We start from the raw sequence: 248,126 nt of genomic DNA, 5'->3' as shown, positions 1-248,126 counted from the left end.
TGCAACCGGCTCATAGACCCAGGTCCCTGGCCAGCACTCTTGGCAGCTCCCTTCCCTGTACCCTGTCCCATCCAGACGCTCCTTCAGGATGGTTCCACATGTAGGGTAAAAACTCTCCCAGCCCGGGAGGGCACAGAGGTTTCAGTGCTGCCTGGCAGGGGAAACCCACCCTGCTGAGAGCCCACCCAGAGTGGGGAAAGCCAGGTGTCTCAAGGCAGCACTCCTATCTCAACATGCCCCTCTCTAGAGCCTCTCTTTGCTTTCAAAGTGATAGGACCCTCCTCCCAGCCCTGGGCACATAGAGCTCAAATCTCATTACCATGCTGTGGGCCAGCAACCAGCATCCTTTTGCAAAGCAAGGCCCCCATCTCTGTGCACCTCTAGGCTACCATCTTGGATCAGCCCCAACAGAACCTGGAACCAGAGCATGTCAGAGCTTGTGAGGTTCTCCTCTCAGATACCCATGTCAGAGCCTCAGTTTTCTTTTCCCCAACAGCTCCTTCATTCTCTCCCCTTCTCTAATCTAATTTGTCCCCATAGTCTCCTGTCTGGCCTCCTGAGAATCTCCGTGAATCTATCTACTTCTCAGGGTCCTCATGGCCTGCCACTGCCCTGACCAGAGATGCTTTTCCCAAATCTAGATCTGATGGAGTCACTGCCTGCTTGGCACCAAGAAGCAGCTCTCCAGGCCTTCTGGGGCTACTAAGAGTGAGAGACCTAGAGGGGTCTCTAGGACTCACCCCACTCTGCCCAAAGCAGATTGGGTGAACAGACTCCTTTTTTTTTTTTTTTTTTTGAGACGGAGTCTCGCTCTGTCACCCAGGCTGGAGTGCAGTGGCGTGATCTCAGCTCATTGCAAGTTCCGCCTCCCGGGTTCACGCCATTCTCCTGACTCAGCCTCCAGAGTAGCTGGGACTACGGGCGCCCGCCACCACGCCCGGCTAATTTTTTGTATTTTTAGTAGAGACGGGGTTTCACTGTGTTAGCCAGGATGTTCTCAATCTCCTGACCTCGTGATCCGCCTGCCTCGGCCTCCCAAAGTGCTGGGATTACAGGCGTGAGCCACCGTGCCCGGCCCTGAACAAACTCCTTAATCTGCAAGTCAAGATCTTGGGGGCTTGGACCTTGGATGCTCTAGTTTGTTTTGCTACCATCCTCTGCACCTGGAGTTCCCCCACCAACTCACCCACCCATTCTCACTTCTGTGCCTCTGTTGTTTCCTGGGCCTGGAAGCCCTTCTGTGTACCTTCCTCCCTGGCCAACTCCTACTCCTCCGCTAAGACTCACCTCCTCCAGGTAGTCTTCCCTGACTCCCTGACCCCAACTATGTACACCTCCAATTCTACACTTACCACCTAGGCCCTATTTTCCATTTTCAGTTGCAAGATGCATTGTTGCAAGTTTCGACAGTGGGGAGTGAAGCCTCATTACATGTCTGCATCAATTGGAAAATGCATCCAGATGTTGGAAATGCTGATATATGTATTTAAAGAGGACATACTGTCCCCCACTGTCACTAGTGCCCCTAGTTCATCCCTTGCTCCCAGTGCCCACCACAGGACCCGACTCAAAGGGATCAATGTTTGATGAGTGAATGAATGAGTGAATGAGCTCTTGGAACACATGGGGTTTGGGGTGGAACAAGGCCAGATGCCACAACATGAAGCCTCTAACCTCCTCTCCCCACAGCCCTGTCCTGACTCTTCTGGAATGCAAGCACAGCCACATGTCAGCCAGGGTTTTTGGGAATAGCCTCTATTTAAAAAATTCTGCCTGATGAACTTGTTGGACCAGAGTCTGTGTGTGGGTTCCGAAATGCCAGCCATCCTATTCCAAGAGGTGGCCTTACCTTCCCACCCCCACCTAAAAACTCAGTCCCTCTCACCCACAGCCCAGTCCACACCCCCTGCCAGGCCTGAAGCTGGGGTCTTTTGAAGGGGGCTGGTCTCCCTTCATTGATTCCTGGGCCCAGGGAAAGTGACTTCAGGAAGCCCCAGGTTCAGAAGACGTTGGTGTGAGCCCTAGGCCTGGGGAAGATTGGTTTTGGGGATGGTGTTGCCCTCTGTTGGTCCTGGGAAGGTCGATTGCAAACTTGCCTTTGCAGGCAGGCCTTCCTTCTCTCAACAAACCTTTGTCCTGTGCCTAGACTGCTCCAGGCCCTGACCAGGATGCTAGGAGTGCAAAGTGGAGTGGAGCCCCATCTCCGTCCAGCTGGCAGCCCCACAGACACATCATTACTTGGCATCGCCACTGGATGACTAATAGATGTTGCAAACTTAGCGCGGCCCACACTGAGCTCTTGCTCCCACTACCCAGCCCGTGTCCAACCTGCTTCTCTCCCGCCTCCCCATCTCAGGCGTGGATCCTCCATTTTCCCAAAATCTAGGAGCTGTCCTCGATTCCTCTCTTTCCTCACCTGGCCCCCACCCCGATGTATACCCCTGCTGTCATACAGCATCTCTGGCGTATCTGTCTCTGAAGTACACCCTTGATCCTTCCACTGTGCCCTGCTAAACCCTGGCCCGAGTCTCAATCACCTCTCGCCTGCATGCCTGCACCAGCCTCCTCTCCGCACGCCCTGCCATTCCTGAAGGTTGAGCTTCTATAGATCTACATCAAAGCCCACCCCCAACGACTGCCCCTGCACTTAGGATAAAATCCACCCCACTTCCTGTGGCCCATGAGACCCGCACAGACTGGTGCCTGCCCATCTCTCTAACTCAGCAATTTCCATTCTTCCCCTTCCTCGTAGTCTCCAGCCTCTCTGGTCTTCCTTCTGTCACTAGAACAAGCCAAGTCCATTTCCACCTCTGGGGCCTTAACTTTACAGTTCCCTTGCCTGGACTGCCCTTCCCCACTTCCAGAGTGGCAGGCTCCTCCTCGTGCTGCCACCCTGTGGGCGGAAGAGATCCTGCTCAGAGGTCTCTCCCTTGGCATCTCTGTTTGTCCTGGTCACTGCTGCACCCCTCATCCCCAGCACAAAGTAAGGGCTGCAAAAAGAATCAAGACTCAGTGTTAGCCCAGTCTGGTGGGGAAGAAAACCCCTAAACACATATTTCCAATTAACCTGGCAAGAGCTATAGTTTAAGGAAGTGAGGGCACTTGGGAAAAGGTCAGGGGAGGGGTCGGGGAGGGTTGGGTAAAGTCTTGAACATGACATTGTGTGCATGAGCATGAGACAGGTTGGAAGTGGCACGCGCCAAGGCCCAGGAGCGCGAGTTTTGTCCTGCTGGGACCTCTCTTCTCCGCCTCCAGCCTGGGCTTTGCAGAGCAGGAGGGTGAGCTTGGGGCTTCCTTGACCTCAGCAGGTGTGTGCCAGATTGACCTGGGGACACTCCTCCCCAACATGGACAGCCATTCCTCTGATATCAGGTCCCCAGACAGTGTCAGGCTCTGGCTGGGATGCTGGGAGTTGATTTATTCACCCGATTATTTGACAGTATTTGTTGAGCTCCTACTACATGCCAGGCACCTGTGCTTGGCCTTGCGGATCCAACACAGGAAGACACAGGTGGGGAGCTTAGAGGCAAACCATACGTGATAACAGCCGCTGACAAGTGTTGGGTTCTCCTTATGTGCAGGGCACTGCAGAGCCCGGTTGATCTTATGGAAAGCGGGAACATCCCTGTGAAGCACGTGACAAGTTCTAAGAGTCAGGAGCCTCTTCAGGTGAAGTCAGGGAAAACTCAGGGCGTTTTTGTCAGAGCCAGAGGATGGGAGGGAAGCAGTTGTTTTACGGGCAGAGAAAAGAGCTTTTCAGGTATGCGGAACAGTAGATGCAAAGGCCCTGAGGGAAAAAGGGCCCTGGTTATCTGGGAGGCTCCAACATCACCAGGACGCCTGGGCCCTTCGCTCTTTTATGCAGAGGGCAGGGACCTTGGGCGGGGGTTGTTAGCCCGCAGGCGCCAGCCCACTAACCATGGCAGGGGCTTCGAGACCCCTAGCTCCTCTCGACCCGCCGCCCAGGAGCAGCGCCTCCTCCTGGAACTCTCTGGAAAGTTCACACAGTCCCCGCACTGTCCCCGGATCTAAGGTCCTCTTCCGCCTCAGAGTTTTTGCCGAGACGGGGCCCCAGCGAGCTGCCAGGCCCGGCCCCGTCACCGAACCCCCGCCCCCGCCCTCATCTTCATCCCGGAGCCCCGCCCGGCCCGCCAAGAGCCCTGCCCAGCGCGCATGCGCCTCGGCGTCGCCGAGCAGCCTGTTCCCAGAGCCGCTTTACCCCTTGACGCTCCTAACCGGCTTGTGAGTGTCCGACTCACGGTCTCGTCGCTCCCACTGGGACAACACTGTGGCCGCTAGTACTTGCCATGTGTCGAGGGGTGGGGTAGGAAAGACTTGGGGTAGGATGCCAGTGCCACCTTCTAGGAACCCGGCTGGGTGCCCTAGGCAAGTTACTTAACTTCTTAGGGCAGGGCCTTTTTCATCTGTACAAAGGGCGTCCCCCGCGTGGCCTCACTGGATTGTTTTGAGGATTAACTCAGATAAGACGTGTGAAACAGGCCGGTCGCGGTGGCTCACGCCTGTAATTCCAGCACTTTGGGAGGCCGAGGCGGGCGGATCACCTGAGGTCAGGAGTTCGAGACTAGCCTGGCCAACATGGCAAAACCCCGTCTCTACTAAAAATACAAAAATTAGCAAGGCGTGGTGGCGGTCGCGTAGTCCCAGTTACTCGGGAGGCTGAGGCAGGAGAATCGCTTGAACCCGGGAGGCGGAGGTTGCAGTGAGCCGAGATCGCGCCACTGTACCCCAGCCTGGGCGACAGAGTGAGACACCATCTCAAAAAAAAAAAAAAAAAAAAAAAGATGTGTGAAGTGTTGGGCTGGGGAGACGACCCGCCGAGTGGCCACTGTCACACTAGAGTATCTTGGGCCTCATTTATGTCTCCCCTCGTCTTCCTCCATGGTCTCTTTTCTCTCCGTCCCTCTCTACCTCTTTGCCTTTCCTCTTCTGGGTCTTTCAAGGTATGTTTCTCTCCCTGTCCCTCTGCCTGCTATCCTATGGCACGCTCTGGGGAGGTAGAACTCCCTGCCCGTTGGATTGGGGTGGATGTGGAGTGGGAGGCAGAGGCTGGATGACAGCATTGACTGGGGAAAGTCAGGTGTCCCTGACCTCTGGGGCCTGCCGTCAGTTTCCTGCACATACATGGGTGTCAACACTGAGATTTCAGGCCGGGCGCGGTGGCTCACGCTTGTAATCCCAGCACTTTGGGAGGCCGAGGCGGGCGGATCACGAGGTCAGGAGATCGAGACCACTGTGAAACCCCGTCTCTACTAAAAATAAAAAAATTAGCCGGGCGTGGTGGCGGGCGCCTGTAGTCCCAGCTACTCGGAGAGGCTGAGGCAGGAGAATGGCGTGAACTCGGGAGGTGGAGCTTGCAGTGAGCCGAGATTGCGCCACTGCACTCCAGCCTGGGCGACAGAGCAAGACTCCGTCTCAAAAAACAAACAAACAAACAAAAAAAACACTGAGATTTCCTTCTGGACCTGAGCTCTGAGAGTTGTGGCCTGGAAAGATGGTGAACAGACTGGTCTTTTTTTGAGACAGAGTCTCAACTGTGTCGCCCAGGCTGGAGTGCAGTGGCATGATCATGGTTCACTACAGGCTGAGGTGAGTCTCCTGCCTCAACCTCCTGAGTAGGTGGGAGTACAGGCACATGCCACCTTGTCTGGCGAATGTGTGTTTTTTTTTTTTTTTTTTTTTTGAGACGGAGTGTTGCTCTATCACCCAGGCTGGAGTGCAGTGGTGCGATCTTGGCTCACTGCAACCTCTGCCTCCCAGATTGAAGCAATACTCCTGCCTCAGCCTCCCAAGTAGCTGGGATTACAGGCGCACGCCACCATGCCCAGCTAATTTTTGTATTATTAGTAGAGATGGGCTTTCACCATGTTGGTCAGGCTGGTCTGGAACTCCAGATCTCAGACGATCCACCTGCCTTGGCCTCCCAAAGTGCTGGGATTACAGGTGTGAGCCACCGGGCCTGGCTGTGTGTTTTTGTAGAGACAGGGTTTTGACATGTTGGCCAGGCTGGTCTTGAACTCCTGGCCTCAAGTGCCCCTCCCACCTTGGCCTCCCAAAGTGCTAGGATTATAGGCGTGAGTCACTGTGCCTGGCCTGACCCAGTCTAGAGTAAAGGAGGAGATGGTTTCCCAGAGAAAGTAATAGGTAAACCAAGTTAGGTGTACCAGGTGGAGTGAACAGGGCATAGAAAGACCCAGAGATGGTGTTAATTGAAAAGTTGGCTATGAGTGGAGAGGAAGAGGGACAAATGGTGGGCAATGAAGCCTGAGGGCCTGGCAGCCTCATGGGCCACATTACATGCCACGTTCAGACTTTATCCTGAGATGAACACAATGAAGGGTTTTATGCAGGGGAGGGAAGTAGTAGTAGCCCACCTTGGGGCTGGGCGAGGTGGCTCATGCCTATAATCCCAGCACTCTGGGAGGAGGAGGCGAGCGGATTACCTGAGGTCAGGAGTTCAAGACCAGCCTGGCCAACATGGTGAAACCCTGTCTCTACAAACACACACACACACACACACACATACACACACACACACACACACACACACACACACACACACACACACAAATGGGCTAGACATGATGGTGAGTGCCTGTAATCCTAACTACTCCGGAGGCTGAGGCAGAAGAATCGCTTGAACCCGGGAGGTGGAAACTGCAGTGAGCCGAGATTGTGCCCTTGCACTCCAGCCTGGGCAGACAGAGCGAGACTCCATCTCAAAAAAAAAAAAAAAAAGATGAAGTAAACGTTGTGTTTCTAGAAGCAAGTGCTGCTTTTTGGTGTTTAAAAAATAAGCTAAGGAAATCCAAGCAGTAAACATGCCCCCTAGTTCTGCTGCTGCTGCTGCTGAGAGTTCAAGCAAGGGCTCCTTGGCCTTAGCCTTCTGACTTACTTGCTCACACGCACACACCGAAGCAGAAAAGGTTTAGTTTTTGTTTTTAAAGCCTTTTTATTTTTTTAAAAAAAACAAAAACAAAAAACCCCCAAACAAAAACAAAACCTAAATTAAAATATTTCCCATTGGAGGCTATTTCTTTTTTTGTCTTTTAAAAATTTTATTACACAAATATCACCCATTCCCACGTGTCAGAGGAAAGATGTCCTTGCTCTCTCTAAAACCAATAGTGGAGAACTTTTGGAAAACAAAACAAAGTCCAACTAGCTTCCTCCTTCTCTGGCCCAAAATAACCTCAATGTGTCAACTGAGATAGCATAAGACTTATCCCCTTAATGCTTACATTTAATTTAAACTTTTTAGCACAACATTGGAGATTGACTCTAAATCAGCAACAAAAAAATATATATTTACAATATTTCTCCGAAAAACAAAAAACACAACCAAACCCTTTAAACATAAGTGACTTTAGGAGTTTTATTTATGGAGCAGTTATTTTTTTAATCACCAAGTGATTTTATATTATATATATATAAATTTTCTTCCTTTCCTTTGTGGTTTTTCGCCCCGGTGCTTGGAAAGATGGAGGCAGGGGTTCTGGTCCTGCAGTCTGAGGGCAGGCTCTCCTGGCAAGGCCGTGTCTAAGAGCAGATTGTAGGACATGCGATGGACTCCCCAGGTTCCTCTGTCCCCCAACAGAGACACTTCTTTCCTCCACATGGACCAACCCTCACCTCTAAAAACCATTTCCCCTCACAGTCCCAAAGAAAAGGAAAACCCAGCAAGGGCATGGTCCATCTGCTGCCTCTTCTGGGCTCCCTTTTCTGCTGACCAATTTACGTGCACGGTAAAAATGCATGTTTTTCCAAACCCCAAAAAAACAAACATAAAAACCAAAACCCAAAAGAAACCATTGGCTTGGAAATTTCTGTGGATGAAATGTCCCAAAGTCAGAGGCACTCTCCCGGCACAATCCCTGCTCTGAAGGGGTCTCTCCACCTTCCCTTTTATAAAAAGACAACAAAATAAAACAAAGTAATCTTTTCAGTATTTTCCACAGGAGCAACCAAAGAAAAAGGCAGGAAGCTTCCAATTACAGGTCATTAACAATAATAAGGTTTTTGCTCAATACCCAGGGTTCTTTACAGAGAAGTTCCCCTAACTGAGGCACTCTGGAATAAGTCACTGGCATTTCCTCAAAGTTTCAACCCCAGATTATTGGGGTCTGGAGACCAATGGAAGTGGGCAGAGGGTCATGGGAGCAGACTGCTGTTTGTAAGGTGCAGCCAAAATATTCAGCAGATTGGAAGAAACAGACAAAATGCCACCCCCTACCAGGATCCAGTTTCTTCTAAGGCCAGTTAATGCCAGGGTCAAAACTGGCCTAGGTGGCAAAGAGGGGACCACTCTGCCTCTATTGCTTTGGAAGTGGCAAGGGTGCAGTTGGCGTCTCTCTTCTCAGTGGCTCACACTTCAGACCCCTGGTGCCTGGGCTCCATTCCCTACCTCTGTAGGGCTTCAGGAAGAGGAAAGCCTGAGACTGGGCTACAGGAAGAGGGCCAGAAAGGGACAAGGATGGAGGACCAGAAGGTGGGGCAGGGGTGGGGAGAAGAAGAGGTTGTGCTATCAGTATCCTTACAGAGGGGGAGCAGAGTGCAAATTTGCATCAATCATTTATAAGCTCTTGCCATAGGCTGCTGCTACTGAGCATCTCCTCACACACTTAAAAATACTGACCCAAAAGAAATGCCGACCTTTCTTTCTTTCTTTTTTTTTTAAAGTGCAAAAAGCTCTCTGCTGCCCTAGAGAGAGGATCTTTGGACAGGCCGTTCAATGCAAAGTAAAAGGGGGCAGCTGATGGGGCTCGACAAAGGGTGGTGGAGCGGGAGACACCATGCTCCCCTCCCTCCCTCCCTCCACACACACACGCGGAATACACTCAGCCACACACACAGAGGCACATGCACACCCCCTTCCATGGCTGCAGGCAGAGGGCAGGTGACTGGCTTCTAAGCAGGACCCCCTGACTGCCCTGAAAGGTCAGTGAGCCACTGGGGCTAGACACAGGCCTGGGCTCGGGGAACTCCGCTAAACCAGAGGCCTGGAGGAGCCTGGCTGGGAGGCAGGTTGGGGCTTGGCCCAGTCCTCTGCCGCCTCCAGCTTGGGGGAGATAGGCTGCTCCCTCTGAGGACGTGCATCCTGGGAAAGCCTTCTTCAGGCAGAATGAAGACACATGGAAAAGGGCAGTCAGTGGGAGGCAAAAGAGAGAGGGGGAACAAGGAGATGGTGCCTGTCTCAGAATCCACTTGGGTAGCAACGAAATGGGTGTGTCCCTGGGGTAGACAGTTCCAGCTCCTCTGAAGAGCTTCAACCCCAATAAGTGCAATAAGGACCTCATAGAGACTAGCAAGTAAGTCGGGTAGGCTGGGGTGGGAAACCTAATTATGTGAACAAGCACGAGTGCTGGGCAGAACCAAGCTCAAGGGAGAGGAAAGGAGGGAGAGCACAGTTAAGGACGTGAGGTTTGGGACATCTCAACAGCACCAGTGTGATCGGCACGGGTCTGGGACTCCTGGGGCTGCTGGCCCCTCCTGCGCAAGCCGGGAGAGTGTGATGGAGGAGAGACGCGCACTGGACACCACAAGAACCTGGCCATGGAGACAGGGCTGCTTTCTTCCCTGGGAGTTTGCTCAGAACCAGGCACTGCTGGGGACCATGGATGGGGAGGAGGGGCACAGGGCCCAGTGCAGATGAAGTTTGCACAAACACTCCAAACTGAGAGCCCGGCCTCCTGGCAGGCGAGTAAGCGAGCAGGCGCCTCGACAGCACAGCCTGTGCTTTCCCCTCAGATCAATCTGCTACTCCCTTTTCCTTAGGAGGGAGAGGAGCAGGCAGGTAAGCCTGGTGTCCACCACCCTCTCTGCCCCACCTGTACAGGAAGGGCTCAAGGGACAGGAGAGCAGAGAGGGAGTGTGACGCTGGCCTCAGAGCCCGTGCAGGGTTGAGGAGAGGCTCTCCTCGGTGGGGAGTCAGGGGAAGATGGGTTTCCTGTTGAGTCTGGGCTGGGTGTGTCTTAGCTGATCTTCTGTATCAGCTTCTCGTCAGACAGGCAGTAGAGGCTGTTGATGGACAAGTCTGAGATGAAGTGCTCGCAGGCTTTTCGAGTGATCTGCTTGCATCCTCGAAGGTCGATCAAGGTGACGTTGGCAATGCGCCGTAGGTAGATCAGGGTCTGGTCTGTCAATTTATTGCAACCTGTCGGGAAAGTGGACATGACAGTGCTCACATACACACAACCTTCCTCTGCCATTCAATTCCTGTAGCCGTCTTTCCTTCAAAATGCTAAACAAAAGCCCTCTTTGTCCCACAACTACCTGGCTCAGAGACCAGAAGTGCCATCAGCAGCACCTCTAAAGGGATCCTGCTGCCTCACTCCCATCATCACATGACAACAAGCACAAGGGCTGCAAGGCTGACCAAACTCCAGCTGGATGTTGGCTGCGTACACAGGCAACCGACTTAACTACTCCAGGCCTCAGTCCCCCATCAGTTAAAAAAGGGATAGAAATCCATGTCCTTGTCCAGATGTGAAGAAACGAGCTAATGTGGGTCAATCAACAGACCCAAGGTCATTCTGGTTTACTGATCAAGTTCCAGGGAAGGCTGCAGGCAGGGGGCAACGCTGATTATGAACAACTGTAGCGGCATACCTGCCATATTGAGCTCTGTGAGAGAGTAGCGAGTGGAAGACCCGACAGCAGTGAGTAGATTGGAGGACTGATCTGTAAGGTGGCTGCAGTGACTGAGGTCGAGTCGAGACAGGAGAGGCATGTGGCGAATGATGAGGCGAAGCGTGGCATCTGTGATGTCAAGGCCTGCCAGCCGGAAGTCGGTCATGTTCCGGAGCTTGCTGCGATTGTCCTGACCTGTACAGGCAAGAGAAGAGCCTAGAGCAAAACTCTCAATTCTCTAATCCAGTTTCAAGGCTCCAGGCAGCAACAGCTACTTGCTGGCCAGGCCCCCTTGAAGGGGTTAAGTAGAACTGCCCACACCCAGCCCTGCCTTCAGGGTGTGAGCACTGTGTGTAGGCAGTTTCTAAGAAACCAGACAAGTTTTCTTTCTTCTCAAGCTGCTAGATTATGCCTCATGCACACAGCAAAAGGCTATGTGCAGAATGCTCCTCCCCTTCCAATACCACCACACTTTTCTAGACCATCATGCAAATAGCTTTTGACTCCACCTCAACCATAAAGCCTTCTCAGACTTTTTCAGGCTTACACTCTCTGGGCCCCAAGCTCCACCAACTCACAAAATGGACTTACTCCATTGTTTGTAGGTAGTTATCTGCTTATAGTTACCCTATTCTTGTACATAGTCCATCATTCTGTTTTCATTTTGTGCTCTTCTGTTCTTCCACAGCATCATTTCTGAGACTACCTTAGCTTCTGAGGATGAGGTCTGTTTGGAAGACAAAGCTACCGCAAGACAAGCACAGAGAAGTCAGGCCCAGAGCATACCTGGTTTATCAGCTGGTGGAGTAAGCAAGTCCCGAATTTGAGGGTCCTTGATTCCTACTGCCCACCGAAGATCAAGGGTCCTGAGAAGGGGGCAGCTGGAGGTGCTGAGGGCAGAGACTGCAGACCAGGAGCAGCCTGCTAGGAGGAGGTCTTTCAATCCTGCAATGGATGGAATGAGACACGTAATAATACACTGTTTCCCAGCATACTCAGAGCCGTAACGATCTGAGCAAGGTGAACAAACTTCCAGTCTAACAGGAGAGAAGAACTATGCCTAATCTTTTAGTCATCCAGCTCAAAGATTTCCATGGTATCCTATACTACATCTTCTAGCTTTAGTGGTAAATTGATTGATTAGTTCCCACCAGAGCAATACAAGGAGTGACTTCCTGTCTTTCCATGTGCTCAAAATGCTGAAGAGAACAAGGGCTTATAAGGAGCTGACCAAAGTAACATCTGACTCAAATTTCCTCTTTAGTGGTTATGCTGAGGAGAACTGCAGGGCTGGCAGCAACATTGATTCCGTTCTCTTTGCTGTCCACTGCAGTGATTGGCCTGCCAGTCCAGAGTGCTGCCTGGGAGACTGGCACTTAAGATGGCCCTGGGTAAACCTCTTGCTAAGCAACAATGGCATGGGACTGCTGCCCTACACTGCCCACAAGTGATGCTAAGAAGCACTGCCAATAATGCAACTTTTCTTGCCCGCTTCTTCTGGGCCCCTGGAAAGACAGCGGCAGGGCTGCTCACTTACCTGGCAGCCTATTGACGAGCCATGTCAGTTGCTTTTTAGAGATGTTGGTCCAGCTGAGGTCAAGGCTGACTGGCTGCCTCTTGATGATGCCACTGAGGGCCTGGGGCACAATGGCCTTACACCTACTCAAGTCAATTTTTGTCCAAAGTCTCTTGTCGCAGCACCTGTGATAGAAGGGAAGAGAACTCGCCTTCATGAACTTGATCAGTGGAGCTCTCATCACAGGCTGTTTATGGCTTCTGGGAAAAGCAGAGCACCTGGAGGCCCGTTCTTCTACAAATGTACAGGGATCACACCGTATCATTTTTTGCCTCACAGAATAGGCAAAAAATTGCCTTGAACTCTACAACAACTATACGCTTTGCAAACTTGTATGTTGATAGTATATAACTTGACCACTTTACCCTGATTTATTCTGGAGTGTTTGAGAACACAACAGTTGTTAGGGACCCACAGCAAGCAAGTCTATAACTCCTTCATCTGCATTAAAATGGCATGGTTCCTGCTGAAGTGTATATAAGGGAGCCTCTTAAAGTTTCTAGACTTCTTACTGTCTAAAGCTAAGAAAGCCTGCTCCATTCCCTCCCTTGTCAGTCACTTGCAGCTGCCTGAAATGCGGGGTGCTACTCAGCACATCCACAATTCACCCTGCCTTTAGCCCATTACTGTATCAGGTCAAAAGAGGCTCTTTATCAGGCTTACAGAGTCCTCTCCCACCCTCAAGTTCTGCCTCAGTGCTATCCTGACATTTTCTAGCCAGGCCAGATCAGAACTGAAAGGGATAGGCCTGGCTTTCCACTGCAGTCTACAAATCTACAGGCCACAAACCACAACATGCTGGCTTCCATTTAATATTTTATAGCCCCTGCCCCTCAGCCTGGTTGGCAGGGGAAGAGAGACAGCACATAATGGGAATCTGATGTGCCTTGCCCTGAAAACCAAGAGGTAGAGCCAAGCAGTCCTACTATCCCTAGACAGAGAAATATTAAGGAGAATTTAGGCCGGGCGCGGTGGCTCACGCTTGTAATCCCAGCACTTTGGGAGGCCGAGGCGGGCGGATCACGAGGTCAGGAGATCGAGACCACGGTGAAACCCCGTCTCTACTAAAAAATACAAAAAAAAAAAAAAAAAAAAAAAAAGGAGAATTTAGATACACTATACATTAATTCAGATTTGGGAAATAAACTCATGTTTGCAAAGAATAGGGTCTATTTAGAGACTGAAACAATTTTACCAGTGGCACATGAAGCTTCTATGGCAGAAGCAAGCTGCTGACAATACAGCAGATTTTGCTGCTCTAAACTCAAGCATGCATCAGAGTCCCCTGGAGGAGCGCCTGTTAAAGCAGACTGCTGAGCCCATCCCAAGAGGTTCTGATTTAAGAGGCCTATGAGGGTCCTGACAGTTGACATTTCTAAAAAGTTCCTGAGTGAATGCCATTGGTCAGGACACCACACTACTGTAATAGGATGTGTGGTGACCCAGATAAAAAGGATATACCTAGACTAAATATATACCAGAGTTTAAGGAAAAAGCAACAGTGCCCAATGGGAAGCTCCTTGTTCATCATCACTAGGAATTTTTTCCCCCAAGTGTCTGTCCAACTTAAGAAGAAGAAATGGTAGCTCTCATTAAGGAAGCTTCAAAACTGGACTCTGCTTGCTGGAAAAGGGAATTCTGATCCAGGTTTGGGGGGATGAGCATTAAAACTGAAGAAAAATGTAAGCACCTTCAAATTCATCTTGAAAACCATGCCCACTTCTCACTGAATGGAGAGGTAATTGAGTCAGGGGCTTAAGTGAGGTTATCTGTGTTATCAGCACCAGAAGAGTGACTAGAACATCATAGGCTCTCAACGAACACGTGATGAGTTCAGCTGACTTGAGGAGGCAATTTTCAGCCAGCAAGACTCTCAAGTTTTAGCACAGACTACAAATCTATCCCCCAAATCAGTCTCTCTCCCCATAACAAAGACACATGGGAAAGTATAGAGCAGGGCCAGGAGGCAAATGGCCAGTTCCCTAATGACATCTGCGGGTACTACAGGCTACATCTTTAAACAGGACCCAAAGTTTGGGAAAAAGGGTCAATTCACTCCTCATAAGACCCCACAGGCTTTCAGATGCCAAGGTGCATGCTGTTCTCATATGGAAAGCCTGCCACCTACTCCCATACCCCTAATTCCTGACCCCCTGAATCCCTGCTCACCATTTATACCACGTCTTGCACACTCGCATACATTCACAAAGTTCTCTGCGGCTGAGGTAGCGGAAGACAGACATCCAGACCTCCCGCTGCATCCAGCTTTCGTCTCCATCCTGAGCCCAACTGCCCCGGCCATTCAGCCTGGCTGCACCCCCCTCCTCTGCACTGTCATCTTCCTCCTCCTCCTCCTCCTCTTCCTCCTCCTCTCCCCCCAGCCCCTCCTCATCCCCACGCTGGGGGGTTCGGGCTGGGCAGTGCTGCACTAGCACACGGGGGGAATGGCGAAGGTTGGCAGAGGAGGCCGTGATGGCCTGCAGCTTGGGCACAATGGATGTCCCGTGGAGCTCTTTGGTGGGCCTCTGTAGCGTGACAGTGAGGTACGATCCCCGGATCTTGGCTTTCTCAACTTCAGACAGCTCCTTTTTGCCGCTGGGATTGTTCTCCTTTTCCCGTACCATGGTGCGCTCTGTGGCCTGCAGCCGCAGCAACTGCCGCCGTTTGAAGCGCTCATCGCGGCTGGCACTGTGGTGGTCGCTGGGGCCAGCCCCAGGGGATGACCGAGTCACCATACCCCGGGGGGAAACCGGGTCATGGATGAGCTGCAGCATGGAAGTGGGTGAATGAGGCGGGGGCGTGAGAGGCTCATCGCAGCTCCGCAGGGGCCGCAGGACTTTGGCTTGCACAGCTTCTTCGTCACTCTCTTCCATTTTCCGCTTCTGCAAAACAGGCCCAGAAAAGCAACATCAGTGCTTCCTTTCTTCCAAACCTTCTGAACAGACAGGGTGGACCTCCCTTGCTCTCAGGAGACCAGAGAGAAGAAAGGTCACTGTTGGAGAGGGGGTCATTCCCTCAGAGTCGGCCCAGGCTCGTCTCCAACTCCTGGGCTCAAGTGATCCGCCTGCCTTGGCCTCCCAAAGTGCTGGAATTATAGGTGTGAGCCATTGCACCTGGCCTGACCATTTTTAATTGTGTCTCTGACTTACCTCTTTCACCCAAGAGGCGTATTTCTGTTTCATGGTGGAAAAAGCCCACATATACCATTTGAACTAAGATCCTGAGTCTGACAGTGGTAAACACCATTGGCTTCTAGCTCTACCACAGTCTAAGTTTGACTCCATCAGGCTGCATCTTCCACTCCATCCCCCACGTGAATAATAACGCAGAGAACAAGATCCTCTGTGAGAAACTGGGTTGCTACAGAGAGATTCACTCAGGATTATGGTGAGGAATCCCACAAGAGCCCCCAACTTTAGCTGTTGCATTTGTGCTCTCCAGATACTTGTCCTTCCTGGAGCCCACTATGATTATGCTATGACAAAGCCCAGTAAACATGTTCCACTAGGAACCATATCAGTAGTTCAGGTTTTTTGCAAGGAGACGTTTTATGTCTCTAAGCAACAACCGTGGTCTCTGCTCCTTTTCCTCCTTACATTATGGTTGGAAGAAAATGACCACCTTTTGGATGCTACCTTTTCCAATGTATTAGAAGGTAATACTAAAACATAGCCATCTGCCAACACATCTGCTACAGCAGAGATGCAAACACTCAACATCACTAGTGAAGACACATGTAAAGGCCACTAGTGCAAGAACTTAGGAGAACTTTGGCCCTAGTCAACTTCAAAAATCCTTGCCCTCAAAGACAAATAGATTGAAAAATTCAACTATCTTAGTATCCAAGTGGGAATAAATAAAAAGGTAAGAAAATTCCCTTCTGCCCCCTTCCCCGCTCCTGTGCAAGGGTCCTTGGAAGACTGGCACTTGGAAAGCCATCTCCTCCTGTAGGTGTCCACAGCTGGTCTTGCCTTGTCACCCAGAGTAACTACAGTCCTTTTGGCCCTTTGACATTATTGGCAACCACTGGTCAGCAACCTCAGCTCCTTTGGGCCAAGGTCATAGCACTGGTCCTCTCTGGGGGAGGGGCTGCCTCCACATGACACATTTGGGCATGTGGGATAGGCAGGGCAGGGTTTTCTGCCAGGCCACAAAAGTGAAGATGACAAAAATGTGAACCTGCTTAACTGGAAGCTCAAGTACACTGCTGCACTCACTGGCTGCCTCAGGCCACTGCCTCTCCTCTAGTTAACATTCCTCAGGAGGGATCCTACTCACCTAATTTCTCTCCTCAAATAGCCCAGCCGTGGTTCCTCTCTTTGTAGGGCCCCAGAGTATAAAAGGACCTTAGGAATTTGCAGATCCCAAGTGGAACAATATTTAGTAATACAAAACACAATGCTACAAACTCTAACAAAGAAAAATTAACCAAAGGAAAAACATACCAAACCAAACAAAAATAATCTCCTAGGTCAGAGAAACCGTGTGAACACTAACGCAAAGGCAAACGTGTAGCAATCCCCCACATTTGACTCCCCCACATTTGACTCCCCCACATTTGATGCCTCCTTTCTGTCACAGTGCAAATCTGGTAAGGTTCCTTTACCTGGGCTTTCTCTGAGCTGTCCTCCTGGTAGCACTTTGGACATTCCCAGCAATTTGGCAATTCTTCGTTAAGCAACCCCTCTCCATCCATCTATAGGAAGACAGAGATGTTTTTAAAAGCCTGTCTCTCAAGCTTCCTTTATCCAACAATAACACAGTTGGGAAGAATTACTCATTTCTCAACAACATTGGTCCATAAAGGGAGAAAAACTGTGAGCAATCCAGCCCCAAATAGCCAATGGTGCTGAACCTGATCTTGACAGTGGGGCACAGGTTCTGATAGCTTGGGTTTAGGGACTAATGCTCTAGTCTCTGTGACTCAGTGTTCTCCACTGTAAAATGCTTATTTTATTACCTTCAGTTTCCCTCAGGAACTAATACACAGAGATACAACAATATAATTGCCAGAGATACAACAAAACCCACCTTATAGGGTTGTGGTGAAGATTAAATTATTCATTGTGTAAAGAATTTAACAAAGTACTTGGCATACAGAAAACCCTTTGTATTAGCCATTATCATCATCATGGAATTAATATCCTATTTCATCAATTCTGTGGGTTTGAGATATGTTAATAGATGTAATATGCACCATTTAAATCTTCACCAAGTTATAATTAATCAAACAAACTTTAAAGATGGTAAAGCTGGCAGGGCATGGTGGCTCACGCCTGTAATCCCAGCACTTTGGGAGGCCAAGGTGGGCGGATCGCTTGATGCCAGGAGTTCAAGACCAACCTGGCCAACATGGTGAAACCCCGTCTCTACTTAACACAAAACTAGCTGGGCGTGGTGGTGCATGCCTGTAATCCCAGCTACTCAGGAGGCTGAGGCAGAATTGTTTGAACCCAGGAGATAGAGGCTGCAGTGAGCCAAAATCTCACCACTATACTCCAGCCTGGGCAACAGAGGGAGACCATGTCTTAAAAAAAAAAAAGATTGTAATGCTGTTAAAATATCGTAAGAATCAGGCCGGGAGCGGTGGCTCACACCTATAATCCCAGCACTTTTGGAGGCCAAGGCGGGTGAATCACTTGAGGTCAGGAGTTCGAGACCGGCCTGGCCAACATCGTGAAACCCCATCTCTACTAAAAACACAAAAATTAGCTGGGCGCAGTGGCGCGTGCCTGTAATCCCAACTACTAGGGAGGCTGAGGCAGGAGAATCACTTGAACATGGGAGATAAAGTTTGCAGTGAGCCGAGGTCACGCCACTGCACTCTAGCCTGGGTGCCAGAAGCAAGACTCTGTCTCAAAAAAAAAAAAAAAAAAAAAAAAAAAAGAAATATCATAAGAATCATTTATATCATTAAATGAATAAATGTGTAATCGTGCCACTGCACTCTAGCCTGGGCAACAAAACAAGGCTATGTCTCAAAAACAAAACAAAACAAAAACTCGGTTCTTCATTCAACATATGCTTAATGTCTCCAAATACTGACCTACTATTGTTTCTGTTATAGATTTGCTGCTATAGAGTATTCAAAAAAACCAAAAATCTATAAAAGGTATACACATTTTAACCTTTCTGAAATTGCTTCTCATGAATGACAATGTCTTATCATCACTGTCAGGCGAGTCATGATTTTAGCTGATACTTTCTGAGAAGGCCAAGGAAACAGTGGTTCTCCACACAGGCTGCACAATTCGGATCAGCAGGGGAGCTTTTGGAACACAAAGCCCATGCTGGACTCAATCTCTGAGGCTGAGATCTGAATTTATTACTTTTTATTACTTTTTAAAAGCTATTTAGCTCTGCACTGAGCCTGATACAGACTCAGCACTCATTAAATGTTACCTGATACTATTATCCTCACTCTCTCTGAGGAACTAATATCCAGATGTACACTGAAGTATGTATCAGAGATGCCTAAAGGCTTGAGGCATCCCAAAACACACCATGCAGTTCCATTATGGCCTGGGAACTCTACATACCCAGTCCAGAGTCCAGACTGTAAGCTCCATGAGGACAGGAACTGGGTCTATTTTGTGTACTGTTCTATCCTCAGGGTCTAACGCAATGCCTGACACATTGTACATATATGAATCAAGGGCTGATGTTAGACCACTGCATTATGTGACCACAGAGCTGATGGCCTACAGTAGGGATGCTGGCACTCCCATCACAAGTGTCCCATTCTGTTGCGTCACTCGCTCCATTAGCTGAGACTTCAGGAACCCCTTATAGCTCTCCTCACCTGGAGGCAGCCAGGATGAACAATCTCATTGCAGATACAGCATTCCATGAGTTTCTTCTCAAAGTCTTGTGTCTCTTCATTCTGATCCACCTCTCCACAGAGGGAACATGTGACTGAGTGAGGCAGTCTGGGCTACAAGAGGACAAAGATAGAATCCAAGAGAACTGACTCAGATCCTTATCATTTCAGTTTCCCTTAAACTGAAGATGGGAGATTTGGGTCCTATAATTCTCTAGTAAACACCTGGAAGCATGGAGGCAGGGTGGAGAGAACGGAGGTTTTGGGTAGGTAAAATGACTGGGGAAGAGGAGGACTCAACTGCCTGGGCACCAGAGACTAGTTTATTTTCAGTTGGCCTATCCTTGGCCTCCCCGGTCCTTTCTAATCTACTTGAAGAGGGGAAAGAAAGCAATGATTTGCCCTTCAAATGCTGGTCTCTTCTTTGAAAATTAGGTAAAGCCTAAAGATTAAATCGGATTTTTAGTACTAGATACCTTGCATCTAAACCTGGGGGAAAAGGTACAAAATAAAGCCAAAAAGAGAGTATAAACCTCTTCTTTCCAACTCTGAAGTCTCTTTAACTCTACACTATATGTATTTCAGTTCCTTTGGCACTGCCACCCCTCCCCCAAATTCTTTACCCAGCAGATCACTCACTGCCAAGCACTGTCGGAGGACACAGGACTGCTTCATGCGTCCAGGCCCCCCAAACTTCTTCATGTCTCTGCAGTAGTGGCAAACACCACACTCTCCTTGCACACAGGCTTTGCATTTTCGACATCGCACTCGTCTCCGTCTGGCTCCTGATACAATCGGGGAGGCAGCAGCTGGCCTCACAGGTGTTAACCGTGGAGCTGGTTTCATAGTGTGAGGCTTCGTAATGGGGATGGTAGGAACCCGCACCTTTGGTCGAGTGGGGAATTTAAGCTGGAAAGAAAAAGCAGTAAGGTCAAATATATCAGGTTGCTTTAAGACTGGAGAGGATAGAAGATTACATGGTAGCATACCTAGCCTGGGGCTTGGCCCACTATGGCCAGATCTGCCCACTGCTTGTTTCTAGAATAAATTTTATTGACACACAACTCATCTTGTGTTATGTATTATCAATGACTGCTTTTTTTTTTTTTTGAGACAGAGTCTCGCTTTGTCGCCCAGGCTGGAATACAGTGGCATGATCTCGGCTCACTGCAAGCTCCGCCTCCCGGGTTCCTGCCATTCTCCTGCCTCAGCCTCCCAAGTAGCTGGGACTACAGGCGCCCACCACCACGCCCAGCTAATTTTTTTTGTATTTTTTGTAGAGGCGGGGTTGGTTTCACCATGTTAGCCAGATTGGTCTCAATCTCCTGACCTCGTGATCCACCCACCTTGGCATCCCATAGTGGTGGGATTACAGGTGTGAGCCACCACACCTGGCCAATCAATGGTTGCTTTCATGCTACCATGGCAGAACTGAGAAATTGTGACTGTGTGGTGTACAAAACCTAAAATATTTACTATCTTGACCTTTACAGAAAAATTTACCAGCCCTTGTCCTAGCCCTTTGGCCTACTAATTCAGCTGCTTCCCTTTCTTTTTGCAGAGCTGTTAAGATTCACCCCTCCCTGAGCTTTCTGTATTAAGTGCCATGTACTAAAGTCACTCTAGGAGCCCTCCAATATTTCCTCATCCTGACTTCTCAGATTATATTCCTAAAGAAGACAGTAAACTCCCTTAGGGTGAAACTAGTCGTTCATTTCTTTAGTACTCCAAATCCAAGCATACAACCTAGTACATAGCAGACACTCCAATAATATTTAAGTGTGGAACACATTTCTTAGCATTCGCATTTATCCTGCTGGTGACCTTTTCAAGGACAAGGACCATGTTTTCTACTACTTTAATTTCTTACCATATCTTAAACACTTTTCTGACACAAAATACTCAACAACCAGAAACGACTGAATTGTCTTAAGGCAGTCACCTGTGGCCAAGCAGAGGCCAAGTAGGACTCCTCCCACTAGGGACGAGGAGGTGATTCTCTAAATATATTGTTCAACTCCATACCTTTATATTCTGCCTAAACACCCCTGGAATGTGATGGCCTTGCAAGTTTCAGCTAGGGAACAACAAACAGAAGCCTCATTTATTTGCCAAATTCACGGCCAGGATCAGAATGCTATCATTTATTTAATACATAACCTTGATAGAGGACAGTATGGGAAAAAAAATTATACAGGATCTAAACTGAAGAGGCATGAAAAATAGATAATTGACAATTTATTAGCTGACAGTGATTCCTTTCTTCTTCTTTTTTTTTTTCTTTGAGACAGAGTTTCGCTCTTGTCCCCCAGGCTGAAATGCAATGGTGCGATCTCAGCTCACTGCAACCTCCGCCTCCTGGGTTCAAGCGATTCTCCTGCCCCAGCCTTGCGAGTAGCTGGGATTATAGGCGCATGCCACCACACCTGGCTTAATTTTTGTATTTTTGGTACAGACGATGTTTCACCATGTTGGCCAGGCTGGTCTCGAACTCCTGACCTCAGGTGATCCACCCGCCTGGGCCTCCCAAAGTGCTGGGATTACAGGCCTGAGCCACCATGCCCGGCCCCTTTCTTCTCTTTTCCATTCCATACTGCAAAGTCCAAGGTAAGGGGATTTTTGAGAGAATGATCTCACTATGCCAAAGAAAAACTCTGCTCCTTTTAGATATCTATGTAATTATTTTAACTGGCTTTCAATCATATCTGTGAAGATAACTGAGTTACTGGTCACAAGGATAGAAGCGGATGCATTTTGGTGAACAAATGCACAATTTGGCATCTGAATCTGGAGGGAGACCTCCCAGTTTGATAGTTCTGTTAAGAGAGGTCACCTCCAAAGATAGCCAATTACCCTGACCTACGAGTCAAAACAGAACTGAGTAATGATTTTCTGTCAGTTTGTATTAATGCAACAAAAGCCATCTGCCTCTAGTTGTTCTTGTTTTCCCCAGAATGGTAATGATCAACTAACAAAAGGCTTAAGCAGCCTAAAGATCAAGCAAAATAGTTTCTTACCTTATCCCTTTTTGGCCACTGTACTATAGGAACTCCAGTGAGGGCTAACTTGGGATCGCTGTTGGCAAGCTCCTCCAGCAAAATCTAAGGGTAGGAGGGGAAAGAAGGAAAAATCAGGGCAGGGTGAACAAAGAGCCAACCACCCTGAACAGCATCCAGACTGCCTCAGTACCCTTGAGTAGCAAGGGAGGCAGGGTGGCAACTGTCTGTATTTGCCCTTCATATAGAGACTCACTGGAAAACAAATAAATCAAAGGTGAAGGAGAAAACTCAAACTTAGGCTGCTGCAATATTATCAAAACTTTGAGGCTGGGCACAGTGGCTCATGCCTGTGAGAGCTGGGAGGATCACTTGAGCCAGGAGTTTGAGACCAGCCTGGGAAACACAGCAAGACCCATCTCTACTGGGGGCGGGTGGTGGTGGTGGGGGAGCAGAAAGGACTTCAAACTCACCTTTGCTCCCAATCCCTTACTTGTGTACTAATTATACTAACACACGGAAACAACTAACTTACTGTGGCGACAAGTGTTACTTCTCATACAGTTCTACATATGACAGTAAAACTTTATTATTGCTTCTTTACTTTTCTACCCCAGTTAGTGAATATTATCAGGTAATTAAGTATTGCCTTTATTTCTCAGATGTGAACCAAGTGGCATAAAAATGATTGGCTAATACAGAATTAATGAGATGAATGGAACAGCCTAATGTGCTGATTCAACCCAGGGCTCTTTTCTTCTAAGGCTGATTACAGAAATCTCAATCTCAAATCTCTCTTTTTCTCTCTCTCACACACACACACACACCCACAGAGTCTGCTATTTGCCTTTATTCCTCTAAATGGGGAAAGGAACAATCTTAGGGGCAAAAGTTCTCATGGCATTACCAATAAAATTTAAATGACTTACGAACAATGATACAGTGAGAAAATGCCACTTAAGTGAATCACACTGGTTGACTGTTATTTTGAAACAAACATTTTTAAAAAATTTTTTTTTTTTCAGATGGAGTCTCACTCTGTTGCTCAGGCTGGAGTGCAGTGGCGCTATCTCGCTCACTGCAACCTCCGCCTCGCCTCCCGGGTTCAAGCTATTCTCCTGCCTCAGCCTCCTGAGTAGCTAGGATTACAGGCACCTGCCACCATACCCGGCTAATTTTTGTATTTTCAGTACAGATGGAGTTTCACCATGTTGGCCAGGCTGGTCTCGAACTCCTGACCTCAGATGATCCGCTTGCCTCGGCCTCCCAAAGTGCTGGGATTACAGGCATGAGCCACTGCACCTGGCCAAATCTTTTTGTTTTAGACAGAAACTCCTGAAACCCAAATCTTCTAGTATAATGAAATCCTTCTTCTTCTGACCTTATGAGCCCTAAAGCAACACCAACAGCAAAATAACTCAAATCTGGGAGACAAGTTACATGATTCCTTTTCTGGCTACCCTAGGTATGTATGTACAGGATGGTAACTGTTTCAGCAAATACTAAACTCTGATCCTGGACAGGTTAGCAAGTCTGGGCCATTGCTAATAATTTTTCTCATAATCCTGTGTGCTCTGCCCCGGAGACCAGGACTTTTATGTATTTTCATTCTTAACCTAAGGATCCTGCTCCAAATCCCAAAGTTGGGTCTCAGAAAGATCCTTTAACTCATAGCCAAGAAGCTCCTCTACTAAGATCCCTTTTTGCCAAGTCTCCAGATGCCTCTCACCTTCCCCCGAACTCATTTCATTTGCGGATGTTTTATTTACTTCAAGTTGCTATGGCATCCTTTTCTGTTAGTACCACACAGTGTGGGGGTGAAGAGGCGGGGTGTGGTGCCACGTGGGACAAGACTCTGGTATGGGCTCCTAATCTCCCTAGGGTGAAAAATTCAGGTCCATTCAAAATGTGTGCTAGGGAGTGCATGGCTCCCCTCCCCCACTTCGCACTGCCGAAGAGTAGGACTCTGCCCATTTCCTCTGCTGAAGTGAACTGAGCTGTCCACAAACGGGGACTTTCCACTTTCAGCAAAACAGACTGCACAGTAAGATCTGCGATTGTTTAAGAGTAGAAAAGGAACTTAACTGTTCACCAAAAGCAGTCTAATTCTACCTGCAAGATTTTTGTGGGGAATAGGGAAGAAGAGTAGGCGGAAAACTGTGTTGGTGTGTGTGGGGGGCGGCAGCTGTTCACACATACACGACTCAGTTACTGGGGTATGTGTGGGTGTGGAGGGAAATGCAGATTTCCTTCCAAGCCTTATTTTGCTGGGGCCATTCAACCAAGCACGCCCTGCTTTCATCAAAAAAGGCAGACTCCAGCTGAGGCCCTACAAGAAACCATATAAAGAAGCCACCACCCTTCACTAGAGGGGGTTTGGGATAGGAGAGCGGGGGTGGAGTGCGGGAAAGGCTGACGCCTATCTCGGCTCCAGGCATTCGGGAGAACATTTAAACACAGGCCCACACCCTACACAGGAAGGGAAAGAGAACAGAAGGTGCCTGGGCAGAGAGGGAAAGGATTCTCAAAAGCCAACCAACCCAATTCAAAAGCACATCCCACCAGGTGAGGGAACAAGTGCAATGACGGCTCAAGCAACACGAAGTAACATAGCATTGTCCTGGACTCGCCCGGCAGGCAGTTTCTTCTGCCTCTTCACTGAGACAAAAGTCCCTATAGTTACACGCACCCCAAACCAGAAAGGGTTTGCCGATCGACCCCCTGACCTTTCGTTTCCCGTCGCTGTGGAGCTGCCGAGGCTCTTGGTGAAGTTTCCCCAGCGTCTTTGTTTTGTTTTCTGTATTGGAAGTTCTCCTGAAGGAGTTAGATATTCTGCCTCTGGTAAAATCCGGATTTACTTGAATATTCTGGAATCTCCCAGAGCACATAGGGCAGGGCAGTCCAGCTCTGACCCTTCAGACTACCCAGAGGGAGCAGCGTGCAGCGCTCTGGGCTCCTTCTCGAGCCCTTCAGCTCAGCCGCGGCTTCCAGTGCCTGCGAACAATGCTGCTGCGTCACCCACATGCAGCTCCCAGAAATGCTTTGCAACGGAAGATGGCAGGAGGGGGAGCTGAGCGAGAGTGAGCGAGCTAGGCAGAGGGCCCAGCCGTTCTGCTGCAGAGCAGGAAGAGGGTGTGTTTAGCAACTGCTTTCTTCCTCGCGATTGGAAGAGGCCCTGCCAGGGAGGGGAGCTCAGTCACAGCCCCCGCCCTGTCTCCCTCCCACCACCACTGCAATAGGAGAACCTAGGGCCAGCCCCCTGAGGGCTCCCGGTGGCAGACTTCTGAAGGCGCCAGCCAAAGGGAAGGCTTTAACTCGTTCTGCGGGCTACACTAGGCACCTTGGCCCACATTTGTCCTTGTCTCAGTCCACACCCTTCCCCTCAGGGTCACCTCTCACTGTTACTGCCAGAGCTCTCTGGCTGACTGCACACACACTTATCTCTTCCCCTCTCAGCAAGTAGAGGGGGTCGCCCAAAGTTTCGCCTCTCTGGATGAACTAGGCACAGGAGCTGAGTTCCTCTTGAGTCATCTTCTCTCTCGGCACACTGCCTGCTTCACCTGCCCTCGCTGACTTGCTCCCAGCCTACAATCCAGAATCTGCCTATGTGTTCCAAAAAACCTTCAGAAATGGCCCATGTCAGACAATATTGAGATATTCAGTAAAATACGGCTAACATCAACTACATCTAACACAGATGCCTGCTTCTGATTCTGACAAGGACTCCACCCCCACAGTACAGTACTAGAAATGTCTGCGCAGCAATCCTGCAGCAGTTCCACCGTGACCAAGTCAGACAACTGAGGCACAACCTAAGGGCAACACACTTTGCCCTCCTGCCTCTAAACAAGGTGCAGGAAGCCAGGGAACACACATTCTCCCAATTCCAGCAGTCTCCTCTGCCTGTAAGATTATCCTACCCTCAGAATACCAGTATTGTACTCTTGGATTTCCATTTCTATTCAAGTCTGTTTGCCTGTCTCATTCTTGATATTCCCCAGATGAAGCAGCCAGTCCTGCATCCTGTCAACACACCTCATGCCTTCTCACAGCCACTCGGACTGACAGGTATTGCTCACACCTCTGCACACCAAACCCTAATCCCTGGATCCCCAGCTGGGATGAAGCTCAGACTGAACACACACTCCCTTCAGTCTACAGGAGGAAGGGAGGGTGCACACTCTGGTTGAGTTTCTAGTGATCCACAGTGTACCAAACATCAGCATGGGAGAACCTGAGTAGGAATCAAATACTTAGCAGAAACAGTTTGGGTCTTTTTTAGAGCCGATGTGATTTTTATGTGATTTTTAGACCCTTACAAATGTAACTTGCCTTTTTTGCAGATGCTTTGATTTAAACATCTAGCTCTTAAGCATTCTTATTTATTTCCAGGACAGTTGTTTCAGTGAGTTTCTGGTACAGATTTAGTGGCTAACTAGGCTTTCTAAACTCTGGAGCTTTGCTGCCAGGGGCTACATATATTATTTTTATAGTAGTTTACCAGGGGAAGGACAGACTTTTGTGCTCTCAGCTGAGCTCCTCCTGGAAATGCTTATATGGTCATCCTAACCCTAAACTTCTCCCTGGCACTGTATCTTAAGACTCAAGACCCAGTGTAATCGGCTTATTTTGTTTGAAAAGCTTTCCTTAACAGTGATCTAGCTATTGAGAGGTCTTCTTGGAAAATGCTTATTTTGATCTTCAGTGCTATCTATATTATAGAGATAATAAAGTATGAATACTTAAGAGAAAACATATTACTTTAAAACAAACATAAGTTCAAGTTGCACCAAGTGCAAATTCTAGAGGCTACCAGGAAAGGACAAAAATCACATAGGGCACTAGGAAACTCACTCCCAGTAAGTTTCCAAATCACAAATTAAACAAGGCCTAACTTTTCCCCCTCCTGCTAATTGAGAATAAAAGATAGGCAAAAAAGATACTAAGACCATGACATTACATAATACAAGAATATAAGGAAAATATTTAAAATAATTATATGTAACTTTAACCATATATGCCTCATAACTGAGTTACATTACTTAAAACTTTCTATTCAGTAAGAATGTATGAATTATTACAAATATCTTGTTAGTAAATATTGCAGATAAAGTTTTATTTGTATGGTTGGCCTTTTTTTTTTTTTTTTTCAGACAGGGTCTCTCTTTGTTGCCCAGGCCAAAGTGCAGTGGTACGATGATAGCTTACTACAGCCTAGACCTCAGCCTCCCGAGTAGCTGGGACTACAGGTGCACACTAACATGCTTGGCTAATTTCTTAATCTTTTTGAAGATGGAGTCTCACTATGTTGCCCAGGCTGGTCTTGAACTCCTGGCCTTAAGTGATCCTCCTGCCTCAGCCTCCCAAAGTGCTGGAATTATAGGCATGAGCTAACACATCTGGCCTAGGTTGCTTTACAAAAAAAAATCTGTAAGCCTGGACCTAGGACAAACAAACAGAAAAAAAGCTGAGTTGGTTGGGTAAGGTGGCTCATGCCTGTAATCCCAGCACTTTGGGAGGCCGAGGCAGGAGGATTGCTCAAGGCAAGGAGTTCAAGATTCAAGACCAGCCTGGTCAACACAGCAAGACCTCGTTGCTAATAATAATAATAATAATAATAATAATAATAATGAAAAATTTAAAAACACTTAAAAATCTGGCTTAATGGAATAAGAGCTAACTATACCGGGTCTTCTACTAGTTCTTTTATTAGTGTCAGAATAACCCCCAAATTATCAGCTGAAGAGAATTCCTAATTAGTATTTCTGGAGTTATTTACAACCATAACTCTTTCTGCTTCAATCTCATCATACTCCTGGGATGGGGCCTAATATAAATTTTTAGATCATAGTTCCAAAATAAAATGTTAGGATTCTTAGATAAGAGTATCAGTAGCCTATTACATCACAAATAACAATTTTCCAATTTATAAATTGAGAGCTTTTACCATTTATATAATGTTGTAGTAATAAATGTATATCCTGTAACAGGCAAGTTTATTAGCTGGTGAATTAAGAAGACTGGAACATCTCTTTCCCTTAGGACAGACTCTGCCACTCTCACTCATTTGCTCTGTGCCCTGTGTCATGCCAGGCACCTGCAAACCTGGACTGCACTTATTTTCTATTTCTTAGCCCACTTTTATATCTGCTTTGCCACTGAACTCTAAGGCTCTTGAGGGATAGGACCATGGCATGTCTGCATAGTTTCCTTAACATTCAATGTGATTCCTGACACAGGGCAGGCAGGCATTATTCAGAGCGGTGGAATAAGTGAATTTCATAGATTTGTAACATCTAACTTTTTTCTGGCTGCAATAATGCACTGCTTATTAAGTATTTTACTAATCTTGTTAATTTTAACAACAATCTCACAGAGTATTTTATAGAGGAGAATATAGGTTTTCATAAATTTAGTAACTTACACAAAAGTCACAAAGTAGGATTGGCAGGCTTATCAAAATGTTTAGAGAAAATAGGAAAGTAGAAAAGTATTCAACAACACTGAATTTGCTTTATTAAGTGAGCTGGGCAGCCAGATATATTGTTATATAAAAAGCTTCTTTTATATATGCATATATATTAAGAACTACTTTATTACCAAAATAAATACCAACAAAAACAACAATCTGATTAAAAACTCAAATTCTGGCCGGGCGCGGTGGCTCACGCCTGTAATCCCAGCACTTTGGGAGGCCGAGGTGGGCGGATCACAAGGTCAGGAGATCGAGACCATCCTGGCTAACACGGTGAAACCCCATCTCTACTAAAGATACAAAAAATTAGCCGGGCGCAGTGGCAGGCGCCTGTAGTCCCAGCTACGCGGGAGGCTGAGGCAGGAGAATGGCGTGAACCCCGGGGGGCGGAGCCTGCAGTGAGCCGAGATCGCGCCACTGCACTCCAGCCTGGGTGAAAGAGCAAGACTCCGTCTCAAAAAAAAAAAAAAAAAAAAAAAAAAAAAAAAAAAAAAAAAATAAATAAATAAATAAAAATAAAAATAAAAACTCAAATTCTGGCTGGGCGTGGTGGCTCATGCCTGTAATCCTAGCACTCTGCGAGGCCTAGACAGGCAGATCACTTGAGGTCAGGAGTCAAGACCAGCCTGGCCAACATGGTGAAACTCCATCTCTACTGAAAATACAAAAATTAGCCAGGCGTGGTGGCACACACCTATAATCCCAGCTACTCAGGAGGCTGAGGCAGGAGAATCACTTGAACCCAAGAGGTGGAGGCTGCAGTGAGCCTAGATCACGCCACTGCACTTCGGCCTGGGTGACAGAGCAAGACTTCATCTCAAAAAACAAAAAAACCACAAATTCTTCCAGTTGACTACTACCATCCTACTATGCCCTGCTATCAGCAGGTTGGCATGTACCCTTCTAGATTCCTCTGCAATGCACAAATACGCATACACTTTTTCTTACATTAATGGGATGGTACTATACATACTGTTACATGTCCTACCTTTTTATTCAACATATATCAAGAATACAACTTTCCAATTTTAGAAATGTTAAGGATATCTTGGCCGGGCACGGTGGCTCACGCCTGTAATCCCAGCACTTTGGGAGGTCAAGGCAGGCGGATCACAAGGTCGAGTTCAAGACCAGCCTGGCCAACATGATGAAACCCCGTCTCTACTAAAAATACAAAAATTAGCTGGGGTGGTGGTGCGTGCCTGTAGTCCCAGTTACTCAGGAGGCTGAGGCAGGAGAATCGCTTGAACCCAGGAGGCGGAGGCTGCAGTGAGCCGAGATGGCGCCACTGCACCCCAGCCTAGGTGACAGGGCAAAAAACAAACAAACAAACAAACAAAAAACAAAACAAAACAAAAAAAAGCAGTCGGGTGCAGTGGCACGCCTGTAATTCCAGCACTTTGGGAGGCAGAGGCGGGTGGAGCATCTGAGGTCGGGAGTTCAAGACCAGCCTGAACAACATGGAGAAGCCCAGTCTCTACTAAAAATACAAAATTTGCCGGGGTGGTGGCGCATGCCTGTAATCCCAGCTACTTGGGAGGCTGAGGCAGGAGAATTGCTTGAACCTGGGAGGCGGAGGTTGTGGTGAGCCGTGACTGCGCCATTGCACTCCAGCCTGGGCATAAAGAGCAAAACTCAGTCTCAAAAAAAAAAAAAAAAAAAAAAAAATCTCATGGTAGGAAAACCCCATTCTACCTATGTACACTTTCAGGAGTCAACATTACCCACAACCCCTCCCAAACAGAACCTTATACACACACTGATAGCTTTACCAGTAAGGCAATACTTTACTTTCTTTTTTTTTTTTTTTTTTGAGATGGAGTCTTGCTCTGTCACCCAGGCTGGAGTGCAGTGGTGCCATCTGCGCTCACTGCAAGCTCCACCTCCCAGGTTCATGCCATTCTCCTGCCTCAGCCTCCCAAGTAGTTGGGACTACAGGCGCCCGCCACAACGCCTGGCTAATTTTTGTATTTTTCTAGAGACGGGGTTTCACCGTGTTAGCCAGGATGGTCTTGATCTCCTGACCTCATGATCCGCCCACCTCGGCTTCCCAAAGTGCTGGGACTACAGGCATGAGCCACCATGCCCAGCCTACTTTCTTTCTTTTTGAGACAAGGTCTCACTCTTTTGCCCAGGCTGGAGTGCAGTGGTGAGATCACAGCTCACCAAAGCCTCAACTTGCCCAGCTCAAGTGATCCTCCCACTTCAGCCTTCCACGTAGCTGGGATCACAAACACACACCACCACACCTGGATAATTTTGTATTTTTGTGGAGATGAGGTTTCGCCATGTTGCCCAGGCTGGTCTCAAGCGATCTGCCTGCCTCCACTGCCTAAAGCACTAGGACAAGAGATGTGAGCCACTGGGCTCAGCCCAAGTCAGTACTTTTTATTTTTATTTGAGACGGAGTCTTGCTCTGTCGCCCAGGCTGGAGTGCAGTGGCGGGATCTCCGCTCACTGCAAACTCTGCCTCCCCGGTTGATGCCATCCTCCTGCCTCAGCCTCCCCAGTAGCTGGGACTACAGGCGCCCGCCACCACGCCTGACTAATTTTTTTTTTGTATTTTTAGTAGAGACGGGGTTTCACCATGTTAGCCAGGATGGTCTCGATCTCCTGACCTTGTGATCCGCCCGCCTTGGCCTCCCAAAGTGCTGGGATTACAGGTGTGAGCCACCATGCCCGGCCCCAAGTCAGTACTTTTTAATGTCCTATTTTTTCAATTAATCCCCTTCCAACTCTATATTCTATGACTTGTTCTTCAACACCGTAGAACCTAAAAAAAGCCCTTTTATCACAGCACTGAAATGCACTATTTTTCCTTGGAATATTATGAATATCTCATCTACCACTTTTCCCCTCCTCTCTTCTACTAATTATTTCTGAAAGCCAGATAGGTTACAACAGCAAACAATTCCTTTCTCTGCAGGAAGGGTAAACTGTACTAGCTTTGTCCTCCACTGAAGTATAGCCATCAGTGCTATAAGCACCAAGTTTTCTAGCACTTCAAAGTCCCCAGCTGTGCAGTGATTCAGCACCTCCCAATCTAATGCTTTTTTCTTTTGAGTGATGCTCAGATTCTCAAGGTATTCAAACTCTAAGCTTGCTATATCTTTTCTGAGATTTAGCATAACTGATCAAATATAGGAGTAACTGATCAAATATAGGAGTAACTAATCTATTTGATCTTAAGTGAAACTTACACCTGCAGAGTTGGAATCTAAATCTGTTGTCTTCTGACGTCAGCTACATTTTGACTGTGGTTTTGGGTAAATGAGAAGTTGTGGACAAGTCTCTGGAGGGAGAATTCAAACACTGTCGGCCTGTGTAGTCATCTCACTGGCTACTTGTTCCTCATGCTCTGGCCTCTGCCACTATATCTTAGCCAGTGATGGCAGTCACGTTTTTCAGTGGTCCCTGATAAACACAAGCAAGCTATCTCCAGACACTTTTCATAATGCTAAGCCTCCTCTTTAAATGTCTCTTCTTAACTCCTCTCTCTTCTTGCTGACTCTGCTTAATATTTAACCCAAATCTTTCTATTTTTTCCCTTGGTATACCATCGTACCACTCTGTCACCTCAAATCTCCTTATTTAGCTACTTTAGTTAAACTCCTCCAGTGGATTTTTTGTTGTTGTTGTTGAGACAGGGTTTCACTTCTGTCACCCAGGCTGGAGTGCAATGGCGCAATCTCGGCTCACTGCAACCTTCGCCTACCAAGTTCAAGGGATTCTCCTGCCTCAGCCTCCTGAGTAGCTGGGACTACAGGCGAGCGTCACTATGCCCAGCTAATTCATATATATATATATATATTTTTTTTTGTAGAAATGGGGTTTCAACATGTTGGCCAGGATGGTCTCAAACTCCTGGGCTCAAGCGATCCGCCTACCTCAGCCTCCCAAAGTGCTGAGATTACAGGCGTGAGCTACCACGCTCAGCCTCCAATAATTTAAGGGAGTTTGTGTATTTCTACCACACTTGACCTTGTATAAATTGATTAGTGGATTATTATATGGCTTTTTACAACTGAATTCAATGGAGTCACATCTATCTATAGACACTCCCTAGGGCTGAAAAGACTTTTTTTAAAATCATGAATTACAAACACAGATACCCAGGCCAACAGAATGTTATGACATCCCCTAGCGCTGAAAAGACATTTTTAAAAATCATGAATTAGAAATACAGATACCCAGGCCGAAAGAATGTTACGAGGTGTAACCTTGGAATTCTTTTTTCTTAGGGTCCCTAAGACAATTACACAAGTTAAAAGTCTCGGCCGGGCGCGGTGACTCAAGCCTGTAATCCCAGCACTTTGGGAGGCCGAGGCGGGCGGATCACGAGGTCAGGAGATCGAGACCATCCTGGCTAACACAGTGAAACCCCATCTCTACTAAAAATACAAAAAATTAGCTGGGCGTGTTGGCGGGCGCCTGTAGTCCCAGCTACTCGGGAGGCTGAGGCAGGAGAATGGCGTGAACCCGGGAGGCGGAGCTTGCAGTGAGCCGAGAGCGCGCCACTGCACTCCAGCCTGGGTGAGAGAGCGAGACTCCGTCTCAAAAACAAACAAACAAACAAACAAACAAACAAAAAACAAGTTAAAAGTCTCAAAGGTCACAATTTAGGCCGGGCGTGGTGGCTCACGCCTGTAATCCCAGCACTTTGGGAGGCTGAGCTGAGTGGATCACCGGAGGTCAGGAGTTCGAGATTAGCCTAACCAACATGGTGAAACCCCATCTCTACTAATAAAAATTAGCCGGGTGTGGTGGCATGCTCCTGTAGTCCCAGCTACTCAGGAGGCTGAGGCAGAAGAATTGCTTGAACCCAGGAGGTGGATGCTGCACTGAGCCGAGATCGCGCCATTGCACTCCAGTCTGGGCGACAAGAGCAAAACTCTATCTCAAAAAAAAAAAAAAAAAAAAAAAAGTCACAATTTAAAGTTTCCATAATGGAATATAAGTCTTACCACAATGGAAATGAAAAATCTGAATGTCCTTTTTTCATTTAACGGTATGAATTAAGTCTGGGAAAGTATGTCTAGATTTGTTTTGTTGCACACATGAATCATTATAGAAGTAGGACCACATCTACTTGGAACTTTGTCATTTCCTCCCATAAATAAAAGCCATGATGATATCAACTGCCTCTTCTTATAGCAAACATTATAAAACCAAACTATAACACCAACTACCTAGTTTCTATCACTACTAAGAAGGACCAACTTCACGAGGTTTTTGCCCCTTTTAAGCCTCTGTTATTTTTTACCTTTTCACTGACGCATAAACAATACAAGATCTAATTAAAATGTTGATTTTAAAAAGAATAAAAGATGAAGTACTATCCTAGTCTTTGGAATTCTTTCCTGAGGTGGCCAGGAGAAGCTGAGGAGCACCTCATCTGGTTATGTGGTGGCCACGGAAAACCTGAATGAGGAATCAAGGATGGAAAAGACCTACTATGAGACATTTATTCCATTTTCACTGAGGTCACAAAATTATTCCCTATAAGTTGTTTTTTTTTTTTTTTTTTTTTTGAGACTTGAGTTTTGCCCTTGTTGCCCAGGCTGGAGTACAATGATGTGATCTTGGCTCACTGCAACCTCCATCTCCTGAGTTGAAGAGATTCTGCCTCAGCCTCCCCAGTAGCTGGGATTACAGGCGCCCGTCACCATGCCCAGCTAATTTTTTTTTTGGGATGGGAGTCTCACTCTGTCGGCTCACTGCAACCTCCATCCCAAGCGACTCTCCTGCCTCAGCCTCCCAAGTAGGTGGGATTACAGGCGCCTGCCACCACGCCTGGCTAATTTTTGTATTTTTAGTAGAGATGGGGTTTTACCATCTTGGCCAGGCTGATCTTGAACTCCTGACCTCGTGATCTACCTGGCTCAGCCTCCCAAAATGCTGGGATTACAGGCATGAGCCATCGCACCGAGCCTTTTTTTGTATTTTTAGTAGAGATGGGGTTTCACCATGTTGGCCAGGCTGGTCTTGAACTCCTGACCTCAGGTGATCCACCCACCTTGGCCTCTCAAAGTGCTAGGATTACAGGTGTGAGCCACTGTGCCCGGCCCCCCTAAATTTATAAAATGGCTTAAAAGTAGCTTAAAATAATCTATGTGAGAAGGTTTTCAAAATAACATTACAACTTATAGATTAGCTTTCTAATATACATACCCATTGTTCCAAACACTGATTTAAAAAGAAAATTGCTATTTCCAGCTTTACAATTCTTGGTCTTCACATTAATTGTTACTTAGGAGGAAAGGCTTAAAATAATTTCCTCCAGTTTAGATAGCTCAAGGTTGGGTGTGGAGGCTCACACCTGTAATCCCAGCACTTTGGGAGGCTGAGGCAGGCAGATCACTTGAGGTCAAGAGTTCGAGACCAGCCTGGCCAACATGGTGAAACCCCATCTCTACCAAAAATATAAAAAAATTAGCCAGGCATGGTGGCACGTGTCTGTAATCTCAGCTACTCAGGAGGCTGAGGCACGAGAACTGCTTGAACCCAGGAGGTGGAGGTTGCAGTGAGCTGAGATCTTGCCATTGCACTCCAACCTGAGCGACAGAGTGAGACTCTGTCTCAAATAAAAAAAAAATAAAAAAAAAAAGCTCAAGTCTGGATTCCTTAAGAAAAATATACAATATGAAGGGGAGCTGGGGAAGGGATAGCATTAGGAGAAATACCTTATGTAAATGAGAAGTCGATGGGTGCAGCAAACCGACATGGCACATGTATGCCTATGTAATAAACCTGCATGTTGTGCACATGTACCCTAGAACTTATAGTATAATTAAAAAATAAATAAATACAAAAAAATACAATATGAAAAAACTTGATAAAGCAATGGGATGAATTATTTTAAAATGACGCTTTTCCCAATGTATTTAAGTCTTGATGCTAGATACATTTGAATATAAAGATGCTAAAGCTACTCAACGTTAACCCAGCATAGAACAATTTCATTTCTCTCAATCTGCTTAGGATGAGACTCCTATCAGTCACTTTTGTCCTGTGTTTTATCTCAAGGTAACTTAAGTTTAATGTAACATTTCTTATATAAGTATTTTCTTAGGGTCACTTTATTTTTGGGGTCAGCCTGAAACCTATGTTTAAGACTAAATTTATAAGTCTTCAATGAACACATAAATGTTAGTATTTTCAAAATAGGGACATAACCTCATTCTAGGAATGAAAACATTGAGCAGCAACAACAAACACACATGCATATTAACTTCTCTCTGACTGAACCAGAGATCACCCAAAATTCCTATATTTTCTCCCTCTGAATCTGGAAACTGACTGCCATAGCCGGATCAGTAGCTGTCATGTAACACATCAAACCCTTACCTTTACATCAGCAATGAGAGCATCTTCATCTTCTATCCCTGTGGGGACACATTTCTTGTGCAGTGGCAGAGACTCCAACTTATCTACAAGGCAGCGAAGGCCTTCAAGCTCAAAATGGGTCAGATGCACTTGCCTGTCCTTTCGGGGTGCACACTGGGGATCCCACACTTGTCCATTGTGGGAGCCCCGGCTAGAGTCAGAAGATGAGTCCCCAGACAAAGTTTTCTTCAGACTTGGAAGACTTCGGCAGGTTTTGCCCAGTCCATCATAATCCAGGTTGACTCCATTTGCTACAGGGCTAGTGAGGACAGAACGCCTGCTGCTCAAGCGTCGGGGTTCTCGATCCACTGCTTCCTCATCCCCATTCCCAGACTCCAACCCATTTAACTCCAAATCTACCAATATGAAGAAAAAATGCAGTAAGAACATTTCACTTTGCCATGTGATCAGCAAGAGAAATAGGTGGCATGATAGGGGCCTTGAGGCTATAAATGACAAAATTACCACATTTAAAAAAATGGTCTATCTTTATTCCAACCCATTTGTCCGCTGTTGAAAATCACAGTTACAGGTAGAAACAGGATCCTGACCTAGGAGGACATCTAGGTAATAGTCAATTGGATTTTTTAAAGTTTGGGTAGGACCTAGTCTTTGAACTGTGTACTAGAAATTAGTTACTTATCAAAGTGGTTGTAAGTCAGTTTCAAGTTAAAGCTTGAATCTGGGATTATAATTTCATTACCTTTTAAAAGAGAAGATACTAAGAAGCACGTATGTTTAAAAAATAGTTTTAGCCTGGGCAACATAGTGAGACCCCATCTCTACATTAAAAAAATTAGCTGGGTATAGTGATGCATGACTGTGATCCCAGATACTAGGGAGGGTGAGGTGGGAAGACTGCTTGAGCCTGGGAGGTTGAGGCTGCAGTGAGCTGTGATCATATTACTGAACTCCAGCCTGGGCAAGAGAGTGAGACCCTGTCTCAAAAAAAAAAAAACAACAAAAAAACAAACAAACTTTTTTTTTTAGTCTGAAATTTTGGTCTTAAAATTAAGCTTTGGAGTTGAAATCCTAACAACATAAATAACAAAACAAAGTGACTATTTTTGAAAAGGAAGATTTTGATAGTCAAAACACAGTGATAATGTTCACCGGTCTTTTCTATTATAATTTAGAAAATGTAAGAAGGTGCAAAGCAGTAAATAAGTCATCCCTTATCCCTCCATCCTATGATAACAACTAAACAGTACAATATATTTTCTTTCCATGTTTTAACAGATGTGTATGATTATTATGTGGGGTTTTTTTTTTTTTTTTTTTGAGACGGAGTCTCTCTCTGTCACCCAGGCTGGAGTGCAGTGGTGCAATCTTAGCTCACTGCAAGCTCCACCTCCCGGGTTCACGCCACTCTCCTGCCTCAGCCTCCTGAGTAGCTGGGACTACAAGCACCCACTACCACGCCCAGCTAATTTTTTGTATTTTTAGTAGAGATGGGGTTTCACCATGTTAGCCAGGATGGTCTCGATCTCTTGACCTTGTGATCCGCCCGCCTCGGCCTCCCAAAGTGCTGGGGTTACAGGTGTGAGCCACCGCACCCGGCCTAGATGTGGGTTTTTTTTTTTTTTATGTTGTGGTTTGTTTGTTTTGAGACAGGGTCTCACTCTGTTGCCCAGGATGGAGTGCAGGGATGCAATCATGGCTCACTGCAGCCTCAACCTCCTGGGCTCAAGCAATCCTCCCACATTAGCCTCCCGAACAGCTGGGACCAGAGGCATGCGCCACCACACTCAGCTAATTTTTAAAATTTTTGTAGACAGGGTCTGGTCATGTTGCCCAGGCTGGTCTCAACCTCCTGGACTTAGGTGCGCCTTCCACCTTGGTTTCCTAAAGTACTGAGATTACAGGCATGAGCCACCATGCCTGGTCTCTATGTGTTTTGTCTGTTATTTTTTGAGATAGGGGTGTCACTATGTTGCCTAAGCTGGTCTTGAAATCTTGGACTCAAGTGATCCTCCTACCTTAGCCTCCCAACTAGCTGGGACTACAGGTGCGCATCACAGTGCCTAGCTCTATTAGATGTATTATTATTGTTTTTTTTGAGACGGAGTTTCGCTCTGGAAGTGCAGTGGTGCTGGAGTGCAGTGGTGCGATCTCGGCTCACTGCAAGCTCTGCCTTCTGGGTTCACACCATTCTCCTGCCTCAGCCTCCCGAGTAGCTGGGACTACAGGCGCCTGCCGCCACGCCCAGTTAATTTTTTGTATTTTTAGTAGAGACGGGGTTTCACCGTGTTAGCCAGGATGTTCTCGATCTCCTGACCTCAGGTGATCAGCCCTCCTCGGATCGGACCTCAGGTGATTGGCCAAAGTGCTGGGATTACAGGCGTGAGCCACCATGCCCGGCCTAGATGTAATTTTTTTTTTTTTTTTTTGAGACAGAGTCTCACTCTGTTGCCCAAGCTGGAGTGCAGTGGTGTGATCTCGGCTCACTGCAACCTCTGCCTCCCGGGTTCAAGTGATTCTCCTGCCGCAGCCTCCTGAGTACCTGGGACTACAGGCGCGCAACACCACGCCTGGCTAATTTCTGTATTTTTTAGTAGAGACAGGGTTTCACCATATTGGCCTGGCTGGTCTCGAACTCCTGACCTCATGATCTGCCTGCCTTGGCCTCCCAAAGTGCTGGGATTACAGGTGTGAGCCACCGCGCCCGGCCCATTTTTTATTTTCAACTGAGAATATAAACTATGAGTAAAATTATGCAGTAAAAGTAAAATGCTAAAGCAAAAAGTATCTTGCTTGGATTAAAGATTCCATAAGAACATGTGATCCCAGGATATTATGGTGTTGAGTCCTTACCAATTTCAGACATAGAAGAGTCTAAAAATGTATACTGAAACTACACTGCCATCTAATTAAAATATTTCTCTGATAGATGTTGGGGAAACTTGAAAGCACAGAGATAAAGAGCATAAACTGCAGAGTCTAACCAACCTGGTTTAAGCTGTAAAGCTGAACCAAGCTGGTCAGACTCTAAAAGCTGTGGCTTTGCCACTTATTAACTTTAAGATCATGGACAAGTTTTTAAATATCCTTGAACCTTAATGTTCCCATTTGTAAAATGAGGATAATAATACCTATTTCTCAGATAATAATAAGAATAAATGTAAACTGCTTAGTATAGTGCCTAGAATACGACAGGTTATTTTGATGATGTATTCCTGGTTTTTATTGTGCCAAAGACGATTATACAATAAAACACATTAGACAACCGGGCCAGGTGTGGTGGCTCATACCTGTAATCCCAATGCTTTGGGAGGTAGAGGCAGGAGGACAGCTTGAGGCCAGGAGTTTGAGACCAGCCTCGGCAACAGAGCAAGACCTCATCTCTACAGAAAGTAAGAATTAGCTGGGAATAGTGGTATGTGCTTGTAATCCTAGCTACTCAGGAGGGGGACTGCTTGAGCCCAGGAATTTGAGGTTACAGTGAGCTATGATCATGCCACTGCAATTCAACTTGGACGACAGGGCAAGGCCCTGTCTCTAAAACAAAAACAAAAAGCATATTAGACAACTGATCATCTTTTGTTCTTTCTTTTTTTTTTCGCGACAGGGTTTCACTCTGTCGCCCAGGCTAGAGTGCAGTGGCACGATCTTCAGCTCACTGCAGCCTCAACCTCCTGGGCTCCAGTGATCCTCCCACCTCAGCCTCCTGAGCAGCTGGGACTCGAGCCACCATGCCTGCCCAATTTTCTGTAGTTTCTGTAGAGATGGGGTTTTGCCATGTTGCCCAGGCTGGTCTTGAACTCCTGGGCTCAAGCCATTCACCCACCTTGGCCTCCCAAAGTGCTAGGATTACAGGCGTGAACCACCATGTCCAGCTTGATCATCCTTCTTGAGGAGCTAAGTAATAGCAACTCAGACAAAGACCAGATCCAGAGTATTTCATTTGGCCATTAACTCACATCTGGGTAGGTAACTGGTATTCAATTCCAATGAATGAATTTGGTATTTCCAAGTAGATGAATTAAAAAACCAAGAACATACTGAGTGACAGCCTACTGAGTATTTCGGGCCTCACCCTCCATCCTAAGCGGTGTCTTCAAAGCTCCTATAGGCAGAATACTTACCCATGCTGAGGGACTCTTTCTGAAATTCCTTGGTTAGGTGGGAACGGTTGGTTATGCAGTACACATAGCGTTCCAACACATACCAACACATCTCATAGTAGAATGGATAGCGAAACTTATTTGGAACCTATAGAGAAATACAATAGAGAAAAGATGACGATTTTCAAGGAAAGAGAGTACAACAAATGGAATTACTGCAATCATTTACCCAGGAAATACTCTCACCAGTCAACCTGCAAACCCAGCTTGGCATCTGAAGCAAAAACTTAAGTAGAACCATCAACTTAGAAAATGTTGGTCTTGAGAAACAATCACTGAAGATAAAGGGTACTTGGGAGGCCCAGACGGGTGGATCACTTGAGGTCAGGAGTTCGTGACCAGCCTGACCAACATGGTGAAACCCTGCCTCTACTAAAAATACAAAAATTAGCCAGGTGTGATGGTGCACACCTTGTAATCCCAGCTACTTGGGAGGCTGAGGAATGAGAATCACTTGATCCTGGGAGGCGGAGGTTGCAGTGAACCGAGATCACGCCTCTGCACTCCAGTCTGGGCTACAGAGTGAGACTCCGTCTCAAAAAAAAAAAAAAAAAAAAAAAAAAGGTACTTGAGGAAGACCATTCAGAACCACCAAGAAGCTGTCTTGGTTGAGTAGGAAAGCATCAAAACAATGAAAGTTTCGGTTCTGGGACAGTAAATTTTAAGAGTAAGACACAAAATACTTGAGAAAAAGGCATGCAAAGTACTCTTGCTTTATTATATTTGCCCTTGAATCAGAAGGCCATGGAACAAAGAATCTCATGGAAAAAACAGGACATGAGATGAAGTGACATGTTCATATTAGGCTATTACAAATACTAAAGTTTGACTAGAGACTCACTCTCAGACCGTGTCTAGTCTAGGGCACCAGGTTGGGTATTTTCTCCACTATCGATGCTCAGCTTGCCTGCCTCATACTTTGTAGTCTGCCAAAATGGTATGTCCACAAACCAGATTAATGTTCCATACGACTTAATCAATCATTATCTTTATTTTCTTTCCATTCTTCCCAAAACAGCATTTTCATTATTATTTCAGCTGGATACTAATTTTAAAAAGTACTCTTTTTTTTTTTTTTGAGACAGAGTCTCGCTGTTGCCCAGGCTGGAGTGCAGTGGCGCAATCTCGGCTCACTGCAGGCTCCGCCCCCCGGGGTTCACGCCATTCTCCTGCCTCAGCCTCCCGAGTAGCTGGGACTACAGGTGCCCGCCACCACGCCCGGCTAATTTTTTTGTATTTTTAGTAGAGACGGGGTTTCACTGTGTTAGCCAGGATGGTCTCGATCTCCTGACCTCGTGATCCACCCACCTCGGCCTCCCAAAGTGCTGGGATTACAGGCGTGAGCCACCGCGCCTGGCAAAAGTACTCTTTAGATATATCATAGTCCAGGAAAGGACAAATCAGCACAGATTGATCAGTGAGGAAGACCAATGATGGGGACTATCCTAAATATATTTAGTTGCCTTTTTTTAAAACCATTTTTTTTAACTTTAAGAGACAGGGTCTTGCTCTTTCACCCAGGCTATCATCCTCCTACCAAAGCCTCCCCAGTAGCTGAGATTACAGGTGTATGCCACCACACCTGGCTAATTTATTAACCCATTTCCCTTTTAGAAAATAAAAGAGCAGCTTGCGGCCAGCGTTCATTTAATTTTACATAAACATGCTCTTTGATGCTGAAGGAAATCTGATTGATTTTCGTTTGTTTGTTTTTTGAGACGGAGTCTTGCTCTGTTGCCCAGCCTGGAGTGCAGTGGCACGATCTTGGCTCACTGCAAGCTCCGCCTCCCAAGTTCACGCCATTCTCCTGCTTCAGCCTCCCAAGTAGCTGGGACTACAAGCGCCCGCCACCACGCCCAGCTAATTTTTTGTATTTTTAGTAGAGACGGGGTTTCACCGTGTTAGCCAGGATGGTCTCAATCTCCTGACCTCGTGATCTGCCCGCCTTGGCCTCCCAAAGTTCTGGGATTACAGGCGTGAGCCACTGTGCCTAGCCGGAAATCTGATTGATTTTCAAGGTGAACATAAAATATAAAAACTGTCCTTGGAGTTATTTCTAAACAAAACTAACAGCAGGATGGTCTGAATCATCAGGATTGTCTATTTCAAAAATATCAGATCCGTCATATGAATCTTTGGCCAACAACTGTTCATGAATGATATATTATTATTATTTTTTTTTGAGATGGAATTTCACTCTGTCACCAAGGCTAGCGTGCAGTGGTGGGATCTTGGCTCATTGCAACCTCCACCTCCTGGGTTCAAGCGATTCTCCTGCCTCAGCCTCCTGAGCAGCTGGGATTATAGGTGTGTGCCCCCACACCCGGCTAATTGTTATTTTAAATTTATTTATTTATTTATTTATTTATTTATTTTTACTATTTTTTGACACAGAGTTTTGTTCTTGTTGCCCAGGCTGGACTGCAATGGTGCAGTCTTGGCTCACTGCAACCTTCACCTCCTGGGTTCAAGCCATTCTCCTGTCTCAGCCTCCCAAGTAGCTGGTATTACAGGTGTGCACCACCATGACCAGCTAATTTTTATGTTTTTAGTAGAGACGGGGTTTCACCATCTTGGCCAGGCTGGTCTCGAACTCCTGACCTCAGGTGATCCACCTGCCTCGGCCTCCCAAAGTGCTGGGATTACAGGCATGAGCCACTGTGCCCAGCTATTTATTTATTTAGAGAGAATTTTGCTCTTGTTGCCCAGGCTGGAGTCCAATGGCGTGATCTCGGCTCACCGTAACCTGTGCCTCTGAGTTCAAGCGATTTTCCTGCCTCAGCCTCCCGAGTAGCTGGGATTACAGGCATGCGCCACCACACCTGGCTAGTTTTGTATTTTTAGTAGAGACACTCTTTCTCCATGTTGGTCAGACTGGTTTCAAACTCCCGACGTCAGGTGATCCACCCGCCTCGGCCTCCCAAAGTGCTGGGATTACAGGCGTGAGCCAGCGCACCTGGCCAGTTGTTGTATTTTTAGTAGAGACGGGGTTTCACCATGTTGGCCAGGTTGGTCTCGAACTCCTGACCTCCAGTGATTCGCCAGCCTCAGCCTCCCAAAGTGCTGGGATTACAGGCGTAAGCCACCACGCCTGCCCAAGAATGATGTTAACATCACGCATAGGAATGCTACGTTTTCTAGGATTTGACATTTTCAGCAATCAAGAATAACTATATTTTGTAAGTGGAAATACCACTACTAAAAACAGAATGCTATAAATAGAATGATATCTTTTGTTTTCAAAGTCAGTATACTAGAGTGATGTGAAAATAATAAAAGTAAGATAGTTCGTGGCAAAGTTATCTTGGGGTAAATGCTGCAGCCGCCGGGCGTGATGGCTCACACCTGTAATCCCAGCGCCTTGGGAGGCCAAGGCAAGTGGATCACCTGAGGTCAAGAGTTCGAGACCAGCCTGGTGAAACCCTGTCTCTACTAGAAATACAAAAATTAGCTTGGTGGTGCATACCTGTAATCCCAGCTACTCGGGACGCCGGGGCAGGAGAATCGTTTGAACCTGGGAGGTGGAGGTTGCAGTGAGCCGAGATCGCACCACTGCACTCCAGCTTGGACAACAGCAGCGAAACTCTGTCTCCAAAAAAAAAAAAAAAAAAAAAAAAAAAAGCTGCAGCTGCCAAGTGCCACCGGTGAGTATCCTTGGGGAAAATTAGAAAGGGATTAATTTTGGCCAGGCGTGATGGCTCAAGCCTGTAATCCCAGCACTTTGGGAGGCCGAGGTGGGCGGATCACGAGGTCAGATCAAGGCCATCCTGGCTAACACGGTGAAACCCCGTCTCTACTAAAAATACAAAAATTGGCCGGGCTTGGTGGCGGGCGCCTGAGGCAGGAGAATGGCGTGAACCCTGGAGGCGGAGCTTGCAGTGTGCCGAGATTGCGGCGCCACTGCACTCCAGCCTGGTGGACGGAGCAAGACTCCGTCTCAAAAAAAAAAAAGAAAGGGGTTAATTTTTGGTAGGGACAGGGTCTCACTATGTTGTCCAGGCTGGTCTTAAACTCCTGGGATTAAGTGATCCTTCGCTTCCAACTCCCAAAAAATGCTTGGGATTATAGGCATGAACCACCACATCTGGCCATACAGCTTTCTTTTAGAGAGGCCATATTTCAAAAGGATAAGCCAAATGATACTGTTTTGAATATGCAGCTCCTGAGAATGTTCCCATCTCCTCCCATATTGTAGGGATGACTTCACCTACCCGTTTTCAAACTCTGTATCAGGTAGTCTTCCTGAATCATGGAGAACTGGATAGGAGTCCCTTTTCAAAAGCCTTCACCAGGCCACAGGGCATCACTGGGGAATAAGGAGATCACTCTCCCCATGGCAAGGCAGGAGAGGAGATGTACTTTTCATAGCTAGCCCCAATCAGTTTTCTAATGCATAGTAGCCAGACCCTGATTCTGGGTTCTTATGTGGCTAAAACTTTAACAACTAAAAGAATGACTCTCTTACACAAAAGTAAAATTAATTTATTTCTGACTAAGGGAGACAGAGGAGAGAGACAACAACCAATAGGTATTTGGTCCCTCAAAATTAAATAAAATACACTATGCCTCTCCATTAGCCTTTTAAGTATAGCAACACTTTCTGGAAGGGTTTTTATTAGGAGTTCAGGACAACTCCAAATTCTAAAGCCCTCTGGAAATCAGTTGAAAGCTGAGTAATAATGACAGTTTAAAAAAAAGAAGAGTCTGAGCATAGTGGCTCACGCCCATGGTCCCAAGGCTTTGGGCGCCTGAGGCCGGAGGACTGCTTGAGCCCAGGAGTTTGAGACGAACCTGGGCAGCATAGTAAAACCTCATTTGTACAAAAAAATAAAAATAAAAAAACTAGCCAGGTGTGGTGGTGTGCATCTATGGTCCCAGCTACTCAGGAGGCTGAGGCAGGAGGATCACTTGAGCCTACAAGGTTGAGGCTGCAATGAGCTGAGATCATGCTACTGCACTCCAGCCTAGGTGACAGAGTGAGACCCTGTGTCAAAAATAAATAAATAAATAAAAAAGAAAGAAAGAAAAAAGGAAGAAAATATGAAATACAGGCATTAAAATTTTGAGTTTTTACTTGTAACTTATAATACTGTATTAATTATAGCCAAGAGATACCATATACCCAAACTGACCCCATTGCTTTTTACTTATGCTGCATATCAATTTCTAAGACTGGGTTAGCATTTTTTGGAAATAATTTTTTTTTCTTTTTTTTTTTTTTTTTGAGATGGAGTTTCATTCTTGTCACCCAAGCTGGAGTGCAATGGCATGATCTCGGCTCACCGCAACCTCCGCCTCCCAGGTTCAAGCGATTCTCCTGCCTCAGCCTCCCGAGTAGCTGGGATTACAGGCATGCGCCACCATGTCCAGCTAATTTTGTATTTTTAGTAGAGACGGGGTTTCTCCATGTTGGTCAGGCTGGTCTCAAACTCCCGACCTCAGGTGATCCACCCGCCTTGGCCTCCCAAAGTGCTGGGATTACAGGCGCTAGCCACCGCACCCGGCCACAGAAAGAATTTTTAAAACTCCCCATTATACAATTATTGAGCCTTTAAGCACTATTAGAATAATTACCAACACTTAAATTTAAATAGTAAATGTCTACATTGGTATGGCAAAAGTAACCAGAACATTGTCTTGTTTGCAACATGCTTTGTATTTCTTTGGTAAAGCATTCCCTATACATTCTCTTAACTTTATAGAGATTCTTATAACTTTATAGAGATTAGTAACATATCAAATGAATGCCAGGTTGGTATTTTCACATAAAAGGTTGGTATGGAAAGCAATAAAAAATTGCTGTGTGTACAAATATAGTAAACACAATGAAATTTTATGGGACTACAGAAAGATTTTATTTGGAATTAAATAATTAAGCCATTCTTAGAAAAAATAGAAAACAATGATTAGACACTGAAATTTTTGATAAAGTCTAGGAATTAGATAAATCAAGATGAGTTTTTACCAGTTAAGAGTTTGTAGGACTCTTTTTCTCCTTTTATTTATTTTTTCTCTTATTCTTTTTTTTTTTTTTTTCTGAGACGGAGTTTCGCTCTTGTTGCCCAGGCTGGAGTGCAATGGCGCGATCTCGGCTCACTGCAACCTCCGCCTCCCGGGTTCAAGCGATTTTCCTGCCTCAGCCTCCTGAGTAGCTGGGATTACAGGCATGTGCCACCACGCCTGGCTAATTTTGTATTTGTAGTGGAGACAGGGTTTCTTCATGTTGGTCAGGCTGGTCTCAACTTCCTGACCTCAGGTAATCTGCCTGCCTGGCCTCCCAAAGTGTTGGGATTACAGGTGTGAGCCACTGTGCCTGGCCTTTTTTTTTTTTTTTTTTCCTTATTTTTCTTCTCTTTACATAGAAAACTCTTCATGCAGGGATAAGGTGCTCACTTTATGTTACTGAATATATATTTTCCTTTTCTTCCCTGAAACTGAACCAGTCAAGCCCCAGGTATAAGAGTCATCTTTAACCATAAAAAGGGAACGCATTCTAAAAACCAATTTTCAGACTGAATCTTAGAATGGGTACATAATTACCTCTAAGAATGACACAGTTAAACAGGAGTATTTTACTATGGAATTATACATTTTGTTTCTTTTGAAACATTTTCCCTATTTTAGAATATTTACCTATTTTAGAATAGACATCTTTTTTTTTTTTTTTAAATTAACAGACTGTGTCTCACTCTTCCACCCAGGCTAGAGTACAGTGGCACCATCATAGCTCACTGCAACCTGGAACTCCTAGGTTCAAGCAATCCTCTCACCTCAGCCTCCCCAGTAGCTAGGATTACAGGCATGCCAGCACACCCAGCTTTGTTGCCCAGGAGAGTCTCAAACTCCTTGCTTCACATAATCCTCCCACTTTGGGCTCCCAAAGGGTTGGGATTACAGGTATGAGCCCCTGTGCCTGACCTGTACTTTTGTTACTCTTAACAAATAAAAAGAAATGTACTTTTATAAAATGTGTTGAAGAAGCACTGGCTTCCTGTCTTAATTCTACTAGTAGGGCAATTCCTGTAATTCCAACAATAAAATCAATGGTATGTATAGTGATACGTAACTCCTACACCAAAATAAATGTTGCAAAATAGGCACCATAATGGTTGACTATTATCGCAGTACATAGGTCAGTGACCATTCCTTATAAAAGTTGTGAATTCTTCACTAATTGCTATTTTTAAATTTTTAGTACTTTTAATTCTACCAAAAAGTTTCAAGAGCAGTAGCATTAATAGTTTTACACTCTTCTCTGCAATTCTCCAACTGTTAACATTTCTCCACGTTTGCTGATCTTCATACTAGCTTAGTATTCTGCTAAGCTACTTGAGAGTAATTTACAAACATCACAACCCCCAAATATTCTAATTGCTATTTAATCCCAGTATCATCTATGATTCAGCCCTTACCAATTAGAATTCTGCTAAAAAAATAAGCCCTTATTCTCTAACGTGGAGGCTAGCCAGCAAACAACACTTAGTGGATTTGGCCTGCTGCCTCTTTTTATGATTCCTGTGAACTAAGAGTGTTTTTTTACCTTTTTTTTTTTTTTCGGGTCAGACAGGTAATATGCTGACGTATTAATAGTAACAAGGTTCAAGGGTGGCATCTTTCACATACGTGCATGAACACCTAATCATGATCATGAACTATAAAAGGATCATTTTTTACATTTTCTAATGGTTGAAAAAAAATTAAGAGTATTCTGTGACATGTTAAAGTTATCTGAAATTCAACTTTCAGTGTCTATGAATAAAATTTTATATTATTTGAGCCACACTCATTTGTTTAAGTATTTCATGCTACAAGGTAGGGTTAAACAGTTACAACAGATACTTTATGACCCACGAAGCCTAAAATATTTACTATCTGGTCCTTTGCAGAAAAAGTTTGTCAACTCTTGCCTTAAGGTATCCACTGTATATAATAAATTAACTTTTTTCTATGCATCTAGAAAGGTATTAGCTGTGTATCATCCTAGGGAAAACTGAGAAAATAAGATACACAAATTATTTTATTTTGGGCTTAATTCTCTCTTGAAACCCCAGTTGAGAAAGACAGTATATACATTTATATAATTAAAGTAAGATGCTTTAAGTATAGTCATCAGTGCAGAAAAAAATACATGAATTTAAAGTTCTGAAATTTGAGTTGGTAAGCCCCACTACACCAAATTATTCTGTGAGCATAAAAATGAAACACATGGTTCAAGAGATTACCAGAGGTAAATGTCTGGCCTTATAAAAATCCAAGATACTGCAGGATGCAGTAGCTCACACCTGTAATCCCAGCACTTTAGGAGGCCAAAGCGGGCAGATCACTTGAGCCCAGGAGTTCAAGACAAGCCTAGGCAACATAGCAAAAACCCATCTCCAAAAAATACAAAAAAATTAGCTGGGTGTGGTGGCGTGTGCCTGTAGTCCCAGCTACCTGGGAGGCTGAGGTGGGAGGATCAACTGAGCCCAGGGAGGTCAAGGCTGCAGTGAGCCATGACTGTGACACTGCACACCAGCCTGGGCAACAGAGTGAAACTCTGACCCAAATATTAAAAGAAAAAAATGTTACTTTTTCCCATTCACTATAGTGTTGGCTAAAAAATAAAATAAAATAAAATAAAAATAAAAAAAATAAAAAGGAAAGAAAAAGAAATCCAAGATACCAAAAACCTCACAGAACTGGAGTCCCCAAAACTGAGTATGTAAATCGTGTTAAAATTTATATTTGGCCAGTTGTAGTGGCTCACACCTGTAATCCCAGCACTTTGGGAGGCTGAGGTGGGAGGACTGCTTGAACCAGGAGTTCTAGACCAGCCTGGGCAACGCAGTGAGACCAAGTCTCTATGAAAAAAAAATTAAAAATTAGTCAGATGTGGTGTGCACCCATAGTCCCAGCTACTTGGGAGGCTGAGGCAGGAGGATGCTTGAGCCTGGGAGGTTGAGGCTGCAGTCACCCATGATCACACCACTGCACTCTAGCCTGGAAAACAGAACAAGATTCTGCCTTAAAAAAAAAAAAAAAAAATTACATTTAAAATTTTGTGTGTTCCCAAAATGTCAACACTGCATTTTAACTGAAAGAAAAATGGAAGTTTTGATAAACCATCAATGAATCTCTTGTAACATCTATCTTAACTGGAGTAAACCTCTTCACATCCAACTGTTATATAAGATTACTTACCCGTGTCCGATCTTCAATGTTGTATATTTTTAACTGCATAGGGATGTTGAAGCTATGCAAAAAATTGCCCCCAAACACTAATGTGTCTGTAGGAGTATACACAGCATGAATCCAGCCTAGAAGAAGGGGAACAGAGGGCAGTGGCTGAAAACACACATTACAGTAAGTCTCTCTCAGAGAACTAGTACAAGACCCCTAGATCACACTCTTCACTCTGAATCTGCTTCTTAGTGGTTTGTCAAGTTACTTAATCTCTCAAAGCCTCAATGTCCTCTATAAAACCAGGATAAATAATACCTCTTATGGTTGCTCGTGAGCATTAAATGAGAAAATGCACATCAAATGCTTAGCACATAATAAACGTTTACTGGAGCACCAACTAAAACCAGGCTCTGTACAAGACAGTTTACAATTCAGGGGTGTCCAATCTTTTGGCTTCCCTGGGCCATACTGGAAGAATAATTGCTTGGCAACACATAAAATACGCTAATATAGCCAGGCGCGGTGGCTCACGCCTATAATCCCAGCACTCTGGGAGGCTGAGGCGGGTGGATCATGAGGTCAGGAGTTCAAGACCAGCCTGGCCAACATGGTGAAACCCCATCTCTAGTAAAAATACAAAAATTAGCTGGGCATGGTGGTGCACACCTGTAATCCCAGCTACTCGGTAGGCTGAGGCAGGAGAATTGCTTGAACCGGGACCTGGGAGGTGGAGGTTGCAGTGAGCCAAGATCGCGTTAATGCACTCCAGCCTGAGGCTACAGAGCAAGACTCCATCTCAAAATAAATAAATAAAATAAAATATACTAATACAGCTGACGAGCTTAAAAAAATTGCAAAAAAAAAAAACTCATAATGTTTTAAGAAGGCTTATGAATTTGTGTTAGGCCACATTCAAAGCCATCCTGGGCTGCATGAGGCCTGTGGCCTGCAGGTTGGATAAGCTTGGTTTACATGTGTTCTCATTTATATTCCTTATAACAAAATGAGACACAGATTTAAATATTTGCTCTAAGTGTTAGTATCTAGCAGGTAAATGCATAGTCAGAATCCTAATAGAGGTCTGTGACTCCAAAATCTGTGATCTTTACAAGCACTTACTTTGATTTAATGACTTCATCAAAAACATCCCTGACTGAGCACTCCAGCCTTCACGGCCATTCCCTAGAATAGTAGGCAGCTCTTCAAAATAGATTGTGTATCACCTGCAGAACAGGTCCTATCTATAGAGATTCTAAATTACTACGGCTAATGCAGAGCCCAAACGTGTATATCTGAAAAGCCTCTGCTGGCAATTCTTATATACTTTATTGGAAAACCACTGCTTTTTCAAACTGAAAACAAAACAAACAAAACCTCAGCATCTACTCCATAATGACAGGAAGAAACACTATTGTTTTCTGCAGACCCCAGCATCATAACTATTCTTGGTGGTAATCCATCAATTTCTTTTTCATTAAGAAAAAAATGGCTAAACAACCCACTCTTCCCATTTTGCTTACCTGAGGGAATGACGAAGGTATAGCCCTGCTTGAGCTCAATGCGCTGACAATCTGATACCCGGTCACCCAGAAAGATGTCTCCCTGTTTCCCTGACAGCAGCCAATTCTCGTACAGCTCCAGGTTGTGGGCTGTAGGGGGGATGAGCCAGAAGACCTGTGAGTTAAAAAACTTTAGTCTGTTAACAGCCATTGACATGACCCAGTCGTCTCCCTCAACTGATAAACAGGTACGATACAAAATTAAGACCACCAGGTAGAAGAAAGGCAAGCAATTTTCCCAGCCTATAGAACTTGACTATTTGGTAAACCCTAGAAGGTCCAAGGCAGTAGATCTTTCTTATCTTCCACTTGATCCAACAGCATTAAGGCTTCCCTGGGGTTTGACTATATACCATCCAGGACTTGGAGAGAAGAGGGACATTCAGCTCATTACCTAGGCAGTCCCTTAAACACCTCCGACTGTCTGGCTTCCAGAGTCCTAAGTAGCACAGTTAATTAGGCACAGTATCTTCAAGAGACTGGCTCAGGTTGTTTTGTCCAAGGTAGTAACTAAGATCAACAGGGCTTAAAGGGATCTGAAGTAAACAAAATGACTTTTGGATTTGGAGACATAGTTGTTCTGATTAAGACTCTTTTTTTTTTTTTTTGACGGAGTTTCACTCTTGTAGTCCAGGCTGGAGTGCAGTGGCACGATCTTGGCTCACCGCAATCTCCACCTCCTGAGTTCAAGCAATTCTCCTGCCTCAGCCTCCAGAGTTGCTGGGACTACAGGCGTGCGCCACCACGCCCAGCTAATTTTTGTATTTTTAGTAGAGATGGGGTTTCACCATGTTGGCCAAGATGTTCTCGATCTCCTGACCTTATGATCCGCCCACCTTGGCCTCCCAAAGTGCTAGGATTACAGGTGTGAGCCACTGTGCCCGGCCAAGACCTCATGTTTTTTTTTTGTTCTTGTTGTTTGTTTCTTTTTTGAGATAGAGTTTTGCTCTTGTTGCCCAGGCTAGAGTGCAGTGGCGTGATCTCAGCTCACCGCAACCTCCACCTCGTGGGTTCAAGCGATTCTCCTGCCTCAGCCTCCTGAGTAGCTGGGATTATAGGCATGCACCACCACACCCAGCTAATTTTGTATTTTTAGTAGAGACGTGCTTTCTCCATGTTGGTCAGGCTGGTCTTGAACTCCCGACCTCAGCTGATCCGCCCGCCTTGGCCTCCCAAAGTGCTGGGATTACAGGCGTGAGCCACCATGCCCGGCCAAGACCTCATGTTTTAAACAAGGCATTATCTATTCTCATTCTAGTTCTACTTTTCTCTTACAAATGCATTCACTGCAAGTGAGAGAAAAAAAGAGTAACAAGAGTATAATACTATAAACCTCGGGTATTAATCCTAGATTTCCATTCTCATATAGCATTCAGAAGCATTTTCACAAGCTGGAATATAACTGAATGAATAAAGATAATCCTTCAAAACCTATCTACATCCTCAAAAAGGACTTAAAGGCTTCCTTTGGCCACATTTCAGACCAATGGCTACATAGAGGGAAAGTTGGTTTAGATCTTAATTTCCTGATTTCACAGTGAATCTATCCAAAATTCGTATTCCCTTCCACTATTTATTATACTTCCAAGTACAGAAATTATCTTGTCCTTCTAAAATCACTTATTTGGCTTCATTTGGAGAACTCTGATTCAGGAATCTAGAAACAGGACTATTGAGATTTACTAAGTGCTGTGCCAATGGTGTAATGATAATGAACTAGATGAATACTAATTTCTACTGAACACTAGCCAAGGAGGTGAACTTAATCTATAATTCTTTCCAGATATGAATGGGGACAATTCCCTAACAGATTCATTTCCAGGGTATATTAAGCATACATGAACTGAAGCAAAGTCATACAACCAACTTCAGATTCCAACCCCTATCACAACTATGACCATACCTTTCCCCCTTGATGGATGTGATACCAAACAGAGGTACCACCAAAGTCCACATGGAAGTCAGTATAGCAGCCTCGAACACTCATTAGACAGTACCTGACCCAAAAAAAGCAGCAGCATTAGTGTACTGATAGAAAAAAGTACATCTGCCCCACCAAAATGCCATACTCTCCTCTTATATACTCCCTTTATCTTCCACTTAATCAAGTTCCAGAAGGAGAAAAAGCAATGTGTTTTCAAGTCATCACATTATCAGAAAAAGGTTTTTTTTTTCTACCCTATTGACTAAAAATGTAAGTTTTTTTTTTCCTTTAACAATGTGGTTGTGTGCTATGGTATGCTCACATACACTCTTCCTTGTGGAACTGTAAAGTCTCATCTTTAAATAATTCATCGTTTTAATCATTTAGGACACAGAGCAAAGCTTGTAAGGGAGAAGCCAATCCTTGCTATTACTTTGGTCTCCCACAGCACATGGAGGAAGATGCAGGGCGCATCACTTACTTCTGCACTTTAGGGTACTGCATCTCCAAGATGGCATTTGTTGATTCAGTCTGGCTTTCCTTCAAGTGCCTTGGCCACATGTTGTCTACCCAGTCAATGAAATCCACCTTTAAATAGAAGGAGGAAACACTTGGGCTCCAAGGGAAAGGTTGGGGTCAAAGATAATTTTAAAGTCAAGAAAAGCAGAATTTCTTAAAATACGCAACAAAAAACTATAATTTAATTATAAGCAAATTAAAACAACCTGTTGGCAAATCAGGATTACTAGGCAACCATCCTAGAAACAACTGTTATAAGAATAAAGATTAATCATTCCATCAAATGATAATAGTAAAGACAGCACTAGTCAAAATGGAATGATTAATTATGCAATAGTATATAACTATGAACTCTCTTCTATGTCAATACTCATATAATTTGCTTTATTTTTAATCCAATAAAAGGTGTTGTCTGGAAGGTATCTATAAACTCAGCAAAATATATACCATTGTTAGAACAGTTAAGATGCCAAAAGTTAGGCAAAAAAAAAGAAAAAAGAAAAAAAATCCAGTATAGATTTATAGCCTTGCATTGACAATGTGCTATAGAAACTACCAGCTTAGGAATAAGAAGCTCCAGGTCTGTCATGTCTTTTCAAGACTATATAAGGCCCTGGAACTCATCTATAAAACTAAGATAGACCAGGCACAGTGGCTCACACCTGCAGTCCCAGAGCTTTGGAAGGCCAAGGTGGGAAGATCACTTGAACCCAGGAGTTCAAGACCAGCCTGGGCAACACAGTGATAACCGATCTCTTCAAAATAAAAAAATAGTCGGGCTCAGTGGCTCACACCTGTAATCCCCAACACTTTAGGAGGCCAAGGCGGGCGGATCACCTGAGGTCGGAAGTTCAAGACCAGCCTGACCAACATGGAGAAATCCTATCTCTACTAAAAATACAAAATTAGACCCAGTGCGGTGGCTCACGCCTGTAATCCCAGCACTTTGGGAGGCCGAGGCAGGTGGATCACAAGGTCAGGAGATCAAGACCATCCTGGCTAACACGGTGAAACCCCATCTCTATTAAAAATACAAAAAATTAGCCAGGCGTGGTGGTAGGCGCCTGTAGTCCCAGTTACTCGGGAGGCTGAGGCAGGAGAATGGCGTGAACCCGGGAGGCGGAGCTTGCAGTGAGCCGAGATCATGCCACTGCACTCCAGCCTAGGCAACAGAGCAAGACTCTGTCTCAAAAAAAAAAAAAAAAAAAAAAAAATTAGCTGGGCCTGGTGGCACATGCCTGTAATCCCAGCTACTTGGGAGGCTGAGGCAGGAGAATCGCTTGAACCGAGGAGGTGGAGGTTCTGGTGAGCCGAGATGGTGCCATTGCACTCCAGCCTGGGCAACAAGAGTGAAATTCCATCTCAAAAAATAAATAAATAAAATAAAATAAAATAAATAGCCAGGTGTTGTGGCATGTGCCTATAGTCCTAGCTACTTGTGAGGCTAAGATGGGAGGTTTGCTTAAATCCAGGAGTTTGAGGCTGCAGTAAGCTACGATCACCACTGCACTCCAGCTTGGGCAACAGGGCAAGACTGTCTCAATAAAAAATCCAAAAACACTTTGGGAGGCCGAGGCGGGCGGATCACGAGGTCAGGAGATCGAGATCATCCTGGTTAACACAGTGAAACCCCGTCTCTACTAAAAATACAAAAAATTAGCCGGGCGCGGTGGCGGGCGCCTGTAGTCCCAGCTACTCTGGAGGCTGAGACAGGAGAATGGCGTGAACCCGGCAGGTGGAGCTTGCAGTGAGCCAAGATTGCGCCACTGCACTCCAGCCTGGGTGTCAGAGTGAGACTCCGTCTCGAAAAAAAAAAAAAAAAAATCCAAAAACACAAAAAAACTAAGATAACTACTTCAAAGATATGTTGTAAAGATTAAATGTAAACACTTTTAAAATTCTGAAATAATGTGAGAACACAGAAATCTTTTTTTTTTTTTTTTTGAGACAAAGTCTTGCTCTGTCACCCAGGCTAGAATGCTGTGGTGCGATCTCAGTTCACTGCAACCTCCGCCTCTCAGGTTCAAGCAATTCTCCTGCCTCAGCCTCTTGAGTGGCTGGGATTATAGGCACCCGCCACGCACCTAACTAATTTTTGTATTTTTTAGTAGAGACAGGGTTTCACCATCTTGGCCAGGCTGGTCTCAAACTTCTGACCTCAGGCGATCCACCAGCCTTGGCCCCCGAAAGTGCTGGGATTACAGCATGAGCTACCATGCCCGGCCAGGAATCTTTTAAATAATATTGGCTGAAAAAAAAGAGAAGTGAAAGCAATATGCAACATTTTACACTAAATTATAACATGTCCTGTACTTTCAAGTGTCTACACTCAACCAATGAACTCCAGGTAGGTAAAACTTGAGAGCCAAACCACCATGAATTCAGCATAGTGCTGATGTGGTAAATAACTAACTTATGGTTACAAAAAACATGTATCTGGTAAGCTTTGTAACAACATCTATGTATCTGATCACTTACTTCCCTTATAATGTGAATGGAGACAAATGCATACAGTTGTGCATGATATGAAGCCATTGTCTAGAGGATACCCAGATGTTAACTGTGGGAGAGTGTTTAGAAAGCATCACCACTGACATGGAAGAAACAAACAAGATGAGGAGCAACTGTTAAGGTTAACCTGCTGCTCCATTTCAAAGAATTTCTGCTCAGGGAGCCAACAATTTTAATCAAGCATCCACCGGTCCCAGAACATTGAATAAGCCCTGTATGCCTTTCTTTCCTTCAAATAAAATTTACTGTTTCTTAACGTAGTAGCCACCATCTCCCATCTCCATGTGTTGTCCATGGGAATGCCTTTAACAGAATAATAAATAAAGTACTTGCTTAATACACTGTAAGCTCCCATGTCTGAATGGGGAGAGAAAGAGTTCAGAACATATCAGTATTTTTTTTTTTTTTTACCATGCATTCATTCACAGAAAGCAGAATTTCTTAATTGCAGCAAGAAAGTCAGTCATTTTTGCCTGCCTTTCTTTGGTATTATTAGGTATCTTCAGACTACAGAGAGAATTTGTGGTAACATGTTCGTGCTTTTCTTCTTAGGTTAATCTTTAGCCTTGGGATAGATCCTTTGCTAAATACCCTGATCCCAATTATAATCTGTTCTGCAACAAAACTAGGGCCAAACTAGTAAGTCCAATATCATGAACCTAGTCTATTCATAAACAACTCATGGTCTTCCATGAACTTATTTCCCCATCACCAAACAAATGTGCATTATTTGTGCCACTTTTAAATCTACCTCTCAGTTATTGCTGGAATGGCAGCACTAAATAATCTCTTCTCACCATAGAACTCTACTTTATGCTAGCTCCTATAATAGGCATGTAAAAGTTGCCCTTCTTACCGCCTGGAACCTACTTTTACAAATGCTATTCCTTCTGCCCGTAATTCTGGTCTCCCTCTCCTTGCTTCATTATTTCTTTTATGTTAACATTAGGCACCACTTCCTCCAAAGAGCTTCCCCTAATTCTCCTATAGTTTAAGTTAAGTCATCCTTCCAAAATGCTTCCACAATATCCTGCATTTATTCAATTTTTTTAGTTTTAAAAGACTGGGTCTTGCCACATTGCCTAGGCTGGCCTCAAATTCCTGGGCTCAAGCAATTCTCCCACCACAGCCTCCCAGGTAGCTGGGACTAAAGGCATGTGCTACTGTGCCTGGCTGTTTATTCACTTTTGAAGCACTGCTCATACTATAGTTTATATAAATGCATATTTTGTCTTTGAGCCTCTAACGAGAATGATCTCATTTTCCACTGTATCTCTAGTACCTAGACAGTGCTTAGCATGCGGTAGGCATCTGATAAATGAATAGGCAAACCCTGAAGGTTGTGAAGATCACAGGGAACAAACAGATTATGTAACTCTAGGATTAAGAAATGCAAATAGGAGGCCGGGCGCGGTGGCTCACACTTGTAATCCAAGCACTTTGGGAGGCCGAGGCGGGCGGATCACGAGGTCAGGAGATCGAGACCATGGTGAAACCCCATCTCTACTAAAAATACAAAAAAATTAGCCAGGCATGGTGGCGGGCGCCTGTAGTCCCAGCTACTCGGAGAGGCTGAGGCAGGAGAATTGCTTGAACCCGGGAGGCGGAGCTTGCAGTGAGCCGAGATTGAGCCACTGCACTCCAGCCTGGGCCACAGAGCAAGACTCTGTCTCAAAAAAAAAAAAAAAAAAAAAAAAAGAAATGCAAATAGGTTAGAACTTGAGGATACAAAGTGAGAAGTGACAGATCAAAGTTTTTAGAAATGAAGATTAAATTTTTAGAAATGAAGATTAAGTTTTTGAATATTAAAAAATTAAAAAAGAACTATTAATAGGCTATTATATATATATTCTTTCTTTCTTTTTTTTTTTTGAGACAGGGTCTCGCTGTGTCACCCAGGCTGGAGTGCAGTGGTGTGATCACGGCTCACTGCAACCTCTGCCTCCTGGTTTCAAGCGATTCTCCCACCTCAACCTCCCAGGTAGCTGGGATCACGGGTGTGTGCCACCACACCCAGCTAATTTTTGTATTTTTAGTAGAGGCGGGGTTTCACCATGTTGGCCAGGCTGGTCTTGAACTCCTGACCTCAAGTGATCTGCCCACCTTGGCCTCCCAGAGTGCTGGGATTGTAGGCGTGTGCTACCGCACCTGGCTTATTTTCTATATTTTGATTGTGGTGGTTACTTACATGAATAAATATGTTTGTCAAAACTCATTGAAACGCCCACTTAAAATGGGGGTCCACTTTACTGAACATCAATTTTACCTCAGTAAAGTTGGTTTTTAAAAAGAGCACTAGTGAAATATACTGGAAAAGACCTAGATAAATGAAGGGATATACTATGGGGGGAATAAGAATTCTACCAGTAGAAATAGCAACAACAAAAATAACATGATTGTAGCTATAAATGTTTTTGTTTGTTTGTTTGTTTTGAGATAGGGTCTCATTCTGTCGCCCAGGCTGGAGTGTAGTGGCATCATCTCAGCTCACTGCAACTTCTGCCTCCCGGGTTCAAGCGATTCTTGTGCCTCAGCCTCCCGAGTGGTCTCAAACTCTTGGGCTCAAGTGATCCGCCCACCTTGGCCTCCCGAAGTGCTAGGATTAGAGGTGTGAGCAACTGTGCCAAGCCTCTAGCTATAAATGTAAAACTTGACCTGGTCAATACTTTTCCATCATTAAGATTTTGAAATGTGTGACTATTCCACATGAAGTCTTCTATCTTATTCTACCAATAAAATAAACGTTATTACTTACATAGCAAGGTCACAAAAAGCTTATCTGCTTTTAGGATGTGAGCTTGGTAATAGCTCATTCAATCTTTCATGTTTTAGGTCCCTGTAAGATATTTGTATTGTGGCCTCTGCTCTCTTAATAATTTTTTATTTCTGAGCCCTCTCATAGGTTCTTCTCCTCCCTTTAATGTTAATATATTTTTCTAATTTTTATAAAATGATGGCACATTTTTATCATTAAAACTAGGGACAGAGTGAATAAATTCAGCATGCCACAAAAAAGGCTTCATGTGGAATAGTGAGACATTTCACAACCTTAATAATGGTAAAGTATTGACCAGGTCAAGTTTTACATTTATAGCTACAATCATCTTATTTTTGTTGTTGCTGCTTAGTTTTTGTTTTTATTTTTCTTTTTCAAAAGTCGAGACAGGGTCTTATTATGTTGCCCAGACTGGTCTCAAATTACTAGGCTCAAGCAATCCTCCTGCCTCAACCCCCTGAGTAGCTGGGACTACATGGGGGACGCCATCATGCCCGGCTAATTTTTCTATAGAGACAGGGCTTCACCATGTTGCCCAGGCTTGTATCAAACTCCTGAGCTCAAGCAATCTGTCTGCCTTCGGCCTCCCAAAGTGCTAGGATTACAGGCATGAGCCACCATGCTCGGCTTCTATTTATATTTTTTTTTATCATTTTATTATTTTTTTGAGACAGATTCTTGCGATGTTGGCTAGGCTACAGTGATCGCAGCTCACTGCAACCTCAACCTCCCAGGCTCAAGCAATCCTCCCACCTCGGTCTCTTGAGTAACCAGGACTACAGGTGCATGCCACCATGCCTGGCTAACTTTTCAAATTTTTTGTAGAGATGAGGTCTTGCTATGTTAACCAGGCTGGTCTTGAACTCCTAGGCTCAAGGGATACTCCCGCCTCAGCCTCCTAAAGTGCTGGAATTACAGGCATGAGCCAACGTGCGTGGCCAATCCTGTTATTTTTAAATTAAAATTCTGGAAATTGGCCGGGTACAATGGCTCACACCTGTAATTCCAGCACTTTGGGAGGCTGAGACAGGTGGATCACCCGAGGTCAGGAGTTCGAGACAAGCCTGGCCAACATGGTGAAACCCCATCTCAACTAAAAATATAAAAATTAGCCGGGTGTGCCCCTGTAATCCCAGCTATTTGAGAGGCTGAGGTGGGAGAATTGCTTGAACCTGGGAGGCGGAGGCTGCAGTGAGCCAAGATCGTGCCACTGCACTGAAGCCTGAGCAACAGAGCGAGAACCTGTCTCAATAATAATAATAATAATAATAATAATAATAATAATAATAATAGTAATAATAATAATAATAAAATAAAATTCTAGAGATATTAAGAAAATAAAATTACAAATAAATAATGTTACTGGAATTCTTATATCCCATCCCTCTCACCAAATTCCTATTTAGCAAATCACATTAGGCTAATAAGAAGGCTAAATTCTAACCACCTGTCTTCCTATACTTCCATATGACCAAATAAACATGATTACTAACACAAAAATAGTTCCTTTCGGCCGGGCGTGGTGGCTCATGCATGTAATCCCAGCACTTTGGGAGACCGAGGCAGGTCGATCACTTGAGGTCAGGGAGTTCAAGACCAGCCTGGCCAACATGATGAAACCCCGTCTCTACCAAAAAAATACAAAAATTAGCAGTGCATGGTGGCCTGTAGTCTCAGCTACTCAGGAGGCTGAGGCAGGAGAATTGCTTGAACCAGGGAGGCGGAGGTTGCAGTGAACCGAGATCGTGCCACTGCACTCTATATCCCGGGCAACAATGTGAGACTCGGTCTCAAAAAAAAAAAAATAAAAATAATAAAAATGTTTATTTTTATTTTGGGGGGGTCTCGTGACATTCCCCAGGCTGATCTTGAACTACTGGCCTCAAGCAATTCTCCTGTCTTAGCCTCTCAAAGTGTTGGGATTACAAATGTGAGCCACCATGCCTGGTCAAGAGTGAATTTTTTTTTTTTTTTGAGACAGGGTCTCACTCTGTCACACAGGCTGGAGTGCAGTGGCATGATCTCAGCTCACTGCAACCTCCACCTCCCGGGTTCAAGCGATTCTCATGCCTCAGCCTCCTGAGTAGCTGGAATTACAGGCGCATGCAACCACGCTTGGCTAATTTTTGTATTTTTAGTAGAGATGGAATTTGGCCATGTTGGCCAGGCTGGTCTCAAACTCCTCACCTCAGGCGATCCGCCTACCTCGGCCTCCCAAAGTGCTGGGATTCCTAGCATGAGCCACTGCACCTGGCCCCAAGTTTGAATTTTAATATTCCTCTCTGTTACATCCAAAGGTCAATGTTCCTACATTAAGTTACTGTGATGCAAATCAGAATAATCCTGCCCTATATAAAATTAAGTGATTTCACGCCCAGGCACAGTGGCTCACGCCTGTAATCCCAGCACCTTGGGAGGCCAAGGTGGGAGGACTGCTTGAGCCCAGGAGTTCAAGGTCAGCCTGGACAAAATTGTGAGATACTGTCTCTAAAAAAAAAAAAATTTTTTTTATTATTATACTTTAGGTTTTAGGGTACATGTGCACAATGTGCAGGTTTGTTACATATGTATCCATGTGCCATGTTGGTTTGCTACACCCATTAACTCGTCATTTAGCATTAGGTAAAAATTTTTTTTTAATTATAATAAATTTAAAAATTCACCCCACCACAAAACTTTAAGTGATTTCAGAAAATGCAGTTATTCTTATCAAAATACAATATCAATATATCTTTATAAAAATACAAGTTATTCTTGTCAAATAGTCTTGTTTACCTTCAGCTTAATCTTGATATGTGCAAAAAGTTATAAAATTTCCCAGTATAAAAACAACCCATTTTATTTTAATTTTTTGAGACATGGTCTTGTTCTGTCACCCAGGCTGGAATGCAGTGGTGCAATCACCGGTCACTGCAGCCTCAACCTCCTGGGCTCAGGTGATCCTCCCATCTCAGCCTCCTAAGTAGCTGGAACTACAGGCATGTGCCATCACACCCAGCTAATTTTTTTTTTTTTTTTTTTGTACTTTTTGTAGAGATATGGTTTCACCATGTTGCCCCGGCTGGTCTCAAACTCCTCAGCTCAAGCGATCTGCCCGCCTTGGCCTCCCAAAGTGCTGGGATTACAAGCATCGGTTAACAACGCCCAGCCGCAAACAACCCTTTTGGTGACAATGACAATATGAAGAAAATGATTACACTAACCGTGGAGGGCCTCTGCACCATATTCTCCAGCCTGGTGTGGCTAAACTCGAGGCTGATGACATTATAGAGTTTCTCTCGCTCCTCCTCTGGGGTCTCATAGTAGCGTGTCCACTGAGCCATGGTCATTTCAATGCCTTTCTGTGTGTTCACGTCCATGACATCCACCATGCGACGACTCCCTGCCATAAAAGATGCATTGATTATCTCTATCGAGCCACTAATATCCTTAAATATAGTAAGAATATTTAAAAAAAAGTAGAAGAAAAAATATTATCCTTTCTTATTTTCAATAATAGACAAGGAAAAAGTTCTCACTCAACATAATCATAATCAAATCACAAAGAATGGGAAAGACAATGGATAATGTTAACAATAATTATTCCCTAAGGCATGTTTACTATACAGTCAGTTGTTGAATCTTTTATCTAAGGTCTCATTTAATCCCAACAATTCTAAATGCTAAATACTAATCTCCACTTCATACATGAGAAAGCAGATGTTAGGTAACTTAACAGAACAAAGCAGGAAAAGAATCCGCGCAGGCTCACTCTAGAGTCAAGCTCTTACTTACTGAGCTATACTGATTTGATGCAGGTTGATCTAATCTATCTCATGATTTGAATAAAGGATCCATAATTTAGTGGGTAATAGACTGATTTTGAATTTATATTCTTTTGTTAAACAGGGCTATTTTGCAAACCTGTCGCTAATATCCTAGCCCATGAAGATAATTATCCTAGTTCATGAAGAACAAAGTCCCCTTTTCATTTATTACACAAATATTTACAGAATGATAAAGACACCAGGATGGACACGAAAATCTGTATCAGATTCTTGTTAACTATAACAACAACAACAAAACACAGAAGGCCACAAGAATCAGCATAAAATAGTAGTGGAAAGAAAACAATAGCTTTGGAGTCAAAGAGACCTAAGTTTGTTAATTTTTTAGAGACGGAGTCTCTCTCTGTTGCTCAGGCTGGAGTGCAGTGGCGCGTTCGTGGCTCACTGCAACCTTCCACCTCCTGGGTTCAAGCAATTCTCCTGCCTCAACCTCCAGAGTAGCTGGGACTACAGGTACATGCCACTACCCCACCTAACTTTTTGTTATTTTAGTAGAGACGGGGTTTCACCATGTTGCCCAGGATGGTCTCAAACTCCTGAGCTCAGGCAATCTGCCTGCCTTGGCCTCCTGAAGTGCTAGGATTACAGGCGTGAGCCACGGTGCCCGGCCTCTTTATTTCTTTATTTTTATTTTGAGACAGTCTCGCCGTCACCCAGGCTGCAGTGCAGTGGTGCGAAATCTTGGCTCACTGCAACCTCCACCTCAGGTTCAAGAGATTCTTGTGCCTCAGCCTCCCAAGTAGATGGGAATATGGCCATGTGCCACCACGCCTGCCTAATTTTTATATTTTTGGTAAAGTCAGGGTTTTGCCATGTTGGCCAGGCTGGTCTCAAACTCCTGACCTCAGATGATCTGCCTGCCTTGGCCTTCCAAAATGCTGGGATTACACGTGTGAGCCACTGCACCTGCCTGAGACCTAAGTTTAAATCTCAGCTCCTATACTACTTAGACAAGTTATATAATTTCTCTGAACATTAATATCTTGTGGAGAATGAATAGCACCTTGTGGGCCACTGTGAAGATTTAAAGTTGATAAAGTAAAATGTTTAGGTGCTCAAGCGACGGTAAAAACAAAAGGAAAGTATCATATTTTTATTAGACTGATCAGAAAAGGCTTTAGGAAAAGAGGGGGGAAGAATAAGTAGAATTTTAACAAGAGATGATTCAACAGGGAAAATTCCACGCAGAGGTAAAGGCATAAGCTAAAAGATTCAGAAAATGGTGGTCAAGGAAGGGAGAGAGAATAAAAAGCTGACAGTATTGTATGCCTGGCCGGGCACGGTGGTGCACATCTATAATCCCGGCACTCTGGGAGGTCAAGGCGGGCAGACTGCTTCTGTCCAGGAGTTTGAGACCAGCCTGGGCAACATAGCAAAACACCGTCTCTACTAAAAATACAAAAAAATTAAAACACACACACACACACACACACACACACACACCAAAAAAATACAAATACAAATACAGAAAATTAGCTGGGCATGGTGGTGCGTGCCTGTAATCCCGGCTACTCTGGAGGCTGAGGTGTGAGAATCACCTGAGCCCAGGAGGTCGAGGCTGTAGAAAAAAAAATTTTTATACATTGTAAGACAAACACCTGCCCTCGCTGGATATATCAGGTAGCATTAGAACCTGATTCCCTGTCTCTAAGGAATTTATAGTTTAGTTAAAGATAAGAGATAATACCCAAGAGAAGAATATGGCCAGTGTGAAACAGACAAGGCAGAATATATATATTAATAGTAAAACATAACTAATAATATAAGGCAATGGACAGAACCTACACTTCATATTTTAAAAGAAAAAGTGAATGCCAAATCAAAACTGCCAAGAAATACCACTTCACACCCACTAGGATCGCTATAATTTTAAAAATGGAAAATAATCAGTGCTAGCAAAAATGCAGAGAAATTGGAACCCTCATACATCTACTGGTGGGAATATAAGATGGTGCAGCCGCTATGAAAATTGGGTTTGCAGTTCCTCAATAAACTAAACGCAGAATGACCATGTGACTCAGCAATTCCACTCCTAGGCATATATCTAAAAGAACTGAACAAGGTGTTCAAACAAGAGCTTGTACGTAAATATTCACTGCAGCACTATTTAAAACAGCTAAAAGATGGAACTAACGCAAATGTTTACCATGACATCAATAAACAAAATGTGGTCGATCCATACAAGGAAATAGTCGGCCATAAAAAGGAATGAAGTACTAATACATGCTACAACATGGATATACCAAGAAAACACACTGTATCAGCCGGGTGTGGTGGCTCACGCCTGTAATCCCAGCATTTTGGGAGGTCGAGGTGGGTGAATCACGAGGTCAGGAGATCAACACCATCCTGGCTAACACGGTGAAACCCCATCTCTACTAAAAACACAAAAAATTAGCCAGGTGTGGTGGCGGGCACCTGTAGTCCCAGCTACTCGGGAGACTGTGGCAGGAGAATGGCGTGAACCCAGGAGGCAGAGCTTGCAGTAAGCAGAGATCGCACCACTGCACTCCAGCCTGGGCAACACAGTGAGACTCTGTCTCAAAAAAAAAAAGAAAAAACACACTGTATCAAAGAAGCCTACACAAAAGGCTACATATTATATAGTTCCATTTATATGAAATATATAGACTAGACAAATTCACCAAGACAGAGTAGATTTGTTGTTGCCAGGAGTTAAGTGGAGGAGAAAACGGAGAATGACCGCAGTGGTATGGAGTTTGTTTGGGGTGATGAAATTCTAGAACTAGATAGTGGTGATAGTTGCACACTGAAAAAACTTGATGACACTGGTATGCTTTAAAATGGGTACATGACAATGAAATGTTCTATGCAAAAAGAAAAAAATGTAATGGTTATGATGGTAAACTTTATATTATCGGTATTTAACCATAATTTAAGAAATTACAAGTAAATGCTTTCCTTCAAGAATGTAGGGGAGGCCAGGTGTGGTTAACTCACGCCTGTAATCCCAGCACTTTGGAAGGCCAAGGCAGGCAGATCACTTGAGGTCAGGAGTTTCAGATCAGCCTGGCCAACATGGTGAAACCCCATCTCTACTAAAAATACAAAAATTAGCTGGGCGTGGTGGTGCGCAACCATAGTCCCAGCTACTCAGGAGGCTGAGGCGAGATTCGCTTGAATTCGAGAGGCAGAAGTTGCAGTGAGCCAAGATCGCACCACTGCACTCTGACCTGGGTGACAGAGCAAGACTCTGCCTTAAAAAAAAGAATGTAGAGGAAAGCATTTTATTCTTTTTTCCTTTTGAGATGGGGCCTCACTGTCACCCAGGCTGGAGTGCAGTGGCACAATCTAGACTCAATGCAACCTCTGCCTCCCAGGCTCAAGCGATCCTCCCACCTCAGCCTCCTGAGTAGCTGGGACTACAGTGCATGCCACCATACCCAGTTAACTTTTTGTATTTTTAGTAAAGACAAGGTTTCACCATGTTGTCCAGGCTGGTATTCTTTTATTACTAGACTACTTAGTATAGGCATATCTTGGAGTTATTGTGGGTTCAGTTCCAGATCATTGCAATAAAGCAAATATTCCAGTAAGCAAGTCATACAAACTTTTTGGTTTCACAGTGCATGTAAGTTATATTTACGTTATACTGTAGGCTATTAAGTATACAACAGCACTGTATCTAAAAAACAAGGTACATACTTTTATTTAAAAATACTTTATTGCTAAAAATGCTAACAATCATCTGAGCCTTCAGTGAGTCATAATCTTTACTTGTGGAGGGACTTGCCTCATTGTTGAGGGCTGCTGACTGATCAGAGTGGTGGTGGTTCCTGAAGTTTGGGGTGGATATAGCAACTTCTTTTTCTTTCACTGAAGTGTAAACCATTTTTCTTTTCTTTTTTTTTTTTTTTATTATACTTTAGGTTTTAGGGTACGTGTGCACAATGTGCAGGTTTGTTACATATGTATCCATGTGCCATGTTGATTTCCTGCACCCATTAACTCGTCATTTAGCATTAGGTATATCTCCTAATGCTGTCCCTCCCCCCTCCCCCCCATTTTTCTTTTTTTTTTGGGGGCGGCGGGGGAATAGGGTCTTGCTCTATTGCCCAGGCTGGAGTGCACTGGCGCAATCACAGCTCACCGCAGCCACAAACTCCTGGACTCTGGTGATCCTTCCACCTTAGCCTCCGGAGTAGCTGGGACTACAAGCACGTGCCACAATGCCTGGCTAATCTTTTAATTTTTGCAGATACAAGATCTCGCTATGTTTCTCAGGTCGACAATTTCTTTTCTTTTCTTTTCTTTTTTTTTTTTTTTTTGAGATGAAGTCTCGCTCTGTCGCCCAGGCTGGAGTGTAGTGGCGCGATCTTGGCTCACTGCAAGCTCCGCCTCCCGGGTTCACGCCATTCTCCTGCCTCAGCCTCCCCAGTAGCTGGGACTACAGGTGCCTGCCACCACGCCTGGCTAATTTTTTTTGTATTTTTAGTAGAGACGGGGTTTCACCATGTTAGCCAGGATGGTCTCGATTTCCTGACCTCGTGATCCACCCGCCTTGGCCTCCCAAAGTGCTAGGATTACAGAGGTGAGCCACCGTGCCCAGCTGACATTTCTTAAAATAAGACAACAATAAAGTTTGCAACATGGATTGATACTTCTTTTCACAAACAGATTTCTCTGTAGCATGCAATGCTGTTTGATAGCATTTTACCCATGATAGAACTTCTTTCAAAATTGGAGTCAATCCTCTCAAACCCTACTGCTGCTTTATAAACTCACTTTATGTAATATCCTAAATACCTTGTTGTTATTTTAACAATGTTTACAGCATCTTCACCAGGAGTAGATTCCATCTTAAAAAAACAAACTTCTTTATTTGCTCATCCATAAGAAGCAACTCTTCATCTGCTCAAGTTTCAGTATAGATTGCAGCAATTCAGTCACATCTTCAGCTCCATTTCTAATTCTAGTTCTCTGACTATTTTCACCACATTTGCAGTTACTTCCTCCACCGAAGTCTTGAACCCCTCAAAGTCACCAATAAGGGTGGGAATCAACTTTTTCCAAACTCCTGTTAATGTTGATATTTTGACCTCCTCCCATGTACCACAAATGCTCTTTTTCATTTTAATTAATTTATTTTTTTTAGAGACAGGGTCTCACTCTCATGCCCAGGCTGGAATAGAGTGGCAAGATCAGAGCTCACTGCAACCTCAAATTCCTGGGCTCAAGTGATCCTCCCACCTCAGCCACCCAAATAGTTGGGACTACAGGTGTACACCACCAAGCATGGCTAATTTTTTTTTTTTTTTTTTTTTGAGATGGAGTCTACCTCTGTCGCCTAGGCTGGAGTGTGGTGGTGTGATGTTGGCTCACTGCAACCTCCGTCTCCCAGGTTCAAGCGATTCTCCTGCTTCAGCCTCCCAAGTAGCTGGGACTAAGGCCCATGCCACCACACTCGGCTAATTTTTGTATGTTTAGTAGAGACCGGGTTTCACCATATTGGTCAGGCTGGTCTTGAACCCCTGACCTTGTGATCTGCCCGCCTTGGCCTCCCAAATTGCTAGGATTACAGGCGTGAGCCACGGTACCGGGCCATGGCTAATTTTTTGTAGAGATGGTCTCACTATGTTTCCCAGGCTGGTCTCAAACTCCTGGCCTCAAGGGATCCACCCACCTGGGCCTATCAAAACGTTGGGATTACAGACATGAGCCACTATGCCTGGCCATAAATGTTCTTAATGGCATCTACAGTGGTGAATCTTTTCCAGGTGTTTTTCAATTTATTTGGTCCAGATTCACCAGCAGAATCACTATCTATGTCAGCTATAGCCTTATGAAATATATATATATACACACACACACATATATATATTTTTGAGACAGAGTCTTGCTCAGTCATCCAGGCTGTAGTGCAGTGGCGCGATCTCGGCTCACTGCAAGCTCCGCCTCCCAGGTTCACGCCATTCTCCTGCCTCAGCCTCCTCAGTAGCTGGGACTACAGGCGCCCGCCACCACGCCCAGCTAATTTTTTTTTTTGTATTTTTAGTAGAGACTGGGTTTCACCATGTTAGCCAGGATGGTCTCGATGTCCTGACCTCGTGATCCACCCACCTCGGCCTCCCAAAGTGCTGGGATTACAGGTGTGAGCCACCGCACCCGGCCATGAAATACATTTCTTAAATAATAAGACTAAAGTTGAGATTACTCCTTGATCCATGGGCCACAGAATGAATACTGTTATCTGGCATGAAAACAATATTAATCTCAGGCAGGGCATGGTAGCTCATGCCTGTAATCCCAGCACTTTTCGAGGCTGAGGCAGGCAAATCCCTTGAGCCCAGGAGTTCTAAACCAGCCTGGGTAACAGGGTGAAACTGTGTCTCTACCAAAACATACAAAAATTAACTGGGTGTGTTGGCATGTGCTTGTAGTCCCAGCTAAAGGCTGAGGTGGAAGTATCACCTGAGCCCAGGGACACTGAGCCTGCAGTGAGCCACGATTGTACCACTGCACTCCAACTTGGGCAACAGAATGAGACCTTGTCTTAAAAAACCAAACAGGCTGGGCACAGTCACTCACGCCTATAATCCCAGCACTTTGGGAGGCCGAGGTGGGCGGATCATGAGGTGAGGAGATCATGATCATCCTGGCTAACATGGTGAAACCCCATCTCTACTAAAAATACAAAAAAAATTAGCTGGACATGGTGGCAGATGCCTGTAGTCCCAGCTACTCGGGAGGCTGAGACAGGAGAATGGCGTGAACCCAGGAGGTGGAGCTTGCAATGAGCTGAGATCACGCCACTGCATTCCAGCCTGGGCAACAGAGTGAGAATCCATCTAAAAAGAAAAAAAAAAACAAAAACACAACAAACAATATTAGTCTCTTCATACATTCCCATCAGACGTCTTGGGTGAAGAGGTACACTGCCAGTGAGCAGTAACATTTTGAAAGGAACCTTTTTTCCTGAGCAGATCTCCACAGTGGGCTTAATATATTCAGTAAGCCATGCTGTAAAACAGATGTGCTGTCATCTAGGCTTTCTTGTTCCATTAATAGAGTAGATTTAGCATAATTCTTAAGGGCCCTAGGATTTTGGAATGGTAAATGAGCTTTTTTGGAATGGCAAATTTGGTTTCCAATTAAAATCACCAGCTGCATTAGCCCCTAACAAGAGAGTCAGCTTGCCCCTTGAAGCAACTGCCTTTCCTCTAGCTATGAAAATCCTAGATGGCATCTTCTTCCAATAGAAGGCTGTTTCATTTACATGGAAAATCTGTTGTTTAGTGCAGCCTCCTTCATCAATGATCCTAGCTGGTTCTCCTGGATAACTTGCTGCAGCTTCTGTATCAGCATGTGCTGCTGCTTTACCTTGCACTTCATTGTTACAAAGATGGTTTCTTAAACTTCATAAACCAGCCTCTCCTAGCTTTAAACTTTTCTTCTGCAGCTCCCTCACCTCTCTCAGCCTTTACAGAATTAAAGAGAATCAGGGCTTTACTGTGGCTTAGGGTTTGTTAAGGGAATGTAGTGTTATAGCTGGTTTGATTTTCTATCCAAACCACTCAAATTCTCTCCGTTATCAGTGATAAGGCTATTTTTCTTTCTTATTCCCACGTTCACTGGAGTAGCACTTTTAATTTTCTTCAAGAATCTTTCCTTTGCATTCACATCTTGGTTAACTATTTGATGTAAAAGGCCTATCTTGGCTTTTGACATGCCTTAATCACTAAACTTAATCATTTCTAACTTTTGATTTAAAGTGAGAGACGTGGGACTCTTCCTTTCACTTGAACACTTAAGAGGCCATGTGTTGTTAGTTGGCCTAATTTCAATATTGTTGTGTCTCAGGGAATAGGGAGGCCTGAGGAGAGAAACAGAACAGGGGAATAGCAATTTGGCAAAGCAGTCAGAACACATAAAACATTTCAAGTCTGCTCTCCTATATGGATACAGTTCATGGAACCTCAAAACAAGTATAACAGTAACGTCAAAGATCACTGATCTGCCGGGTGCAGTGGCTCATGCCTGTAATCTCAGCACTTTGGGGAGGCCGAGGCGGGTGAATCACTTGAGGTCAGGAGTTTGAGATCACCCTGGCCAACATGGTGAAACTCCATCTCTACTAAAAATACAAAAATCAGCCAGGCATGGTGGTGCATGCCAGTAATCTCAGCTACTCGGGAGGCAGAGGCATGAGAATTGCTTGAATCCAGGAGGTGGAGGTTGCAGTAAGCCAAGATTGCGCCACTGCATTCCAGCCTGGGCGACAGAGTGAGACTCCGTCAAAAACAAAACAAAACAAAACAAAAAAAACCACTGATCACCACTAACAAATAACAATGAAAGGTTTTTTTTGTTTTTTTTTTGAGACGGAGTCTCGCTCTGTCGCCCAGGCTGGAGTGCAGTGGTGGGATCTCGGCTAACTGCAACCTCCACCTTCCGGGTTCACGCCATTCTCCTGCCTCAGCCTCCCAAGTAGCTGGGACTACAGGTGCCCGCCACTGCGCCCAGCTAATTTTTTGTATTTTTAGTAGAGACGGGGTTTCACTGTGGTCTCGATCTCCTGACCTCGTGATCCGCCCGCCTCGGCCTCCCAAAGTGCTGGGATTACAGGCGTGAGCCACCGCACCTGGCATAATGAAAAGGTTTTAAAATGTGACAGACATGAAGTGAGCATACGCTATTGGAAAAATGGCGGCTACAGACTTGCTCAATGAAGGTTTGCCAGAAACCTTCAATTTGTTAAAAAAAAGAAAAAAAAAACAAACAAAAAAAACAAACAAAAAAACCACTATCTGCAAAGTGCATAAAGCAAAGTGCAATAAAATGAGGTGCGCTCATACTCTGGGTATGGACCAGAGCACTTAGATAAAATTGTGATGGTCAAAGTAATAGCTAACATTTACTGAGAACTCAGCACAGTTGATCCTTGAACAACACTGGTTTGAACTACATGGGCTCACTTACACATGAATTTTCTTCCATCCCTGCCACTCCTGAGACAGCAAAAGCAATCCCGCCTCTTCCTCCTTAGCCTACTCATCATGAAGATGAAAAGACAGTAAATATATTTTCAATCTTAATAGTAAACATATGTTCTTTTATGATTTTAAGGATTTTTTTATCTTTATTGTAAGAATACAGTACATGATATGTATAACATAAAATATGTTAATCAACTGTTTACATTATCCATAAGGCGTCCAGTAAACAGTAGGTTATCAGTGGTTAAGTTTCTGAGGATTTCCAAGTTATATGTAGATTTCTGACTTGCTGGGGGTTGGTAGTACCTCTAGCCCTTGCATTGTTCAAAGGTCAACTGTATATGCCAGACACTGTTCTAAGCACTTCACGTTCAAGTAACTTGTCCAAGATTACACAGCTAGTAATTAGTGTAGCTTGGGACAATTTTGCTACAGAGTCCATATTCTCAACCAAATACATCCTATCACAGAAAGTTTACAAGACAGAACGGCTTACTTCTTTCTGAGACATAAACTGACATTGAAGAAGTAACATTCCACCACAGGCTGAAAAGAAGAGCTGGATCAGCTTTTTCACTGCATTTTGCCAATGATTAGCTATCCAAGAAACAAAAAAAATCCAGACTTTAAAAAACCTGAACAGAAAGTTAGTCACTGGCCGGGCACAGTGGCTCACGCCTGTAATCCCAACACTTTGGTGGGGCCGAGGCGGGCCGACTGCTTGAGCTCAGGAGTTCTAAGACCAGCCTGGGCAACGTGGCAAAATCCCATCTCTACAAAAAAAATACAAAAATTATCTGGGCATGGTGGTGCCCACCTGTGGTCCCAGCTACTCAGGAAGCTGAGGTGGGAGGATCGCTTGAACCCAGGTAGTCAAGGCTGCAGGGAGTCATGATTGCCCCACTGCACTCCAGCCTGGGTGACAAAGCAATACCCTGTCTCAAAAAAAAAATGTTAATTTCTGATAAGGACTGTTAGGTTAGATATAATTGCTACTTTATTTTAAATCACAGCAAAGATATTTGTGTTCACCCTTGGGTTTATTTAGAAACTATAAGGTTACAAAGGGCTTCCAAAGATAATTATTAGCAGTAAGAAGATTACTGAGGAAAGGAAAAGTGGTAAGGAAGCGGGAAGAAAACCGAAGAAAGACTGATGACTGAGTAAGATCTTACATATTTGTATAGCTCAGAAATTTGAATACTATATCCAGGAGTCTATTTTCTTTTTTTTCAACTTATAAAAAATTGTAGTAAAATACAAAAAACATAAAATGTTCTATCTTAACCACTTTTAGGAGCACAGTTCAGTGTTATCAAATATATTCAGTGTTGTGCAACCATTACCGCCATCCATCTCCATAACTCTGTTCATTTTATAAAACTGAAACTATGGCTGTTTTAAGTCCCCATTGCCCTTCTTCCCAGTAACCATTATTCTATTTTGTCTCCATGATTTTGGTTACTCTACATACTTCATGTCAGTGGAATTACACAGTATTTCTATTTTTGTGGCTGGGTTATTTCATTTAGCCTAAGTCCTTAGGATTCATGTCATGTGTAGTATATATCAGAACTTCCTTCCTTTTTAAGGCTAAATAATATTCCAGTGAATGGAAATAGCACATTATGCTTATGTATTCACCGCTGATGGACATTTAGGTTGCTACATTTTAGCTACTATGAATAATCATTCAGCCAAGCGCTGTGGCTCGTGCTTGCAGTCCCAGCTATGCAAGAGGCTAAGGCAGGAAGACCGCTTGAGTCCAGGATTTCAAGGCCAGCTTAGGCGACACAGTGAGACCTCATGTCTTAAAACTATAATAGGCCCACTTGCTCCCTCGTGCCATCTGGCTGACATGAAGAACTGGAGGTGGCAGCAGTGGTAGCCTGCATCTGAGGCTCATGGGCCACAAGCCCCTGCTCGTGCACCATGGATGATTTTGCCAAAGGAAGTTTCACTGTAGTGGATTACATCTTGTTAGAAAATTGCCCTAATATGGGTGACTGTGTTGTTGCTCCTCAATTTATGACCGATAATTATGTTCGTGTGACTCAGCTTAACTGGGATGGGGTGGGTACGCAATATAAAGATTACATCTAAGTGAGAGAAATTTAGCAATTCTTGTGGTTCTGAGATAAGTTTGAAGAAATCACAACATCTTGAGTTGATAGAAGATATTGTGGATTTGGCAAAGAAAGTTGCTGTAAGTGGTAGAAAAATTATTCATTCCTTATTGGAGGCTATTGAGAACTGGTTATAAAATAGAAAATAAAATACTGGCAACGGAACCAGCTTTGAAGTGGGTAAATACACAGGCAATATAACAATTCTAACTAAATTAGGACAAGCTGACAATTGTTGGCTTATGTTAAGTATTTTCTTTACTGAACATAAGTACAATATAACTAAAGTTCTACCGGAAAACTGCAATTTGCTTGAAGAATTTAAAACCCAAGGTTATACAGACTGCATAGAGCATGAACAACTAATAAAAGGAAATGAAGAGTTTTGCAAAGAAAGACTTGATATAGCTCTATTACACCAGAGCCACTGAATAGATACCTGAAAACCATTTTCTTTATAGTAACAGAGCTCTTTGTTTTCTTCATACTGGATAGTTTAGAACACAGTCCCACGGTATAAAATTTGGAAAATAGAAGAGTTTAAAAAGAAAATAAAAATCACCAATAATCCAACCACCTTGAAGAATATTGCTGTATTAATGTTATGCAATTTTTTTTTTTTTTTTTTTGAGACGGAGTCTCACTCGATCACCCAGGCTGGAGTGCAGTGGTGCGATCTCGGCTCACTGCAGCCTCCGCCTTCTGGGTTCAAGTGATTCTCCTGCCTTAGCCTCTCGGGTAGCTGGGACTATAGGCATGTGCCATCATGCCCGGCTAATTTGTTATGCAACTTTTAGATGGCTCAAGTCATGGATAAACTGAGACTATTTAGACTAGAGAACTGGATGGGCTTGACAGAGTCTTCCATCAATAACACTATACTCAACGGTTTCTGACAAGAAATGAACTGCAAATGTCTTTAGGTTATTGCCTCTGTCTAGGTCCAGAATTGCATGTATTCTACACTGTTTGAAGGTAAGTTTGTATGCTTTCAAGATCAGATGAATACGCTGGCAATTTCTAAAAGTTGAGAATTCCTGTAATAATTGAGAAGCCAATCCAAAAATCGTGCCTTGCAGGAAGTCATCCACTCTCCAGCTCCAAGAGCTAAGAGGCAAATCCAAGTATTTCTGCTTCTTCATTAATGTTGAATTTTAGACACACAAATAGGATCCTCCTAAAAGCCTGCTGCAACAAGAGGTGAATCAAAGTAGGAGTACAGAAGCCAGGTAGCTTGCTGAGGTAAAGGCCAAGAGCAGGTTGTGGATCTATCCTTGTTCCTCCTTCCTGATGGTCTAGCTTGTAGTTTAATACCGCCTACATTTTTATTAGAGGCAGGTAAGCAGCACTGAGAGCCCTCTATTTTTTACTAGGCAATCACCAATATGTATTGGGTGCTTATGTAATGCACAAAGTGTTATGCCACATTGCTTTTGTGGTGTTTCTTACCTTCTCGCAGTATTTACATGATTTACTCAATAATGCAGAGATAATGTTTTCAGGGTCCACAGTATATATAACTCCTGATCAACTGACTAGATAACATAACTTAAGAAAAGAACACGTTGTTAGTAATTCAGATGTGCCATTGACACAGGAGGACCTACACCTCAGAAAGACTTTTATCTGAGTTACCAAGGTTGAGATGTTTTGAAAGATGCTACATCTGGGAATCTGGCTGAGCAGCTGCTGGGACAGCTGGGGGTAAAGCAACCACCCTCCCCCAGTTTGGGCAAGGATGTACTCCTCAGCTGTTCCACAAGGCCAGGATTCTTATCTGCTGTCATTGAAGCAAGAACTGAGATACACAAAAACAACAGAAATGGAACATTTTAAACTAATACTAGAAAAGAAACAAACAAAAGGATTAAAGTCACGAATGCTAAAACTGCTGAAATAATTTATCCTAAAAGATTAGAAAATATAAGTAGAAACACTCAAAGAAATGAGATTAAATTTTAAAAATAACTTTGGCAAGATTAATATCTAAAATGGTGGACAGGCACAGTGAGATTACGCCTATAATCTCAACAATTTGGGAGGCCAAGACATGATGACAGCTTGAGGTCCGGGGCTAGAGACCAGCTTCTTCAACACAGCGAGACCCCTGTCTCAATAAATATGTATGTATGCATGTATGTATGTATGTATGTATGTATGTATGTATGTATGTATTTATTGAGATGGGGTCTCACTCCGTTGCCCAGGCTGGAATGCAATGACATGGTCTCGGCTCACCGCAACCTCCCCCTCTCGGGTTCAAGCAATTCTTCTGCCTCAGTCTCCCAAGTAGTTGGGAGTAGAGGCGCCCGCCACCATACCTGGCTAATTTTTGTATTTTTAGTAGATACGGGCTTTTGCCATGTTGGTCAGGCTGGTCTCGAACTCCCGACCTCAGGTGATCTGTCTGCCTCGGCCTCCCAAAGTGCTGGGATTACAGGTGTGAGCCACCACGCCCAGCCAATATATACGTATTTAAAAGGATAAAAATAATACTGTCTCCAACAACATGGCTGTGACTCTTCTGAGCACTTTATGTGTATTAACTTTTAAAACTAGAGTTTCTACTATTAATCACTATGAGAAAGTGATAACAGAATAAAAGGGAACATGAAAGTTTAAAAAATTTAAATAGATGGCCCAAATAGTCAATAAACATTTCTGAGAACATGATTATCCTTACAGGACATGCAGATTAAAAACTGTAAGTTTCTCTTTCATACCCATCAGATTGTTGAAAGTTTAAGTCTCGGCCAGGTGCGGTGGCTCACGCTTGTAATCCCAGCACTTTGGGAGGCTGAGGCGGGTGGATCATCTGAGGTCAGGAGTTCAAGATCAGCCTGGCCAACATGGCAAAACCCTGCCTATAGTAAAAATACAAAAATGAGCCAGGCGTGGTGGCAGGCGCCTGTAATTCCAGCTACTCAGGAGGCTGAGGCAGGAGCATCGCTTGAACCTGGGAGGCGGAGGTTGCAGTGAGCCGAGATCGCGGCACTGGCACTCCAGACTGGGAAACAGAGTGAGACTCTGATACCCCCTCGCCAAAAAAAAAAAAAATAAATAAATGAATATCTCATAATATCAAGTGTTTGAGTGAATATGGAACAAACGACACTCTCGTACTTGACTGAACAAAGTGTAAACTGGAACAATCACTTTGGAGAGGAATTTGACAAGGTGAAAATGTATACTCTTTGGCCCACTTCTAGGCTTATACCCTCTAAACTCTCAAATGTGTACCCAAGGAGAAATTTATAAACCTTCATTGTAGCATTATTTGTAAGACAAGAAATGGAGGCCGGGCACAGTGGCTCATGCCTGTAATCCTAGCACTTTGGGAGGCCAAGGCGGATGGATCACTTGAGGTCGGGAGTTTGAGACCAGCCTGCCCAACATGGTGAAACCCCGTCTGTACTAAAAAATACAAAGTTGACCAGGCATGGTGGTGCATGCCTGTAATCCCAGCTACTCGGGAGGCTGAGGCAGGAGAATCGCTTGAACCTGGGAGGTGGAGGTTGCAGTGAGCCAAGATTGCACCACTGCACTCCAGCCAGGGCACCAAGAGAGACGCTCCATCTCCCAAAAAAAAAAAAAGAAATGGAAACAAAGTAAATGTCTATTGGTAGGGGAATGGGTAAATTATGGTATATTCATACAATGGAATTCTATATGGTAGTTAAAATGAATGCAATGTTTAGTGAAAAAGCAAGTTGCAGAATGATTTGTACACTATGATGCCATTTGTTAATGTTTAAAAACATGCAAAGCAATATGCATGTCTACAGACTATGCAGTAAAAACCAAGGAAGTGCCTATCTCTGGAGAGAGGAGGAAGGAAAAGGGACTGAAAATGGGAAGAATGGTACACAGTGGATGTCAACTCTAACAAACTTCTGCAAAAAGAGCTGAAGTAAATATGGCAAAAGGTTAATTTCTTACTAAGTTGTACACAAGTGGATCTTCATTTTGGGTTTATAGATGGGTGTTCATTTTGTTAATGATATTCTCTGTAATTTTATGTATATTTGAAATATTTGATAAAGAGCAAAACTAAGTGTAAAGATGCACATGACAGAAGGAACCAAAGAAAAATACTAATAACAACAAATAAAAAGGTCATATCATCTGCCAACAGAGGTGACTTTACTTCTTCCTTTACAATTTGCATGCCTTTTTTTCCCCATTTTTTGCCTAATTGCTGTGTTAGGACTTCCAGTGCTACACTGAATAGAGGCAGTAAAAGCAGGCATCTTTACGTTGTTCCCGATCTTAAATGCTTTTGGTGTTTCACCACTGAGTATGATATTTACTGGGGGTTTTTCAATAAAGCTTTTATTATGTTGAGGTAATTTCCTTTTATTTCTAGTTTGTTAAGTGTTTTTATCATGAAAAGATGTTGAATTTTGTCAAATATCTTCTCTGTGTCAATTGAGATGATCATGTAACTTTTTTCCTCCTTCACTGTTGATGAAATTTATATTGATTGACTTTCACATGTCAAATCATCTATTCCAGGAATAAATCCCACTTGGTCATGGTGTATAATCCTTTTAATATGCTGCTGAACTTAGTATGCAAGTATTTTGTTGAGGATTTTTACATCATTGTTCAGAAAGGATATCCATTTGTAGTTTTCTTGTACTGTCTTTGTCTCGCTTTGGTATCAGGGTAATGCTGGCCTCACAGAAAGACTTAGGAAGTGTTCCCTCGGCCGGGCGCAGTGGCTCATGCCTGTTATCCCAGCACTTTGGGAGGCCGAGGTGGGCAGATCACGAGGTCAGGAGATTGAGACCATCCTGGCTAACATGGTGAAACCCCATCTCTACTAAAACACAAAAAATTAGCCGGGCGTAATCCCAGATACTTGGGAGGTTGAGGCAGGGGAATCGTTTGAACCCAGGAGGTGGAGATTGCAGTGAGCTGAGATCGCGCCACTGCACTTCAGCCTGGTGACAGAAGAGACTCATCTCAAAAAAAAAAAAAAAAAAGAAGTGTTCCCTCTTAAATTCTTTGGAAAAGTTTGAGAAGAACTGGTGTTAGTTCCTCTTTAAATGTTTGGTAGAATTCACCACCGAAGCCATCAGGCCCAGCCTTTTCTTTGTTGGGAGATTTCTGAATACTGACTCAATCTCTCCACTAACTACAATATAGTTCTATTCAAATTTTCTATTTCTTAGTGATTTAGTCTTAATAAGTTTTGTGTTTCTAGAAATTTGTACACTTCATCTAGGTTATCCAACTTATTGATGAACAATTGTTCATAGTATTTTTATTTTTATTTTTTTTTGAGACAGTCTCGCTCTGTTGCCTAGGCTGGAGTACAATGGCACAATCCGGGCTCACTGTAACTCTGCCTCCCCAGTTCAAGCGATTCTCATGACTCAGCCTCCTGAGTAGCTGGGATGACAGGAACATGCAACCATGTCCAGCTCAGTTTTTATATTTTCAGTAGAGACAGGGATTCACCATGTTACCCAGGCTGGTCTCAAACTCCTGAGCTCAGGCAATGCACCCACCTTGACCTCCCAAAGTGCTAGGATTACTGGAATGAGCCACCATGCATAGTATTCCATTACAATCCTTTTTATTTCTACAGAATTGGAAGTAATGTCCTTACTTCCACTTTTTTTTTTTTGAGTCAGAGTTTTGCTCGTCTCCCAGGCTGGAGTGCAGTGGCGCAATCTTGGCTCGCTGCAACCTCTGCTTCCTAGGTTCAAGCCATTCTCCTGCCTCAGCCTCCTGAGTAGCTGGGATTACAGACGTGTACCACCACCTCCAGCTAATTTATGTATTTTTAGTAGAGACAGGGTTTCATCACGTTGGCCAGGCTAGTCTCGAACTCCTCACCTCAGGTGATCCACCCGCCTCAGCCTCCCAAAGTGCTGGGATTACAGGCGTCAGCCACCGTGCCCGGCCCTCACTTTCACTTCTGATTTTAGTAATTTGATCTTTCTTTCCTTAGTCCATGTAGCTAAAGCTTTGTCAATTTTGTTTATCTTTTCAAAGAAGAACCAACTTTTGGTTTCTTTGACTTTTCTCTATTGTTTTTCTATTCTTTATTTCATTTATCTCTGCTCTAATCTTTATTACTTCCTTTAGCTTTAGGTTTAGTTTGTCCTTTTTCTAGTTATTTAAGTTGTAAGGTTAGGTTGTTGATTTTAGGTTTCTCTTCTTTTGTTAAAGAGATCGGTGTTTGTTTTTTGACAGAGTCTCACTTTGTTGCCCAGGCTGGAGTGCAATGTACAATCTTGGCTCACTGCAACCTCCGCTTCCCAGGTTCAAGTGATTCTCCTGCCTCAGCCTCCCGAGTAGCTGGGACTGCAGGTGTGCATCATCATGCCTGGCTAATGTTTGTATTTTTAGTAGAGATGGGGTTTTGCCATGTTGACCAGGCTGGTCTTGAACTCCTGACCTCAGGTGATCCACCCGCCTCAGCCTGCCAAAGTGCTAGGATTACAGGCGTGAGCCACCTCGCCCAGCCAAGATAAGGTCTTGCTATGTTGCCCAGGCTGGCCTCAAAATCCTGGGCTCAAGCAATCCTCCTGCCTCAGTCTCCCAAGTAGTTGGAACTATAGGCGCATGCTACTGCAATCAGTGATTCCGTGTTTTATAATCAAAGCATTTATAGCTACAAATTTCTCTCTTAATGCTGCTTTCACTGATCTCTGTAAGTTTTGGTATGCTGTGTTGTGTTCATTCATCTATAAGTATTTTCTAATTTCCATGTGATTTCTTCTTTAATTCACTGATTGTTAAATTCCACAATTTTGTGACCTTTCTGGTTTTACCTGTTATTGATTTCTAACTTCATCCCATTGTGGTTGGAGAAGATACTTTGATATCTATTTTTTAAATCCATTGATATTTAATCTGTAGCCTAACATATGGTGTATCTTGGAAAATGTCTTACATACACTTGAAAAGAATGTGTATGCTATTGCTGTTAGGTAGGATTCTGTCTGTGTCTGTGAGATCTAGTTGGTTTATTGTGTTAAGTCCGCTATTTCCTTACTTATTTTCTGTCTGGTTGTTCTATCCATTATTGAGAGGGGGTACTGAAGTCTCCAAGTATTACTGTATAGAAATATCTACTTCTCCCTTCAGTTCTGTCAGGTTTTCCTTTGGGTATACTGATGGTCTGTCGTTAGGTATATAAATGTTTGTAACTGCTATATCTTCTTGCTATAGTTAAACCTTTAATGTATGTCTTTGCCTCTTGAAACCATTTTTTTTTTTTTTTTTTGAGACAGTGTCTTGCTCTGTCACCCAGGCTGGAGTGAAGTGGCACAATCTCAGGTCACTGCAGCTTTGACCTGCCAGGCTCAAGTGACACTCCCATCTCAGCTTCCTGAGTAGTTTAGACTACAGGCATGTGCCACCATGCTTGGCTTATTTTTATTTTTTTGGTAGAGACGAGGTCTCACCATGTTACCCAGGGTAGTCTCAAACTCCTAGGCTTAAGCAATCTTCCCGCCTTGGCCTCCCAAACTTGGGATTACACGTGTGAGACACCATGCCCAACCATTTTTCTTTCTTTCTTTTCTTTTTCTTTCTTTCCTTCCTTCCTTCTTTTTCTTTCTCTCTCTCTTTTCCTTTCCTTTTTTTTTTTTTTTCTTTTTGAGACAGAGTCTTCTCGCTCTGTCACCCAGGCTGGAGTGCAGTGGCACGATCTTGGCTCACTGCAAGCTCTACCTCCCGGGTTCAGGCCATTCTCCTGCCTCAGCCTCCCGAGTCGCTGGGACTACAGGCGCCTGCCACCACAGCCGGCTAATATTTTGTATTTTTAGTAGAGACGGGGTTTCACTGTGTTAGCCAGGATGGTCCTGATCTCCTGACCTCGTGATCTGCCCGCCTCGGCCTCCCAAAGTGCTGGGATTACAAGCGTGAGCCACCGCGCCCGGCCTCTTTCTTTCAAGACACAGGGTCTTGCTCTGTCACCCAGGCTGGAGTACAGTGGTGTGATCAGAACAGCCTCAAACTCCTGGGCTCAAGTGATCCTCCTGCCTCAGCCTTCCAAGTAGCTAGGAGCACAGGCATGTACCACCATGCCCAGCCAACTTTTAAAATTACTATTTTTTTTTTAATAGACATGAGGTCTTGGTATGTTGCCCAGGCTGGTCTCGAATTCCTGGCTTCAAGCAGTCCTGCCTCGGCCTCCCAAAGTGCTGGGATTATAGGTGTGAGGCACCATACCAGGCCCCTCTTGAAACCATTATTTGACTTAAGGTCTGTTTTAGGGCCCAGTGCCATGGCTCATGCCTATAATCCCCAGCACTTTGGAAGGCCCAGGTGGGCGGATCACTTGAGGCTGGGAGTTTGTGACCGGCCTGGCCAACATGGCGAAACCCCTATTCTACTAAAAATACAAAATTTAGCCAGGCATGGTGGCAGGCACCTGTAAATTCGGCTACTTGGGAGGCTGAGGCAGGAGAATCGCTTGAACCAGGAGACAGAGGTTGCAGTGAGTCAAGACTGCACCACTGCACACCAGCCTGGGCAACAGAGCAAGACGTCATCTCTAAATAAATAAATAAATAAATTAAATAAATGAATAAATGTCTGTTTTATCTGATGTAAGTATAGCTACCCCTGCTCTTTTGGTTACTGTTTGCATGGAATAGCTTTTTCCATCCTTTCACTTTCAATCTATTTCTGTCTTTTGGATCTTTAGTGAGTCTCTTGTGGACAGCATACAGTTGTATCATGCCATTTTTATCCATTCTGCCAATTTCTTGTCTTTTGATTGGGGAATTTAATCCATTTAAAGTACCTGTAAGGAGGAACATACTTCTGTCATTTTGGTATTTGACTTCTATATCCTCATAGCTTTGTTCCTCATTTTCCTAAATTACTGTTTTCTTTTGTACTTAGATACATTTATTTGGTGAAATGTGTAAATTCCTTTCTCATTTCCTTCTGGATATATACTATAGATCTTGTCTTTATGGTTATCATAGGGATTACATCTAATATCCTAAAGTTAAACATTCTATTTTTAATTAATACCAGTTTGACTTCACTACTATTCAAAGAATCTGCTCCTTTACAGCTCTGTCTCTACCCCTTTTGGTTACTGATATCACAAAACCACATCCTTATATACTGTGCCCCTATTAGGTATTAGCTTATGCCCTTAAACATAAATTAATAACTCATTCATTCATTCATGGGGTGGGAGAAATGGGTCTTTGCTATGTTGCCCAGGCTGGTCTTGAATTCCTGGGTTCAAGCAATCCTCCCACCTCAGCCTACTGAGTAGCTGGGATTACAGGCATATACCACTATACCCCGTTCTACTAATTATTTTAAATGTATTGATCTCTCAAATTATGTACAAAATAAAATGTGGGGCTACACTCAAAGTTTCAGTATTAGATTTTAGACTAACAATTGTCTTTTAAAAAATATACTCGTCTCTTAAACTATGGAGAAAACAAAAAGGAGTTACAAGCCATCGTTAAGATAATACTAGCTCTTACAATTACCAATGTATTTACATTTATCGAGATATTTCTTCATATGGCTTCAAGTTACAATCTAATGTCCTTTCATTTCACCTTGAAGGACTCTCCTGAGCATTTCTTACAAGGCAGGTCCAGTGGTAACAAGTTTCCTTAGCTTTTGTTTTTCTGAGAATGTCTTAATTTCTTGCCCCTTTTGAAGGACAGTTTTGCCAGATATAGGATTCTTGGTTGACAGTTTTGTTTTCCTTTTAGCATTTTGAATACACTGGCTCACTGCCTCCTGGCCTCCAAAGTTTCTGATGAGAAACTGGTTCATAATTTTACTGAGGATACCTTTATGTAATGAATCATTTAGTCATTTCTCTCTTGATGCTTTCAAGAGTTTGTCTTTGGCTTTTGAAAGTTTGATTATAATGTGTCTTGGTGAGGGTCTCTGAGTTCATCTTACTTGGAGTTCATTGAGCTGTTTGGATGTTTATACTCATGTCTTTCATCAAATTTGGGAAATTTTCAGCCATTATTTGATCAAATATATATTCTCTCTGCTCCTTTCTATTTTCCTTCTGGTACTTCTATAATGTGTATGTTGGTCTGCTTAATGGTGTCAAAATGTTCCTTTAGGCTCTTAGTCCATTTTGTGTTGCTGTTGACAGAATACCTGAGTACATAATTTATGATGAACAATAATTTATTGGCTCACAGTTCTGGAGGCTGGGAAGTCTAAAATCAAGGTGCCAGCATCTGGTGAGGGCCTTTTTGCTGCATCATCACATGGTGAAAAGCGAGACAGTAAGAGAATGAGAGAAAGCACGAAGGGGCCGAACTCATCCTTTTATAACAGTACCAATCCCACCCATGAGAGTGGAGTCCCTGTAGCCTAATTATCTCTTAAAGATCCCACTGCTTAATACTGTCACAATGGCAATTCAATTTCAACATAAATTTTGGAAGGGATAACTTTTTTTTTTTTTTGAGATAGAGTTTTGCTCGTCACCAAGGCTGGAGTACAATGGTGTGACCTTGTCTTACTGCAACCTCCACCTCCCGGGCTCAATAAATTCTCCTACCTGAGCCCTCCCAGGTAGCTGGGATTACAGGGGCCCACCACCACGCCCAGCTAACTTTTGTATTTTCAGTAGAGACAGAGTTTCATGTTGGGCAGGCTGGTTTCAAACTCCTGACCTCAGGTGATCCACCCACCTTGGCCTCCCAAAGTGCTGGGATTACAGGTGTGAGGCACCACGCCTGGCAGGGATAACATTTAACCTATAGCAAGCTATGTTCACTTTTCTTCAATTTTTGTCATTCTGTTCCTTAGACTTAATAATCTCCACTGTCCTATCTTTGCTGATTCTTTTGCTTGTTCAAACCTGCCTTTGAATCTAAGTTTTCATTTTAATTACTGTACTTTTCAGCTCCAGAATTTCCTTCTGATTTAAGGTTTTCTGTCTCTTTATTGATATTTCCATTTTGTTCATACATTACTTCCTTGACTTCCTCCACATATTCCTTAGTTTTCTGAGCATCTTTAAGACAGCTATTTAAAAATCTTTGTCTATTAGATCCACAATCAGGACTTTTTCAAAGACATTTTCTGTTTATTTTTTTTCCTTTGAATGGGCCATACTTTCCTCTTTCTTCGTATGCCTTATGATTTTTTGTTGAAAATTGGACATTTGAATTTAATAATGTGGTAACTCTTGAAATCCGATTCTCTCCCTTCCCCAGGGTTTTTTGTGTTTTATTATTGTGTGTTTTGTTTTTGTTTTGTTTTTTATAGGCTATCTCTGTGTCAAGGATCAATCTGAGGTATACACTTAAGTTTTCTTATGTCTTCTCTGAGCCTGCACCTTCCATGTGCATATGCAGTCACTTCCTATTCTGAATGTGCTAGTCTTTAATGTCTGGCTCTTAAAGGGGAAAAGAGAAAACTAAAATGGGGGTGGGGGTGGGCAATAGCCACCCCCCACTCACCTTTTTTTGACATGAGTCTCGCTCTGTCACCCAGGCTGGAGTGCAGTGGCATAATCTTCGCTCACTGCAACCTCTGCCTCCCAGTTCAAGCGATTCTCCTGCCTCAGCCTCCTGAGTAGCTGGGATTACAGGCGCCCACCACCACGCCCAGCTAATTTTTGTATTTTTAGTCAAGACGGGGTTTCACCATGTTAGTCAGGCTGGTCTCGAACTCCTGACCTCGTGATATGCTCGCCTCAGCCTCCCAAAGTGCTGGGATTACAGGCATGAACCACTGCACCCGGCCTAATTTGTGTATTTTTACTAGAGATGGGGTTTCGCCATGTTGGCCAGGCTGATCTCAAACTCCTGACCTCAAGTGACCCGCCCGCCTCGGCCTCCCAAAGTGCTGGGATTACAGGCGTGAGCCACTGCACCTGGCCACAATAGACCTTTAAATCCCTGGAAGTCAGTTCAGCTGAGGGGAAGAGGCCTGCAACAATTAGGAGAAGATGCAACAACAATTGCCTCACCTGCCTTTTTTTTTTTTTTGAGACAGGGTCTCACTCTGTTGCCCAGGCTGGAGTGCAGTGGTGTGATCACATATCACTGCAGTCTCAACCTCCAGGGCTCAAGGAATTGCCCCCCAAGTAGCTGGGACTATCGGTGCATGCCACCGCACCCAGCTAATTTTTGTATTTTTTGTAGAGACAGGGTTTTGCTATGTTGCCCAGGCTGATCTCAAACTCCCGGACTCAAGCAATCCACCTGCCTCAGCCTCCCAAAGTGCTAAGATTACAGGCGTGACCCACTGTTCCTGGCCCCACCTGCCTCTTTGTCTGTAATTCTGTGATCAGAAGCAGCACTCAGTGACCACAGCATGGATCCCATTATTTGGAGGAAAGGTTCCTCTTTGCTCACCCTGGCTCCTATAGGCTGTGTGCAAGTTTTTCGGGGAAACATATGCACAGCTGCTTGTCATGGGCTTGGTTGGCAGGGAAGAATGGAGAAGTTGTTACTGTGTTAAGGCCTGAAACTGACTGAAATTAACTGTACTTTATTGTCCAAGCTGTCTCTGAAATCTGCAAGCCTTCAATAGACTCCTGAATTCCAAAATAGTTGTATCAGACAGATTCTGCCGGTGCAATTATTGTCTAGGTAAGGAGAAAAGTTCCTCATGCTTGCTACTCTGCCATCTTCCTACAATCCTGAGAGTCTACATTTTTAACAATATCACAAATAATTCTGATGCAGGTCATCTGTGGACCACAATCTGTAAGAATGTCTCATCAAGAGGGAAGCTTTAAACAGGGAATTACTGTCCTGGAGGCTCTTTAATAAAAGAGGTCAAATGACAGACTATTACATATTCAGGTAGGTTTTCTGAGTCCCCTGAGTGTTCTGTCTTGTGAAGAGTGGGAGAGCATTTTCATTATTCAATGGACTTACTAAGCACCTACTATATTCCAGGGACTGTGCTAAGTACTAGGGAATACATGGCAACAGGCAGATGGCCAGGATTTAACACAGAAACAGTAAGGGGATGAATAAAACAGAGATTTGAGAACTTTCCTCTACCTGGGATATCTGTGACTTTCACCTTTTAGATAAACAGAAGAGTCGGTAGTCTAACAAGGACCCTCAAGTGGCCAGGAGATAGTACTGCAGTACTTAATTTTCAAAGCAAAGGAATGGCACTGGAGCTTTAGTACAGAGGACAAAAGATAACAGAAATTCTAGTACTCGGAAGAAAATCAAAAAAGGCCCTTCGTTTTAAGTCCTATTGGAAGCATTTCAAAAAGACTTTATTGCAGCCGGGTGCAGTGGCTCACACCTGTAATCCCAGCACTTTGGGAGGCCAAGGCGGGCGGATTGCTTGAGGTCAGGAGTTCAAGACCAGCCTGGCCAACATGGTAAAACCACAACTCTACTAAAAATGCAAAAATTAGCTGGGCGTGGTGGCATATGCCTGCAATCCCAGCTACTCGGGAGGGCTGAGGTGGGAGAACTGCTTGAATGCAGCAGGCGGAGGTTGCAGTGAGCCGAGATTGTGCCACGGCACTCCAGCCTGGGCGACAGAGGGAGACTCCGTCTCAAAAAAAAAAAGACTTACTCAATTTTACTGACCATCCCTGAACTCCTAAGGACGATGGGGTGTCTCAGGACCACAATGAACACCACTGTCTGCAGAAAACTAGGCTGAAACTTTACTAACATCAGGAATTTTCTTCTTTAATTAGATTAATCTAATTTGCTTTCTTTTTCCTAAATTTTGAATATAATAAAATAATTAAAAGACTCAATTTTAATGTATCTACTTCTCAGCTTATAAAGTTTCAAGTCTTAGGCAAGTTTCCAAATGCAGCACCGGCGAGCATTTCCTGGAAATTTCTCTACTGCTTTTAGGGGAAGGAAGGGAATCACGGATACTAATGCAACTTCATTCTTGGCTCAGAGATGTAAGTTTTCAGTTTCTTGGAAAGGTTGCCCTAGAAGGCACACTCTTCATGGAAAGAAGGAAGTACGAAGGTAGGAAAAAGAGGTTCCAACTTTCTAGGTTTAATGTGTATTAAATAAGGCAACTTCTGTAACTCTCTTTGATAAAATTCTCAGTTCCTAATGAAAATGTAGTTTCTAATCAAATATATACTTCAATGTTCCTAGGCCTTAAATCTCAGTCAGAGATTTAATTCAGTCCTAAGTCTTAAATCTTTGCCTTAAAGACAGAGGCCAAAAGCTCGACACTTACCAACACACATTTTGACATCATTCACAGTGAAGTCTGGATCCGGCATTCTATGAAACAAACACCAGTAAGTATATATGGAAAACACAATTTCTCTAGTAAATGTGAGTTTTTTTTCTTAAAGTACTGAGAACTCCCCAGACACAGTAATATTCACAATCAGGTTTGAAATTATTTTAAAAATATAGGTGATTATATATTTACACATATGCATAGGAAAAAAGAATACATAACAAAATGTTAATGATCTACCCAAGGGTGGTAGATTTCAGAAGATTTAAATTTGTTGTTTTTTTTTTTTTTGGTTCATCTATATTTTCTCATTTACCTCTAATATGAAACATTTGTGCATCAAAAGAAAAGCATACACTTTTAAAACAAAGTGGGAAATTATTTTCAATTACTACTGTTTTGGGTTATCAATACCACCGTTTATAGCCCTGGGTGTAACAAGGCCATTTTGCAACTACATCCAGCCAGGCTGAAAACACTTACTTTATTCCGAGTCCATCAGAATTCTTGAAAATCAGAGGATCTCTCAAGCCACCCCGCTGAATATACTCTACATTAAAATCTGTCACCATAGGAAAATAATTATTAGAAAGATGAGTGGTATAATTAAAAATGATAAAAGGACCATAAAAAGGATCCTAAGTAATACAGTATAAATGGTGTTTATTATTCTGTGTATATAGTTATGCTGTTAATAAAATATATGCTTATTAAGAAGCATCTCTTAGAAAATATGGAGAGCACACTGAGAAGCAAGGCTTGAGGGGTTTTCCAAGTCTATATATTTCCACAGGAAATTTAGAGCTTAAACAATATGGGGATAGTACTACTAATAGTGAGTCATCTCATAAATGCTAAACAGAAATTATCATCACCCTGTCTCTTAAGAGTAAAAAAAAAAAAAAAGGCCGGCTGTGGTGGCTCATGCATGTAATCCCAGCACTTTGGGAGGCCAAGGTGGGCAGATCACCTGAGGTCAGGAGTTTGAGACCAGCCTGGCCAACATGGCAAAACCCCGTCTCTACTAAAAGTACAACGAAAAAAAAAATTAGCCGGGTGTGGTGGCGCGTGCCTGTAATCCCAGCTACTCAGGAGGCTGAGGTAGCAGAATTGCTTCAACCTGGGAGACGGAGGTTGCAGTGAGCCAAGATCGCACCACTGCACTCCAGCCTGGGTGACACAGCAAGACTCTGTCTCCAGATAAAAAGTAAAAAAAAAAAATTAATTTTGACCACTACAATACATATACGATATCCTTGTCAGTTTGCCAAGGATCAAAGATGCATGGTGCGCATGGAATCCCACCCTCAGTTTTGGTGGGGCAGATATATACATAAAAGGATTTTATTGTACTATTTTTAATTAAATTTAAACCAAGGGATAGAAGAAGGAAGAAGAGGCCGTTAGGCAAAAAAAATCCAACAATACTCCTGCCCTAGTAAAAGATTACTTCTAATATAGCAGAGAATGACTCACAGGGTGGGAGGACTGGGGGATAAGTGCATACAAGTGGCACTGTATAATAAGAAAATAGATAGATAACATCAACAGGCAATATTTTAGCTGGATAAATGCTAAACCCCCAATGCTCAGAGTCTATGGCTTCCCACATCAAAGGACTGTACGCTGGAACCAAAATGATACTCACCTTTTCCTTCCATAAAAGTAACAAAATTGGCATTATATTTGTTGGTATGCAGTTTCTCTTCCAAGTCAAAAGTTCTTTTTCCTTCAATTTCATCATCTGAAATGCCATCATCTTCATAGCGTCGTCGCATGGTACCACGCTGGGTAAGAAAGGAACATACTGATGAAATCATGCACTTTTTCATGCCTACCTACAAGTGGTCATAGATTTCCCTACATGTGCAAAGTGCTACTTTCAAACTCAGTTGCTATTTTCCTTGCCTCATGGATCTTTTCTTTCTCTCAAGATAGCTGATATTCTCAGAATCCACAGAATATAATGAAGTTTTAATGCCACTGGGTTCTCTATGAATTTTACCCTTGCTAATTCTTTGAGCCTAGAGATGTAGATTCACAATAAAAACAGGACCAAAGAGGGTCTACTAAATATTTCATTTGTCTATCACTGTTTATCAGAGTGGGGACAAACTGTCTTCATAGAAATTTCAAGCCAGGATACGAAATATAATTTTTTCACAGGGAGAGCTATATTTAAAATCACCATTGTAAAGCAATCTCAAAAACAGACATTTGAATGAATGGATCAAAAACCCTTGTCTCAGATAAAGGACGAAAGTTAATCTAAAGAACAGCATTCCAGGCTGGGTGCAGTGGCTCACGCCTGTAATCCCAGCACTTTGGGAAGCAGAGGCAGGCGGATCATCTGAGGTCGAGAGTTCGAGATTAGAGACCAGCCTGACCAACATGGAGAAACCATGTCTATACTAAAAAAACAAAATAAGCTGGGCGTAGTGGCACATGCCTGTAATCCCAGCTATTCAGGAGGCTGATGCAGGAGAATCGCTTGAACCTGGGAGGCGGAGGTTGCAGTGAGCCGAGATCGCGCCATTGCATTCCAGCATGGGCAACAAGTGCAAAACTTCGTCTCAAAAAAACAAAAACCAAAACCAAAACAAAACAGCATTCCAAACAGCATACCATCAATATTTAGCTTTAAAGATAACATGTCTTTCCAAAGAAGATATACAAATGTGCAATAAGCACATGAAAAATGCTCAATTCTCATTAGTCATTAGAAAAATGCAAACCAAAAACCACAATGAAATACCACTTTATACCCACCAGAATGGCTATCATCAAAGAGATAAACAATAACAAGTGCTGATGTGAATGTAGATCAACTGGAAGCCTCATACATTGCTGGTGGGAATGTAAAATGGTGCAGACACTGGTAAACAATTTGAAAGTTTCTCAAAAAGTTAAAGTTATCGTAAGACTTAACAATTCTGCTCCTAGGTATATAACCCAAAGAACTGAAAACATACGTTCTTTTCAAAACAAAAGCTTATACACAAATGTTCACACTAGTGTTATTCACAACAGCCAAAAGATAGAAACCACCCAAATGTCAATCAATTGATGAATGGATTAACAAAATGTGGTATACCTATACAATGGGATGTCATTTAACCACAAAAAGGAATGAAATACTGCTATGTGCCATGACACAGATAAACTCTGAAAACACTATGCCAAATAAAAAAAAAGCCAGTCATAAAAGACCATATATTGTATGACTTCATTTAAATAAAATGTCTAGAATAGGCAAATCCATAGAGACAGAAAGTAGATTCATAGTTGCCAGGGGCTAGAGAAAATGAAGAATGAGAGAAGTGACTGCTAATAGTACGGGCTTTTTCCAAGAGCAATGAAAATGTTCTGGAATTAGATAGTGGTGACATTTGTACGACCCTGTGAATATACTAAAAACCACTGGATTGTACACTTTATTTTATTTTTTATTTTCTGAGATGGGGTTGTGCTCTGTCGCCCAGGCTGGAATGCAGTGGCTTGATTAAGGCTCACTGCAACCTCAACCTCCTAGGCTCAGGTGATCCTTCCACCTACAGCCTCCCATAGCTGACACCACCAGTGTGCCCACCACACCCAGCTAATTTTTTTATTTTTAGTAGAGACAGGGGTTCCCCATGTTGGCCAGGCTGGTCTTGAACTCCCATGCTCAAGCGATCTGCACGCCTCAGCCTTCCAAAGTGCTGGGATTACAGGCTTCAGTCACTACACCCAGCTGACTTGCACACTTTAAATGAGGAGACTGTATGGTATGAGAATTCTACCTAATAAGCAGTTACTTTCAAAATGTTGCTTATACTGCAAGTTTACCTTTTAATACAATCATGCACAGTATAATGACATTTCAGTCAATATATATGAACTGCATATATATGACAGTGTTCCCATGAGATTACAGTAGAACTAAAAAATGCCTATCTCCTAGTGACACTGTTGCTGTCAGGACATCATAGCACAACACATTACTCTTGTTTGTGGCGATGCTTGTGTAAATCTAACTGTGCTGCCAGTCATGTAAAAGTGTAGCACATAGCGTTAGGAATAGTACATAATAAATGGCTGTGTACTGGTTTATGTATTTATTATTCTGTACTTGATCATTATTTTAGCATGCATTCCTTCTACTTTTTTTTTTCTTAATATTAACTGTAAAACAGCCTCAGGGAGGTCTCTTAGGAGGTATCCAAAAGAAGGCATTGTTATTACAGGAGATGACAGCTCATCTGTGTTACTGTGCCTGAAGATCTTCCAGTGGGAAAAGATGTGGAGGCGGAAGACAGTGATAATGATGCCGCTCTGTGATACTGATGACCCCGACCCTCTGCAGGCTAATGTGTATGTTTATGTCTTGTTTTTTAACAAACAAGTTTAAAAAGTTAAAAAAAAAAACTTTAATAGACAAAAGCTTATAGAATAAGGATATAAAGAAAATGCTTTTATACCGTGGTATAATGTATCTGTGTTTTAAGCTAAGTATTATTACAAAAGTGGAGAATTAGAAAACATTCAAAAGTATATAAAGTTAGAAAGTTACAGACTAAGCTTAGTTTTATTAGTAGTAGTAGTAATATTTTTTTGAGATGGAGTCTTGCTCCGTTGCCCAGGCTGGAGTGCAATGGAGTGATCTCGGCTCCCTGCAACCTTCGCCTCCTGGGTTCAAACAATTCTCTCGCCTCAGCCTCCCGAGTAGCTGGGATTCTCTCGCCTCAGCCTCCGAGTAACATGCTCGGCTAATTTTTGTATTTTTGTAGAGACAGGGTTTCGCCATGTTGGCCAGGCTGGTCTTGAACCCCTGACCTCATGTGATCCACCCACCTCAACCTCCCAAAGTGCTGGGATTACAGGTGTGAGCCACCATGCCCAGCCTAGTTTATTATTGAAAAAAAATTTTTATAAATTAAAAAATAAAACACTGTTCATAAAATCTACAAAAGTGTCTTAGGCCCTCACATTTACTCACTATTCACTCACTGACTCAGAGCAACGTTCAGTCCTGCAAAATCCATCACAAGAAGTGCCCTATACAGGTATACCATTTTTTTTTGCCTTTTATACCATATTTTCACCGTACCTTTTCTAGGTTTAGATACAAAAATATTTACTGGCATGCTATAACTGCCTATAGTATTCAGTACTGTAACATGCTGTACAGATTTGTAGCCTAGAAGCTATAGGATATACCATATAACCTAGGTGCGTAGTAGGCTATACCACCTAGGTTTGTGTAAGTACACTCTAGATTGTTAGTACAATGATGAAATTGCCTATACACTTCTCAGAACATATCCCCATTGTTAAGCAATGAATGATGGTATTTTACTTTAGCTAGTGTTAAAATTTGCTGAAATTTATTGAATACATACCCAACAGGCAACTGGATGTGCCAGTGGTAGTGGTAAGGATAAAGTCACTCTACCTTCATATGTGCTAAGAACACCAAATCTAGAATTTAAAGCTAAGTATTGATGATCTAGAATTGATTACATAGCACCTGAATTTACATAAACACATAAGAAAATGAGACACTGGAGAAAGGTCTCTTAGGGAGTAGAAGTCTGTGAAAGGGCAGAAATAAGTCATAAAAAATGAAAGAAATAAACTTCACTATCACATACCAGAGGAAAGCAAGATTCAACTTACCAGTTTTAGGCAAAAACACAAAAGGGAAATCTAGTATCTTTTCCATATTTAGTAAAAAGCCTTAGAACAGTCTCTTACCTAGTAACTTGGCTGCCACAAATCACAGTTCAAAAGCCAAAAGAAGGTTTAATTTTGGTAAGACTTCACTGACACCAATAATGCCATCATCATTCAAAGTATTTTTAGGTATCTTTTGGTGCAGGGCAGGGTGTTCACTGACAATTCCTAACATTTTTTTCCCCAAAAACATCATCCAGTTCTCTCCCTCACCTTATTTTGTATATGTGTCTCCGAAGAACTACAAAAGATGAGTTCCAAGCACATTACAAAGCAAGAGCAACGCTACTAGAGTAAGTATAGTTTCCCAGAATCACTTTTAGAAAGCACTCACTTGCACTTTTAGTTCGAATATGCTTGTTTTAAAAATCCCTCATGTTTTCAAACCTCAACCTTTTTATTAGGTCTACCATAACTGATTCTTCTTCACTCAGGAGAAAGTAATCATCCTGATTATCCCAACATTTCTAATATGATAGGCAAAAAGTTCCCCTGATCTTTTTCATGCTTTTCTTCTCCTTAAACTCTTCCATTTACACCTTCAATAGGGAGAATGTAAGGATACAGGGAAGGCTTCTGTCTCCAAGCCATTCCCATTTATTAAAGACAACAGAAAAATGAATTTGAATTCCTGATCTCTTTTTGATTATTGCAACTGGAAAGTTGCCAACAGTGTGAAAATTACGTGTGTGTGTGTGTGTGTGTGTGTGGTGGGTTTTTTCGGAGACAGAGTCTCTGTCATCTAGGCTGGGGTGCAGTGTCACGATCACAGCTCACTGTAGCCTTGACCCTTGACCTCCTGGGCTCAAGTGATCCTCCAACCTTGGCCTCCCAAAGTCCTGGGATTACAGGTGTGAGCCACCACACCTGGCCTGTGTGAATTTTAACACTGTCAAGGATGTCTGTTTTTCCTGTATCCTATCTTAATGTAAATACTAGTCAAAGTAAGCTTCTATAACATATCTCATAAATGCTTTAAAAACATTCAATCCTCACAGTAACCCTGGATATCAGTAGGCAATAACACAATCTCTGCTATAAATGAAACCCAAAAAGTAAGGCCAGTTTAACAGTAAGGAAATCAGCTACTGATTTCCTCTAGCCCATCAACATTACCAAATAATACAAATTGGCTTACTAGCATGCTATGCTTTTATTCTAGATGCTTTTCATATACACGATTTTAGGCAGCCTAAAGGGAGTTACTGGCTTCCTGTAGGTACCAGTCCTCACTAGGCCCAGTGTCACAGTAAGTAGCAAGCATAAACTGAACAATGACATAACCACGTTTCCTCTCAAAAGCCATTTGCATTTCCCAGGGTTAACAGGGAATTGTATTCCTGAACAACCAACAACAAATTACTTTATTCTACTTAGATGACCAAATAATATAGCAAAATCATGTTATTTAGAATCCAAATAATACAAAGAATTTTAAATGTCTTAAAAAATATTCACCATTCCCAGTTTAGTTGTAATTAACTATATAAAATGGTTAAAATGGCCACATAAATGGAATACTTAGATTAACTCAAGTACTGGTAGATAAGTCAAACTGCAGGAGTATTAAGTTATATCACTCTCCTAGGTGGTGAGCAGAAGAAATATGAGGAAGCAACACTAGATGCAAGTAGGTATTCATCTATTAATCATTCTATAGAAATTTCTGACATTCTTTTCTAAAGCTGCCAGAAAATAGAATGGTGGAAAGGGTATTTTCTCAAATTGTCTATGTCAGACATTTAAAAAGTAAAAAAAGCAGGTAAAAGTTGGGAAATCAGAACTTTTGAGCACAGAATATTCACCGAGTCAGTAACAATATGCCTGAGTTATCTAGAAAACTAGAATAAGCTGAGAAAGACTTTTTAGGAAACGGTTTCTTTCTTTCTTTTTTATTTTTTTTGAGACAGAGTCTTGCTCTGTCGCCCAGGCTGGAGTGCAGTGGCGTAATCTCAGCTCACTGCAACCTCTGTCTCCCAGGTTCAAGCAATTCTCCTGCCTCAGCCTCCCAAGTAGCTGGGATTACTGGCACACACCACCACATCCAGCTAATTTTTGTATTTTTAGTAGAGACAAGGTTTCGCCGTGCTGGCCAGGCTGGTCTTGAACTCCTGACTTCAGGTGATTTGCCTGCCGTGGCCTCCCAAAGTGGGCATGGTGGCTCATGCCTGTAATATCAGCACTTAGGGAGGCTGGGGTAGGAGGATCACTTTCTGAAGCCAGGAGCTCAAGACCAGCCTGGGCAACATACCAAGACCCTATCTTGTAAAAAAAAAAAAAAAAAAAAAAAAAAAAAAAAAAAAAAAAAAAAAAAAAAAAAAAAAAAAAAAAGAAAAGAAAAGAAAAAAAAGAGAAAATTGTTTAAATTAGTTGGGCACGGTAGTGTGCGCCTGTACTACACAGGAGACTGGGACAGCAGGATTGTTTGAGCTCAGGAGCTTGAGGCTGCCATGAGTTATGATGGGGCTACTGCACTCCAGTCTGGGCAGCAGAGCCAGACCTTGCCTCAAAATAAATAAATAAAAAGAAAAATAATAAAAATAAAAACCAGGCTAAGTGCAGTGGCTCACACCTGTAATCCTAGCACTTTGGGAGGCCAGGGCGGGCAGATCACTTTGGACCAGGAATTCGAGACCAGCCTGGTCCATGGCAAAACCTGTCTCTTCTAAAAATACAAAAACTGGCTGGGCATGGTGGCTCACACCTGTAATCCCAGTACACTGGGAGGCCAAAACAGGCTGATCACTGAGGTCAGAAGCTGGAGACCAGCCTGGCCAATATTGCAAAATCCCTTCTCTACTAAAAATACAAAAATTAGGCCAGGAACGGTGGCTCACGCATGTAATCCCCGCACTTTGGGAGGCCAAGGCGGGCGGATCACCTGAGGTAGGGAGTTCGAGACCAGCCTGACCAACATGGAGAAACCCCGTCTGTACTAAAAATACAAAATTAGCCAGGCATGGTGGCGCACGCCTGGAATCCCAGCTACTTGGGAGGCTGAGGCAGGAGAATCGCTTGAACCCACGAGGCAGAGGTTGCAGTGTGCTGAGATCGCAGCATTGCACTCTAGCCTTGGCAACAAGAAACTCTGTCTCAAAAGAAAAACAAACAAACAAACAAACAAACAAAAAATACTGAGGTGGGAGGATCTCCTAAGCCTGGGGAGGTCCAAGCTGCAGTGAACTGTTACAGCACCACTGCACTCCAGCCTGGGTGACAGGGTGAGAGACCTTGTCTCAAAAAAATAAATAAATAAAAACCAGCGCATCACATTATGTCTATAAATATTCCATAATTTTTTTCTTTTTTGAGATGTGGTCTCGCTCTGTCTAAAAAATAAAAAAAAAAGAAAAACAACATACTTAATGGTGAAAGACTGAAAGCTCTGCCCCTAAGATCAGGAACAAGACAAAGATATGTTTGTTCCCCATTTCTATTCAACACTGTATTGAAGTTTCTAGCTACGGCAATTAGGCAAGAAAAAGAAAAGTTTGGAAAGGAAGAAGTAAAACTACCTCTATTCACAAATTACATGATCTTGTACACAGAAAACTATAAGGAATCCACATACACACACACACACACACACACACAACTATAACAGCTAATAAAATCAGTTCTATTTCTATATACTAGCAATGAAAAATCCCAAAATGAAGTTTAAAAAAAAATCCATTTATAATAGCATAAAAAAAACTACGGAATAAATTAAACAAGATAAGTACAAGACTTATATACCAGAAAGCTACAAAGCATTGTTGAAGGAAATTAAATGGTAGCTAAATAGAAAAATGTCCTGTGTTCATGAACTGAAAGGCATTATTAAGATGGCAATACTCTCCCAAATTTATCTTCAAATTCAAAGCAATTCTTATCAAAATCACAGCTTTTTTTTTTTTTTTTTTTTTGGCAGCAATTAGCAAGATGATCCTAAAATTCATATGGAAATACCAGGAAACCAGAATAGCCAAAACAATCCTTAAAGAGAACAAAAGAAAGCTGGGAGGATCACTTGAATCCAGGAGTTCAAGACCAGCCACTGCCTCTACAAAAAATATATATATTAGCCAGGAGTGTTGGTGTGTGCTTGCAGTCCCAACTCCACAGGAGGCTGGGGTAGAAGGATGGCTTGAGCCCAGGAGGTTGAGGCTGCAGTAAGCCATGTTCACGCCACTGAACTCAGCCTGAATAACAGAGTGAGATCCTGTCTCCAAAGAAAAAAGAAGAGTTGAAGAACTCACTATAAAACTACAGTAATTTCAAAACTTACTATAAAGGTATAGTAATCAAGACTGGGTGGTACTGGTGTTTAAGGACAGACATATAAATTGATGGAACAGAAGGGAGAATGCAGGCATAAACTCTTACACTTATGGTCAATTGATTTTCAGTAAGCATGTCAAGACCAGGAGCAGTGGCACATGCCTGTAATCCCAGCACTTTGGGAGGCCAAGGCAGGCGGAACACTTGAGATGAGGAGTTCAAGACCAGCCTAGCCAATATGGTGAAACCCCGTCTCTAATAAAAATACAAAAATTGGCTGGGCATGGTGGCGCATGCCTGTAATCCCAACTACTTGGGAGGGTGAGGTAGGAGAATCACTTGAACCCAGGAGGCTGAGGTTGCAGTGAGCTGAGATCGTGCCACTGCACTCCAGCCTGTGGGCAACAGAGCAAGACTCTGTCTCAAAAAAAAGAAAAAGAAAAAAAAAAAACAAGCATGACAAGACAATTTAATGGAAAAAGTCTTTGTAAGAAACTGTGCTGGGACAACCAGATATGAACATGTCAAAGAATGAAAATGGACCTCTATCTCAGACCACACACACAAAAATTACTTTAAGATGAATGAAAAGCTTAAATGAAGGATCTAAAACTAAAAAATTCTTAGGTCATATGTTGTAAATGTCATGACTCTGGATTAGGGAATGGTTTTGGGTTTTTTTTTTTTCTTTTTCTTTTTGAGACAGGGTATCACTATAGCCCAGGCTGGAGTACAGTGGCACGATCTTGGCTCACTGCAACCTCCGCCTCCTGGGTTCAAGCGATTCTCCTGCCTCAGCCTCCCAAGTAGCTGGGACTACAGGTGTGTGCCACCACATCTGGCTAATTTTTGTGTTTTTTTCTATAGAGATGGGGTTTCACCATGTTGGCCAGGCTGGTCTGGAACTCCTGACCTCAAGCGATCCACCCACCTCAGCCTCTTTTCAAAGTGCTGGGATTTTTTTCTTTAAGAGACAGTGTCTCACTCTGTTTCCCAGGCTGCGGTATAGTTGTACAATCATAGTTCACTGCAGCCTCAAACTCCTGGGCTCCAGCAATCCTCCTTCCTCGAACTCCCAAGTAGCAAGGACTACAAGCCCCTGCCACCATGCCTGGCTAATTATTTTTTGTGGGGGGGGGGGTCTCGCTATGTTGCTCAGGCTGGTCTTGAACTCCTGGCCTGAAGCAATCCTCCACCCTGGGCCTCCCAAAGCACCAGGATCACAGGAGCATGGGTGTGTGCCACTGTGCCTGGCCTAGTTAACAGTTTCTTAGATACGACACCAAAAGCAAAATTTAACTGTGACTTCCTCAAACCTTTTATGCTACAAAAAACACTGTTAAGAAAGTAAAAAGATAATCTATAGAATAGGATTTTCTCCCATTTGCAAATCATATATCTAATAAGGACCCTGTATCTACGATACTGAAAGAAGTATTTAACTCAATAATAAAAAGGACAAAAAAATGGACAATTTAAAGATGGGCAAAAGATCTGAATAGCTATTTCTCAAAGATATACTCGTCAATAAGTACATGAAATATTATTATAGTAATTAGTTCAACATCATTAGTCATTAAAGAAATGCAAATCAACACCACAATGAGACACCACTTCATACCTACTAGTCAGATAAGTGTTGGTAAGGAGGTGGAGAAAGTGGAACCCTCATTTGCTGCTGGTGACAATGCAAAATAGCACAGCAATCCCTATGGAAAACAATCTGGCAGTTTCTCGGATTGTTTAAACATAAAACTGCCATATGACCTAGGAATTTCCACTCCTAGGTCTCTATCCAAGAGAAGGAAAACATACATCTACACAAAAACTAGCACATAAACGTTGATAGTAACATAATTATAATAACCAAAAGGTAGAAAGCACCCAAAGATCCATCAACTGATGAATGGATAAATAAAATGTAGTATATTCACACAATGGAGTATTGTTTAGCAACAAAAGGGAATTAATTACTGATAAATGCTACAACCAAAAACATCATGCTCAGTGAGAAAAGCCCGTCACAAAAGACCACATATGATTCCATTTATATGAAATAACCAGAATAACTACATTCACAGATACGAAAAGTAGATTAGTGGTTGCCAGGGGCTGGGAGGAAGGGAGATGGGCAATAAATGCTAAATGTGTACTGGGTTTCTCTGGGGTAATGAAAGTGTTCTGAAATTAGATAGTGGTGACTGATGTTCACACAATTTTGTGAATATACTAAAAAACATTGAATTGCATACTTTAAAAGACTGAATTCTATGGCACATAAATTTTGTCTCAAAAAATAACTGGCAAGCCAGGTAGAGTGGCATGCACTTGTAGTCCCAGCTACTCAGGAGGATGCGGCAAGAGAATCGCTTGAACCCAGGAGTTGGAGGCTGTACCGTGTTATGAATAGCTACTGCACTCCAGCCTGGGCAACTTAAAAAGATTCAGGCCAGGCACGGTGGCTCACACCTGTAATCCCAGCACTTTGGGAGGCTGAGGCAGGCGGATCACCTGAGGTCAGGAGTTCGAGACCAGCCTGGTCAACATGGTGAAACCCCGCCGCTACCAAAAATACAAAAACTAGCCAGGCGTGGTGGTGTGCGCCTGTAATCCCAGGTAGTCTACTCAGGAGGCTGAGGCAGGAGAATCGCTGGAACCCGGGAGACAGAGGCTGCAGTGAGCTGAGATCGCGCCACTGCACTCCAGCCTAGGCAACAGGGCAAGACTCCGTCTCGAAAAAACCAGATTCAGTCACTAATAATAATAATGATAATAATAGTAGTAGTAAAAAAAATTGGCAATCTGTTTTCTGTTTTTTCTTTTTTTGAGATGTTGTCTCATCCTGTCGCCCAGGCTGGAGTGCCGTGGCGTGGTATCAGTTCACTGAGACCTCTGCCTCCTTGGTCCAAGTGATTCTCATGCCTCAGCCTCCTGAATGGCTGGGATACCAGCTGTGTGCCACCACGCCCGGCTAATTTTTTATTTTATTTTTGAAACTGAGTCTCGTTCTGTTGCTCAGGCTGGAGTGCATGGAGCACAATGGTGCGACCTTTGGTCATTGCAACCTCCGCCTGCCGGGTTCAAGTGATTCTCCTGCCTCAACCTCCGGAGTAGCTGGGATTACAGGCACCAGCCACAACGCCCAGCTAATTTTTGTATTTTTAGTAGAGATGGGGGTTCCACCAAGTTGGCCAGGCTGGTCTTGAACTCCTGACCTCAAGTGATCTACCCACCTTGGCTTCCCAAAGTGCTGGGATTAGAGGTGTGAGCCACCATGCCCGGGCTAATTTTTGTATTTTTAGTAGAGACGGGGTTTCACCATGTTGGCCAGGCTGATCGCAAACTCCCAACCTCAGGTGATCCACCCTCCTCAGCTTCCCAAAGTGCTGGGATTACAGGCCCACTCCACCATTCCCGGCTAATTTTTGTATTTTTATCAGAGACGAGGTTTCGCTATGTTGGCCAGGCTGGTCTCAAACTCCTGACTTCAGGTGATCCCCCCCGCCTCAGCCTCCTAAAATGCTGGGATTATAGGCGTGAGCCACCATGCCCGGTTGGCTGATATTTTCTATCAAGATTAATTTGTCATCTCTTATTTTCTCTAAGGAATTAAAAATTTTGATCTTATTCCACTGCTTGTGAGTGAAATTTTAATTACAGAAGCCTCTTGCTGGTGATGGTATAAGACCAAGTAACAGCTAGGTGCAGTGGCTCATGCCTGTAATTCCAACACTTTAGGAGGCTGAAATGGCTAGTTTTCTTGAGCTCCAGGGAATTAAGGCCAGCATGTGCAACATGGTGAAACCCTACCTCTACTAAAAATGCAAAAAATTAGCCAGGTGTGGTGGCATGTGCCTGTAGTCCCAGCTCTCGGGCGCTGAGGTGGGATATCATCTGAGCCTGGGAAGTTGAGGCTGCTGTGAGCCATGATCATGCCACTGCACTTCAGCCTGGGCAACAGGAGTGAGACCCCCACCCCCTGCCAAGCCAAAAAAAAAGAGAGACAGAGAAAGGCTGGGTGTGGTGACTCATGCCTGTAATCCCAGCACTTTGGGAGGCCAATGTGGGAGGATCATGAGGTGGGGGTTCGAGAGGCGTTCGAGACCAGCCTGACCAACATGGTGAAACCCCATCTCTACTAAAAATACAAAAATTAGCCTGTCATGGTGGCACGTGCCTGTAATCCCAGCTATTCAGGAGGCTGAGGCAGGAGACTCACTTAAACCCAGGAGGCAGAGGTTGCAGTGAGCCGAGATCTCGCCACTGTACTCCAGCCTGGATGAAAGACTCCATCTCAAAAAAAAAAAAAAAGAGAGGAGAGAGAGAGAGAGAAGAAGAAAAAAGAAAAGAGAGAGAAAGAAAAAAGAAACCAAATGATGGGCTGAGCACGGTGGCTCATGCCTATAATCTCAGCACTTTGGGAGGCTGAGGCAGGAGGATCACCTAAGGTCAGGAGTTCAAGAGCAGCCTGGCCAATATGGTGAAAACCCTTCTCTACCAAAAAAAAAAAAAAAAAAAAAAAAAAAAAAAAAAAAAAATTAGCCAGGTGTGGTGGCTCAGGCCTGTAATCCCAGCTACTCAGGAGGCTGAGGCACGAGAATCGCTTGAACCCAGGAGGCAGAGGTTGCAGTGAGCCAAGGTGGTGCCATTGCATTCCAGCCTGGGCAACAGGAGCGAAACTTCGTGAAAGAAAGAAAGAAAGGAAAGAAAGGAAAGAAAGAAAGAAAGAAAAAAAGGAAGGAAGGAAGGAAGCAAGGAAGGAAGGAAGGAAGGAAGAAAGGAAAGAAGGAAGGAAGGAAGAAAGGAAAGAAGGAAGGAAGGAAAGAAAGGAAAGAAAGAAAGGAAGAAAGGAAGGAAGGAAGGAAGGAAAGAAAGAAAGGAAAGAAAGAAAGAAACCAAACCAATCTTGTCACTACTAGATTTTCATGTCTCACACTGTGATACCATTTAAAAAAAAAAATTTAGGGCACTGTTTTGTAAAGTTATATAAAGCTACATGGATTAGGCCGGGCGCAGTGGCTCACGCCTGTAATCCCGGCACTTTGGGAGGCCAAGGCAGGTGGATTACGAGGTCAGGAGTTCAAGGCCAGCCTGGCCAAGATGTGGAAACCCCGTCTCTACTAAAAATACAAAAATTCGCCAGGCACGGTGGCAGATGCCTGTAATCCCAGCTACTCAGGAGGCTGAGGCAAGAGAATCGCTTGAACCCCGGCAGCAGAGGTTGCAGTGAGCTGAGATCACACCACTACACTCCAGCCTGTGTGACAGAGTGAGACTCCATCTCAAAAAAAAAAAAAAAGTCAATCTGAATCTTTGCAACATATACCAAAACCCCATGTCATAGCCTTAATATGTAGTTAAATAAATAAATACATTTTAAAGGAAGAAGCAACCTCAGGCTTTCACTCTGCTCCCCCACAACATATGAATGCATACATATCCAAAAAATCAACTGAACTTTAAAACGTTGTTGCTCTCATTTTCTTCTCTGCAACCTTTTGAAAACCCAACACTGCTGCCAGGTCACACAGTGGGCCATATGTCTATCCCCCGACCGTGTGTGTGTGTGTGTGTGTGTGTGTATGTGTTATAATTCATACAAGACCGTGTGTGTGTGTGTATTATAATCATACAAGACCATGCTGAATGTAGAAAAAATAGCCAGACACTCTGTACACAAAACTTAAAATGCAGTCCTAGCACTCAAGAAGATTGCTGGCCAGTAGGGGGCAACAAATATGTAAATAAATTATAGAATTACAATTTAATGTGCTATGTATTAAGACAGGTAGATACAAATGTTATTGAAGCCCAGGAGGAAGAACAACTAACACAGACGGTTTAGGGGAAGCTCCATGTAAGAAGCCACATAAGAAAAATGCTGATTCATTCAGCATAACTTCACTGGACATCTACCAAGTTCCAAAGATTATAGATACAGACTGTGTTGCTCCTCTATAGCTGTGATCTCTTCAAATTTTGGGGGGTTTTTCTTCACTTACTAGATTTATCAGTATCTCCTTATTAATAAGACATATATAAAACTTTTTTCTAAAATAAAAGGTTATACAAAGTTTGATAATTTCATTATATCTCATGAGGGATCTTAATTAAAATGCCCTAAGGAAGTATAAAAAGAGTTGGAATCACTGCCTTACAATGACTAAGCCTTGGGCCCAAGTTTTTATCTTTTGATCTATATAAAACTTTTTGTCCCTAAATGATAAATGGCCTGAGCACAGAGAATAAGGAAAAACACGTTTACTTTTAACGTAACTGCCATATATATTACAAAGAAGATGCAGTGATAAATTAACATGGCTGAAAAGCTTGCATTTCTTTTATTGAAAGGTCAGCCTTCAAATACATTCTGGAAAAAGATCAAATTCTACAGAGATCAACAGTACATAGAACAGTTTCCATACATGAAAAATGTTAGATCACAGTAACTCCAACAACCAGATAGTGTAACCCATAAATAGAAGGCATTGTCTACAGAATTTAGCAGGAAGCTTATGCGTACCTAAGTCTCTTGATTAAAAGAAAATATTTAGTCAGTAGGACCTTTAAGGTAAAAAAAAAAAAAAAGATAATTGTGAAGGCAGAATGTTCAAGAGAAGATGAATATACAAAAGTAAACTATTCCCTAAAAAGTTCCCCCAAGAACTAGTGTCAAATAGCTACTTATATATAGAATGATCCTAAAATTCCCCAGAAGAGTCGGGATACACTTACCCTGACCACAAACAAGCCCTCCACAAAACTAATTGGTCAAGAAATGAGTTAAAAGTGCTAGATCTCTCCCATCACTGTTGCCTGCTTTCCTGCATACCATTCAGGTATAATCAACTGTTCAGTGTGCTTGCTGCACATTTAACTATGATATCATCACAATTCTGCAACAACAACAACAACAACAACAACAACAACAAAATGTGGCTATCAATTCAAGATGAGGATAAGGCATCTCAGCATTATCTTGAAGAGAAGTAATCTGAGTTTAGATGTTATATCTAAGGCACATTCTTGGTTTTTCCAAAGGTTTTTACTAGAGTAAGCATGTATTTTTCTCCTCCGGTGCTAACAAAAGCAGTAACTCACAATATTAAACTTTTTAATTTTTTCTGAGCAAGAGTCTTGCTCTGTCGCCCAGGCTGGAGTGCAACGGTGTGATCTCAATTCACCGCAACCTCCATCTCCCAGGTTCAAGTGATTCTCCTGCCTCAGCCTCCTGAGTAGCTGGGATTACAGGCGTGCACCACCACGCCTGGCTAATTTGTTGTATTTTTAGTAGAGATGGGGTTTCACCATGTCAGCCAGGCTGGTTTCATCAAACTCCTGATCTCAAGTGATCCGCCGTCCTCAGTCACCCAAAGTGCCGGGATTACAGGCGTGAACCACCACACCTGGCCAATATTAAACTTTCTACCAACAAGCAAGTGTTCAGTCAGTTTATCTTCCAAAAACAGTCTAGTCAAATCACCAAAGAAACTGAAAGCAGGCAAGTAATGGCATTTGTTAGTGTCCAAGCCAACACAGGGTTTTTTTTTTTTTGAGATGGAGTCTCACTCTGTTGCCCAGGCTGAAGTGCAGTGGTGCGATCTCAGCTCACCGCAACCTCTGCCTCCCGGGTTCAAGCGATTCTGCCTTAGCCTCCCGAGTAGCTGGGATTACAGGCATATGCCACCACGCCCGGCTAATTTTTGTTTTTTTTTTTAGTAGAGACAAGGTTTCACCATGTTGGCCAGGCTGGTCTTGAACTCCTGACCTCAGGTGATCCATCTGTCTCAGCCTCCCAAAGTGCTGGGATTACAGGCGTGAGCTATCGCACCCAGCTAGGGTTGTATTTTTTAAGTAACCATGAAGTAAAAATGTGTAATTCCTCACTCTCCCTCTGTGCCACTATTTCAGATCTTCACTTCCTTTTCATAGCCCCAAATAATTTTTAAAATTAGCACTTTAATATCTGACATTTTAAAATTAGCCTAAGAACTAAATGAAATCATAACTCAAAAGGAAAATAAAATATTTGCTTTTTCTAATTATTTGCCTCCTAGAGCAGAAAAGAAGGGGATTTTAGAAGGCCTAATCACTAATAAATAATCTAAAAAATTACTTTAAGAGACAGGGTCTCACTATGTTGCTCAGGCTGGAGTGCAGGGGCTATTCACAGGTGTAATCACACTACTCATCAGCACAGGAGTTTGTTTTTTGTTCTGAGATGGAGTCTCGCTCTGTCAACCAGGCTGGAGCACAGTAGTGCGATCTCAGCTCACCGCAACCTTTGCCTCCCAGGTTCAAGCAATTCTCCTGACTCAGCCTCCCGAGTAGCTGGGATCACAGGCACGCTACCACGCCCGTATAATTTTTATGTTTTTAGTAGAGACAAGATCTCGCCACAATGGCCAGGCTGGTCTCGAACTCCTGACCTCAAGTGATCCGCCCGCCTCAGCCTTCCAAACTGCTGGGGTTACAGACATGACCCACCACACCCAGCCCAGCACAGGAGTTCTGACCTGCTCAGTTTCCAACCTGAACCAGTATACTCCCTTCTTGGCCCCCAGTTGCTGGGAGGTCACCATATTGATGCCAAACTTAGTACAGATACCTGATCAGTATACTGCATTACAGCCCAGAACTCCTTACTTCAAAAGATCCTCCTGCCTCAGCCTCTCAAGTAACTGGGACTACAGGCCTTATGCCACCATGCCGGGCAAGAAGTAATCTTTAAAGCACCCCCACTCCACCCTCATACACAAATACTACTACTGGTAACAATAATATAACTCAGAAATGTTCAGTTTCTCAGCCAGGTGCGGTGGCTCACTCCTGTAATCCTAGCACTTTAGGAGGCCAAGGCGGGCAGATCACTTGAGGTCAGGAGTTTGAGACCAGCCTGGCCAACCTGACACAATCCCGTCTCTACTAAAAAATGTGAAAATTAGCCGGGCATGGTGGCATGTGCCTATAGCCCCAGCTACTTGGGAGGCTGAGGCACAAGAATCACTTGAATCCAGGAGGTAGAGATTACAGTGAGCCGAGATCACACCACTGCACTCCAGCCTAGGCGATTGACTGAGACTGTCTCAAACAACAAAAACAACAACAACAAAAAAAACAAAAAAGAGAGATTGTTTCTCCTGAAAGTCAACCAATTTTTTTAACTTGATTTTCATTAGCCAATGAAACACCTACTGAAATACAAATACTCCCTGAATACTTCTGTTTACTGGCTGATTTGTTTCTGTATCAACAAACACAGAAAGGGGAAACAAAGATAACGCCTAGTTTTTTCACCACCTTTTATAATTGATGCAACTGTAAGTCATCAGTATAATACATGGTACTGGTCATGCCAATTTAGTTCCTAGAAGATAAGGATTAATGAAAGTATTATACAAATAAGAATTTATGGAAAAAGAAAAAACCCCTAAAAGTTTACCGTAAATCTAAAGGGGAAGTAAGAGTGACCTTTCTTTTTGCTAGTCAAGAAAGGTACTATAAACCTGAAAGGACAGCTTGTCTTAAAAAACAATAACTCTAGATCTTTGCTTGGTTAATGATAAAAACCATGAAATTTGTCACACATGCTGTTTCTCCTAAGTCTTTAAGTGAATTAAGGGAGATAGCAAGCAGTCACTTGAAACCAGAAGATAGTCTATAAATGCACCTATTTTCCAGCTTTGCTACATTCCTCTCATCAGGAAGCTTTCCTACATGATCCTTCTCTCTGGAGCTGTGATTAATGTTTTGATTCATAGACAAAGGTCAGTCTCTTAATCAACAAATGACCTCTATTTCAAACTGTCAAACTTAAGATTTACGAAATTTCACATCTAGGAGTAGAAGCTTTAGAAGGAACTGGCATAAGATCAAGAGTTGGTATTCTAAGCCGGGTACGGTGGCTCACGCCTGTAATCCCAGCACTTTGGGAGGCTGAGGTGGGCGGATCATCTGAGGTCAGGAGTTCAAGACCAGCCTGACCAACATGGAGAAACCTCATCTCTACTAAAAATACAAAATTAGCTGGGAGTAGCGGCGCATGCCTGTAATCCCAGCTACTCAGGAAGGCTGAGGCAGGAGAATCGCTTGAACCCAGAAGGTGGAGGATGCGGTGAGCCAAGATTACGCCACTGCACTCCAGCCTGGGTAACAAGAGCAAAACTCGGTCTCAAAAAAAAAAAAAATTGGTATTCTAAATTACTCCCTTCAAACACATATACTCCTACCCCTCCCACTAGTACCATTACATTATAGTCCTGGCAAGACCTCTTTCCTTCTATGTGTTCAGTCACCCCATCTGCACCAACTAAAGTTAAAGCAGAGAAAACTATGTCTTCATTGCTGAAATTACCTAAGAAAGTTATTCTAAGAGTGGTAAACTGACTAACATCATTAAAAAGTACAATAGCAGGCTGGGCGCGGTGCTCACACCTGTAATCCCAGCACTTTGGGAGGCCACGGTAGGTAGATCACTTGAGATCCGGAGTTCAAGACCAGCCTGGCCCACATAGTGAAATCCCACCTCTACTAAAAATACAAAAAATAACCAGTCCCAGCTACTCGAGAGGCTGAGGCAGAAGAATCGCTTGATCCTGGGAGGTTGAGGTTGCAGTGAGCCGAGATTGTGCCACCGCACTCCAGCCTGGGCGACAGAGCAAGATGTCGTTTCCAAAAAAAAAGTCCAACAGCAGTCAAGTGTGATGGCTCATGCCTGTAATCCTAGCGCTTTAGGAGGCCATGGTAGAGGATCACTTGAAACTAGGAGTTCAAGACCAAGCCTGGGTAAAAGAGCAATGTCCCATCGCTACAAAAAAATGACAAAAAAAAAGTCCAATAGCAAGATCAACACTTAATGAACAGTTATATACAAGCCACCAGAGAAACTAAAAATGTAAGTTAATAATCACATCTCTGCTAAACTTCTCCAGATTTAAGTATCCCATCTAAAACATTATGAAATCATCTTCAATCAAGCTAAAATTCTTATATCTGAAATCAAAAATTCACTTTCAGGTATGAACCTATATTTACTATGTTTAGCGAAACTACATAATCAGAACAAATGGATTAGAGTCAGAAGTAGGTCTGGGTCTAGGCTTTGAGCTTCAAATTCCCTAAGCTTCCATTTTCCCATATGAAAATGTCAAGAATGTCACCTAATGCACGGGATGGCTGTGATGTTTAAATGAAAACATATATACAAATACTTTGCAAACGTGGCCTTATATATAAAAAGAGGCTGTATAGAGTAGTGGCAGGGTCCAGACCAGGTTTCTAGAGTTCAAATCCTGGTTCAGCCTCTCACTGTGTCTGACCTACTTAACTAGTAATAACAGAAGCCATTCCACAGGGTTGTATGAGGATTAAATAAAAGATGTAAAATATCTAGCACATGCTCAAAAAATAACAGCAACTGTGATTTTTTTTTTTTTTTTTTAAGATGGAGTGTTGCTCTGTCACCAGGCTGGAGTATAGTGGTGTGATCTCGGCTCACTGCAACCTCCGACTCTCAGGTTCAAGCGATTCTCCTGCTTCAGCCTCCCAAGTAACTGGGATTACAGGCACGCGCCACCACGCCCAGCTAATTTTTGTATTTTTAGTACACGCGGGGTTTCACCATGTTGGCCAGGATGATCTCGATCTCTTGACCTCATGATCTGCCTGCCTCGGCCTCCCAAAGTGCTGGAATTACAGGCGTGAGCCACGGCACCCGGCTCAGCAATTGCGATTTTGAACATGATTCTACATTGGACTGGAAATCAACTGTATGTCCCAAAAAGAATGGCCTAAGTGGCTGGAGACAAGTCATACTTGCCTCTTCTCCAATGACATTAAATGTCCTTCTTTATCATTCCAAGTCATAGAATTTTCCAAGTCCATACCTTTTGGGATTAACTCTTTTATGATTCCATCTCTAAATCTCTTCATATCAAATGTCTAACCCTAGGGATGAAATTTTATGAAATTCAACAACTGTATCCTGCCAGCAATTTAATATGAAGTGGCCATCTCTGCAAGATGTTATTTGAGAAGGCCCTGCCCTAAGTGGTAGAGTTGGTTATGCAGCTGCTGATCCTTCAAGAGAGTTTGAAGGAAAGGTCAAACATAAATACGAAAGTGTAGTGCTAGAAGACAGAGTAGCAATGAAGTTACACAAGAGCAAACTTCTGGATATCAGTCTGACCAGGGCAGAAGGCTGAAAACAAACTAAAGGAGAAGAGAACTAACAAAAGTAGGATATAGTTCAATTCCTAACTTTAAGAAAAAAAAATCATGGTCATGCTTGGTGGCTCAAGCCTATAATCCCAACACTTTGGGAGGCTGGGGCAGGAGGATCACTTGAGGCCAGGAGTTTGACCTGCTTGGACACAATGCCAGACCCCATCTCTAAAAAATTTTTTAAATTAGCTGGGCAAGGTGGCACATGCCTACAGTCCCAGCTACTTGGGACGCTGAGGTGGAAAGACTGTTTGAGCCCAGGAATTGTAGGTTCCAGTGAACAATGATCACACCACTGCACTCTAGCCTGGGCAAAAGAGCAAGACCTTGTCTAGGAAAAAAATAAAAATAAAAATAAAAATCGCGGGCCAGGCGCGGTACCTGATGCCTGTAATCCCAGCACTTTGGGAGGCTGAGGCGGGCGGATCACTTGAGGTCAGGAGTTTGAGACCAGTCTGGCCAATATAGTGAAACCCCATCTCTACTAAAAATAAAAAAGTTAGCTGGGTGTGGTGGCGCATGCCACATTTGCCAGCTACTTGGGAGGCTGAGGCAGTAGAATCACTTGAACCCAGAAGATGAAGGTTGCAGTGAGCTGAGGTCATGCCACTGCACTCCAGCCTGGGTGACAGAATGAAACTCTGTCTCAAAAAATATATACAAATAAAATAAAATAAAAATCATATCTACTTTCCTGTGTTGCTGTAAATCTCAGTGGGTGCTTCAGGAGAAGTGAGCATTATATATTTACAGGCAATAAGAATTAAATAAACTTTACCTGAATTATTTGGCACTTACTGCTATGATTTTCTTGTATTATTGGGATGTAAGAAGAGAAACTCTGGTGAAAAATATGCCACCTACACTAGAATTTCATACAGCCAAGAGAAACAGAAGATTTACCAAATAAACCAAAATGATTTAATAAACTATAATTTATCCATCATTGTATTTCTTAGGGAGCCTATTCAGTAGTGGAAGGAAATTCCTGAGAGGCAAAGTAAAGAATCAGAACAGCAGTAAAGAATCAGAACTGTAGTCCAGAACAATTCGCTGTACTACAGTGAGGTACAGATTAGGCAGATATAACCAAAGACAGCTACTAAGAGCATAATATAAATACTGAAAACTGAGGTGAATCTCTGAAAAAGCACCTATTTATACATTAAACCTATTACCTTAGGAAACTCTAGAAAATAAAGAATATACAAATATACATTCCATTAGTCCTGAGAGCATTATCATCACACATGATATAGTTCTAGAAAGCTCTACTATACTTCTGGAAAGTCTACACTTATTAGAGAATGAGAGCAAAAAAGACAAATAATAGTACTATTATGAAAATAGTTTTGACTTCACAAACCCCTAATAAAAGAATCCTTGTGTATATCCCCAGACCACATGTTGAGAACCACTGTTCCAGACTATCTTAAAGCATGAGTCACAAAAATCAATTTAGGTCACAATAGTGTGTATTTTTTAAATGAAATTTGAGTAAATCAGAAAACACACTATGAGTAAATACCATTTCCTGAAACATTTGTTACAGTTACATATATCCATGCATATAATAGTAATAAGTAGTAATATAAAATATATTTCCTGCTACAGGTCAGTTAAAAACCGTGCAAAACACTGTACTACAACATACTAATTTTCCTAATCTACTGTCTAAGCAAAAGCTTGCACATAACCTATGATCTGTAGACTGAAAACTAAACATTCGTGATACACTGGATACTCTCCAAAGTGAAGACAATTAAAAGTCTCACGTGGATACAATTTCTATAGATTGAAAAAGTCAGTTTACCATGATCATGCTGTCATCACAGCCATCACTAAAGTCTCGTTTTTCTTTTGTTTTTGGTTTCAATTAAAAAAAAAATTTTTTTTTTAATAGAGACAGGATCACACTGTGTTGCTCAAGCTAGTCTCAAACTCCTAGCCTCAAGCGATCCTCCCGACTTGGCCTCCCAAAGTGTGGGGAATACAGGTGTGAGCTACTGTGCCTGGCCACTAGTCTTTTCTAACACCACCTTGTCCACAGTTAACTCAGGCAAAAAGGAAAGGAAAGAGAAGTCCAAGCTCCGTCAGCCACAAATAAAGGCGTTCTTTCTTTCCACCTAATTTGCTATTTTTTGTTTATTAATTATTTATTTATTTTTAGAGACAGGCTCTGGCTGTTTCTCACATTGGACTTGAACTCCTGGGCTCAAGCAATTCTCCTGCCTCAGCCTCCCAAGTAGCTGGGTCTACAGGCACATGCCTCAGTGCCCCGCTAGCTCTTGCTATTAATCAGAAGGTCTGTCTCATTTTTTTTGTTGTTTTGTTTTTTTGAGATGGAGTTTCACTCTTTTTGCCCAGGTTGGCATGCAATGGCACTATCTCGGCTCACTGCAACCTCTGCCTCCCAGGTTCAAGTGATTCTCCTGCCTCAGCCTCCCGAGTAGCTGAGATTATAGGTACACGCCACTACACCCAACTAATTTTGTATTTTTAGTAGAGATGGAGTTTCACCATGTTGGCCAGGCTGGTCTCGAACTCCTGACCTCAGATGATCCACCCACCTTGGCCTCCCAAAGTGCTGGGATTACAGGTGTGAGCACCGTGCCCGGCCCAGAAGATGTATTTCTTCAATGAAGGGCTTCCTCCCTAACAAACTGGTCACAAAATCACTTTCCTGCTGGCATTAAGGTTACTGCTCTCATCCTGAACCTAGGATTTACTAGGTCAAAGCAGCATTCAGACAATGGTTCAAGCTATAATCTCTTCCTAAACTGGCAAAGGCAGGCCAGCATCTGGTGAACTGCAACAAATGGCAACAGCACACCCATAGACATCAATAATGATCCCTCAAGTCTACAAAGACAAACTCTACTGATGCCAATTGCTAAAATACAACATCACTGCCTGTGCCTAACAGAACTGAACTATAGAATTTTATTTCAGGCAGAGTTTTTCTCCCAATTAGTCCTAATAGACCAATAGGAAGCCTGATGAAAATTATCAGGGAAGAGGCAGTGAGGCAGGGCTAAATTCAGTGGTATGCCATCACAGTGACATATACTTTCGTGTGTGTGTTAATATACACATAAAGTTTACCATTTTAGCCGAATTTAAGTGTATAGTTCAGCAGCATTAAATACGTTCATATTGTTATGCAATCAATACCACTATCCATCACCAGAATTTTTTCATCATCTCATACTACAACTCTGTATTCACTGGCATATACCTTTTCATGGATTCTATTTTTCTGATATGAACATATCCTAAACTGCAAATGTTCCCTGCTGCAAAAACAGATCCATTCCCACTATTGTCTTCAAACTCTGGAGGGAAAAAGGTAAGGTATGTGAGAGTAGAAATCTCTTTTTCACCACTGTCTTCCCAGTACCTATCAAATGCCTGACAAATATTGAGTCAAATATTTCTGTGTTCATGGCCAAAGAATCACCCCACAGATTATTTACTAATTGCAAATGGCAAAATGTACCATTACAATGAGAAAATCTGCAGGTTACCACCTTAATCAATTTTTACCATCACTACCAGCGGGACAATCAAACATCCATCATTGTGTATCTCCTGACCTGATATAATTTGAAGTGCTCAATCATCTGGGAAACATTCTTGCCAAAATGTTTAAGATGAATCTAATCTTCTAGATCCAACTTCCAGTTTACAAATAATGTAGCTTAGGAAAGCAAATTAATCGATACAATGAGGAAATAGACAACCCAGAAAGGAGGACATTTTAAAAGACAGTATCACCCATGTAACTACAGATAATTATCTTTGACACAGGACCAAAGGTAACTCGGATGTAGAAAGGTAGTTTTCTCAACAAATGGTGCTGGAACAACTGAACATCCACAAGCAAAATAACTAAATAAATCTAAACACTAACTTTATGCCTTTCAGAAAAATTAACTCAAAAAAGATCATAGGCCTAAATGAAAATCACACAACTATAAAACTTCTAAAAGAAAACAGGAGAAAGCCTAAGTGGCCTTGGGTTTGGTAATGGGTTTTTAGATACAACACCAAAAGCATGATCCATGAAAAAAATAATTAATAAACTGGATTTCAATGAAACTGAAAACTTCTGCTCTGTGAAAGACATCGTCAAAGGAATGAAAAGACAAGCCACTGACTGGGAGAAATGTGCAAAACACGTATTTTATATAAAGACTTAGTATTCAAAATTTACAAAGAACTTTTAAAACATCACAATAAAAAAACCAGCACAATAAAACGGTAGGCAAAAGATCTAAACAGAGAAGATATACAGATGACAAATAAGCATATGAAAAGATGCTCAGGCTGGGGGCGGTGGTTCACGCCCGTAATACCAGCACTTTGGGCATATAAGGTGGATCACTTGAGTTCAAGACCAGCCCGGGTAACATAGGGAGACACCATCTCTGTTTCAAAAAAAGAAAAAAGAAAAGATGCTGAACATCGTACATCATTAGGGAGTTGCAAGTTAAAACTATGAGATACCACTACACACTTATTAGAGTGGTCAAAATTGAAAATACAACACCAAATGCTGGCAAGGAGGTAAAGCAACAAGAACTCTCATTCATTGCTGGTGAGAATACAAAACAGTACAGCTACTTTGGAAAACAGCTTGGCAGCTTCTTAGAAAACTAAATACTCTTACCATAAAATGTGCTGACTCAATGAATTGAAAACTCATGTCCACACAAAAACCTACACACAAATATTCAGAGCGGCTTTATACATAATTGCCAAAACCTGGAAGCAACCAAGATGTCCTTCAATAGGTAAATGAATAAATGAACTACGAAACATCCATACAATGCAATATTCAACAACACAAAGAAATAAGATATGTAGCCACAAAGAGACATGGAGGAACCATAAATGCATATTGCTAACCAGTCTGAAAAGGCTGTATGATTCCAACTATACGACATTTTAGAAAAGGCAAAACTACAGACAGCAAAAAGATCCGTAGTTGCTGGTGTATGGGGGAGAGGAAAGGGGATAAGTGGTGCACAGTAGATTTTTAAGGCAGTGAAACTATTCTATATGATACTGTAATGGTGGATACATTTGTCAAAACTCAGAACTGTACAACACCATGAAACCTAATTTAAACTATAAACGTGAGGTTATAGTTATAGTTAAATAATAATGTATCTGTTTCTTTCTTTTGAGATGGGGTCTCACTATGATACCCAGGCTAGACTCTAATTCCTGAGCTCAAGTGAGCCCCACGTGGAGTAGCTGAGACTACAGGCACCCACATCCAGTTTATAATAATGTATCATTATTGGTTCATCAATTGTAACAAATGTACAACACTAATGCAAGTTTTTTTTTGTTTTTGGAGATGGATCCTCACTCTTGTCGCCCAGGCTGGAGTGCAGTGGCGCCATCTCAGCTGACTGCAAACTCCACCTCCCGGGTTCCAGTGATTCTCGTGCCTCAGCCTCCCAAGTAGCTGGGATTTCAGGCGCGCACCACTGTGTCTGGCTAATTTTTGTATTTTTAGTAGAGACGGGGTTTCACCATGTTGGCCAGGCTGGTCTTGAATTCCTGACCTCAGGTGATCCGCCCGCCTCGGCCTCCCAAAGTGCTGGGATTACAAGCGTGAGCCACCGTGCCCGGCCACAAGATGTTAATAAGAAGAGAAACTAGGAATTTTTTTGCTTTTAAAAAATAAAGTTCACTTCTTAAAAAGTCAATCACACACACTCACACACACAAGAGGGACTATTCAAAATTTGCCAACTGTGTTTTTTTTTTTTTTTTCTTTTTTTGAGATGGAGTCTCAATCTGTCGCCCAGGCTGGATGGAGTGCAGTGGTGCAATCTCGGCTCACTGCAAGCTCCGCCTCCCGGGTTCACGCCATTCTCCTGCCTCAGCCTCTCCAAGTACCTGGGACTACAGGCGCCCGCCACCACGCCTGGCTAATTTTTTTTATTTTTAGTAGAGAGGGGGTTTCACCATGTTAGCCAGGATGGTCTCTATCTCCTGACCTCGTGATCGGCCCTCCTCGGCCTCCCAAAGTGCTGGGATTACAGGCGTGAGCTACCGCGCCCAGCCAATTAGCCAGCTTTTAATGAAAGGGGCCAGAAGGTAAATATTTTAAACTTTGTGGGCCATACAGCCTCTACCATAACATGTTAAATGAATGAGCATGAGTTTATTTGTGGGTACTGAAGCTCCTATTTCATATTTTCTTTTTGAGACAGTCTCACTCTGTCGCCAGGCTGAAGTGCAGTGGCGCGATCTCGGCTCACTGCAACCTCCGACTCTCAGGTTCAAGCGATTCTCCTGACTCAGCCTCCTGAGCAGCTGGGATTACAGATGCCTGCCACCACGCCCAGCTAATTTTTTGTATTTTTTTTTAGTAGAGACGGGTTTCACCATGTTAGCCAGGATGGTCTCGATCTCCTGACCTCGTGATCCGCCCACCTCGGCCTCCCAAAGTGCTGGGATTACAGCCATGAGCCACCGCGCCCAGCCTAATTTTTGTATTTTTAGTAGAGACAGGGTTTCACCCTGTTGGCCAGGATAGTCTTGATCTCCTGACGTCATGATCCACCTGCCTCAGCCTCCCAAAGTGCTGGGATTACAGGCATGAACCACCACGCCCAGCCAATACTTTCATGTTATAAAATATTATCCTCCTTGTTATTTTTTTTTTTTTTTTTTTTTTTTGAGACGGAGTTTTGCTCTTGTTGCCCAGGCTGGAGTGCAATGGCGTGATCTCAGCTCACCACAACCTCCGCCTCCTGGGTTCAAGTGATTCTTCTGCCTCAGCCTCCCAAGTAGCTGAGATTACAGGCATGCACCACCACGCACAGCTATTTTGTATTTTTAGTGGAGAGGGGGTTTCTCCTCCATGTTGGTCAGGCTGGTCTCTAACTCCCGACCTCAGGTGATCCGTCTGCCCTCAGCCTCCCAAAGTGTTGGGATTACAGGCATGAGCCCTGTGCCCAGCCCTTCCTGTGATTTTTTTTTTTTTTTTTAGCCATTTAAAAAATAAAAACCTGCCAGGCGCAGTGGCTCACACGTGTAATCCCAGCACTTTGGGAGGCCGAGGCAGCCGGATTACCTGAGGTTGGGAGTTCCAAACCAGACTGACCAACATGGAGAAACCCCATCTATACCAAAAATACAAAATTAGCTGGGTGTGGTAGCACATGCCTGTAATCACAGCTACTTGGGAGGCTGAGGCAGAAGAATCGCTTGAACCCGGGAGACGGAGGTTGCGGTGAGCCGAGATCAAGCCATTGCACTCCAGCCTGGGCAACAAGAGCAAAACTCCGTTTCAAAAAAATAAATTAAAATAAAAATAAAAACCAAGCCAGTGCAGTGGCTCACTCCTGTAATCCCAGCAACTTGAGAGGCTGAGGCAGGAGGGTCATTTTAGGCCAAGAGTTCGAGACCAGCCTGGGCAACATAGCAAGACCTTGCCTTCAAAACAATTTAAAACTTAGCCAGGCAAGGTGGTGCCTGCCTACAGCCTCAGATACTCAGGAGGCTGAGACAGGATAATCGCTTGAGCCTAGGAGTATGACGCTGCAATGAACCATGATCAGTCCACTGCTCGCACTCCAGCCTGGGCAACAGGGTGAGACTCTGACTCTTAAAACAATAATAAATGTATAAACTGCTAGGCTGGGGTGCAGTGGCTTACGCCTGTAGCAGGCAGACTGCTTGAGGTCAGGATTTCGAGACCAGCCTGGCCAACGTAGCAAAACCCCATCTCTACAAAACACACAAAAAAATTGGCTGGGTGTGGTGGCAGGCACCTGTAACCTCAGCTACTCAGGAGGCTGAGGCATGAGAACTGCACGAGCCTGGGAGGCAGAGGCAGAGGTTGCAGTGAGCCAAGATGGCACCACTGCACTCCAACCTGAGTGACAGAGTGAGACTGTCTCAAAACAAACAAACAAAAACCTAAGAACTAAAAACAAGTATTCAAATACACACAAATGCTGATAGCAGCACTATTCACAATAGCTAAAAGGTAGAAACAACCCAAATGTCAATCAGTGGCTGAATGAATAAGCAAAATGTGGTATATCTATACAATGGATTATTGAGCCATAAAAAGAAATGAGATGCTGATACATGCCTAAACATAGACGAACCTCGAACATATGCTAAGTGAAAGCCAGACACAAAAGGTCATACAGGATATTGTATGATTCCATTTATATGAAACACCCAGGCTGGGCATGGTGGTTCATGCCTGTAATCCCAGAACTTTGGGAGGCCAAGGCAGGTGGATCACCTGAGGCCAAGAGTTCGAGACCAGCCTGGCCAACATGGCAAAACCCCATCTCTACCTTAAAAAAAAAAAAAAAGAAAAAAGAAAAAACTAGCTGGGTGTGTGGCAGGTGCCTATATTCCCAGCTACTCAGGAGGCTGAGGCAGGAGAATAGCCCGAACCTAGGAGGCAGATGCTGCAGTGAGCTGAGATCACACCATTGCGCTCCAGCCTAGGCAACAAGAGCAAAACTCTGTCTTAAAAAAAAAAAAGAAAGAAACATCCAGAATAGGTAAATCCACAGAGATAGAAAGCCAGAGATGATGATTGCAAAACATTTTGAATATACTAAATACCACTGAATTGTGCACTTTTAAATGATCAATGGTTAATTTTTTGTTATGCAAATTTTACCTCAATTTAAAACAATGATATATTAAGAAACGTAAAAAACATTCTTATTGGATGGGCTGTACAAAATCAAATGATGAGCCAGATTTGGTACGTGGGTTGTAGTTCACCTCTATTCTATTAATAACTGAGTGACTAAAGAGTCAACAGTCAAATATAATGCATAAATGTGGACTGAAGTCAAGTGAGAGCTATAAAATTTTATTTAGGACGTTGGAAATTTCTAAATATTAGACATTATGGAATTTGAATTTCCTTCAGTATAACCATAAATTTGTGGTAAGATCATATTCTTATTCTTAGGAGAGGCAGCTAAAATATTTAGGAATAATGTGTCATGATGTATGCAAATTACTTTCAAATAACTCAGCCAAAAACAACAGAAAATTTTAAATGTGGCAATTAAAAATAAAATATGGGGATTCTCAGTGCAAGATATACACAGTTGGTTGTTTTTGGTGTTTTTTATTTTTTTTTTAAGACAGGGTCTCACTGTTACTCAAGGCTGGAATGCAGTGATGTGATTATTGCTCACTACAGCCTTGAACTCCTGGGCTCAAGCAATCCTTCCAACTCAGCCTCCTGAGTAGCTGGGACTACCTCACCACCATGCCTGGTTTACCTGTAAACGTTTTTGTAGACATTGGGTCTTACTATGTTGCCCAGGTTGGTCTGAAATAATCCTCCCAAAGTGCTAGGATTATAAACATGAGCCCCTGCACCACATCCAGATGTTCTTTACACTACTCTTTCAACTTTTCTGTGTTTGAGCTTTTTCAAAATAAAAAGGGTTTGGGGAAAATGTATTGCATGAATGCAGAAAATGGCTCTAGACAGCTGAATACAAAGTTTGATGACACATTAAACCAAATTTCCCTCATTCTTTGGGAGCCAGGGTGTCTAAAAACTGGGTTGAGGAATACACCTAGTTCCAGGATCTTTTCTTGGACAGAAAAGCATCACCTTTCCAATTACAGGTCCTTGTAAACATGCATATTAAGACATACCGGCTGGGTGCAGTGGCTCACACCTGTAATCCCAGCACTTGGGAGGCCGAGGCGGGTCGATCACCCGACATCAGGCATTCGAGACCAGCCTGACCAACATAGTGAAACCCTGTCTCTATTAAAAATACAAAAATTAGCTGGGCTTGGTGGCACACGCCTGTAATCCCAGCTACTTGGGAGGATATGGCAGGAGAATGGCTTGAACCCGTGAGGCAGACGCTGCAGTGAGCCGAGATCGTGCCATTTCACTCTAGCCTGGGCAGAAAGAGTGAAACGCAGTCTCCAAAAAAAAAAAAAAGACATACCATGAGCACTATAAGAGGAATTCCTGAAAACACATACACATACACATACACACACACACACACAATCTGGCACTGTAATCCTATAGTCTCACTGATACATAAAATTAAAAATGCTTTTGTTTTCCTAGCAAAAAAAAAAAATCTGATTCTACAAAAGTTAAATAACTTAAATATTCTTACTGAACTGAAATCATTAAACATCTATGGAATGATCCATATGAAATTCTACAGCAAGATAAAAGAAGTACTCATCCCTGGTACGGGTCGTTCCAGGCCAGTGGAGCTCAAAAGAAACATAATGTAAGCTAAATATATAATTTAAATTTTTCTGGTAACCAATTTTTAAGGGATTTTTTTTTTTTTTTGTAACAGAGTCTTACTCTGTCACTGAACCTAAAGTGCAGTGGCATGATCACAGATCACTGTAGCCTTGGCCTCCCAGGCTCAAGCGATCCTCCCACCTCAGCCTCCCAAGCAACAGATGTGCACCACCATGCCCAGCTAATTTTTATTTTAATTTTTGTAGAGATGAGGTCTCTTGCTCTGTTGTCCAGGCTGGTCTCAAACGACCCTCCAACCTCAGACTCACAAAATACTTGGAATAACAAGTGTGAGCCACTGCACCCAGCCCAGGGAAATTAATTTTTTGTTGAGACAGGGTCTCACTCCATCACCCAAGCGGGAGTGCAGTGGTGCAATCTCAGCTCACTGCAACCTCCGCCTCCTGGGCTCAAGTGATCCTCCCACCTCAGCCTCCCAAGCAGCTGGGAGCACAGGTGCACACCACCACGCCTGGCTATTTTTTTTTTTTTTTGGTATTTTTAATAGATACGGGGTTTCACGATGTTGACCAGGCTGGTCTTCAACTCCTGGGCTCAAGTGATCTGCCTGCCTCGGCCTCCCAAAATGCTGGCGTAACAGGTGTGAGCCACTGCACCCAGTGGGAAATTAATTTTAATAGTATATTTTATTTAACCCAGTAAATCACTTCAAATGTAATCAATGCCATTTCAGGCCAGGGCAATGTAATAAAACCCTGCCTCTACCAAAAATTTAAAAAAGTTAGCCCGGTATGGTGGTGCATGCCTAGCTACTCAGGAGGCTGAGGTAAGAGAACTGCTTGAGCCCAGGAGTTCAAGGCTATAGTAAGCTAGATAAGGCCATACTACACTCCAGCCTGGGTAAGAGTGAAACCCTGTCTCCATAAAAATAAAAAAATAAGAAATAATAGTAATACCATTTCAATATGTCATCAATGTAAAAAATTATTCGGCTATTTTAATCCTTTTTTCATACCAAGTCTTCAGGATTTGAGGCCGGGTCCAGTGGCTTATACCTGTAATCCCAGCACTTTGGGAGGTGGAGGTGGGCAGATCACCTGAGGTCAGGAGTTCAAGACCAGCCTGGCCAACATGGTGAAACCCGGGTCTCTACTAAAAATACAAAAAATTAGCCAGGCATTATGGCAGGTACCTGTAATCCCACTTATTCGGGAGGCAGAGGCAAGAGAATCGCTTTGGAGGCAGAGGGTGCAGTGAGCAGAGATGGCACCATTGCACTCCAGCCTGGGCAACAAGAGTGAAACTCTATCTCAAAATAAAATAATAAAATTAAATTTAAAAATAAAATAATATGTGGTGTGTATAGTTTACACTAACATCTTAATTCATACTAGCCACATTTCACATGCTCCCTAGCAACCTGTGGCTAGTGGCTACCATAGTGTACAACACAACTCTAGGCTGTTGGAAGCAGCAGCAGAATCAAAGCTGAAAAAATTAGCCACCAAGAGAGTGATTTAATGTATGTATGTGAATCTCCTAAAGCAACATACGCTGAAACAGTTCTATATTTTCAGCATAATTGGTCAAACATACAGTTACCAAGGTATAACTTACAAACTAAACTGAACCCCTGCTTCTGGTATCCTCCATGATATCCTCCAAGCAAAGGAGAATATCACATCTCTACTGCATGCAAGGGGGGTTACTACATACTCCCTCCCACTCACACTGTGTATGGGAGTATTGTCCTTTGGTCTTCATCACTAGGTTCAGCCTGAAGACTAGGATGAAAGAAGAGGTGAATGCTATGCTCCATTCTCCACCCCACCCCCACCTCCAAAATGGTTAGAATTAACACCATTTACCTTGGCATTTTAATTTTATTTTTGTAGAGATGGGGTCTTGCTCTGTTGCCCAGGCTGGTCTCACACTACTAGACTCAAGTGATCTTCCACCTTGTCTGCTAACACTCTCTCCCCCAGTTTTCTCCAACTCACCTCTAATTCCCCAGAGAAGAGAGATCATGTCTGACATATCCTCCAACTCTTAGATCCCTCCTCTCAAAGGATTAATAACTATGGCCAGCCCTTTCCTCTTGATCTTGCCTTATTTAAACAAGTGGTTTCCAGAGAACTAACATTTCAAAATCAATCTCCTTCCCTAAGTGGCCTGGAATCCACTTTCCAATGTGTACTAATAGTAAACAAACAAAAACCAAAAATACTATAGATTACTACAAAAATAATTTAAATACACTTGAGAATCAATGATATGCAGAAAGCAGTTTCAATTACTCTTCTCTAATAACTTCTCCCAACCTCTCCTTTGGCCCAACAAGGTGGTGGTAAATTTTTCACATTTTTGAGAAAAGAAAACATCATTTTTTACTTGTCAGACTAACAAATAATACCTGTGGCCCTTAGTTGTAAAATTTGAGGTAAACTGAGAGGCAGTGAATTTCTTAAGTTCTGATCTATTTATCGGCTAGAAAAGCAAATGCATATTTCTGGGCTAAACAGCTGTAGCTGTTTCTTACTTCTTTTAGTTTCTTCTCTTTAATTAAACTTGTCTAGGGTTGTAAAGAATTCTGTAATTTCGTGCAAGATCTTCCATTACACAACAAATTGTTGAATTTTGCTGTCTTTGGTTACTGAGTATCTAAAATACAGATTCTAGGCCAGGGGCGGTGGCTCACACCTGTAATCCCAGCACTTTGGGAGGCTGAGGAGGGCAGGTCACCTGAGGTCAGGAGTTCAAGACCTGCCTGGCCAACATGGTGAAACCCCGTCCTTCTACTAAAAATAGAAAATTAGCCGGGAGTGGTGGCGCATGCCTGTAATCCCAGCTACTTGGGTGGCTGAGGCGGGAGAATCACTTGAACCGGGGAGGTGGAGGTTGCAGTGAGCCAAGATCGCACCATTGCACTCCAGCCTAGGCAAAAAAGAGCAAAACACTGTCAAAAAAAAAAAAAAAAAAAAAGATTCTAATACCTAGTAATATTTATAAAATTAGATTACTATCTTTTCTATTCTTCATCTATAAAATTAAAAATGCATGTGTATGTATGCATAAAAGCAAAGAACAAGACATGGAAGGATATATTAACTAATAAAATGGTTACATCTGGTGAAGGGGTTAGGCTTGAGGTGGCTAAGGGGCTCTTTAGACTTACCTGTAAAATTTTAATTTCTACAATAATACAGATATATGTTATCTGTATAACTAAAAAATCAGATTTAAAAGGCGTAAAACTGGCTTGTTATATATAATAACGTATTAAGCTTTGAGAATTACAACAGATACCTTTTATTGAAAGCTCACTGTTGGCACAGCAGTCTACATTCATTATCCCATTAAATCCTCAACCAACCCTAAAAGGTATCAGTACCACCCGTACTTTAGAAGTGAATAAACCTGAGACTCAGAGAGGTTAAGAAGTACCCTGCTCAAGGTCACACAAATGTTATAACCTGGAAGGGACTCCACCAAAACCAGGTTATAGCCCTACACTAAGGGAACAGTCAATTTATTCAGGAAGGGAATATATTCATTCAGTAAATTCAGGAGTACAGAGAAAACACTTTTTAATTTTTGCCATTATTAAAGAGCTTCAGGGGAAAAAAATCTGCTTTTTCATCTGCCACCATCTGTAAAGGAAGCGAAAATGAACGTTTTGGGATATTTGATTGGCTTATTAACCATGCTAAACATGTTATAACAACCCAAACCTATAAATAGTTTACAAGATTTAAGTAGATCTGTAATGCTGAGCTATGCGCCACCAGCCCCTACCCCAGCTCTTTTGGTTAATTCTAGGCAAAGTATCATAGACAATTTCAGCTGAATTGCACTTTAGGGTGTGGATTATTTCTTTTTTGTCTGTCTTGTTTTGTTTCTGAGACGGAATTTTGCTCTTGTAGCCTAGACAGGAGTGCAATGGCATGATCTCAGCTCACTGCAACCTCCACCTCCTGGGTTCAAGTGATTCTCCTGCCTCAGCCTCCCAATTAGCTGGGATTACAGGCACCCACCACCATGCCCAGCTCATTTTCGTATTTTTAGTAGAGACTGGGTTTCACCATGTTAGGCAGGCTGGTCTCAAACTCCTGACCTCAGGTGATCCATCCACCTTGGCCTCCCAAAGTGCTGGGATTACAGGCATGAGCCACCACGCCCAGCTGGATTACTTGTTTCTGATGGGGGAAAAGATACGATTGTTACCTATTATTTGAGTTTTACCCATTGAAAAAACCATAATTTTATTTTCTTTCTTTTTTGAATTAGGTCTCACTCTGTTGTCTAGGCTGGAATGCAGTGGTGCAATCACAGCTCACTGCAGCCTCAACCTCCAGGGGTCAAGCGACCCTTCGGCTTCAACCTCCCAAGCAGCTGAGATTACAGGTGTGCATCGCCACACCCAGCTAATTTTTTTTTTTTTTTTTTAATAGAGATGAGGTCTTGTGATGTTGTCCAGGCTGGTCTCAAACCCCAGAGTTCAAAAATGATCCTCCCAACTTGGTCTACTAAAGTGTTGTGATCACATATATGAGCCACTGCACCCAGCCCCAACGTTTTCTTAAAGGAATGCAAAAGTAACAAATGCTTGTAACAAATCAGTGATCTTGTAACTACTTTAAGTAAATCAATCAATATGTATGTACTGAGCTGATTTACATTACCACTAGATGATGAGCTACAGACATCTGCTACAAGAATCTCTAATGAGGGCCAGGCGTGGCAGCTCATGCCTATAATCCCAGCACTTTGGGAAGTCATGAGGTCAGGAGTTTGAGAACAGCCTGGCCAACATGGTGAAACCTTGTCTCTACTAAAAATACAAAAACTTAGCTGGGTGTGGTGGCAGGTGCCTGTAATCGCAGCTACTCGGGAGGCTGGGGCTGGAGAATCGCTTGAACCCGGGAGGCGGCAGTTGCAGTGATCTGAGATTGCACCACTGCACTCCAGCTCAGGCAACACTGCAAGACTCCATCTCAAAAAAAAAGAATCTCTAATGAAAGGGAACTACTCAGTCTCCAGAGAAAGCACTTGATCCTTGAAATTCTCACTTCTTCCTGCTTTAATAAGGTTTAGCTAGGTTCACTGACTCTTGAAATCCAGTGAAAGTTGTGTCTTTTTTTTTTTTTTTTCAAGATGGAGTCTCGGTCTGTCGCCCAGGCTGGAGTACAGTGGCACCATCTCGGCTCACTGCAAGCTCCACCTCCCAGGTTCACACCATTCTCCTGCCTCAGCCTCCTGAGTAGCTGGGATTACAGGCGCCCACCACCACACCCGGCTAATTTTTTGTATTTTTAGTAGAGACGGGGTTTCACTGTGTTAGCCAGGATGGTCTCAATCTCCTGACCTCGTAATCGGCCCGCCTTGGCCTCCCAAAGTGCTGGGATTACAGGCTTGAGCCACAGCACCCGGCCCAGTGAAAGTCATATCTAAACCTGACCATTCCCAGAGTGGCACAAAAGATCTGGCCAAGCCTGGATTAAATACAAACAGGCGTTATTTCTATTCTCTTACACCAAACTGTCAACAACAGTGTTCGTTTTTAAGTTGATGACATACATCGGACTTACATGGCAGACACTTTCATAAATCTTAGCTCTGTTTCAACTTCCATCCTGTTAGGTTTTCTGGCTATTTATATCTGGCTAAGCAAATTTTAACTGTTATTGCTACAAATTAACCTTAGTCTTCAGTGAGGTTCAAGGGAGTTTCAAACATTAACATCATCTCAAATGAGATCAGTAAACTATGTGCCTTTGATAAACTTTCATGAAACATATTTATATTCCAGTTAAGGAATAAGAGATAAAATCCACTAAAGTGAGGGAGGAAAGCATGGCATTAGAGTTTATAAGCAATATTAAAGAATGTTCCAGGCACAGTGGCTCATGCACCAGCACTTTGGGAGTCTGAGGCATGTAGATTACCTGAGGTCAGGAGTTCAAGACCAATCTAGGCAACACATCAAAACTCTGTCTCAACAAAAATTACAAAAAATTAGCCAGGTGTAGTGGCAAGCACCTGTAGTCCCTGGTACTTGTGGGGCTGAGACAGGAGGATCGCTTAAGTCTGGGGGGTGGAGGTTGCAGTGAACCTAGATTATGCCACTGCACTCCAGCGTGGATAACAAAGTGAGACCCTGTCTCAAATAATAAAAAGGAAGACAGACAGAGAGAATCTGTCACAGTAGATAGAAAACTATATTCAACTGAATTCATTAAATGTTTTAACTTCTACCATGTGCCAACCACTGCCAATGCTCTGATAAATAAGACTGCCATGATTTTTGCCCTCAGGACCTATAAAAAGCAAGTAAAAAGACAATCGGTGTATTATTTCCTATGACAGCAGAAAAATCAAATGTTAAATAAATGGGGGCCAGGTGTGGTGGCTCATGCCTGTAATCCCAGCACTTTGGGAGGCTGAGGCAGGCAGATCAGAAGGTCAGGAGATTGAGACCATCCTGGCCAACATGGTGAAACCCTATCTCTACTAAAAATACAAAAAAAATTAGCTGGGTGTGGTGGCATGTGCCTGAAATCCCAGCTACTCAGGAGGCTGAGGCAGGAGAATCACTTGAACCCGGGAGGTGGAGGTTGTAGTGAGCTGAGATCACGCCACTGCACTCCAGCCTCCTGGCGACAGATATAGATCTGCCTCAAAAAACAAAACAGGCCGAGTGCGGTGGCTCACGCCTGTAATCCTAGCACTTTGGGAGGCCGAGGTGGGCGGATCACGAGGTTAGGAGATGGAGACCATCCTGGCTAACACGGTGAAACCCCATCTCTATTAAAAATACAAAAAATTAGCCGTGCGTGGTGGCAGGCCCCTGTAGTCCCAGCTACTCGGGAGGCTGAGGCAGGAGAATGGCATGAACCTGGGAGGTGGAGCTTGCAGTGAGCCGAGATTGCGCCACTGCACTCCAGCCTGGGTGACAGAGCAAGACTCCGTCTCAAAAACAACAACAACAACAACAACAACAAAAACAAAACAAAAAAAAGAAACGGGAAAAAGAGGCATTTTATATACCAGAAACAAAGATGTTGAAAACTTCCCAGATACAGTTCATGAAAAGCAGGAATCAAAAAAAAAATTCCCAAAGGATGTTAACACTTAAGCTGAAACCTGAAACCTGAAAGGCAGAGTTAGAGAGGAAGGAAAATGTTTGATTCAGAAAGAATAGCATACGCAAAGGTCCAAAAGTAAATAAGAGGGCATAAAACATTAAGAAAAGAGAAAGTAGCCGAGTATGGTATCATTTTCAGGTAATGAGAAAAGAGAAAGGGAGAATATGGTATAATGGAAAGAAATTCAACCTGAACAAAGAATACCAGGTGTCCAGTCTTTGTTCTACTGCTTACTAGTATAACGTTAGGGTAATTTTGCCTCTACGAGCCTTTATTTCCTAATGAAAAAAAAATGGGATGCTACCATATTCCCCCTCAAAGGGATGGCTCAAAGATCAATTTTTTTTTCTTTTTTTCTTAAAATGAAATCTCACTCTGGAAGGCTGGAGTGAAGTGGCGCAATCTCAGCTCACTGGCACCTCTACCTCCCGGGTTCAAGCAGTTCTCCTGCCTCGGCATCCCAAGTAGCTGGGATTACAGGCACACGCCACTACACCTGGCTAATTTTGTGTGTGTGTGTTTTTAGTAGAGACGGGGTTTCACCATGTCGGCCAGACTGGTCTCGAACTCCTGACCTCAGGTGATCTGCCCGCCTCAGCCTCCCAAAGTGCTGGGATTATAGACATGAGCCACAGCACCTAGCCTCAAGGATCAAATTTTAAAAACCATGTGAATGGTCGGGCATGGTAGCTCACACCTGTAATTCTAGCACTTTGGGAGGCCGAGCTGGGGAGATCACCTGAGGTCAGGAGTTCGAGACCAGCCTGGCCAACATGGTGAAACCTTTTCTCTACTAAAAATACAAAAAAAGTAGTTGGGCGTGATGGCGGGGGCCTCTACACCCAGCAACTTGAGAGGCTGAGGCAGGAGAACCACACGACCCGGGAGACAAAGTTGGCAGTTAGCTGAGATTGTGCCACTGGCACTCCAGCCTGGATGACAGAGTGAGACTCTGTCTCAAAAAAATAAATAAATAAAAATAAAAATCCAGCCAGGCGCGGTGGCTCACGCCTGTAATCCCAGCACTTTGGGAGGCCGAGGCAGGTGGATCACGAGGTCAGGAGATCAAGACCACGGTGAAACCCCGTCTCTACTAAAAATACAAAAAATTAGCCGGGCGCGGTGGCGGGCACCTGTAGTCCCAGCTACTCCGGAGGCTGAGGCAGGAGAATGGCGTGAACCCGGGAGGCGGAGCTTGCAGTGAGCCGAGATTGCGCCACTGCACTCCAGCCTGGGCGACAGAGCAAGACTCCGTCTCAAAAAAAATAAAAATAAAAAAAATAAAAATCCAGGCACGATGGCTCACACCTATAATCCCAGCACTTTGGGAGGCTGAAGCAGGAGGATCACTTGAGGCCAGGAGTTCAAGACCAACCTGGACAACATGGAGAAACTCGTCACTACAAAAAAAATACCAAATATTAGCTGGGCTTCGTGGTCTGCGCCTGTACTCCCAGTTACTCAGGAGGCTGAGGCAGATCAACTGAGCCCAGGAGACTGTGGATGCAGTGAGCTATTATTGTTCCACTGTACTCCAGCCTGGATGAGCTAACAGAGCAAGACCTTGTCTCTAAAAAATTTATATTAAAAAAAATGTTGGGGCCAGGCGCAGTGGCTCACACCTGTAATCCCAGCACTTTGGGAGGCTGAGGTGGGTGGATCACCTGAGGTCAGGAGTTTGAGACCAGCCTGACCAACATGGAGAAACCCCAACTCTCTTAAAAATACAAAATTAGCCAGGCATGGTGGCACATGCCTGTAATCCCAGCTACTTGAGAGGCTGAGGCAGGAGAATCAGTTGAACCCGGGAGGTGGAGGTTGCAGTGAGCAGAGGTCACCCCACTGCACTCCAGCCTGGGCAACAAGAGTGAGACTCTGTCTCAAAAAAAAAGAAAGAAAAAAAAATTTAAGGCCAAGGGCCAGGTATGATGGCTCACCCCAGTAATCCCAACACTTTGGGAGGTGGGCAGATCACATGACGTCAGGAGTTCAAGACCAGCCTGGGCAACATGGTAAAACCCCAACTCTACTAAAAAAAATACAAAAATAGCCAGGAGTGGTGGAGAGCACCTATAATCCCAGCTACTCAGGAGGCTGAGGCAGGAGAATCGCTTGAACCGGGGAGGTGGAGGTTGCAGTGAGCCGAGATTGCACCACTGCATGCCAGTCTGGGCGACAGAGCGAGACTCTGTCTCACAAAAAAAAAAAAAAAAATTTTTTTAAGGCCAGGCACAGTGGCTCATGCCTGTAAACCCAGCACTTTGGGAGACCAACGCAGGCGGATCACTTGAAGTAATGAGTTTGAGCCAGCTTGGCCAACATGGGAAAACCCCGTCTGTACTAAAAATATAAAAATTAGTCGGACGTGGTGGCACACGCCTGTAATCCCAGCTACTCAGGAGGCTGAGGCAGGAAAATCTCTAGAACCCAGAAGGCAAAGGTTGCAGTGAGCCGAGATCGCGTCACTGCACTCCAGCCTGGGAGATGGAGTGAGACCCTATCTCAAGAAAAAAAAAGAAAAAAGAAAAAGGGAAAGAAAGAAAGACAGACAGACAGACAAAGAGAAACTAAAATATAATTCCACTGAGTAAGAAAAAGTACTGATTGGGAAGGTCGTAAAGAAGCTTTTGAAGTGGTGGCAATTTCAAATCTTGACTGAGTAGTAGTTACACAGGTATTTGCTTCATGCTTATTCACTACACCATATAAATTTATGTTTTACGGACTTTTCTGCATGTGCTTCTTCCCAAGAAATTTTCAGAAACTGAACCAACACTATTTCATACCGATGCTAGTGCTCCTAAAGTCCTGTAGCAAAGACCCTCTCAGATGTTTATGAAATGAACAGACAGGCCAGATGCAGTGGCTCACAGCTGTAATCCCAACACCTTGGGAGGCGGAGGCGGGCGGATCCCCTGAGGTCACGAGTTCGAGACCAGCCAACCCCGTCTTTACTAAAAATACAAAAATTAGCCAAGTGTAGTGGTGTATGCCTGTCATCCCAGCAACTCGGGATGCTGAGGCAGGAGAATCACTTGAACCTGGGAGGCAGAGGTTGCAGTGAGCTGAGATCATGTCATTGTACTCCAGCCTGTGTGATAAGAGCAAGATTCCATCTCAGAAAAAAAAAAAAAAAAAAAGAAATGAATAGATATATATGTAACTGAAGTGTTTACAGATGAAGTAATACTATCTGGGATTTAATTCAAGACAACTGAGAGGGAGTAGAAGATAGAGATAGAAGAAGATCTCCACGTTTTGATAATTGTTGAAGCTTGGCAATGGGTATATGGGTGTTAATCACACCACTGTTTACTTCATATGTTTAATTTTTCCATAGTAAGTTTTTAAAATGTTTCTAATTTTAATTACTGTACTTCTAGGAATAAGGATTTAATAGGAAACACAGAAAAACAAATACATAATTGAGTTCCTTGTACTTTTATTTCCAACCTTTTTTTTTTTTTTTTTTGAGATGGAGTCTCACGCTTGTCCCCCAGTCTGGAGTGCGATGGCGCAATCTCGGCTCACTGCAACCTCCGCTTCCCAGGTTCAAGCGATTCTCTTGCCTTGGCACCCGACCCCCGACCCCCGTCCACCTCACCAGTAGCTGGGATTACAGGCGCCTGCCACCACACCTGGCTAATTTCTGTATTTTTAGTAGAGGCAGGGTTTCACCATGTTGGCCAGGCTGGTCTAGCCACCACACCCAGCTTTATTTTTAATGCCCTAAAAAAAGTAGATACAGAGTGGGCGCGGTGGCTCACGCCTGTAATCCCAGCACTTTGGGAGGCCAAGGCGGGTGGATCACCTGAGGTCAAGAGTTTGAGATGAGCCTGACCAACATGGTGAAACTCCGTCTCTACTAAAAATGCAGACATTAGCCGGGCGTGGTGATGCACGCCTGTAATCCATTACTCAGGAGGCTGAGCCAGGAGAATCGTTTCAACCTGGGAGGTGGAGGCTGCAGTGAGCAGAGATCGTGCCTCTGCACTCCAGCCTGGACGACAGAGCAAGACTCCGTCTCAAAAATAAATGAATGAATGAATGAATGAAATACCATTCAGCCATAAAAAAGACTGAAATTCTGTCATTTTCGGCAACATGGATGGAATTGGAGAATATTAAATAACGTGAAATAAGCCAAGCACAGAAAGAGAAGTATCACGTGTTCTTACTCAAATATTAAAGAACTAAAAAGCTGATCTCATAAACAGAGAACAGAATGATGGACACCAGAGGCTGCGAAGGGTGTGTATGAGGGGCAAGGGGGTGCATAAAGAGAGGATGGTTAATGGGCATGAACATACAATTAGAAGGAATAAGTTCTGATAATAGTAAGTAGGGTGACTATAATAACAATGAATTATATATATATATATATATATATATATATATTTTTTTTTTTTTTTTTTTTTTTGAGACGAGTCTCATTCTGTTGCCCAGGCTGGAGCACAGTGGCACGATCTCAGCTCACGGCAAGCTCTGCTTCCCGGGTTCACGCCATTCTCCTGCCTCAGCCTCCCGAGTAGCTGTGACTACAGGCATCCGCCACCACACCTGGCTTATTTTTTGTATTTTTTAGTAGAGATGGGGTTTCACCATGTTAGCTAGGATGGTCTTGATCTCCCGACCTCGTGATCCGCCCACCTTGGCCTCCCAAAGTGCTGGGATTACAGGCGTGAGCCACCATGCCTGGCCAATAACAATGAATTATATATTTCAAAATAGCTTGAGGGGAGGACTTGAAATGTTCCTATTAAATATTCAAGGTGATAAGACACCCCAAATACTCTGACTTGGTTATTACAATCTATGCATCTAATAAAGTATCACATGTACCCCCAAAACAATATGGAAAAATTGTTTCACATATGAAGAAATGGTTAAATAATAAGGGACAGAAGTAAATGGATGGGTATCTTCAGATGCTTGTGTTCCCCAAAATATAATGCTTAGGAGAGTTCCTAATATCATCAATGAGACAATGTGGACTGACATTCCAAAGAGAGGGGGATAAACTGAGAAAGTGCCCACAAAGCTAAATGAGTAGTATTTACCAACCTTTGACTTGGGCAAGCATTAGGTAAGAGGTCTGGAGAAAAATTAAGTAATCCATGTAGTAATTAAAATATAGTGTTTTTTAACTAGTTCTACCTAATAAAAAGTGATCCAAATCTATGGTGATATCTCATGATGTTAATCCAGAATCTCTGGTAAGGTTCTTCATAAAGCAGACTCAATAAATAACTGGTGAATTAAATATGCTACTAGAGAAAGAAAGGCTAATATAAATAAATCAAAAGTATACCTGTAACTTTTTTTTTTTTTTTTTTTGAGACAAAGTTTCGCTGTTTTTGCCCAGGCTGGAGTGCAATGGCACAATCTTGGCTCACTGCAAGGCGGGTTCAAGCAATTCTCCTGCTTCAGCCTCCCAAGTAGCTGGATTACAGGCGCCTGCCACCATGCCTGGCTAATTTTTTGTGTTTTTAGTAGAGGCGGGGTTTCACCATGTTGGCCAGGCTGGTCTCAAACTCCTGACCTCAGGTGATCCACCCGCCTCCACCTCCCAAAGTGCTGGGATTACAGGAGTAAATGAACCATCGCGCCTGGCCTACTTGTAACTTCTTTTAAGGTTTTCTTGAGACATCGTTTTGCTATGTTGCTCAGGGTGGTCTTCCGGCCTATATTCTTAACTTTGTATAAAACCATGATTTTTTTTTTTGAGACAAGATCTCACTCTGTCACCCAGGATGGAGTGCAGTGGCGTAATCATAGCTCACTGCAGCCTTGACCTTCCAGGTTCAAGTGATCCTTCCACCTCAGCCTCCCAATTACCTGGGACTAGAGGTACACGCCATGACAGCCAGCTAATTTTTGTATTTTTTGGAGAGACGGGATTTCGCCATGTTGCCCACATTAGTCTCCAACTCCTGGGCTCAAGCCTTGAACTCCTCCTGCCTCAGCCTCCCAAAGTGTTGGGATTATACGCGTGAGCCACTGCACCCAATCCACAAACCATGGTATTCTCTCTTAATTGGTGGCACCACCCATCAACCAGGAACTCAAGCTAAGAACACAGGAGTAGGCCAGGTGCGGTGGCTCACGCCTATAGTCCCAACACGGTGGGAGGCCAAGATGCACACATCACTTGAGGTCAGGAGACCAGCCAGTGCAACACGGTGAAACCTGGACTCTATAAAAAAATACAAAAATAGCCAGGCGTGGTGGCGCATGCCTCTAATCCCACCTACTCAGGACCCGAGGCAGAAGAATCACTTGAACCCGGGAGGCAAAGGTTGCAGTGAGCCAAGATCGTGCCAGCGCACTCCAGACTGGGTGACAGAGCGAGACTCTGTCTCAAAAAAAAAAAAAAAAAAAAAAAAAGCAGCAGCAGCAACCTTGCAACCTTTGGGCCAGTCGTGGTGGCTCATGCCTGTAATCCTAGTACTTTGAGAGGCTGAGGCAGAAGGATCACTTCAGCCTAGGAGTTCAAGACCAGCCTGGGCAACCAACGTAGACAGATCCATCTCTAAAAAACAAAAAGAGGCTGGGTGCAGTGGCTCACGCCTGTAATCCTAGCACTTTGGGGGGCCGAGGTGGGCGGATCACCAGAGGTCAGGAGTTCAAGACCAGCCTGGCCAACATGGAGACAACCCATCTCTACTAAAAATACAAAAATGTGCTGGGCGTGGTGGTGGGTGCCTGTAATCCCAGCTACTTGGCAGACTCAGGCAGGAGAATCATTTGAACCTGGGAGGCGGAGGTTGCAGTGAGCTGAGATCAGAGTAACAGGCTGTACCATATTGTCTAGGTGTGTAGTAGGCTATGCCATCTAGGTTTGTGCAAGCATATTCTCTAATGTTTGCATGATGAAATCGCCTAACAACGCATTTCTCAGGACACAGCCCCATCATTAAGCAACACATAATACAAAGTGACTGGTCTCACAACAGAAATACATATAAAGTATCCTGGGAATATAATGGAGGAGAATGCAAGAGAAGGTCAATCTCTGGGAGCCTTGGAGGGTAATTAGGAACTTAACAAGAAAAAAGAAAGAGGCTGGAGAAAGAGCATTTTAGATATGAACATTCATAGGAAACAAAACAAAACATTAAGCACCTAATAAAGCATTATATCAAGCACGGTGATGAAATGGTGAGAAAAGACATGACAGCAGCCTTTAATGATGTGTATACCCTAATAGTGAAACAGACAATCAAACAATAATCCAAAGAAATATAAAATGGCAACCTTGGTAAGTGCTATACATAAGAAGTATTTTATACTATAAGAACTTGCAACAAGCCAGGCATGGTGGCTCATGCCTATAATCCCAGCACTTTGGGAGGCCAAGGCAGGCATATCACTTGAGGCCAGGAGTTCGAGACCAGCCTGGCCAACACGGTGAAACACCTACCAAAAAATTTAAAAATTACCTGGGCATGGTGGCACACGCCTGTAGTCCCAGCCACTTGGGAGGCTGAGGCAGAAGAATTGCCTGAACCCAGGAGGCAGAGGTTGCAAGGAGCCAAGATCACACCACTGCACTCCAGTCTGGGTGACAGAAGACGACTCCATCTCAAAAAAAGAAAAAAAAGAAACTAATTATGAAAGTAGCCCAGAGCTGAGGTGGGAAGACCACTTGAGCTCAGGAGTTTGAGACCAGCTTGCGAAAACAGTGAGACCCCATCTCTTTAAGAGAAAAAAAAAGGTCTAGTGAGCACAGAGTAAGAAAGGTAACTGGACAGTCTCAAGGGACATGAACAGTCTGTTCCTCTTTTCACTAATGACTAGAGTAAGTGGGGCAATTAGATACAGCACATTCTTAGTCCTTGACTCCCCTTCTCTTTGACTGTATTCTGACCACCACCTTCCTAATAATAATTATAGTATTACCATCAGCATGTAACCATTGAAGTGAATTAATTTTATTACATTCTACTTTGCTGTCATGAAATATGCATTATTAACCAACCAGTAAAATTAAGAGTCTCAATAATTTAAATAGTATCATGCTTTTTTTTTTTTTTTTTGAGATGAAGTCTCACTCTGTCGCCCAGGCTGGGGAGCAGAGGCGTGATCTCAGCTCACTGCAACCTCTGTCTCCCCAGTTCAAGCAATTCTCCTGCCTCGGCATGCCAAGTAGCTGGGACTACAGGCACTTGCCACCACTCCCGGTTAATTTTGGTATTTTTAGCAGAGACGGGGTTTCACCATATGGGCTAGGCTGGTCTTGAACTGCTGACCTTGTGATCAACCTGCCTCGGCCTCCTAAAGTGTTGGGATTACAGGCGTGAGCCACCACACCCAGCTTTTTTTTTTTTTTTTTTTAATTGAGACAAGGTCTCCCTCTGTTGCCCAGGCTGGAGCATAGTGGCACGATCTTGGCTTACTGCAACCTCCGCCTCCCAGATTCAAGCGATTCTCCTGCCTCAGCCTCCCAAGTAGCTGAGATTACAGGTGCCTGCCACCATGCCCGGCTAATTTTGTTGTTGTTGTTGTTGTTGTTTTTTGAGATACAGTCTCACTCTGTCGCCCAAGCTGGAGTGCAGTGGCGCGATTTTGGCTCACTGCACGCTCCACCTCCCGGGTTCACGCCATTCTCCTGCATCAGCCTCCCGAGTAGCTGGGACTACAGGTGCCCGCCACCACGCCTGGTTAATTTTTTGCATTTTTTAGTAGAGACAGGGTTTCACCATGTTAGCCAGGATGGTCTTGATCTCCTGGCCTCATGATCCGCCCACCTCAGCCTCCCAAAGTGCTGAGATTACAGGCATGAGCCACCGCACCTGGCCCCAAACAGTTGAGTTTTCTTTTCACTATTCCACAAACGAAAAAGTTCATCAAGGTTAAGTAATATTACAGAGTTTATATGCTGAAATTCAAAAGCAGGTCTCATGAACCGAAGTCCAATGTCCATCCCACACCACTAGTGACTTTACAGAGTGGGAAAGTCACAGAAGATGGAAACACCATAATCAGAGCCTTGAAAGCACAACATAAGAAATAATAGATGCCTGGGCGCTGAGGCAGAAGAATGGCATGAACCCAGGAGGTGGAGCTTGCAGTGAGCTGAGATGGCGCCACTGCACTCCAGCCTGGGCGACGGAGTGAGACTCTGTCTCAAAACAAAACAAAACAAAACAAAAACAAACAAACAAAAGAAATAATAAAAGTAAAAGGCCGGGTGCAGTGGCTCAGGCCTGTAATTCCAGCACTTTGGGAGGCTGAGGCGGGTGGATCACAAGGTCAGGAGTTCGAGACCAGCCTGGCCAAGATGGTGAAACCCCATCTCTACTAAAAATACAAAAATTAGCCAGGCGTGGTGGCACACACCTATATTCCCAGCTACCCAGGAGGCTGAGGCAGGAAAATCGCTTGAACCTGGGAGGCAGAGGTTGCAGTGAGTCAAGATCGTGCCACTGCACAAAACTCTGTCTTAAAAAAAAAAAAAAATTAAGAAATAATAGAGGGCCGGGCGCGGTGGCTCACGCTTGTAATCCCAGCACTTTGGGAGGCCGAGGCGGGCGGATCACGAGGTCAGGAGATCGAGACCACGGTGAAACCCCGCCTCTACTACAAATACAAAAAAATTAGCCGGGCGTGGTGGCGAGCGCCTGTAGTCCCAGCTACTCGGAGAGGCTGAGGCAGGAGAATGGCGTGAACCCGGGAGGCGGAGCTTGCAGTGAGCCGAGACTGCGCCACTGCACTCCAGCCTGGGCGACAGAGCGAGACTCCGTCTCAAAAAAAAAAAAAAAAGAAATAATAGAAAAGACCAGGTGCAGTGGCTCACGCCTGCAATCCTAGACTTTGGGAGGCTGAGGCAGGTGGACTGCCTGAGCTCCGGAGTTTGAGACCAGCCCGAGCAACATGGTGAAACCCCATCTCTACTAAAAATACAAAACATTAGCTGGGTGTGGTGGCGTGCACCTGTAGTCCCAGCTGCTCAGGAGGCTGAGGCACAAGAGTCGCTTGAACCTGGTGGGGCGGAGGTTGCAGTGAGCTGAATGGCACCACTGCACTCCGGCCTGGGGGACAGAGCTAGACTCTGTCTTAAGAAAAAATAAATAAATAAATAATAGAAAAGATACTTGGGGCTGGGGGCGGTGGCTCACACCTGTAATCCCAGTACTTTGGGAGGCCAAGGCAGGCAGATCACTTGAGATCAGGAGTTCGAGACCAGCCTGGCCAACATGGTGAAACCCAGTAAGTACTAAAAATACAAAAATTAGCCAGCCATGGTGGCATGCACCTGTAGGCCAAGCTACTCAGGAGGCTATGGCAGGAGAATCACTTGAACCTGAAAGGCAGGGGTTGCAGTGAGCTGAAATCGCACCACTGCACTCCAGCCTGGGCGACAGAGCTGAGACCCCTTCTCAAAAAAAAAAAAAAAAAAAGACCCAATCATATGCCAGTAAGTCCTTCCTTAGACCCAGAATCATACCCAATCACCTACTCAACAGTTCTACTGTGATACTTCACAAGCACTTCACATTCAACCTTTTCAAATTTTCTCAAAACTGAACTTATGCTCCTTTGCTCAGTCCCCAAACCTGCTCTTCCTTCAGTGTACCCTATTTCAATAAAAGAACTGTATTATAAGCCATGCACTAGGAAAACCTGGGAGTCATATTTACCTCCTTTACACTGACCCTCAAAACAGTCAATGAAAAGTCCTATGATTCTATTTCATATATATTTTTTCAATCATAGAATCAATCATAGAATCTCAATCATAGAATCAATCTCCTCTCTAGTTCTGTCAGCACTCAACCATACCACATCATTGTCTTACCTGAACCAATATAGCAGCCTCCTAATTAATCTCCCCAAATCTATTCTTGCCCTCTCCCTGACCCTTTCTCTACATTGCAACCACTGACATTGGTCCAAACACATTACTACTCTGCTGAACTTCTGCCTTCCCAATAGCTTCAGGATAATGCCCTATTTGATCTGACCTGTCTACCTTGTCAAGATTTTAACTCTTTCCTTCACTTATGTCTCTTCACTTAAAATGGCTTTTTGGTGTTTTGTTTAGTTGGTTGGCAGGTTTCTCAAACATGTCAAATTCTTTCCAACCTTAAGAGTTTCTGCATGTGCTAATCACTCTGCATCTTTGCCTGGTTACCTCCTAGTCATCCTTTAGGTCTCAACTTCAAAGCTTTCTCAGGAAAGTGTTCTCTAATATTTCTATCCACTACTGAAGTCTAGATTAGCTCACTCTATCATATACTCTTACTGCAGCCTATGTTTACCTTTGTAGCCCTTTGTGTAACTGTAATTAACATTACTAGTATTTGTTTAATGTCTGACTTTTCCACCAGACCAGAAGCTCCATGACAGAGGGACCATACCTGTCTTATCCATTACTGTAAGCCAGAGCCCGACATGGTATCTGAACATGGTTAAATGCTTAGTATTATTTTCTCATTCCTACCTTAGGGCTTTGCATTGCCTGTTCCCTATACCGAGGGCCCCAGATCTGGTCCCTGGAACCCTTGAACACCACAAGATTGGCTGTTCATCACTCAGGTCTCAGTACAAAATGCCACCTTGTCAAGAAGCCTTCACTGATCACTCAATCTCAAGGAATTCTCCATCCTACAAGTATCTCATCATCCTCGTAATTTCTTCAAAGCACTCAGCACTATCTGAAACCACAGCATTTAGAAGACCCAGATAAAATGCTTAGTACAACATATGCACTCAACAAACGTTTGTTTAAGTGAATGAATCTCCTGAATGAGAACAGATGACTTGGGAAACACCCTGAATTCATCAGCGAAACATCTATAAACTGTGTCCCAACAAAGCTGATGAAGAGGCAGTATAGCTTAGTATGCTCTGGAATCACCAGACTGTTTACTTTGAATCCTGGCTCTGTCTCTTAACTGGATAACCTGAGACACTTAACTGCACTTTGGATCTGTTTCCAAAACTGTAAAATGGGAGTCAAAGAATCCATTTCAAAGGGTTCTTGAGAATTAAATTAGTGAGTATATGGAAAATGCCAGTACCAAGCACATAGTATACATTCAATCAATGTGTGCTATTATCCATGAGATTGGGCTTTTATCTCCTACTTGCAAATATGCAGTGTGACTTTTCCTTTACCTTATCCCCCAAAAAAGGTTTCTGGCCTGGTGAAAAAGTCAGATATTAAACAAACACTTATACTAGTAATGTTAATTATAGTTACACAAAGGCAACAAAGGTAAACACAGAATACTATGAAAGTGTATGATAGGGTGAGCTATCTAGAATCTAGACTTCAGTAGTGGGTAGAAACATCAGTTCATAGTTCTACAGGGTGTACACCGTTGAATTCCAAGGGCATCTTTATTCACATAGATTAAGATATGTGAATGGCAACTTTTGGGATTATCCAACATGTAGCACTGTCCACAAATTCTGGCAACCCCAAGAATGATGATGATCAAAAGACTAAGATGGTGATGATCAAAAGACTAAGATGACAAAAAGACACAAGAGACAAAGAAGTACTTTGCAAACTATAAAACTACTATAAAACGATCACTACATTTATGAATATATATTATCTTGAGGTCACTTTCAGAAATGAGTCAGTTAGCCAGATTACTGCCTTGACAAACAAAAAAGTTCCTAACGTCTGTGATCCAGGATCTAAAGAGATGAATTAAGGCTGAGGGCCACAACCAGCTCATGAGGCAGTTTTTCAGAGTGATCATGCAGTCTTCAGCTACAGGGCAATTAAAAATATTTTAACATTTGCTCACAACAGCACCACAACTTTTATCTCACTTCCCTATCCTTCAAAGAGAGTATCAAAAGGAAATCTGCGCCAGGCGCGGTGGCTCACGCTTGTAATCCCAACACTTTTGGAGGCCGAGGCAGGTGGATCACGAGGTCAAGAGATCGAGACCATCCCGACCAACATGGTGAAACCTTTTCTCTACTAAAAATACAAAATTAGCTGGGCAGGGTGGTGCATACCTGTAATCCCAGCTACTCAGGAGGCTGAGGCAGGAGAATCACTTGAACCCAGAAGGCGGAGGTTGTGGTGAGCCGAGATCGCGCCATTGCACTCCAGCCTGGGCAACAAGAGTGAAACTCCGTCTCGGGGGAAAAAACAAGAAAATCTTATCTGCTGTAGCTTAATGATTGATGTCTAGACAGTGAATGCTTATGTTACTGAAATAAGTTGATCTTTGCATATGTTAAAAGGAGTAAAGAAAATATGCAACTGGGTTGAGAATTGTCATGACCATGAAGTTAGTTTTGTGAAAATTCAACAACAGAAAAAGGGCTTCATGCTTACTTTTGCAAAGCATGATGTGGGAAACACAATGTGAGACTGCTTTTGAGATGTTTTGTGTTAGATTTATCTAAAATTCAAGGCCAGGCGAGGTGGCCCACACTTGTAATCCCAGAATTTTGGGAGGCTGAAGCGGGTGGATCACCTGAGGTCAGAAGTTCGAGACCAGCCTAGTCAACATGGCGAAATCCTATCTCCACTAAAAATATAAAAATTAGCTGGGCATGGTGACGCATACCTGTAATCCCAGCTACTCAGGAGGTTGAGGCAGCAGAATCACTTGAACCCAAGAGGCAGAGGTTTAAGTGAGCCGAGATCGCACCACTACATTCCAGCCTCGGCAACAGATTGACTCTGTCTCAAAACTAAGTAAATAAATATTTAAAAAATAAAATTATAAAATGAATAGCAGATAATCAGGATGGAAACACGCAACCTATCTACTGGGTATTTCCCTTTATATCAGCGTTTGTCAAACTCAGACTATTGACATTCTGGACCTGTTAATTCATTGTAGTTAGGGCTGTCCTGTGCACTGCAGAATGCTTTAGCAGCATCCTTAGCCTCTACTCATTAAATACCAGTAGCACTACCCCAGTCTGACCACCAGAAATGTCCACTGCTAAATGTTTCCTTGGGGGCAAAATCATCCCCAGTTGAGAAACTGCTTTAAATAAATCTTCTAGTATCTCCAACTGTCTAAAGCCTCATCCACTCATATTCTCTCCTCACAGTTTCAAAAAGCTTTCCCCTGGTCTTCCTGGTAATCCAAGCTAAATCCCAAAGTCGACCTTAATATTTCATTTGTCTTTGCCTTAAAAGTCCTTAGAAAGCACACTGTACAACTTCGACAAGGACAGGTCAGTTTTCTTGTTTAAAACCACAGTTGGTGCCGGGCATGGTGGCTCACGCCTGTAATCCTAGCACTTTGGGAGGCCGAGGCGGGCAGATCACCTGAGATCAGGAGTTCAAGACCAGACTGGCCAACGTGGCAAAACCCTGTCTCTACTAAAAATACAAAAATTAGCCAGGTGTGGTGGTGGGAGCCTGCAATCCGAGCTACTCGAGAGGCTGAGACAGAAGAATCATTTGAACCCAGGAGACAGAGGTTACAGTGAGCAGAGACTAGGCCGCTGCACTCCAGCCTGGGCAACAGAGTAAGATTCTGTCTCAAAACAAAAAATAAAAATAGGCCAGGCACGGTGGCTCACACCTGTAATCCCAGCCCTTCGGGAGGCCAAGGCGGGTGGATCACTTGAGGTCAGGAGTTTGAGACCAGCCTGACCAACATGGTAAAACACCATCTCTACTAAAAAAACACAAAATTAGCCCAGTGTGGTGGCGCACGCCTGTAATCCCAGCTACCAGGGAGGCTGAGGCAGGAGAAGTGCTTGAACCCGGAAGGCAGAGATTGCTCTGAGCCGAGATAGCACCATTACACTCCAGCCTGGCCAACAAAAGCGAAACTCCCTCTCAAAAAATAAATAAATAAATACAAATAAAAGCACAATTGGTAAGAGACTTGATACTAAAACTCAAGGCTCAACATCCCCAATTAAGTACTCTTCTCTATCATAACATGCTGCTATCCATCAGTTACAAAGTTTAGTCAGTCCTTCACTGCCAATGTGTCTTGCTTATATCTCTTCCTTTCCATTTCTACCTATAACCTACAGCAATGGTTCTCAAAACTTATGCATGGATCAAAATCACCTGCCTTGTTAAAATGCAGATTGCTGGGCCCCAACTCCAGAGTTTCTAGTTCAGTAAGTTTGGGGTGGGGCCCAAGAATTTGCATTCTAACATGTTCCCAGACACCCAGTTAATGCTCATGCTGCTAATGAGAGACCTACACTTTGAAAACCACTGCCTTAAGATTAAGAGTTCAGGGTTCCTGTCACCTCAAAAGGTAAGCTATTTGAATATCCTTCTAGACCATTCCCTGACCTGAAACTGGAGACATTACTCCCAAAATGCCACTTTGGCCAAATCACTGTTGTATTAAAAACAAACCAGCTGGGCGCAGTGGCTCATGTCTATAATCCCAGCACTTTGGGAGGCCGAGGCAGGTGGATCATTTGAGGTCAGGAGTTCCAGACCAGCCTGGCCAATAATGGTGAAACCCCATCTCTAATAAAAATACAAAAAATTAGCCAGGCGTGGTGGTGCGTGCCTGTAATCCCAGCTACTCGGGACGCTGAGGCAGGAGAATCACTTGAACCCGGGAAGCGTAGGTTACAGTGAGCCGAGATCGTGCCATTGCACTCTAGCCTGGGCATCACAGTGAGACTCCATATCCAAAAAACAAAACTTCTAATGGCTTTGTCCGTACTTGGCTTTCAAAGTTGTTTAAAATTTCTACCCAACGTTATCAGCAGTGCCCCTCAAAAGACACCACCTACTTCAGTACTGCTCATCTATCAGAGATCCACAGAATAGGCCTTATAGTAGTAGTATAAAGCTTATGCTGTCTTTACCACCTGAAAGGCCACCCTCTTCCCTCCTCCTCTCTACCTACCTGAAGGAGGCCTTCACCAATGTATTTGCCAAAAACATTCGTTTGGTCACTATTTGCTGCCTTTTATCTTTAGGGTTTAACTTTTTACCAAGTACTCACAGACAGAGAAAAACCCCAAGAACCTAAAATTTAAAACAGAAAACAAGGATATGAGTGACATACATAAATAAAAGCCTTGATATACACACAAACTGCACAATACTGCTGTTTTAACAGATCAAGTGCAATAAGTTCAAAGTTCATGAAAAGAATGTGCCAAAGTTCATGAAAAGAATGTGCCATCTTTGTTTGAAACATAATCAAACACTGGCTATCAAATATTTATAGCTGTCTAATTCAGGATGTTAAGCAAACAGACGTTAGCAAGAAAATGTTAAAGTAGGCGGGGAGTGGTGGCTCATGCCTGTAATCTCAGCATTCTGGGAGGCCAAGGCAAGTGGATCACCTGAGGTCAGGAGTTCCAGACCAGCCTGGCCAATATGGTAAAACCCCATCTCTACTAAAAATACAAAAAATTAGCCAGGCGTGGTGGCACATGCCTGTAATCCCAGCTACTAAGGAGGCTGAGGCAGGAGAATCGCCTGAACCTGGGAGGCAGAGGTTGCAGTGAGCCAAGATTGCACAACTACACTCCAACCTGGGTGACAAGAGCGAAACTCCATCTCAAAAAAAAAAGAAAAGAAAATATTACAGTAGCCTCAAAAGAGAGAAAGTACTCAGCCTACACACAGTGGAGTAAGAGTGGTTATTATTATTATTATTATTTTGTTTTTTTTTTTTTTTGAGACAGAGTTTCACTCTTGTCACCCAGGCTGGAGTGCGATGGTGCGATCTCAGCTCACTGCAACCTCCACCTCCCGGGTTCACGCGATTCTCCCGCCTCAGCCTCCCGAGTAGCTGGGACTACAGGCGTGCATCACCATGCCCAGCTAATTTTGTATTTTTAGTAGAGATGGGGTTTCATCATGTTGGCCAGGCTGGTCTTGAACTCCTGACCTCAGGTGATCTGCCCGCCTCGGCCTCGCAAAGTGCTGGGATTACAGGTGTGAGCCACTGCACCCGGCCTGTTTTCTGTATAAAGTACATAAGAGACGTTGGATGGTATGAGAGAAGAAACCTGGGAGTTTGGAGTCAGGGTATCTGAGTTCAAGGTCTGGTTTCACCTCTTACCAACTCTGTGATCTTGGGCACGTCATGGCCCCTCCCTGGGCCTCTCTCTCCATAATTAAAAAAAAAAAAATCAAGGTTTAAAACGATACCATCGACCTTACAGGGTTGTTTTGAGAATTAAATAAGGTAATATATATGAAAGAACCTAGCCTACTATCTGGCATATAATAAATGTTTACTGAATTTTTACCCTTTTTGATGTGAAAGTGCAATGCAAAAATAAAGTATTATTCCAAAAGTGAGATAAACAGAGAAAATTAATGAAACCTAATCAAGGGTGTCCATTACCCCCCCCAAAATAGAAAGATACAAAGAATGTATGTCTATCTACATGATATACATAATGTATCAATTCCTCAACTTAATAACCAAAACCAAGACCTGAGAATAACACAAACATCATCGCTTGCAACTTCACAGCTTTAAGGCTGTCTAAAGGTCAGCAAAACCTAGGCACAGTTTAGGACAGGATTAGAACAGGAGAGCTTAAGGCTGGGTGTGGTGGCTCACGCCTGTAATCCCAACACTTTGGGCGGCTGAAGTGGGCGGATCACTGGAGGTCAGGAATTTGAGACCAGCCTGACCAACATGGTGAAACCCTGCCTCTACTAAAACAATACAAAAATTAGCCAGGTGGGGTGGCGGGCGCCTGTAATCTCAGCTACTAGGGAGGCTGAGGCTGAAGAATCGCTTGAACCCAGGAGGCGGTGGTTGCAGTGAGCAGAGATTGCACCATTGCACTCCAGCCTGAGTGACCACAGTGAAACTGTCTCACAAAAGAAAAAAAAAAAAAGAATAAAAGAGCTTAAAATTCAGACTAAACTTTAATTTTTTTAATTTTTTTTTTTGAGACAGAGTCTCTGTCGCCCAGGCTGAAGTGCAGTGGCACCATCTCGACTTACAGCATCCTCTGCCTCCCGAGTTCAAGTGATTCTCCTGTCTCAGCCTCCTGGGTAGCTGGGATTACAGGCATGTGCCACTACGCCCGGCTTTTTTTTTTTTTTTTTTTTTTTTTGAGATGGAGTCTCGCTCTGTCACCCAGACTGGAGTGCAGTGGTGTGATCTCGGCTCACTGCAAGCTCTGCCTCCCGGGTTCACACCATTCTCCTGCCTCAGCCTCCTGACTAGCTGGGACTACAGGCGCCCACCATCACGCCCGGCTAATTTTTTGTATTTTTAGTAGAGACGGGGTTTCACTGTGTTAGCCAGGATGGTCTCGATCTCCTCACCTTGTGATCCACCCACCTCAGCCTCCCAAAGTGCTGGGATTACAGGCGTGAGCCACCGCGCCCGGCCTACGCCCGGCTAATTTTTGTATTTTTAGTAGAGACAGGGTTTCACCATGTTGGTCAGGCTGGTCTTGAACTCCTGACGTCAAGCATTCCACTCGCCTTGGTCTCCCAAAGTGCTGGGATTACAGGCCTAAGCCACTGTACCTGGCCAGACTAAACTTTTAAAGTCAACTAGATACTTTATTATTTGTTCTAAATGGTCCAAATACCAACTATCATCAATGTGGTAGTCTGACATGTGTGCTACACATACATTTTTATTTGTTATAGTTTAGGTCTCTGTTTCTTATCTACACTGCAAGACCCAATATCCAGATATCCTCCTCATCCCTACCTGCCAAAGTGTCCTCCATTCTAATTTATTCATTTTTTTAGAGACAGGGTCTTGCTCTGTAGCCCAAGCTGGAGTGCACTGGCACAGTCATAGCTCACCACAGCCTTAAGCCCCTGGGCTCAAATGATACTTCTGCCTCAACCTCCTGAATAGCTGGGACCACAGGTGAGAGCCACTGCATCCAGAACCTCCTCCACTCTAGTGGCTTACTCCTAGCATTCAAGAAAATTGGTAGCAAAGAAGAACATATATCCAGGCTTTCAACAATATCAACAAATACTTATTCAGCACTTGCTATGTGTTAGGCCCTATTTGAAACATCTAGCACATAGCATAAACAAAAAGCCTCCACTCTCAAGAAGCTTATACTGTAGTGGAAAGCTATACACAAAGTACAGTAGTGATTAGTGCTCAGCAAAATAAAACAACAGAAAATAATAGGGCTTAAATTTAATCCTCATTCTAGGGGCCCAAAATATAGCTTGCTGTGGAAGACTGATATATAAGAATAAAAAATTAGTTCTGTCATTATCTGCATTTTTGAATCACCCAAAAATGGTCAAGTTTTTCCTACATTATTAGGAGGGAGGCCGCAACAATGAGAACAGTGTGCTCTCTACCAACACAGACTAAAGACTAAATCTCATAAAATAATTAGAAATAAACTAATTCAACAATGTAGACCACATATAATTTTTTCTAGTTAACATTGTACTTTCATACTAGAAAAAAAAAGGCTTAAAATAAATATTCTATTTTATCTAGTCCATTCTCAGTCAGAAAGATCTCAGAGTGGGAACGGGGCCAGGCACAGTGGCTCACACTTATAATCCCAGGACCAGGGGAGGCTGGAGAGGCCTCCAGGCAGGAGAGAGGATCACTTAGCCCAGGAGTTCGAGACCAGCCTGAACAACACAGTGAAAACCTGTCTCTAGAAAGATTTTAAAAATAAGCCAGGTGTGGTGGCATGTATCTGTGGTCCCAGCCACTCAGGAGGCTGAGGTAAGAGGATCACTTGGGGAGGCTGATGCTGCAATGGTAATGCCATTGCACTCCGGCCTGGGCAACAGAGCAAGATCCTGCCTTAAAAAAAAAAAAAAAAAAAAAAAAAAGGCCAGGTGTGGTGGCTCACACCTGTAATCCCAGCACTTTGGGAAGCCGAGGCAGGCAGATCGCCTGCCTGAGGTCGGGAGTTTGAAACCAGCCTGGCTAACATGGTGAAACCCCGTCTCTACCAAAAATACAAAATTAGCCAGGCATGGTGGTGCATGCCTGTAATCCCAGCCACTCAGAGGCTGAAGCAGGAGAATCGCTTGAACCCAGGAGGGGGAGGTTGCAGTGAGCCCAGGTTGCGTCACTGCACTCCAGCCTCGTCAACAAGAGCAAAACTCCATCTCAAAAAAATAAAATTAATTAATTAATTAAAAAAAGATAATCTGGTAATCGCTGCTGAATTTGGGGAGGCACTTTCAAAGGTAACCCAAGGAAAGGTGAGACTATTGCCAGAGTTTCGGTGGCCCCAGTTCCTTGCAAGAGATAAATGATTTAGCTATTTCATAATTATATGTAAGACAGGTTAACAGGATTGAATATGCAATAACATAATAACATCTTTTAGAAAAACTCTCAATTTCTTTTTATTTTTTTTGCTAGGTGAAAGTGCTAAAAACTCTAAATTTCATCAAGATTGACAAGCACACCAGGCATAGTGGCTCACACCTGTAATCCCAGCACTTTGGGAAGCCAAGGTGGATCACTTGAGTCTGGGAGTTCAAGACCAGACTGAGCAAAAAAAAAAACCAGACCAGCCTGAGCAGGGAGAGCCTGCCTTTACAGAAAAAATTAAAAATTAGCCAGGCATGGTGGCACATGCATGCCTGTAGTCCCAGCTACATGCTGAGATGGGAGGGCCACTTGAGCCAGGCAATTGAGGCTACAATGAGGTATGATCACACCACTGCACTCTAGCCTGGGCAACAGAGACCCTGTCTCCAAAAAGAAAAAGAAATACAGAAATAAATCATTTTTACCTCAGAACAACCCATCCCAGCATCAAAAGGAAGCTTCTATCCCTCCCACTTGAGTACCTTCTCAGGTATACAAACTTGCCTCAGAGATCTGGCTTTGTTCTGGCAATCTATATACAAAAGTACTAATATTTTCATTACCTAAAAAAAAATTAAGTCTTGCTTAAGAGAAGCCAAACATTGTTTATCCACCCTTGTCATTTCCTAGCTGTTCAACTCCAACACTGCAAAATATTCTAGTTCCAAGTTCCAGAAAGTGTAGCTTATGTTCCAGATCTACACATATACACCATCTTCAAAGGTGCATTTCTTTTCCACACGTAATAGGTAAATAATGAAGCTTGGCAAAAAAAAAAATTTTTTTTTTTTTTTTTTTTTTGGAAACGGAGTCTCACTCTGTCGCCCAGGCTGGAGTGCAGTGGTGTGATCTCAGCTCACTGCAACCTCCACCTCCCGGGTTCAAGCAATTCTCCTGTCTGAGCCTCCTGAGTAGCTGGGACTACAGGCGCCTGCCACCACACCCAGCTAATTTTTGTATTTTTAGTAGAGACAGGGTTTCACCTTGTTGGTCAGGCTGGTCTCAAACTCCTGACCTCAGGTGATCCACCAGCCTCAGCCTCCCAAAGTCCTGCGATCACAGGCGTAAGCAACCGCACCCAGCCAAAAAACAATCTTTGTGTGAGAAACGGGGGTCTATGTTGCCCAGACTGGTCTCGAACTCCTGGGCTCAAGGGATCCTCCTTCCTTGGCCTCCTAAAGTGCTGGGAGTATAGGCGTGAGTCACCACAACTGGCAAAAGACAATTTTTTTAAACTAGTTATTCCTTTTTTTTTTTTTTTTGAGACAGAGTTTTGCTCTTGTTCCCCAGGCTGGAGTGCAACGGCATGATCTCGGCTCAGCGCAAGCTCTGTCTCGCAGGTTCAAGCGATTCTCCTGCCTCAGCCTCCTGAGTAGCTGGGATTACAGGCATGTACCACCATGCTCGGCTAATTTTGTATTTTCAGTAAAGACGGGGTTTCTCCATGTTGTGTCAGGCTGGTCTCGATCTCCCGACCTCAGGTGATCTGCCCGCCTCAGCCTCCCAAAGTGCTGGGATTACAGGTATGAGACACTGCGCCTGGCCTTTTTTTTTTTTTTTTTTTTTTGAGGTGGAGCCTCACTCAGTCACCCATGCTGGAGTGCAATGGTGCGACCTCAGCTCACTGCAACCTCTGCCTCCAGGTTAAATGATTCTCCTGACTTAGCCTCCTGAGTAGCTGGGATTACAGGTGCCCTATACCATGCCCGGCTAATTTTTTTTTTTTTTTTTTTTGAGACGGAGTCTCACTCTGTTGCCCAGGCTGGAGTGCAGTGGCGCAATCTCTGCTCAGTGCAACCTCCACCTCCCAGGTTCAAGCGATTCTCCTGCCTCAGCCTCCCAAGTAGCTGGGATTACAGGCACGCACCACCACCCCCAGTGCCCAGCTAATTTTTGTATTTTTAGTAGAGATGGGGTTTCACCATGTTGGCCAGGCTGGTCTCAAACTCTTGACCTCAGGTGATCCTCCTGCCTAGGCCTCCCAAAGTGATGGGATTTCAGGTGTGAGCCACCACACCCAGCCCTTAACCAGTTATTTCTGATTTTTTTTTTTTTTTTTTTTTTTTTTTTTCAAAAAATGACTTGTTGGGAGGCCAAGGTGGGCAGATCGTTTGAGCCCAGGAGTTCAAGACTAGCCTTGGGAACATGGCAAAACCCCACCTCTACAAAAAATACAAAAATTAGCCAGGCATGGTGGCACAGGGCTGTAGTCCTAGCTACCTGGGAAGCTGACGTGGGAAGATCACTTGAGACCAGGATGTCAAGGCTGCAATGACCTGTGATCATGCCACTGCACTCTAGACTGGGCGACAAAGAGAGACCCCTATTAAAAAAAAAAAAAGAAAAAGAAAAAAAAAGAAAGTTCCCTCCAGGCCGGGTGCGGTGGCTCAAGCCTGTAATCCCAGCACTTTGGGAGGCCGAGGCAGGTGGATCACGAGGTCAGGAGGTCGAGACCATCCTGGCTAACATGGTGAAACCCCATCTCTACAAAAAAATACAAAAAAAAATTAGCCGGGCGTGGCGGCAGGCGCCTGTAGCCCTAGCTACTCTGGAGTATGAGGCAGGAGAATGGCGTGAATCCGGAAGGCGGAGGTTGCAGTGAGCTAAGATCGTGCCACTGCACTCCAGCCTGGGCGACTGAGCGAGACTCCGTCTCAAAAAAAAAAAAAAAAAAAAAAAAAGAAAGAAAGAAAAAGAAAGTTATCTCCAAATATATAATGATATAATGTGTCCTCTTATACAAACACTGCTAAGATAGCACATTAAACAAAAGAAAACATATGCTAGTTAAGGGTTAATGTATGCAACAAGTAGCAATCACCTTACAACTTAAAGAAAAAAAGAAAAAAAAAATCTTGCCAAGACAAAAGAGTACTTGACTCTCTTTCCCACTACTCCTCCCTACCTTGTTTTACAAAAAAAAAAAAAAAAAAAAAAAAAAGGCGGGCCAGGCGCAGTAGCTCGCACCTGTAATCCCAGCACTTTTGGGAGGCCGAGGTGGGTGATCATCTGAGGTCAGGAGTTCGACACCAGCCTGGCCAATATAGTGAAACCCCGTCTCAACTAAAAATACAAAAAAATTAGCCGGGCATGGTGGCAGGCGCCTGTAATCGCAGCTACTTGAGAGGCTGGGGCAGGAGAATCGTTTGAACCTGGGAGGCAGAGGTTGCAGTGAGCCAAGATCGTGCCACTGCACTCCAGTCTGGGTAACAGAGTGAGACTCCGTCTCCAAAGATATATATAAAAATAAAAATAAAGTGAAGCTGGGCATGGTGGCTCACACCTGTAATCCCAGCACTTAGAGAGGCCGATGTGGGTGGATCATTTGAGGTCAGGAGTTCGAGACCAGCCTGGCCAACATGGTGAAACTCCCATCTTTACTAAAAATACAAAAATTAGCTGGGTGTGGTGGTGGGCACCTGTAGTCCCAGCTACTCGGGAGGCTGAGGCAGGAGAATCACCTGAACCCGGGAGCCAGAGGTTGCAGTGAGCCCTGATGGCACCATTGCACTCCAGCCTGAGCAACAGAGCGAGACTCGGTCTCAAAGCAAACAAACAAACAACAACAAAACTCAAAAGTCCGGGTCCAGTGGCTCACGCCTGTAATCCCAGCACTTTGGGATGCCGAGACAGGCGGATCACCTGAGGTCAGGAGTTCGAGACCAGCCTGGCCAACAAGGTGAAACCCAGTCTTCACTAAAAATACAAAAATCAGCCAGGTGTGGTGGTAGGCACCTGTAATCTCAGCTACTCGGGAGGCTGACAGGAGAATCACTTGAACCCAGGAGGAAGAGGTTGCAGTAAGCAGAGATAGTGCCATTGGACACCAGCCTGGGTGACAAGAGTGAAACTCCGTCTCAAAAACAAAAAAGTTAAAAGTTTTGCTTGCTAGAAAGGCTCTTCCTTTAAAGTCTGGACTGCAAAATTCCTTAGATATCTACCTAACAACCCTAACAACTTGACATGATAAAAGTGAATTCCATATAGCAATAACTACCTGGGAAAGGAGTTTTATGGCGTCATCTCTTTTTCTGTTCCCAAAGAAAAGTTAAATTCAAGAAATGTAAAAATAAAAATAAATCCCAACGATACAACATTCTACTACGGATATGCTTAATTTCTACAAAGTTAGAGATAAAGAATTATAATCTCGGCTGGGCGCGGTGGCTCACGCTTGTAATCCCAGCACTTTGGGATGCCAAGGTGGGAGGATCGCTTGAGGCCAGGAGTTCAAGACTAGTGTGGGCAACATAGCAAGACCCTGTCACTAAGAAAAAAAAAAAAAATATCTGAAAATTAGCCTGGAATGGTGGCACACGCCTATAGTCCCAGCTACTCAGGAGGCTGGAATGGAAGATTGCTTGAGCCTAGGAATTTGAGGCTACAGTGAGTTATGATCACACCACTGAACTTCACCCTGGGCAGAGCAAGATCCTGTCTATAAAAATAAAAATAAAAGGCCAGATGCAGTGGCTCATGCCTGTAATCCCAGCACTTTGGGTGGCCGAGGCGGGCAGATCACATGGTCGGGAGATCGAGACCATCCTGGCAAACACGGTGAAACCCCATCTCTACTAAAAGTACAAAAAATTAGCCGGGTGTGGTGGCGGGTGCCTGTAGTCCCAGCTACTCAGGAGGCTGAGGCAGGAGAATGGCGTGAACCCGGGAGGCAGAGCTTGCAATGAGCAGAGATCGTGCCACTGCACTCCAGCCTGGGCAACAGAGACAGACTCTGTCTCAAAAAATAAATAAATAAAAATAAAAATAAAAAATAGGCCATGGCCAGGCACGGTGGCTCACGTCTGTAATCCCAGCACTTTGGGAGGCCAAGGTGGGTGGATCACGAGGTCAGATCGAGATCATCCTGGCCAACATGGTAAAACCCTGTTCTCTACTAAAAATACAAAAATTAGCTGGGCATGGTGGCATGTGCCTACAGTCCCAGCTACTTTCGAGGCTGAGGCAGGAGGATCACTTGAACCTGGGAGGTGGAGGCTGTGGTGAGCTCAGATCACGCCACTGCACTCCAAGCGTGGGTGACAGAGTGAGACTCGATTTCAATAAAGATAAATAAATAATAAAGAAGCCTTTTCTCAAAAAGAGTAAGGATCACTAGAAAATGTATTAGAGAATCATTCTTTTTCTCCTAAATTCAGTCTAAAATGCAGAGCCAAATAAAACCACCATAAATTCCTTTAGTAATCTTCTAGGCCTTTCAGTTCAGCAAATTTCACATACTACATACAATTCTGTGGCTTTCCTCATAGCCCATTCTTCAAACACAAATTCAAATTTTTATTAATACTGTGAGACTATTAATAAAGCTCTCTTTGGCTAAGAAAAACAAAAATTGAATTCTTAAAACTCCAATAGGGAAACCTTAAGAGGAAAGCATGGCTTAAAGGATCCAAGTGTTCATATACAGATATAAGCTAATCCTTTCAAATCATGTCTAAAATTTCTTTCAACAAGATCTATCTCACACATTCCTCCCAAAATACAGAACTTTATCAGCATCCAGTATTCTACCTACTTGTCTTCAATCAATCCCAACAACCCTTCAAAGCTACCAAAGTGTTAATTTATAAAATAAAAGAAAATAATCCATAGTTCTCCCCAGCTCAAAGTCACAAATCCTGGGACAACAAAATCTTAAAAAACGTATTGAACTATCCTTCCCCAAACAGATTTGCCCCAAAAATTTATATTCTAATCTAACTTAATCAGATGTATTACAATGTCAGTACTGTAAAATCAGGAATCTTTGTCACATTGTAATCTACAAAATCCTTTGGTATACAATGGTTTCTATAAAAGCTAAAGGCTACATATAACTCCATTTCCAAACAAGATAAATATATAAAATATAAAATATTTTTGGCCAAAAGCCAAATTCGATATTAATACACCTTTCCCCCTCCTCTGGTGCACAGAAAAGTCACCCGAAAAGTTTTAATCACAGATTCACAGTGTATTCACAACTGGAAACAAAATAGTTATCCTACTTCAAAACTGGAGGGTGTGGTGGGGGGAGAAAATACTAACCAATCTCTGGCTGTAACGAATCCTTTCTTCTTCGGGTTCCATCTCTTACTCCTCTGTTGAAATTACTGTAAAGAAACCACTCCAGGGCTGCCTTCCTCTTCCTCCTTAGGAACCAGATTGCAACACTAAAGAATAATGATACAAGCAGAAATGAGAACTCATTCTCAAACTTGTGCTTTCTGTTCACGGAAAGGAGTATTTAAGGTAAGTGTTAAAGGCTCTCTGAAAAATCAGGTTCCTCTTCATGAGTTTGGGACCTTTCTGCTCTTGGGCAAGTGGTTCCATGTCATGTTCAACATTAATCACATTACAACTGTCGGAGGCCTAGACGAAACGAGATGTTGGTTTCAGTTCCTTGTGGAAGGGCCACACCACCAGTTTCTCCCCACAGGATTACAACTAGCAAGGATCCCCTTCGTGGCAGCATCAGCAAGAAAAAAAAAAAAAAAAAGCCCAGGACTTTTATCTCCAGAGAGCTGACCAGGTGAAGCACCACTGAATTAATCCAGATCCTAACCAAATTAGTTCTCTCTCACCGGTAATCAGAAACTAAAGGAAAGAAGGGCAGACTGACTATGTAAAAACAGGACAAAAAATTAGGATTTAAATGACCCCAAAACAATTTCCCATACCCCTCCTGTAAGGCCGTGCACAATCGTCGCCTTCCTTTCTAGACTCCCCGGATCTTATTCCCAAATTCACCCTCCACCCCGACACAAGATGTGCACAACTCTGAAACAAATTTCAGAGGTGCAAATCAAGGACCAAAATTCCATCTGATCTTTTTGGATAAAGTAATAAAATAAACGATTGCATCTATGGATACGAGGAAAATACATCTTGTCCAAAAATTCAATAAAAGACCGGCCGGCGCGACGGTCAATCTGTAATACCAAGAAAGGGTTTCCTTTTTTCTAAATATTCTCGTGGATAATGGCTTCCATTGAGAACGCAGGTTCCCCCCGTTTTTGTCACTACATTACAGCCACGTTAACAGCATCCTTTCAAAACTGCTACGAGACCAGAGGACCCGATGACACAGTTTGCGAGAGCAGTTGGTGGCAGAGCCCTCCTGGAGGAAGCCCTGGCCCGAAGTCGGGAGGGAAACCGTGCTTGCACCCCCTGGGCGACGACCGCCCAGGCATGGAGCAGCCAGGGCCGGAGAGGAAAAAGGGCGAATCTCGCTGGGCTCCCCCAGGAAAAGGCGTTTCAATGGTTCACCCATCGGAAAAAGAAATAGAAACTTTGCATTCAGTCTTTGGATAACACAGTCAACCAAACTTCCAAATGATGGGGGGAGGGGGAAACTCACCGGAGATTCTGCTCTTGAGTTCTTGTCCAAGTGAGAAGTAAAAGATTCCAAAGCTGAGAGGAATAATTAAATCCCAAACGTCGTCTTCGGTTTTTCCGTGGATCAACCCAGTATCCAGAGAGGGTCAGAGCGACCAGGAAAAGGGAGCAAACAGTTGCTGAATCAAACCTCCTCCTCTGGCTTTGGAGACCGGGAGTCGGGGGCGTCAGGAGAGGGGAGCGCGACCCCACGGCGCCGAGCCCGGGGCGCCCCCGCCTCCCCCAGGCCAGCGGTCAGCAGCCCGGGCCCGAGCCCCGGGCCGGCCCCGGCCGCAGGGAGCGCCCTCCTCGCCGTGCCCTCGGCCAGCAGGAGCTGGTCGCCTCCGAGAGCAGCGGCCGATCAGCTGAGACCGGCCGGCCCGAGGCTCCCCGCGCCGCCCCGGCCCCCCGGAACGCGGGCCCCGGCCCCGGGGGGCGGACAGGGCGGGAGCGGCGCGGCGCGCCGGGATGGGGGCCCTGGCTCCCCTCGCGTCTCCCCCTCAGCTCCGGCTCCGCGCTGCGGGACGAGCCCCCGGCTACTCCCCAGTCGCAGAAGAGGGATTCCGAGGGATGGGCCCCCTGGCGTTGCCCCTCCTCCCGGAGCGCCCCCTGCCCAGGAAAGACAGAGCAGCGACAGGCCCAGCCGCTGGGAAGGTGCTCCGAGAGCCGCCGCCGCCGCCGCCGCTGCCGGGGAGGGGTGTTGTTTCCCTCACACAGGAGGAGCCGCTGAAGCAGCCGCCGCCATTTTGAACCCGTCAGACTCTCACATACACACAGCTCCTCCGAGGCGCACTGCGCAGGCGCCACTTCCCCACCCCTCCTCCAGCTCGCCTCTCCACCCCCCACCCCCTTCAGGCCTCCCTGCGCTTCTTACCGCTATCCCGGGCGCGCGTGAACGCGCACGCGTCACTCCCCTCTAACGCGGACACACCGCCGGCGCGCGCACGCGCCGATGCGTCGGCCTCGAATCGCCCGCGCCCCGCGACGCCGACGCGGCTCCCTGCGCCCCCTCGCGTCAGGCCGCCCGCCCGCCCGCCGCCCCCGCTCCCCGTCGGCGTTCTTCCAGGGCTCGGGCCCGGCCGGCTGCTCGCGCCTGCGCGCAGGGCACCGATCCTCCTCCACGCGCCCTCCCCCCACACACCCTAACACACACTTCGCCTCTGTGACCCCGCCCCTCGCGGCCAGCTGCGCCGGCCGCCCTCCCCCACCCCCCAGGGAGGGTGGTGACCCCCCCCGACCCCCCACAAAGCACATCACCCCCCTAAGCAGTGGGAGACCTGCGCCCCCTTCCCCTTCAACCGCCTTTGGCCCCAGGCGGCCCGTCACAGTCACACAACCTGAGGGCCGGGAGGCCTGGGCCAGGGCAACCGATAACCGCCTCAAAGCAGGGTCTCCCGGGGTCAGGCCGCCGGGCTGGGCCCGCGGGACCTAGGCTCCCGGTTCAGGCCTGCCCAGGGCGAGAGGGCGCAGGGAAGGGGCGCATGGCCGCCGGCTGCCCTCCCTTCGCGTGCCGGCCGGTGGGCCGAGGCCGGCTTGCCCGCCATCCCTGGGCAGGCCCCGGCGCCGCCGCCACGGGGCCCGTCTGCCCTGGGCCTGGGGGCTCCTCGGTGCAGCGGCCTGGCCCCGCCTCACCCACTGCTCGTCGCTCCGAAGGGGCAGGAAACAGGAGTAGCATGTCTGTCCTGGGCTCGGCTCCCCGGGGGAGCTGCAGGCGCTTAACAAGGGCGTCCACAGGTACCAGGCGCAGGAGCGGTCTCCGCGACGGCCCGGGGGCGGTGGCGGCCGGCGCGCCCACCGCCGGCCGGAGGCGCCCGGCGAGGTGGCCCAGGAAGCCCCCGCTCCTCGGCCACGCTCAGCTTTCCGCCGCGCCGGTGCCCCCGGCGGCCCGGGTGGGACGTGACCCCGCCCCCGGCGAGTCGGGGCGCCCCCCACGGAGGGGTGTGCGGGCCGCCCCCAGCCCCCGGCCCGACCCCGCCGCCTCGGGCCGTGGCGGGCGCGGGAGGCCCGGCCGGGAAGATGTCTCCTGTTGGTGCGCGCAGCTTCGCGCGGGGGTCAGCGACGGGGCAGCGGCCGCCCGAGCTGCGCCGGCCCTGCCCACGGACCGACTCCCGCGGCCCGACAGCTGCCCGACGGGCCAGCAGGCTCCGAACGTCGACGGAGCCCGGACGGAGGTACCCGAGCAATGCCATGCTAGCAGCCCAGCCGCGATCCGGGCATTTCCTCAGCCAATCTCTTGCTCTGGGGCCCGTTTAAATTCTAAATCCCACAAAGGACTGTGGCTGGGGCGTTACACATCGGGGTTGGCACTATTTGCTCCACTACGCCCTTGCTGAGCGGTGTCACACAAATCTTTTTCTCCCTGCCTTGGTTTCCCACTCTTTAAGCTCTGACTCCTGGAAGCAGGGAGTGGAGCAGAGAGGTAGGGCATGGAGTGAATCATATAACCTGCATAAACAGCCATCAATTCTTTCAGGAGGACGTTAGCGAGACAATTAAAATAATGATACCTTCTAATTCTATCAAGGCTTGAACTCCAAGGTAAAAGCGCTACGTAAATGCAAGGTATTATTATTTATTACCACAGGTTTTTCTGCATGCAGAACTTAGGGAGTTTGTACAGACATTCTCTGCTTTGTTTCACAACATCCTTAGGAGACAAGCTAAAGTGCCTGTTAGCGCTATATTCATTTTAAAGATAGACAACTGAAGTATAGAAAGGTTAAAGAGCTTGCATAATTACTCCAACAGCCGACTGAAACATCTCACAAACAGCAAAAAAGGTTTGTTAATAAAATATCATCCTCTTGCATTCTAGTCACTGGGAAATATTCTTTATTTTGATACCAGTTTTGTTCAGACTTCTTAGATTTTCAGAGCACTGATACGAAGAAGATAATCACAGAAACTGTATCAGATCTAAAGCCTCTTTAAATCTTTCCGACTATGGTAAAATATATTGTAAAAGCAGCAGTCTCTCACGCTGGTGCTACCAGATATGGTCCCATAGGCATCTGGCTCTCTGTAGGTATAGAAAAAGTCAGCAGCTTGTTTTGTTTGTTTTTTAAGCAGGAGAGAAAGCTTTTGCCATTGTCAGATTAAGTGTTGGGCCTTGTTGCTATTTGCAAAATAAACAGCTTTATTTCCTTCCCACTCACCCTTATAACCCAGGGAATACTTGGCGGCAAAGAGAAAGTCTCTAGGAGTAGCTCAACTTGGTCTTGCCCTTTTTCTTAACATTCAGACCCCCTTAAGTAATTAACCCTCAAGGGGGTGAGTTGCGCACCCTTGGCAAACAGATACCTCCAAGTTTAATTCAGATGGGCATGCTGGGAGAAACCTAGAAAGGCTTTAGAACAGGCCGGGCGCGGTGGCTCACGCCTGTAATCCCAGCACTTTGGGAGGCCAAGGCAGGTGGATCACCTGAGGTCAGGCGTTCAAGACCAGCCTGGCCAACATGGCAAAATCCTGTCTCTACTAAAAAAAAAAAAAAAAAACAAAATTAGCCGGGCGTGGTGGCGCACGCCTATAAGCCCAGTTACTTGGGAGGCTGAGGCAGGAGAATCACTTGAATGCAGGAGGTGGAGGTCGCAGTGAGCCGAGATGGCGCCATTGTACTCCAGCTTTGGCTACACAGTGAGACTCCATCCCCCCGCCCCCGCCCCGCAAAAAAAGGCTCTAGAACAATAATAGTAGTACTTATTTTGAATGGGACTGCCAGTAGAGCAAGATTTGTCAGATTGCAGCCAGCTCTTTTCCAGTAGAAAACCATTTGTTAACTAGTCTGCGTTGGGGGAACGGGATATTTAAACAGATATACACAATGGTTTCTCCACAGGCAGGCTTTGTTAATATTCCAGAGCAGATACACAGGGTGAGATAAGAGGTAGACAGATGGCTAGTGATTCCTCCCGCCATCACGGTGGCTCTGATTGGCAAGGACAGATCTGTGAGGCTGCTTTGCCCTAAAACAGCCATTTGCAGGGAGCATAGAGCTTGGGGGATTCCCCAAGAAGGCCACTAGAACTATAAACTCTATGGCTTCAACCCTGACAATGGTATATGGGAAGAAGGAAATAAAAATGCATTCTAGAGGCATTGAGAACAGGGTCCCTGGCTGGAATAAATTGGCACCTTAATAAGATATTAATAAATCACTGCCTTTTTGAGCAAAGCTAAGATTCAACAAATGCTGAGAGTGAAAATCCAGTAACCCTTTTCTTTTCTCTTCTTTTCTTTTTTTGGGATGGAGTTTTGCTCTTGTTGCCCAGGCTGGAGTGCAGTGGCTCAATCTCAGCTCACTGCAACCTTCACCTCCTGGGTTCAAGCAATTCTCCTGCCTCAGCCTCCAAGTAGCTGGGATTACAGGGGTCCGCCACCACGCCCGGCCCACCTATTTCTTTTGGGAAACTTTAGGGTGTGAAAAGAGAACTCTTTAGTCTGGTTAAGCTAAACTATTTCCAATTTCTCCTTAAATGTTAAGGAGGAAGTAAAGATGTCCCAAACAGTGTAGGTCTAAACTAAAATAGAGAAGTCGATTGTGAAGTTTCCCCAGGAGGTAGCATAATCGGTGGTTAAAAAGCTTTGGCCAGGCGCCGTGGCTCAACACCTGTAATTCCAGCACTTCAGGAGGCCGAGGCAGGCGGATCATGAGGTCAGGAGTTTGAGACCAGCCTGGCCAACATAGTGAAACCCCGTCTCTACTACAAATACAAAAAATAGCTAAGCATTGTGGTGCGTACCTGTAATCCCAGCTACTCGGGAGGCTGAGGCAGGAGAACCGTTTGAACCCGGGAGGCAGAGGTTGCAGGGAGCCGAGATCGCGCCATTGCACTCCAGCCTGGGCAACGGAGGGAGACTCCGTCTCAAGAAAACAAACAAAAAAAGAGGCTGAGGTGGAGGATTGCTGGAGCCCAGGATTTGGACTATGAACTGTGACTATGCCACTGCACTTCAGCCTGAGTGACAGTGAGACCCTGTCTCAAAAAAAAAAAGGGGAGGGGGAAGGTTTTAAGTAAAGATGCTTGAAGTTTTCATGTGAGTCAAGAGTTTGCATAGACCTTAAGTGTGATGACTTATTCCTCAAATCTCTTCCCCCTCCCTTTTTTTTTTTTTTTTTTTTTTTGAGACAGTCTCACTGTGTCATCCAGCCTGGAGTGCAATGGCATGATCTTGGCTCACTGCAACCTCCACCTCCCGGGTACAAGCAATTCTCCTGCCTCAGCTTCCTGAGAAGTTGGGATTACAAGCACCCGCCACCATGCCTGGCTAATTTTTGTGTTTTTGGTAGAGACGGGGTTTCACCATGTTGGCCAGGCTGGTCTCAAACTCCCTATCTCGGGTGATCCGCCCCCCTCTGCCTCCCAAAGTGCTGGGATAATAGGCATGAGCCACCACACCCGGCCCTCTTCCCTATCCTAACTCCTGGTTTCTCTCCCCAACCCCCGACCCTGGTGTCTCCGCTTTCTATTCTTCCCTCTTCCCTGACTCCAGCTGCCTCTTTCTCATCGTCACCTGCCTCCTGAAGTCTCTTTCTCTCCAGCCTTCTCTCCATCATTTGGCCCACCCCCTCCTCCATGTTCATTCTCGCTCTCCTGGCCCAGTGTCGTCTGACTGAATGGCTTTCCCACTTTCCTTTACCATCCATTCGGTGCCCTTAATCACCTCAATCCCGTGCTCTCTGATTTTATTACTTAACCATTTCCTGAACATCTCCCTCCACCCGCCCCCCACCCGGGGGGGAAAAAAGAAAAAAAGAAACAAAACTTCTAGGGTTAAAGGCTGTTGGGGGGTGATTATAAGCTTTAAGTGATAGAAAGTTTTCTTTTTTTGAGATGGAGTCTCGCTCTGTTGCCCAGGCTAGAGTGCAGTGGCGCGATCTCAGCTCACTGCAAACTCCACCTCCTGGGTTCAAGCGATTCACCTGTCTCAGCCTCCTGAGTAACTGGGATTACAGGCACCCGCCACTGCGCCCAGCTAATTTTTGTATTTTTAGTAAAGACGGGGTTTCACCATGTTGGCCAGGCTGGTCTCCAATTCCTGACCTCGTGATCCACCCACCTCGGCCTCCCAAAGTGCTGGGATTAACAGCTGTGAGCCACCGTGCCCAGCTGAAAGTTTTCTTTCTTTTTTTTCTTTTCTTTTTTTCTTTTTTTTTGAGTTTGGAACCTGAATTGATCAGGGGAAAAAAAACGAAGCAGAAATGCCCTGCAGATTCTTGGATCATCAAACATGGGTGTCACATGAGGTTCTTGCATGGAACGTGGCTGATGCTTTCCTTGGGACCATGGGACCACCACCCTCCCTGGCCCCGTGCTTCCTTGCTGCCATCTTTTCCAGGTATGTGACCTTCCGCTGTGCAGACCCACTGCTCCTGAGCGCTGGGGTAGACTTTGGCTATTGGGGCAACTGCAGCAGTGTCTGGGACCCACCTGCTCTTTAGCAGCCTTAGGCCACCCTCACTTCTCACTTCTAAAAGGGTGAGACTTCCTGCTGTGCCCAAGAGTGGAGCTCAAAGATGCAGAGCCTGTGCCTCAGCTACACCTGTGCTTGCTGGGGGAAGTTTCTGGCACCCTGGGGTTTCAGGGTCTGTTTGCGACCTTGCACTAGCTTCCCAGCTTGGGTTGGTGGTGACAGCCATACAGGGCTCCAGCCACTTCCCCAAAGGGCCAAATGCTTAAGCACTTAGACCTGTTTAGCCCCTCCCAATGAGTCTGATCTTTGTTTATCTTCTTCAAGGGCATTCACTACCTTTCATCAGTTTCTGCTAAAGCTGGTGTTCCTTCAGCCACTTTGTGAGAGGTTCTGAACCTGTCAGAACTTCAGTTCTCTTTAATAAAACAGAGTAGGCTGGGCGCGGTGACTTAAGCCTGTAATCCCAGCACTTTGGGAGACCAAGGCGGGCAAATCACCTGAAGTCAGGAGTTCAAGACCAGCCTGGGCAATATTGTGAAACCCCATCTCTACTAAAAATACAAAAATTAGCTGGGCGCGGTGGCACATGCCTGTATTCCCAGCTACTCAGGAGGCTGAGGTAGGAGAATTTCTTGAGCCTGGGAGGTGGGTGGAGGTTGCAGTGAGCAGAGATCGTGCCACTGCACTCTAGCCTGGGCAACAGAGCAAGACTCTGTCTCAAAAAAATATATATTATATATAATACATGTATACAAATATATATAATATATACAAAACATATATTTAAAACAGATATATATTATGTATATATATAATGTATATAAATAAAACAGAAATAGTGACTCCTGCCCTGTTTCCTCCTAGGATTGTTGCGGAGTGAAATGGACTAATGGACATGAATACCCTTTGGAAACTAGAAGACAACTTATTTTAGAAAGGATTTCTGAGGCCTTGCACAGTGGCTCATGCCTGTAATCCCAGCACTTTGGGAGGCCAAGGTGGGCAGATCACCTGAGGTTGGGAGTTCGAGACCAGCCTGACCAACATAGAGAAACCCTGTCTCTACTAAAAATACAAAATTAGCTGGGCATGGTGGCACATGCCTGTAATCACAGCTACTTGGGAGGCTGAGGCAGGAGAATCGCTTGAACCCGGGAGGCAGAGGTTGCAGTGACCCGAGATTGCGCTATTGCACTCCAGCCTGGACAACAAGAGTGAAACTCCATCTCAAAAAAAAGAAAAAAAAAAAGATTCCTGGTTTTCCTATTTTTTAAAATTTTTTTACTTGTTAAATTTTTTTTTTTTCCATAGAAACAGGGTCTCATTATGTTCCCCAGGCTGGTCTCGAACTCCTGGCCTCATGTGATACTCCTGCCTTGACCTCCCAAAGTGCCTGGGATTACAGGCATGAGCCACTGCACCCGGCCAGTTCTTCTATTTTAAATTTATTTTTATTTTATTGTGGTAAGAACACTTGATGTGAGATTTACTGTTTTAACAAAGTTTTAAGTGTATAATACATTTTCCAGTTTCTTTTTCTCCTACATGTAGGATTTGGGTACTTACTGAGTACACTGTGCCCAATGCTAAATTAAGTGCTTGGATAGAGAAAGGAGGTTTGAAAAATTAGAAGGCTTGGCTTTTACCTTCGAAGACTTCATATCGAAGAAAGGATACCATGAAGATGTGACATACTCGGAGAACAATCATCATTCCAATGAATTGCTGGAAGATAATTTAGACCATAAGAACTGGTCTTCAAATTGCACTTGGATATAAGCCCCGTGGGGCAGGAAGTTTTGTTCATTGCTGGATTCCCCAATGCCTAGAACAGTGCCAGGCATAGTTGGCACTCATTCCTTCATATTTATTGAATCGGCCAATAAAGTAGTGCAGTGTTGCTTTTCAGGGAAGGAGTATGAAGGCTGGAGAGCTTTGAATCCTTGCAGAGAAGCTTGGTTTTGTGAGAGTAAGAGAGGCACATATGTTCTGGAGCAGAGAAGGTTGATGTAATAGTAATTGTTCCAGAGAAACTGTTCCTGCAGCTGTCATTGCAGCTGGAATAGAAGTGATAGAAACCAAATCCTGTACTACTGCAAACCAAGACAGGAGGTATGTGAATCTCAGGCCAAGTTCTTCACTCTCTTTTTATTCCAGCTCCTCTTGTGATCTTGTCTTTCTGCTCCACTTACCTCTACTGTCTCCAGTTTAGGATGTTGACTTTAGAGTCCATGTCAGAGTGCAACTTTTTTTGTTTTGTTTTGTTTTTAGACAGGGTCTCTCTCTGGCACCCAGGCTGGAGTGCAGTGGTGCACTCTCAGCTCAATGTAATCTCCACCTCCCAGGCTCAGGTGATCAGTCTTCCCACCTCAGCCTCCTGAATAGCTGGGACTACAGGCACATGCCACCACACCTGGCTAATTTTTGTATTTGGATTTTTAGTAGAGTTGGGTTTTTTCCCTGTTGCCCTGGCTGGTCTCCAAATCCTGGTCTCAAGCTATTGGCCTGCCTCCCAAAGTGCTGGGATTACAGGCATGAGCAACTGCACCTGGCCACGAGATTTTTTTTTTTTTTGAGATGGAGTATCGCTCCATTGCTTAGGCTGGAGTGCATTGGCATGATCTCAGCTCACCACAGCCTCCGCCTCCCGGGTTCTAGCGATTCTCCTGCCTCAGCCTCCCAAGTAGCTGGGATTACAGGCACCCACCACCATGCCCAGCTAATTTTTTGTATTTTTAGTAGGCGTGGTTTCTCCATGTTGGTCAGGCTGGTCTCGAACTCCTGACCTGCGTCAGCCTGCCAAAATCCTGGGATTACAGGCATGAGCCACCATGCCCGGCCTTTTTTTTTTTTTTTTTTTTTTTTTGAGATGGAGTCTCACTGTGTTGCCCAGGCTGGAGTGCAGTGGCATGATCCCGGCTCACTGCAACCTCCGCCTCCCAGGTTCAAGCGATTCTCCTGCCTCAGCCTCCCGAGTAGCTGAGACTACAGGCACTTACCACCATGCCTGGCTCATTTTTGTATTTTAAGTAGAGACAGGGTTTCACCATGTTGGCCAGGCTGGTATCAAACTCCTGACCTCAGATGATCTGCCTGCCTCGGCCTCCCAAAGTGCTGGGATTACAGGGGTGAGCCACTGCTCCCGCCTGTTTGTTTTTTTTGTTTTGTTTTGTTTTGTTTTGAGACAGGGTCTTGCTCTGTTGCCCAGACTGGAGTACAGTGGAGTAATCTCGGCTCACTGCAACCTCTGCCTCCTGGGTTCAAGCGATTCTCCTGCCTCAGCCTCCCAAGTAGCAGGGATTACAGTTGCACGCCACCACACCCCGCTAATTTTTATATTTTTAGTAGAAACAGGGTTTCACCATGTTGGCCAGGCTGGTCTCAAACTCCTGACCTCAAGTGTTCTGCCCACCTTGGCCTCCCAAAGTGCTGGGATTACAGGCATGAGCCACTGCTCCCAGACAGGAGTGCAGCTTTTGATGTGATATTATAAGCTTAATATCTCCAATCAATTATTTTTCACAATGTCTCTTTAATTATAATGTACATTATATTTAAATAGTGTAACTTTAAAATGACAATATTGTTTTTTCCCCAAAAAAATGCTTGCTAAATATTTAAACTCTGAAAATGTATTTAGTCTTTACCTTCTTTCTGGCTAAATCTATTTTCGCACTCTCTGGGGGACTGCAAGAAAATGTTGACTGAGTTTAAGGTAAGATTTTCATGTTTTTTTTTTTGCAATTATACTTGATTTGCCACAGCTTAGACTTCATGTTCGATTTGGTCATAATTTCTAGATCTACTTTTACTGTTGATCAAATTATCTTCCTATTGGTGAGCTCCATATCATTAACTTTCTATTCCTGCATAATGTTATTGGTGGAAGAAATGTGGGAGACCCTACATCTATACCTCACTCCTTTATTACTGGAGCTGATGACAGGATTTACCCATCTGTCTATTTCATTTTTTTCATTTTTATTTTTTTATTATTATTACTCTTATTTTTTGAGACGGAGTCTCACTCTATCACCCAGGCTGGAGTGCGGAAGTGCAATCTCAGCTCACTGCAGCCTCTGCTTCCTGGGACTTCCTGGGGATTCACGAGGTTCTCCTGCCTCGGCCTCCTGAGTAGCTGGGGTTATAGACATGCGCCACCACGCGTGGCTAATTTTTGTATTTTCAGTAGAAACAGGATTTCACCATCTTGGCCAGGATGGTCTCAATCTCCTCACCTCAAGTGATCCGCCCGCCTTGGCCACCCAAACGGCTGGGACTACAGGCGTGAGCCACTGGACCCAGCCCCCTAGCTAATTTTTAAATTTTTTGTAGAGATGGGGGTCTCACTGTGTTGCCCAGACTAGTCTCCAACTCCTGGCCTCATGGGATCCTCCTGCCTCAGCCTTCCAAAGGCTGGCTTGGGTTTACAGAAATGAGCCACTGTGCCTGGCCCGATATATTTTTAGTTTGTATGTTTCCATGGGTAAAGGTTTATGCTTTGCGTAAATGTTGGTAGTTTCTATAATATGTCTTAGTATTTTACATTTCTTTCCTTTTTTTTGACAAGGTCTCTCCTTCTGTCACCCAGGCAGGCTGGAATGCACTGGCATGATCATAGCTCACTGCAGCCTCAACCTCCTGGGCTCAAGTCCCTGTGTTGTCCCAAGCCGATCTCAAAACCCCTGACCTCAAGTGAGGCCACCTGACTTCCACACCTCATCCTCCCAAAGTGCTGAGATTATAGGGGTGAGCCTCCATGCCCAGCAGTATTCAGTATTTTCTTTTCGTTTTGGAGACAGAGTGTCACTCTTGTCGCCCAGGCTGGAGTGCAGTGGCACAATCTCAGCTCACCAAAACCTCTGCCTCCTGGGCTTAAGCCATCCTCCCACCTCAGCCTTCCCAGTAGCTGGGACTACAGGTACACACCACCATGCCCAGCTAATTTTTTTTTTTTTTTTTTTTTTGAGATGGAGTCTTGCTCTATCACTCAGGTGGAGAGCAATGGCACAATCTCTGCTCACTGCAACCTCTGCCTCCTGAGTTGAAGCAATTGTCCTGCCTCAGCCTCTCAAGTAGCTGGGATTACAGGCATGCACCACCACGCCTGGCCATTTTTTTTTGTATTTTTAGTAGAGACAGAGTTTCACCATGTTGCCCAGGCTGATTTCGAACTCCTGACCTCAAGTGATCCACCCGCCTCAGCCTCCCAAAGTGCTGGGATTACAGGCATGAGCCACCACGCCCAGCCAATTTTGTATTTTTTGTAGAAATATGGTGTCACTGTGTTGCCCAGGCTGGTCTCAAACTGACAAAGTGCTGGGATTACAGGCATGAACTACCATGCCCGCCACCAGCAGTATTTTCTGTTTCGTTTTACTATTTACTACTCATGTAATATATCCTATAATGTATTTTATGCATTTTTCTTGTCAATGAATTCAGAAAAATGGACAAATGGAATACACAATTCTGACTTGCCGGAACATAATTTGGAATCCTCAGTGCCTTCCTTTTTCTGAAACCACATTGTGCCTCTTGATGGGACCATATTTCTTTCTTTCTTTCTTTCTTTTTTTTTTGAGACGGAGTCTCGCTCTGTCGCCCAGGCTGGAGTGCAGTGGCGCAATCTCGGCTCACTGCAAGCTCCGCCTCCCAGGTTCACGCCATTCTCCTGCCTCAGCCTCTCCGAGTAGCTGGGACTACAGGCGCCCGCCACCACGCCCGGCTAATTTTTTGTATTTTTAGTAGAGACGGGGTTTCACCGTGGTCTCGATCTCCTGATCTCGTGATCCGCCCGCCTTGGCCTCCCAAAGTGCTGGGATTACAAGCGTGAGCCACCGCGCCCAGCCATTTTTTTTTTTTTTTTTGAGACAGAGCCTTACTCACTCTGTCGCCCAGGCTGGAGTGCAGTGGCATGATATCAGCTCACTGCAACCTCCACCTCCTGGGTTCAAGCAAGTCTCCTGCCTTAGCCTCCAGAGTAGCTGGGATTACAGGCGCACACCACCATGCCCAGCTAATTTTTACATTTTTAGTAAAGACAAGGTTTTACCTTGTTGGCCAACCTGGTCTGGAACTCTTGACCTTAGGTGATCCACCCACCTCAACTTTCCAAAATGCTAGGATTACAGGCATGAGCCACTACGCCTGGCCTCCATGTGTATTTAAGTTGCTCCTTAATACACAGGCATAGGCATATAATTTTGATGCTTTTGATAGGACAGTGCCCATAATTTTCACTGCTTTCTGTTTGTTCTGTGGTGTGTTTCTTTTCTTTTATCTTCTTTTTTTCTTTCTTTCTTTCTTTTTTTTTTTTTTGTGTGTGTGTGACAGAGTTTCGCTCTTGTTACCCAAGGTGGAGTGCAGTGGCGCGATCTTGGCTTACTGCAACCTCTGCCTCCTGGATTCAAGCGATTCTCCTGCTTCAGCCTCCCGAGTAGCTGGGATTACAGGCGCACACCACTACGCCTGGCTAATTTTGTACTTTTAGTAGAGATGGGGGTTTCACCATGTTAACCAGGCTGGTTTCGAACTCCTGACCTCAGGTGATCCGCCCACCTAGGCCTCCCAAAGTCCTGGTATTACAGTCGTGAGCCACTGTGCCTGGCCTCCTGTTTTCGAGATGGAGTCTTGTTTTGTCACCCAGGCTGGAGTGCAGTGGCGCAATCTTGGCTCACTGCAACCTCCACCTCCCAGGTTTAAGTGATTCTCCTGCCTCAGCCTCCCAAGTAGCTGGGATTACAGGCGCCCATCACCACACCCGGGTAATTTTCATATTTTTAGTAGAGACACGGTTTCACTGTGTTGGCCAGGTGAGTCTCAAACTCCTGACTTCAAGTGATCTGCCCTCCTCAGCCTCCCAAAGTGCTGGGATTACAGGCATGAGCCACCGTACCTAGCCTTCTCTGGTGTATTTCTGATTAAACCTGCCATCCACTATCTAACATTTGATTTGATTGGATCTCCATATGACCATTATTGTCAACCACAAAACACATGCCAGATTCTAACTTAAAGGGCCTCAAGATTTAAAACATAAGACTTGGAGCCTATCCTCAAGAAGCTTACAGTTTAATTGGAGAGAGAAACAAAAAACAAAAAACAGCACCGTGCATATTAACCAAAGAGACAGCAGCATGACAGAGCTGGCAGAGGGAAAAATGAAGATGGTTCCTGCACAGCTTCAAGAGCAGCAGCAACACTCTCGATCTTCCAAGACTTCCTGGTGTGTGTACTCAGTGCTACACTAACTTCTTCCATTTAGGGTCTGCGAGGTCCTCGTCTATTAAGGGGATAACTCTTGGCCGGGCGCGGTGGCTCACGCCTGTAATCCCAGCACTTTGGGAGGCCGAGGCGGGCGAATCACGAGGTCAGGAGATCGAGACCATCCTGGCTAACACGGTGAAACCCCGTCTCTACTAAAAATACAAAAAATTAGCCGGGTGAAGTAGCGGGCGCCTGTAGTCCCAGCTACGCGGGAGGCTGAGGCAGGAGAATGGCGTGAACCCCGGGGGGCGGAGCCTGCAGTGAGCCGAGATCGCGCCACTGCACTCAAGCCTGGGTGAAACAGCGAGACTCCTTCTCAAAAAAAAAAAAAAAAAAAAAAAAGGGATAACTCTGAATCACAGAATCTTAGAGCTAGCATCAGGGGCAGAGGTCATTTAATCCTACTTGCTCATTTAAAAACTGGCAGTCTGAGGCCCAAAGATGTTAAGCAGCTTGGCCAAGGTCATGCAGCTAGTTTCGTGATGAAATTAGAACTATAAACCATGTCTTCTGATAGCTAGTCCAGTGCACTTTCTGCTACTCCCCAAATTGATGGCATTTTCTAACCACCAGATCAAATGTTCATTTATTCTTTCCTTCCCTAGAAAGAGCACCAGCTTGTTCGGGGCACTGGGATTGCAATGTGAGTGACATGAAGCCACATTGTCAGGGGGCAAGTCAGGTGAACAAAGAAATTAGCCTCTACACTGAGACACTTTCAGAAAATGAAAGGGGCTAATAATAGCTATGTGTGCATCTCGGTTGTAAACCAGGACTGAGTGCCATGATGGACATCAGGTCTATACAGGATATAGACAAGTCTCCCATTCAGGGCAACATAGTGAGACCCCATCTTTACAATGAAAAACCAAAACAATTAGCTACTCAGGAGGTTGAGGAGGGCGGATTCCCTCAGCCCAGGAGTTCAAGACTGCAATGAACTATGATTGTGCCACTGCGCTCCAGCCTGAGTGACAGAGCGAGACCCTGTTTAAAAAAAAAAAAAAAAAAAGGCAGGGCGTGGTGGCTCATGCCTGTAATCCCAGCACTTTGGGAGGCCAATGTGGGTGGATCACCTGAGGTCAGGAGTTTGAGACCAGCCTGGCCAACATGGTGAAACCCTATCTGTACTAAAAATACAAAAAATTAGCTGGGTGTGGTGGCAGATGCCTATAATCCCAGCTACTTGGGAGGCTGAGGCAGGAGAATCGCTTGAACCCAGGAGGTGGAGGTTGCAGTGAGCTGAGATCACGCCATTGCACTCCAGCCTGGTCAACCTACAAGAGCAAGACTCCGTCTCAAAAACAAACAAACAAAAAAAGCACAGTTTCCACAGGGATCTGTGAGGGCGCAAAGGTGGAAAGGTGGAGGGGCCGCTTCTGCTGTAGGGAGGAGTATCAACTCAGGGAAAGCTTCATGGAGGAAGCAGCATTTGAGCTGACTTAGAAGTTACTGGTTATGGGCCGGATGCAGTGGCTTATGCCTGTAATCCTAGCACTTTTGGAGGCCGAGATGGGTGGCTCACCTGAGGTCAGGAGTTTGAGACCAGCCTGGTCAACATGGTGAAACCCTGTCTCTACTAAAAATACAAAAATTAGCCAGGCGTGGTGGCGCACCCCTGTAGTCCCAGCTACCCAGGAGGCTGAGGCAAGAGAATTGCTGGAACCCAGGAGTCAGAGGTTGCAGTGAGCCGAGATTGCACCAGTGCACTACAGCCTGGGCAATACAGCAAGACTCTGTCTCAAAAAAAAAAAAAAAAAAAGAAAGAAAGAAATTACTGGTTACAGGCTGGGTGCAGTGGCTCATGCCTGTAATGCCAGCACTTTGGGAGGCTGAGGAGGGTGGATCACTTGAGGCCAGGAGTTCGAGACCAGCCCCGCCATCATGGCCAAACTCTACTAAAAATACAAAAATTAGCTGGGCACCTGTAAAAAAAAAGGGTGGGCACCTGTAGTCCCAGCTACTCAGGAGGCTGAGGCATGAGAATTGCTTGAACCCGGGAGGCGGAGGCTGCAGTGAGGTGAGATTGTGCCACTGCACTCCAGCCTGGGTAACACAGTGAGACTCTGTCTCAAAAAAAAAAAAAAAAAGAAATTGGGACAGCTTCTCGGAGGAGGTGACACAGGAGTTGAGATTGTATAGCAAAAAGGAACCTCTCAGGCAGAGGGAACAACTTGAGCAAAGACCTTCCGTGGGAACGGGTGTTGGTGTACTCAGACAGCAGCAGCTGGAGCGTCTGGGGCAAAGTGGCCAAGGTGGAAAATGGTGCGAGATGAAGTCACAGAGTGGCTGTCCAAGTCAAACGAGTCTTGTGGCAAGCCAGGAGTGTACTCCTTTTTTTTTTTTTTTTTTTTTTTTTTTTTTTTTTTTTTTTAAGAAGGAGTCTTGCTCTGTCGCCCAGGCTGGAGTGCAGTGGCGCGATCTCGGCTCATTGCAAGCTCCGCCTCCCGGGTTCACGCCATTCTCCTGCCTCAGCCTCCTGAGTGGCCGGGACTACAGGCGCCCCCCATCATGCCCGGCTAATTTTTTGTATTTTTTAGTAAAGATGGGGTTTCACTGTGTTAGCCAGGATGGTCTCGATCTCCTGACCTCGTGATCCACCTGCCTCGGCCTCCCAAAGTGCTGAGAATACAGGTGTGAGCCACCGCGCCCAGCAGGAGTGTACTCTTAAGGCAGGAGCAACCCATGGTGATCATACAAGTAGGGAAATGACAAGGTCAAGTTTATGTTTCAAAAAGAACTCTGATAAGAAAGCAGATGCTGTTGAGAAAATTAAGGTGTTTTATCTTCCCCATGTGAGAAGGACATGGCCTCAGGCAGTAAACAGGGTATGGAGAGGAGAGCTGAGAGGTATAGGAGGAGGAGAATTCGACAGGACGTGGGCACACGTTGGATGTGCAGGAGGAGGGTTCATGGATGTCTGCCGTGTATGTGTGTCTTGACTGATCTGCCATGCCATCCCCTCAAATGGGAAATACAGGAGAAGCAATGGGTCGGGCCAAGAGACACACGGTCACATTTGCACACGCTGAGCCTGAGGGGCTCTAAGACATCTGCTGATGGCTTTATGAAGCCTGGGATGGAGGGGAGCAGCGCACGCTGGATTCAGAGGTCTGGGCATCCACAGTGCCAGATCCAGGTTGTGGGAGGAATAAGGTGGTCCATGGAAAGGGCATGGAACGCCGGGCATGGTGGCTCATGCCTGTAATCCCAGCACTTTGGGAGGCCAAGGCGGGCGGATCACTTGAGGTCAGGAGTTCGAGACCACCCTGGCCAACATGGTGAAACCTCGTCTCTACTAAAAATACAAAAATTAGCCGGCGTCATGGTGCACTCCTGTATACCCAAGCTACTCAGGAGGCTAAGGCAGAAGAATCACTTGAACCCAGAAGGCGGAGGTTGCAGTGAGCTGAGATTGAGCCACTGCACTCCAGCCTGGGCTACAGAGCAAGATTCTGTCTCAAAAAAAAAGGAGAAAGGGGGCCGGGTGCAGTGGTTCACATCTGTAATCCCAGCACTTTGGGAGGCCGAGGCGGGTGGATCATGAGGTCAGGAGTTTGAGACCAGCCTGGCCAACATGGTGAAACCCCGTCTCTACTAAAAATATTAAAAAAATTAGCCGGGCATGGTGGCGGGTGCCTGTAATCACAGCTACTCTGGAGGCTGAGGCAGGAGAATGGCATGAACCTGGGAGGCGGAGCTTGCAGTGAGCCAGGATCACCCCACTGCACTCCAGCCTGGGCGACAGAGCGAGACTCTGTCTCAAAGAAAAAAACGGGGACTGCGCATCAGGGAGAACTGTGCCCAGCTCCACTGTAGGTGCCCAGTAACTGCTTGAAAAATGAATGGGTATGTGAAGTAGCCAGGAGAGAAAGCAGAGCCTGTGAAAGCAGCTGAGAAGGAAAGACCAGATGGGTAAGAGAGAGGCAGAGTGTAGGCGGCCGGGAGGGGAGTGCAGAGGAGAGGAGTCAGAGAGGAAGGTGAAGCTGGAAGACCACCCCTGGATGCAGCCATTATGACATCATCGGTGACCTTTGATAGCTGTGTCAGTGAAGTTGGGGGTGGGGGAGTCGGCATGAGGTGAAGAGAAGGCAAGTGTGCATCCTTCTTTTTTTTTTTTTAGATGGTCTCGCTCTGTCACCAGGCTGAAGTGCAGTGGCGCGATCTTGGCTCACTGCAACCTCTGTCTCCTGGGTTCAAGTGATTCCCCTGCCTCAGCTTCCTGAGTAGCTGGGACTACAGGTGTGCACCACCACACCCAGCTAGTTTTTTATATTTTAGTAGAGACAGGGTTTCACCAGTTAGCTAGGATGGTCTTGATCTCCTGATCTCGTGATCCACCTGCCTCGGCCTCCCAAAGTGCTGGGATTACAGGCATGAGCCACTACGCCTGGCCGTGCATCCTTCTTTCAAGAGCTGGATGTGGAAAGAAGTTCTAGCAGCGGAAGACAGGATGGGGGGTTGTAGTGGGAACATAAAGAGTTTGTGTGTGACCTGCAAGAAGATGTCAGTAGAGATGGGGGCGGGCAGGGGTGGGACTAGAAACTGCAAATAAGGGATAAGGGATAGAGCAAGAGGTGCTTGGTGCTGGAGCAGCCAGAAGAGCCAGCTGGCCTGAGGTAACTTCCGGGGGGTGAGGACATGTCTTCCTCCGAACCTGGGGAGAGGTTGCCAGGGCCGTGTGCAGGTTGATCATTTTGAGGATGTGGGTGCAGGAGATTGAGAGAGTTTAGGCTTGAAAACCCCTGGAATATTCTTGGGAGTTGCTATGGTCTGAATGTGTTCCTCACAGTTTATGTGTTGGAAACAATCCTCAGTGTGACAGTTTTGGAGGTGGGGCCTAACGGGAGGTGTTTAGGTCATGAGGGCTTAGGCCCTCAGGAGTGGATTAATGTTGCTATAAAAGAGAGCGGGGGCTGAGTCCAGTGGCTCACGCCTGTAATCCTAGCACTTTGGGAGGCTGAGGTGGGTGGATCACTTGAGGTCAGAAGTTCAAGATCAGCCTGGCCAACATGGAGAAACCCTGTCTCTAATAAAAACTACAAAAATTAGCCGGGCATGGTGGTGGGTGCCTGTAATTCCAGCTACTTGGGAGGCTGAGGCAGGAGAATCACTTGAACCCAGGACGGGGAGGTTGCAGTGAGCTGAGATCACGCCATTGCACTCCAACATGGGTGACATAGCGAAATTCCATCTTAAAAAAAAAAAGAGAGAGCGGGTTCACTGTCTTCTGCTCTTCTGCCATGTGACAATGCAGTCTGAAGGCCCTTACCAGACGCCAGTGCCTTGATCTTGGACTTCTCAGCCTCCAGAACTATGGGAGTTCACTATGTTACCCAGAATAGTCTCAAACTCCTAGGCTCAAGGGATCTTCCCACCTCAGCTTCCTGAGTACTGGGACTACAGGCACGTGCCACTGTTCCTGGCTATAAATTTCTATTTTTATAAATTATTTAGCCTTGCCGGGCACAGTGGCTCATGCCTGTAATCCCAGCACTTTGGGAGGCTGAGGCGGGTGGATCACAAGGTCAGGAGATCAAGACCATCCTGCCTAACATGGTGAAACCCTGCCTAACATGGTGACACAGCGAGACTCCCTCTCAAAAAAAAAAAAAAAAAAATCTGGTCTCAGCTATTTTGTTATAGCAGCACAAAGGGACTGAGACAGGGGTGGATAAGGTGACCCCTTTCTCTCTGAGAGAAGCCAGATCTTACTATGATACATACATATTTTTGAGATAGGGTCTCGCTCTGTTGACCAGGCTGAAATGCAGAGGCGTGATCATGGCTCATTGCAGCCTCAAACTCCCGGGCTCAAGTGATCCTCCCACCTCAGCCTCCCAATGTGCTGGGATTACAGGCGTGACAGGGCATGGTGGCTCATGCCTGTAATCCCAGCACTTTGGGAGGCTGAGGCAGGTGGGTCACCTGAGGTCAGGAGTTCAAGACCAGCCTGGCCAACATGGCAAAGCCTGGTCTCTACTAAAAATGCAAAAGATTAGCCAGCAGTGGTGGTGCGTGCCTGTAGTCCCAGCTACTTTGGAGGCTGAGGCAGGAGAACAGGTTGAACCAGGGAGGTGGAGGTTGCAGTGAGCTGAGATAGCACCACTGCACTCCAGCCTGGGTGACAGAGTGAGACTCTCTCAAAACAAAACAAAGTGCTGGGATTACAGGCATGAACCAGCATGCCTGGCCTTCTTTCTTTCTTTTTTTCTTTCCTTTTTTAAACTTCCTACTTTCTGTCTACAGTCTTCTACCCCACAGAAGTGGAGAGAGAAGTGGGTGGATTCGGGAAGCATCATGAAAGCTCACAGGAAACCAACTTCTTGTGACCACCAGTTATGCCAGAGGGTCAGTGAGAACCAAGGCAGGTCCAGGCACTGCGCACGGGTGCCCTACACAGGAAGGAGAGCGTAGAGTCCCAAACAGGCCACAATGGCCCAGGCTAACAAACAAGAGTTTCTCCCTCGTTGCAGGCTCACCCTCTGCCCCTCTCCCCCACCCCTGCCTTTGGGCTTCCTGCAAGGCCTAGTCCTCAACCCTCTGCTCTTCTCTCTCTTGAGGCTTTCATTTATTCTCAGAACTTCAGATGTCTTCTCTGTGGGTTTGTCTCCCGTGGCTGCTACGGCCCTGAACTTTCCCCGCCACCTGGCCAGCGTCTTCTCTGTTGGAGATTCCCCTGCACCCTCCTGTGTGAAATGAGGTCTACGCTGTCCTCCCCTTCAAACTGGCACTGGATACACTCTCTCCTCCCTGCTCCCTCCTCTGCCTCCAAACGCATGCACAGGCCTTCCCTGCTGCACCCTGTGAATTCCCACAGCCCTGAAAATCCATTCACCCAGCTTGGCAATTACTGCATGCTCACTTGTGTTTGGTTTTTTTCTGAGTCAGAGTCTCGCTCTGTCGCCCAAGCTAGAGTGCTATGACAGGATCTCAGCTCACTGCACCCTCCACCTCCCAGGTTCAAGCAATTCTCTTGCCTCAGCCTCCTGAGTAGCTGGGATTACAGGCCTGCGCCACCACGCCTGGCTAATTTTGTATTTTTAGTAGAGACGGGGTTTCCCCATGTTGCTCAGGCTGGTCTCGATCTCCTGACCTCAGGTGATCCGCCCGCCTTGGCCTCCCAAAGTGCTGGGATTATAGGCATGAGCCACCACGCCTGGCCTCACTTCTGTTTTAAAATCTCCAGTGAGTGTGTCTGGTTCTCTCTCCAGTGGAGTAAGCTTCCTACAGAATGGGCTTGCTGTGTGCCTGTTTCCTCCACCATGTCTGGAATCAGGCCCCGAAAATAGTTTTCCTCATTCACTAAATGCTTGCGAAGGGTAACATGAGAGGGGCCCATGGTGTAGCGGCCGATGTTGGGGGCGGGGAGACAGACAAGAGGGTTTGCCAGGAAAGAGGTGGAATTTGTAAAAGTAACTATTGGAGGAGTACATTGCAGGCACATAAAGTATTTGCATCTGAGCAAAGACTCAAATGGGAGTGAAATTATCGGAGGAGGAAGACATTGAATCACTGCCAGGGAGCCCCAGCCGGTAGGGGTGGAGTTGGAGGAAGAAGAGGTAGAGGATACCCTGGGGAGAAAGAGCTGGTGGCAAGTTTAGAGCCCAGGATGGGAATAGGTTGATCACTGACAGCCACTAAAGATGGGAGAAACAGCTTGGTAGCCAGCACTGGGCACATGGTAGGCAGTTTCTGGAGGCCAGATACCCAGAGGGAGGAGGTGGTAATGGGCACTGATGATAGCAACTAGAGTGAGACAGTGACGGAAGAATGGGAAGAGGCATCCAAGTGGGTCAGAGAAAAGGAGCAGTGTGAAATGTGGCAGAGGACATGGAGTGTGGAGGGTGTTGGCAAACTTGTAATCTAAGTTTTGCCTTATGATTGGGAGAAGAATAATAAAGGCCGAGGTACATTTGCATTTCTTGGTGGTTCCTATCCAACTCCATTCAGTGAGGTTGTTCCTACAGGTACCCAGTCTCCCTTGGAGATGCCGCGTGGGTGGTACTGGGGAGAATAGAGACATCTTCCCTCTCCTGACCAGGTGCAGCCGGGTCAAATTTGGTTTGACCCAGCAGACCTCCTTTTTTAGGATGCTGACTTCCGAGCAGGTGGCCTGAGGAAGTGGGGAAAGATGGACATCATTCCCACCTGGCTTCATGCTCATCCCAAACCTGGTTCTCCAGCCCCTAATCAATTCTTCTTCTTTTTTTTTTTTTTTTGTTACTGAGATGACGTTTTGCTCTTTTTTTTTTTTTTTTTTTTTTTTAGAGACGGGGTCTGGCTTTGTTGCCAGGCTGGAGTGCAGTGGTGCCATCTCAGCTCACTGCAAGCTCTGCCTCCCAGGTTCAAGCGATTTTTCTGCCTCAGCCTCCCAAGTAGCTGGGACTACAGGCACCTGCCACCAGGCCCGGCTAATTTTTTGCATTTTTAGTAGAGACGGGGTTTCACCGTGTTAGCCAGGAGTGCAGTGGCGTGACCTCGGCTCACTGCAACCTCTGCCTCCTGGGTTCAAGCGATTCTCCTGCCTCAGCCTCCCGAGTAGCTGGGATTACAGGCATCTGCCACCACACCTGGCTAATTTTTTGTATTTTTAGTAGAGACAGGGTTTCACCATGTCAGCCAGGCTGGTCTCAAACTCCTGCTCAGGTGATCCACCCACTTTGGCCTCCCAAAGTGCTGAGATTACAGGCGTGAGCCACCATGCCCAGCTGCCCCCAATCAATTTTGAGAGCCACCTTCACCCCGACAGATATACACATAGACACACACTCCAAAAGGCTGGGATTACAGGCATGAGCCACTGAGCCCTGCCCAGTGAGCAGAGCTCACTGCAACCTCTGACTCCCAGGTTCAAGCAATTCTTCCTGTCTCAGCCTCCCAAGTTGGGATTACAGGCACCCACCACCATGCCCGGCTAATGTTTGTATTTTTAGTAGACACAAGGTTTCGCCATGTTGGCCAGGCTGTTCTCGAACTCGTGACCTCAGGTGATCCATCCTCCTCAGCCTCCCAAAGTGCTGGGATTACAGGTGTGAGCCACTGTGCCTTACTTTGAATTCACCCAGAAGCAAACCTTGAGGCAAGGATTCAAGTGCAAGTTTATTTGGGAAATGGTCCTAGGAAATACTGACAGAGGAGTGGAAAGTAAGACAAGGGAGGGAAGAGAGCCAACGAAGGGTGCATCATCGAGCAAGCCACTGCAGTGGCTGCTGGTGCTGCCTGGCTGGACGCCTCTGGGAGACAGTGTAGAAAGGGACTCCACATTTTCTTTATCCACCCGCTGCCACCTGCCATTGGTTGTGGGCTGCTTCCAGAGGCTGTTGGCTCCCTGGCACACTCACTGCCCCATGTGTGTGCAGAGTCAGCGGCCTGAGCAACCCCTGGTCAGAGACACAGAATCGGGACTGCCAACGGCCCGTGGTAGGCACCACATCCAGAGCTACAGAGGGCAGTGGAGAGTTCTGGAGAGTTCTTTGGATACTCTGAGAGAACTAGGGTAGGGTATGGCGGGCACCAGAAAAAAAAAAAAAAGATCAGTTTGAGAGAATGTCAGACTTAGTGACATCCTTTACCAAGGCTTTCTAGGGATCATGGGCATTGAGTCTGAACTTGCAGATGTGGGAAGGAAAGCCAGCTGGAAAGAAAACCTCCTATGCCACATCCCACTGCAAGAGCCAGCCTGCTGGGAGGCAGCCTGCTGGGCTCTAAGGCAGAGTTGAGAGGGAAGGAGGCAGGTGAGTGAAGGCCCCTGGTAGCAGTGTCTCCTGGCCTCCCTGCTCCCATGGGGCCCCCGCAGCCACCAGCCTGGCTCCACCCAAAGCCAAAGATGCCCTTTATTATTTATTATTATTATTATTATTATTATTATTTTATTATTATTTGGGACACAGTCTCGCTGTCACCCAGGCTGGAGTGCAGTGGTACGATCTCTGCTCATTGCAAACTCAGCCTCCCGGGTTCAAGTGATTCTCCTGCCTCGGCCTCCCAAGTAGCTGGGATTACAAGTGCCTGCCACGACCCCTGGCTAATTTTTGTATTTTTAGTAGAGACAGGGTTTTGCCATGTTGGCCTGGCTGGTCTTGAACTCCTGACCTCAGGTAATCTGCTCGCCTCGGCTTCCCAAAGTGCCACGATTATAGGCATGAGCCACCACGCCCAGCCAATGTGCCCTTTCTTTTTCTTTTTCTTTCTTCCTTTTTTTTTGAGACTGACTTTTGCTCTTGTTGCTCAGGCTGGAGTGCAATGGCATGATCTTGGCTCACCGCAACATTTGCCTCCTGGGTTCAAGCGATTCTCCTGCCTCAGCCTCCCGAGTAGCTGGGATCACAGGCATATGCCACCATGCCCAGCTAATTTTGTATTTTTAGTAGAGGCGGGGTTTCGCCATGTTTGTCAGGCTGGTCTCGAACTCCCGACCTCAGGTGATCTGCCTGCCTTGGCTTCCCAAAGTGCTGGGATTATAGGCATGAGCCACCACACCTGGCCTTCCCTTTTTTTTTTTTTTTTTTTTTTTTTTTTTTTAGAGAGAAAGGGTCTCGTTTTTTCACCCAGGCTGGAGTGCAGTGGCGTGACCATAGCTCACTGTAGCCTCAAACTTTTGGGCTCAGGTGATCCTCTTGCCTCAGCCTCGAGGAGCTGGGACTACAGGTGCACTTCAGAGAGAGAGCCCCAGCCAGGGGCTAAGGTACCTTTCCTTTAACCTCCTCACAGGTCACACCTACATGGGCCAGGGCCTTGCAGAGGTTGCAGCTAAGAAGCAGGGGCCAGAGGGTGGCCTGCTGCAGGAAGGCGGCTACCTAGTTACTGATCCCTAGTTACTCACGGGGGCGAGGGTCCCATTCTCCCCTGAACCCCCAGCAGTGTCCCCTGCAGTGTGAGCACTTGTCCGGAGAGGACAGTTTCTGCCCGAGTACTCACGCTGCAACTGACTAGCAGCTTCAGGGACAGGGCAGGGAGAGGGGCTGGGTCGGCCCTTGCTGCTTAGGTGAGAGGTCTTTGTCCTGAACCCTGCTTGTCTTCACCCTGAGCGGGTGCTGGAGCATCATCCATCCAGACAGGTCTGCAGGTCCCTCCAGCCCATCCTGCACATCCCACCACTGCTCTCACTCCTGCTCCAGGATCAGCACAGCTGTGAAAATTCTCCAGTGTCCCTTCACCTGGCTCAGCCTTAAATCTTTCCCTCACTTCCACCACCACCCTAGCATCCCAAGCCCCATGCACAGCTGACTATAGACCACTGCCTTGTGAGCCTGGACTGGAGCAAACTTCAGCTAGAGGCACAGGGAAGGTCAGGTTTTGGGCACATGGAGGGGAGCAGTGGCCCTTCCAGCTGGTGGACAGCTGTTCCTGGTGTCCCTGCAGGTGCCTGGGCCTCCAACATGCTAGCCTGGCAATCCCTACCCCACCCCACCCCCACCCCCTGGCAGGCTTTTAATACCTGGCATAATCTCTTCTGCTGATGCAGCTGGTTTGAAGGTGGGAAGAGGGGCCAGTGAGCTTGGAGAAGTCTGGGAGCTCCTCTGCCTGCATGCAGCCCAGAGACCCAGGATGGGTGGGCAAAGGATACTTGAGCGAACAGGCACCAGGAGGGAAAAATGCGTGAGCAAATCTAAATCTATCAGGGGTCTTTCTTTCTTTCTTTTTCTTTCTTTCTTTCTTTTTTTTCTTTCTTTCTTTCTTTCCTCCCTCCCTCCCTTCCTCTTTCTCTTTTTCTTTCATTCTTTCTCTCACTCTCCCTTCCTTCCTTTTCCCTCTGTCTCCCTCTTTCCTTTTCTCCCTCTCTTCTCCCTCCTTCCCTCCCTCCCTCCCTTCCTTCCTTTTTTGTTTTTTTGAGACGGAGTCTTGCTCTGTTGCCCAGGCTGGAGTGCAGTGGCGTGTCTCGGCTCACTGCAAGCTCCGCCTCCTGGGTTCACACCATTCTCCTGTCTCAGCCTCCTGAGTAGCTGGGACTACAGGTGCCGGCCACCACGCCTGGCTAATTTTTTGTATTTTTAGTAGAGACAGGGTTTCACCGTGTTAGCCAGGATGGTCTCAATCTCCTGACCTCGTGATCCGCCCACCTCGGCCTCCCAAAGTGCTGGGATTACAGGCATGAGCCACCGCGCCCGGCTTTTTTTTTTTTTTTGAGACAGAGTCTTGCTCTGTTGCCCAGGCTGGAGTGCAGTGGCACAATCTCTGGTCACTGCAACCTCCACCTCCCGGGTTCAAGTGATTCTTCTGCCTCAGCCTCCCTAGTAGGTGGGATTACAGGCACACCCCACCATGCTCCACTAATTTTTGTATTTTTAGTAGAGACGGGGTTTCACCATGTTGGCCAGGCTGGTCTCAAACTCCTGACCTCGTGATCCGCCCGCCTCAGCCTCCCAAAGTGCTGGGATTACAAGCGTGAGCCACCGTGCCCGGCTTGGCTGTTTACGTTTCTATTGTCAGCTGCCAGCTGAGGTTTGTTTAAACCTCAGGAGGTATCCCCTGGTTCAAGTGGGTTACTGCTCCACCCAGTACTAGAATTTCACAAGTAGGTGTGCGTTGCACCCGTCCTATAGGTCTTGCCTGGAACTGGGGCAGTTCACATCTTACGCTGCACACATGCATTTACTGAACACTGCTCTGCACTGAGGGAGGCAGATGGGTTGCTATTGGGTCTCTGGGACCTACCCTCAGCCAGTATGCCATCTAGGTACCAGTAGGGGCAGCCCTCAAGTGGCCCACCCAGCCAGGGCAGTGCAGCAGGCAGGAATAGGTGCTCAAGGACGCAATTCAGGCCCTAACAGATTAGGGCCTTTAGAGGCTCTTCAGTGCTGAAGGATTAATAGATCCATCCCGGCATAGATAAGACAATCTAAAAAGGGGGCTAACGGAAGTCCTAGGACTTCCAACCTACTCTTGGGATTTCACCTGACTACTACTATAATTTCTGGTGGCTACTTTGAGTTTTCTTTTTTTGAGACAGAGTCTCACTCTGTTGCCAGGCTAGAGTTCTGTGGCACAATCTCAGCTCACTGCAACCTCTGACTCCCTGGTTCAAGCGATTCTCCTGCCTCAGCCTCCCGAGTAGCTGGGACTACTGGTGCATGTCACCACGCCCAGCTAATTTTTTTGTATTTTTAGTAAAGATGGGGTTTCACCATGTTGGCCAGGATGGTCTCTATCTCCTGACCTCGTGATCCACCTGCCTTGGCATCCTAAAGTGCTGGGATTTACAGGCCTGAGCCACTGCGCCCGGCCTAATTTTTTAAATAACCATTCTTTTTTAGAACAGTTCTAGATTTGCAGGAAAAGTATGTTTCTATATAGCCATGCACCCAGTTTCCCCTATTATTAATATCTCAGATTACTGTGGTACGTGTGTTACAAGTAATGATACATGGCTGGGCATGGTGGCTAACGCCTGTAATCCCAGCACTTTGGGAGGCCAAGGCGGGCAAATCACTTGAGGTCAGGAGTTCCAGACCAGCCTGGCCCACATGGTGAAACCCTATCTCTACTAAAAATATAAAAAATTAGCCAGGCACGGTGGCGCATGCCTATAATCCCCGCTACTCAAGAGGCTGAGGCAGGCTGGACGCGGTGGCTCACGCCTGTAATCCTAGTACTTTGGGAGGCTGAGGCGGGCGGATCACGAGGTCAGGAGATCGAGACCATCCTGGCTAACACGGTGAAACCCCGTCTCTACTAAAAATACAAAAAATTAGCCAGGCGTGGTGGTGGGCGCCTGTAATCCCAGCTACTCGGGAGGCTGAGGCAGGGAATGGCATGAACCCGGGAGGCGGAGCTTGCAAAGCCACTGCACTCTAGCCTGGGTGACAGAGCAAGACTCCATCTCAAAGAAAAAAAAAAAAAAAGAGAGAGAGGCTGAGGCAGGAGAATCTCTTGAACCTGGGAGGCGGAGCTTGTCATGAGCTGAAATTGCACCACTGCACTCCAGCCTGGGCAAAAGAATGAGACTCTGTCTCAAAAACAAACAAATAAACAAACAAAAAAGGAAAAACAAGTAATGATACATACAATATTGATACATTATTTTTAATTAAAGATCATACTTTACAAACTAACACAGGAACAGAAAACCAAACACCGCATGTTCTCACTCCTAAGTGAGAGTTGAACAATGAGAACACATGGACACAGGGAGGGGAACATCCCACACTGGGGCCTGTCGGGGAGTTGGGGGCAAGGGGAGCATTAGGACAAATATCTTTTTTTTTTTTTTTTTTTTTTTTTTTGAGATGCAGTTTCACTCTCGTAGCCCAGGCTGGAGTGCAATGGTGTGATCTTGGCTCACTGCAACCTCTGCCTCCCAGGTTCAAGCGATTCTCCTGCCTCAGCCTCTCGAGTAGCTGGGATTACAGGCATGCACCACCACGCCTGGCTAATTTTGTATTTTTAGTGGAGACAGGGTTTCTCCATGTTGGTCAGGGTAGTTTCGAACTCCCAACCTCAGGTGATCCGCCTGCCTCGGCCTCCTAAAGTGCTGGGATTACAGGCATGAGCCACCATGCCTGGCTTAGGACAAATATCTAATGCATGCGGGGCTTAAAACCTAGTTGATAGGCGCAGCAAACTACCACGGCACATGTATACTTATGTAACAAACCTGCACGTTCTGCACGTGTATCCCAGAACCTAAAGTAAAAAAACAAAAACAAAAACAAAACAAAAAACAAAAATACTTCATTCTGATTTCCTTAGTTTTTGTTTGTTTTGTTTTTTTGAGACGGAGTTTTGCTCTTGTTGCCCAGGCTGGATTAAAATGGCACAATCTTAGCTTACTGCATCCTCTGCCTCCCAGGTTCAAGGATTCTCCTGCCTCAACCTCCCAAGTAGGTGGGATTACAGGCAGGTGCCACCATGTCCAGATAATTTTTGTATTTTTAGTAGAGATGGGGTTTCACTATGTTGGCCAGGCTGGTCTCGAACTCCTGACCTCAGGTGATCCTCCCGCCTCGGCCTCCCAAAGTGTGGGGATTACAGGCGTGAGCCACCGTGCCCAGCTTGATTTCCTTAGTTTTTTTTTTTTTTTTTTTTTTTTGAGATGGAGACTCACTCTGTCGCCCAGGCTGGAGTGCAGTGGTGCGATCTCGGCTCACTGCAAGCTCCGCCTCCCGGGTTCACGCCATTCTCCTGCCTCAGCCTCCCGAGTAGCTGGGACTACAGGCACCCGCCATCACGCCTGACTAATTTTTTGTATTTTTAGTAGAGACGGGGTTTCACCGTGTTAGCCAGGATGGTCTCGATCTCCTGACCTCAGGTGATCCGCCCGCCTCGGCCTCCCAAAGTGCTGGGATTACGGGCATGAGCCATTGTGCCCGGCCTGATTTCCTTAGTTTTAACCTAATGTCCTTTTCTGTGCCAGAATCCCATCCAGGACACCACATCGATGGCATTGAGTTGTCATGTCTCCTTAGGCTTCTCTTGGCTGTGATGGTGTCTCATACTTTCCTGGTTGTTGTTTTTTGAGACAGGGTCTCTCTGTCACCCAGACTGGAGTGCAATGGTGCGATCACGGCTCACTGTAGCATTAAACTCCTGGCTCAAGCAGTCCTCCCACCTCAGCCTCCTGGGACTGAGGTTTGAACTACAATACCAGGCTAATTTTGTTTGTAGAGACAGGGTCTTACCACATTGCAGAGACTGCTGGTCTTGAACTCCTGTCCTCAAGCAGTCTTCCCACTTTGGCCTCCCAAAGTTCTCGGATTATAGGCATGAGTCACTGCTCCTGGCCTTGATAACCTTGACAGTTTTGAGGACTGGTCAGATTTGTACAATGTCCGTTAATTGGTTCTGTCTGGTATTTTTCTCATTATTAGATAAGGATTGTGGGATTTTAGGAGGAAGATCACAGAGGTAAATTGCTTTGGTTAACTTATCTTTTTTTTTTTTTTTTTAGTCTCGCTCTGTCACCCAGGCTGGAGTGCAGTTACGTAATCTCGGCTCACTGCAAGCTCCGCCTCTCAGGTTCACGCCATCCTCCTGCCTCAGCCTCCTGAATAGCTGGGACTACAGGCGCCCGCCACCACACCTGGCTAATTTATTTATTTATTTATTTATTTATTTATTTTTTGTATTTTTAGTAGAGACGGGGTTTCACCGTGTTAGCCAGGATGGTCATGATCTCCTGACCTCATGATCCGCCTGCCTTGGCCTCCCAAAGTGCTGGGATTATAGGCATGAGCCACCTCGGCCAGCAACTTTTCTTATTTATTTATTTATTTATTTATTTATTTACTGGGTTACAGACCACTGGACACTGTGGACCTGCTGTCCCCATCCATTGCCTGAACACATTGTGCGGTCTGGGATCATCTAGCCTGGATTCAAATCCTAAATATCCCTTGTCAGCTTGTGATTTTGGACAAATTTCTTAACCCTTCTGTCCCTCAGCAGTTTTCTCATCTGTAAAATGGGGCTGCTGATAACTGTACCTACATTGCAGGGTGGACATGAAAGTTTAATGAGTTAGTATTAGAAGTGTTGTTGCAGAAGAAACGAAGGTTAAAAGTAATTTTTTTTTTTTTGAGTTGGAATTTTGCTCTTGTTGCCCAGGCTGGAGTGCAATGGTGGGATCTCGGCTCACTGCAAACTCCACCTCCTGGGTTCAAGCGATTCTCCTGCCTCAGCCTCCCGAGTAGCTAGGATTACAGGCACACGCCACCACACCCAGGTAATTTTTGTATTTTTAGTAGAGACAGGGTTTCACCATGTTGGCCAGGCTGACCTCAGGCGATCCGCCTGCCTCGGCCTCCCGAAGTGCTGGGATTACAGGTGAGCACCACCACGCCCGGCTTTTGTTTTATTTTTTGAGATGGAGTCTCACTCTGTCGCCCAGGCTGGAGTGCAGTGGCGCCATCTCATTTCACTGCAACCTCCGCCCCCCAGGTTCAAGCGATTCTCCTGCCTCAACTTCCCGAGTAGTGGGGATTATAGGCATGCGCCACCACACCCAGCTGGTTTTTGTATTTTTAGTAGAGACGGGGTTTCACCATGATGGCCAGGCTGGTGTCGAACTCCTGACCTCAAGTGATCCACCCACCTCGGCCTCCCAAAGTGTTGGGATTACAGGCATGAGCCACCACACCCGGACTAAACATTATATTAAAAAAAAAAGTGTTGCACGGGGGCTCATGCCTATAATCTCAACACTTTGGGAGGCTGAGGCAGGAGGATTGCTTGAGTCCAGGAGTTTGAGACTAGCCTGGGCAATACAGTGAGTCCTTGTCTCTCAAAAAAAAAAAAAAAAAAATTAGCCAGGCATGGTGGTATGCTCCTCTAGTCCAAGCTACTCAGGATGCTGAGGTGAGAGGGCCGCTTGAGCCCAGGAGGTTGGGACTTCAGTGAGCTGTGATTGAACCACTGCACTCCATCCTGGACAACAGAGTGAGATCCTGTCTCAAAAAAGTGTCAGGCATGTAGTAAGCGCTATGTATTTTTTTTTTCTTGAGACGGAGTTTCACTCTTGTCGCCCAGGCTGGAGTGCAGTGGCACCATCTCAGTTCACTGCAACGTCTGCCTCCCAGGTTGAAGGGATTCTCCTGCCTCAGCCTCCCAAGTAGCTGGCATTACAGGCGCAGGACACCATTCCCGGTTAATGTTTTGCATTTTTTAGTAGAGATGAGGTTTCAGGCCTCGTCTTGGCCAGGCTAGTCTTGAACTCCTGACCTCAGGTGATCCACCCGCCTCAGCCTCCCAAAGTGCTGAGATTACAGGCGTGAGCCACCATGCCTGGCAGGAGATTCATTTTTACCACAAATCTTAGCAACTTCAGCTTTTGATTTTTTTCTTTCTTTAAGTTGAGAACTTTCACCTTTTCAGTGAAAGGAAGCTCTCTACAGTTTCTCTTTGGCATATCAGAATTGCCAGCATCACTACTCTTGTGCCCTGGGGCCATTGTTAAATACAGTAAGGGTTACTTGAAACTAGCACTGCCATACCACAGTGGATCCCAACCAAGCCAGCTACTAAGTAACTGATGTAATGATTCCACACTAACTAATAGGTAGTGTCTACCAGGAAGGATGGAGTGGGAATTGGGGAGATGTCATCACGCTACTCAGGATGGTGTACAGTTGAAAACTTATGGCCAGGCTTGGTGGCTCACGCCTGCAATCCCAGCACCTTGGAGGCCAAGGCGAGGGGATCACCTGAGGTCAGGAGTTTAAGATCAGCCTGGCCAACATGGCAAAACTCTGTCTCTACTAAAAATACAAAAAGTAGCTGGCCGTGGTGGCACATGCCTGTAATCCCAGCTACTTGGGAGGCTGAGGCAGAAGAATCGCTTGAACCCAGGACGCAGAGGTTGCAGTGAGTGGAGATCACACCACTGCACTCCAGCCTGGACGACAGAGTGAGACTGTGTCTCAAAAAAAAAAGAATTATGAATTGTTTATTTCTAGAATTTTCCATTTAATAGTTTTGGGCCAAGGTTAACCATGGGTAAAAAAAATTGTGGATAAGGAAGGATAATTCATTTAGGAGGAGATCCCGGGTAGGAGCGAGGGAGGGGGAGAAGGAAATGGGAAAAGAGAAGCTCACGTAGTCTGTTAATGCCCTAGGTGAAGGCTGCGCCTAGACTCTGCTGAGACCCTCCAAGATGTCATCAGAGTGGTATGACTTCCTCCTGGATGGTGGGCCTGAGGACAGTGGGGAGGGGAGGATGTAGGTGAGGGGATTGGGAACTTTCAGGGAGATGGTCCTGGGGGATGTGATGAGTGACGATGGTATAAAATATTCTTGGCAGGCTGGGCGTGGTGGTGCGTGTCTGTAATATCAGCTACTCCAGAGGCTGAGGCAGGAGAATCGCTTGAACCCAGAAGACAGAGGTTGCAGTGAGCCGAGATCTCAACACTGCACTCCACCGCGACAGAGCAAGACTCTGTTTCAAAAAAGAAAAGAAAAAAATTTTTGGCTGAGCGCGGTGGCTCATGCCTGTAATCCCAGCACTTTGGGAGGCCGAGGTGGGTGGATCACCTGAGGTCAGGAGTTCGAGACCAGCCTGGGCAACATGGTGAAACCCCGTCCTTACTAAAAATACAAAAATTAGTCGGGCATGGTGGCATGTGCCTATAATCCCAGCTACTGGGGAGGCTGAGGCAGGAGAATCGCTTGAACCTGGGAGGCGGAGGTTGCGGTGAGCTGAGGTCTCGCCACCGCACTCCAGCCTGGGCAACAAGAGTGAAACTCTGTCTTTTTTTTTTTTTTGAGATGGAGTCTCGCTCTGTCACCCAGGCTGGAGTGCAGTGGCGCGATCTCGGCTCACTGCAAGCTCCACCTCCTGGGTTCACGCCATTCTCCTGCCTCAGCCTCTCCGAGTAGCTGGAACTACAGGCACCCGCCACCACGCCCGGCTAATTTTTTGTATTTTTAGTAGAGACGGGGTTTCACCGTGGTCTCGATCTCCTGACCTCGTGATCCGCCCGCCTCGGCCTCCCAAAGTGCTGGGATTACAAGCGTGAGTCACCGCGCCCGGCCGAAACTCTGTCTTTAAAAAAAGAAAAAAAAAATTAGCCAGGCATGTTGGCACACGCCTGTGGTCCCAGCTACTCAGGAAACTGAGGAGGGAGGATCGCTGCAGCCTGGGGAGTTTGAGGTTATAGTGAGCTAGGATAGTGCCACCGCACTCCACCCTGGGTGACAGAGTGAGATTCTGTCGCTAAAAATAAAAAATTCTTTATCAGGCCACTTCTTTTTTGATTCTCAACAGAGGTGTTGGGGTGGGGAAATGAAAAGAGCTGGAGAGCTGGGAGTGTCTGAAGAGGCTGGGCTGGGCCAGACAGAAGCTCCTGAGAGGTGTCACCTCTTGGCACTATGGAGGCAGCAGCCCATCGCTGTTGGGAGGACGAGGAGGAGTTCACAGCTCCGAAACCTTTCCCAGCGCCGCACGCGGGGGCTGGGTCTCTGCATGGGTTTGTTCTCCAGCAGGAAGGTCCCGCCAGCCATCCAGCCTGCCCCACAGGGTCCTCCAGCTCCACCCCTTCTCCGGCAACCCTCCAGGATTATTCTGGCCACACGCAGTGGGGCGTGCCCCCTGGTGCCTGCCCATAGCACCTCTCTTTCTGGGATCACTCTCTCGGGGTTCTTTAACACTCTTAAGTATTTTGATCATCTCCCTGAACTGCGTTGCAAATTCTGGGGTGGGGTCAGGAGAGAACAGCAGCAGTGCCCTTATTGCGCTTTCCACGTTTGATCTCACTCCAGCCAGGCCCGCCTGATGCTTGACAAGAATCCTGCCAGTTGGTAGGTGCAGGGGAGGGATTCAAACCCACATATCTCTGACCTTAGAACCACAACTGATTCAGGAGAGCATGATTCTCTTTTGGGTCTTTCTAGACTAACTGAATGGTCAACGTACTCAGCCACTCTGAGCCCCAGTTTTATTTCTGTAAAATGTTGGTGGGGCGGGCAGGGCTCAGTGGGTGGGGCTGGTGGCAGTGATGTGTTGCTAAACATGCCCCAGGCAGGAGTGATGGGGCAGATCGCCACACCTGCCCCATGGGTCTCATGAGGAGTGGGGAAGGCACCTCTCCCTGGGCCCTGCTGCCCTCTGGTGGTCGAGGTCCAGCACCTGGACAGTGCCCAGGGGAGGCCAGGAGCTGAGGCTGAGAGGTGGGGTCCTGTGTCCAAGCCCCCAGCTTTGCCACTCACTGCTTTTGATCTTGCCCTTTATATTTCTTATTTTTTTCTGTTCCACTAATTTTTTTTTTTTTTTTGAGACAGAGTCTCGCTCTGTCGCCCAGGCTGGAGTGCAGTGGTGCGATCTTGGCTCACTGCAACCTCCACCTCCCAGGTTCAAGCGATTTTCCTGCCTCGGCCTCCCAGATAGCTGGGATTACAGGTGTGCACCACCACACCCGGCTAATTTTTGTATTTTTAGTAGAGACGGGGTTTCACCATGTTGGTCAGGCTGGTCTCGAACTCCTGACTTCATAATCTACCCACCTTGGCCTCCCAAAGTGCTAGGATTACAGGCATGAGCCACCGTGCCCAGCCTGTTCCACTAATTTTTAAAAAATGTACCAGCCTTGGCAACATAGTGAGACCCTATCTCTACAAAAAAAATTTAAAAATTAGCCAGCTGGAGGCCGGGCACGGTGGCTCATGCCTGTAATCCCAGCACTTTGGGAGGCCGAGGCGGGTGGATCACGAGGTCAGGAGATCGAGACCATGCTGGCTAACACGGTGAAACCCCATCTCTACTAAAAATACAAAAAATTAGCCGGGCGTGGTGGCAGGTGCCTGTAGTCCCAGCCACTTGGGAGGCTGAGGCAGGAGAATGGCGTGAACCCAGGAGGCAGAGCTTGTAGTGAGCCGCCGAGATCACACCACTGCACTCCAGCCTAGGCGACAGAGTGAGACTCCATCTCAAAAAAAAAAAAAAAAAAAAAAGCCAGCTGTGGTGGTCTGAGCCTGTGATCCCAGCTACTCAGGTGGCTGAGGCGGGAGGATCGCTTGAGCCCAGGAGGTCATGGCTGCAGTGAGCAGCGACTCTGCCACTGCACTCCAGCCTGGATGACCGAATGAGACCTTGTCTCGAAAAGAAAAAATACTTTTTTTTTTTTTTTTTTTTTTTTTTTGTGGAGATAGAGTCTCCCTATGTTGCCCAGGCTAGTCTCAAATTCCTGGGCTCAAGCAATCCTCCCACCTTGGCCTTGCAGAGTGCTAGGATTACAGGCATGAGCCACTGTGCCTGACCTAACCCTGTTTTAGCTGAACTCCTCCTGTTTGTCTCAATGGCAGGAGCCGGCACCCACACTTGGCCGCTGAGTGAATGTTGCACACTCCCCTCCCCTGCTGGTTGTATCCACATCTGAGCTCCCACGGAGGACGGAAGATGGAAGCTTGGAAGGCAAGGACCACATCCTGCTCACCTCACCTCTGCACCCTGCAACCTGCACTTGGTGCTCAGTAGACACAGTGCCTAGAGCAGGGCCTGTGGTGGCATGAGCTGTGTGGTCCCAGCTACTTGGGAGGTGGAGGCAGGAGGATCACTTGAGCCCAGGAGGTTGAGGCTGCAGTGAGCAGACTGTGCCACTGCACTCCAGCCTGGATGACAGAGTGAGAGGCTGGCTCAAAAAGAAATAAAGGCTGGGTGTGGTGACTCACGCCTGTAATCCCAGCACTTTGGGAGGCCGAGGCAGGTGGATCACCTGAGGTCAGGAGTTCTAGACCAGCCTGGCCAACATGGTGAAATCCCGTCTCTACTAAAATTACAAAAATTAGCTGGGAGTGGCGGTGGATGCCTGTAATCCCAGCTACTTGGGAGGCTGAAGCAGGAGAATCGCTTGAACCTGGGAGACGGAGATTGCAGTGAGCTGAGATCACACCATCGCAGCCTAGGCAATAAAAGCAAAACTCTGTTCCAAAAAAACAAAAACAAAAAACCATAAATAAATAAAAATAAAAAAATTTTTTGGTAGGAGCTGATACTACACATTTCCTAATCAGACGTATTAACATTGTCAGCCCTGGGCTGAGGACTGCTCAGTTTGGTGTGTCCCGTGCAAACAGGAGCCCTGGAGGAAATTCCAGCCCCATCCTCCCTGGCTCTGCTGAGGGTCCAGCCCACTCCTGCAGGCCTGCAAACAGCAGTTGGCCTCATGTTCCATTCCGTCTCCTTGATGAAGCTTCCCTCTCTTCTCCTCCCAGGCTTGGTGACCCAGATTGGGAAGAGGGGGCCAGCATCAAACACATACATGCTTGTTTCTGCTTCACAGGCCCTGCAACAACCCTGCACAGTAAACAATTATCCTCATTTCATAGTTAATAGCTCTAGTTAGGAGTTAGCACTGAGGGAGTGAATAAGCACTATTTGTTTATTGAATCCAACCAATGTAGGAGGTCAGAGCTACTCATACCCACATTTGACAAATAAGGAAACTGACACATAAGAAAGCCCTAGTGTCTCCTTCAAGGTCACACAGCTGGTAAGTTGCAGAGCCAGGATTTGAGCCCAGGAAAGTCCCCTTCTAGTCACAATCTGAACTTTTTTTTTTTTTGAGATGGAGTCTCTGTCATGCCTAGGCTGGGGTGCAGTGGTGCGATCTTGGCTCAGTGCAATCTCTGCCTCTTGGGTTCAAGCGATTCTCCTGCCTCAGCCTCCTGAGTAGCTGGGATTACAGGCGTCCGCCACCACGCCTGGCTAATTTTTTGTATTTTTAGTAGAGACAGGGTTTCACCATGTTGGTCAGGCAGGTCTCAAACTCCTGACCTCAGGTGATCCACCCACCTTGGCCTTCCAAAGTGCTGGGATTACAGGCGTGTGCCACCACGCCCAGCAATCTGACCTATTAATCAGCAGCATTACCATGGAGATTACGTCCCTGAATGCAGGGGTGGGCGGTCAGCCGTTCCACTCATTCGATGCTTACTGCCCTCACCCTGGCCATATGCTTTGTTGGTTTCCTAGCCAGCGGCTGAGCGATGACTTCCTGGGGGCTGTGAGTGGTTATCCTCCAAAGGACGGGCCCCCAGGAGGAAAAGGAGGCTGGAGAGCAGAGGGTGGCCTGGAGTAGGGTGATCTGCTGGCCACCATCCTCTCCCTGTGTCCAGACATGGGATGGGGCCCAGAGTGCTGCCCCGGCACAGGGGAGAGGGAAGCTCTGTGACTCACAGACAGTGTGTGCCCTGCCCTCCTCCTCACCCTGAGGGTGTCAGGGAGTGGCCTGTCCTGGAGGAGATGACTTGAGGTCCCCACCCCTGCCCTCTGCCTTCCCAGCAGACAACCCCAAGGCTGGGCGGAGGCGGCATGGGGAAACGAAGACGAAGACGGTGGTTTGTGGCTCTTGGCTTGGGCTGGCCTCCAGGCTGGGCCTTCCCCAGCTCCTACCCGTCTGGCTGTGCCTGCCCTACCTGGCTGGGTAGTGAGGAATTGAAAGAGGGGATTGTTGGGGGGAGAAGGAGGAGGAGAATAGTAATAACTCTGGCTCCTCACAGGCGTCTCCAAGCACCCCCCACCCCCCGCCCCCGTGCCCTCCTTGGACACGTTGGAGAGCTATGTGTGGCGGGCTAGGCAGGATGGGGCCTGAAACACAGGCGGGGCAGAGGGAGAGAGGCCAGAGTGAAAAAGTGGCCACCCAACTCAGGTCCCCGCCTCTCCCAGTGCCGGGTCTGGGAGAAGTGCTCGCCCTCCCCACATTCCTCCTCCCCCCACCCCCCGACCCCGACCCCGGGTGGGAGAGGCCTGCATTCTTCCCTCCCTCCCAACATCCCCACCCTTCCCAAAGTCCACCCTTGGTGCTACAGCTCCCAGCCCAGAAGTCACCAAGCCTTGACTTGTGGTGGCTTGTTTCTTGTGTCTGGACATCTGCAGCTGCCCAGCTCCCACCTCCGTCCTCCCAGATAGCCCACCTGGTCCCACCACCAGACCTGTCATCTTAGGGAGTCTAACCTGGCCCTTCCCACAGCACGGGAAGAAAAGCCCAGTTCCTTAGCCAAGGGGCCCCGCGAAGAGAGCTTTGGTGCGCACAGGCGGGCGTGCAGTGAAGAGGGAGAGAGGCGGCAGGCCCGGCCCACAAGCTTCCTGGAGAGGGTAGTGTCCCAGCTGGACCCTGAAGGATTTGGGGGAGGAGGGGAGGTTTGAACAGGTGGTGACTGGGAGGCAGGGCTTGCGGAGGTGGGGAAGCAGTCTGAGCAAAGGCTAGGAGGTTGGTGCGCCTTGGATGTGGCCCCTGGGTGTGGCCGGAGTGGGTGTAGGGAGGTGTCCTGGGGATAAGGCCTGGATCAAGGTGGGCTGGAGACAGATACCGGAGAGCCCCAGGCCCCAACCGTGGACTCTGGCCCTTCTTCTCTGGGCAGAGGGGGCTGCTGAAGGCTTCTGTGCAGGCACGCACTTGTGCTTTGGAGGATGGCTCTGCCAGGGTGAGGAGGATGGAGGAGGCCGAGAGCCTGCAGGCTGGGAGACTTATGTGATGGTCCAAGCCCGAATGGATGAGGGTCTCAATGGAGCACTGATTCATGGCATTCATTCATTCATTCACTCATTTCTCACCAATGTATTTGGTGTTTACTCTATACTAGGCATTGTTTGAGGCACAGGGGATTTCTTTCTTTCTTTTTTTTGAGACGGAGTCTCGCTCTGTTGCCCAGGCTGGAGTGCAATGGCGCAATCTCAGCTCACTGCAACCTCTGCCTCTGGGGTTCAAGAAATTCTCCTGCCTCAGCCTCCCGAGTAGCTGGGACTACAGGCGCCCGCCACAACGCTCGGCTAATTTTTTCTATTTTTAGTAGAGACGGGATTTCACCATGTTGGCCAGGCTGGTCTCGAAATCCTGACCTCAGGTGATCCACCCGCCTTGGCCTCCCAAAGTGCTGAGATTACAGGCGTGAGCCACTGCGCCCGGCCGGCACAGGGGATTGCAACAAGCCCAGCCTGTGCTCTCAGAAAGCTGGCATGACTGTGGGGAGACAGACAGGACCATTTCAGGTGGTGATGAGCTCTCAAAGGAGAGGAGGGTAGCCCTTGGCAGGGAAGGAAAGTCCGATGTGTGTGCTCCTGAGTCCCACTGTCTCTCCCAGGAACTCTCTCCCCTGAACAGCAGGCAGGTGCCGACTTCCCTCCTCTTATGTGGTGGCCCCAGATGCCTCTCCCCAACTTCTGCACACCACTGGATCTTTCAGCTCCCCAGACCATCCTGTTTCTCTTTTGCCCACAGAGCTCGGTTCCTCACTGACCTTGATCTTCCAGTCCTCAATGAAGTCCTCAATGAAGTGCAATGAGAGGCTGAGCTGAACTTCAACCCTACCTCTGGCCACATGACCCTACACAGACCACTCTCCTGCTCTGAGCCTTATTTTCTTCTCTGAAATGGGTCTAATAATGGCATCTCGTCAATCAAGCGCCGGTTCCTTCTGCTGGGATCCTCATGTGCTGCTCAGCCTGCTTCAGTGGGCCTTCTGTGAGCTGTAGCTCTGCTGGTGTCTGGGGCAAACCACGTGGTCTTCACAGCCTTGCACCTGCCATGTTGCTCCCAATCTCTGAAAGACAATTCTAGGCCTTCTTGTCTCTGTAAACTCTGAGCTCCTTGGGGTCTGGAAATACTGGTACAGAGCAGGGGTCCAGGGCTGGGGGTCCAGGGAAGAGGTGACTCAGGACAGGGGTCCAGTGTAGTGGTTGACAGCCAAGATTCTGGACAGTCAGACTGTCCTGGGCTTAAACCTTGGCCCTGCTACTTCTTCTTTTTTTTTTTTTTTTGGAGACGGAGTCTTGCTCTGTCGCCCAGGTTGGGGTGCAATGGCGCAGTCTAGGCTCACTGCAACCTCCGCTTCCCAGGTTCAAGTGATTCTTCTGCCTCAGCCTCCCGAGTAGCTGGGATTACAGGCACACACCACCACACCTGGCTATTTTTGTATTTTTTGTAGAGACAGGGTTTCACCATGTTGGCCAGGCTGGTCTCAAACCCCTGACCTCGTGATCCACCTGCCTTGGCCTCCCAAAGTGCTGGGATTACAGCCTTGAGCCACCACGCCCAGCTGCGGCCGTGCTACTTCTTGAGGTCATGAGCATTTGACCGAGCCCTCTGTGCTTCCGCCTCCTCATCTGTGAGGTGGGTGTGTACCTGGTCCTAGCTCACTGGGGCCTGTGACTACTAAATGGGATACTTCATGGAAAATGACTAAGCACAGCACTAAGCACACAGTGAGTCTTTTCTTTTTTCTCTCTTTTTTTTTTTCTTTTGAGACAGAGTCTCGCTCTGTTGCCCAGGCTGGAGTGCAATGGCGTGATCCTGGCTCACTGCAACCTCCACCTCCCGGATTGAAGCAATTCTCGTGCCTCAGCCTCCCTAGAAGCTGGGATTACAGGCACGTGCCACCACGCACAGATTATTTTTGTATTTTTAGTAAAGATGGGGTTTCACCATATGGGCCAGGCTGGTCTTGAACTCCTGACCTCAGGTGATCCACCTGCCTTGGCCTCCCAAAGTTCTGGGATTACAGGCATGAGCTGCCACGCCCGGCCTCAGTGAGTCTTAAGTCAATGTGAACTTATTAAAACCAATTCAGTGACAAGCCCACCCCATGATCTGCTCTCCTCTATAGCACTTAGAACCCTGCAGGGGGATTAGCCAGGTGTGGTATGCAACTGTAGTCCCAGCTACTCAGGAGGCTGAGGCAGGAGGATTGCTTGAGCCCAGGAGGTTGAGGCTGCAGTGAGCTATGATTGCACCACTGCACTCTAGCCTGGGCAACAGAGCAAGACCCTGTCTGTGAAAAAGAAAAAAAAAGAATCCTGCTGGGGCTTGAGGGGGAGGTTATTCCTAAGAGGGATCTTGGAGTGTGCTGAATCAGATGCAGTCTACCCATCTGGCCAAGCCACAAGGTGAGCAGGGCACTTATGACCCCCCCTGCCACAGCTTCATTTCTGGCCTGAATAAGTAACTTTCTTATGCTCAGAGGCTCAATCTGAACCAAACCATGAACCAGCAGCCAAAGCTGCACTAATCTACTCTATGGCCATGTGCTCTGGACTCAAACCCAAATATCTCCAACTGTACTGTGAGCCTAATTAAAGCTCTTGGGAAGTTCCAAAACCAAACATATATTTTCTTTTTTTTGAGTCGGAGTCTCACTCTGTCATCCAGGCTGGAGAGTAGTGGTGTGTTCTCAGCTCACTGTAACCCCTGCGTCCCGGATTCAGACAATTCTCCTGCCTCAGCCTCCTGAGTAGCTGGGACTACAGGTGTGTGCTACCACACCTGGCTAATTTTTGTGTTTTTTATAGAGACGGGGTTTCACCATGTTAGCCAGGCTGGTCTTGAACTCCTGGCCTCAAGCAATCCACCTGCCTTGGCCTCCCAAAGTGTTGGGATTACAGGTGTGAGCCACCGCGCCCAGCCGAACTGGACCATTTCTTTTGCACTGATACACACGATCCTCAATGAGAACCAGCTGCTGACACCTGTCCCGGAAGTTTCATCAGAAACAGCTCCAGGTGGGGGACTGCTTCAGCAACGTGGGGCCTCACAGCTCAGATTACAGGGCCGAGCTGCAGCAAGTGAAATAGTGTTAGGGGCCAGCGTGGAAAACCCTACGTGGATTCCAGTCCCCACTGTGAGTTATTTTTTTTTAATTTTTAATTATTTATATATTTTATTTTAAAATTATTATTATTATTATTATTTTTTTTTTTTTGAGACGGAGTCTCGCTCTGTCGCCCAGGCTGGAGTGCAGTGGTGCAATCTCGGCTCACTGCAAGCTCCGCCTCCTGGGTTCACGCCATTCTTCGGCTTCAGCCTCTCCGAGTAGCTGGGACTACAGGCGCCCACCACCACGCCCGGCTAATTTTTTTGTATTTTTAGTAGAGACGGGGTTTCACCGTGGTCTCGATCTCCTGACCTCGTGATCCACCCGCCTCGGCCTCCCAAAGTGCTGGGATTACAAGCGTGAGCCACCGTGCCCGGCCTTAAATTATTATTTATTAATTTATTGTTATGGTTATTTTTTGAGACAGAGTTTTGCTCTTGTTGCCCAGGCTGGAGTACAGTGGTGTGATCTCAGCTCACTGCAACCTCCGCCTCCCGGGTTCAAGTGATTCTCCTTCCTCAGCCTCCCAAGTAGCTGGGATTACAGTTGCCAACCACCATGCCCAGCTAATTTTTTTGTATTTTTAGTAGAGATTGGGCTTCAGCATGTTGTCCAGGCTGGTCTCGAACTCCTGACCTCAGGTGATCTACCCTTCTCAGCCTCCCAACGTGCTGGGATTACAGGCGTGAGCCACCACACCAGGTCCCACTGAATTTTTAATCTAACCTGCTCAGGGATGGGAAACAACTTTTCCCAGCCTCCATTTCTGGCCTGATTGCTCTTCCCCTAAGCATACCCTGCACCCAGAATATTCTTCCCTATTCTCCCCAAGCCTAGTGAGCTTAACCTAGCTCAGACAGCTCTCCTCTGTAACCTCCCTGTGTTCCTGGAACCCTTGATGGGTTTTTTGCTGTTACGTTTTTTATGCAGACTTCTTGCAGATTTTTCTTCTTGCACGAGCCTCAACTGCTCTGAAGTCAGAAGTCAAGATCCTTTTTTTTTTTTTTTTTTTTTTTGACAGAGTCTCGCTCTGTCACCCAGGCTGGAGTGCAGTGGCATGATCTCAGCTCACTGCAACTTCCACCTGCCGGATTCAAGTGATTCTCCAGCCTCAGCCTCCCGAGTAGCTGAGATTACAGGGGTGTACCACCACATCCAACTAATTTTTATATTTTTAGTAGAGACTGGGTTTCACCATGTGACCACCAGGCTGGTCTCGAACTCCTGACCTCAGGTGATCCATCCGCCCCAGCCTCCCAAAGTGTTGGAATTACAGGCGTAAGCCAACACACCCGACCACTTTTTTTTTCTTTTTTTTTTTCCTGCTTTGTAGCCCAAGCTGGAGTGCACTGGTGCAATCGTGGCTGGGACAGGTGTGCGACAGCACCTGGCTACACCTTTTTTTTTTTTTTTTTTTTTTTTTGAGAAGGAGTCTCGCTGTGTTGCCTGGGCTGGAGTGCAGTGGTGCAATCTCTGCTCACTGCAACCTATTCTCCTGCCTCAGCCTCTGGAGTAGCTGGGATTACAGGTGTGGGCCACCACGCCTGGCTAATTTTTGTATTTTTAGTAGAGACAGGGGTTTCACCATGTTGGTCAGGCTGGTCTCAAATTCCTGACCTCGTAATCTGCCCACGTTGGCCTCCCAAAGTGCTGAGATTACAGGCATGAGTCACTGTGCTCGGCCCTGGCCAAACTGTTTGTGAGCACTTACTGCGTGCTAGGCACCTACTAAGCTCTTTGCATGTGTTGGTCCTCATGACCCTCTTACTCATCCAAAAGCTCCATGGCTTAGTCTGTGATCCATTTCACAGGTGAGGAAGCTGAGGCCCAGAAGAACTTGCCCAAGGTCATGGAAGCAATAAAGCTGGTTTGAATCCAAGCAGTCCTATCCCAGTGCCTAGATGGGGTGGGCTTTTACCTGCCTTGGAACGTGTGTGTAAAACCACCTTGAAACAAGAGGCATAGGCCGGGCGTGGTGGCTGACGGCTGTAATCCCAGCACTTTGGGAGGCCGAGGCGGGTGGATCATGAGGTCAGGAGTTCGAGACCAGCCTAACATGGTGAAACCCCATCTCTACTAAAAAAAAATACAAAAATTAGCCAGGTGTGGTGGCAGGCGCCTGTAATCCCAGCTACTCAGGAAGCTGAGGCAGGAGAATCGCTTGAACCCAGGAGGCACAGGTTGCAGTGAGCTGAAATGCACCACTGCATTCCAGCCTGGGCGACAGAAGGAGACTCCGTCTCAAAAAAAAAAAAGAAAAAAGAAACAAGAGGCACGACACAAATGACAAGTGATGTCGTTTTCCTTGTTACAGTTACCAGTATGACAGGTGGGAAGGGGCCAGGTGTGGGTTCTGGCAGGAGGGACCTGAGAACATTAGGTCCTGGCAGGTGCAGCCCTGGGAGCAGCCACGAGGGGGCATCAGGCTGCACAGGCGGCTCCAGGATGTCGGTCCGGGACCGGGCGTAGGGGTTAGTGAGTGATTCTCGGGCACCGCAGGACGAGCCCTACACAGAGCAGGTGGGCCCAGGAACCCCCTTTCTCAGTCCAGGACTCCCAGGCCTCAGGGCCTGGCCTTGGTGGCGCCCATCTGTTGCGGTGCAGTTCGGCGGTCACAGCCTAGGGACCGGGTCCAGCCCAGCCAGCTCAGCAGCAGGTCAGCGCCCTGCCCCTTCCCGCGTCACTCGGTCGGCCCGAGCCGCTCAGGTCACCACGCAAAAGCCCTGGGTAATCCGCCGCCAAAAGTTGCGACCGCGGCTGCTGAGGGCCACCTCGGCCGCCTCCTGGAAGACGGCGTGGACGTTGTCATGGAGCCGAGCCGAGCACTCGAGGTAGGCCACCGCGCCCACGGACCTCGCCATCTCTTGGCCCTAGAGAGAGAGGTGGATGGGGCTGCCGTGAAGGGGGCACTGGGCAGGCCTCACGTCCTCGCTTCCTTCCCCCAGACAAGAGTGGAAGGTGGGGTGTGCAGAGCACCCACGGCTCCCGTACCCCTGCTTGCTCAAGCGCCCTCATGCACTTCGCACTTCATCATGTTTCTTTTTCTTTTCTTTCCTTTTTTTCTTTCTTTCTTTCTTTTTTTTTTTTTTGAGACGGAGTCTTGCTCTGTCGTCCAGGCTGGAGTACAGTGGTGCGATCTTAGCTCACTGCAGCTCCTCCAACTGGGTTCAAGTGATTCTCCTCCCTCTGCCTTCAGAGTAGCTGGGGCTACAGGCACCCGCCACCACACCACCTGGCTAATTTTTTGTATTTTTGGTAGAGACAGGGTCTTGCTATTTTGCCCTGGCTGGTCTCGAACTCCTGACTTCAAGTGATCCACCCACCTCAGGCTCCCAAGTGCTGGGATTACAGGCGTGAGCCCCTGCGCCCAGCCAGCCTTCGTTGTGTTTTTAACTTCCATTCTGGGCCTCTTTGCCTCTCAAGGCACCAAGAAATGAACTTCCCATGAACCCAGGCATGTAGCGGAGAGGGACCCACAGTCTGAATATGTGGGTGCCTGCCTGGGCCCCCTCTCTGGGTCTCAGATTGGTGGTGGAACTGACTCTGATATGCCTACTTCCTTGTTCTCCCTTTTGCCGGTGGAGGCTCCCAGCATATTCTAGGGACCATTTGCAAGTGCTGGAAGTTTCTGACCTCTGACAGCCTCTAAGACGACCCCAGCTCTGACCTACACCCTGAGAGTTCTGGACGCCTGGTGCCACTGAGAGGCATCCAGAGGTCCCCTCACCCAGTCCCCCCCAACTCCCACCTCGGGCTGGGTTTCCTACCCTGTGGTAGGTCACAGGCTCCAATCCATTTCTTCGGAGCTTGTTCACCAGTGATTTGTCCTTGCGCAGGTCAGTCTTGCAGCCCACGACGATGACGGGTACCTTCTTGCAGAAATGATTCACTTCTGGGTACCACTGCAGGGGGGCGAGGGGGCGTGTGGGGGGCATGTGTGAGCCCTGGAGAGTACTGGCCCTCTCAGTGGACCACTTTCTTGCTCCCCAGCCCGAGCTCTGATATTGATAATCAGCATAGCCAGCATCTAGGGAGAAACTATTTGGTACCAGACTCTCATCTAAGAATTTACACGTATGGACCCATTAATTCCCCAAGGCCCCAGCAGCAAGTTCACAACGAATCCCACTGTACAGGTGCGGTAACTGAGGCACAGAGAGGCGATGTAACTTGGCCTTGGCTGGAAATGGCAGGATTTGAGCCTGGGGGTGGGGCTCAGAGCCCTGCTCCTGCTCTTCTAGAATCCTTCCTCTCTGCAGGGTAAGGGCCCTCATGGACACCCACCAAACTGAGCAAAACATATAAGGAAGTAAAGGATCCTTTAAAAACAAATCTGGGCCAAGTGTGGTGGCTCACGCCTGTAATCCCAGCACTATGGGAGCCTGAGGCGGGTGGAGCACCTGAGGTCAGGAGTTAGAGACCAGCCTGGCCAACACAGTGAAACCCCGTCTCTAGTAAAAATACAAAATTTAGGTGGGCATGATGGCGGGTGCCTGTAATCCCAGCTGCTCGGGAGGCTGAGGCAGGAGAATGGCATGAACCCGGGAGGTGGAGGTTGCAGTGAGCTGAGATCGTGCCACTGCATTCCAGCCTGGGCGACAGAGTGAAACTCCATCTCAAATAAATAAATAAATAAATAAATAAATAAATAAATAAGATAAAATCAATCAATCCAGGCCGGGCTCGGTGGCACACGCCTGTAATCCCAGCACTTTGGGAGGCTGAGGCAGGCAGATCACCTGAGGTCAGGAGTTCGAGACCAGCCTGGCCAACAAGGGGAAACCCTGTCTCTACTAAAAATACAAAAATTAGCTGGGCATGGTGGCGTGCACCTGTAGTCCCAGCTACTCTGGAGGCTGAGGCAGGAGAATCGCTTGAACCCAGGAGGCGGAGGTTGCAGTGAGCCCAGATTGTACCACTGCACTCCAGCCTGGGAGACAGAATGAGACTCCGTCTCAAAACAAACAAACAAACAAAAACATTGGCATCAAACTACCTCATTCCTGGAAGCAAATGGAGGTCCCTGGAAGCCTTTGTGGGGTCCCTGGCAGATTCTCCCCACCCCCCCATCCACCAAAACTGCCCATGAGAAAGGTTTCCTTGGTGGCTCCCACTGAACCCAGCAGTGAATCCTCTCTTTTTTGAGACAGAGTCTTGCTCTGTCGCCCAGACTGGAGTGCAGTGGTGCGATCTCAGCTCACTGCAACCTCCGCCTCCCGGGTTCAAGCAATTCTCCTGCCTCAGCCTCCCAAGTAGCTGGGTTATAGGCATCTGCCACCACGCCCGGCTAATTTTTGTATTTTTAGCAGCGACGGGGTTTCACCATGTTGGTCAGGCTGGTCTCAAACTCCTGACCTCAAATGATCCACCCTCCTCAGCCTCCCAAAGTGCTGGGATTACAAGGCATGAGCTACCGCACCCAGCCACCACCAGTGAATCCTTAGCCCTGCTCCTACCCATCCCTCGATAGCCCTGACCCTGGGCATCACTCCCTCCTACCTGACTGAGCCTGCACTTCATCCCAGGACCCCACTCTCCTGGCTGTCCTAGGTCTTATGGGGCCTTGCCCTCCTCCTCCTCTCCCTGGGGTTCAACCTGTGGTCTTTCCTCTCCTCTAGCTGCTCTCCCTCCCCGGGCAGCCTCCCCCAGGCTTTACTGCACCCGTAGCTTCTAAATGTGCGGCTGCATTTAGGCTGCCCAGCCGGACTGCCTGCCCGGAGGAACTGCAGACGCATGCCTCGCACTGCCTGCTGGACACCTCCACTAGGATGTCCCACTCCCGAACCCAGCTTGCTCCTTCTCATCCTGGCCAAGGGCAACTCCACTTTCCAGCTGCTCTGGTAAAAACTCCTCCCTCCCACCCACATCCAATCCAACAAGAAACCCCAATCATCAGCAAACTCCGCCTTCTAGACCGATTCAGAATCAACCCCCTTCTTGTCACCCCCACAGCTAGCACCCTGGTCCCAGGCACCACCATCTCTCCTGGTCCCCAATGCCCAGAACAGCACCAGAACATATGTGCTCAATCATTCCTTCTGAATGAATGGGCGGAGCAGCCTGCCTGGGTTCAAATCCCAGTGTTACCACTTTAATAGATGTGTATCTCTGGACGAGTGACTGGATCCGGGAATAATACTCCATAAGGTTGGCCGGGGGAGTAAATGAGTAAATACATGCAAGTACGAAGAACACTGCCGGGCACGTGGTCAGTCCTTAAAATTGTCGCCATTGTTATTGTTGTTGTTGCAAATACTGTCATGGACTGTACCCTGTGGAACCTCGGAGGCCCTGGCAGCAATGGGTGAGGGGCTGTGCCATGGCTAAAGGCAGCTGGAGCAGAGGATTCAAGGGGCCACATCCCCGATGCCCATGAGCAGCCTCTGAGAACCAGCAGCCACGCAGAGCTGTTGGACTCTGACTTGATGGTTCATGCACCTCGGGCAGGCACAGGCTGGGGAGATGCAGGAGCCTCTGGCTCACCCAGCAACCTCAGGCAGAGCTGCAGTGGGAAGAGCCACCGTGTTTGGAGTCTGCAGCATAGGGTAGGCAAGGAGCACTGTACTGGGTGTCAGAAGGGCAGACGCTGCCACCAAATCCCTGTGCCAGCGACTCTGGGCAAGCCACTGCCCCACTCTGGGCCTCAGTTTCCCCATATATACGCCAAAGGCTCTGGAATCAATATCATTTCGGGCCTGCCAAGCTCTGACCGTCAGCTGGGTCAAGGGTGGGTGGCAGAGTGGAGTGGCCTGGCTATGGGGGCTATGCCTCCCTGCCCCCCAGTACCTACCCGGTTAAAGACGTTGTCAAAGCTGTTCGGGCTGGTGACATCGAAGCAAAGCAGCAGGACGCTGGCATCAGGGTAGAACAGGGGCCGCAGGCGGTCATAGTCGTCTTGCCCTGGGCAGAGTGGGGGTGGTCACTGCCTTCAGGGCTCCTGGCCCCTGTCAGCACCGCCTCAATGTCAGGAGGTCACCTCATCAGATGGGGAGCTTCTGGGGACAGGGCCTAGTTTTTTGCCTCAGAGTCTGGCACAAATTTGGCTCTGAGGTGGCTACTCCATGTGAATGCCCCCTTGGGGGCAGTGCTCACCTCTGCCTGTGGGATGTCTGGAAGGGATGGCGGGCAAGGCAGAGGCCAGGCCTGGCACCGCCTGGAGGAACTGGGGCCAATTGCTCAGAAGCCAGCTTTGCTCAGAGCTTAGGAGTGAGAAATAAGGGGTAGGTGGGAACCTGGCAAAGACATCTTAGCCCGTCCAACTAAGAGGGCTGCTGGGAGGCCCTGAGTTTAGCTTAGAGCTCACCCTGGTATAGGCAAGGTCAGGAGGCTGGAGGGCAGAGGCCATGGACAGACAGATCCTACAGAAACTAAAAGCAGGCTGGAGTGCTCAGAAGGCTAGGAACATTCCTGAAAGCAAAGTGCTGGACTCCTGCTTGCCTCCAGGATGTAGCAGGTGGCCCTGGGGTGCTGGGGGTGCAGGTGACACTGCTGCAGAGGCAAGGAGGGCTCAGACTCCTGGGCCCACTCCTGGCCCGCACCTGTCCCTTGGAGACTGGCCGGCCTCCCTGGTTCAGAAGGAAGCAGAGCAGAATCTGTCCCAGGCATCTGGGGCCCAGGGAAGCCCCTCCCATCCTACCCCCGCCCATGCACACCCACCTGCTGTGTCCCAGACGTGGAGGTGCACAGGTTTGCCTTTCACTTGCAGGTTGACCATGTACCGCTCAAACACCGTGGGGGTGTAGCTCTGAGGAGAAGCAGGGTGGGGGAGGCTGTGAAGAGGCTTCAGAGAGGCATGGGGGACTTGGTCTGTCCACAGCGCTGCTCCCTCCTTGGGGGTCGGTGGAGTGTAGTTGTTTGTCAGAAGCCTCCTCCTTGGCCTGCCAGGGGTGGCGGCCTAGAGCCTGTCTGCTTTTGCAAAGTCCTGAACCTCCCCAGCTTTGTTCTCAGTTGTGAAATGGGAATATTAAAAGTCCCTACCAGTCAGGCGCCATGGCTCACACTGTAATCCCAGCACTTTGAGAGGCTGAGGTGGGCCTTGAGGCCAGGAGTTCGAGACCAGCCTGGCCAACATGGTGAAACCCTGTCTCTACTAAAAATACAAAAATTAGCTGGGAATGGTGGGCCTGCCTGTAATCCCAACTACTCAAGAGGCTGAGGCACGAGAATTGCTTGGGACCGGGAGGTTGCAGTGAGACGAGATCGCACCACTGTACGCCATTTTAGGTGACAGAGCAAGACTCTGTCTCAAAACAGCAACAACAACAACAAAAAGGCCGGGCGCGTTGGCTCACGCCTGTAATCCCAGCACTTTGGGAGGCCGGAGTGGGCGGATCATGAGGTCAGGAATTTGAGACCAGCCTGACCAACATGGTGAAACCCTGTCTCTACTAAAAATACAAAAATTAGCCAGGCGTGGTGGCACATGCCTGTAATGCTAGCTACTTGGGAGGCTGAGGCAGGGGAATAGCTTGAACCCAGGAGGTGGACATTGCAGTGAGCTGAGATCGCACCATTGCACTCCAGCCTGGGTGACAGAGTGAGACTCCGCCTCAAAAAAAAAAAAAAAAAAAAAAAAAAGTCCCTACCACAGTGCCGCTGTAAGGATTCAGTGAGATATTCCATGCAGAGCCCTTAGCCCAGGGCCTGGCATAAAATAAGCACATCTACATGCCAGCTACTGTTATTTTTATCATTGCCCTCTGGATGGGGGCAGGGGACTCCCATTTTTCCTTTTTTTCAGACAGGGTCTCCCTGTGTTTCCCAGGCTGGAGTGCAGCAGCTATTCACAGGCACCACAGCTCACTGCAACCCCAAACTCCTGGGCTCAAGCAATCCTCCTGCCTCTGCCTCCCAAGAGCTGGGACCACAGGCACACGCTGCTGGGACTCCCATTTCTGAGCCTTCGTTCATGTTGTCCCCCCTTCCTAGAACAACATTAACCTACATGTTTATTCATTCCTTGCTTTGTTCATTTGTTCATTCATCTACTCATTCAGCAGCATTAGCACCTTCTCTAGGTCCAGTTCTGGACACTGGGAAGCAGGCACCAAAAGACTCAATCCCTCTTGTAATCCCAGCACTTTGGGAGGCCGAGGCGGGCGGATCACGAGGTCAGGAGATCGAGACCACGGTGAAACCCCATCTCTACTAAAAATACAAAAAATTAGCCGGGCGTGGTGGCGGGCGCCTGTAGTCCCAGCTACTCGGAGAGGCTGAGGCAGGAGAATGGCGTGAACCCGGGAGGCGGAGCTTGCAGTGAGCCGAGATTGCGCCACTGCACTCCAGGCTGGGCGACAGAGTGAGACTCCGTCTCAAAAAAAAAAAAAAAAAAAAAGACTCAATCCCTGTCCTGGGGAACTCACAGCTTTTGGGGTTCCTCCTTTGCCTCTCACCTCTCACAATCCAAACAAGACTGCTATTAAATGCTACCTTCACCTTTCTGGGATGCCTTTCCTGATCCCTTACCAGAATGCCCCAATGCGCCCTCCACCTTTTTTTTTCTTTTCCTTTTTCTTTTCTTTTCTTTTTTTTTTTTTGAGACAGAGTCTCACTCTGTCACCCAGGCTGCAGTGCAATGGTGTGATCTTGGCTCACTGCAACCTCCGCCTCCCGGGTTCAAGGGATTCTCCTGCCTCAGCCTCCCGAGTAGCTGGCATTACAGACACACGCCACCATACCTGGCTAATTTTTATATTTTTAGTAGAGACGGAGTTTCACCATGTTGGTCAGGCTGGTCTCGAACTCCTGACCTCGTGATCTGCCCACCTCGCCCTCCCAAAGTGCTGGGATTACAGGCGTGACCCACCGCGCCCGGGCTTTTTTATTTATTTATTTATTTTTTGAGAGAGAGTCCTGCTCTGTCACCCAGGCTGGAGTGCAATGGTGTGATCTCTTGGGTCAATGCAACGACTGCCTCCTGGGTTCAAGTGATTCTTCTGCCTCAGCCTTGTGAGTAGTTGGGATTACAAGCACACGCCAGCACACCCGGCTAATTTTTCTACTTTTAGTAGAGATGGGGTTTCACCATATTACCCAGGCTGGTCTTGAACTCCTGACCTCAAGTGATCCACCCGCCTCGGCCTCCAAAAGTGCTGGGATTACAGGCATGAGCCACCAGGCCCGGCCTTTTTTTTTTTTTTTTTTTTTTTAAAGATAGGGTCTCACTCTGTCACCCAGGCCTGAGTGCAGTGGTGTGATCTTGACTCACTGCAACCTCTGTCTCCCAGGCTCAAGTGATTCTCCTACCTCAGCCTCCCGAGTAGCTGGGATTACAGGTGTGGGCCACCATGCCTGGCTAATTTTTCTTTTTCTTTTTTTGTAGAGACAGGGTTTTGCCATGTTGCCCAGGCTGGTCTCGAACTCCTGAACTCAAGCAATCCACCCACCTTGGCCTCCCAAAGTAATTTTTTTTTTTTTTGAGATGGAGTTTCGCTCTTGTTGCCCAGGCTGGAGTGCAATGGCATGATCTCGGTTCACCACAACCTCTGCCTCCCAGGTTCAAGCAATTCTCCTGCCTCAGCCTCCCGAGTAGCTGGGATTACAGGCATGCATCACCACGCCCAGCTAATTTTTTGTATTTTTAGTAGAGACGGGTTTTCTCCATGTTAAGGCTGGTCTCGAACTCCTGACCTCAGGTGATCCACCTGCCTCAGCCTCCCAAAGTGCTGGAATTACAGGCGTGAGCCACCACGCCCAGCCCCAAAGTAACTTTTTGTATTTTTTGTAGAGATGGGGTCTTGCTATGTTGCCCAGGCTGGTCTTGAATTCCTGGACTCACACGATCCACCTGCCTTGGCCTCCCAAAGTGCTGGGATTACAGGTGTAAGCCACCACGCCCAGCCCAGTGCCCCATGTTTGGGCCTTTCTTCTTTGTCCTGCCTGGGCTTGGGAGGAGGTCACCCAGGACAGAGACCCCTTACTCCAGCCCTGCCCAGCCTAAGCTCACTGCTGCCTTTCCATGAAGGTGAGATGAACGGGCAGCAGGCCAGGTTTTGTACACAGATGAAAATGCAGGAATGAAGAGGGAGCTTTTGCAAGATGGGTTTGCAAAACTCTGCCACAACCTGTGCCCTCTGCTCTGAGGGGCATGCTGGGCTGCCTGCTCTTGGGTCCCTAAGCCTCTACTGCCTGCTCAGGGCTGGTTGATGGGGCCACAGTCTGGGGGGCCCCTATCCTCTTCCCTTCCCATGCCAGGTGGGGCCCACACCTGCCCATGACTCAGGAGAATTTCACGCCTGCCTGCCTGCCTGCCCGCTGGCCCTCTGAGTCAGGCCCTGGCCAGCTGGGAGGGGCAGCACCTGAGCAGTGGGTCAGCACCGTCCTCCAGGGAAGCTGCAGGGAGTGGGGTGGGGAGAAAGGCAGGTCCCAGAGTGGGCAGCTGAGGAAGATGGAGAAGTCGGGATAGCCTTGAGGTAAGGGCTGGCTCCACCCCAGACTCTAGACATGCTGTCACTCCCTCTACCAAGAGGACCAACAGGAACAGACAAGGGCCTCACCTACCTCTCCATCCCCCCTTGCCTGCTCAGGGTGCCCTCCCTCAGGCCCTTTGCCTTTGCCAGGGCAGTGTGACCTGGTAGCTAGGAGCACTAGCTTTAGGTTTAGATGTGCCTGGCTTAAGACCCACCTCCGGCACTCACCAGCTATGTGTCCTTAGGACAGTCTCCTCACTGGTTAAAGGGGGAGAGTGTCACGCCATGATGTGGGAGGGAGGATGGACTGGCAGGTGAGGCCCCAGCATAAATGCTCACCACTGGGAAGGCTGGTGGCCAGGGGCAGTGTCCACACAAGCCCCCGTCCATCCTTCCAGGTGGTGACACTTTCTCCAGTGATATGGATTGGCTGTGTGTCCCCGCGCAAATCTCATCTCAAATTGTAATCCCCACGTGTCAAAGGAAGGACCTGGTGGGAGGTGATTGAATCATGAAGGCAGTTTCCCCCATGCTGTTCTTGTGATAGTGAGGGAGTTTTTTTTTTTTTTTTTTTTTTTTTTTTTTTTGACGGAGTCAGGCTGGAGTGCAGTAGTGCAATCTTGCTCACTGCAGCCTCTGCCTCCTGGGTTCAAGTGATTCTCCTGCCTCAGCCTCCTGAGTAGCTGGGATTACAGGTGTGTCACCACACCTGGCTAATTTTTTTTTTTTTGAGACAGAGTTTCACTCTTGTTGCCCAGGCTGGAGTGCAATGGCACGATCTCAGCTCACGGCAACCTCTGCCTCCCAGGTTCAAATGATTCTCCTGCCTCAGCCTCCTGAGTAACTGGGATTACAGGCATGTGCTACCACGCGTGGCTAGTTTTGTATTTTTAGTAGAGATGGGGTTTCTCCATGTTGGTCAGGCTGGTCTTGAACTTCCGACCTCAGGTGATCCACCCACCTCGGCCTCCCGAAGTGCTGGGATTACAGGCGTGAGCTACTGTGCCCAGCCTAATTTTTGTACTTTTAATAGAGATGGGGTTTTACAATGTTGGCCAGGCTGGACTCGAACTCCTGACCTCAAGTGATCTGCACACCTTGGCCTCCCAAAGAGCAGGGATTACAGGTGTGAGCCACCACTCCTGGCCAATAGTGAGGAAGTTCTCAGGAGATCTGATGGTTTAAAAGTGTGGTGCTTCCCCCTTCTCTCTTTCTCTCTCCTGCTGCCACATAAGAAGTGCCTTGCTTCCACTTCACCTTCCACCGTGATTGTAAGTTTCCTGAGGCCTCCCCAGCCATGCAGAACTGTGAGTCAATTAAACCTCTTTTCTTTATAAATTATCCAGTCTCGGGTAGTTCTTTATAGCAATGTGAAAATGGACTAATATCCCCAGCCCCTCCACAGCCTCTGACCTTTGTCCTAGAGTAGGGGCCTGTTATTGAGAAGGGCATTGGTGCCCTTGCATCTGAGCTCCCAGCTTGACCACCCACTCAGTCACCTTCTTGATCTGAGCTGCAGGGCAGCCTGCTGGAAATCTCTTGGGAGACATGTTTCAGTGCTTTGCAAATGCCCATGGTAATGACACCGTCACCCACCATTCTCTAAGGATCTTCTGTGTGTGGCGGTGTAATGGCACCATCTTCGATCCTTGCAAGCTCGGAACGTCAGTACAACCTTCACTTTCTGATGATGCCCAGAGAGAGGAAATGACTTGTTCAAGGTGACACAGTGAACAGCTGGCTAGTGACAGAGCCAGGTCTTTCTGGCTGCAGAGACCAGGCCCTGTCCTCAGCCACCTGCCTTTCCTGAGGTTACCAACTCCAGTTCCTGGAGACGGAAAGGGGCTGGGTTTCCCCTCTGGCTTGTAACTGTCACAGCCCTTTCCCCCACTGGGGACGTCATCCTAGAGACTCTGTCTGTACCTTTTGTTGTGTTGTTCTTTGACCCCCAGGCAGGGTCACCCTCTGTCCATGGGACCAATGGCACCTAATCTTATCTGTTAAGCCGTCCTCAGCCAGAAAAGAAGGGCTGGGCCTGTGCTGGACAAGGACAGAGATGACTCAGGCTCAGGTCTGCCCTCCAGGGGCTCACAGACAGAAAATGGATCATTACCAAGATGGGGGACCTGGCTCAAGAGGGAGTGTCAGGGTATCCCTGGTTAGGACACCCATGGGAGTCCAAGTGCGAACCAGGAAGGACTCAGGGGGCTCTAGCCAGCAGGGCCGGGTGCTCCCTGCCACCTCCTATCCCCATGCTGGTGTGGGGGCTGCTAGGCTTTGAACCTGTGGGAATGGTTGCAGCCCCAAATGCCAGCCAGGACTGGGCAGAGGCTGGCACCCCAGCCTGGGGCTCCCCCCTGTCCTAGGAGCTCTCTCCACCTTGCCCTCCCCTGCTGCCCTGAATCCAGGGTTGGGCCACAGCCGGATGAGGGTCACTGAGGTCCCTCCAAATCCTCAGGCTGCTCTCAGCCCTTTGCTGTGTGCAGGAAGTCTGGGAGATGGGACTCCAGCCTCCTGGCTGCTGGCCCCTTGGGCTTCGAGGGCTGCCTGGAGGAAGAGTCTGGTGCTAGGGACAGGGGCAGGAGAAGGCCGGGTCCAGCAGGCAGAGCACTGGCGGCTGTGGAGAAGGCCCTGGTCAGGAGTGGGAAGACCTGGGCTCTAGATCAGTGCTGCCACTGCTGGGCCATGTGCCCCCAGGCAAGCCTCTGGGCTCTGGACTCAGTTTTCTCGTCTGCAAAATGAAGCCCTTCCAACTCTTACACATTGTGGGTTCTTTTACTTTATTTATTTAATTACACATATATATATTTTTTGAGACAGAGTCTCGCTCTGTTGTCCCCGAGCTGGAGTGCAATGGCGCGACCTCGGTTCACTGCAACCTCCGCCTCCCGAGTTCAAGCGATTCTCCTGCCTCAGCTTCCCGAGTAGCTGGGATTACAGGCGCGTGCCACTATGCCCGGGTAATTTTTTTTGTATTTTCGGTAGACATGGGGTTTCACCATGTTGGCCAGGCTGGTCTCGAACTCCTGACCTCAGGTGATCCACCCGTCTTGGCCTCCCAGAGAGCTGGGATTACAGGTGTGGGCCACTACACCCGGCCCATTGTGGGTTCTTTAAATGAAGAGGACTCTCCTGCTCTAGGGAGCCCGGGACCCCCAGACAGGGGAAGAGCCTGGACAAATCTGGCCCATTTTCCTGGTGATAAGCATGCCCTCCTCCCATTTCTGGCCAGCCCCAGCATGTCCCTCAAAGCATTCACATCTTATCAACTGTAAGAGGCCCATTTCCACGTCATAACTGCTCTGAAGTTGGGATGGTCTCATCATCAAGGACATCTCAGAGCAGGTGGTGAGGCATCAGCCCTCCAGCCCCCACCCATCAGGTGCCTTCCCCTGGGCCTGGGCCACCTGTCCCTGTGTGGTGCTCTTCCCCAGGTGCCCTCATTGTTGGGTTCCCATGGGCAGCATCTAGGGGCCCAGAAACATGTTTACCCCCACTTAAAAAAATGTATCACTGGTCAAAGGAGATGACACCAGCTCCACAAGCTACTAAACGAAAGTGGCTCAGTGCCACTGCAGCAGAAAGCACACGGGCCAAGGGTGGGAGACAGGCAGACAGACATCATTGTGATAAGAACTACAGTGTGATAAGAATGGGGTAGGCCCGACCCATCCTGCTTGTGCTCAGATGCCCCAGCACCTGTACAACCCCAGGGACTTAGAGGATGCTGGGAAGAAAAGGAGGAGGAATGCCAGTTGCGGTGGCTCACGCCAGTAATCCCAGCACTTTGGGAGGCCGAGGCGGGCAGATCGCTTGAGGCCAGGAGTTCGAGACCAGCGTGACCAACATGGCAAAACCCCGTCTCTACTAAAAATAAAAAAAATTGGCCAGGTGTGGTGGCTCACGCCTGTAATTCCAGCATTTTGGGAGGCCGGGACAGGCGGATCATGAGGTCAAGAGATCGAGACCATTCTTGCCAACATGGCAAAACCCCGTCTCTACTAAAAATAAAAAAAATTGGCCAGGTGTGGTGGCTCACGCCTGTAATTCCAGCATTTTGGGAGGCCAGGACAGGCGGATCATGAGGTCAAGAGATCGAGACCATTCTTGCCAACATGGCAAAACCCTGTCTCTACTAAAAATATACAAAAATTAGCACGGTGGCGCATGCCTGTAGTCCCAGCTACTCAGGAGGCTGAGGCGGGAGAATTGCTTGAACCTGGGAGGCAGAGGTTGCAGTGAGCCGAGATTGTGCCACTGCACTCTAGCCTAGCGACAGAGCGAGACTCCGTCTCAAAAATAATAAAATAAAATAAAATAAAATAAAAATCAAATAAAATAATTTAAAAAATTAGCCAGGCAAGAGAATTGCTTGAACCGGGAGGCGGAGGTTGCAGTGAGCTGAGATTGTGCCAATATCACTCCAGCCTGGGTGACGGAGTGAGACTCTTCTCAAAAAAAAAAAAAAAAAAAAAAAAGAAGAAGAAGAAGAGATGCTGGAAGCAACTCCATGGACTCCCAGGACAACAGGGCTGAGAGCCAGCAGAGCAGGGACCGCCTGGTGCCCGTGGAGTCTGCCTGGGCAGTCAGTGAGCATGTCAGGAAGGATTAACAGTGGGCATGCCTACAGCACCAAGGACATGCCAGGTACCGCATGGGAGCTGCCTATCAGCCTCCCCTGGGCTCCACCTCACCACTGCCCTACAGTCCCTCTACGCTATGGGGTTGTTGTGAGGAAACTGAGGCTCAGAGAAGCTAAGCACGTTACAAAAGGACACGGGGCTCATAAGAGGACAGCAGAGACGCGGGCCCAGCAGCTGAGGCTACAGCTGGCGTGCTCCCACCCTCCAAGGCAGAGCCCATGGCATGTGCATTCCAGCGGCAAGAGGTGGAGGGGAGACAATGTTTCCCAGGAGCGACATGTGCCAACTCTCCGTGAGTCCTTCCTGTGCGCAGGCCGGGGCTGAGTGCTTGACGTCTATTAACTCGCTGTCACAGTGACCCTGTGCTGTGGGCACTGTCACTCACCTGTGATGTAGTTAGGGATAGAGGCACAGCGGGGTTAGGGGACTTGCCCAAGGGCACACAGCTATAAGTGGCAAAGCCATAATTTGAACTTAGGCAGTCTGGCTTCCAAGCTCTCAGGCCCTCTTGGCGGAATTGTGCGGCCAAGTGCTGTCTTAGGATCTTGTGTGCACCCGGGTCGCCTCACTCAGTCCTTGTGACACCCCTCCCCGGTAGATGCCATTCCTCCGGCTTTACAGATAATAACACTGAGGCCTTCATTCCCAAAGGCTGGGGCGGAAGAACTCTGCCCTGGACCCCAGGCCCCGCTGTGAGACCCCTCGGAGGCCGGGGTAGGCGCACAGCCTGGGCCGCTCCGGCACGGACCTGTACACCCGGGCGCGCGAGCGGAACCGGGCGAGGCGGAGGCGCGGGGCACTCACCTCGGCGAAGGCCCCATCGGCGAAGACCATCAGCAGCGACGTCTTCCCGCAGCCGCCGTCGCCCACCAGGACCACCTTGACGGACCGCACGCCTGGTGGCGCCTCCTCACCCGCGGCCTGGGCCGCCGTCATCCCGGGGCCGGGCGCTGAGCGGGCGGGCGGGCGGCTGCGGCGCAGGGACCCAGACTGCGCGGGGCAGGCCCGGCGGGGCAGGAATGTGGAAGGGGCGGGGCGGCGGGAGGAAGTGCGAGCCGGACGCCCCGAGAGCCAGGTGAGAGGCCCGGGCGGCTGGGCTGGGGCCCTTCCTCTCCAGGCCTTCTAGGCCCCTGAAGAAACGCTGCCCGAGCACCTACTGTGAGCGGGCCGCGCTGGGGCCACGGGAGGTCGGAAGGGAGAAGACAAACAGCGGGACCACGACAGTGCGGGCGGGGGTGTGCTCAGGGGCTGGGTCCCAGATCCCAGGCAGGAGCCAGTGACCTTTACTGAATGAATGAATGAATGAATGAATGGTGCATTTCCCCAGGGGTCTTAGGACGCAGCACAACACAGGCGTTTCATGCCAAGTGGGAAGGGGATGACCCCCTTCACTGGCCCCACCAGGCCTGGCCTGCCCCCCTCCGCCAGCACCAGGAAGCTCTGCTGCAGGTGGGCAGCCACCTGACACCCTGGCTGGCCACGATCTAGGGAAAGCGATGGAACCTTCCCTCTGTAAAGTGTGAGTGTTTCTTATTATTGCACCATGAGCTGTCCCCCTGGTGCCCAAGGGCCTGGGGACCCTGAACTGTTTAAGACAAAATCCAGGCCCTGCCTTGAAAGCCCACAGCTTAGAATGGTAGACACGCAGGACATCAGTGTGATCAGAACTACAACGAGAGTAGGGACAGGCAGCGGGACGGGAGTAGGGGAAAGGAGCTCCTCGCCCAGGTTGAGGGAGTCAGGAAACCTTTCAGAGTCTTGAGGAAAAAGTGAGACACAGTCAGATGGGGGAGGGAAAAGGTGTTCTACAGGAGAGAGCGGCACGTGCGAAGCTGCGGAGGCCGGAGCGGAATGCTGCCCCCCCACCCCGCCCCCGCAGAGGGTGAGGCTCCCTTGCACAGTGGTGCAGCAAGAGGAGCTGGTGCTTGCCCAGTGGAGCACTTTGGATGCCAGCAGTAAATCCAGCATTGAACTGGGAACTCATTGTCACCTGATCTCTCCAATTCTCCTAATGGCCAGAGTTGAAATCTTTTAAAAATGGGCACAAGGGTCTTCCCAGATCTTGGACTGAGTGTTTCTATTGAAGCTTAAAAGAACAAGGGGCAGACGTCATTAGGTTCCCCCCAATTTATGCTGGTCATGACATCACTCCTCATGGAGTTCCAAGTCAGGCAGGTGAAAAAGCACCTTCAACCTCCTTTAAACTCACTGTGGTCTAAAGAGGCAGCCAGGGCAGGAGTCACTAGGTGGAGAGGCAGAGCCCAGCTCCTTGACTCCTCTGCTCGGCTCCCGCTCCGGGCTGTGGTCTGCAGGCTGGATGGAGCCCCACTTGGAGGGAAGGAGCCTCCCCAGCACAGTTCTGCCTTCCAGGTGCCCCTTCCTCCCCGAAACTGCCATTGGGCTCGGCAGTGACTTGACACTGGGCTGGGCAGGTAGCTCCTGAGCAGGGCTCCCCGCCCCAAGGAGTGGTGAGAGGGGCCCCACCCCCTCGGATCAGCTGTCAGCATCTTCCTCCCCACTGCTGCTGTCATCAGGCCTTGGGTGGCAAGGCTGGAAGGCAGGTGGGGCCAGACTGGGGGTGGAGGGAGCCGAGAGTCAGGCAGAGGCGTTTGGCCTTGGTTGCTATAGGGATAATCTCTGTAATGACACACTTGATGTTTGTCATGCTGTACAGTTTCACTGAACATTTCCTAATAATAACAACACCCATCAATGGATTGCAAGCCACGTGTAGGCACTGTTCCCTGGGAGGTAAGGACTCTTAGCTCCATTTCACAGATGAGGAGCCTGAGGCCCAGAGAGGCTAAGTCGTTGACTAACATCCACAGCTAGTAAGAAGCTGAACTAGAATTTGGATCCAGGCATGACCCCAAAGCCAGGTGGTCTCCCTCCATCACTCTTCATCTGCACAATTGCAATTTCGTTCAGCTCTCAGACCACGAGGTGGACCAAGCAGATGACCTGCTTCCCCCCATTTTACAGATTTGGGAACTGAGCCTCAGAGAGAGGCAGAGGGGTGTCTTAGACCAGCAGGACACAGCCAGGATTCAATCTCCTGACGTCAAGCCCCAGCCTCCGCTTCCCCGCCATGCTTACGTTCCTGCGAGAGGGAGCTTAGTCACCAGGCCACAGAAATCAGCTCTGGTCGGCAGGGAATGTCCCTGAATCTCAGACATTGCTGGACCTGGGACCATACTGTTTTCCTGGAATTTATTTTTAGAGTGGTGGCCCAGGTCACACAGTCTGCCTGGCCAGGGTACTGTTTACTGTTTTAGTGTTTACTGAGGCTTCTCAGGACTTGCAGCCTGTGGGAGACTTAGGCCCCTCGAGACCCCACCAACCACAGGCCCAGATCTGTGGGGTGCCCAGCACCGTGGCCTACTGCCCTGAACCCTTCAAGGGAAGGGGCCAAGGCTCACCGTACCCCCTAGAGGCGTGCCTCTCTCAGGCTGGCACCCAGCTGTGGCTTAGGACGGTATGTGCAGTTGATCGCCTGGCCAGACAAACCAAAGGGACAAGAAGGAAAAAAACAGAATGAGGAAGAGAGGAAGGAAAGAAGGAAGGATGGACGGAAGAGGGGCTGGCTTACAAGAATAAACAAACTGAAGAAATGAATAAAGGAACAAATGCTTGCATGGATGACAAATACCACATGTGACATGAATGGGGAGTCTGTGGACAGGCAACCACTCTCCAGCCTCTGCCTACTCCAAGGCCCTCTGGACCCACCCCTCTCCCCATTTTCTCACATCCCACCCCTATTCTAAGGCCAAATCCTGTGCGGTCCTGATCGCGTCTCCACTGCCCTCATGTGGTTGCTCAGCTCCCTGCACAGTCATCACCTGGGGCCGCCTCCCTGCTTGGGGTTCCTGGCTTGCGGGTGTGGGGTGTTTGTGGATGGCTGAATGAAGGGGAGAGATACAGTCTTTCCCCTTGGAGTGGCTTGGCAGGGTGCATGGGCCCTGGTGTGTAGCTCCCGAAGCTCTTGGTTCTGTGTGCATCCCCCGTCCTCTGCTCTCTCTCTCTCTTTTTTTTTCCATGGAGAGTCTTGCCCAGGATGGAGGGCAGTGATGCGATCTCGGCTCACTGCAACCTCCGCCTTCCAGGTTCAAGCGATTCTTCTGTCTTAGCCTCCTGAGTAGCTGGGATTAGAGGCACCTGCCACCACGTCCAGCTAATTTTTGTATTTTTAGTAGAGACGGGGTTTCACCATGTTGGCCAGGCTGGTCTCAAACTCCTGACCTCAGGTGATCCACCTGCCTCGGCCTCCCACAGTGCTGGGATTATAGGCGTGAGCCACCGCGCCCAGCCCTGGCCCACTTTCATCCGAAATACCAGATCCCAAGAGCCTTTGCCCTCAGCCTGAACTCCTCCACCCAAAGCCTTGACCTCACATTTACTGAGCACCTACCTGTGCCGGACACTTGGCGCATGTCATTTCATGCCATCCTGTGAAGTATGTTCAATTCTTATCCTTTGACAAGTGAGGAAACTGAGGCCCAAAGAGGTTGGATAATTTGCCCAAGGTCCCGCAGCTAGTAAGCAGAGAAGCTGGGATTTGGACCCAGGCCCTTGGGCTCTGGAGTCCATACGCACAGAATCTCCAAAAGTCAGAGGTACAGGGCTCCTTAGAGGCCATCTTATCCAACACCCCCATTCTTCAGATGGGGAAACTGAGGCCTGAGAAAGGAAGGAACTTACACAGTAAGTGAGCAGCAGACTCAGCTCTACGCCAGGTGGAACCCAGAGGGCCTCTGTTCCCAAGTTTCTTTTTGTCTAGCCTGCCCAGACAACTCCAGCCTGGCTGCCACCTAACTGGGGCCCCGGGCCACGGGGACGTGCCCTCCTGCCCTGGCCTCCTCTCCCTACCAAACCATTATTGATCTTTCAGGGTGGGACGGGAGGGCTGATAATAGGGTGGGAGGGGTGGAGAGAGAGGAAGTCTGGTGGCCCCATCTTGGTGCTTATTTAGGCTTTTGATTTGTCCCTTTGGGGGTCTGCAGGCACAGACAGATGGGAGAGAGGAAGGGAAGTTTGGAGCTTAGAGCTGCTGCTGACCGTGATGCAGTGGCTTGCTCCGCTTCTCCCACATGCAGGCCTGGCCTAGGCAATGCTGCTGGGCAGGTCAGAGACCTCCACACCTGTCCTCTTCGGTGGGGCTCCCAGACAGAGGGGGCCTGGGACCCTGGAGGCGTGTCCTTGGGCCCAGGGCTGGAGGAGGGGAGATGAAGGGGTGGGGAGGGATGGGACCCTGAGGTGGGGTGGCCTGAGAAAGGAGGGAAACAGGTTGGGAAGATTACAAGAGAGAAGAAGGAGGCAAGACAGCTTCTCAGAGCCTGGGTTGTCCCAGCTTCTCTCCAGGAAGGCACCTCGGTTTGAGTCCTGCTGAATGAACCGAAACCTAAAGGCAGCTCAGAGGCCTCCTGCCTGCCCCTTCTGCCACTCACTGGCGAGGGTAACATCTACTGATGTCCCTCTGTGTCACCTCCAAAGCTTCTTAGAGTGACCCCTCCCTCCTTTGGACCTACTCCCGCTCAAGACCCCACCATGGCTCCCCACTGCCAGCAGGACAAGGAGCTTCTCCCTGAGCTTGGACACACAGCCTCCACAGCCCAACCCCACCTGGCCTCTCAAGCCTCAGCCCAGCTGTGTCTCCCCAGACACTGTAACACCTTTGCTCAGGCAGTTTGAGACCCCTCTCCCTCCTCCATGTGTACAGTCCCCCTGCTGCAAAGCCAGTTCTCATGCTTCTACCTCCTCCAGGAAGCCCTCCCTGGTCTCTGCCCCTCTTACAGGCTCCTGCCACAGCCTGTCTCATTGGTTGCCTCAGAAGCTCTTTGGAGTCAGTCCCTGCAGTGGACAGGCCTCCCGGGAGCTGCTGGGAATTCTCCATCAGCTCATCCTTATCCATGCTGGATGTCCCACGCTTGTGATCTTCCAGGGGTGGGGAGGGAAAGGCATTAGCCTGGGACCCAGGGGGGTTTCTCTTATGCCCTCAGCCCTACCTTCGAGGAGCTGGGGAAGGGGGCATTGTTGCTGAGTGATCCAGAGCACTGGCTCTGTAGCAAAGACAGGCTGAGCTTGAGTCCCAGCTCTGTGACTTTCTGGCTGTGTGGTCTTGGGCTAGTTACCTAACCTCTCTGAGCTCTTTTCCACATCTGCAAAAAAGGGGATGGCAGCAGCACTTACTTTGAAGTGTTGCAGGCTGAACACCAGCATTCGCTGAATGTGGAAGGCCCTTCTCCCCTTCAGAACTCCCCCTTGGCTCCCTTCTTCCCACCACGCTCACTCCCTCCACCATCCCTCACTTTGTTCTGGCCAAATGGATACACTGGCCAAGTTTTCGCCCCCTTGTGCCCTTTTGTATATGGGGTTCCCTGCCAGGAATGCTTCTCTTGCTGTGTCTACCTGATCTCCTCCTTCTGGCCCTGAAGCCTCAGCTGAGTGTCACCACCAGGAAGCCTTCCTTGATACTCCCAATCATCCTACTCTTTCCTGCCAGAGCTGGCTCAGTGGCCCCTCCTCTGAGCTTCCCAAGGAGTCTGATGCATTGGTCCTTCCTTTTTTTTTTGAGACCTTTTTTGGAGTCTTGCTCTGTCGCCCAGGCTTGAGTGCAGTGTTGCGATTTCAACTCACTGCAACCCCTGCCTCCCAGGTTCAAGCGATTCTCCTGCCTCAGCCTACCGAGTAGCTGAGATTACAGGCACGCACCACCACACCTGGCTAATTTTTGTATTTTTAGCAGAGATGGGGTTTCACCATGTTGGCCAGGCTGGTCTTGAACTCCTGACCTCAAGTGATCTGCCCACCTTAGCCTCCTAAAGTGCTTGAATTACAGGTGTGAGCCACCATGCCCAGCATGCATTGGTCCCTGTGATGGTCTCCGCAGCAGACAGGGGCCTCACTCCCCTCTGGGCACCCGGTAGCAGGAAGGAGGGTGCACAGTAACCCATAGGAGGCCTGAGTCCCTGATTCCTAAAGAAGAGACGAAGGTGATTCAGGGCCGAGCAGGGCTCCCTGGAAGTCCCCTCTTCCTGCCCCAGCTTTATTTTGGTTCTAGATTCATTCCAGTAGGCATACCCTGTCCCCATCACGGCCATCCTGGGCACACAGTTAACAAGTCATGCAGTTAGGCGGAGGGAGAGAGGGGAGAGGGTGGGGGGAAGTCAGTGGCCTGCACTGCACAGCCACTGGGTTAGAGAGAGTCGGGGTCTCCCAGGCTGCAAAGCCTTGTCCAGCCATGTGTCTCCTGGCCCTGGGCTGACCTCCTGCTGTGGCCACAGGGTAGACAGCCTGGCCTTGGGGCTGGGCCATGGCTGTGTCAGGTGGGGAAAGCCACCATCCTGCCTCCAGTCCCCTGGGCCCTTGTTCTAGCCCCTTCCCCCCCCATATCATTGGGGATAACTTGTTGGCCTGGGTCTCCATAGCTCACCAGTTATGGACCAAGGAACAGGGGCAGCCAGCCTGAGGGTCCATGCTGTCACCTGTGGGTAGCCCCACCGAGCAGATGATACACCACCTGCTGGCCTGGGTGAGCTCAGCCCTTCCCAGCACTCAGCCATGAAGGCAAGAAGCAGCTTCCTGGGACTGCGGGAGGCCAGACTGCGGATGACAAGCTCTGCCTGCTCTCCTCCTACTGGGCTAGGGGAGTAACCAAAGACTGATGCCAGTAGAGGTGCAACAGCCCAGCCCCTCTGCTTCTGGGTGGGAGCCCCCAGGGTGCCCCTCGCACTCCAGGCCCCTGCCCCCACAGCGATCAGGCCAAGGCAATGGATCTTGAAGCCACACTTGTGTGGCTTCCTCCCTCCAGCCTGAGCTCCCTTTCTTGCTCTGATAAGTTTCTCTGAGAACACTCACCTGCAAGAAGCTACTTGCCCAAGAATCCCCCTCTCAGATTTCGCTTCTAGGGAACTCGAGCTAGGAGACCCAGTGTCGGGGGCACCTGCCCGTGATCGAGAGCTGCCTCCTTCCTAGCCTGGCATTCAGTCTTCTCCTGGCGTCCCTCAAGCCGCCCTTCCACCCTGGCCTCCCCTGGCTTCCCATCAGGCCTCAGCCACCTGGGCTGTCCTTCCACTGCCACCCATCCAAGGCCCAGCCCGAGAGCCTCCTTGTCCACCACATCTGCCCAGGCACCTACAGCCCACCAAGACCTCTGCTGTCAGTATTCTCTCTGCCCCACCCCTGCCACCCCCTAGGCTGAGACCTGCCTGAGGCATCTTTCTCCCAGTGGGCCTGGAAGGGCATCAACAAATGCTTGCAGAGCCCGGGCCTGGTTTGCGCAGGACTGAGCACAAGGACCTGGGTCTGGGCCTCTTTGGACCTCTGGTTCTTGCCATGGTTGAGGTCCAGGGAGTAGATTTCACAGAGAATAACTCCGGAGCCAGTGTTCCACATGGCCGGCAGGCTGCCGCCTGGGCCTGGTCTCTTGGTCTCTTCTCCGGCCCCAAGAAAGGCCCTTCCTTGTATCCACTGCAGTGGGCTGAAGACTGCATTTGTGATGGGGAAGTTCACATCCTGCCATTGCTCAGGTTGGGCCTGCTGCCTGCGACACGCTCAGTTCTTTTCCTGCCCCTCCAAGCGCAGCTCCTACCTTGTCAAAGAGACCCTTCCTGTCTCCCTAGCCCTCAGAGCCCCCTGAGTCCACACAGCTGGGCTGCCATCAGCACTGAGCAGATCCTCCGGGGCAGGGGAGCTAGTCTTCCTGATGTCCCAAGGGCCGGGTCTTCTTCGTGTTACCCCTGCTGGTGCCTAGCACAGTGCCTGGCCCCCAAGATTCGCTGGGTTCCAGCATATAGCCTGGCTCAGCAGCTGGCCTCCCAGGAGGAGCAGGGTTGAGTGAGTGAGCTTGAGTTGGAGCACAGCCATCCAGTGCCCAGCACCCTCCCTCTGTCCTGGCCCAGCCACAGCTGGTCCTCAGCAGGAGAAGACTCTGGGGCCCTGGACACAGAGCCATGCCCACTCCTCTGCTGCAATCTGGACAGAGACCAGGATGGCTCATGAGGACTCTGCCAGGGGACCCCAGTGTTCATGGCTCCAGCTGGGCTATGGAGAGGGCATCAGACAGAGCTGAGTGGGTACCAGGCTCCAGCAGCTCCATTGCCCACCTGGCCCGCCCTGGTTGCTAGTTTCGCCGGACAGCGTGCCACATGGACACGGGCCTGCGCAGCGTGGCCAACATCTGGTTCCAATGTGTGGTTCCCATGCCACTGGCTGACGGCCCAATGATGACATGGCCCACGTTGTCCCCACGGCCGTCGCTGCTGCTCTCAGCCACCGTCACGCGGAGAGACAGGTCCTGAGGAAGATGCAACATGGGTGCTGAGGACCAGGAGCAGCCAGAGGTACTTCTTGGCCTCTGGGTTCAAGGTTACAAATGTCAGGCCCCAGTGGGGTGCCAGGCACAGCTCCCTGAATCCTCACCTCTGATCTAAGAGGTGAGGAGACTTGCCCCAGGTCACTCAGCAAATAAATGGCAGGCAAGAGTTTGAACTAGGCCTGCCTAGGCCCTCAGGTTTCTCTTGCTGCCTCCCGCCACAGCGGCAGCACCTGCCTGCCAGGTTTCAAATACTGGCCTCCCCACTTCCCCCTGATCCTTTTTTTTTTTTTTTTTTTTGAGACAGTCTCACTCTGTCGCCCAGGCTGGAGTACAGGGGCATGGTCTCGGCTCATTGCAACCTCTGCCTCCCAGGTTCAAGCAGTTCTCCTGCTTCGGCCTCCCAAGTAGCTGGGATTACAGGCGACTGCCACCATGCCCGGCTAATTTTTGTATTTTTAGTAGAGATGGGTGTTTCACCATGTTGGCCAGGCTGGTCTTGAACTCCTGACCTCAGGTGATTCTCCCACCTCAGCCTCCCAAAGTGCTGGCATTACAGGCGTGAGCCACCGCGCTGTGTGACCTTGAGCAGTGACTTGGGCTCTTGCTACCTCAGCTTCTCCATCTGTGAAATGGTGATGATAATATTTGTTCTGGCTGGGCATGGTGGCTCACATCTGTAATCCAAGCACTTTGGGAGGCTGAGGTGGGCAGATCACCTGAAGTCAGGAGTTCGAGAGCAGCCTGGCCAACATGGTGAAACCCTGTCTCTACCAAAAATAAAAAAATTAGCTGGGCATGATGGTGCTTGCCTGTAATCCCAGCTACTTGGGAGGGTGAGGCAGGAGAATCACTTGAACCTGGGAAGTGGAGGTTGCAGTGAGCCAAGATTACACCACTGCACTCCAGCCTGGGTGACAGAGCAAGACTCTGTCTCAGAAAAAAAAAAAAAATTGGGGCCGGGCGTGGTGGCTCACGCCTGTAATCCCAGCACTTTGGGAGGCCAAAGTGGGCAGATCGCCTAAGGTTGGGAGTTCAAGACCAGCCTAGCCAGTGTGGTGAAACCCCATTTCTACTAAAAATACAAAAATTAGCCAGGTGTGGTGGCAGGTGCCTATAATCCCAGCTACTCGGGAAGCTGAGGCAGAAGAATCACTTGAACCCAGGAGGCAGAGGTTGCAGTGAGCTGAGTTCGCGCCATTGCACTCCAGCTTGGGCAACAGAGCGAGACTCTGTCTCAAAAAAAAAAAAAAAAATTTGGTTTCTATCTCATAGGACTGTTTCAAGAACAAAATGAGTGAACTGTGTAGAACGGCACCTGCGCACAGTCAGAACATGCTAGAGGTTGCGTTGCTATTACTAATATCACAACCGAGGACGGGAGAGACCATGCTTGAGATGAGAGCGGGAGCTGAAACTCAAACCCAGCCCGATCTCTCTCCTCCCCGACTTCCCCCATGGTCCCAAGAAGTCTCTTGCTTTTAGAGGCTGTGGAGAAGTGGCACCGTGACACCCAGGGAAAGGCAGAGGACACATGGGCAGCCTGTCCCATGAGGGTGGCCGGCGAAGGCTACCATACCCAGGATGGGCCAGAGATGCTGGGATGTGCCTGGGTTAGGAACAATCAGAGTGAGGCAGAGTTCTGGGCCTTTACATGCAGGCGGGGTCCCCAGGTTGGGGGAGATTAGGCGGGTTCTGTACAGCCCTGGGGCTATGGAGGCAGGTTTTGGCTCAAGGCGCAAAGGACTTTCTCATTGTCAGGAGTGCCGAGGAGGGCTAGAGATAGTGAGGGAAGGTGGTGCGAGCCCCATCCTCTGAGGCATGCAAGCAGGGCCCAAGCCCTGTCTTCTGCAGTCCCCCTACCCGTGGTCTGTGATGTCCCTGCTGGGAGAGGTCTCCCTGGAGCATGTCACCTTCTGAAGACCACGGGAGCTTGGGGAGTTCAGCAGAACCCTGAAATAGAGCCTGGGAGATTCAGAGCAGGAACTCTGGGTGCCTGGGTCACCCCGGCTCCTCTCCAGCCCTCTGCAGTTCCCTCCACTGGGAATGGTCCTCCCTCAGAGCTGGGTATTCCCTTCTGCAGGAATCCCCCCTCACCTGACCTCGGGAGTCTAGGACACTCTTAGCGGATTAGGGACTCTCCTGCCTGTCCCTTGTGAGCACCAAGAAAGTCATGCCTGTGTCCCCAGCACCCACCCTAGGGCTGGCCCCAGTGGCACTCAATAACTGCTAGAAAGTGATGGCTGGAGGCAAACTACTACCCCTGCAGGGGCCCTGAGAAGTGAAGGTGGAGAGATGCGGCAGCCCCAGAGCCCTGGGGTGACCTGGCCCCTTCCCGTCCCCCAGCCCCCTCACCTGGAGCACAATGGCTGGCACCGAGAAGATCATAGCTTCGTTGAACACCGGGTTGGGGTCATCCCTCTTCACGGCTGTCTTCTTTTTGCTCATCTTCCTCCCATCCTGCAGCAGGTATACCTTGACGAAGGGGTCTGTGGGCAGGTGGACAGGTGAGGGCCAGCGTCACACTCACTCGCCACAGCCCTGCCCAGTCTGGCTCCACCCACCGACTCCAAACTCCCCAATGCTTTGCTGTTGCTGTGAACTCCTGCAGCCCTGCCCTTGGTCCTCTATTATTTTTCCCATTTCACAGATGAGAAAACTGAGGCTCACACAGCACGTCAGGTGAGGGCTGGGCTTTGTGCTCAGGCAGCTGCCTCACAGCCCACGTGCTCCCCTCCTAGGATGCTCTGGGGAACTCAGCAGCCCCACCGTGTTCCTTCTATAAATGGCCCGAGTGCAGACGTCAGCCCTGAGTCACCGGGCGCCCGCACAGCAGAGCCTGACTCAACCGTGTGCGGCTCTGAAATAACAACTTGCCATCTGCCCATCACCTATTGCCCACGGGGTGTCCTTGCCACACCTGCCTGGAGCTGGCCCCCGCCACCTACCCCCGCCCCAAGGCTTGCAACTCCCAATAGATCAAGCTCCCCCAGCCCCTAGTCTTCAGTTCTCTAGAATACAGCTGCCTCCAAGGTCACTGCTTTGAGAGGGACTGAGGACTCCTGCAGACCTAAGGCATCAGGTCCTGCCTGGCACCCACCTCAACCCTGTGGCCCTGGTCCCTTTTTGGAGTCTGGGATACTGCCCTGTCTCTGGGAATGGAGCCTCCACCATGAATTCCAGTTCCAGGGAACAGATGCCCACCTTGGTTCCCTGCCCAGTGCCCCCAGCCCTGAGTGCTGCCTCCTGCCCTGAGACCCCCCCATCACTCTGACCCCCTTCACTCTGCCCTCACAGGGGCCCCTGCCACCCTCCAGGGATCTCATGTTTCCCCGGCTGGATTAATTGTCCCCATGCCACCCCCTACCCATCTGCACGACTTCTGGGCTCAGCAAAGCTGAGGGGGACCTTGGCACTGTGTCCCACACCTGCTTATGCCTCCAGGTGCCCACAGCACAGCAGCTGGGCCACAGCTTCCACTGAGCCACATGGAGGAGCCGGGCTGCCGGCTGGGCCTTACCCGCTGTGGTCTTGTCATTGGTCCAGATGAGGTTCTTGGCCTTAACCACGACCACGGTGAGGCGCTCGGCTGTGGGGAGGTAGCTGAGGGAGAGCAGGATCTCCCCCACAGCATCGGCGGCCTGGGGGACAGACAGGTGGCTCAGAGGGCTTCTCCCCACCTGACTTGAGGGGTCCAGGGAAAGCCTTGGTTGCCAGGGAAAGGCTGGGTCTTCCTTCTCCATAGAGAAGTGGCTGCACTGGGGGCCCCTTACCACAGGGCTCCAGGCAGGCAGGGACAACCTGGAGAAAGGGACAGCCACCCACCCCCCCCCCACTGCATGGAGCATGCCCCACTCCTCCCTTCCACCGGGTGTGGACCCTGCCTGGGGTGGAGGGTCAGAGGCAGCCTGTCAAATGTAGCTATCAAATGTAGTTTTGTTCCCTCATTGCGGGCCAAGGAAAACACTGCGGTAGTAATACACAGCGATCAGAGTGGAATGGAATTAGATTCTTTGCTTAAACAACAATGATGTTCTGTGAGCATTCCTACAATTATAAAACTCAAGTGCAGCTTGGCCTCTGTCTGAAATCATCCCCTCTAAGGCTAGAGGAATGTTTCTCTAGCAGAAGCTCAGTAGGGTAGAACCTCTGAAGCTTTGTTGGCAAAGCAGCAGACGAGCTGTAAACAGTGGTCGGGATGTTTTTGAAATTTGCCTGCAGCAGTTTCCTTGGATGTGGCTCAGGGCTTCTTCTCTGCTCTCCTAATGATGATGGGGCTGAGGCTGTCGCAGAGGATGATGGAGTCCCTTCCTGGAAGTATATGTGTGCATGCTCTTCCGAGGTGGACGAGCAGGTGAGTCACTTACCTTGTTCTGGTCCTGTAAATAGAGCCAGCCGCTGAAGGGCTGCAGTGGGAGGTCGAGCACAGAAAGCTTCAGCTCCACCACCCCCGTGCTGACGTTGCGCTCATCCTCATCAATACCAAATACAGAAAACCGCAGGCTCTTCTCCTCCAGGGCTGTGGGATCCAGGGGGATGGAGAACTTCTCATCGAAGAAGATGGAGTAGGCATTTCTCTGGATCTGCAGGAGAAAAGGCCATGGAGGGCGCTAGGGGCCTGAGAGGCCACAGCAGGGAGATAGCACTGGACAGGGAGGCCAGAGGCCCAGGCTAGAGTCCTGGCTTTGTCGTCATGACACCCTCAATGCCAATCTTTCCTTTGGTGGCTCAGCCTGGAAGGTTTAAAAGCCTCCTGTCCTCTCCTCAGTGGTGGCCAATCTAGTGGCCTGGCATTTGAATCTCCCACAATCTGATCCCAACTAATTTCCGTCCTCAGTGCCTGTGGCACCCCAGAACCCTCAAGATGCCCTGGACGAGCTGGTCTCCATCTTTCTTGCGTCTACTCGAGTCTAGCCCTAGGCCAGGCAAGCAGTGGAGTGGGAGAGTTGCCTGTGGAGTCACGAGCCACTGATGTCCCAGGTTCCTGCAGAGCCTGGCCCAGGACTATTTGAACACCGTAGGCTGGATGGGTGGATGGAAGGGAGGACTAGGTGAGGTTGGGCCAACTCGGTTTCCAAGCCCAGTCCTGCCTGGTGGGTGCCACTGGCCTCCTCCCAGGAAGTCGTGGGCAGGCCCCCTGGGAAGGTGCATTGCGGGCACTGTCTCTGGGGAATAAGGGGGATGCTTTAGTCACTGCCTGGCGATATTTAAAGAAAGGCGCTGTCATCCCTGGATGCTGCCTGAGGCTGGGGGGCTGCCTAGCCTGGGGGCAGCACCCCCTGGTGGGATTGCCCAGGCTGTTATGCTGGGAAGCTTGCCTTCCTCGGAATAAATCCCCCAGCGCCACCAGCCACCATGACCGCACTCTTCTGTCACTGCCTGGGCATGGGAAGGCTCCTCTCACAGTGCTCACGTTCCCTACACAATCCCTTGCTCTTGAATGGCTCCTTGCCCCCAAGGGATAAAGCCCAACTGGCCTCCTGACCTCCTGACCTCGGCATTCAGGCTCTTTATGATCTGGCTCCACCTCTCCCTCCTTCAGCTAAATTAGCCTCTCAGCTGTCCCCTGCTCATGGGGGCCTGGGCTCCCCAACCAGCCATTCTCTGAGCGTGTGCTTTATGCGCACATGGCTGGAGGAAGATGGAACCCGGGGTTTGAGTCCCGGACTTCCTGCTTCCTTACTGGGGTTGTCGTGGGCAAAACACTTTCCCGAGCCCCAGTTTCCTCATCTGTAAGATGCCCTAACGATCCGTCCTGTTGGCATCAGGGGCTAACGAGAGAATCATGGATGTGCTGGGCTCTGTGAACCAGGTTCTCAGCACACATCAGGTTGTGGTGGCTGCTGTCTGCCAATGTCTGTCCTCAAGGAATGCGTCCTGAACCACCCAGAGTCCTCTAGGCAGCCCAAACCACAGGCAGCATGGCTGGGCACGACAGGAGCTCTGCACGGTCCTGAGAGCCAACCTGCTAGGCACTGACCCCGGGTGGGCTAAGAACTTCACATACATTAACCCATCTCTTCCTCAATAACCATGATGCCCATTTGACAGACAGGGAAACTGAGTCATGGGGTACTAAACTGACTTATCCAAGGTCATACTGCTAGGAAGAGGTGGAACCAGGATTTGAACCCAGGCAGTCAGGCTCCAGGGTCCTGTTCCTAATCGCCCACTATACTGCCTCTCAGAAGCCGGGCCACCCCAACTTGATGCCCTAAACACGCCCTCCTCGCACTCTGGTCACAGGCTATCCCCACCCTTCAGTCCAGATGTGGCTCTGTTGGCTTGGTTCTGTGAGTTACAGGGATGTGTGGAGGGTAGCCTAAAGGACTGGGCGCCTTCCCTGCCCCTCACGCTTTATTCTCCACCCTTCCCCACTCTGCTCGGGCCCTGAGAGTTGGCCTCCATGGGCTGTGTCAACAGGTTCCCTTGGCCTTTGGCTTCTGGTTGGGTCAGCCAGTGGAGGTCACCAGAAGGAAATGGAGGGGGAGGGAAGTCCTTCTCTGCAGTATTGCTGCGGGATGACCATGTCCCTTGGCCAAAGGGCAGAGCTCCCACCAAGGTAGCCCTCTCCACACAAGGTGGCCCTCTATGCTTTTGGGCACAGTAACCTCACCTTCCCCTCACCCCTTCAGATCTAGAGTGGGACCGCCCCTCCTGTTACGCCCCTCCAGAGTACCATGCCATCCCTGAGGTTGCCCCACACCCCATCCGTGCCATTCTGAATGGTCTTGCTATTTTCTTTTTTTTTCTTTTCTTTTCTTTTTTTGAGATGGAGTCTCACTCTGTCCCCAGGCTGGAGTGCAGTGGCATGATCTCGGCTCACTGCAAGCTCCGCCTCCCGGGTTCACGCCATTCTCCTGCCTCAGCCTCCCAAGTAGCTGGGACTACAGGCGCCCACCACTGCGCCCGGCTAATTTTTTGTATTTTTTAGTAGAGACAGGGTTTCACAGTGTTAGCCAGGATGGTCTCGATCTCCTGACCTCGTGATCCACCCGCCTCGGCCTCTTAAAGTGCTGGGATTACAGGCATGAGCCACCACGCCTGGCTGTTATTTTCATTTTTAAAATTTATTTATTTATTATTTTTGAGGTGGAGTCGTTCTGTCACCCAGGCTGGAGTGCAGTGGTGTGATCTCGGCTCATTGCAACCTCCGCCTCCTAAGTTCATGCAATTCTCCTACCTCAGCCACCCGAATAGCTGGGATTACAGGTGTGCACCACCATGTCCGGCTAATTTTTGTATTTTTAGTAGAGACGGGGTTTCACCATGTTGGCCAGGCTGGTCTCAAACACCTGACCTCAGGTGATCCACCTGCCTCAGCCTCCAAAGGGCTGGGATTACAGGTGTGAGCTGCCGCACCCGGCCCTATTTTTATTTTTTGAGATAGGGTCTCATTCTGTCACCCAGGCTGGAGTGCAGTGGTACAATCGTGGCTCATTGCAGCCTCAACCTCCTGGGCTCAAGTGATCCTCCCATCTCAGCCTCCCAAGTAGCTGGGACTATAAATTAGCTGGCACTACCACACCCAGCTAATTTTTTTTTTTTTTTTTTGATAGAGAAGGAGTTTTGCCATGTTGCCTAGGCTGGCCTTGAACTCCTGGTTGGGCTCAAGCAATCCTCCCACCTTGGCCTCCCAAAATGCTGGGATTACAGGCATGAGTCACTGTACCTGGACAGTCCTGTTATTTTTTTATTTTTATTTTTTTTTGAGACAGAGTCTCGCTCTGTTGCCCAGGCTGGAGTGCAGTGGTGTGATCTCGGCTCACTGCAAGCTCCGTCTCCCGGGTTCACGCCATTCTCCTGCCTCAGCCTCCCGAGTAGCTGGGACTACAGGTGCCTGCCACCACGCTCGGCTAATTTTTTGTGTTTTAGTAGAGACGGGGTTTCACCATGTTAGCCAGGATGGTCTCGATCTCCTGACCTCATGATCCACCCACCTCGGCCTCCCAAAATGCTGGGATTACAGGCGTGAGCCACCGCGCCCAGCCCCAGTCCTGTTATTAAGCCCTCCCCAAATTAGCCTTCTTGAGCGTGTCATCGCTTTTCTGCTGGGACCCCATGTTGACACAGGGTAGATGTGGACAGGGACAGTTGCCACATTCTGTATTCACTTGGCGGGAGAGCTAAGAACTCCACACAGTGGGAGCCTTCAGGTGGAGCCCCCGACCTCCCAGCTCTGTACAGAGCTCTCTCTATAGTCTGAAGCTTCAGCTCTGGGATCAGCATCTATACTTGCACTCTAGCGCCTTTCTGGGATCCTGCCGGGCCCCATCGCCCTGCCTGCCTGGGAGGCGTCTAATGAGCCCAGAGCACCCTTCTGCCCCGCCCTGAGCCCCACTTACCCGAGAAATGCCCACGATCTGCTCATCGGGCAGCAGGCTGACGCGCATGAAGCAGGACTCGAAGCTGGCCTCCTCCCGCTCCAGGAGGTCCTTGCCCTGCATCACTGCCACGTGCAGCGTGTGGGAGGCAGTGTCGTACTCCATGCTCACCTCCACCTGGCCCAGTGTGAAGTCCTGCCCAAAGGTGTTGCTCACGGAGGAGATGGAGTTCAGGGAGTCGGCCGACTGGGACTTCCGGAGGGTCCCATAGGGGGCCAGGTCCAACTCCCGGCCCATCAGTTCCAGAGGCCCCAGTTCACTGATGCTCTCAAAGGTGTCCTCAATGCTGAGACTGCCTTTGCGGCTGGGTGGTCCCCGCGTGCTGGCCCTCTGGGCATTCCAGACAGGCACTCTCTAGGGGTGAGAAAGAGGGACGTGGGAGCATCATGGGGGCCATAGGCAAGGTCACTGGGAGACGGCAAAGAGATGAGTAAGGCCTGTTCATTCTCAGATCTCCAAGTTCTCCTTTCACAGAAGCCCTGCATCCCTTAGCTAGGAAGGTTCTTGTTTAATATTATTTCATGTCACTTATTTATTTATGTATTTTTTGAGACGGAGTTTTGCTCTTGTTGCCCAGGCTGGAGTGCAATGGCGCGATCTCGGCTCACTGCAACCTCTGCCTCCAGGGTTCAAGTGATTCTCCTGCCTCAGCCTCCTGAGTAGCTGGGATTACAGGGGCATGCCACCATGCCTGGCTAATTTTGTATTTTTAGTAGAGATGGGATTTCTCCATGCTGGTCAGGCTGGTCTCGAACTCCCAACCTCAGGCGATCTGCCCACCTACCTCGGCCTCCCAAAGTGCTGGGATTACAGGCGTGAGCCACTGTGCCCAGCCTAGGGGTACATGAGATTTTTTTTTTTTTTTTTTTTTTTTTTTTTTTTTTTGAGAGAATCTCACTCTGTTGCCAGGCTGGAGTGCAATGGCACGATCTTGATTCATTGCAACCTCCACCTCCCGGGTTCAAGCAATTCTCCTGCCTCAGCCTCCTGAGGACCTGGGATTACAGGCACGCACCACCACACCCGGCTAATTTTGTATTTTTAGTAGAGATGGGGTTTCTGCACGTTGGCCAGGCTGGTCTGGAACTCCCGACCTCAAGCGATCTGCTCACCTCGGCCTCCCGAAGTGCTGGGATTACAGGTGTTAGCCACCACGCCTGACCAACTATTTATTTATTTATTTATTTTTTGAGACAGAGTCTTGCTGCATTGCCCAGCCTGGAGTGCAGTGGCACGATCTTGGCTCACTGCAACCTCTGCCTCCTGGGTTCAAGCAATTCTCCTGCCTCACCCTCCCAAGTAGCTGGGACTACAGGTGCCCGCCACCACACCCAGCTAATTTTTGTATTTTTAGTAGAGACGGGGTTTCACTATGTTGGCCAGGCTCGTCTTGAACTCCTGACCTCGTGATCTGCCTGCCTCGGCCTCCCAAAGTGCTGAGATTACAGGCGTGAGCCACCGTGCCCAGCCCCTCAACTTTTTCTTAATATGTATATTTGTAGGGACAGAATTCCATACATCAAGTTGTCGATTGCAGTGATGTTTAGAAAAAGGAAAAGCAGCTAGCAATCTAAGTGTCCTAGAAGAAGAACGGGTAAGAATACCAGAAGCCAGCCACTCAAGAGGTGATGAAGCAGCCACAAGGGAAGTTTACAACACAGGAAGCTTTCATGTTGGGTGACACTCACCCAAATATTAATTTTTTTTTCCCTCGGCCAGGCACGGTGGCTCACGCCTGTAATCTCAGCACTTTGGGATGCTGAGGTGGCGGATTGCCTGAGGTCCGGAGTTCAAGACCAGCCTGGCCAACATGGTGAAACCTTGTCTCTACTAAAACTACAAAAATTAGCCGGTGTGGCGGCATGCACCTGTAATCTCAGCTACTCAGGAGGCTGAGGCAGGAGAACTGCTTGAACCCAGGAGGCGGAGGTTGCAGTGAGCTGAGATTGCGCCACTGCACTCCAGCCTGGGTGACAGGGTGAGACTCTGTCTCAAAAATAAATAAATAAATAAATAAATATTTTTATTTTCCCTAAATTGACCTTGCGATTTGAGAAAACAAGAACCTTTTAAACCATAAGCATCTTCCATGCCTTCATTACCATATTTTTTTTTTTTTTTTGAGATAGGGTCTCACTTGCCCAGGGTGTAGTGCGATCACAGCTCTCTGCAGCCTCAACCTTCTGGGCCCAAGCAATCCTCCCACCTCACTCTCCCAAGTGTCTGGGACCACAGGTGTGAGCTACTACACCTGGCCTTTTTTTTTTTTTTTCTTTTTTTTTTGAAATGGAGTCTGGCTCTGTCACCCAGGCTGGAGTACAGTGGCGCGATCTCTGCTCACTGCAATCTCCACCTCCTGGGTTCAAGCAATTCTCCTGCTTCAGCCTCCTGAGTAGCTGGGATTACAGGTATGCACCACCACGCCCAGCTAATTTTTTGTATTTTTAGCAGAGACAGCATTTCTCCATGTTGGTTCCTCCCAACCTCAGGTGATCTGCCCACCTCAGCTTCCCAAAGTGCTGAGATTACAGGCGTGAGCACCGCGCCCAGCCACACCTGGCTAATTTTATTTATTTATTTATTTATTTATTTATTTTGGTAGAGACGAGATCTTGCTTTGTTGCCCAGGCTGGTCTCCAACTCCTAGGCTCCATCTGCCTCGGCTACCCAAAGTGCTGGGATCACAGACATGAGCCATTGCACCTGGCTGCTTACCATAATTTTCATGGTTCCCCAATTTTCCATTGAGCAGATAATCATAATTTAATTTACTCTTCCCCACTGTTGGACATTTATGTTGTTTCTACTTTTTCAGAAATACAAATACTGTAGTACTGAATAGCTTTCTTAAAATCCTGGCTCAGAGGACACAGTCCCTTGAAGGTGTTTTGTTTTTGTTTTTGATTGAGTCTCACTCTGTTGCCCAGGCTGGAGTGCATTGCCATGATCTTGGCTCCTAGGTTCAAGCAATTCTTGTGTCTCAGCCTTCTGAGTAGCTGGGATTACAGGTGTCTGCACCATGCACAGCTAATTTTTTTGTTTTGTTTTGTTTGAGACGGAGTTTTGCTCTTGTTGCCCAGGCTGGAGTGCAATGGAGAGATCTCAGCTCACCACAACCTCCACCTTCTGGGTTCAAGCGATTCTCCTGCCTCAGCCTCCCGAGTAGCTGGAATTACAGGCATGCACCACCACACTTGGCTAATTTTGTATTTTTAGTAGAGACAGGGTTTCTCCATGTTGGTCAGGCTGGTCTCGAACTCACGACCTCAGGTGATCCACCAGTCTTAGCCTCTCAAAGTGCTGGGATTACAGGCATGAGCCACTGTGCCCGGCCACTTTTTGTATTTTTTTAGTAGAGACAGGGTTTCACCATGTTGGCCAGGCTGGTCTTGAACTCCTGACCTCAAGTGATTTGCCCACCTTGACCTCCCAAAGTGCTGGGATTACAGGCGTGACCCACCACGCTAGGCCTGGAAAAATTTTTTCAAATTTACGCTCCCCCAACAGCGTGTGTGATAGTCCCCCCAGACACCCTAAGTGAATGAACATGAGGGACTCTAATCTGGTAATAGATTTCGGCTGTGCTCTCTGGAACTCTACATGACATTCGGAAAATTCTCTGCCATGTGTTAAATGATTCAGCAAGGTATAGTGAGAGCCCCAAGTGTGTGTGCCCCTGATACAGCAGTTCCACATCTAGACATCCATCCAAAGTACACTATCCCAAATGAAGACAAAGTTTTACATACAGAACATCCACTGCATTATTTATCATGACATTTAGTCAATCATGGCACATGTACAAAAAGGAATCTCATACAGCCATGAAAAGAATGTTTATGATGTGTGTTCAACAGTATGTCAAAATGCTTCAGCTACAAGGGAGGTGAAAAGAGAAAGACCTGTAATCCTAGCACTTTGGGAGGCCAAGGCGGGCAAATCTCTTGAGCCCAGGAGTTCGAGGCCAGCCTGGCCAACATGGTGAAACCCCATCTCTACAAAAAATAAAAAAAAATTAGCTAGGCATCGTGGCTTGGGCCTGTAATCCCAGCTACTCGGGAGGCTGAGGTGGGAGGATCGCTTGAGCCCAGGAGGTGTAGGTTGCAGTGAACTGAGATTGTGTCAGAGCACTCCAGCCTGGGTGACAGAGTGAGACCCTGTCTTAAAGAAAGAAAGGAAGGAAGGAAGGAAGGAAGGAAGGAAGGAAGGAAGGAAGAAAGAAAGAAAGAAAGAAAGAAAGAAAGAAAGAAAGAAAGAAAGAAGGAAAGAAAGAAAGAAAGAAAGGGCCAGGCACAGTGGCTCACGCCTGTAATCCCAGCACTTTGGGAGGCTGAGGTGGGCAGACCACGAGGTCAGGAGATCGAGACCATCCTGGTTAACACGGTGAAACCCCGTCTCTACTAAAAATACAAAAAATTAGCCGGGCGTGGTGGTGGATGCCTGTAGTCCCAGCTACTCGGGAGGCTGAGGCAGGAGAATGGTGTGAACCTGGGAGGCGGAGCTTGCAGTGAGCCGAGATCGTGCCACTGCACTCCAGCCTGGGCGACAGAGCAAGACTCTGTCTCAAACAAAAAAGAAAAAGAAAAAAAAGAAAGTAAGAAGAAATAAATATACCAGGTTACTCTGGGCACTTGGCCTATGGGGTAGCCCTGCTCTGCAAGGAGCATTTTGAAAAAAAAAAAGAAAGAAAGAAAACGTTATTAGTTAAAAAGCAGGCCACGTGTGGTGACTCACGCCAGCACTTTGGGAGGTCGAGGCAGATGGATCGCCTGAGGTCAGGAGTTCGACACCAGCCTGACCAACATGGTGAAACCCCATCTCTACTAAAAATACGAAATTGGCCGGGCATGGTGGTGCACGCCTATAATCCCAGCTACTTGGGAGGCTGAGGCAGGATAATCGCTTGAACCCAGGAGGCAGAGGTTGCAGTGAGCCCAGATCACGCCATTGCACTCCAGCCTGGGCAACAAGAGGGAAACTCTATCTCAAAACAAACAAACAAACAAACAAACAAAAGTTGAAGATGTGAAAGGGGAAGAGGGAGGTCTACTCCCCATTCAAAGGAGGACATTAACCAGGAGGAGGCGGTGATGGAGGGAGAGGGGCTGAAGGCTGATCTGAGTGGATGGTAGGGGCATGGGGTTGCACTCGCTGTGCACCTGCAGGAGCAGAAGCCTCACCTTCTCCCTGGCCTCTGCGCAGCTCTCGCCGTACTTCTGCTGAAGGTACCTGTAGTCGTAATTGGGGAACGGAGAGGGGCTGGGGAAGCTCCCCGACGTCCAGAGCTTCCACAGGCTCACAGCTGCGATTCCCAGCAGGGCCAGGGCCCCTGCAGCATAGACACCCACCTCCCAGCCAGGGGGGCTCTTGATGACTGCAAGGCAAGGGCAGCCTCTCATTAGGGCTTCCTAGTGGATACAGACCCACACCCGGAGAGCAGCACCAACTTCTTCATTGAATGGATATTTATTGAATGCCTACTATGTGCTAGGTGCTGGAGATCCCATGTCGAACAAGACATACACTTTCCTGTGTTGCTTGGGACCAGAAGTGTTTTGGGTTTCAGATTTTTTCTGATTTGGGGATATTTACGTTACACTTATAGGTTGAGTATTCCTAATCCAAAAATCTGAAATCCAAAATGCTCCAGTGGACATTTCTTTCAGCATCATGTTGGCCCGCAAAAAATTTCAGATTTTCGATTTTGGATTTTTGGATTTAGGATGATCAGCCTGTGTACGTAATATCCAGAAAAGGCAAATCTGTGTAGACAGAATTGACACCAGTCTATACAGTAGATTAGTGACTGTCAGGGGCTGGAAAGTTGGGAGAAATAGGGTCTCTTTGGAGGATGATGAAAATATTCTAAAAATAGATTGTGTGGTTGGTTGCACAATATACTAAAAACCACTGAATTGTACACTTTAAGTGGGTAAATTGCTTGGTATGTGAATCTTATCTCTCCGTGAATCTCTTACCAAAACAAATAAACAACTCAGCCACAAGTGAGAGGTGGCTGCAGGCTGTGCAGGGCTTGGAGACAAATCCAGATGCTCAGAGGCTTTTGCTCTGCTGATGAGTCAATAACCTTCCCTCTCTGAGCCTTACTGCCCCCGAAAACGGAAATTAACAACTCCCTCAACTGTAGCAGGCGAGTCCTCCCCAGCACTGTGCTTGGCACGCGGCAGGACCATACACGGTCCAAGGTTTTGCCTCCCTCTCCCAGGAAACCTGGCTCTGCTTCCCCAAAGGAAGCCAAGGAGACACTGGGATTCACCATGCAGGTCACAGTGCTGGCAAATACAGTTCTCTAAACTGTCCTTAGTACTGTGTCTGTCTCAATTCAAGTGAGGAAACTGAGCCACAGAAAGGCTAAAGAACTTGCCCAAGGTCACAGAGCCCAGAAGGGGTGGTGCTGGGACTCCAACTCTGGCAGCCAGACCCCAAAGCAAGCGGGGTAACCACTGCCCCACCCGGCCTCGACCCTGCACAGTTCCCTGGAAGCAAGGTGGGGAGAGATGCAAAGGGCATCTCAGGGCTGGAGATTGATCACTGCATATCCATTGAGCACCCATCCTGGTGTGCCAGCAGCCTATAGACACGGGTAGCCAGGGCTGAGTCAGCCCCAGGCCAAGTCCCTGTCCTTAAGTAGCTGGCAGTCTAGGGGGTGGGGTGGGGCAGGCAAATAAATAGACAGATCAGGGTACTGGGAATGGGAGCAGCCCGGGAAGGCCTCTCGGAGGAGGGACATGTAAGCTGAGATATGAGGAGGGGCAAGAAGTGTGCCAGGCCACGGCAACAGGAGCTGGAAGTCAAGGGCGGGAAGAATAGAGGGGTATAAAAAGCCCAGAGTGGGCAGAGTGGCTGGGGGAGGGAGGGAGGGGACCTGGAACTAGAGGAGTTCCTCATCACTGCTGCCCTGAAGCCCGGCCACACAGGAATGGATCACACAGTGGGGCAGCCCCTCTAGCCTGCCCTGCTCTCTGCTGAGCTGCCTTTGGCCAGAGTCCACAGCACTGACTCACTGGCCTCCAGCCCTGACGCCCTCCCAGCACTCAGCACCCTGTGAAGCTCTACTTTCTTTTCTTTTTTTTTTTTTTTGAGATGGAGTTTCACTCTTGTTGCCCAGGCTGGAGTGCAGTGGCACGATCTCGGCTCACTGCAACCTCTGCCTCCCGGGTTCAAGCGATTCTCCTGCCTCAGCCTCCCAAGTAGCTGGAATTACAGGCGTCCACCACCATGCCCGGCTAGTTTTTTGTATTTCTAGTAGAGACAGGGTTTCACCATGTTGGCCAGGCTGGTCTCAAACTCCTGACCTCAGGTGATCCGCCCACCTTGGCCTCCCAAAGTGCTGGGATTACAGGTGTGAGCCACCGCGCCTGGCCAAGGCCCTACTTTCTAAAAGAGGAAAACTGAGACCAAGGAAGGGTAATGGGCACATCTGTTTCTCCACTGAAGGCCAGCGGTGAGAAACGGCAGAGCCGGGCGCCGGTACCTTGGCTTCCAGGCAAGTCACCCAGCACCTCTGGGCTTCGTACTCCATTTGGAAAATGCGGATGACAAGAACATCCCCCATCCAGCGGTCCCACTCTGGTGAATTTATTCTAAAGGGAAAATCCCAACAGGTTTTGTGTCTGGGATGAGTCATCGAGGCTGTATTTATAACAGCAGAAATCTGGAAACAGCCTGAAGGTCCCACCGAGGGGGCCAGTGAGGGCTGGTGGCTCTGTCTTGGGAGGAAATGTCACTGGCCTTTGAGAATGACAGTTGAGGTCATTAGGATGGCACTGTGGCAATGCAGAGACACATTTCTGGCATTGTTAAGAGAGGAAAGAAATGAATCCCCAACATGGTCTAATCACGCAATTGTGACGTGTGTAAAAGTCACGCAGCACATAGTCACGGGCTGGGCAGACTGGGGAAAAACAGAAGGAATGGGTAATGACGGTGGAAGGGCTGTGAAGAAACCCTCCTTCCTCCCACTGCTGTTGACAGAATGTCAGCTGTGGGCTACATATGCCCATAACAAAGAGATCCATGGAGGCTTCCGGGTCCTGCCCTGCCAAGGCTTGGCGTATTCTGGGAGTCCTGGCAACAGGGTCACAGCAGAGCTGGGTGGTAGCTGGGGGTTGGCCAGAGGGCAGGACCAGAGGCCCAAGGTCTCTGAGCAGGTTGTGGGCACAGCCAGGTGGCAAAGCAGGTTCAGGCTCCCCTGTGCCTGAGGCTCTTGGGAGCTGAAGGGTGGAGCCCATGCCCGAGGTGGCAGAAAAGGGGGCAGGGCTGGGGGCACAGAAGGAAAAGCCCCAGGAAGGTGACATGAAATGACAATTCGCATTCATCTGTTTGTTGATTTTATGGAATACCAGTCTTGGGGTGATATTGGAAGTGGGGTCTAGGCTAAGACTGGAAACGAGTGGGATGAGGAGGAGGAGGAATAGCTCCTCTTATGAACCACTTACTATTTATGATTTTCCAGGCCCTGTTCTAAGCATGTCACGTATATTAACCCATCGAGTCAAGGCAATCCTGTGAGGTTGGTTCTATTGTTTTCCCCATTTTACAGATAAGGAAGCTGAGGGACGGAGAAGAGATCTGCCTCCAGACAGACTGGGTCCAGATCTGCACCTGTAACCCCGACACCAGGTGCCAGGACTCAGGCAGGCAGAGGCAGAGGCAGGGAAGGACTCCAGGCCAGGAGAACAGCATGTGCAAAGCCCTGCCGCTGGGAGAGTGGCGTTTGCACTGTGCTGGGTGCTGCACATCCATCAGCTCTCTACATCTTCCCGACAGCCCTGAGGCAAGCCTCATCGTTTGCATTTTACAGATAAGTAAGTAGAAGTTCGGGTTTCACCACTCGCCCAAGGCCACACGGGGGGCAAGAACTGTGAGCCCGAGGGTGAAAAGTGAGGCTCCCTGGCTCGATTTTGGGAAAAAGTGATGGGAAAGGTGATTCCCGGGCACACCCTTCAGATCAGCCCTGGGCTCCCCAGGGGCTGCATTAGGGTAGGGGCTGGAGGGATGGGGAGCACGGGGCTGGGAGTCAGGAGACCTGAGTGCACGTCCTGACCCCGTTACTCTCTGAGCCTCATTTCTCCCATCTGTGAATGAGGAGAGGAACAAAGGGAGAAAAGACGGCTGGTATGTTTCGGCTCTGACCCCATCTGCCGTCCATGAGGAGGGCTGCAGGAGTATGTCTGGAGTCTCAAGGCACCTCCCAGCCACCTCCCATCTCCCTGCTGAGGCACAGGGTGTGGTGGAAGCCATGACCCTGGACTGGGTGGCCTCTTTTTTTTTCTAATGAGACAGAGTCTCACTCTGTCGCCCAGGCTGGAAAGCTGGAGTGCAGTGGTGTGATCTCAGTTCACTATAACCTCTGCCTCTGGACTGGGTGGTCTTTGAATTTAACGCCCCATAAATCTAACATTGACCTTCCTGGGTTTATTTTCCCTTGGCTACTTGACAGTCTCCACAAAAGGCCTTGGTGAGTGGATTCCGAGTCACAGGCTCATCCCCAGGGTGCAGCAGGATGAGGGTCTCCCCAGGGACCCTTTCAAATGAAAGAGAGAAAGTCACTTTAACAGGAAGGAGCCACTTGAGTGGCAAGATGAGGAGACCTCAGACTGGGCCAAGCTTGATGTCCCCAGGGCTGTCTGACCTTGGGCAAGTCACTGACTGTCCTTGACACTGAAGGCATTAATGGCAAGGACAAATTATTCATGTCCCACAGACACCTCCCACCCAGGCCTGGTGGAAGGGTCTCGCAGGCGTGATCCAGGAGGGGCTTGCCCTGGGCACTCACCGCTCAGATGGTATTCTGCCACATCCACGGCCATGATGTCTGCTGCAGTGACTGTGACTGGAAGGGAAAAGAGAGTGAGCGGAGAGGGCTGCAGAGAGTCAGCATCCCGCTCCTAGGTCCTGGCCTCCTGGCACCCACGTCCAGTCATCCAGAGCTTACACTCAGCTCTAAGGGGAGTGCCACCAAAGGGAGGCTTGGCATTTTAAGAAATGATGTTTAAAGCTCTTTTCAAGCATTCTAAGACTCTTCTTAGGATTGCCAGATAAAACACAGGGTGCCCAGTGGCATGTGAATTTCAGATTTTGTTTTGTTTTGTTTTGTTTTTTCAGATGGAGTCTCTCTTTGTTGCCCAGGCTAGAGTGCAGTGGCGCGATCTCAGCTCACTGCAGCCTCTGCCTCCTGGGTTCAAGTGATCTCCTGCCTCAGCCTCCCAAGTAGCTGGGATGACAGGCACGTGCCACCACACCCGGCTAATTTTTGTATTTTTTTGTAGAGATGGGGTTTCACCATGTTGGCCAGGCTGATCTCGAACTCGTGGCCTCAAGTGATCCACCAGCCTTGGTCTCCCAAAGTGCTGAGATTACAGGTGTAAGCCACCACACCTGGCCAAATTTCAAAGAAGTTTTTAATATGTGTGTCCCAACTATTCCATAGGACATACTTACGCCAAAATCTTTTCCATTGTTCATCCAAAACGTCAATGCTCCTGGGTGTCCTGTTTTTGTATTTGCCAAATCTGGCAACCTCAGCTCATTTCCATCCTAACAACATCAGGCTGATCAGAGGCGACGTGGTAGGTGACTCATTAGAGCAAGGCCTCCCTGGCTTGAGCCAGAGCCTTCCTCCAAATGCTTCCATTCCGATTGGGAAGGAAAGGCTGCGTGTCTGCAGTATTCTATTATCAGTCCTTTCGCTGCTTGGCATGGTTTCTTCCCCACCCCATCCTCCACCCCCAGCTTTTAGGAACGACTGAGGCTTAAGTTGTTCTAGAAAGGTCTGGGAGCTTGTACAACCCATTACCTGAAACTAGGTGACTGCTCATTGTTTTATTATTGTGCTAAGAAGTAAATCTGGCTCACAGATGTGTTCTAAATGGGTGTGTGTGGGGAGTCCTGGAAAAAGGAAATTGGGATGGGCTGCACTGATCTCAGGTCAAGGGCACAGAGGGCCAGGATAACGCCCACCCCAACTTCTGGATTCCCTTGTAGTTCAGAGAGGTGGTTACACACGGTAAGCCTGCAGACCTGGTGCAGGGTGGTAGGGCAAGGGGAGGGGGAGGTAAGAACTGCAGAGTGATGGCCTGGCCCAAGGGCAGTTGCATTTTTGCCCCAGCAGGAATGCCAACCACCGTGGCTTGATATTCTGGCACTTTAAAGAAAAGCCAGATACCTGAATTTTTTATGTGCCATTTCCTGAGTTTTAAAGGTAGCAACCAATTTGCAAAAAATTCAAATGCCATTCAGGCACCGTATAAAAAGTCCTCGGGGAGTGTGACCCACCAGTTCCCAACCCCTCGGAGCATCCTGTAGGTCGAATCAGAGGGTAAAGCTAAGGCCCTCAACATTTTCAGGAACTCTGGGGTTCTCCCCAATCTGTGGCTTTGGAGTCAAGAAGCTGGGGTGCCATCGTCCAGTCAGGGTTATCCAGCACATTTGGGGTGCCATAAGTCCTAGTCCACCCCCTTAAGTCCTGGAGGTGCCCAGGAGCCTCTAGAAGCAGGTCAGGTAAGGTGCACAGCCAGCTCCTGGCTCCCAGTTCTCCTGATGCTGCCCCCACTGCCACGAGGAGATGTGCGTTGTCATGGTGATGGAAGGGTGGTGCTAAGCTAGAAGGGCTTCACCCATCCTGACTAGAGTGGAAGCTCATTCCTGGGCCTGGACTGGAGATAATGATAGTGATCGACAACCTTGCCGAGCACTTCTTACACATCAAGCGCCGTTCTAAGCACTTTGCATATATCTGACCTCATTTAATTCTCCTAACAGCCCCATGAGGTAGGTACTATTATTATCTCTGGTTTGCGGGTGAGAGTCCCAGGGCGTAATTTGCCCCAGGCCACACGGCTAATAAACTGTTCAACCCAGGCCGTCTGGCTCCATGCTCGTAACCACTGTATCTCACAGCAAGTGGGCATATGGTTTCCAAAAAGTTTCCTAAGAATCTGCAGGTCAAATGGGTCACCGTGTACCTGCCCAAGGTGGGCCTAGCTCCTGGCGGAAGCTGGTCTGGATACGGTGAAACACATGCTAATGTGCACACATGCACCTCCCAGCCTGCTTCTGCCTTGCCGGGAATCATATAAGCCATCGGCTTTTTCCTGCTTACCTGGCACAAGCTGACTTTGCAAGAGTGGGGCCAAGCTGGGACAGCCAATGCCAGCAGCAGGCGAGCAAGGTATGCATGGCAAAGTACACCCCACAGCACAACAGGCGTGGTACGGGACAAAGCCTCAAGCTGCATCAGGCCTCTGGCTGTTGGGGGCCCCATCACCTCCGTGGCTGGCCCAGCTCAGACCCCAGACTCCCACGCTGTCTGTTCTTTCCTCTCCCTTTAACATGACATCCTTTCCCAGGGAGCTGAGATTTCAGTGAGGGTGTGAATGACTGCTAGGCACACCCCAGACAGAAGTTCCTTTTTTTGAGACAGAGCCTTACTCTGTCACCCAGGTTTGAATGCAGTGGCGCGATCTCAGCTCACTGCAACCTCTGCCTCCCGGGTTCAAGCGCTTCTCCTGCTTCAGCCTCCCAAGTAGCTGGGATTAGGGGCATGAGCCACCACGCTCAGCCAGTTTTTGTGTTTTTAGTAGAGACGGGGTTTCATCATGTTGGCCAGGATGGTCTCGAACTCCTGACCTCAAGTGATCCTCCCACCTTGGCCTCCCAAAGTGCTAGGATTATAGGCATGAGTTACTCCCCCTGGCCTCCAGACAGATGTTCCAGCCTGGTGCCCTGTGAAGGCAGAGCTCATCTGCCTGAGTGGAGGGAGAAGAGAACTGGGAGAGAGGTAGAAGCTCCTAGAGGGTGTCATCCTGAGCACAGGGTTTGTAGTCAGCTGCAGCCAGCTCTGACTCCCATATCTGCCCCTGGCTAGCTGCAGTGGCCTTGGGCAATTTCCTTAGTCTCTTAGAGCCTCAGTTCCCCATCTGTAAAGCAGATGTGAGGCTGCCAGGAGGATGAAATGAGAAGGTACGTGTAGTCAGGCTTGGCACATATTGGTTGCTGTGGTTAGCAGCCTGGTGATGGCCCACACAGGCCCCCTAACCCCTAGTCTGGGCAGTGTGGGCAGCACTGCCAGCCTACAGATGTGTTTATTTGTCTTACATTTAAGTGAGTTGCCAACATTTTAAAATTGAAAAATTTAGCTGGGTGCAGTGGGTCGTGCCTATAGTCCCAGCTACTGGGGAGGCTGATGTGGGAGGATCTCTTGAACCCAAGAGTTCAAAACCAGTCTGGACAACATAGTGAGACTGTGCCTCAAAAAAAAAAGCGTGTGTGTGCGGGGCAATTTCCCATTAAACACTGATTTAAAAAGGATTTCCAGCTTCCCTTAGAAAGTTAGAAGATCTGGCCGGGCGTGGTGGCTCAGGCCTGTAATCCCAGCACTTTGGGAGGCTGAGGTGGGCGGATCACCTGAGGTTGGGAGTTCGAGACCAGCCTGACTCACATGGAGAAACCCCATCTCTACTAAAAATACAAAATTAGCCGGGCTTGGTGGCGCATGCCTGTAATCCCAGCTACTTGGGAAGGCTGAGGCAGAAGAATCGCTTGAATCTAGGAGGTGGAGGTTGCAGTGAGCTGAGATCGCGCCATTGCACTCCAGCCTGGGCAACAAGAGCAAAACTCCATCCCCCCCCGCCAAAAAAAGAAAGAAGATTTGGGGACAATGGGTTTGCATCCCCTGACTCCAACAGGAGTTGGAGCTAAGTCGACTTTGCCCCTTCCCTGGCTGCTCCCATCCTTCCATTCACTGCTAGAACCTGTTGAGCCCTGGAAGCATCCCTGCTCATAAGCCTGGTAAAGTGGACTTTGAATGAGCTACTATTTTTTATTTTTAATTAATTTATTTTTTTGAGACGGAGTTTCGCTCTTTCACCCAGGCTGGAATGAAGTGGCACGATCTCACCATGCCCAGCAAAGCTATGGGAGATTAAGAGAGGTTAAGTGACTTGCCCAAAGCCACACAGCCAGCAGTGGTAGAGCTGGTCCTGGCAGCCATTCGTGTAGCCCAGTCCAGCCCCTCTTCCATTAGCAGTGACAACCCTCATGCCATCTTCCCCATCACCCGTAAGACCCATGGGGCAAATCCTGTTACTACCCCCGCCTCCACAGAGGAGGAGAGGGAGGCTCAGAGAAGGGCAGTGAATTGGCCTGAGGTCACCCAACCAGTGAGCAGGAAGCTGAGACCAAGCCGCAAGTGCTGGCTGTGCAGCCAGTGCCCTTCTCAGTGGCTTTGCTCACTATCCCCCGGACCCCCTGACTCTGTCTCACCTGGGATGACCTCAGTGGGCTCCCACTGGCAGCCTGGAGGTCTGCCAGGCAGAGGGACTGTGGCTTTGGCTAGAAGAGGATAGCGATGAGGTACAGTGGGACCAGGGCAGCCTGTGACCAGAGCGTCCACGGTGTCCAGACACACAGCAAAGAGCATAACATGGGGGACCAGAGTGGCTCCAGACCCTCACTGAGCTCCCAGACTGCACATCTCCACCCCTGCAGCACCCCTCCCCATCTGACCAGTTCGTTCAGTCCCAAATCCCCAGACCCTAAACTGCACAGTGCTTACTCATCGAAAACAGCTCTAAGTTCAAATTCCAGCTCGATCATACCTACCTAGCAATATCTCCTTACTGCTGCATGCATGTGGACATAATAAGTGCTAAGTGCTTAGCACTGTGCCTGGTTGTAGTAGGTACACAATGTGGACATGATGATTCAATGGATTAATGGATCCCCCTTTTACAGATGAGGAAGCTGGGGCCCCAGGTCACCTAGCATACAAGTAGCAACACTGGGATTGGTGCCAGGGTGCAATGGATCTGGGCCTGGGCTCTTCGCCACCATGCTGACTCCTGATCAGGCAGGTCTTTGGGGGTGGGGAGTTGGAAGAGCCCCCCACTTCCCCCCGCTTTGCTGGAATCAGACCATGGCAGAGGCCCCTCCTGGGCTTGTCAGAGAATTGGCTTTCCAAGAACGTTGTGCCTCGGCAGGGGAAAGGGGCCTTCTGTCCCTGCCCTCTGCTCCACCCCACCTCCTTGCCCAGTGTCCTCACATCATTCTTTGGCTAGCAAGGCAATGGGAAGGGGCGGGAGTTGGGCCCAGGAGAGCCTCACCCTTCAAGCTGTGAGCCTCTTCAGGATCTTTAGGTTGAAACCTTTTCAAGTACCCCTCCTCCGCTTTCTGAGATAACCACATCCTGCTGCCATCCCCCAAACAGCCCACAGAAACCGCAGGGCAGACTGGCTGGGAGGTGCTGGCTGGCATTTCTTGGGCACCTACTGTGTGACTTGCCCTGTGTTATCTCAGCACCGCAGCCCTCTGAGGGGGCTGCTACCCTGCTCTTTGTACTGGAGGAAACTGAGGTGCAGTGTGGGCAGCACTGCCAGCCTACAGATGTGTATTTGTCAGTCAGTCACCAGAGCTGACAAGTGGCAGAGTCCGGGTTTGAAACCCAGGCTGGGAGCCCCCACTGTGCAGAGCTGCTTGGGAAAGCTTTCAGACTTCAGAGGAGAGAGGCTGGGGGCTTGGGGACCTGTCCTAACCCTTCTTCACACTGGCTGTGGTAACTTGGGTGGGTCTCCTGCCCTCTCTGAGCCTCAGTTTCCCCATTTCTAATCGGAAGTACTATTGCTGCTGCTCTCTAAAACTGTCACCCCCTGACGGGGAGAAGGAGCTGACATTCCATGGTGCAGCTTCCCCAGGCTTTTGGGAATGGAGGAGGGTGCACACAGTGTCTCTGCAGCCCCTGGAAGAGGGCTCCCAGGATGGCCAGCTCAGGGCCTTCCACCCACAGGCCAGGCTCCCGGCCCCCCACCTCCCTCCCCCAACTTCAGCCCAAATCTACAGCCTTGAGGCCCTGAGTCTGGGCAAGCTTCCTCCCCTGCCCCGCCATACCCCTCTCCTAAGCTCTGGAAAGCCCCCCACTCAGGCTGGTGCCACCGGCGGCTGAGGGTCATATCTGGCTCTTCACACAGCCAGGGCCTCCTCGGGCTGGGGTGCAACGTTCCCCTCCAGATTGGGACGGTTCCTGCAGACCCAGCGCTCCTGCCTCGGGAACCTCCAGGGTGTATGGGGACCGGAGTGTCGGGAGGGGGTGTGAAGCCAGAGCAGGGACAGTGAGGACAGTCAGGGCGCTGAATGCGAAAGTGAGGGGCGTGTGTGCAGCGTGGGCGCGGGGAGGCGTGTAAATGGGGTGAGCCGCGTGTGTGCACATGCGGGGCGTGCGATGCGATGCTCACTGCGCGGAGTGGCCGGGCCGGCGGGTAAGGGTGACCGGCGCGAGCGGTGCCCGGCATTCTTTCGTGTGCAAGCGCGGCGCGGAGGTGCAGGCGCGCGGAGTGCGCGGGGCTCTGGGGTCCCGGGCCCAGGGCCTGAGGAGGGGGCTGCGTGCGTCCGCGATCAGGGTGCGATCCCGGCCGCGCACGGGGGTCGGCGGGGTGCGTACTCACCCGGGCTCCGCGGAGGGACCGCCGCTCCGGCTGGGCTCCAGCTGCCGGCCCGCCTCCCGCAGCGCGCACGCACCTGCGCCTAGCCCGGCCGCCGGCGGCAACGCCACCCCTGCAGTGTCGCCGGGCTCCCGCCTCCGAGGAGCGCGGCGCGGGCCGGGGGCTCGGCCGGGCCGGGGCGGCGGACCGGAGCTGCGCCGCAGTCCGGGCACGCTCCCAGGAGCCCGCCGCGCGCTCCCTCGCGCTCGTCCGCTCGCCCGCCCGCTCCCTCTTTAATTTAAAGTGACAAGCTCGAGCGCTGTCTCTGCTCCCGGGGTCCGAGCCGGAGATCCCCAAGCGCGTCCGGGATCCAGGGACGCCCTGAGGCCAAGCCCAACCCCTCGCTCCCAGGCCTGGGGACAGGGGTGGGTGGGGACGTGCCCACAGGCCTCTGAGAGGTAGGCCAAGCACTGGACTCAGAGCCAGCTGGCCTGGGTTCTAGCCCCAGCCTCCGCGCCCTGGGTTATCCTGTTCCCTTTCTAGGCCTCAGTTTCTTTACCTTAAAAACGGACCCGATACTGCGCACCTCCGGGAGCCAAAGAAAACAGCGACAGGAGGCGCAGCGGAAAGTTTCCCCTTTTCTGAATGGATAATTACTCCCTCCCACCACGATTGAGCTGTAACTGTAGGTCAGCTCTGTGCTGGTGCCTTACGACATCATCTCAGTCCTCGCCGTGGCCTAATCTGGTCGTGGTGACTCCATTTTTTACATGAAGAAACAGGCTCAGAGAGGTGACCAAGGTCACAGAGCCAAAGGTCAGAGCCAGAATTGAACCCAGGTCTGTGTGACTTCAAACTCCATACCTTTAACCACTAAGGGGTCGTGCTTTCTCTCCCAAAGGAATGAATGAATCATTCAGGAGATATTTATGACGCCCCCGCAGGGGCTGGGCACAGTGCCAGGTGTGGGCGATCTTCCATCTTCCGGGAACAGGGGACAGGTCCCTCCCTGCCTGCGCAGTCTGGCAGTGAGGCACGGCTTGCACTGGGAGGGGCTGGGTGCGGGGGAAGGTGCCACATGTTGTGGGCACAGTAACCAGGGGAGCAGGCTGGGTGGACACCTGGGGAGACCTCTCCAACAGTCTAGGGTGGGGTAAGGAAGAGGGGCGAGGATCCCACATGGGGAGCAAGTGTGCAAGGGTGGCAGTTCTTCCTGGCTCATCCACACTCTGGGCCTTTAGAGCTGAGGACAGCCTGTGGGCACTGACCTCTCAGTGGAGGCTGGGTCTGTGCTGGCTTGGTGCAGTGCGGGCATCCTTGGTCTAGAAGACAGGACACTGGGGAGCCCTAGAAAGAGAGTTGCATCTGGCTAACACGGTGAAACCCCGTCTCTACTAACAATACAAAAAAATTAACCAGGTGTGGTGGCGGCCCCCTGTAGTCCCAGCTACTCGGGAGGCTGAGGCAAGAGAATGGCGTG

The 248,126-nt window shown here is 47.3% G+C and overlaps 4 protein-coding genes and 1 non-coding gene across 13 annotated transcripts; 1 reads left to right on the top strand and 4 right to left on the bottom strand.

Annotated features, from left to right (window-relative positions):
- Positions 1-6,950: 6,950 nt before the first annotated feature.
- Positions 6,951-155,617, bottom strand: KDM2A (lysine demethylase 2A). 5 transcript variants are annotated; one of them, XM_030811304.1, is made up of 22 exons: positions 154,752-155,617; positions 153,440-153,564; positions 142,994-143,115; positions 89,209-89,347; positions 88,044-88,122; positions 87,552-87,598; positions 61,679-61,857; positions 53,151-53,257; positions 52,649-52,742; positions 50,707-50,860; positions 49,205-49,320; positions 39,986-40,112; positions 35,862-36,256; positions 22,061-22,144; positions 19,683-19,952; positions 19,026-19,157; positions 16,830-16,919; positions 14,393-15,105; positions 12,185-12,348; positions 11,434-11,592; positions 10,627-10,842; positions 7,380-10,171 (listed from the first exon to the last, which is right to left on the bottom strand). In XM_030811304.1, exons 4-22 carry the CDS (start codon positions 89,336-89,338, stop codon positions 9,990-9,992), a joined length of 3,438 nt encoding a protein of 1,145 aa, XP_030667164.1. In that variant the 5' UTR covers positions 89,339-89,347; positions 142,994-143,115; positions 153,440-153,564; positions 154,752-155,617; the 3' UTR covers positions 7,380-9,989. The 5 variants fall into 5 exon arrangements, with proteins under 5 accessions (XP_030667163.1, XP_030667167.1, XP_030667164.1 ...); XM_030811303.1 differs by lacking the exon at positions 142,994-143,115 and having other exon boundaries at positions 6,951-10,171; positions 154,752-155,537; XM_030811305.1 differs by lacking the exons at positions 22,061-22,144; positions 142,994-143,115.
- On the bottom strand, positions 47,582-47,688 carry LOC115834992. The gene has a single exon (XR_004029971.1). It is a non-coding gene; the product is annotated as a small nucleolar RNA U13 (small nucleolar RNA).
- A 416-nt stretch (positions 155,618-156,033) lies between the features above and the next one.
- LOC115834707 (translation initiation factor IF-2-like) lies at positions 156,034-162,407 on the top strand. The gene is made up of 2 exons (XM_030810149.1): positions 156,034-157,548; positions 162,044-162,407. Exon 1 carries the CDS (start codon positions 156,250-156,252, stop codon positions 157,099-157,101), a length of 852 nt encoding a protein of 283 aa, XP_030666009.1. The 5' UTR covers positions 156,034-156,249; the 3' UTR covers positions 157,102-157,548; positions 162,044-162,407.
- Positions 162,408-198,750: 36,343 nt separating this feature from the next.
- RHOD (ras homolog family member D) lies at positions 198,751-214,825 on the bottom strand. Its single transcript, XM_003273918.2, has 5 exons — positions 213,318-214,825; positions 204,119-204,206; positions 203,253-203,362; positions 200,230-200,364; positions 198,751-199,332 (listed from the first exon to the last, which is right to left on the bottom strand). Exons 1-5 carry the CDS (start codon positions 213,447-213,449, stop codon positions 199,165-199,167), a joined length of 633 nt encoding a protein of 210 aa, XP_003273966.1. The 5' UTR covers positions 213,450-214,825; the 3' UTR covers positions 198,751-199,164.
- Positions 214,826-219,485: 4,660 nt separating this feature from the next.
- On the bottom strand, positions 219,486-247,156 carry SYT12 (synaptotagmin 12). Of its 5 annotated transcripts, XM_030811299.1 has the most exons (9): positions 246,671-247,156; positions 244,836-244,852; positions 240,010-240,060; positions 235,391-235,584; positions 230,172-230,564; positions 226,194-226,409; positions 225,347-225,467; positions 224,182-224,315; positions 223,524-223,779 (listed from the first exon to the last, which is right to left on the bottom strand). In XM_030811299.1, exons 3-9 carry the CDS (start codon positions 240,041-240,043, stop codon positions 223,603-223,605), a joined length of 1,269 nt encoding a protein of 422 aa, XP_030667159.1. In that variant the 5' UTR covers positions 240,044-240,060; positions 244,836-244,852; positions 246,671-247,156; the 3' UTR covers positions 223,524-223,602. The 5 variants fall into 5 exon arrangements, with proteins under 5 accessions (XP_030667161.1, XP_030667159.1, XP_030667157.1 ...); XM_030811301.1 differs by lacking the exons at positions 223,524-223,779; positions 244,836-244,852 and adding an exon at positions 219,486-221,808 and having other exon boundaries at positions 246,671-247,124; XM_030811297.1 differs by lacking the exon at positions 244,836-244,852 and having other exon boundaries at positions 246,671-247,155.
- Between the last annotated feature and the right edge of the window lie 970 nt (positions 247,157-248,126).

The sequence above is a fragment of the Nomascus leucogenys genome, chromosome 4 (assembly GCF_006542625.1).
Source record: "Nomascus leucogenys isolate Asia chromosome 4, Asia_NLE_v1, whole genome shotgun sequence".
Taxonomy (NCBI): Eukaryota; Metazoa; Chordata; class Mammalia; order Primates; family Hylobatidae; genus Nomascus; species Nomascus leucogenys.
Note: the sequence above shows the minus strand (reverse complement) of the source record. Positions and strands in the feature narration are given on the sequence as shown.

What these genes read in the sequence shown, in the direction of transcription:
- LOC115834707 (XM_030810149.1), top strand. Translation starts at nt 156,250, where the DNA reads ATGGCCGCCGGCTGCCCTCCCTTCGCGTGCCGGCCGGTGGGCCGAGGC.
- SYT12 (XM_030811299.1), bottom strand. Translation starts at nt 240,043, where the DNA reads ATGGCCGTGGATGTGGCAGAATACCATCTGAGCG. An exon ending in AGATCGTGGGCATTTCTCGG is followed by an intron (nt 226,410 to 230,171) that starts GTAAGTGGGGCT and finishes TTTCTCCTGCAG; the next exon opens with ATCCAGAGAAATGCCTACTC. An exon ending in ATTTACAGGACCAGAACAAG is followed by an intron (nt 225,468 to 226,193) that starts GTAAGTGACTCA and finishes TCTGTCCCCCAG; the next exon opens with GCCGCCGATGCTGTGGGGGA.
- RHOD (XM_003273918.2), bottom strand. Translation starts at nt 213,449, where the DNA reads ATGACGGCGGCCCAGGCCGCGGGTGAGGAGGCGCCACCAGGCGTGCGG. An exon ending in CCACGTCTGGGACACAGCAG is followed by an intron (nt 203,363 to 204,118) that starts GTGGGTGTGCAT and finishes CACTCTGCCCAG; the next exon opens with GGCAAGACGACTATGACCGC. An exon ending in AGCCTGTGACCTACCACAGG is followed by an intron (nt 199,333 to 200,229) that starts GTAGGAAACCCA and finishes CTCTCTCTCTAG; the next exon opens with GGCCAAGAGATGGCGAGGTC.
- KDM2A (XM_030811303.1), bottom strand. Translation starts at nt 153,481, where the DNA reads ATGGAACCCGAAGAAGAAAGGATTCGTTACAGCCAGAGATTG. An exon ending in TGGTGCAGAGGCCCTCCACG is followed by an intron (nt 53,258 to 61,678) that starts GTTAGTGTAATC and finishes TTCTATTTAAAG; the next exon opens with GTGGATTTCATTGACTGGGT. An exon ending in TGCAAGACGTGGTATAAATG is followed by an intron (nt 12,349 to 14,392) that starts GTGAGCAGGGAT and finishes CTTCTATCACAG; the next exon opens with GTGCTGCGACAAGAGACTTT.